Raw genomic sequence first — 288,358 nt, forward strand, 5'->3', positions numbered from 1 at the left:
CATCTGCAGAACCGCAGTCTCTGTAGGGTTACCTAAGATATGTCTTTTTATTCAATGTGACCAGCTCTGCTTGGAAATAGGTTCTCCCTGGTATCTTTCCCCATAGACTATGAATAATCTGTTGGGTTTTTTAAAAGGGTTGGATTTTCTTCAAGTAAAAGCAGTGTCATTTTAACATCTAGAGCAGTGGTCCCCAATCTGGTGCCCGCGGGCGCCATGGTGCCCATGGTGGCATCTTAATGTGCCCGCGTCCTGGCCCCCGGGAGAGCACCCACTGAAATGCCACCGAAATTCAGCGGCATTTCGGTGGGGACACCTCTTGATGATGACGCTTATCGCCAAGTGACGTCACCGAGAGGCGTCGCTCCTGAATTTCAGCGGGGACACCTCTCGATGACATCGCTTGTCGACGGCAAGCGGTGTCACCGAGAGGTGTCACCACCGAAATGCTGCCGAAATTCGGCAGCATGTCGGCGGGTGCTCCACTGCCGCAGTGGTTCTTCGGCTGGCACCCGCCAGCCAAAAAGGTTGGGGACCACTGATCTAGAGTGTGCAGAGGTGTTTCCTGGCAGTAGAAGTGGAGGTGTAGAGAGAACTCCAGAAGGGAGATGTATTGGATAAGATGAAGTCTGACATCACTTTGGGCATAAAATTAGGGTGTGGCCTCAGGATCATCTTGTCCCTATGAGCTATGGTGTAGTGTGGTGTGGCCACGAGTGGGTGGAGTTCACTAGCCCTTCTTGTGGAACTGATGGCTATAAGGAAGGCTGCCTTTATAGGGAGATGCTCTAAAATACTGTCCTAAGAGGCTCAAAGAGAGAGCCTATGAGTTTGGTCAGTATGAGTTTAAATCCAAGGACAGAGGAGGCTCCTTTGTAGAAAGAATGGTTTTCAGGGACCTAAAAGCAGAGCATGTAGGCCCGTCTTTAATATGCCTCCGGTGGGCTCAAATGGCAGCTAAACACACCTTGAGGGAAGCTGAGGCTAGTCCTTGTGATTTCAGGTATAATAAGTAGGCCTGGGTTGCAGGGACCATGGCTTGAGATAGGGTTAGGCTTTGTTTTTGTTTTGTTTGAACTGGGCCAGAGGGAGAACCAAATCTATTTTTATTTGTAGCACTTGAGAGTGGAGCTTTTCCTAGATTGCAATGGGATGATCTGGATTCCCTGTGATCAGAAACAGTCTGCAGTTACCAGAATATCCCTCACTCTGCAAGATGGAATGTCTCTGGATTAGAATGTAAATGCCTCCCTTGCTGCATACACAGGAGGTTTAGAGAGAGAGGCAGAGGGTAGGTGGTTCTCCAGACAGGTGTAGGGAGGTCTAGATACCACATTGGCTGTGTCTGCCTTGATTTTTCTTATGGACCCTGGGGGTCAGGGCCTGGGAGGTGATGGTATCCTTTCTGGGACCATTCTTGACCCATGTCCAAGACACATCTCAGTTGTCTTTCTTGGATCAGTGTTATTTCTTCCCCTAACCATTTTCTCATCACTTCATTTCTTACTTTCTAAAGTCTTCAAACTCTCAGTAGTCCCCTCAGCTAGTTCATTTTCACTGTCAAAATCTTTTATTTGTTGCCTTTCATCAGACTTCAACATTCCGGTCCATACGGCAGTGTCAGCACGATAACTGTTTCACACATACTGATTTTTGTTTTTATCAAAATGACTTTAGCCTTCCAGTTCTTACAGAGTGTTCTGAATGCAATAGTGGCTATTCTGATTCCTCTCTTTGTGTCATCTTCAATACTAGTCCTCCAAGGTGCACAATTTGTTCCACTTGTTCCAGTTCTTTGTCTCCAAGTTTGATCTTTACCTCTTTCTCTCATCTTCCAATTGCCATGATTTTGTCTTCTCTGTGCTGATCTTCAGTCCAAATTTTCTGCTTTCCCAATTTACTTTCTCAGTTATTTTCTGTAAATCCTCCTTGGTCAACTCTGTGATGTCAACACTATCTGTAAGTCTAAGTTTATGCACACTCCTCCCACATAATAGGACTCCTCTTGTTTCATCTCAGAGTGCTATAGCCATTACTGATTCCAAAACAAATCTGCATCCTTGTCTCCTCCTATGGTCATGCTGAACCGTCATTTTCTTGTCTACATCTCATTGCACTCATCCAGCTTGAGCAATGTCTCAGGGATGCCATACATTATCAAGACTTGCCATAACCCTTTCTGCAACATGATATCAAATACCTGTTTAAAGTCTATACAGTTGTTGTAAACAGGTTCAGTTGTGTTCTATGTACTTCTCCAATATATGTCTTATCACAAATAGCTGATCTACTGTACTTTGTTTGAATCCGTCCTGTTCCTCTGCAAGTGCTGCTTCCACATACTACTTCATTCTCCTCTGCAATGTCTTGATGAATGCTTTTTCTGGCATGCTCAATAAGATGATTCCTCTTATCTTCTTTTTTATAGATTGGCACTATTATCACTTTTGCCCATTCGCTCGGCATGTGCACTTGTTGTTTGTAAAGCTGCACGGTTGTTGTTACTTTCTGGCACCTTTTTCTTTTTCACGACTTTCCATTGAGATCTTTTCTTCTAAGAATTCCATCATCTGCTTTCCCTTGTTTGTACTGGCAAGCTTCTCCAGGACTGTTTCATTTACTGTATTCTGTATGTTGTACAGCTCTTCAAAATACTCTTTCATCAATTTATTTTTTGTTTGTCCTCAATTATTTGCCCATGCTTGTATCTCACCACTGACATCTTCAACTCATATATCCCAGTCAGTTTTCTTATCATGCAATACAATCCGTGCCATATTTGTCTTTGTGTATTCTTCTGCTTCATTACGTAGTTCACATAACCAGTTGTTTCTGTCTCTCTATTTTCTCTTTCCAGTCAAACTGTTGAACTTAGCTCTTAGACTTATGTCTTCCTTTTTATTTCTTTCAGCGTCATGTGCTTGTCACTCAATTGCAGCACTCCATCAGTATCCACTTTGGGTTCTTCATTTTGGCTTTGTAGCCTCTCTCATAATCCCATTTTTTACATTGTTCCATGTCTTTCAATATTCATTTCTTCTTTCACCAGAGATGTGATGTTTCTCTGCATGGTTTCTTTGTATTTTTTCAGGATATCTGGCTCTTTCAATTTGTCCATCATACATTTTATTTCTTGGCACATTTTCAGTTGCTGGTAGCCTCAACTTCATTGATGTCAGCACTAATTGATGATCCAATTCAATATCGGCCACCAATGATCTGCACAACCACACATTTGATTTCCATCTGTGATTCACAAATACAGAGTCTTTCATTTTCTTCATTTGCACATCAGGTGATATCCAAGTACACTTGCTCACAGCTTTCTTTATAGAAATAGTGTGTTCATTATCACCTGGTTGTTACTTAGGCTGCTCAATTTCTGCCTTTCTTCTCTTGCATTTTCTTCACCCAGTCTGAATCTGCCTATCGCTCTGGCACAGGAATTCCAGTCTATCCTACTTTTGCATTAAAATCTCCCATCACCAATAACATGTCTTGTCTTGAAGCATCTTGTATTGCTTTCTGTAGATTGCTATAAAATTCATCATTTTTTCCCTTGGGCACTACTGTGTTCAGTACATATATTTTTATACGAGTCAGATTTGATTCTAAATCTCACCTTGAACATATGAGGATACATTAGGTTAAATACCATTAGAACCCAGCTTGCCTTCGGCTTTAGCACTAATGCAACTCCATCCTGGTGTCCACCATCTTCTCTTCCCAGTATTGATATCCTGTGTTCATTGTGGTAGCATTCTTATTTGCCTTCCCATCTAATTTCATATAGACCGATGATTTCCCACAAATATCAACTTGCATATCATTACCGTCGTGCTTCAGCCTGGTACAATGTTCTTCCATTCCATGTTCCAGTAAATGTCTTATCCTTTGGGTTCATCATACTGGTCCCTGTTCTGCACATTGTTGTGTGTGTTCTGTTCACATACTTTTTTCCCCACCTTGGTTTCTGAGCAGTGAACGTGGCCTTTGTTTGCGTGGGCAATGACCAAGCCACGTACCTTACACCAAAGAGTGCTGTGTACTTCAAGCCAATGTCTCAATGGTCTCATGGACTGATGAGTATAAGGAATGACATATGGAAGGAGACCAACAGGCCCAAGAGCCTTACGTAAAATTGAATGTCTGTTCTGGTTGCTCCCTGAGTGTAGTCAGAGTTTGTCTTTTCTGTGAGAAAAGCCCTGGCTTGGGTCAAGTGGAGAAGTACCCTGATAAAAGAGATCCTATGTGTGGTATGAAGAGGAGCTTTCACCCTGTTAATTAGGAGACCCAGTGATTAGAAGAGACTGCATATGTATTGAATTGCCCATGTCAAGTTCTGAGGAGACTTGGCTATTAGCAGCCAGTCATCAAAATACAGGTAAACAAAGACACGTGGGTGTCTGAGGTGAGCAACTGCCACAGCAAGACACCTGGTGAATACCTGAGGCATGGGGATGGAGCTAATTGTAGGACTTTGAAGTGATAATGCTTTGACCCTACACAGAATCCAAGGTATTTGGTGCGAGTCTTTTGATCACCACATGAAAACAGGTGTCCCTCAAGTTGAGACATTCTAATAGAAAGTTAATGCCTCTTTCTGTCTAAGGGGGTGATTGAGAGGCTGCAGCTCTCTAGACTTCTCCTGTGCTGCAGATACCACTGGGAAATTGGCCATTGGCTGCTGGAATAAAAACTGGTAGCTCTTGTTAAATATCCTGCTCCTCTGGCTACAGGAGGGAATGAGCCAGGTGAGAGCTAGGTGTTCTTGGCTGAATTCTGACAGCCACTTCTAAGGGACAGAGCTGGCCTCTCTGTAGTTTGAATCTAGAAAATGTCAAGGTGGATCACTTATGTACAACCATTCTCCCCAAGAGTTCCTCGGGCTGCCTATGCTCATCAGGCAGGGAGACGGATGATGCCCCAATTTGAACTTTGGACAGGAAGCATCTATATTCTCCCTCAACAATGACTCATATGGGTCCTCAGGAGGGTTACCTTGTGCAGGAAGAAATTCTCTCAGCCAGAGCAGCACTGGCTGAGATAGTAGCCCCCAGTCCAGAATTGGTGCGATCCTCGTCTGGAGCCCTTAGTGGAAGTGGAGTTGAGAGGTGATTCTGTGGTTTGATTGGTTAGGATGTTGGCACTGAAGCTGGTCTCCACACCAGCAATGGATCTGCCAGAGCACTGGGCTATAGACATCTGAGCCAGGTGAGCCTGGAGCCTCATGTGTCTCTTTCCTTTCTGGTCCAGAGATTAAAGGCACTGCACACTGCACACTGGGTAATGATGTGCAGTCTGTGGCAATTCACCCAGGCACAATAGGCTTTGGATATGGGCATCAGACAGTAGTATAATAGCAGAACAAGAGACACACCTCTTGAAATGCTTATGAGGCTTGGGATGTGGCATAGCCCTAATGAAGGAACTAGGAAGTGCCCAGGGCAAGGGACTGCTAGAAGCTGGGAGTGGACAACGGGGATGGATCAGTTGAGAATTGCCCTGTTCTCATGGACTCATAGACTTTAAGGTCAGAAGGGACCATTATGATCATCTAGTCTGACCTCCTGCACAATGCAGGCCACAGAATCTCACCCACCCACTCCTGTAACAAACCCGTAACCTATGTCTGAGTTATTGAAGCCCTCAAATCATGGTTTAAAGACTTCAAGGTGCAGAGAATCCTCCAGCAAGTGACCCATGCCCCATGCTGCAAAGGAAGGCAAAAAACCTCCAGGGCCTCTGCCAATCTGCCCTGGAGGAAAATTCCTTCCCAACCCCAAATATGATGATTAGTTAAACCCTGAGCATGTGGGCAAGACTCACCAGCCAGCATCCAGGAAAGAATTCTCTGTAATAACTCAGATCCCACCCCATCTAACATCCCATCACAGACCACTGGGCATATTTACCTGCTAATAAGGATGAATTAATTGCCAAAATTAGGCTATCCCATCATACCATCCCCTTCATAAACTTATCAAGCTTAGTCTTGAAACCAGATATGTCTTTTGCCCCCACTACTCCCCTTGGAAGGCTGTTCCAGAACTTCACTCCTCTAATGGTTAGAAACATTCATCTAATTTCATGTCTAAACTTCCTAATGTCCAGTTTATATCCATTTGTTCTTGTGTCCACATTGGTACTAAGCTTAAATAATTCCTCTCCCTCTCTGATATATTTATAAAGAGCAATCATATCTCCCCTCAGCCTTCTTTTGGTTAGGCTAAACAAGCCCAGCTCTTTGAGTCTCCTTTCATATGACAGGTTTTCCATTCCTCAGATTATCCTGGTAGCCCTTCTCTGTACCTGTTCCAGCTTGAATTCATCCTTCTTAAACATGGGAGACCAGAACTGCACACAATATTCCAGATGAGGTCTCACCAATGCCTTGTATAACGGTACTAACACCTCCTTATCTTTACTGGAAATACCTTGCCTGATGCATCCCAAGACCGCATTAGCTTTTTCAGTGGCAATATCACATTGGCAGCTCATAGTCATGCTGTGATCAACCAATACTCCGAGGTCCTTCTCCTCTGTTACTTCCAACTGATGTGTCCCCAATTTATAACCAAAATTCTTGTCTTAATCCCTAAATGCATGACCTTGCACTTTTCACTATTAAATTTCATCCTATTACTATTACTCCAGTTTACAGGGTCATCCAGATCTTCCTGTATATCCCAGTCCGTCTCTTTATTGGCAATATCTCGCAGCTTTGTGTCATCCGCAAACTTTATTAGCACATTCCCACTTTTTGTGCCAAGGTCAGTAATAAAAAGATTAAATAAGATGGGTCCCAAAACCAATCCCCGAGGAACTCCACTAGTAACCTCTTTCCAGCCTAACAGTTCACCTTTCAGTATGACCCGTTGTAGTCTCCCCTTTAACCAGTTCCTTATCCACCTTTCAATTTTCATATTGATCCCCATCTTTTCCAATTTAGCTAATAATTCCCCATGTGGAACCATATCAAATGCCTTACTGAAATTGAGGTAAATTAGATCCACTGCGTTTCCTTTGTCTAAAAAATCTGTTACCTTCTCAAAGAAGGAGATCAGGTTGGTTTGGCACGATCTACCTTTTGTAAAACCATGTTGTATTTTGTCCCAATTACCATTGACCTCAATGTCCTTAACTACTTTCTCCTTCAAACTTTTTCCAAGACTACAGTTGTCAAACTAACAGGCCTATAGTTACTCGGAGTACTTTTTTTTCCTTTCTTAAAAATAGGAACTATGTTAGCAATTCTCCAGTCATAAGGTACAACCCCTGAGTTTACTGATTCATTAAAAACTTTTTGGAACCGTATCAAATGCCGTACTGAAATGAAGCATTGGGCATTGGCCCCTGTCAGAAGACCGGACACGGGACTAGATGGAGCACTGGTCTGACTCAGTATGGGCGGTCTTATATTCTTATGAAAAAAAGGGGGGAAATTTCAGGATTAGTTAAATACTTGCACTAAACTAAGGAAGTACAAAAAAGGGTCTGAGAAGGTTCTATTTGCTAAAGACATGAGTAGGGTGAGTTCTGTTAGCTCTCTTTGGTAGCGGTCCAGGAACTGAGGTGGTTGGGGGTGGACTCCCTTATAGAGAGTAGTACACTGAGGTCATCCTCACAGGAGCGCACCTGTGTGCCCCCAATGGACACAACCTTTTGAGGCAGTTCCACAGTTCTACGGCCAGGGTGCAAATCCTACAAGGAGGAATAGTCAGAGGCCCTTGAAGAAAGGCCAGCAATTACATCTGGGGGAAAAGAATTCAACACACAATCCTTGATCCCTGAAACACTTAAGCACATACATGACGTACAGTTCCATCGGCTTACTGGATTCATAGTAGCAACCACCAAAAACATTTGGAGGGGGTGGGGGAAGAAGAGGAGGAAAAAATCAGTGGAGTGATTTTTGCCCATAAGCTGGCTCCAAAGATGTACCAAGTACTCTCCTCCAAAAGACCCACCATGTCCTACATTTGTACAATAAAGTATATGTCCATACTGTGCATGCACCTAGGTGTGCGCACCCAATGCTGCCACGTTTCCCGGTGCACACATGCCTAGAACATTGTGTACCTCTGTGTCCTCCTAGAACTAAATGTTCCTTCTCCCCAGTGTCCTCTCTCCACATTTTTCTCCCCTTCTCTTCTTTCTCCCCCAACCTTTGCATACAGTCTCCTCAATACAGGCTGCTTGTTCCCTTCCTAGCTGTATTTTCCTCCTTCTTGCTTGGAGGAAAGCTGAAAGGTGTCCTCTTCCTCCTTCCACATGCTCCAGTCATGGACTCTTCCTTCCCCTTATTACAAGCGCAGCTAGCAGGGAGGAAGGTAGGTTTTACCCTCTAATGTCTCAGTGTGGAACTTCTCTGCCTTCAGCTTTGAGTGGTGCTCTTACCTGTGCTCATCAGCTGTTCAGCAGTTCTACTGGTGAGGGAACCAGCTGTGTGCAGTAGCACTTTTGGGGTTGGAACTGGCCTCCCCTCTCCTCTGACACAGGCTGAAAGTTGAGAGTAGAAAAAGGCATTGAGGTCCCCCTATTCCTCAGAGTATGTATGTGGTGGGTAAATAGCTCCCCTATCTCCCCACCCAGCGACTGCCTTTGGCAAGATCAGGGCCATACAGTCATTTGGCACAAGGAACCTGGGAAGCAGTAAATCTGATAGTGAAGAAGGGGGAGTCACTTACCTATGACAGTTTCTTGTAGAACGGTCTCCTCATTTTACAATTCCTCATATTCTGAGACTGGAAGCATTTGTTCAAAACTACAAAAATTTTGGGTTTTGTTCCCCTTCTGGGACATTCCGAGCATCTATTCCATAATGCTTCAGAAGAAACTGTCTGCATCAGGAATGATAGTGTCATAGTTTCAGAATAATTGCACCTTTAACCCCACCTCCATGATCTGCTCAGATCCCAGGCCTTTACCTCTCTCTGGACAGAGACCAGTATCCCACTCCCTGCTGACGCAAGGTTTTAGCCTGCAGTCCCCCTGGCACTTCACTGTGATTATCCCAAGCAGGTCTGACAAATGTCCAACCCCTGCTTCTTAGTTTCTCTCTCAGAACAATTAGAGTGTTTTTACCAATGACCACGTAGTTCTTCCAAACAGAGCAGGTTTATTCACAGATAAAAATGAAAACACACAAACAAAACCAGGATCTAAAATGCTTTACCAGTAACTCCCCATCTGTCCTATGGAGACTCTGGCAGGTCTCAGTCTTTCCAACCCTTCAGCAGGGTTGGGTGCTCCCTTGAACAAAAGGCCACGTCCATTTACTGAATCAAAAGGCAACCCCTGAGTCTGTTATATCCCCGAAAAGCTTTGTGTCTCAGCCTCCTAAAACCAGGTAAAACCAGTCATTTCCCCTTTCCTCCAGAAATCCCAAGCCTCAAAGGGTAGCTCCATAACCAGCCTTGGGATTTTGCATTAATCATCCCCAGTGATTTTAGTTCCTCGTGGAGGTTGACAACTCTCCCCGACCAGCCAGCATACAATCCCTGGCTCACAGAGATATAGATAATAGTTATAAAGTTAAATACAATAGTTTCAAGATATACCTGGCTTCATTCTATCTGTCACAGACAGGGTATTCCGCCCTCTTGCCCCCAGGTTCCACTCCTTTATAACCAGGATGATGGGATTTTGTACTCAAATTCCATAAATCTGCCTCGGGGATTACAGTGGCCATTTCCCTTTCCATCACTTCAGAATGCTGCATCCTCCATCTTTCTGAGGTTTGCTGCTTGTTGGCCCAAACTCCGCAAAGGAGAGAAAAGGTAATAGAACACAGAGCACAACCAGTGGAATTCTGCTGGAAGCGTCTGTTGCAATAGAGCAATTCCTACTGAACTGTGATCATGGTTACCAATGGTCCTGAAATAATGGGTGCATACTTCACGTGCAACAGTTAGCAGGAGGCATGGCTGGAGGATTTACCACTGTCTGTGGAGGTGGATAATAGCCATTGCACTGATGTTACCTCCACAGAAAACCTCTGCAGATGTTCCACAGCCTCCACCCTATGATTCTGCCCAGACACTGAGGATGGCCATTAAGTTCAGGATTGGGATCATTGTGTACATCACATGATGGATTTCTATTTAATAATTAAAATGCCAAGAGAGTGGGTAGGTGACAAATGGGTACATCACTGCAACTGATAACACTACATATCTCTTACAGAATTAGCCAATGATTTTTATTAATATGCCACACACAGCAAAAAATATACATTCAAAACACTCAACACATTATTCCTATTTAGACAGACAGACAGACACCCACACACACAAATCCATGCTATTTTGAAAGTTTTTCAACCATTACAAGAACATTAGCGAGCTAATGAAACAGCTGGCTGGATTACTGCTTCCACAATATAATCCGTACTCAAAAGCAGCTTTTTCTCAGACCTTTTAGTGCAAATTAGATAGTTTATAGGTCTCTTTTGTGCATTGCTCCTATAATTTTGTGTCAATTGGTGTCACTTTCATTTATAAAATCTCAACTAAATCAAGACAATTACACTTAGCAGTTACATTTCTTCCACTCAGAGCTGTATGGTAATATTACAGTTGCTGGTTTGAGGCCAAAATTGTTAAATGTCTGATAGAATTTTAAAATCATTCAGAGCTACACAATTGGCATTGTATAATTAAACATTAAATAATCTAAGTAATAAAAATCATAGGTCAACTGTCTCTCTGTATCTGACAGCAACTTTAAGTATTGTCTCACTACTTCCATATTTGTTCTTTCATCGGAGGAATGTCTGTCTTTGAAATTAGGAAACTTCAGCTCTGCTGGAGCACCTATCAATTGCAAAAAGTAATTGGCATCTTCCTCTAGAGTTTCGAATTTTCCTATGAAATCATAGTTGATGAGGCAGGGATAGCAGAGTTTACTAATCTGCTCCCAGTGTATGTCCATTCCTACTGGGCGCTGGGAATCTAACAAATACCGGACAAATTCTTTGAACTTCACACCTGATCCAGTTTTCAGTGCCTCTTCACTTGCATTAAGTCTGTATTTCTTAATAATTGCCTTTCCAAACACTGGGTGGTAGTAGCTGTTTGGATGTTCAAATTTATCCCTGAAGGCAGACACCAATCTTTCCATGGGGTCACGTACAAATATGGTCTTGGTATAGGTATTTAAACGTGTCTGTATCCCTTTTAAGTCATAACTGTCCAATTTCTTTAGATGCTTTCCGTAGTGCACGGCATCATGGCTAATACTGTATGCCGAAGAGGCAAGTCCATTGAGCACCATCAGAATCCTTTTCCAGTTGGAACAGCCTGCTTTAGGCACTTCACAGTATAAGATTTTGTGTCTATCCTCCACGTATATTCTGGATACCATACGCACTAGATGAGTTCTGAGCTGGTTGTCACTGCTGTATTTTTTACAGAAGTCATAAAGAAAATGTCTGCGTTTCTCTTGAGCTTCATCTATGTTTTTCCATCTGTCACCTTTGATTAAACTTTTATTTAAAGGGCGCATCACTGGTGGTAAATTCACTTGTCTAAGCTGTTTTAGAAAGGCTTTAGTCATCTTTTGCTGTTCAGATAATTGGTTCACCAAGGAGCTGGCTATCTCACCAAAAGGACTGGCTTTCTCCTGTGAATGTCTGCCCATGATTACAGTTGTCTGTCGCTTGTTGAGGTTAGCAGCAGCACTCTGATTTTTTGGTGCTGTGGCAAGCTCCTCTGGGTGCGAGAGCTTGGAATCCTGTAAACATTAAAAGAATGAAAATTTAAAGCATATTTCATCATTCACTTAAAGCATTATTAGTCTGGCAAAAGCAGTAGGGGTATGAAAAATACATTTTGTGCTAGCAGCTCTATTTGAGATGGAGAAGGAAACTCACAGAACAGGTTTACAGCCACTCTTAGATACATCTAATTTAGTTATGAGTTGGGTTAACTGATGAGAACAATATATGCTTTTAAGTTCAGCTTGTTAACACCAGATCCTCTTAACCACATGGGCTCCAGTAAGTCAATCAAAATGAGTATCTTTTTGAGATTCAGAACAGCTGTACGTAGGGAGGTTGATGCATCTGCCCAACCTTGCTGGCTTTAACCATTAGGCCCCTTTTTGGCGTTAGCAAGGTTGAGAGCCCTAGTGTAGACAAGCTGATAGCCACTGAAGCCACTTTAAACCCTGGGTTTATTAGAGCAGCCCAGAGTAAGACTCGTCAGGATAGTGCTTAAAACAGTGTTAGCAGGTGGTGGGCTGACTACACTAGGGTTCCTGAAGTTCCGAACATTGTTGGAATTGAACTCTGTGTAGCAGTGGTGACAAACGTTTAGAATACTTCCTAGCGCAGACAGACTTTAAGTGGCTGTGAGCAGTGACTCAGTGATAGTTTAGGCAGATACTCTGAAAGGATTAGTGCAGAGCTTTCCAAACATTTTGCCTGAATTTTCAGCTTTATTGCTTCCCATGACCGCAGACAGCAGGAAGTATGTCAATACAAAATGGCAACTTCCACACTGTGTGACATTGCATGCCCTGTATGTGCAAGACCATGCTGTGCGGAGGACGCCATTTTGCAGCGTGATCTTGCTCACACATGCGAGGTCACGCTGTGTGGAGCAAAATGGCCTCCTCTGCACAGTTGGGATCACCACGACCCTCTCTGCTGATGGTGCAACCCCATTTGGGGTCTCAACCTCTAGTTTGGGAATCACTCGATTAGTGTGTGTGAGGAGGTGTTACAAGATGTTACAACCTGTGTTTTAAAAATCTCTCCTAGCAGCACTGGAATTGTGAGGTCTATAGGAAAACAATGAAGTCACCTTTAAAGGATTTCTAACCTTTGCCAAAAATTGATGATTCACAAGGCAGTTGGTTTTGTTTTTCACAATGGCTCTTAATTGGGTTTTTTGAAAATTGGCAGTTTTGGGGCTATTTCAAATATAAAGTAGTGCAGCCTCTTTAGATTATGCATGACACCCATGAATTTGTAATTATTTATAGAGAGAGTACTGGATGGTATAAAGCTTGTGAATACCATTTTGAAACTGAGCCTACAGATATGTAAGCAGTTTCAAGAAGAGGGAGCCTACCTTGCCATATGATCAGTGAGGAAAGAGTTTCCAAAAGGGTCATTGGGGAATCAGCCAGCTCTATATTGCCTCAAACTCTCACAGATGTAAAGAGTCTTAAAGGGCTCTGCTCTTATTTCTCTGTTTGCCAATGTAAAATTATTGTATAGAATTTAGTGAAAAGTTAGTGGTTGGCAGCGTGCAATTTAGTATTTAAAGAATTACAAAAAGGCACTTGATTGCGCTCTGCTTTGGTCTTATCCATGATTTAAAAAAAACAAAAACCTTTCATATTAGACAGATGCATATATTTAGAGATTGAGACCAAGTTTTTTGCCTAAGAATGGGGAGGATTCAAGAGAGTGGTGCAATCTAAGAGCAAAAGAGGCCCGAAGCAGGGAATATGGAAGCAGTGAATGATTGTAAGTTCATGTGGCATTTAGATATCACAGTGAATGGTGGTGAAACAATGGAATTTTTCAGTGGAAGAGAACCACAACCATTGCGGAATATAATGTTCTCTCAGAATACAGAGGAAGTAAATGCTTTTGGTCACAGTGGAAAAGTCTGTAATTTAAAAGATGCAATTTTGTATAGAAAATAGGGAAAACACACCTAGCACGAGGTGCAGATAGATGAGTCTGTATAACTAGTATTAAAATTATGCAATGATGTTAAAATAACTGGACACTGTGGGGTTACAAAATCCTTAACCAACCTCTGAGAGAATTTTATTTGATAAAACACAGAAACAACATAAAAATATGGTGCTTTTGGTGAAAGGAGTGAGGGGACTAACATCTTGGGGGAGAGGGTATCTCCAATGGGCAGCATGATTATTGATGTTCTTGCTCATGCTTTTGCCTAAGATAGAGTCTGACTGACTAACAGTACTCGATGATTTCGATGTTTTCAAAACTTAATAAAGAGAGAAATCAAGAGGTGTAATGGTATCTCATGACTCCTCGTATTTGATCAGCAGCTGAGGGCCTAATGCTTTGGAAGAGGAACAAAGGAATTTGGATCATTTGGACATACATATACAAAAATATGTTTGACAGAGCAAATTTGAATACCCTTAGATAAAGTATAAGAGTTTTAAGTAGTGTGATAGAAGATCATATGGGGAAACTTTTTACAACTGGAGAGCTGGCTTGTTTCCATCAAATCAAGAGAAAGGATAGACTTCTTGAGGTGACTACAACCTTGCTATGGACTCTATTCAGTTCTGACTCAAGAAATGGTCCATTTGGGACCCAAAACCAAGATCAAAGTTATCCTTGAGGACTCTCAAAGGCGCTACAAGAGGAGGACAGGATTTCAACCTGGTTACCTCAGAAACTGAGAAGACAAATGTAGGGACCAATGCTGAAGCGTTTGTGATAGGAGTGAATACTCCATTGGAGCAGGATGGGCTGAGCCATTCAGAAGAGCCTCAGGTAACACTTCACAAGAACAACTTATACGCAGCAGGAGTTACTTGAAAGTGGTCCCCTCTTAGCAAGCTGAGAAGAAGAAAAAGGCTCCAAACAGATATGGCGGTGAACAAAGACATGGGGGAAAATGATGACATCGGAAGTTTCGAGAACAAGAGAAGGATTGTGTAAATATGTAAGCTGCTTTTTAATGCTTTGTTAATTTGATTTTCTTTTCCTGTTGTGTTCCATAGTGGATTATACTGTAGAGATCAATAAATAGTATTGTAAGCATCCTGAATAATGAAGTGGTTGCAGTGTTTGTTGTTATAAACTCAGGGTAGTCAATAGGCAGACCGTTGGCCAAATCTGGACTGCCAGATGCTTTTGAAAGGACCCCAAAATCTTTTTATTTATTTACTGTCATTATTGTCATTTATTTTTTATTATTTTCTCTGGAGTCTGGACCTTGACTATACCTGGGCCAAGAAAATTGGACCTTAACAAAAAATAATTGACTATCCCTGCTATAAACTATACTTAAGAATGAGAATTGAGGGTGGGTGATTTTTAAAGGCACAAATGGCAGTTAAGCATCTAATTCTCAAGAAACTCTCCCCCGGAACTCACAGAAGAGATTAACAACCTCTGCATGTGTGATAAATGAAGGGAGGGGGAGGGAAGCTCCCTTTTATGAACACCCAACCAGATAGTAAGCTACAAAGTCCCTCTTGGTCGCTGTTCTCTGCTTGCTTTATGTGTAAAGGGTTAACAAAGTCCCCCAGGTAAAAAATAGGGGCACCTGATCAAAAGAGCCAATGGGAAGGCTAGAACTTTTTAAAATTGGGAAAGTAGCTTTCCCTTTGTGTCTGTGATTGTTCTCCAGAGAACGGAGACACACTAGCAGCAATGCTGTAGGAAGCTTTAAGCCAGGTATGATCATAAGTCATCAGATCATACCTAAAGCTACATATCTGGAACTCCCAAATGTGTAAGTAGATTAGGAATGTTTAAAAATACACGATTAGGGTTATTTCTGTTTATTTCTTATGGCTAATGGACTCCTCTGTGCTAATCCCAGATGCTTTTGTTTGCTTGTAACCTTTACGCTGAACCCCAAGAAAGCTATTTTGGGTGCTTAATTTTTGGAATTGCTCTTTTAAAATCTAGCAAAAGCCTAAATTCCAGATGTATTTTTTTTCTTTTGGTTTTTAATAAAATGTACTTTTTTTAAGAACAGGATTGGATTTTTGGTGTCCTAAGAGGTTTGTGCATGTTGTTTGATTAGCTGGTAGAGACAGCTAATTGCCTTTGTTTTCTTTCTCAGCTCTTCCCCAGAGGGTGGGGTGAAAGGGCTTGACAGTACCCCACAGGGAGGAATTCCCAAGTGCGCCTTCCTGTGTCCAAGAAGTTTTTCTGCATTTGGGTGGTGGCAGTGTTTACCAAGCCAAGGTCAGAGAAAAGCTATAACCTTGGGAGTTTAATACAAGCCTGGAGTGGCAAGTATTAGTTTTTAAAATCCTTGCGGGCCCCCACCTTCTGTACTCAAAGTGCCAGTGTTGGGATTCAGCCTTGACAGCATGTATACATAACTGAGTAATGAGCTGGGTTAATTGGTGAGAACAATAGATGCTTTTCAATTGGATGAACTGTGCTTAAGAGAGAAGTTACATCAAAAAATTTTTTTAAATTGCAAAATAGTAGTATACATGAAAGAGCTTCATGCCACATGTGCTCCTCTTACCCTCTTCTCCCCTACTCTGTCCCTCTCATCTCTCTTCCTTTTTCTTTCCATGTAGCTTATCCCCATCTAACTAAACCTATCTTTAAAAAAAATTGTGAAACTAACATGAAATTTGCAGCCATCACACTGTTCACACTACATATGTGTTATACTCCTTCATCCACAATGTATCTGTCTTGTCTATTTCGATTGTAAGCTCTTTGGGGCAGAGACCATTCACTACTCAATGTTTGTACAGCACCTAGCATGATAGGGTCCCCTGCCGGTTTGCCCTTAGGTACTACTGTAGTATACATGATTAATAATAATATGATAATATTACCCATGCAACACTGGCAAATCTAGCTATTGTGGCTCTCATGGAGCTGGGAGCATTGACTGAATGACTATCCAGCCACATGCTCTGCAAGAATTTTTATGGTTTTGGGGCAGAGTTAGATCCATGTGAAATGGGATAGTGTTTGTATGAGAAACCATTAGCTAGCTGGAGGTCACAACATTACCCCTTTCTGGACTTCTGGGAGCTGCAAGTTTTGCTGCTGCTTTTTTTGTTTGATATTCATTTATTTACAATGAAACAACAGGAACTATGTACATATTCCAAACAGAAGTAGATTGGGAAAGAATAGTCTAAAGTTTTTGTCCACCCATTTCTCTGTCAGAAAGGAAATAATTCATTCCTGGAGTGAAAATCTTTCCTGGGCTCTTTGAAGCCAGAACATTATGATCAAGTTTTTTCAAAAGCAACCAGTGATTTTGCATGCTTAAATGTTTGGGTGCCCAGACACTTGCCTCAAAGATGTGAGCACCTGCCACAGAAAATACTGAGCACCCACCCTCGGCAGATCATGCTCTGTCAGTGTGCCTTGAATTGGGCACCCAAAAAGTGAGAGACCACAAATCACTGGCCACTGTTGACAATCTTGGCCATTATCTGCATTTATAAAACACAAGCCTTTGGGTGCAATTATAATTTTTTAAAACACTACTTTAAAAACCTGCCAACAATAGTCAGCAAGCAGATAATCCCCAGATTAGTCACTAGCTATAATGTTTTCAGAAGTCTGGTATCTCCCTACAGACGTGAGAGCTACTGCTTCACTGTTCCTGGATGGTCAAAAAAAAAACAAACCATGGACTCTAATAGAATGCGAAAAGAAACGAGTTCTAAAATCACGGTGGAGAGCACAGAGTCTCTTGTCGAGATGTTTTGACAACTTATGCTACAGGTTGTGTGCAACTCATCTGACAATTACAGTTAATTGAAGTGTTGACTCCTGCGCATTCTCTCTCATTACTCACTTGTGTTATTTGACACATTTGAAGGGAAGTTGTAGGGTGGCCATGTGTCTGATTTCGGTGGTAATGCAGAACAGTAGATCTAACCCTTGTTTCCCTTTCGCTAACCAGACAAAGATTTTAAAAATAGCTTAACTAAATACAAAGGGAAGGATTTTAACATGGTCACAGTAAGGTATTTGGCTACCTGCCATTCAGTGAATGTGCTGAACAAAAGGAATTTTGGGGCTGGCTGGACTGGCGCATGTAGTTTTTCCTCATTTTTTTATTCTTTTAAATACCCCACTCCTCACTCATTCACAAAATGGTTTCTCCTTACTGTAGTAGCAATAAGCTGCAAAGACCCACATTCATGCACATGATGCTGTCCTTCCTCTCAGTGCCTTCACAAACCACTGGGTGGAAAAGATAGAAAGACTAATGCTAAGAATGGTTAAAATTCATCCAGTTATGTGATGTGGTAGTTATAGAACACAGTAGGAGGATCCCATCTCGACTGTTCTCAGTTATAGCATCCTGCCATGCAAAAAATATAATGATGTCTTGGGAAGGGTGATATTCCAGGGCCTGATTTTCAAAAATGTAATGAGCTGTAATACAGACACCATTGTGCCTCAAATATTTTAGTGCTGGATCTTGCTCTATTAACAGGAATAGTAAAATTAAGAGCCCGACAGAAAGAGTGGATCTGAGTTTGGGGAAAGAGTGGATCTAAGATAGAGAGGGAAAGAAACTGTTGTGTAGTGTTCTTCTGCACTGCTAAATAACTACAATTCCGGGGTCAATGAAGTGGTTTTTGGTTGTCAACATTTAGCTACAGTATCATCTCGTACACCATCACACTCTCCTTCTCAAATGTTCTTTCATCATCAGCTTGAGCTGACTGCATGAGTAACCTGAGAGTAAATTTTACTGTAGGTCTGTGGTACCTGCATCTGCTTATTATAGGGTTGAGTTAGCCCATATCTCCGGCCAAGAGAATGGGATAATCTACTGGTGCTATATCTCTGAACAGCCAGTAAATACTTCGTCAGTTGTTTTTGTGCATCCAACACTACATTGCACCACTTATGATCAGAATTGGCTAGAAAACATCTCTCAAAATGAAACTGATAAAAATGAGAAAGTATTGAAAAGTTGTTTGCGTTTTCCGATCAGCTCTATTTCTAAGGAGGCTTGTGTTCACGAAGCTCAAGACTCCTGCAGAGTTGTACCAGGGACTTAGAAAAAAGAAATTAAGTTAGGTAGTGCATATTCACAGAAGTTTAGTTATTACAGGGAAAAAAATCAGTGACACGATAGAAGTAGGAGCTACAGTATAATGTGAGGTTGGAAAACTAACAGATGGAGCTAATACATGGGTCATAAACTTATTGTTTCAATTGAGAGTTTCAATCCAAGATAATCTCAAGCGCTATGAAAGCTTAGTAAGGGCTGAAAAAATGTATATACAAGGACTCTCCAGAATGCTTCCAATGGTGGGATAGGAAGGGGACTGGTAGGTCACTGAGTTATTGCACACTCTTTTTTGCCCGAGTTCTAATCCTGATGTAGGTCATAGCTAAAAATTAGTTTGGTAGCTTTTTCTCAGTCTTCATTGATTTAAATCATGAAATGACCACATAATTTGGCACAATTAGAAGCCTCTCCTCAGAAAAGGTCAGTATTGTGATAGCCGGGGTCAGAATTAACATGCATTAGCAGTGGTATGTGGAGGGCTTGCATAGCACCTTCCTCCAACATATTAGACTGAAGCCACTGCGATTATAGACACATAGAAATAAGTTCTATAAGCCGCTAAGAGTAGTGGCTATTCACAGTCTTTTGGTACCAGGAAAATATTTGCCAAGAATAACTGGCCATGGTCAGAGAACAATTATTACAACAGACCCAATAAATAAATATACACATTCCTCACATAGAAATTCTGCAGTCTAGTGTTAGTGAACTTAAACAAATCCCTGTAACAGCTCTTGAAAGAGACTGACTAACCTACAAACAGTTGGCCACAGATGTACGGTAAAAGATTGCTACTCTTTTTGGTATCTTATTAACTTCACTGACTTACAGTTTATTAACGGTAAGTCTCTGATGAGAACAATATGAAAACTACTGGCTCATGCATTCTATATATAAATCAAGGGCTGCACTGACAGGAAGGGGAGTGGCATAGCTCAGTGGTTTGCACACTGGCCTACTAAACCCAGGATTGAGTGTTCAATCCTTGAGGGGTCCATTTAGGGATCTGGGGCAAAAATCTGTCTGGGGATTGGTCCTGCTTTGAGCAGGGGGTTGGACTAGATTACCTCCTAAGTCCCTTCCAACCCTGATATTCTATGAAGGGGAACTGGTAGTACTCTTCTCTCAAGCCTCACCAAGCTCACACATGTCCTGACACCTCCCTGGTCAACCCTTCCCTTCTGTCCTCTTCTCATCCCCTCTGGTTATACCTCTCAGTCACTTGTTAGTGAGGCTCTCTTTCTGCCAGTCTTCGCTGGAATCCTAATTTTTCCAAAAAACTCTGCTTATAAATTCAAAAGGCAATAGCCACCAATGTATCAAACTGTGTCTTAGAGAGGAACATTTTTGTTTCACATTTCTGTGGACAGACACCAAGTGGAAGGGACTTGAAACAGGATGCTGTGCCTTTCTTGTCTAGGTCACTTTTTCTAACCTGGCACAGGGACGCGTTGTGGAAACGCTCTTACCATTCGAAAGCTTCCAGGGGTCTGTATAAAAGGAGCTAGTGGTTTCAATCCAGAGGGAGGAAAGATGGTTTGTGGTTAAGACTGGTACTGGAGCTCTGGATTTAATTCCCACCTTTGCCAACGCTATAAAATGGGGATGATGCCATGTACCTCACAGCAGTGTAATAGTCATTAGTACAGCACTCAGATACTACAGTGGCAGTAAGGAGATAACACTATAGGAACTAGGTAGCAATATCACAGAATCCTCCATTATAATATATATTAATTGGTATTTTTGTGGGCACTCCTCAGCAGAAGCACCAATATCAATGAATCAACACGTGAAATCTCCTCTCTCATCTCTAGAGGTTGTCCTCTAGATCAGAGCTGAGGCATCTAGTCTAAGTAAATGTGTTCTCCTGTTGCTTGGACTGTTCCTATTCTGTAAATGGAAGAGGACTTAAATGAATATTAAACACCACCAAATACACATTCAAAAAGATTTGTCAAAGATATATTTGGGGTGTGGGGTGGAGACACCTTTGCACAGTTACAAGGGACAGTAGTTTGAATTTTCTGTAACTTTAGCATGATAATTCAGATGCTGGAACTCCTGTTGATATCTGTTTCAGGTTCCTGAGAAAAGCAAAGCAGGGCAGCAACGAAATGGGCATGGGGGTGAGGAGTAGATAGTGTTTGATATATTTATTTACAACACTGATAAGGTTGCCCGATGCTTCCTATTATAAGATCCTGTTTGCAGTTGCTTATAACTTCACCAGACTAAACATTTGGGCTGATATTTTCCATGCTAGGTGTGTGCCTCAGGGTGAATGTTGAATAATTTCAACCAAAACTGTTCAGACACTTCAGTGTATTTTGTCTCTGTGAAAATCCACCCAAATTTGACCAAATTATAAGCCTCTGAAAAACTGCAGTTTGTATATGCTCAAAGGAAACTTGCTAGAGTTTAACAGCTAAATTCCACAAAGATTCCATCCACTATAGTATGCATCTGCCTGGGGCTGAGCAGGTGGTCACTAACTTTGTTTTCATTTTCTTGGTGCCCAACTTCAGACCCTGGGGTCTGATTTGCAGATGTGCTGGGCAATTACACCTGCGACTAAAGTCAGTGGGAGCTGCACTTTGAATGCATAACATGCTATATAATGAAAAGCACTCTGAAAACTTAGATCCCAGGCATCTCAAATTGGGCACCCAGAATTAGTGGATACTCTGAACCTGAATTTCTCTGTACTTCAGTTCCCCATTTTACAGAGGTGAAGATAAATTAATTTGTGAAGCACTCAGTTTCCATAGTGACAAGCACCATAAAAAAAACCCATGAGGAAATTAATAACTATGTCTTCAGAGCAGGGTTTGAACAGAGTGCAGTAAATAAAGTATGGGAGCACACCTGAAACCATGAATAGAAAACAAAATAATGAATAGCTCTCATTAAGTGAGCACCATCTGTTCTGTGCATTGAATGAGGTAGGGATACTATGGAAACAATAGTATAGTATCATGTAATTAAAGACTTTATCATAATGCATTTGCAAAAGTGAGCCAAATTAAGGTTGCCGGAGAAACCTTAATTCTGGCATTTTCTAAATGAGTGCTTGACTTTGCATCCTTAATTTCTTTTTAACATAGTTTTTGTGTGTATAATATCACCATATTTGGCCTGCTAAACCCAGGATTGTGAGTTCAATCCTTGAGGGGGCCATTTAGGGAACTGGGGTAAAAATCTGTCTGGGGATTGGTCCTGCTTTGAGCAGGGGATTGGATTAGATGACCTCCTGAGGTCTCTTCCAACCCTGACATTCTATAAAATCTATATATTATCAAAATACAATGTAGCAAATACAATTCTGACTACGTCTGTTACAAGTGGTTCAAAACTATTTCTGTAACATTTGTATTACTCGGCCAGAGTCTTCTGATATCAGGATGCTGCCAACTAATAGGAAGTGGTATTTCTGACAAACTTCACAATTTTACAAAAAAACCCGAAACAGCTATTTCGGTATCTGCAGTATTCTCCCTTGTATTTCTCTATGCTCATTATCCAAAATAGAGATACTGGCTCACAGGAAACCTGATCCGCTAATTCAATACAACCAGCAAGCTTTTGCATATGCTCACTATATGTCAAATTACCATTGTGATTCTCACGCCACCAGCATATATCACTATCCAGTAAACCACATCTGAATCAGTGCAAAAGAGTCCCATCAGTTCGGTGTATGATTTTAGCTTGTTGCATTTTCATTTCAGACTCACTAGTAGGTCAATATATTTGACCAGCGTTGTTTATCAAACTTGCACTCTTATCTCTATACAAGGCTAAAATCCATAAGCAGAGGAAAGTAGCCTAAGCAACATCAAATGAAAATTTGACACCAGATAAGAGGATGATTTGAGTTTCATTATGGAAAATGCTATAGAGATGACTATAGTGCTCTAGGCAAGCAAAAATATTTCATGTCTACAATGCAGTAGTTGGCATACTGCACACACCCCTATTATATGTATATAAGGACCTTAGATCTTAGGAAAGCGTAAGTTTTTAGGCAATCTTGAGTCAGGAAGTTTAGTATGTTACACATTAATCTTATTTGAGCTAAACAGATGAGATTAATATGTAATCTCTCTTTTTTCTGTTTAGATAATTTTACTTGCCTTTGTGCTTTAAGCTACGGATGGCTCTCATTTGTTGATAAATGTATTTCTGGAAGTCATTTACTCTCAGGTACACTGTACTTAGGGTTAAGAAATAACCTTTACAATACTAGTCATTTTAGGAAAAATAAAAACAAACCCCAAAACAAAAATAAGTGTTGTCTCTTTGTCTTGCATGCTCATAACTCAACGCAGGCAGGTATTTTTGATCCCATTTTACCTTAAAAGCAGCTAGCTACTTTTCACAGACACACTTTAGTCCATCTAGTATTTTAGAAAAAAACTGGATAATAATTCAATATATAACTTTTCATAACTGTATCAATATCAAATACATTTAAAAACAGAGCCTAATTTCTAAATATTAACATCTTAACAATACATCCAACCCCCAGATTTTGACACTCAGACAGGCTCTTCTCTGTCTAAATTGACAATAAATGCACCTAAGTGATGTCCACATGTGGGATTTGGATGTCCTATTAGGGCACCTGTGTTTAAAAACTGGGCCCATAATGTATAAAGTATGGTGAAACAGCCCAATTGTAGCCATGTGGGATTTGAATCAGGTCCTAAATCATCTTCATGAGTCTTTCTAAGAGCATATTTTAGGCTGTGAACATTAGGGCAACAAAAAAGCAAAAGTATATAAAATGGGGGGAAGGGAGAAGCTCTTTTGAGAAGAGAGGCACATAATGTAATGCAGCAGCTTTATGAACACAGCGATATTTTCCACATTAGTTGAGGATGTGGTAGGTTCCACAGGGATCTTTTCTTGGTCAACAGAGACCATTCCATTCTTATCTGCAGGTAAACACACTTATCTATCTGCAGAAACAAGACATTCTGTTCTTTTAGAAATAGCACTAAGAGGTTCAAATGAAAACTAGGTACAAATGAAGAATATTGATATAAATTCTGCAATGACAAATTCCACTTCCCCCCAATTGTTTTGAAAGAGAATAAGTTCTCCAGAGGTCTCAAAGCTTATATATTTTCTGTCAATCACACTAAAGTTGGATGACTTTATCTTTAAATAAAAAAAATGTAAATAAGATTGTATAGGAACCCAGGCTGGCAAGGAGCCCAAACACATCTCTGGCTATATGCAGTCTTACACCGAGAAATTCATACTAACACTAAGGGTATGTCTATACTACCCGCCAGATCGGTAGGGTACCTCATGGGGCCCCCATAAACCACAATTAAATGTTAGTTTAAGTATCAGCAATTTCACCAAGATCTCTGTTACTATGTACCTTCCAAATCAGTTTAATCTTGCGTAACAACTGTGGTACTCCTACAAATCTTATTTCTCATGTGTACTTAAGGGTTAGGGTTGACTTTTATTGTTTGATGGCTATTGCAGCATCAAACTTGGCCTCATTTTGTTTGTCATTGTACCCAATTATTGTAATGGTGATGGTTTTATTGTATTCCCCGTTATTATGATTGTGATTGTTTGCATTTGTGTTTATGTTATATGTGGTGTTTAGTCAATTGTAATGGTTTTAGTTATATTCACCTTGTTATGATTGTTTGGTCTGCCTGCAACAGATCACCTGTGCTCTAGAACAACAACAACTACTGTAATGATCATAGATCAAGGGGCAGTGTGTTGTAGGAGCAGCAGTGATCTGTATGCTCTGTATAACCTGTATGCTCAAAAGGTCTGTTACACTTTCCCCCTCTCTTTTGTCTCCTCTCCCTCTTTGAATACCTGTGAAGTGGCTTTCCCCCTCCCTCCTGAAATGCTTGTGGGATGAATGGGCTGCTTGAAGAGCTGGAAGATCAGAAGAGCTCCCAGGTAGACAAGGTGTCTGGTACTCTAATTAGGCAGCACTCACACACCCAATGCATGGACACTGGCCGAGGTGGAGTGTGACCAACCAGACACAGCCAAGTCATCTCTAGTCACAGGCCATGAAGAGCAGGTCCTTAAAAAGGGAAGGGGCCATGTGCTAAGGAGTGCACTCACAAGCTTGTACCTCCCATGAAGGCCCTTCAGCCAGACTGCCTGGCCAGTGGTTTGCCGCATTGCATTCTATCGTGCCTCGGGAAGACTTACCTTCATTGCGCCATCCATTGCTGCACTGTGGGACACTTACCTTGAAGGATCCTGACATCTCCAGTGCTGTGCCTGTCCTGGGAGCGTGAGTATGCGAGTCTGAGTCTCCCCCTCCCCAGCCCCCTTCTTTTGAGCTTAGCTATCAGTATAATAAATGTGCTGCTTTCTGCCAAACTCTGGTGGGTCACTAGTCCTCCCTAAGTTTACTAGTTGGCTCAATTTCAGGTAACAGTCTCCTTTCCTTTTCCCCAGTGGTACTTAACACACATCTTGGCTTCTGGGGCTGTACACAGACACCAGGATATAAGTTAAGGTTGCCAAGGTAGTGTAGAGTAGGGTACGCAAAAGCAGAAAGCAAAATATTTATGGGTGACTCACTGCTGTGGAAGGATCTTGGAAGTGGCAATGTTAAAAAAACAAAACAAATATGGACAAAAGGAGGTGGCTGAGAAAGCCAGCAGCTGGCTGAAGATCAAGTGGAACAAGAGTCAGCGAAGGTGGCAAACTGTAGACAAATATTTTGTCTCGTGGAGGATCACGCCTTGATTTTACATTTATACATATTTCACCAAAATTTGCTTAAAAACTAGAAAGAGCTAATGACGATGTAGAAATGTATAACTGTGGTTGATTGCAATGAACTTCTCAGGGTGTAAGTGTGGTTAGCATTTGGACCTAGCTATCGAAAATTCATCATTGTTCAGTCAGCAGGGGCTCACTGGAGGAGGAAGCAGCTTTGTAGCTTTTTGACCTTATTCCCCATTCTTGTCTGCTCTTCAATCATCCTGGCCTTGTTATGAACCCCTCATTTCACACACTTGTCCCTCCCAGATTCTAATTTAATTCTATCACACATTAACATTCCACAGAATCAGTTCTTCCTCGCTAAAAGTTCTGGGCCAGATCCTCAGCCAGTTTAAATTACTATTGCTGCATTGACTTAAAGAGAAATGCACCAATTTACATCACCGTGCATATGAAATCTTTTACACTATACTGAAAACAAACAATCTTTCTGCCATCAGAATCCATTCCATTTTAATCTCTTTTTAAATCAAAGTGACACTTCTTCAAATCAAACCACATTCATGCTGATAGTCTACATTTTTTCAAAGAGGGTTAAAATAAGATTGTAAATTCAAAATGAATCTTCTCCAGTTTATTCTTGGAAATCTTCAAAGGGAATTAATATAGAACAGGACACCAGCAGCTCCATTAGTGGCAGAACTACCATTAAGTGGATACATACTTGATTAAACAACCGCAAAGAAAGAGTAAATATTAATGGAATGGTGTCAGATTGGAAGGAGGTCTCAAGTGGGGTTCCACAGGGATCTATTCTGGGTTCACTGTTAGTTAACATCTTTATTAATGACCTGTATGTAGGAATAGAGAGCATATTGATCAAATGTCCAGATGACACACACCTACTCCAACCACTTTGGAGAACAGAGCTAAAATTCAAAGGGCTCTTGATAAATTGGATAACTGGGCTATAGACTACAAAATGAAATTAAACAAAGACAAATATAAGGTGCTACATTTAGGGAAGAAAAATCAATTTCACACAGAATGGGGGTTAGCTGGCTTGGCAGCAGCACTGCTGAGAAAGATCTGCGACTTGTGGATCACAACCTCAACATGAGTCAGCAATGTGATGCTGTTGCAATATCTATCTATCTATCTATCTATCTATCTATATAAATAAATAAATAAATAAATAAATAAATAAAAATAAAGCAAATGCAATTTTGGGTTGCATTAACTGGGGTGATCAGAGGTCCCAATTTTATAGGGAGAGTCCTGATTTTTGGGTCTTTTTCTTATATAGGCTCCTATTACCTCTCCCCTCATCCCGATTTTTCACATTTGCTGTCTGGTCATCCTAGCATTAACAGAGGCATACCATGCAAGTCACGGGAGGTGACAGTGCAGCACTGGTTAGGCCTCAGCTGGAGTAGTGTCCAGTTTTAGTCACTAATGTATAGAAAGGATGTACAGAAACTGGAAAGGATCCAGTGGTGAGCAACAAAGATGATCAAGGGAATGGAACACAAGCCATAGGAGCAAAGGCTGAAGGAACTAGGTGTGTTTAGTTTTACCCTGGCATGCTGACTGGCTGCTACACACTCCTTTGCTCCAACTGACTCTTGCGGGCAGGTTTTTTCTGCCATATACCTCCATCAAATGTGGCTACCACAGCTGCTGATCCATTTTCTATTCAGTAATATCCTCTTAATTGCCCCCATAAAAAGCTGAGTTGTACTTAGCACAATCCCTTTTAAAATTAATATCAGGGGTTACACTGGGTGACTAGGCATGGAGTGTAGGTAGAATTGAGGTATCCATGCAAATAGATGCTTAGTTTTAGGACTGCAGCCAGAGTATACAGATTTTAAAAAATGTTATAAAGTAACCATTCAAAAGTGCAATGATTATGCACGTTATTCTGTGCTCTGATTGAATAATAGTATTCTGTTTATTAGCCACTCCCATATAGTTAAACATAGTTTACACCACATTCATGTGTATTCTGAACACATTATTAATGTAATATACATTTTATACAGAAGTGTTGGCCAAGTTATGCTAACTGAACATATTATGCTCTTTTCACATTTCTGCTCACACTTTGCAAAGCTGAAGTCAGATTTGGCATTAGCTAATAGAGAACTTGTCAAAGGCAAGATATATTCGTTCTATGTCCTACTACAGGTTTAGAATGCAGGATCCAAAAGAGAGAGAAGAAAAGTACAGAACAAAACAAGAAGTTAAGAAACTGTTATGAACTGGTGGGTTGGATTTTAGTGACATATTGAGAGTTCTGTAACTTTTTAAATGCGTATTTTCAAAGCACACCTTCTGTGTAAAGTGAACATGCTATGGGATAAGAATTGCTTCCCAGAAGAAGGGTGGATATGTATATCTCCTTTTTGTACTATACTGTTTTTTCTTTAGACAATATGTCTGCTTAAGTTCAGCTATTTGATCTTTTGAACATTTTTAAGAATGAACAGTGAGTGTAGTCAAACCACAGGCTATACCTTTCAGTCAATAAGTCAGAGTAAAGGATTTACATACTTCGCAGTTATTTAGGAAAAATAGTATAATCATTAAGCAGAATAAATCCTTTCATCATTCAGAGTCAAGAGTCAATTTGAACCAGAAAACCAACTTTTCATTTAAAAAATGTGAAGACTTTTTTTTTTGATAATTTCAAAACTATTTTCTTGATATATGGGGGAGGGGGGGAGTTACGGGGTCTGGAAATTAATCAAACCTAAATCTGTTTTGCAAACAGTTTCAGTTTAGACGAATCAGCTTTTTTTGATGGAAAATGATTTGTTGAAAAATTCCCAATCAGCTCTAAACAAGTAACTACAGCTTTCCTGGCCTTTCATTGGCTAAAACAATTCCACTTCAGTATAATTTTCAAACATATGCAAGTTCCTACACTCGGAATTGCTAGTATTGACCTTCATTTATGTACTCATTCCTTCTGACACAGAAATAGTAAATAAAATATTAAAATGTTATTTTTGCAAACAGTATTTTCCCCTAATTGGTGCAGTAATAAAAAGCAGAATAAAAAACTCGTTTACTTTATAGCTCAGCCGTTGGACTCCAAGTATGACAATGTCACAAGCAATGTCACAGTTTAGCAAAGCAGTAGTGAAAACTTGCAGTTGTAATTAACCCCCCCTCCCAAAACTTCACATAGCAATGCACTATTTATCATTTGCACATGGTGCAGTAATACAACAACACAGATGTTTCATACCAACTTTTAGAAAGCTGTGCTCTCAAATAGGTGCAACTATCATTTATACAAAGGGAGCAGTTGGGCATTCTCAGACCTGGTCCTAGTAGACAAATTACCTGCTGGCTTTGTCCATATCACAGAACAAGATGACAAACTGGCACACTTAATTGCTCAAGATACAGGCCATTGCCTCAGACAGAAAGAAGTGTTTCAATACTAAACTCAAGTGAATAGGCAGATCTGTAGGGCAGGATGGGGGGACCTCACACCATCTGCCTGTCTTATGACTAACTTTAGCCTTTCCTATAAGTTTCTCACTTTCAAAGTTGCTAAAATTTTCCAAGAGTATATAAAAAATATAGAGTAACAAAAAAGCGTGCAAAAATGGCACAATACCTGATTAATTATCTGTTGTTGTAATTTTTCTCCAGACACTGAAAGAAAAACGAAACATAAATAATTAGCTGTAACTTATTTTAGTGCATAAAATGATCTTGTATGTAACAACAAAAATGAGGCAGTCAAGGAAAACAGAACACACAATATGATAACCAACAGTGTACACAGAGGCTAAAAAAGGATCTTTAAAAAAGAAATCCAGACAATGTGATAACACTAATACAATGGAGCAAATGTCTGTAACATTTAAACTAGAGATTGAGAGCACTAAGGGGGAATTTGATGGATAGCCAACCAAAAATATCAAGACTAATAATATGAAATAAAGTATGAAGAGATCAGAATCATTAAACCACCACGGCATAATGAGGCAAATAAAGAAAGAAGGAAATTGCAGTGCAGCTAAGTAATTTATTTTAATTGATCTTCACCACACAGGAAGACGAGGAAAACGCTTATCCTAAACTAACATTTGAAGTCAATGGAAGTGACTGGCTCTGTCAGTCACTCGGAGAATCAAAAAATTATTAAAAGGTGGTGATGAAACTATGGAACCGAGATGGCAGTAATGCACTAGGAACATAGTTATCAGAATTTGGTGGGAAGTAAAAATATTAGGTAGCTAACCTGTTCATAATCATATTCAATTTAACCTTAAAAGCATAAGAGGAATGGGAGATGGCCACTTTTGCACATCTTTGTAAGAAAGACCTACAGGCAATTAGAGTTGAGTAAACGGTTGATTTTTCAGTTCAATGGCTAAACAAATATATATATATATCAGACAGAAAATTTGGGTTAGTTTAGAACCAAGACTGATTTTTTTGTTTTTTCACGTCCAAATAAAAAAAACTGAAAAAAGTCACTAGGGTTGAACAAAATTTTTTGAAACAACATTTCCTATACAAAACATTGACTTGAAATGATATTTCAACATTTTTGACATTTCTTTTCCTTGACAAAACAGTTTGCCAAATTACACCCTGATTCACGAATGGTTTCAGTGATCTGAAAAATGTATTTTTAGTGAATTTACTATTTGCCCTTTTTTTTTGTTTTTTGCCTAGCTCCCTGGCAATTGTTATGTTGTAATGGGATGGTAGTTGATACTAGCACACTATGTCATACACAATATTCCTCTGAACCTTCTCTATAGTGTATTATTGGAGACAAGATACCAGTCTGGATAGATGTTACTTTATTCCATTGTAGGAGTTTCTGTGCTTCTATCAAAAATCACATATATTTGTAGAATCAAACCTAGTCTCAATCTTCAGGTAAAAGAGACAGTAAATGTATCTTGCAAAGTGCTACCATACAGTAATAGTCAGAAGTGTGGCTAGATTAATTACACTCTCTCTGCTAGGAGTTACTCCACATCCTTTGTGGATGACCAAGAATTTCACATTCACCTACATCCAGCTCTACATATATTAGCCATGGTTTTCTAGACCAATAATGATGGGACTCCCTTTGCAGCTTGTCAGTATCATTCTTTAATTGGCCCAGGGGATTGCTGTTGAGTGACATTAGGCACTCCCTCTTCCAGGAATAGTTACGTAAATAGTGTCCCTTTCCATAAGAATTTCTTTGTACTGACATACAGACTGTACAAAATGTAGATTTTTTTAAGACTAGGTAACAGTATTACAAATTTTTTAATGTAACACAAGGTATTAATAATAAGAAAAATGATCTTCTCTATTGATCCTCATCCTAAGGAGAAAAAACTGAAAATAACATACTACTGTAGGCTTTACCATAAAATGACTCTTACGATAATTATTTCCTGCATGTTGGTGCAGTATTTTTGTTCAGTAGATGTAAATGGTACTTTTTAGCTCTGAGAGGAAAAAAGTAAACATCATTAGGGGAGACTTACGGTAAGTCATTCCCAGGTTTATTGAGATAATCTTTGTGAGAAATGGAATTAAATCTTGGGGCTGTTTTTTTTAACCTAGTAAGGTTTTTGGTAATAGAGGATTAAGGAGTATGTGTTTTAACATTCCTTAATGATATACAAGTTGCTAGGAAAGTACAATGTTTGAAATCTCTGGTTGGATCAACACTATTTTGCTCTGAGGTTTGTGGACTTTGAATACTGATGCTTTCCTGTTTTCTAGTATATTTGTTTTTAGGCTATTTTGATTCACTTTAAAGGAATTTTAATAGCTTTCTGTTGACAGCATGGACAGCTGGTCTTGAGAATTAACAAAAATTCACTTGCTGACTGAGGAAGGAAGTGACATCAATGAGTTTCTAAAGTCAACCCAGAGGGAAAAGTGAGTTTTGTGCAAGTAACCTTTTCATTTCATTGTACTTACAGTGATGCTTCAAGATGCAAATTGCATTGTCAGTCAAAACCTATGGTATCTACCTCAAACAAGCCTGAAGATGAAGTGAAAGTTTGAAAATACATCTGTGACAATTTTATAGACACAGTTAAGGAAAATTAAAAGGAGAAACTGAGGTACCATCCTTAGTTCTTTCTTTAGTGGTTTAAACACAATGCTATCACTACAATGGCAGTCACTTAAACATCCTTATGAACTAGCAGCAAAGATGATGTGGGCTAAAGAGGGCAAACATTGACTGTCCACTTTGGGAGAAAAGGGGTCAAACTCAAGGTCACAAGCAAACTGAATATTGCATTCTCTGTTTACTCACTACTTGATATTTGACCTCATTAGAAAACTACCAAATAGATTTGGCATCAGCAGCAGTCTCAGAAGAGACCAAGGTTTGTATTAGCAGAAATGTTGGGAATTAGGATTGAAGCACATTGGCACAGCCCTATCAAGCTGCTTGCAAAGTGCTTCCATGTATTATAATTGGTTCAGATCAATGCTAACCTACTTTCACATTAACAAGCACTATAAAACAATAAGAACATTCTGAATTGGAAAAAAAAAGATTTCTAACTTTTTATGCTTACAACACTACTTTTATGACTGAATCCCAGTCCCAAAGAGCACAGTTGGTGAGACCAGAATTTGGCCCTTGGTTTCCATGCTCCTAAAACACATACACACATCCATCCATCCACCCTTAACCTCCACACAGAGTAGTCTTTTTGGGGACACTAACAGTGCGAATCAATTTTTTAATTCTACCACCAGTTTGAAAATGCTGATGTTTTGAGGATATGTCATGGCAGCTGTTCTCATGGCTGACTTTGGTAACCATTTTGCCCAGCTCAGCAATTTAAAATTGGAAGATATGAGAAATGAGCTACAAACTCAAAGCACAGGAGGCAATGACTGATCAAAATTTCCAGTATCCAACCTTTAATTCCAGTCCCACAGCTAATTCAAGAATATGGGTAGAGCCATTTGCTTCTGTCTGTAAGCCCTCAACCTGAAGCAAATACTCACCAGCAACCATACACCATACAACAAAAACACTAATCCAGGAACCTATCCTTGCAGCAAAGCCTGTTGACAACTCTGTCCACATATCTATTCAAGAGACACCATCATAGGACCCAATCACATCAGCCAAACCATCAGAGGCTCGTTCACCTGCACATCTACCAATGTGATATATGCTATCGTGTGCCAGCAATGCCCCTTTCCCATGTACATTGGTCAAACCAGACAGTCTCTATACAAAAGAATAAACGGACACAAATCACACTTCAAAAATTATAACATTCAAAAACCATTCAGAGAACACTTCAACCTCCCTGGTCACTGAATTACAGACTTAAAAGTCACAATTCTCCAACAACAAAACTTCAAAACCAGACTCCAATGAGAAACTGCAGAACTGAAATTAATTTGCAAATTGGACACCATTAAATTAGACTTGAATTTCCCCCCTACTGTTACTCACACCTTCTTATCAACTGTTTGAAATGGGCCATCCTGATTATCACTACAAAAGTTTTTTTTCTCCTGCTGATAATAGCCCACCTTAAATGATTCGTCTCATTAGAGTTGGTATGGCAACACTCATTTTTTCATGTTCTCTGTGTATATATAACTTCCTACTGTATTTTCTGCTGCATGCGTCCAATGATATGGGATTTAGCCCACGAAAGCTTATGCCCAAATAAATTTGTTAGTCTCTAAGGTGCCATAAATACTCCTCGTTCTTTTTGCTGATACAGACTAACACAGCTACCACTCTGAAACCATTTGAAATGGAGTAGCTCAAAATGCTCTATCAAACTGTTAATGCATGTCACCAGGACGCACCTAGTTAGTCTGTGGCATGTAGTTAGTCTGTGGCAGACTAGTGTGGGGTAGTTTCTCACCCCATCTTGCCACAAACTTATTGTTTGTGTAGACAACCCCTAAACATCCTTAGTATCACTGAATTGGAGAACTGTCCTTATATTCACTGCACTGACTGTTAAATCATTTTAAAGCCGTTTTTCTTCTGCCACAAAAAAGGTAGGACAATATTTCTAGCTGTTTTAGAAGAGTCTGTGACAAATGGCCTTCCTATATGAACCTCAGGTTACTTAACCTAAAATAACATATACAGAGCCCATGCTTTTTAGAGTTCTCAGTGTTTTCAGGGTAGTTTATTTGTAAATAAAATAAAAATTGACGTTTACTTGAATGAAGGATCTAAAGACTAAAATGTATTACAATGTAACAGATATTGGATACAAGGCCATGCAGTAGTTGTTGCTCTCATGATGTACTGTAACATTTGTTCTTCAAATATCTTTACATACACAACCTATGCAGAGAACAGCATGTAAGTATTCACACTCCATCACCCCTCCTCCATACAAGAGAAAGCGATATTTGTGGAGATTTGCAGATTAATCTGGCATAACTCCTTTAGATTTTCAACTACTTTTGATGCACATATGATTAAGATCACTGGTTACAAAAGTTTCTGTAAGGAAATATTTCTTCTGGTGACAAGTACTCAAAACAGCTTGCTGCTGTTTCTTGTGTTCAAACAGCCAGGCACATTATGACTCCTGACAGCCTTTTTCCTCCCTTAGCATACAGGAACAGTGAAGTGTTTCATTTCAAAAAGCAAAAGACCACTACTTTATTTAATCAGGCGCTCCCCACCCTGCTAAATTTCTGATATGGTGTGCACCATCAATCCCTATGGAGAGATCCTCGCTGAAGCCACTGATCCCAGAGCCTCACTCACTGAGTCTCAGCCTCACCTTCCAGCCTGGCACGCACAGGTGCAGTGTCACTCCCCATCTCTGAGAGGGGATATGGGCTGTTGGACAGGGGGACCCCATCATTCAGCAGTCAGCCACCTGCTGTCCACCCCCTGACAACACAGGTTTGACCCCACCAGGCCTCCATCATGATGGGAGAGCCACGGGCTAAACTTGGAGTAGCATTGTGACGTAGTGTTCAGGGGTCGCAGCTCTGGGTTTGTCCCCACCACCCTCCTTTCATGAAAGGGGAAGTCAGGGCCAAAAATAAGTGAGAGGTGTTGTGGCATGGTGCATGGGGGTTGCGGGTGCAAACCTGAGTGGCACTATGACACTCCCCAACCTCGTGCACCAGATCACAATGCCCACTCACTCAATTTTGGCCCCACCACCCCTGTCATGATGGGAGAGCGGTGGGGCCAAATCTGCGTGAGCAGTGCAGCATGGCTCCTCCTCGCCGCTACCAATGGTACACACCGTGTGTAACGTGTGTCTGGCTGCGGGTGCCACTGTGTTTAATTATAAGATCCCTTAAATACATACATCCGCCAACTTACATGGCACTGTTGACACTCTTTGCACAATGCTAGCAATAAACGATTTTTTAAAAATCAAGCCATCATCCTACACTTTAAGGGGAACAAATACTTACAGATGGTGAGAAGGGTTTGGGAAGTGAACACTACATGTAATCCACTGAAGGTTTAGGCTGTGTCTAGACTAAGAGGAAAATAAGTTCTGGGGCCTAGCTACTTGAGAGACCGCCTTTCTCCTTGTGCTATATTGCCACAGCTGGGGTTGTCCAAGGTGCTCCAGCTGGACCTCTTCAATTTAAAGGAGGAGACAGGTATTAAAGTGTTCTCTATGAGGGGACCTCAGCTCTTCGTATTGCTGTCTATGTATAAATATCTCTTATCAAGCCACTTTCAGTTGCAATGACATTTTTCTCCTTTTTGTTACATCAGTTTTAAACATTACAAATGGCTTATTTACAACATTGCCGTAAAAATGTCCTTTAACATATTTCTGAACCTCTGTCTAATTATGCAACTGAATATGATTGCTGGGGCCCACAATCCATTAATTACATCTTTACGGTATTGCATAATCCTTCTCAGCTGTCATGATGCCAACTCACAAGTTACCCTGGCAATGTTAAACATAAAAAGAACCCCAAGTTGATACTGATTGAACCAAATGAAGGAAAGTTGGCCATCTTAAAGTGTTTGAATTCTCATAGCATTCCTAGGTCTGCCTGGCTAATTTTTGGTGATTATTTTTGATATGAAAACAGACCTTTAATTGTCAGTCTCTAATAAGGATGCAGAGCTGTTCCCTGGGAGGTTCAAAGGACCCTGGAAAGCTAAACAAGTACGAAAGCTCAAGTAGCCAAATGTCTTGGCCGATCCACGTGCACATTTAGTTTTCATTTAATGAAATAATTACAAATAAAACAAAAAGGAGCAAAAGAAGTTGTTCTGGGTTTCACAAAGATGCTCTAGTATTAATAGGATTTTTTTAGGGCCTTGTTCATTAACAGTTTTGAGCATAAGAAGGGGAAAACTGAAGATTCCATTCCTAACAAACAATGGAATATGGATCTGGGCCAAATTCTGAATGGACTCATACTCTGTGCAATCCCATTAAAACCAAGGAACATACACAGGATATAAGGCAGTGCAGAATTTGGCCCTTTACCATGCCTGCAGCAGTATCAAATGTTTACAAGAGATGTATAATTTTCTATGAATAAGTATTTCTACTATTTCCATTTGTAGTATAGGATGTTCATTTTTTATTGGAAAGCTACATCTGCATTGCTTTGTTTCATCATCAGAGTTCCATTAATAACTACACATTATGACATCAGAATGCTACATACAGCAGTTTTAACATCACTGCAATATTAATGTAATTTTTCCAATAGAATTCTATGTGCATTTTCCATGTTCATTACATAGTAGGTCTGTATTTTCACAAACGTTTTCACAGTGTAGACCTCATCATAATGCAATGACTGCCTTACAGTCATGAAACTTCACATTCAGACTAACGAGGGATACCTCTTCTCCCATTTGTGATCACATGGACCATCTCTCCTCCCATTTCTGATTACATAACATCCATGTGGCAACTACAATCGATTACATGGAAATTACATAGTCTGTAAAAATGTCCTCCCGACTACTCTCTGAGTTAGTTTTAATATGGTCTCTTCATCTCTAACGAAATAGCTAAACTAAGGACACAGTACTTACTCATCCCACACAGAAATAAATCCATGAACATGCACAGTTCTCTCATCAATGCATTGTACTGCTACCTTAGACTACTTAGGGTCCATCCGCACAACCCATGGCAATGAGCCTCCTAGCCCAGGTTACAGACTTGGGCTGGCAGGGCTCAGACTAGCACTCTAAAAGTAGCTGTGGACAGTGCTTTGAAGTTGCGGCTTGGGCTCTGAAATCCACCCCCTCTTCCTAGATCTCAGAGTTGTAATGTCTACCCAGCTATTTTTAGTGTGGTAGCATGAGCCTTGTGAGCCCAAGTCTGTTGACCTGGGCTGGGAGGCTGACTACTGTGGGCTGTGTAGACTTGGCACCACACCACCATTTCTGCTTTGGTTTTTATTCCTGCCCAACTTCTGCTCACATTGAACACACATGGCTTCACCAGCCAAAGTGGAAGTTGCAGCTGCGGTGATATTAGAAACACTGGGGGAGCCATATGTAGCCCAGGGTCTGCAATTTGGCATCTTCTGGGGTAGGTCAACCACTGTTCTTACACTTCTAGGAAAAAGAACTGAAATCCAGCTCTAAAACGTGCCAACCCCAAATAATCTCAATTAGATTAGACAATTTCTAAGACAAAGAAAACTGTGATCACAAGGTGTGAACAAAGTGACTCAGAGTTCTGGGCTCCCCAAGAAAGTGTCACAACATGGCACCATAACTTGCAACGAAGGAAAGCCCAGGGAGGCTCCCCTTTGAGTCACCTGCTAGAACAACTGCGGCGTACACACCAGCCCACAAGGGTCCTCTCGTTTGTATCTCTGAAGCACAAGCATGCCCGATGTGCGCACAGCAAGTCCAGCTACAGATGGGGGAATCCAGCTTCTTGGCAGCAATTACAAAGTATAGTCCCAAAGCCGAGTCTCCATGGGAAGCCTAGTCTACAGCTAATACACGTCAAAATAAAATGTGTTTAATTGCCAGTGAAACAGGAGGCCAAAAATGAGCAACAGAGAGGAGGGCAAATGCTCTTTCAGTTTACCAGGACTATATAAGGGTTCTCTACTGACTTGATACTGATGTTTTCCTTTATTTGGGACCACCCTAACTCACGCTAGGTAGTACTTTGGCCACAAGCAGCCTCTGTGTGACTGAGGGACTCTTGGTGCCAACTGGCAGAGGACACAGGGGTGCCTAAGGATGACAGGGATTCCCTGGGTTTGATATCTACATACTACCTCATGAAAGGATGTCATATAAGAGCTCTATTGAAAGCCTGTCTCACACGGTCACCATAACCATTGCAAAATGTATGTACTGATAACATGTAAGGAGCTATATAGATATACAGAAACTTCTATTCTTAAAGCCTGAGAATTGTGGCTTGTTACCAGAAGGTGATCAACAAGTTCCTTTCTGGCAGAAGATATTTATCTATCTGTCTGGCTCTATGGAAACTGAGAATTGTATGGTTCACAATGGATGTCCATTTACAGTCTGAGCTGGATGCTAATGCAGGGATTGTGAAATCTTCCGGAGAGGGAATTTAAAGAAAGATAAACCAGCAGGAGGGAGTCCTGTTTGCAAGTGAAGACGATGGATTTTTGGACTTCAACTGTAAGAGACAAAAATGCTCTCTGGATCCTTCACTTAGGAAGCAAACTAACCATGTGTTTGCTTCATTAAAAAAAAAGGATCACAGCCAAATCTGGCTGAAACACGCTGGAAAGACTTTGAGGTGAGCTAAACTTGATTTGACATGGCTGTGCCTTATTAGGTAAGACCAGGATCTAGATTGCATGTTATGATTTTGTTTTATATGTAACCATTTGTTTCCAATATTTCTATTTGCTATCACATGAATCTCTATTCTTTGTTAAATGCACTTTTTTGTATTTACTATATATACAGATCTAAGTGCTGTATTTTTAGCAGAGCTGTGTTCCAAGGCATAAGTGGCAAGTGGAGGTGTCCTGTTCCTTTGGAATGGAGGATCTGGGAATTGTGAGAGTGTTCAGTGGAACAGGGGCTGGGCACTCCAGGCTCAGAGCACTCAGGGGTTGGAGTGTGCCTGTAGTTAATCGATATAGAGAAAATGGGGCCTGCAGAGGCATGGAAGACAGTGCTTGTATTGCCAGAGGTTGGTGGAGTCAGGGCATTGACCCATAGCAGACACACAAGGCTTGCTCGCACTAAGGGCAGGTGGTATTGAGGTGCCTCATAGCCCTAAGTACTCCCGAAACATCACACATTGAAATGAATGGGGCTACTCAATGAAGTAAATATAACCCAGAGTGCATAGGGATGGAGGATTCTGGCCCTTAGACAGAGACTATTCACAGAGTAAGGTGCTACCTAGTATAAAGAGTAAGAGCTGTGGTGAGCTGGAGCCGGTTCTCACAGGTTCCCAAGAACCAGTTGCTAAAATTAGACCTCTGTGGAGAACTGGTTGCTAGAGGACTAGGGAGTTGGCAGAGAACTCCGGTTCGTGGGCCAGACCATCCTGTTGCTCCCAGGATTCCCAGCTGGGGAGGCTGAGGCTCCCCAGCCCTTCCACCGCTTACCCCCAGCTGCAGCGTGGCCAGCAGCCGGCATCAGCTGGGCAGCTCAGCTGAGCTCTGGAGTTGTCCTGCTGCCGCTTTTTGAGAGGCCCGGCAAGGTGTGTGTGGGGGGTCCTCCTGCAAGCTCCAGGGCTGGCCAGATGGGAGGGGAGGGGGCAAGTGGAGCAACTGGCCCGGGCCCTGCAGAGGCCCCTGCTCCCACGAGGATGTCTCCCCTGGGCCCTCCCCTGCTTCCCCCACCCCGAAGAGCCGCAGCATGGCCAGCAGCTGGGTAGCTCAGCTGAGCTCTGGGTTGCCAGCGAGGTAATGGGGCCGCAGGCAGGGCCTTGGTGGTGGGGGGGCAAGTGGAGCAATTTGCCCCGGGCCTCTGGTCCCATGAGGATGTCTCCCCCAGCCCCTCCCTGCAGAGCTGCAGCATGGCCAGCAGCTGGGCAGCTCAGCTGAGCTCTTGAGTAGTCCTGCTGCTTTGAGCTGCCCGCAAGGTAAGGGGGGAAGGGGCTGCAAGCTCTAGGGTTGCCGGGGGGGTGGGGCAAGTGGGGCAATTTGCCCCAGGTCCTGCAGGGGCCCCTGGCACCACTGGTATGTCTCCCCGACCCCTCCCCCCCTTAAATCAGAACTTTTTATAGGGAACCGGTTGTTAAGATTTTGGCAGCTCATCACTGAGTAAGAGTGATAGCATCTGGTCATTAATCCTTGAGCACAGGATGCAAAAAATAAGGAGAAGGTGTAGGGAAATTTCTCTAACAGCTCTAATTTGTAGTGAAAGGTGGCTGGAGGAGGAAAAGCAGAACTAAACAAAGGCACAGTGTAATCTTCCCTAATGCAGGTTTTGAATTAAGATTGGTCAAATACAATATAAAAACCTAGAACAATCCGTTGCTGCGGGGAGTACAAATTTATCCACATTTTATAAAACTGGAGTATGACCTTTTGCTACCAAGAACGGTGCTTGTATTCAGCTACAGTTATTGGTAGTCATTTGTAAAAGGTCATCCATGAATAAGAATATAATATGAGTTTGAAAAGTGCAGGGGATTAGGTTTCTGCTTTTTGCCTCATGTGAGTCTCACGAACTTTGGGTGTGTGTGTGGAAATCATTATCATGACAAACATCTTTAGTTTTAAAATTGATTTGAATAATATAGGCGCAACATATCAATTACAATTTGATATTTTTCAGCATCCAACTGTTCATAGCATATAAATAATACTAACATTTATCAGTAAAATATACATGAGAGATGAGAGACTGCATTTTCAGGTAAGAGGTTTCTTGTATACTTTAGATTTAATCAATTTCCTTTTAATAAAATATTTTAAAACCCATCACCTCTTCCTCCTCTCCCACCCTAGAAAATTATTATTGAAGCTCAGTCTTTTCATAACTGTTACAAAAGGAGAGGGGTTTGATTTTAATATAAATACATCTTTTAAAAACCTATATAAAAAGTATACCCTCCCCTCTCAAACACTCATATCCCTTTTGATTTTGAAAATTTTTTGCATGCTGGGTGATAGTTTAAGGAGCATCTCCCTGGGCAGCTCCACAGGTCCCCCCACCCATCCAGGCCAGCGTGGAGCCCAGCCAGGGAGCCGTGGGGAGCTGCAGCGGACCGTCCACGTGCCTGTGGTGGCAGGGTGGGGGAGGCTGAGAGCAGCCTCTGGCCATGTCCCCACCTCCCAGGCTCCCCACCTGGCTGAGGGCTCTTGGAGGTCCATGACTTTGAGAAGGCTCCCCATGCGGGTCTCCCTGACTGGGCTCTAGCAGGGGGTGGGGTGCCTCAGAGCCTCAGCCCAGCCACAGTAAGCAGAGCCTTGCAAATCTGCAGATATCCACAGACAATTTTTGCGGCTCAGATGCAGCTACACATTTTGTATCCATGCAGGGCTCTATAGGTGGGTGCCCTCAAGGGACTGTGGAGGGGGAAATACAGGTGCAGTTATCCTGAAACTGACAATTATGACTAGACTACTGTTAACTTTTGCTATTAGAACGTATTGCTGAAAAATACAGAATAATAAAGATATTTAAAATGAATATGCATTGTTTAAAATTTCATTTGCTAGCTGTAATTATCTCCTTCTTTATTCCAGGTTTTGCTACAGGTGAAACATCCTGGATCCTGACATTTCATGCTTTACAAATATTGTCACATATTTGGTTTCTGCTTTGGCAAGGATCCTGTGTTTACTTTAAAAATCTCAATTGCATCTCACTTTTGAGTGCTATCATTCCTATGCCAACTCAGGTACTGGCAGTGCTCAGGACACAGTGGGAAACAGCAGGGGGGATGAAACAAGTTCATCTGGAGAAATCATTTCAAGACCTTACACATTTCATTGAAAACATGCTAAATGTTTCCTTTTAATTAAACAGAGAGTGAAAACAACAGCAGTGTGTGCAGACATTATAAAGTACCCCAATGGCAAAAAAGAAAATGATGCATTTTGTGCAGGGGCAGCTCTAGACATTTCGCCGCCCCAGGCACGGCGGCATGCCGTGGGGGGCACTCTGCCGGTCGCCGGTCCCACGGCTCTTGTGGACCTCCCGCAGGTGTGCCTGTGGAGAATCCACTGGTCCCGCGGCTCCACCGAAGCCGCGGGACCAGCGGATCCTCTGCAGGCAGGCCTGCGGGAGGTCCACCGGAGCCCTGCCTGCCACCCTCCCAGAGACTGGCAGAGCACCTCCCGCAGCATGCCGCCTCAAGCATGTGCTTGGCGTGCTGGGGCCTGGAGCTGCCCCTGATTTTGTGCCAAATGACGACACTGAAAAATTATTTATAAATAGATGTTTCATGTGCACTTTTAGTGTTGTAGAGTCAAATGGGCCTTTAAAACCACACCTGCAAATTCTCCATATGCAAACATTTGTACCCCCCAAACTAATACTGCTTCTTGCAAAGCAATATATGCACACACAAAACCCAGCACTTGGGCACAACTTGTATACATAAAACATGCAGGTGCAATTTAACAGACACCTACTAGAAAAATGTAGCCATACTGCATATCAACAACTAGTTATGTATAAATGTTTAGAAAATAATTTTGTAATGTTTATACTCACCACCGTGAGCTGAAACCATGTCATGCACAAGAAGCAGATCTAGAATTTTGCAACTGAAGTCACAGCCATTTTAATTAATAAAACGATGATTTAAAAATGGAAATCTACTTACTACTGGTTGCATGTTGACTATTTCCAACAAGTAACATGCATGAGATAATGCATCCATGGAGGACAATTTAAATGCTTATTTCACAAGAGTGAAAAGAGAATCCTGAAAAAGTCCTTAGGATGAAATGACTAAGTTAAAATATTTGTATTATTACTAAAAAGAACATGATGCTTATTCTTCCCTGGTGAGCTATATTTTCTTCCATCACATTAAAAAATAATCATGCATGCTTGGTGTGAATCAGCATGTGAATTACTGACCAAATTAGCTTCAGCAAGTACTAAGTGACATTCAGATTATATTGCTATTATGCCCATGTAAATTACTAATTTCTACTGAATTGAACATTTGGGACTGGACATTCCTCTTTGTTCTTGACAGAACATAGTAGATATTGATACTGATTATCAATAGAACTTGACACTGTCATATTTATTATTCTTCCTGAGCAAGAATTTAATAAATGCTGCTGATACAGAAAAACAATTTCCAGTTAACCCATTACTGCTGTTTATTTATAATGGGATACAATCGGGGCAGCTCCAGGCCCTAGCACGCCAAGCACATGCTTGGGGCGGCAAGCTGCTGGGGGCGCTCTGCCGGCGCTGTGAGGGCGGCAGCACGGCTGCCTTCCGCGGCTTGCCTGCAGAGGATCCACTGGTTCCGCGGCTTCGGAGGACCCCTACACAGGCAAACCACCGGTGGCAGCCTGCCTGCCGTGCTTAGGGCGGCAAAATCCCTAGAGCCACCCCTGGATACAATTCTTAATCTACAAACCTAAATTAAAGAAATGTGGAAAGAAACAACAAAGAAAACTGAAAACCTATTTCTAAAACTAAAGCCACACCTATTACTATTTACATTATTTAAATAAGAAACTAAGGGAAAAAAGTATCAGAGGGGTAGCCGTGTTAGTCTGGATCTGTAAAAGCAGCAAAGAATCCTGTGGCACCTTATAGACTAACAGACGTTTTGGAGCATGAGCTTTCGTGGGTGAATACCCACTTCGTCAGATGCGTGCACCCATGAAAGCTCATGCTCCAAAACGTCTGTTAGTCTATAAGGTGCCACAGGATTCTTTGCTGCTTTTTAAGGGAAAAAAGATGACTTGACAAGACTGGACTTCGAAGAACAACACTTCTAGATCTTAGCCACCAGAAACATATTGGCCTATTGCTATTATTAGGCGCTGTCTCAATTTTGGATTATTTAACTATAAAAGTAGGCTCCAGATACTGCAAACCTCAAAGAAACAAAACTTCAGAAAATACATTTTGTATGTTAATATTTATGGCTCCAAGCCAAGGGGAGTGGACAGCATTTTTCAAAAGGGCAGTGAATCAGATGTTTAACTATATGCTCCAAAACTGGAGAACTGCAATCAACCTAGAGTTTCAGATTTCATCTGTTGTTAACGAAGTGTATCACTGAGGTGTTTGTTTTCCACAATGCCTTCTTCCCCTTTGGATTACAGATAACTAGCTCCCAAGACCACAGAGGAAAGACAAACATCTCTGTTAATCATGGCACAGAGCCATGGTTACATGAAACATAAGTATATCACACTACGGCTAGAAAAATGGAACATAGATTTATGAGACAAGAGAAAGAAACACACAGGACCTTTCAAGTGCTAAAGAAATATTTCAAACTAGAACTTACAGTACATGACTTATCTTTTTTAAAGCAAAGGTGACTCCAATAACGCCACATGGACTGAAATCACATCTCAAGAGGTCGGGGGGTCTAAGGGAGCTGGCTGTGAAAGGGGAGAGTCCCAGCAGCAAGGGAGGGAGACACTCATGGAGACATTCCTCCTTCCCCTTCTGGCACCCATTAGCCAGCTGGGGTGTGTGCGTGGGGGAATGCTGATTGGCCAGCACTGCGCAGATCCCAGGGTTTAGCCTGGGGCAGGAGGCATGTGGAGCCTCTTTTGGCCCTATTCCAGCAGCCCCACCCTACCCTCCCTGAACTAGGAATGGGAATCTGGCCTGACAGCTTATGCAGGTCTAGCCAATTGGCTGTTTGGGGGCCAGGAAAGAATGTTTTCTCCCATGGGCCAATTGGCAGAGGATTGGGGAGTTTTTGCCTTCCTTGCAGCACCCTCAAGCCAGAGTAGATTAAGTAGGAATGTGCTTGCTACCTAACTGAGGTACTTGGCTAAGTTAATTTGCTGCAACTTTGGGCCAATTTCCAGTATGGATAAAATGCATGGTTCCCAGAGGTAAAAACCTGGGATGCTGATGATGGGTTTTCAGTTCATGGGATAGCGTGAGACCTCGTGGCCCTCACAAACTGAGGTATCCACTCTTCTGCACCCTCTATCTCTTTGTGGGGTGGTGATGGTGGTAGGGGTCAGAGTGAGCTGAGTCCTGGGGGGCAGGCTGAAGAGAGCCTATCCTGAGTTATGGGTTATATGGAAGGAGCCATGCAACCCCCGCACTGGAACCAAATAACTATCTGGGATAGGAGAGTATGGTTGGTGGGCAGGTAGCTCTCCTCCCTTGTGTTTACATTTAATAAACATTGCAACTTGCCACTTAAAATCCATCCATATGTCTGTCCTCATTTCTGGCCATATCAAAAACAATTGGCACATTTCTCTGTAATGACAGTGGGGATTTGCAGATCTCTGGGCAATTACCAGTGCATTATAACTTCCTGGTCTTTCAACAAGGAAAATATCTTTGGTTAAACCATTGCTTTGGACACTTTACCTCAGAGACATTACCTATTTGTTCATATGTGTAAGCAGAGTCAGGATAAGCTCTACCCTGACATCTGGTGGAAAGAATGTCAGAGAGTTTATTTGCATAGACACGCCTACCCTATCCCAGATTGCTGAGCGGTGGGACTGCTTGGTGACAAATGACTCACCCTCACTTGGGTGGTACTTGCTAGACAAGGGTCATGGGTTCCAAAACCCAGTGAAGTAGAGAGGTTGGGGACAGGTATCTGTGCTTGGTGGTGCAGGCTCCTTGTGGAGCCAGAAGCACCAGTTGCACCCCCTCCTCTCTCCACTGTGGAATGTCAGAGTTGATTTTTTTATTCCCTCAAGAATCTAAATACAGGTTGCTGAGCTGAACTCACTTTGGGCTAATGGTGCACTCGCACTGGGGCTCCCCCACTAAGAGCTGAGATCACTAAGAGTTGAAATCACAAAAAAGCTGAAATGACTGAGCTGAGAGCACTGAGCATTGTGCTAGCTAGTGGGGGAGCCTGAAGATATGCTGTGGAACAGAGCAGCTGGCGGAGGGGAGCAGTTGCGGGGACGGCTGGAGCGGATCACGGGACAGCTGGTGGCAGCAGAGCGGCTGGCAGAGCGGAGTAGCTGTGGGACGGGTGGAGCGGCCCACAGGGCGAGCGGAGCCGAGCAGTTTTGCAGAGCAGCTCATGGAGCAGAGCAGCTGGTGGAGCGGAGCAGTTCCTGAGGACGGCTGGAGGAGCAGAGTGGAGCGGCTGGTGAAGCAGAGCAGTTCGTGGAGAAGGCGGAAGCAGAACCCACGGAGAGGCAGGGCAGTTGGCCCTGGACCACGTAAGGTGCCCCTTTCTACCCAGGCTGGGGGGAGGGACCTCTGCAGATAGACTCTCGAACTCTGGGGTGGCATTGACCAGAGACTTTTGGGTTGTTGGACTTTGGGGTGATTGGACTTAAAACCCTAAGCGGAAAAAGGACAGTGCCAAACGTACTTGGAGGTGGGTTTTTGTTTATGGTTTGTGTTATAACCCTGTTTGTGGTGTTTCTCCAATGGGATGCCGCATTGATTCCTTCCTTTATTAAAAAAGATTTTGCTGCACTCAGACTCCGTGGTTGCGAGAGGGGAAGTATTGCCTCCTAGAGGCGCCCAGGGGGGTGTGGTATGTTAGTGTCCCAGGTCACTGGGTGGGGGCTCGAGCCGGTTATGCATTGTGTTACTGAAACGGAACCCCTGGATACTGAACCCGGCCCTTGTTGCTGCCAACTAGAGGGGCAGAAGGGTTACATATGTAACGCATGCACTCCATGATCCCAAGATTTAATATCTTTTGTCACAGATAAATAAAATAAACTTATCTAGTGCTTACATTATCTGAGCGTATTGTGTATTGTGATTCCATATCTTGTAACAGCAAGGGAAATGAAAAAGAAACCCACAGTTTAAACTATTGCAGTCTGTTCAGGACACCTTGATAGCTGCATGCCTTTAATGTTGACACACTGAACTGCTGACCAAGCTAGAGAAAGGAGAGTGGTGGTGGTGTTTCTTATATGTTATTGTTTTGTGTGTGTGTGCGTGCGCGCATGCGCACATACACACACGCAGGGGCACATCAAAACTGCTTTAAAATAACTGTCACAATAACCCTGACTCTGGAGCTGGCCAGGGACTGACATGGGGACCCTTTATTTGCAACAGTAGCCTACCTACTCTTAACCCCAAAGGGACAGTAATCATGAGTCTCTGTGACATAAAGGCACCAGACCACAATCCCTTTCTCTCAGAGTATCTAACTATCGGAGGTACTTATATAGCCCTCATCACCATAGTATCTGAGTGCCTCACACTCTTTCAGTGTAGGTATTCTCACAACACACCTGTGAGGTAGGGAAGTGCTATTATCCTCATTTTACAGATGAGGAACTGAGGCATAGAAACTAAGTGATTTGCCCAAGGTCACACAGGAAATCTATGATGGAGCAAGGAATGGAATCCTAGTCTCCCATGTCCCAGACCCCCTGCCCACCACAACCATAGACCATCCTTCTTCTCTGCCAAGGATTGGGAAAGAGGAGCAATGTAGGAGTCACTACAGCAGTTCTGTCACTGTGCCACCTGAGAGTACACTCCATCCACATGCAGGATCCCGGAGGAGCTGATCTTCTGGCCTCCTAGAGGCTTCGCATAAGTGGAGCTGGGCAAAGCAGCCCTAGTGAGGGCCAGGATACATCCCACGGTCTCTAATATTGAACTTTTTAAAAAAGTCAATTAGGTAGGATTAGTTCATAAAAGCAGACGTTCATTAAAAAAACCACCCTCACCACTATTATTATAGCAAACGCTGTGCTTTCATTACAGCACTTTGGTAGATTTAATATCATTGCATTTGATTTAATTATACTTTGTACATAAAAAAAACCCTCTTCCTTCCTTCTAGTGAATCATTTTTATGGTAAATAAGATCATTGATTTTTAAAAATGGAAAAATTAGCCAGGCGAAACACAAATAAATATTTAACAGGTATACCCATTAGAGACATTGTCAGTTTTAGAACTTATATACACGCACCTCTTATTTATACTATTAGTAACACCTTGATAAATAATACTGCAACCTATCTATTATGCAGTGTTTTGCAACTATAGATCTAAAAAGCACTTTACAATGGTATTATTAGCCACGTTTTACAGATGAGGAAACAGAAGAAAAGCGACTTGCCTGAGGTCCCTCAGCAACTGGGCAGGCGAAGTCCAGAAACGGACCCTGACTGCCAGCCTAGTACGTTATCCACTGGACCACCATGCCTCACTGACATTTTTACATGCTAGCTTGTTTTCTCTGACAGGGCTGTTTAATTTTGTATTTCTTTCAGCCTCGAGAATAAAATGAGACTGGTCAGGTTTTTTGTTTGTTTATGGCCAGTTTCTAGTCCATTTTATTTTCTTGTTTTCATAAGCTAACACTGTTTTATTCTGTTCTGGGTTGCAAATAATGCAGGAGAATGTTTGTTGTAAAGGTCCCTCCTACAAATATTCAAAAATCTTGTTTTAAAAAAAACTATTTTTAAGCCAAATTTGACTGAACAAAGTCCCCTTTAAAAGCAACAGAAAGGAAATTAGTGTCCCATCTTGCCAGGTAACATGGTGGATTGCACTGCAGAGACACTTTACATATAGGGTTGCCAACTTTCTAATCCCACAAAACTGAACACCCTAGCCCCGCCCCTTCGCCAAGGCCCCTGCACCTTCCCTGAGGCCCTGCTCCCTGCTCACTACATTCTCCTTCCCTTGGTGGCTCAATCTCCCCCACCCTCACTCACTTTCACTGGGTTGGGGCAGGGGTTTAGGGTGTGGGAGGGGGTGAGGACTCCAGCTGGGGGTGCAGGCTCTGGGGTGGGGCTGGGGATGAGGGGTTCAGGGTGACGAAGGAGGCTGGGGGTTGAGGCAGAGGGTTGGTGTGCAGGGAGGGTCAGGGCTCTGGGGGTGCGGAGTCTGGGGTGGGGCCAGGGATGAGGGGTTTGGGTGCAGGAGGGGGCTCCAGACTGGCGGGCTGGGGTGGGGGGGTTCAGGGCATGGGAAGGGGCTCTGGGCAGAGGCAGAGGCTTAGGATGCAGGAGGTTGAGGGCTCCATCTGGGGGTGCAGGCTCTGGGATGGGGCCAGGGATCAGGGGTTTAGGGGGCTCAGGGCTGGGGTAGGGGGTTAGGGTGTGGGGTTGGAACACGAGCTTACCTCTAGCAGCTCCCAATCAATGGCGCAGTGGGGGAGATAAAGCAGGCTCCCTACCTGTACTGGCACTGCGGACTGCACTGCGCCCTGGAAGCATCCATCATGTCTGGCTGCTAGGTGGAGGTGTGGCAGGCAGCGATGCATGTGCTGCTCTCACTCGCAGGCGCTGCCTCCGTAGCTCCCACTGGCTAAAGTTCCCAGCCAATGGGAGTGCGGAGTTGGTGCTTGGGGTGGGGGGCAGCATGTGGAGCCTTGTGGCTCCCTGCCTAGGAGCTGGACCTGATGGCCACTTCCGGGGTGCAGCGCAGTTCGCGGTGCCAGGACAGGTAGGGACTAACCTGCCTGAGTTCTGCAACACCACCAAACAAACTTTTAACAGCCCAGTCGGAAAACAAAACAGCTGGTCACCCTATTTATACAACAAATGGAGGGAAAAAATGTCAGCATGTAGATCCTGATCCATATGAGCACCTGAGCTATGTGGCAGACCTTCATGTCTGCATGGATCAGACTGCACCACTGTGGTCAAAGTAACTGAAAGACCTACAGGGAAAAATACATATATTTGAATGAACTGCAACATAATCAGAAAACTGGACAAACTAATCTTTTGGCTCAGCAGCCTTACCACCCAGCCAGCCTAAGCAATGTTCCCAGTAACCTAGATTTACCAGGTTTAACCTGCACTTTCAGCTTCAACTCCACTGACCCATAAGAAAGTCAACAAAACATCTTAAACTGGGTCAGTAGGTAAAACAGCTAATTGCCCCTCAGGTCATGTGATGAAATTATCTTTATGGATTTGGTCATTTCTGATTGCAATAATTTATTGATTTTAACAGCAGGCTGCTTACCAGAAAAGTAATGTAAAAGACAATGTAAAGTAATGCAAGTTCTGACATCAAAATTCTCCATTCTGTTGTAGCTGAACTTTGGGTATATTACTACATTTCCTGGAACTGATTTTACTTGCTTTCATTCTTGCAACCTACCAGAATTAATAAGAAGTTTAGATAAGATGGATACAGAATATTTTGCTTTATACTAGGGGACAAGTATCTGAAAGCTATGGAAATTGAGTTGATTTTTTACAGAAGTACAGGTTTTCACTAACCTTTTGTAGTAGAATGTTGCCTCATGCTATCTTATTGAACACACTTTATAATGTAAAAATGCATTAAAAATTCTGAAGTCCTAACATAAAGAAAGGCATGTCAAGAGAGAGGCTTAAAACCATGTAACTGTGCATGCATAGGTCCTACAGTATGTGTGGCATGCATGACCATGCACCATCTGTGGTGATTCTTCAGGGAAAACTCAGGAAACTGCAATATTTCTCATATATCATATCTTCATTTCCCCAGCTCCAACCCTTACATGTTATGCCTTCCTTCTAATGGTCCCTCGGAGGATTTTAAATGGCCACATTAAATATTTATCTACTTTTGACTGAGTTTTTAAAATCAAGTAGACTTCAAGCTGATGGCCTCTCCTCAATGTGCAAACGAACAAATCAAATTGATCAAAAGTAAAACAAGTCTACCATCAGGCTGAGACCTTCTGTTAGAAGTTTCAGTCAGAAGCTCAGCATGGCCATTTGACAAATGAAGCGTAGTATAGAAATGTTAAACAGACACCTAAATATAGAGATGCTAAATGTGTAAAGTATTTATAAACGAATACTTGTATTTTGTATGCTTCAGCATTAAAATGCCCTGGCAATGCATAACTCCAGAATTATCTTTCTTATTCTCCATGACTGGCAGTAGCAGATAGGAGAAGCACAGAAAAACCCATCAACAGAACTCTCAATTTACTTTTGTCCATATTGTGGATAGTTGGCCAACAACAGGCGGGTATGGGCAGAAGTGGTCATTTGGCAAACTCCTTCCATGCATGTTACTGCTGAGTAATATGGACCTTCATGTACACAAATACACTTTGTAAGTCATGCCACTAACAGCCAAATATCCGTTATAAAGACATCTTTTGCATCTAATCAGAGATGCATTGTGGTAAGGTGGAGCTCTGGCAAAACAACCTAAAAACAATGAGTCCAGATTATATTTACATTTCATTAGGCCCTTAGCACACATGGTAGCTCTACTCACGTAAGTGCTCACATTGGCAGGAGGATTACTCACTTAAAAAACAAACACATATGAAAGTCTTTGCAGGATCAGAGCCTTAGTAGAGTATTTGCTTATGCAGAGAGCAGTTTTTGCATGCAATTTTCTCAGGCTGAAATTTTAATGGAAATATTTTTATAGTCCTAAATTGTTTTGTTTTTTAAAATCATGTAGGTTTTCCAGTGCCCATATCAGTGATATCTTTACCCACACTACATACTTCTTATCCCCTGTTAACCTATCCATAGACTAAATACAAGCACAGTACATGTTATTGAAATAATTAATTCCATTGCCACATTTGCAGCTTATATACGGTAAAAGGAAGTTCTTCTTCACACAGTGCACAGTCAACCCGTGAAAATCCTTGCCTGAGGAGGTTGTGAAGGCTAGGACTATAACAGGGTTTAAAAGAAAACTAGATACATTCACGGAGGTTAAGTAAATTAATGGCTACTAGCCAGGATGGTTAAGGAATGGTGTCCCTAGCCTCTGTTTGTCAGAGGGTGGAGATGGATGGCAGGAGAGAGATCACTTGATCATTTCCTGTTAGGTTCATTCCCTCTGGGACACTTGGCATTGGCCACTGTTAGTACACCAGATACTGGGCTAGATGGACCTTTGGTCTGACCCAATATGGCCATTCTTATGTTCTTATCTGTCTTTCATGTGCTATGTACAGGAATACTGTAGGATACTCTGTCAAGCTTTCTTCCCATGAAGAAATAATTTACTATAGATCTGCACTCTTGCTGTTCTGTTTTATATAGAGGTGTGTTCCCATATCTATATGCTCAGACATTTGATCCCTCGTAAAGATCAACATATTTATTTCAAAAAGTCATCTGTTTTCAAAAAGAAAGGGTTTCAAGGAAACTAAAGCTGATTTTGCGTGGTTAAGTGCCCCCTAGTGACAATGTCCAACTCCAGATAACTTTCACTGCCATTTACAAGCCATATATATAATTCTCCCCATCTCCCATAAAAATAAGGTCACTACATTTACATTAGTATACAAAAATCATAGATGTAATTGAGAAGAAAATGCCTCTCTGTGAAATCAGAGTGCTAGCCTAACAAGAGCCTCATTTATTTGGAGCATAACTTTGCAAACCCTTCACTCAGTCTTTCCTCATACTGAGCTCAATGGAAACACTCATGTAAGGGATTTGCATGATCAGGCCCTTGGTAAAATAAATGTAAGTATCCAACATAACAATTACATCTTTGTTTTCACTTAGGCTTCTCATTGACTGACAGCTATGAAATAAAATTTGAAGGAGAAATCACCATTCTACGCTAACACTGCAGCCCTTAAGGACGTTACTACAAAAAGCCTCACCTGCTAAAGCTAAGATGTCTAATCCGTAGTATTTACAGGAAATATGTAAAAGAACATAACCATCTCTGTTCTCTGTGGGCTTTATTTGTTCAGCCTTTACTGCAAAAGGATTAAAGGGGTAATATTCAGGGGCTGCAAATGAAGCAGGTTTAAAAGATAACTTTCCCTCTTCTCCAGTTAATGTAGTTGGAAACAATCTCAAAGGGGGATACAGATGGCCTTATTTTATACTGCTGCCCGCTACAGGTGAGAGCAAAAGAGTAACTGATCAGTTTTATATATAATTTATGATGCTGAGGAAAACTCCTTGTCCACTAAGACCCTCCCCGCATCTTTTCCTAAATATTCTATCAAGTTTCTGTGTATGAATTTCAAAAGCGCTTGCCATAGGCTTAATTCTGCTTGTGTTGAAGAAAATGGAAATTTTCCCATAATTCAAGTGTTCTTCCATTCTGCAATCTAAAGACCACCACAATATTAATTACAATTGAGCTTTCAAGATAATTCTGGGTCATCTTTAAAAGACCACTGTCAATTCCTTTAAATAAATAATGTTTTTCTCCCTGTAATGCTCGCTTGGAAGCTTGAGAATATGATTTCTTTTGTATAAACAGTGCCTTTCCCCCTTACTTGATAAACATCAATTTTATGTTCCTGCTTTTCTAATGAACTAACAACTAAACTAAGTTTGTTTTGTTTGCTTCATTGTCTGCACTACCATAATCAAAGGTGTCCGCAGGAATAGACACAGCCCTCCTGAATGCTTGGTAGTTAGATCCAGCTGGAAGAGCTCATACATTGCTCTGGAATATCACATTAAGTACTTAAAACAGCTCTTCAACAATGAATCACCCAGGATATGGAATCCAGAAGACAGTTCATACTGGATTAAAACAAATAAAGCTAAATAAAATGTGTCCAAAGATGTAACTGTTTTCACATACACACATTGTATAAACACACACAGATGTATGTCCAAACTCCCTAAGAATGCTTTGTCTCTTTGGACCAGGGGTGGGCAAACTACAGCCCGTGGGCTGGATTTAGCCCGTCAGGGCTTTGGATCTGGCCTGTGGGATTGCCACCCCTGTGGCGCTGCGGGCCCCATGCCGCTCCCGGAAGCACCCGGCATCATGGCCCTGCAGCCCTTGGGGCTGGGGGCAGAGGGCTCTGCACACTGCCCTCACCTGCAGGCACGCTCCCAGCAGCTCCCATTGGCCGGGAATGGGGAACCTGTCTTAGCCCCACTATGTGCTGCTGCCACCCCAGAGCCGCTCCAGGTAAGTGGCACCAGGCCAGAGCCTGCACTCCAAACCTCTCCTGCACCCCAACCCCCTGCCCTGAGACCCCGCCTTATCCTGCACCGCAACCCCTTGCCCTGAGTCCCCTACCACACTCCACACCCATTGCCCTAAGCCCCCTTGTACACCCTGCACCCCTCCTGCCCCCAACCCCTTGTCCTGAGCCCCCTCCTGCACACTGCACCCCCCCACGCCCTCCTGTACCTCAAGCCCCTGCCCCAGCCCTACATTCATGGCCCTGCATGCAATTTCCCCACTGAGATGTGGCTCTTGGGCCAAAAAGTTTGCCCACCCCTGCTTTAGACCAATAGAAATCATCACTTCATGCTCTGAACCAGAGGTGAAAGTAAGCTGGTACAGGCCGGTACGCCACATCGGACTGGATGGCTTCTCCGGTGGTGATTTAAAGGGCCCAGGGCTCCAGCCGCTGCGGGGAGCACCAAGCCCTTTAAATCACCGCCAGAGCTCTGGCAGTGGTGTTCAGGCAGGGATTTAAAGGTCCTGAATCTCCGGTCCCTGAGGGGAGTCCTGGGGCCTTTAAAGTGCTGCCCGAGCCCTGCTGGGGGAGCCTCAGGACCCCGGCAGCTGGGCTCTGGAGGGGATTTAAAGGGCCTGGGGCTCCCCACAGCGGCTGGAGCCCTGGGCCCTTTAAATCACCACCAGAGCCCTGCCGCCGCTACCCCAGCCCTAGCCCGGCCGCCCCAGGGTGGCAGCAGCAGGGCTCCTGCCGTGATTTAAAGGGCCTGGAGCACCAACACAGCCAGAACCCCGGGGCCTTTAATTTGCCCCTGACCTCCAGGGCTCCCAGCCGCCTCTGCAGCTGATAGCTCTGGGGTGATTTAAAGGCCCTGGGGCTCCTAGCTGGAGCCAAAGCCCCAGAACCTTTAAATCTCGAAAGACCCCATCTCTTCTAGTTGAGGCCCCGCCTCTTCTGGCTGAGGCCATGCCCTGCTCAGGTCTCCAGTGTACCAGTAAGTCCTTTAAGTTACTTTCACCCCTGCTCTGAACTCAAGTTTAGCCTTTTAAGTTACTTTAAAATAAGCCAAAATCCTAGCATCAGTGCAGCTCTATTCTCTGATTTTAAGACTGTACTTACATGATGTTCAAAATTCAGCTAAGATGACCAAGACAATTAGATTGTACACACAATAGTACACAGAATAAATTGGCATTTAATACTTTCTAAATCATTATAGATTGTTCCAGTGGTTTCTTAAGGCTAATAAATGTGGTCAAGAAGCATGCTACTTTAACTGTATTCCAGAGGTGTGAAATCTATTCAATTCAGTGTTCATGGACATTTCACTGGCACATATTAAAATGAACTCAAGATTTTACAGAAACTATGTTCATAAAACAAAAAAGCTAAGATGGTTAAAATTAATATATCATAAATAAAACATGCATTGCAGCATATATTAAATGACAGGTCTCAGAAACTCCGCTTCCATGCAGTCATTGACAAAGCTGCAAGAACACATGTGATTCATTAAATCCACTGAAGTGTACTAGTTCTTCCTGGCATTATTCATAATTGAAACATTTCAATTTTAGTTAACAGAAGAGAGAAAACTAATTTAAAAGTAAAACAAGGAAATTAGTTCTGTGTTTCTGGATTACAATCCCACAGTGCCTTCAACTAGTCCTATTTAGCCTCAGGGGGTTTAATTTTAAAAAACAGGCAATTTAGCCCACTTGAATAGAAAACCTTTTAAAGGCACAGACCTCTTCAATACCTACTTCTATCACTGCATCATATGAACCTCATATAGAAATGTAGCAACAATGTTTCAGTTCAGTCATTTACAGTCTGAGTATTCAATTTGATAATTCAATTTTCTGTTTCCAGATGGTAGGTGTACTGAAATTGATGATCTGACCTTTGAAGTTAATGGCCACCCCTCCATCCTGCCACACACTTCAACAGGCTTTGGATCAGGCCCTTATTCAGTGAAATACAGTGCAGAAGGCACAAATAATCAAGTTTTGTGCAGGGTATGATGGGGAGACTGGCAAATGATGGAACAGTGGTTGCAGTCTCTCCTGTGCAGTGGTGCTGTCCCATCCATGCTGAATGATTTGGGGCCAATGCACAAATCTCTGCAGCATATAGAGCATATGGAAGACTTTGTTATCTGCTTCATCTTTGCATAGGGCCTTACGTGGCCGCAAGGACCTTGTGTGGGCCCTCTACAACAGGGTGAGCTTCACCCTTAAGGAATTTGCACCTCCATTTCCCCATCTACAAAACTAGGCTAAGACATGTCCACCTTCGTAAAGTGTTTTGTGATCTCATTAAAGATCTGTACAATGACAAAATATTAATTTAAATCACACACTCTTCTATTGTTTCACAGGACAATCATAGGCAGACATGCCACATTCTACAAATGTTGAGTCCTTTGAGGTCTCCTCAGAGGAAATCTATTCCACACTGACCTCTGACGTGATCTTGGAAGGTCTATAGTTTTGGGTAAAATACAGCCTATCTGCTAAGAGTGCTTATAGAAATTATTGAAGTTGTAACAGCAAGCAGAAGAATCAAAATATATGTATTATAAATAGGCTTGGCTATATGTCTTAAGTATTACGTGTTAAAAGTTTAGAGTGAGGTTTAGTAGAAGTTGGCTTCTGGCATAAGTTAGTATGAGTATTACGTGCTTGACTGAAGGTTATGAAATGATACATGCTTGATTTAAGGCTATAAAATTTAGCAATATGTATCTTGTTACTGTTTGGCAATGCATGATAAACATGTAATCCACAAACAGACAGATGGTAGCATTTTAATAGAGCTAACCGCACTGATGTATCAAAAATATTGGGAAAGGGACTGACATAAATGGTTGGGTTAACTGTTGGAAATGTAATGACAGTCAAACAAAATGTCATATATGGATAACCGGCAGGGCTGGCTCCAGGCACCAGCTAAGCAAGCGCGTGCTTGGGGTGGCAGATTCCAAGGGGCGGCATTTCCCCCAATCCTTTTTTTTTTTTTTTTTTGCGCTTCGCTGCTTCGGCCGACCCCATAGGTTTTTTTCTTTTTGGTTTGCTGCTCCGGCCACCATGTAGGGGGCAGCAGCACAGAGGAGGGGAGCGCCCTGCTGGGAGTGGTGCGAGGTCTGTAGCAAGCCCGGTAGGGCAGCCTGCGTCCTTCCCTGCCCGCCGACTGGAGTGGCGTGGAGCCCTCCTGGCAGGCGGCGTGACGAGTGCCCCGCTGAAGGAAGCCCTGGCTGCCCCCCTTCTCTCTCTCCCCCCCGCTGTCCAGGGCACATCTGCAGGGCTGGGAGTACCCCTGCACCTGCGCTCCGTCCACCTCACAGGTTTTGTTTTTGGTTTTTTTCCCCCCCTTCGCTGCTCTGGCTGGCTCGCAGGTTTGTTTGTTCTGCCGCCCCACTGCCTTTGCTGCTCCAGCCAGCCTGCAGGTGTTTTTTGGCTTGGGGCGGCAAAAAAAGCCAGAACCGGCCCTGATAACTGGAATCCTAAAATTGGTCTACCGGAATACCAGCTATGTGTAGGGGGTTGAGATGTGATCAGATATAGTCCCAGAGGTATGTGGGTGGCCTGGAAAAAGGCGGTATAAAAGGGTTAACCCATCCCTAGCTGGGACATTGAGGTGATAAGAAGGTGGAACCCTGGACTAACCTCATTTTAGGATACTGTCCTTTGACTTTGTTTCCATCTTTGTCTGCACTGGCTTCCATCATGTTATGAGTATGGACAATGCAGTGCTGGGAGCTAAGAGGTGCTTTACTATACTTGTATGTTCCCGTACTTATCTTGCTTTTCTATAATTTTTGTACCTAAATACTAAACAAAATCTTCACATCCGTACATGTGTTTCATCAGTCTCATAATTAATAATATCTTACACAGCCTCAAGAGTAACCTGTTACCTGTCACTAGTGTACTTTGCACCCTAGATTAGTCTCAGGCTACAACTTCATAACACCAAACACACACGTTGACCAATATAAAAGGTTGCAATTAGTGTATTGTTTAAATGTAGCTGTGGATCATGTGTGTTATATCCCTGATAAGTTTATTAGTCTTAGATCGGAAGAAAGATATACGTACCACAGCAAGTTCCTCATGAAGGCTCCAAATTCAGTAAAAAATTGATGTTGCTTCTATGTTGTTTTTCCTCTATCCTTTATTATTTTGGTGGTTTGCATAGCCAGGCACAGAGGCTGGGAGTGAAGTGGGTCAGAAACAATGTTGTGCTTATGCTGCTTTAGTCAGAGGTAGCTAGTAAAACACCACTGACAATTGCTGAAATGGATTTCAATTACTGATTTTTGAAAATGTAAATAAAAATATAAGCACCCGAGAGTTTAATATAATTAATTCTCCACCAAATCTTGAACAAAAAAAGTTTTGTTTACCGCTATCCACAGCCTAGAGAATGAGTCACTGCATAAAACAAAAATAGCCAAAATATATTCATGTCAATATTTAAATAATTATTGTAATAAGAATTTGAAACTCTCCTGAAAGATCTGCAAACAAGAGTGCCAATAAATGGTAATGTATTAGTTTAATAAATTGTCTTGTTGTAGAAGAGGTGAGACACAAAAACATTGAGCTACAGGGAAAAAAAAACTTTACTTTTATATTGGGTATATCAAGAAACCAGCATTTTGATTCTTATCACAAGGTAGACTTTGTTTAGTTTCACATTTTCTAACTTTAAATAGTGATGATTTGTTGTCCTAGATTGGGATGAAATTGTTAAAAAGTAAAAGATAAATGTCATTACTGCAACAGGCCAGCAAGGGGAGTAGTTACACTTTGAGAAGTTTCTATCTTCAGCCAGAATAAATTATACAGAAATGTAGAAACATATAAAAATATTGATGCTGGGTTGTGAACACAATAGAAAGAACAATTATTTTAATGTGAGGAATTAGAAATGTCGAGCCTTTAAAAATTACTTTGTTCCTGAATGAAAGGTGAAACAAACACTCACTCTCTCTCTCTCTCTCTCTCAGACCAGCTCATCAAATCGTCCCACTAGAAACCTTATGGAACTAAGAAAATGAGATAAAAACCCTGGTCACTCTTTTCTATTTTTCCTTTAAACAGCAACAATCAAATCTCCACCAAAGGGAGGTAAATTCTGTAGTTTCCTAAGTAAATAAATATCTGGAACAGGTGCTGCTGATAAGTAGGCTGTGTGTGAAATTCATAAGCCTGTTTGAATACCGACAACTACTAAGGATAGCAGAGGGTATGACTTTTGAAAGCAGGGAATGGGATTTTTGCATTCAGATTTCCTTGTTAAAGGCAGCTAAGTAGGCACTCTCTTAGAAGACGGCCCTTGACAATTACCAGCTAATAGTCTTTTCAGCAAGTTGGCCTCCTATAACACCGTAGAATTTATTTTTTTGGCATAAGTGGAGGAGGTGTGGTGGAGCATGGGATGCTTTTAGCTTCCACGTGTACTGTCACATGAGAGGGAGGCATGCAGTCGACCATTTTGTCAGCACCTGGCCTAACCCACAGCCACATATACAGCATTGCCCTTGGACAATGACACTTCCCAACCTCCACCAAACTATACCAGCATCAGGGACAGATGGGCCTCAGGTCGGAGCAGGGAACTAGAAGAAATGCTCTCAAGAGAAGAAAAGCTTCAGGCTGTGGAAGTTCACTGAATGCATTGACTACAGCACTTAGTATTCACAAATTATATCCTTTAATATCACACAGCACTACAGCTTCTTTATAAAAAGCATAAGCCTTCCCCCAAGAAATGTTTCACTGCTTTATTAAAATTATTACTTCAGTCTATGTATTTGGCTATCTACAAATTCATGAATATTCAGTACAAGGATACCCTAGTGAGTAACCCTGTGTAATCGTTTGTAATTGCTATTAGTGCTGGTCAAAACTTGGGATTTCCGGTTTGAGGGCGTAACATGCTGCTGGGGATACCCAGGGCTGTGAACTACTGTGTTACCTCTCTGTAGGGTGACCAGACAGCAAGTGTGAAAAATCAGGACAGGAGTTGGGGGGTAATAGGAGCCTATATAAGAAAAAGACCCCAAAATCAGGACTGTCCCTATAAAATCGGGACATCTGGTCACCCTACCTGTCTGCCTCAGCAAAAGTGAACTTTGCTGGAGATTAGACTGTGTGTCTGCTCTCTGCCATACCAGTCATCTTCTTAACCAGAAAACTCCTCAATACTCTACCATTCTTCACCTTTGCTGACAGGTAATGATCAGTGAACTCCAGTACCTGAGCTCCTCTGAGATGTTTCTCTGTAATCCACAACACTTACCACTGTACATTCACAAAAGATATTAAGTTGTTGCTCCCTCAAAAAGTACATCACAGCTTATTAACTTAAGTGGGGTAAACACAACCTTCCCTTCGAACACAGCACTGAGTTGGTTTATAGTAAAAATAAAAAAATTAACAAAGGTATATAGGCTAAATGATATGGTTAAAATAAACAACAGCAGAAAAACACTTTCTAATGTCTAAGACCTAACTTAACAAGATACAGTCTTTGTTCAAAATAGTTTCCTCACTAATCTTCCTTGCCCAGCAATAGCTGGCTAACTCTTCGCCAGGATCCCTCCAGAGTCCAAGGTGCTGATTTTCCTTGTCTCCTCCCATGACAGAGAACTTCAAGTCTTTCTGTGTGTCCTTATATCTCAAGGTCTGTCTTGGTTTCCAAGGTCAAATTGATCCCCTGGGGTTCAGTTTCCTGTCTCCTCTGGGGGAGGACGGGACAAATCCACCTTGATTAAGGTGTCCCCTGCTCCCACATTATGCTTCCTGCAGCAATTTTACCATGCAAACGTTTTCTTTCTGCAACCTACAATACAAATGAATAGCCCATGTAATTTGGCCATACCTGGTTTGAGGTGTAGGCCTCTTTCCTTTTTGAATTAAACTAAACTGAATGAAGGCCACTTTAATTCTGAATGAGAATGTCTACACAGAGGTTTAATAGTTTAACTAATCCACTTTAAATTCACACTTTTTGTTAATTCAGATTAATTTTGCTGAGTGTCCTTCTGTAGACAAACCCTATATTTGTTTAATGAGATGTCACTGGGTGGGTTATCATCAGCAGGACTGAAACCTGGGACCTATAGATCTAAAATGATAAGCATCTACTGTCTGAGTGAAGCATCAGGTTTGCTAGCTCAGAGACAATAGACTCAAACCTCCATGTGCTCCAGCCAAAGAACCACACTGTATAATCACAGGTTATATCTGAGTTTTTAAAGCTAAATGAAAAGTGATGTAAATTCTCCTCCTGAGGCGCAGGAGCATTATCCCTGAAACCTGCACCCTTGATGGGAGATTAGACACCTTCACATCAGGGAGCGCCAACAACTCTGTCCTAATACATACTTGGAGTTGGGAAGAGGATTTGTGTGTTGATTACTCTAAGCCTGGTTTTAACAGTTGGCTAGTGGTAACATTTCTGCAGGCTTCTGCATGACTGGGATTGGCCAAGTAAAAAGATCTTGGGTCCAAAGTGGAATCTGTTCTTGACAACTGCTGAGCCAGGGAACTTGGTTCTACCTGAGAGAAGAAGGGCCTTGGAACCCAATTAGTTCCATGAGCACACACATAGACCCCTACTCTATGGGAATCAGAGAAGTAAAGAACAGAAACAACTTTTCCTTCCCTCCAAAACCACCACCAAGACTTCACCACCATCTCAAACCAAGCTATACACCAACCAATCTAATCATTCTGCCTGCAAAAGAGCCAACATGAAAAGATGTTGCTGGCACCATGTCCTAAGGAACACCAGATTCCTATTCTGTTGGATGAGTGTCAGAATCAAAAATTCAGACTCAAGAGGCCTCCACTGATAACAACATGCCTCAGCCTGTCTATGCTCAAATATTGGTTATATTAGCCCAAAGAGCCCAACTGATCTTGCCTGCTATTATGAGTATTATTCTGGGGCTGACATTTGAAATGTCATCAGAAATTTAAATCAATAACAATAAACAAGAAATAAAATGTCTTTTCCAAATGAAAGTACTCAAAAGGAGCAAAAACTTTCTTCTAAGAGTCCATCTCATCACTAGCACAAATGCTCACGGGCTTTGCAGATAATGTAGGAAATGTAATATTACTAAAATGCATGCAACATTTGACCTCATACACTTCATTCTAAGTGGATACTCTTATTAAAACGATCAAAATTCTATTAGTTTTCTTTTCAATGAAGCAGAGTGCATAAATTGCTTTAGTGTGAAAGTAGCTTCCATAGGAGGGAATCCATGTTAAGTATTCTTTCATATATTTAGATTGTGAAGTGGGAGAGTAGCTTTAAAGGTCCATTTTCAGACTTGCCTTTAAGTATCAACAAGACGGTAGCAGCTATTAAGAGTATTTGAACTCCTGAAATAAGTACCACTACTTGCAACATACACAGCTATTTTCATATTTTTTTACTGCTTTAAGTCTCTCCTCTCACTCTCTGTAAATTTGACCAGCATGCACAATGAAAAAATACTCCCTCTCTCTATTACTATAACATTTAGGATACTCCATTGATTTTATTTTCTCTGTCAATGCCATAGGAAAGAAGATGATTTTCTTTGTAGCAGTGTGTGCAAGAATGGTAGGATATTTACAGTACCTCTCTCTCTCTCTCACACATACAGATTAAAAAAAAAATTAACTAATCACCCAAACCATGTTTCTCATAAAGTTGGTTGAATTTTTGGATTGCTGTGCTCTTCCCTTAGGGGCTCGAGAGAAAGACAGAGAGACAGGTGCTTATCCTGATAGGTCATTGGCCACCGCTGGCTTCTCCTACAGATAACAGATCCAGGACTCAGTCTCACATGCACGTGTTTTCAGTTTGTAAGAAGTTATGAGATTTCAGCAAGGGAAGCTAATTGTCACACCCATCCTAGGCTTTCTATCCAATTTTAAGGAATGAAATCCCCATCAGGTTGTCTCTTTCAGATCCCCGAAGGAAGCATACTTGTCACTTTCCAAGAATTCAGCCTCTGTACATCTTTTAGACTCATTGCTCTGATCATCTGTGAGGAGTCCTTAGCATCATCAAAAATTTCCTTCCTGTGTTGTTTCCACTGTCTTGGTGGTGCCCTCATTAAATGCTTCCTATACACCTATATGACTAAAGTGATTTTCTTGAGTTCAATATGCATCTTTGCACCAATTTTCCAACATATACATAATGAAAATCAAACATAAATCTCCCCAAAATACACCAACATTTCTTTTATCTCTGATCAGCGGAGTGTCCAAGACTTTGCTAGGAAAGATTACTACACCAGAAATCTTGCGTGAGCCTCCCCAAACCGTAACCTTTTTGCCAGGTATAGATGGTGACAGAAATGGGCAGGGGTTCAATAACCCCAGGGACCCTTTCTAAATAAATAAAATATATGTCTCTGTCTGCCATCCAGAGCCATACTCCAACTTCCACTTCTCAGAAACCACAATTTAACCTCTCTAGTCACCTTTCCAGGTGTTTCTCAGAATCCTCTGTAACATGAAACCACCAACACCCTTTAATTAGGAAAACACAAGCAGCATATACGTGTAGAGAATAAAGTTAGCAAACCCCAAGTCCTTGCTGCTATCATCAGTCCAGTCTAACAGATTCTGGGATTTAGAGGGGAAACCTAGGGCACAGAAGGACTGCAGACAAAGGCACTCCGGATAGAGACCCTGGCCCCTCAAACAGTCCTCCAGCACTCCCGGAATTTTGGGATTTGCACCCAGAGTTCACTACCTTTAGCTCAGGGCGACTCAACTGTCACAGGCTATACCTCTCACAAGCTCTCTTCTCTTTCATAAATACAATTAAATGAATCATTTAATACAAGTTCAAAATACAGAACAGAAACTCAAACCACTGAGATGAATATGTAAATTAATCCACCCAGAGCTGGCTTTCACTTTTTTACCCACAATGAGAAGTACAGAACTCCATTTCTCCCAGCTTTCTAGGGGTTTACATGTGCATATCTCATCTTCTCCCCTCCATTCCTATTCTGCTTTGAAATAGTAGAAACTTATTTCGGTCTCTAACTTGTTGAGCAGAAAGTCCAGGTCTCATAGCTATAATCTTCAATTTATTTAGATGATGTGATGTTATCAGCAGTCTGCTTACCAGCTGCTTGTCTGTTTACATGTATTTCAACTATAGGGGATTTTGCAGTTACCACACAGGGCCTAGTTCCTACACAATCTGTGCAAAAGCATCTTGTTTTATGCAAATCTCTTTGTTCTATAATTACCTGGCCCAACTCATCTTAGAAAAGTCAATGGAAAGACCACCACTGAATGCAATAGAAAAAGGATCAGACCACTGACGATCAGTTTGTACAATTTTAACATTACTAATGTAATATTCATTGTTACTGATCAACTTATAAAACAGTGTAACATCGCCAATAATCTTTCAATATCTTTGATGGTTGCTCAAGCATCATGTTGCTATGGGTCACTGTTTATCTACATAACATCACTACATTCTTTAACATTCTTAATCTTCCCATGCCTGCGTTACTTCTTGTTCCTGTAGTGTAGCTCAGCATGAATTAGAGTAAGTCAATATGCCAATATCCTGGCAATTATAGGCTGGCAAACCTAACTTCAGTACCAGGCAAATTGATTGAAACTATAGTAAAAAACAGAATTATCAGACATACATGAACACAACCCACTGAGCCAACACAGTTTTGTAAAGGGAAATCATGTCTCACCAACCTATTAAAATTCTTTGAGGGGGTCAATAAACATTGGACTAGGGTGATCCAGTGGATATCGTGTTCTTGGACTTTCAGAAAGCCTTTGAAAAGGTCCCTCACCAAAGGCTCTTAAGCAAAGTAAGCAGTCAAGGGATAAGAGGGAAGGTTCTTTCATGGACCAGTAACTGGTAAAAAGAGAGGAAACAAAGGTTAGGAATAAATGGCCAAGTTTCACAGTGGAGAGAGGTTAATAGCAGGGTCCCCTACGGTTCTGTACTGGGACCAGTGCTGTTCAACATACTCATAAATGATCTGGAAAAAGAGGTAAACCATGAGGCAGCAAAGTTTGCAGATGATACAAAATTACTCAAGATATTTAAGTCCAAAGCAAACTGTGAAGAGTTACAAAGCGATCTCACAAAACTGCTACCCTCTACAACCCTTATCTCTCTCTCAGAATTACTAATTTGTTTCTTCCTGCTTTCAGGTAAGCGTTTCTGGTTATTATGCACTAGATTTATTAGTCTGAATGTTTCCAAGATGAATCTTATTTTGTTGTTTTTTGCCATGTCTAATCTCATTAGTTGCCTTTGTATTATTTATCTATTAGTGCTTGCAATGGAAAAGGGAGTAAACCATATAATCAGGAGCTGTATTAGTGACGGTGTTAAATAATAAAAAATTGGGATTAACTAGAATGCCCACTCCCTCCCCCCATACATCGCAGCCCCACCGTCATGGGAGGGAGGGAGCGGGGCTGTGATAACAGAGCTGCAGAAGGTGCCTGGCACTGACACAGGGCAGTGACACCTGCAGATGCAAGGTGCAGGAAAGGCTGTGATCCTGGCAGGGCAGAGGCTCCTGGCCAGGACTGTGAGGAGGATGAGCCACTGCCTGGGGACAGGCCACCCTGCTGCTGAATGGCTCCTGCCCTCTCCATTATTTGAACTCCCAATTATCCAAATAAAATCCATGTCCCCCATGCTATTCAGATAATTGGGAGTATACTGCATACCAACCGTTTTCCCTTCAACAGTTAAATTTGTAATCCTATCAGGAAAGAAAATAATCTGGATGGATTTATCCTTTATAAGACTTATTGTTGCATTACTACAGCCAGGCAAAATAAGCATAACTTCCAATCCTCCCTCAAACAAACTCTGACTGTTTTCACAGTGTGAGAAACTTCTGAAATTTGCTCTAGTTTCACTGAGCACTCAATGAAGTGAAGTTTCAGCTTCACTGAATTTGATTGTGTAAAATAAGCTGAAAAGTCCCTTTCTCTCAGTTTACCCTTATGGATATTGAAAAAGCTGCTGAAGTCAGAGCGATGCCCACACAAAATGAAATGATCGAACGGACTAAGCACTGGAATGGGATCCTGGAGATGTTGAGTTCCGTTCATCTCTGCCATTGACTCACTTTAAATGCAAAATAGTAAGAGCGTTATTACCGCGATCTACTAAAGAGGGCTTGTAAAGTGCTATATGAAATTGATCTTGCAAGGTGCGGAGCACCCACCAAAGCACTTCAGTGCATATGAGAAGTCTCACCGATGTCAACATGGGAACTTGTGCTGAAAGTTACCCATGCGCTTATATGCTCCGGTTCTTAGTACCTTGCATGATCTAACGCATAGTGTACTTGTATAAATCCTATTTAGCAGATCAGTGTCAGCCCACATTTTAGATGCAGAAAGTGCAAATAAAAGTGTAAGTATAGGTGAATGCCAATGCCCACAAGATACAATGGGGCTCTGTACAAAGTTAAGTGCGGGATCAGGGCCTAGCTTTATAAGTTTCACCTCGTTTCCCTTATGTCTCATAGTTAGCATCAGCACATTTTAAAAAATAAACTGTTCTTAGTTCCCTGCAAGCCTTTTCTTACTGTATTCCTGTGGCTTTGTTTTTGCCATTTCATATTTAGGCTTGATTTTTGCCCCCGTTCCCTCCCCCTCTCTTTTTTTTTAAATGCCAGCTCTTTGTTATTCAGCGTGCATGCACATATACCTGTCTGCATGTGCAAATACAAGCACAACAGGTGTGAAAAACTGTCTTGAACTGAAGGCCAACAACAGGTAAAACTTTACTAGAATGATAGAGTTCACAAGCAGGGGTATTTGAGATTTTTTTTAAAATAGCCTTTCAGCTTTATTCAGAGAGCTAATATGTCTATATTTTCCGCAATCAGATAATGTGAGTATAAAAATAGACCATTTCAACCACTGCGTCCCACAAGTCCTCCTGGACTTTCACTGAACTAGCTAAGGCTTATTGAGTGCAGTTTGAGTATGTGTGACATTTTTTTTTTGGTGGATTTTTTTTTTCATATAAGCAATAAAGATAGATCAGCAGACTGGAAAAATGTTATTCCCCAAGAGTCTGGGACAATATGAATTCATGGCCAAGCAATGTGATACTGTTTCTCAGATAGCCGGGGGAAAACAAAGATTAGGATCAGAATATTACAACTGAATACTTAAACAGATGTGCAAGGCAATCCAGTTCCAGATTAAAGCAGCATTTTAGCTGATGAGGGTTTCTGTTAAGAGCAGCAGTGGAAGGGTGATGTTGTCTTGTCCAGCTATGCCACTCAGATCAGGAGCTGGGTAGTCATAGCCAGGCAAAACTGATGGAAAGTGCTCAGGCTTGGATAGCATAAGTGTACACAGATGGGCAAAGAAAGAGAGAGGTTATCTTTGCACGGCTTTCCTCCTGAGTATGAAAAATAGACATTTCTAAAATATTCGTGAAACAAAAGGCAGATATAGAGGAAAATACACACGAGCCAAGTGGAAAAAAGACTGAATTGCAGAAAACCAAGTTAAATGTTGAACAGACAGGGAGAATAGGACAGAACAAAAAGGTCAAACACACCAAGCTGAAGGGGAAAAAAATGCAAACATTTGAAAGCAGAAGTATGAATGAAAATAACAAACAGCCTCAAAGCCATTTTAAGTTACATTTAAAAAGGATGTCAACTGGGTCAACATATTTACCTATTTACTAGAGGACAAGATTCCAGACGCCATCTGAAAGCAGAAATGATTCATTTGACTTGAAAGTTTGCTTTTTTTTAAATCAAAAAAGGAATTGTATCTCTTCATTCCACAATAAGGAACAATGGTAACATTGTACATAGTAAGCATGTGTGAAAGAGAATGCTGGGCGAGTCCATAAGAACACCACTCTGTGTATGCAGAACAAGATTCAGCAAACGTAATATACTCACTAGTGCACCTGTGCCTGCCATAGACCTCCACAAGAACGAAAACATGAAGTCGAACAGCTCTTTGGTATGAGCTCAACATAGTGCTCTCAAACCGCTCCCAGAATCTTCCTCTTCGCAGAGTGTCCCATGGCCCTAATCCTGCACACCCCACTACAGCCCCAAAAATTTTTTTGGTCACACTGACCACGGACAAATACGTTAGCAAAGGTTTTTCTCAGCTTATGCAGTAGATCTTCATCAATACAGCAAAATGCTGCGATACTGAGGGTACTTACAGATGCAGTGATCAGATCCACAAAGCGAAATAGTGGAGCACAGGAGACCATTTTATTCAGCATCAGAAAAATGGGTGTGGGAGTTTTGATAACTAAACAGGGAGACAAGAAACAATGCTCACTCCTCCCTCTCCTCAATCAAATCACTGCTTTCCTTCTACCTCTCCAGCCACTTTTCTCCTTTCAGAAAAAACTATTACTTGGGACATGTTACAGTAAAGGGCAGAGTCAGAGAAAAAACTGGTATCAAACTCTACAGTCCTTTACTTCTCTTCCTTGTCCCCTCAACTCCCCAACCTAGGGTACGTGGATGTTCAGCACATTCTGAAACACAAGCACCTTCAAGAAATCTCAAGTTAGGCACTTGAAAATTACCTCCAAATCACAAGTGACTGCTGAAAATTTAGGCCATGTACACAGCAATAAACATATCCTGCAATTACTCCTTCCTTAGTTATTAGTCAATGGAAACAGACTTCACTACATTGTAAATGATTTCATCTTATACTGTAGCATCCTCTGATTTTGTATGGAAATAGTTTCATATCTGTGTTTTGTCAGTATGAGGCAACATGTCAGTTTTTCCTGCATTAGCCATTTATCATTTCAGATTTGTTTTGCTTGCATAAATACACTGTATTTCAATAGTGTTAAACAATAAAATCTTATGCATTTCCATAACAGCAGAGCACAGCTGTTTTGCTACCTGTACTTCATCTTATAACGTGGCTGGTTGGAAAATAACATTTCAAAATAATTTCTGATCTTATTTTAACAGAGGGCCCTGCCAGAGTCTTTCTTTTGTGCGTGAAAAATAGGATTGGCCAGCACAACAAATACTGCACTAAAACTATAATCGAAAAGGAAACTGGTTATAGGTTTTTGTCCTTTTTGTATTTTTAAACAGAATCCACTAATGCGGGTAGGAAAATGTGTCTGTCATGACAGAATTTGCTCTGAAGGTCTAATTTGTAGTAGATGGATAGCGTAGCTCACAGGCAGAGATTTGGAGAGACTTCACTGAAAATGGAGCCAGCTGAGTAATAAAGGTCTGATCCTGTTCCCACTGAAGTTGATGGCAAAATTTCTGGTGATTTTAGTCAGAGCAGTATCAGGCCCCAGGAGTGAAAAAACTATAAAATTCATTTTCTCCCCCAGGATTCATTTTAGCGAATCCTTTCTAGATAGGCTATATTAGAGGAATTCCTATGAAGCATTATGAGTTTTTAGAAAGGCAAAACAAAACCAATAGCTTTGTCACAGTATCGTCAATACTTCAACAGTCAATATTCAGGAGTGTATTTATTATACCGAATACCAGTCCCTGGCATTATACTTTAATAATAGCCTACTACACATCCCTGGCTCTATGGATTCTAATCTCATATCTGAAAAGGTACAATTTGTTAACGTTATTTTCTTTTTCTAATGTAGAAACTTCTGAAGGTTTAACTCTACAGGTACGGCAGCCAGGAGCAGCGCCAGGGTTTCTGGCACCCTAGGCAGAATTCAGGAGGGCAGCATTTTGTGCGCTCCCCACAGGGCATGCGGGAACTTCTGGTTTCACTCCCATCGTGCAGCCGAAGGACCCTCCGCCGAAATGTCACAGGCGACAGCAGCAGTCACTGAGCTGCTCAATTGCCTGCCACTGTTTTCTATGGCACGTCGGCAGAAGGTCCTTCTTCAGCGGTGCGACGGGAGCGGAACTGGAAGCTCCTGTGCGCTCTGTGGGGAGCGCACAAAATGCTGCCCCCCGAATCCTGGTGCCCTAAGCGACTGCCTAGGGTCGCCTAATGGAAGCGCTGGCCTTGACGGCAGCTGCAAGTCCCACACTGATGAACCAAAGGCTCCACTCCCCGTGTTATGGCTCCAGCCAATCAACCATTGATGGCTGAGGAATTGGATTTGAAGACTGCTACAAATGGATGAAAGTTCATGAAAAGGACAATACTGGGAAAGAGAATGTCTGGTAGAGCTGAAATGGAGTCTCAGCCAGGGATCCACAAACTGATTACCAGAAGACCACCTGTGGAGCGAGAGCAAAGGAGGGAAAGTGGGGCACTCACTGTGGGGAGGGGCATGGCCAAACTGGGCAGACTCTGTGGGGGAGTCTCAGCTGGTAAAGGTTCTCTGGCAGAGGGAGCTGTCAGCTCTGACAGGTGTCAGACATGATAGACCACCATGCTGGGAGAGAGCATTGGAGCTGAACAGATTTGGGGAAACTCTAATAGGGAAATGAGGCAATAGTACCTCCCTCACCCAATAACGTTCAGCATGGCTGAGCCGACGCTCTTGTGCTACAATCAGTGCAAAACAGTCCATTGTTGCACAAACAAGTTAACTCTTTCTAAAAGGAAGATACTTGAGTTGGACCAATTTCCTGATTTAATACAGCCAATCCTATCCTTCTACTCCATTACACTATGTTACGATGCACAAACTGTAGCCCTACTAAGCAAAATAACATTTTCTAATTACTGTATGTTAGGAAACATTTCCCATCTCTTTTATTAGTATAGAATCATGCATGGCAGAATAGTCTTGCATGTATAGAATAAAATAGTGATGTACAGAATAAAAAAAATGATTGCTGGTCTGTAGTTTAGTGATTGAAAATATAGCAGGCTGGTCACAAGGTATGTTATCAACAGCTAACCTTGCAAAAGATTTTTCTCCACAGCTTCTGTGACTCGAAAGTAATAAATTGAAAATGTCACTCTGACATTGAACAGCAAATAAAAATAAACTATATGCAGGCCTGTAAAATTGGAAAAATTCCCTACTAGTTCCATGTAGAAGATAGTGCACTATCAGTATAATTAAACAATTCAGAAAAAAAAAAACTTCCTCAGGTTTTGAGCTATAGTCTTCAGTACAGACACAGTGTTTCTGCATCATAACAGCTTATTTCTGCTCCAAAGAGAGGAGGTTTATAAAGATTCTGTAAAAGCTATTGGCAAAAAAGATGGCAGAATAAAGATGCTGGTATGTAGGGTAAAACCCAAAGGATTGTATTGGGGATAACTAGAACCTGTATATCCTGCATTTGAGGAGCTATGCTGTTCTATATTTTTTAAACAAACACTAATTTGCCCAGTGTTATAGAGTGAGCTGGTAGCAACCTCTATACTTAGGTTGCTAACAACTTCCATTATACAAGATTCTTACACATTTTCTTTCTTTCTTTTTTTTTAAAGACAGTCTAATACCTTGACTGTTTGAAGCAGACCTTTAATATTGGCAGGGGGAAAAAGCCCTGGGGTCAGAGAAGAACCTTTTCTTTGTGCCATGAAATTCAGTTCAGGTTTTGCTGAGATCTAAACTGTTATAGAATGTAATTTCCTGTTTCTTGTTTGGGTTGTGCAGGAAAATTCTGGCAAGTTGCCAAATTAACACATTGAACACATATTCTAAGGCTGGATTCCAAATTGGCACCAGCAGCACATGCTGGGCTCGGAACAGCCAGAAGGTGCTGGAGCATCTGAGGGTGGCTTGGATAACAGGGATTGACCCAGGTTCAATTCCTGACAACTAGTCCTCCTAAGGCCAGTGTCAAGCCCATAGGCCCACTTCCTCTGCCCCCATAAGAGAACAGCCTGCTCCTACTGTCACCTGACAAAGTTCATGATGTATCTCAAGTGACAGAAATCTGTACCAGGGCTTTGGAACAGAGTCCGGAGCTGGAGTACGGAGCAGCTCCGGAGCAGTAGAGGTGCAGGTTTTTGCCTGGAGTGGGAGCACAGCTCCAAAGCTCTGATCTCTACTGCATTGTTGAAGGTTCATGGTTCACAATTCTAGAATACCATAGGGAGGTCACTACAGTAACATATTACTGAATTTACATTTACCTTTCTTTTCCTAAAAACCCTAGAAATTATATACAAATGAATAAGGTAAATGACTGCATAGTCAAACCATCGAAACTTAAGTAATGCCATATTTACAGTTGCTTATGCATCTTTACTTCAGTGAATATGCATTATGATAGTCTTCAGTTACATGATCACATGCTACTGTTCACATGACCTGTGCCTCTTTCAACATGTAGGATAAGCACACAACAGGGAACCTAAATTTGGCATTTCTTAACTTTTGAATGCAAGACTATATAGAATAAGTCATGTTTCAACATAATGTTTTTTTGTATACGATTAAATTTAGAGCTGCACGAAAGTTTTTTATTTATTTTTAATAGCTGAATAACGCAGTTATTTAATACAGAATTGGTCAGTGACAAAAGAACTGCAATTATTTATTAAAAAAAGTTTAATTATAGACTAAATACTATATTCTACGTTTGAAGTATTTTATTTTTAAGAAGCCCAATATTGAGTTAAAAGAGCTGTTTTGGACCGAAGACAGCTGATATTGTCCTATGAAAACATTAAGTATCAAATTGTACTGCATTTCTTTTTAACTACAATAGTACAGTAATTATTGTTGATCATTGCAGTTTCTTCACAAGTTGAAAACATGGATGGTAAATTAGTGATAACTAACAGTGAGAAACAAGGATATTTATATACTGTCTCTCAAGGGCTTGTCCACACATGAATGTTCATCTGGAATAAAATAGGGTTTGAATTTAAAACAGACTAAGTATTCCTGAGTAACTCCATGTGGGGACACTTATTCCACAATAAGAGTGCCTTCTTCTGAATTAGGTCAATCCACTAAATTAAGTCAGAATAAGTGTCAGGAATCCCCAGCAGCTCTGCCGGCTCACAATCCTGATATCTTAATGAGCACAGCTGGGCCACATCGGCTAGATCATCTGATGGATCACCCCACCTGATTGGTTGGAAAAGTCAGCAGACTGGCTTTTAAGACTAGCTGCAACAGTAGTTCAGTGTCTGGTCAAAGCATTCACCCATGGCTGTAATAGCTCATAGCCTGAACCCAGCCTTGCCCTTGCCCCACGTCACTCCAGGTAACCTGGTTCTGATCCTCAAATGTGTTTTCTGACTTTGCATCTGGTCTCTGACTCAGGTTTTGATCCTTAGTTCTGATTCCTGCCTTAGGCTATGGCAGCTGATCCTGCTCCAACCAGTAGGCATGGCCACCCATGTCCTGGTCTCCTGCCAATAAGGCACTCTTGTTCTGGAATAAGCATGTCCACCAATGGAATTATTCAGGAATAGCTATTCCGGAATAACTCTTCATATAGAAAGGCCCTCCTTACATCATTTAATTGTTAATAGGTCCGGGGAAGGGAACATCTCTATGCATCCTGTTTTGCACTTGGACAGATTTCTCTCAATAAATATATCCTTTATTTTCTTTCTTTTTATAGATAAGATAACTACAAATTATCATATTACTTTCTCTCTCTGACTGCCCTACCAATCTCTCATCAACCGATTCTGAATCTGTTTTCACTTTCAGGCATTTATCTACAAATACTTATGTGAGAGGTATTATTAATCATATCCTGTTGCTAGGATACAAAGAATGTTCATTTAAACTTAACGTTCCTCGTTCTAAAAAAGCGCCATGAGGAATGCACAGATTTCACACAAAAACTACTTTGCATAACTACATTTTAAATCAAGACCATCAGCTAGTAGAACAGGCAATACCAAGCAGAATTTTTTTTAAAGGTAAAAAACAAGTGAAATTTAGTCTTGAGCTTGCATAGCACAGCTTATTTGGAAAGTGGATGTTCTAGGAAAACTGGTAGATATGCAATAGTGTATAAAAACCAAAGATAAATGTACTGCCTTATAAATTCTGAGAACAAAGGCAGTATAAGTGGAATAATGTCCTTATTACAAAATAAGGCATACTATGAGCCTAATCCAACACCCGTTGACATTAATGGAAAGCCTACCAACACTTAAAAAGAGAAACCCAGCAGATTCTAATTAGCATAGATATGTATAGTTTATACATAAACTTGCATAAATTCATGAGGACTGCTGCCATTTCTCCCATTCATACCCACTCCCTGAATTTATTCCATTATATACCCAACTCATTGTCATTGCACATCCACTTTCGTTCAACGACACATGGTTCCCCAGAGAAAATAAATGAATGGGTAGGTATGGAAAGTGCTATCACCCATTCTGATTCATTCTATATAAATATAGCCACTCATTTGGTACACATCCCGCTACTCCATCCTCACATGTTCCCTACAGGCCTTCCGCACATACACCTCAGCGGGCTAGAGCAGTTAGCAGATGCCTCCACCAACCTACCCCCTACACATCCAAGGGGTGGGGCAGCACAAACATAGGATCTACCTTTTAGGGGGCACCTTCACGAGGAAAAAGGGTATGTATTTAAGTCATTAGCTAACCTGAGGCAAAATCCTTGTGAAGACAAGGCAGTTGGTAGGTTTCACACAAATTAGTAGGTCAAGATAAATCCTAGGATCTCTCATGGTCTTTAATGTAACCTGCTAAATCGTGTGAAAACTACACCCTGTCTTACCTTCACTAGGATTTTACCTCAGGTTACCTACTTCTAGTCACCACCACCCCTTTTCTCCTTGTGAATAAAAGGCCTTAGAGGCAGAGCCTAGGAGAAGAGCAAGATTTCACAGTATTCAGAAGTTCCATTCCTGCATGTGGACACACCACATCACACCCTCTGGGGTCTTCTTCTTGTCTCCCCTTTCCCTGGCCAAGAAATCCACAATTCTCCCCACACAACTGGCTCTTTCCCCATTAGTACTCTCCTTATGAGCCCCCCCAAACAGACATGCTACTGCCTCCCTATCCCTCCTAGGATGCGTGCTGGTGCTTCCCCATGACTCCTGAGCTGCTGCCCATATTCCCATGAGCTACTGTTTCTTTGTGATGCTGGAACAGTGGTTATAATGGGGGTGGTGAAGGTGGAAATCATGCCTTTGGGCCATTATCACTACTTCAAGCCAAGGGATGCGGCAGCGTCTCCAGCACCTATGCTGCTGCTGCTCCTACCCTATTCTCTCCCCATGTACTTCTGAGGTGCTGCTTCCCACTCCATGATGTGCAGACTGAGATGTTAAGTTCTGGTTCCAACCCCGCTGGCCCAGGGGAAACACTGCCCCTCCCGCCCCACCCCTAAGGGTGAAGTTGAACAAAGCCAGCAGGGTGAAATTCAGCACCACTTAGTCTGAGAAGTGGGTACTGCTGGGTCGGGGGGAAGCTGTAGCCCCTTCCTGAAGATCCTGGCACTCCAAGGGACTGAATGGACAGCAACCTCCTGAACATGTAGGAAACATTTGGCCATCCCTTCGTGTCAGAAGAAGAGGAGACCACTGTACTTCTCCAGAAGATGCCCATATTAAGCAGGAAGCTGGGTCCTGCAATCCATACATGGGACATATGAGGCAAATGGCTGCCACCTTACAGTCGGTGAGGGACAGCAGCACTTAGATGGGGAAGCACCCACCTCAAAGAGTGGGGAGAACATGGGCCTAGTCTACACTTCCTGGGTGGAGGGGCTGGGGCAGGAAGAGCAGCTGCTTCCCAACTGACCAGAATCAAAGGCTGAGCAGAACTGATGCTCTCAGTCCTTTGTTTCTATAGCTGATACATGGTAGGCGTGGTCAGGATTCTGCCTGCTCCAGTAGCCAAGGGCTGTCCCTGAGCCTGTGCAGTATCTCTGATTAGCTGCATTTCCCCAGGATAATGGTGAAGAATAACTAATCACAGGAGAGTTCCCCGAAAATGGGTTGGTAAACCCATAGAGTTGACACATCTGTATAGATGTCAATGGATTTGGATCAGGACACACACACACACACACTCAAGACACTAAGGCAGATGAAATGGGCAAAATCTACTGCATAAAATTCATTTCCTAGATGCTTTAAATAATGTCTGTTTTTAGATATATTACTTTCCATGTGTTCCCCCATAAAAGGGACAAAGGAGTGCAGGAGAGCTGACAGTTTCTGAAAGAGACTAAATCACAACAGCAAACTATCCCAATGCAAAGGCAAGATAGGAAGACTAGTTAAGAGGCCAACATGGCTGCATTAGGAGTTCTTTAACGACCTGAAAATTAAAACAGGAATCCTACAAAACACGGAAGCATAGACAAATTGCTAAGGATGAGTACAAAAAAATAGCACAAGCATATAGGACAAAATCAGAAAAGATAAAGAACAAAATGAGTTACATCTTACAAGGGACATAAAAGGCAATACAAAGCGATTCTATAAATACATTAGGAGCACGAGAAAAAAATGAAAATGTAGGCCCACTATTTAACAGGGAAAGAGAGCTAAAAACGGACATCATCAAGAAGGCTGAGGTGCTTAATGACAAATTTGCTTCAGTCTTCACTAAAAAAAAAAATCATCATCAGATACTTAACACAATTAATATTAACAACAAGAGGGAAGAACACAAGCCAGAATAACTACCTCCACTTGGACCCCTAGGTTTGAGGCTACCTGCTTCATTAGGTCCTGAAATGCCTTATGGCCGTCTGGAGGTGGAGAGACTTCAGGTGCCACTGAGGCCTTTTCCGGAGAGAATGAGACTAGAACTTAATGGGGAGCCTCAATTAGTGCCTCAATGTCAGCAGGAGCCTGCAAGTCTTCCCCCTGGGGTTCAGTATTGTGTTTGGTATGCTGCACCGAGGGTGCTATAGCCTCCGAGACAACCAAATAAGATAATCTCAAAGGGGTCCCTTGAAGTGGTGGAAACCCCCACTGGTTCCAAAAAGGCCACTGCATGGCGATGGGCCTATGGGTACTGTGGCCAGGTCCCCCGAGTTTCCAATGAGCTCGGTGCTGTGACAGAGTGGGAGTAGCCAGGGGAACAGTGCAGTTGACTGCTTCAGCGGCAGGAATACAATTCCCCGTCTGAGTCTGATGGGGGTGAAGAGATGCACTGTGGACACCAAAACAGTGCCATGGCATTGGGTGCTGGAGAAGGTCGCCTAGGGGACTTAGAGGCTTCCAGCACGGGTTTCCTCTTGGACAGCTGACGTAGTGCCGGTCAAGGTGCTGGCAGATTCCCCCCACTTGGGGGCACCAGTAATGCCGACAGGGTCATAAGGTTCCTTGCAGCCCCAAAGGCATTTGGAGTTGACGGGACCACAAATTGATGGGTACACTGGTCTCAAGTGGGCATCATATGACACTGTGAAGCTGGGCCTGTGGGCACCAGGCAATGTGGCGCTGGGGAGGAAGAGCAGCCTGACATGGGTCTCACTCTGTTTGTCCCCTGGCACCAGAGATCAGCTCTTCTCCTGGTACCTGCAGCGTTTCTTCTTAGGCCCCAGCGAAGACTATCAGTGCTGAGGGACTCTCATTGATGAAGGAGTGCTCTGCACCGAGGTCGAGGTGCTGAGTCTCAGTGTGGCTCTGAGGCCAGTCTTAGGGCTGCCTCCACGAGGAGGACCTTCAGACAAGCAGCAGTGTCCTACTGGATCTGGGGCTTGAATTACAAATTTGGCAGTGGTCTTTCCTATGAGCTTCCCCAAAGCACTTGAGGGTGCTCACTCAAAGGCACAGACTTGCTGCATGAAGCGCAAGGCCTAAATCCCAGTGACCGAGGCATGTCTCGGCACCAGGATGAAGGACAACTCCACTATCTAGCAGCAGGGGCATCCAAACTATCTAGAAAGAGGAGATTGGGATGCTTATCCTGTCCGTTAAGGGTCAGATTCTCAGACACAAGCAGATTGTGTATGGGATGCATGAGGTTTACCAAGATGGTAGCATTTTTATTTTGGACATTGGCTTCAATATCTTTAAGAATAACAGTAAGATTTTGTGGAAGGGAATGGACAGGGTGCCTCGCACAATGGTGCTGAATAATCAGACTAGCCCTTTGCATTCCAGTGGTACAGTTCCTACAGTGGCTGGAATGAGAGGCTGGCCTCATTTTATTCATCAGCTGGGCTTGGAGTGGAAAATTAAAATGGACTCCAATAAGCTCTGAAGGAAGATGAAGGGGCCACAATACTGTGCATATGTATGAGATACCTACTCAGAGACCTCCGTTCCTTTAACAAAAGAAATTTGCAGTTTTGGCAAGACTACTTTGTAAAGGCAAGGAGGTACTAGGCATCTTCAAAGACAATATCAGGAATGGAGGACTGCATAGATTTGGTATATGGGGCCAAATCTTCTTTCTGGTTTACAGTTAAATTTATATTTAAATAAAACGTGTAGCCGGGAATCTTTAATTGTACACAGGTCTTGCAAACAAGAAAATGAACTACATATGTAGGTACTACGGCTGTCAATTAATCGCAGTTAGCTCACGCGCTTAACTAAAAAAAAATTAATCACGATTCACTGCAGTTTTAATCACACTGTTAAACAACAGAATACCAATTGAAATTTAGTAAATATTTTTGGATGTTTTTCTACATTTTCAAATATATTGATTTCAAATACAACACAGAATATAATGTGTACACTGCTCACTTTATATTATTTTAATTACAAATATTTGCATTGCAAAAATGATAAACAAAAGAAACAGTATTTTTCAATTAACTTCACACAGGTACTGTAATGCAATCTCTTTATCATGAAAGTGCAACTTACAAATGTAGATTTTTTTTGTTACACAACTGCACTCAAAAACAAAAAAATGCAAAACTTTAGAGCCTACAAGTCCATTCAGTTTACTTCTTGTTAAGCCAATTGCTCAGACAAACAAGTTTGTTTACATTTGCAGGAGATAATTTTTGCTTCTCATTTAAAATGTCACCAGAAAATGCGAATAGACGTTTGCATGGCACTTTTGTAATCGGCACTGCTATTTCTTTTGTTTTTTACAGTGCAAATATTTGTAATAATAAATATAAAGTGAGCACTGTACATTCTCTATTGTAATCGAAATCAATATTTAAAAATGCAGAAAACATCAAAAATATTTAGATAAATGGTATTCTATTATTGTTAAATCCTGGGGTAAGCAATCTATGGCACATGTGCCAAATGCAGCACACGAGCTAATGTTCAGTGGCACTCACACTGCCTGGGTCCTGGCCACTGGTCCGGGGAGGGCTCAGCATTTTAGTTTAATTTTAAATGAAGCTTCTTAAACATTTTAAAAACCTTATTTACTTTACATACAACAATAGTTTAGTTGTATATTATAGACTTATAGAAAGAGACCTTCTAAAAATGTTAAAATGTATTACGGGCACGTGAAACCTTAAATCTGAATGAATAAATGAAGATTCAGCACATCACTTCTGAAAGGTTGCCAACCTCTAGTTTAATCGCACGATTAATTCTTTTAATCGCTTGACAGCCCTAGTAGGTACCATTAGTTAACATTTTTTTCCAAATCTAAAAATCAGACCTGGATATAAAGCCAGAATTTGCCAACCTGAATCATTATTAAATTTCATCAAATCTTTATAGATTCACTCTTGCTGGTGCTATTACAAATCTATGCCAAGCACGGTTTATGAGATCCACACCTGGCACTGATTTCTATGGTAAAATAAGAGTTCTGTGATGCTACTCTATCAATGGAGATTTACCCTGGTGGAAATCTACTTGCAAGTAAACTGTACTGACACTACACAAACATTTTCGTAAAATTCATTCAGGGAAAAAATGTTCACCTTCATTTGGAAAATTAAGCATTTCTTCTGAGACCAAAACACCTAGATCAAAAATGACACTGCTTTAAGTTTACAAGGCTATGCTTTCCGTTCTGGAAGTTCTGCTTTAATAATGTTCTATAGCAAGTAAATCCATATTGTTGCCTAACTTATTTTTCTGCCCTGCTTTAGGCTTATAGAAGAAAATTCTTTCCTCACACAGGATACAATAAATGCATTCAGCTCCTAATTTGTGACTGTCAGTTTCAGTAGAGGGACAGTACCCAAAGTGCCATTTTTCCATTTACTGCTTTTATTTATTTATTTAAGGGAGGAAGAGTGATTGGAGAAGGTGGTAGTATTCTGGATCTACATTTAACCTCGAAAGCTGATAACAGACAATTGTTAGTATTTACAATTCTCCGAACAAAAAAAATCTTACTTGGTTTGGTCAGTATTGCAGCCCACACAATGTTGAAAGATGCAAGTCTATAAAGTTGCTTCAGTCAAGAATTAGTATAAAGGTTTTCTTAAAACATGGGTGTCAAAGCCTGGGGTAAGAAAAGCAAGCAGTACCAGTCAGACTATGATTTTGTGATGAACAGACAGTTACTATAGCTTCACTCAGGAGAACATAGGGCAAGAATTTAGTAATTGCTAAATCAAATCAATCTCAGTGGTTCATCTACTCCAGTAAGCTAACTTCAGCAGTGGCCAATACCTCATGTTTCCGACAAACATGCAAGAAACCCCATGCACAGCTAAGGAATAACTTGCCCATAGGGGAAGCTTCTTCCTAGTTCAGATACTTAAGTGCTTGGCTTATGACCTCAAGTAGAAAGGCTTGCATTTCTCATATTTCTTACCCTGCCTAGTGTAACTGTAGGCATTTTCATTTATATAAATGCCTAAATCATTTTGAAAATCCGAGTAGGTTTTTGGTCTCAATGGTATACTGTGGCAGTGAGTTTCACAGATTCATTGCGTGTTGCAAAAGTATTTTATTAATTTTAAATGTGTTGTTTCTCAGTTCCACTGGATGTCCTTTTGTCCATGTATTATGAGAAAAGGGAAACATGCACTTGGATTATTTTCTCTATATCATTCATTATTTTTACATACCTTAACACATACTAGTGCCAAAACTTTTCCTGTTGCATCCCCTCTTACCAGTAATGGAATCTGTCTGCATCCCCCCTCCATTACAGCACAGCCAAGGCTTCCTCAGCAGAGGAGCTTGGGCTGAAGGAAGGGTTGGGGGCAGAACTGCAGATGGGGGTGGAGAGGAATGAAGGCAGAGCTGTGGCTGGAGCTGCGGCTGGGGAGTGCTCCCTTCCTGTCCCCTATGGGGGCTGGCCAGCCATGCTGTGCACCCCCCGAATGTCCTCTGTGCCTTCATAGGAGACATGTCCCACAGTATGGGGACCACTGCTTTACATTTTGCCCCCTTATTTATCTCTTCTTTGAATTGTCTTTTTTCCTCATGGAAATCTTTCCATATCTCTACTTTTCACCACTCATCTCTAAACCCTTTCTGTGTTTGTGGTACTGGCATTCAGAGTGATGGAATATCATTACTTTATACAATGGCATTTCAATAATTTTCAGAATTATTTTCTAACCTATTTATCCTAATATTTTTTATTGTGACTGCTACTGTGCCGTAAACAGATGTTTTCAATAAGTTGTCCATAGCTTTTCGGACAGCCAGCTACTATGTTGATGGGGAAGTTGGTCGGTGTATACCTAGATGGCCAGACACAATGAAAACCTTTCTTGAGTTATTACCATTCATTGAGCGGCAGTGTTGTTTGTGCTGTCACTTTTAGAGGCAACAAGTATCTTTTACCTATTGCAGTAGTCAGTAATATAACCCTTTTATTTTTAAGAGTTAGGAATTATATCTAAATAGATACTACTACTATACAGTATGGTCCTCTCAACTTAGGACTTGGCTACACTTGCAAGTTAGAGCACATTAAATCAGCCCCGGGCACCCTAACTCCTGAGGTGTCCACACTAGCAAGGCACTTAGAGCGCCTGGACTCCATGGCTGGAGCACCCCTGGTAATCCACCTCCACGAGAAGCATAGAGCTTGCTGTGCCCTTGCTGAAACGCCCGGGTGTCACTGTGGACATGTTGCATTACTGCGCTGTGATTGGCCTCTGGAAATGTCCCATAGTCCCCTGCAGTCAAGTGGCCACTCCGGTCATTGTTTTGAACTCGGCTGCAGGCATGCGGATAGCCCCTTTCAAAGCTCCGTTTCTGACAGCCGGCTTGCTTATCTTCTCCGGGACAAAGCAAACCATTACTGTGGAATGCTGCTGCTCTGTGTGCATGAGAGAGGGGCGGTGGGTGGGGGCAGATATTGGGGTTTCCCCTTGCTGCTGTCTGAATTTAAAAGACAGCATGCTGACACACTCTCTGCCCCCCAAAACACAGTCTCTCCCCCAACATACACACTATACACTTCCATATCAGAGGGGTAGCCGTGTTAGTCTGTATCTGTAAAAAGCAACAGAGTCCTGTGGCACTTTTAAGACTAACAGATGTATTGGAGCATAAGCTTTCGTGGGTGAATACCCACTTTGTCAGATGCACAATATACTCCCTGTCACACTCCACCCCCTCCCCCATTTGAAAAGCCACTGTAGGCACTTGTACACTGGGATAGCTACCACAATGCACTGCTTTCTGTGGCATTGCAAGAGCTGCTAATGTGGCCATGCCACTGTGTTTGCAGCTGATAGTGTGAACAGAGAGCAGCGCTTTCCCTGTTACGGTCTCTAAGGGCTGGTTTAACTCTCAGCACTTTACATCTGCAAATGTAGCCAGAGCCTTAGAAATTCTCTCTCTTTAGAATCTCTAAATCCTTTCAGGTTTAATACTATTTCTTCACCTCTACAGCCTAGTCTCCCCTCACTGAAAATACTCCATTAATTTTTCAATAATATCTAGCATGTCAAGTACCTTCAAGTGGCTGACACCGTTATATTTTTCAAATGTACCTCTGATCTCAATCTGTACCCTCTTTCAGTTCAGATGTAATTTTTGTCCTGCCCTTTCTACCGGATAGCACGCTGTCTTTATATTACAGACCTCACCAACAGATTCTTTATCTGACCAAAGCGGTCTTCAGTACCTGTTGGCTTTATACCATATTTGTAATTTAAACAATCAAGGCAAAGTTAGTTCTGTGTGTCACTGGTATGGCTACACATTGGTTAAAGAGGAGTCCATCCCTGCTGTACAGGCACTCCCTCTATCCGAACGTTCTCCTGTGCCCAATACATTTTAATCCATCTTCCTGACTCCGTCATCTCAGCCACACACTTTCACCGTGAAGTCTCCCCATCTAGATGGCTCTGTGCATGCAACTGGGAACACCTCAAAGAAAGCTACCATGGAAGCACCAAGCTTAAGTTTGCCTCCTAATAATGTAAAGTAAGCTTCCAAAACTTGCCTTCCACCCTCCTATATCTTTGTTACCAAAACTTCCTCAGTTTTCTACATGATTCACAACCTTTGGCCCCTGTAGGTAAGTCATCAGGGCCAGTGCTACTATTAAGGCGAACGAGGCGGTTGCCTAGGGCGCCAAGATTTGGGGGCGCCAAAAAGCAGTGCCCTCAATTTTTTTTTTTACAGTGGTTCCTCCCCGAGCACGCAGTCGCCGCTCCACTTCTCCTGCCTCTCAGGCTTGCGGCGCCAATCAGCTGTTTGGCGCCGCATGCCTGAGAAGAGAATTAGAGCAGGGGCGGCGTGCTCGGGGAGGACGAGGAGTAGAGGTGAGCTGGGGTGGGGAGGTGCTGTATGGCTCCCGAGGGGGGGGAACTGCCGTGGGGGGGGGCTTCAGGACAGGGGGGAGCTGCCGCAGGGGGGGCACCTCAGCAAAGGAGGGACGGGGAGATGCCGCAGGTCTGGGGGGGGTGCAAGGTGGAAGTTTCGCCTAGGGCGCGAAACTTCCTTGCACCAGCCCTGTAAGAAACAAAGGAAATGCAAACGATCTAATCTACCTGGATTTCACAGATTCATAGACTCTGGGACTGGAAGGGACCTCGAGAGGTCATCGAGTCCAGTCCCCTGACCTCATGGCAGGACCAAATACTGTCTAGACCATCCCTGATAGACATTTATCTAACCTACTCTTAAATATCTCCAGAGATGGAGATTCCACAACCTCCATAGGCAATTTATTCCAGTGTTTAACTACCCTGACAGTTAGGAACTTTTTCCTAATGTCCAACTTAAATCTCCCTTGTTGCAGTTTAAGCCCATTGCTTCTTGTTCTATCATTAGAGGCTAAGGTGAACAAGTTTTCTCCCTCCTCCTGGTGACACCCTTTTAGATACCTGAAAACTGCTATCATGTCCCCTCTCAGTCTTCTCTTTTCCAAACTAAATAAATCCAATTTTTTCAGCCTTCCTTCATAGGTCATGTTCTCAAGATCTTTAATCATTCTTTTTGCTCTTCTCTGGACCCTCTCCAATTTCTCCACATCTTTCTTGAAATGCAGTGACCAAAACTGGACACAATACTCCAGTTGAGGCCTAACCAGCGCAGAGTAGAGCGGAAGAATGACTTCTCGTGTCTTGTTTACAACACACCTGTTAATGCATCCCAGAATCACGTTTGCTTTTTTTGCAACAGTATCACACTGTTGACTCATATTTAGCTTGTGGTCCACTATGACCCCTAGATCTTTTTCTGCCATACTCCTTCCTAGACAGTCTCTTCCCATTCTGTATGTGTGAAACTGATTGTTCCTTCCTAAGTGGAGCACTTTGCATTTGTCTTTATTGAACTTCATCCGGTTTACCTCAGGCCATTTCTCCAATTTGTCCAGATCATTTTGAATTTTGACCCTGTCCTCCAAAGCAGTTGCAATCCCTCTCAGTTTGGTATCGTCTGCAAACTTTCAGTAAGACAGTTGATGTAATTCCTCATGGGAAGTTATTAAACTGAAGAAGATGGGGATTCATATGAAAATTGAAAGGTGAATAAGGAACTGGTTAAAGGGAAGACTAAAATGGGTCACACTGAAAGGTGAACTGTCAGGCTGGAGAGAGGTTACTAATGGATTTTCTCAGGGACTGGTTTTGGGACCAAATATTTAACATTTTTACTAATGACTGTGGCAAGCAAAGTGGGAGTGTGCTAATAAAATCTGTAGATGACACAAAGTTGGGAGATATTACCAGCACTGAGGAGGACCAGATTATCATAGATGATGATCTGGACAATCTTGAAAATGGGAGTAACAGAAATGGGATGAAATTTAATGGTGCAAAGTGCAAGATCATGCATTTAGGGACCAACAACAAGAATTTTTTGAATAAGCTGGGGATTTGCAAGTTAGAAGCAATAGGGGAGGTGAAAGACCTGAGTGTATTGGTTGATCACAGGATGACTATAAGCCACCAATGTGATGTGGCTGTGAAAAAAGCTAATGCAATCTTAGGATGCATCAGGCAAGGTATTCTCTCTCTCTACTGGAAAGTGTTAGTACCATTATATAAGGCACTGGTGAGATCTCATCTGGAATACTGTGTGCAATTCTGGTCTCCCGTTTCAGAAAGATGAAATCAAATTGGAACAGGTCCAGAGAAGGGGCTACTAGGATGATCAGAGGACTGGAAAACCAATCTTAAGAGAGGAGTCTCAAAGAGCTTAGCTTGCTTAGTTTAACCAAAAGAAGGCCAAGAGGAGATAGGTTGCTCTCGATAACCACATCAGAGGGATAAATACCAGGGAGCGTATTTAAGTTAAGCACCAATGTGTAAAGAAGAACAAACGAATATAAACTGGCCATCAACAAGTTTAGGCTTGAAATTAGACCAGTGGTTCTCAAACTTTTTTACTGATGACCCCTTTCACATAGCAAGCCTCTGAGTGCAACCCCCCCTTATAAATGAAAACCACATTTTTATATATTTAACACTATTATAAATGCTGGAGGCAAAGCGGGGTTTGGGGTAGAGGCTGACAGCTCGTGACCCCCCCATGTAATAACCCTATGACCCCAAGGGGTCCCAACCCGTACTTTGAGAACCCCTGAATTAGACAAAGGTGTCTGCCCATCAGAGGGGTGCAGTTCTGGAACAGCTTTTGAGGGGAACAGTGGGGGCAAAAAACCTTCAGCACTGAGTCCGATAAGTTTATGGAGGGGTTGGTATGACAGCTGCTTATAATGGCATGTAGATGACCTGTGATTGTTAGTGGCAAATATCCCCAGTGGCAGGAGATAGGACACTACTTGGGGAAGGTTCTGAGTTACTACTGAGAATTCTTTCCCGAGTATCTAGCTGTTGAGTCTTCTCAGCATGTTCAGGGTCCAACTGACCACCGTATTTGGGATTAGGAAGGAATTTTTCCCCAGATCAGATTGGCAGAGACCTTGGGGGCTTTTCACCTTCCTCTGCAGCATGGGACATGGGTCACTTGCAGGTTTAAACTAGAGTAAATGGTGGCTTCTCTGTAACTTAAAGTCTTTAAATCATGATTTGAGGACTTTAGTAACTCAGCCAGAAGTTAGGGGTCTATAACACCAGTGGGTGGGTGAGGTTCTGTGACCTGCAATGTACAGAAGGTCAGACTAGATGATCATGATGGTACCCTTTGGCCTTAAAATCTGTGAGTCTAAGTGAGCCTGATTATGCATATCTTTATGCAAACTGCAGGAGCCGGTATCCACATTTTTACATTGTTAACACTTGCTGTTACATGTCCTTGGTACTGTAGGAACACTGCTGGACTCTGTGCAGTAGACAATATTACCATTGTCAAACTTCTGAAACATTAATCTTGCAATTTCCTCAAAGCCAGAACTGTTAATTGCCATAGCGCAACAGATCTGTAAATACACGACAGGACATAAAATAAACAGCTAGATGAATGGTTTAGACAGAGAGGTAAATACTGCAATATGAACATTTAAAAAACCAGTCTATATAAGTTAGTAACAAATGAGTCTCCAATCTAATCCTTAGCTGAATCAGATGAACGCAAAACAAGCTGCCTAAGCAAAGACTAAAGGAAAAAAAAACTATTGAATTATATTACTGTTTTCCCATACGAGTGAAATACTCTGTACTCCAGTGTGTTATGGAGGGACATTGTCAGACTTATATGAAACAATTAAAAATCTAGTCAGTTGCAAAAAAACAAACAAGTTCAGTTACTATCCCCTTCCCCAATATTCCTAGTGATTTTTGTAGTTTAGCAATTACATTTTCCGTTAGCAAAATATTTTTGCAGAAATATCTTCGTTTTAAATTTCTCACTAAATTTAAACAAAGGGTAAAAAGTGATTTATGCTACAAGTGGTTAAGTCTTATAGGAAGTCAAGGGAATTTAGGAACCTATGCCACTTTTGAAAGTTTAATCTAAAATGTTTTTTTTTTAAAACCCAAGATTTTGAATCATGAAGTAATTCACAAATGTATCTAAAGTGGGTTCGGTTTGAGGAGTGAGCAGATTACCTGTTCTCTGACACCTTCACATCCAAACTTTTGTGAAAAGTTACTACGCAGAGGTTCAGCATCACATTAAGAATACAGTTTGTGATGATAAACATTATGTAGTTTCAACTGACTTGCTTTACCTGGATTCACTGAAACTCTGTACATGCCATTACTTTCAGCGACACCTACTAGCGAAGTGTTTTGTCCTTTTACATCTGCCAACTAACCACTAAACTTCCAGCAGCTTAATCATTTAATAAACAAAGTGCCACTTTGTACTTTTACCCCCTCCAGATAACTCAGTATACAAAAGCAAATGAAAGACTTACATTTCCAGCCAGAAGGAACAAAGTCTATCTTTTCATCTCACAGCCACTCTAATTCCCTCCTCCCTATCGTACCTTGAAAGTTGCAATATGGTAAAAGATAAAATAGTGAAACTGTACAGCTCTTAGTAAGACAACCTTTTTTTTTATTGCAATAAGCATTGTAGCACATTGAATTATCTGTATAGCAAGCACAAATAAAGTAAAGCATATTTTTAATGCAAGAACTAAAAGCTTGTGTGTTCAGTTTGCAAATAGTAAGGTACAAGATGAGAGAAACTGATGATGGCCAATCTGCTCTAAATAGGGGTGGGTGGAAAAGGAGGGATGGGAAAGAGATGGAAAAAGAAAAGTTGAATTTTTAATTATCCATATCTCAGCTACTTACAGAAACAACCCTCTTCTCACTACCCCAGAACACTATTACCTAGTCAGACAGGAGAAATATATAAAGTATTTGCATTAAAAATATAAATCCCAACTTCAAATACAATAGCAATAAGTATTGAAGAAAGAATAGAGGTTCCACTAGAAACGAGACTGATGGAAACAAATGGTTACAACACAAAACAAAATAATAAAACATGAACTAGGGTGTACACTTAATAGTTCCCTTTCCTGTCTAATAAAGTAGGATTTTCCACCCAAAGTGCAGTCAATTGCAGAGCTGGCTGGCTTCACAGGAACCAAGATCCAATCTTCCATGAAACACCTCTGCTCAACAAGATGTCTCCTCAGTGAATGGATGCAGAGTGTCTTTCTCCACCCTGTGACATACTGAATCAGTCTTTTGTCTTTATTCACAGACTGGGTAATCCGTGGTCTGTTATGATGTTCCCCTTCTTACCTCCATGTGGGTTTCAAATGTTTTTGGTGGTCTTTGATAGCTTTCCACTGACTGTTCGGAGATAGAGCACAGGCAGACAATTAAGCCCTGCATTATGTCACTGGCAAACCAGGGCGGATTACAATTTTCTCTTTCTTGAATGGAGCATTACTGAGACATATGACTTCCTGGTCATTAACTTTTACTCCAAGACCCTAAGACACAATTTTAATGTAACTAGTCCTTACATATTACCCATAAACACGTACCAATGAGTACGAGTATTAATAAGGAACAAGCTTTTAGCAGAGACCTCACATAGTACTCTTTATTGATAAATACTGTGGAAGTGGTATATTAGGTGTAGTGAGTTTGTCAGGTTTGAGACAGGAGTTGCTTGTAAAGAACAAAGAAAACTTTGCACGTGGTACCAATAGGCCTCTGTTGTCTCACTTGCTAGTTGTGGAACTCTTTTTTGGGCAGTGCCAGCATATTCAATATCCTCTGTTACTGTCATCTGCCAGTTCTTCCTTGACCACCTTCACTTTGTCTTTCCTCCTTTGGGTACCCAGTTCAATGCTTTCTTAGCATGTACACCATATGGAAGATGGGACACACGTCCCAACCAGCTGAGACTTCTTTCTTTGATAATATTTTCTAACATATCCTACTGTCAGCTCTCTTACTTTTGAATGTCATTTTGTTTTTCCATGGAATGTGTAGCATCTTCCTCAGCAATCTGTGATGGGCAGCTTCCAATCTCCTTTTGTTAGCCATTGACATCAGTCAAGTCTCTGCTCCACACAGTAATGTGAGCCATAAAATCAGCTAGTATAATCTGACCTTTAGCTTGGTGTGGAGATCTGTTTGACCAAATGTTGTTCATCTTTCCAAATGAGGTTTCTGCTTTTCTTAATAAGGATTATATTTAGGTGAGTAGTATTTTAATATTAAAAATATTATCAATGGATTACAGCATCTTCATAAACAATTAAAGCCAAGCTTGACTTTTAACACAGACTACAAGATAAAAATCTTGGTATTCCAAAATATAACTACCTTTAGTTTTCTGAGACAATAAAAAGAAAATAAGAATGTGAAGTTCCATGGATTCTATTTGCAAGATTTAAAAATATCCAACAAAGAAAATTTCCAGTGGTTATTAGCAGGAATTACAAGTCATTCTTAAAGCGCCTGTTAAGATTTAGGTATCTAGGTACTTCAGTGGTCCTATCACTATGGGATCTGGGAATATGCAAAACCCAGCAGGTAGAGGAATTAGTATTATTTCCATTTTCTACATGGGGAACTAAGGCATAGAACAATTAAGTGACTTGTGCAAGTTCACACAGGAAATCTGTGGCAGAGCCAGAAACTGAGTTCAGGTCTCTTCAGTCACAGTCCAGGGCCTTAACAATAGTGCCATCCTTTCTTCCTTGAAGGACAGGGTAAATGGATTTGTGATGAAATCATGACATAAAGGGCACATGAATGCCCACGTAGAATTTTGTTTGGAAATCTGGCAATTTACCAGCCGAACATGTCACATGGAGTCTACCCCTCAATGAGCAGACATGCTCCCTCAAAATCCAGAGAAACTTTTGTGGGTTTACTGCAAGGAAAAGAAAGGTGTATATTGTGTAGCAGCATATCTCCTCCCTACTGAGCCACATCAACATCAGGCCCTCTCTACCAGTTTTGTGCTTTGCTGCACTATACCTCACAGGAGCATTTAGCCCTCCATGATCAGTGTCCCACCAATTCAATTAACAAGAAAAAAAATACGGCCATGAAGGAACCTGGCAAACTTTTGGAACAAGATGTACCTGAGCATTATGAATCTTTTCTTATATTCTTGTCTTGGTGCTATCTGAACTCCATGGAAGCCCTCTGCACTTTTTCAAGTACTTATAAAGAGCACATAGCATTGTAGGTAGGCTGTTTGCCTGGCTTTACACCAAATAGTCCTCTTTTTCTATGGTTTCATCTCTTGTCTGATACGGAGACAAAATCAGGCATGGTTTTGGCTTGTATCATGGTCAGGGCACACTATTTTGAAGAGTGCACCACTCCACCCCTGCTAGTATGATCTCACATGTACTGGGCTTGCAAATTCATGCTGGTGTGGGGCAGGGCAGCATGCTCTTCAAAATGGCATCCTCCCTGCAGCGTGACTATGGACATGCAGGTGGTGGTGGGGGAGAGAGGGGATGGAAATGTATGTGTGGTACTGTCCAGCACTGTAGGGATGCATGGTAGGTATACTATAGTGCAGTAGGGTGTCCAATGTGTCTCTTCTCCTGTTTTCCAGCTCAGGCAGTGGTCAAACAAGATATGAGTAGTCATTTAGGTCTACTTTCACATCTTCATGCACAATAACTATAAGACTGTAGCAGGGCTCCCCCCAGGTCCCCTTAGTTTGATACTTTTGCCCCTACTCATATGTCAGCATGGTCATTTATCCAATGGCACACTGCATTGTTGTTTAGATCTTTATGAAACAGAAATGGTGACAAACTGCAACTGGTGATCTAGAATTCTAATTCTACTGTGAGAAGACTGGATGTCAGATACACAACTGAAAGTAGTAGTGGGTGTGGGAGTCAGCTTAATGGGTTTCTGTATTAAAGGATTACTGAATTTAAATATACTGTAGTCTCATCTCTTGCGGGGTGTGGGTGTGTATCTCTGATGCTACGATACAATGGCACAGAAAATGCAGCTGGTTTAGTGGCAACTGCTGTGTCATGTGTGAACGTAACGAGAAAATCAAGTTACATCATTTTATTGTTCAGCTAAAGAAATATCAAACTGCTTTGGCCACAAGTGAGCTTGAAAGTCTTATTTATTTTAGGCTCAACAGTGTAACATTGAGGTGAGTTGACACTAACTTAATTTCTGTAAAAAAAACAAAAACAAAAAAAAACCTGCAATTGACTGACGTTTTGCAATTTAAGGGGGCAGGGAAGTCAATTTATACTGACACTTCTACCAAGCAAAAATCTATATGAAGCTTACATAAACCTACAATCTCCTCTACTACTTGTCACTTGGGCTGTTCAAGTGCTTGTGTCACTTTCTGCTACTAAACTTTGAATCGTCTTTATGTATAATGCAATGTTTTTATGTAGCTTTAGAAATCCAGTTTTATATTCAGGGACCCAGTACTGTTTTAGGATGGCAGCAGTGAGATTAGCATGGGTTTTTTTTAAAATAAAACCCTACCAATTTAGAAATGGAACTTAGAGTGATTACCATGCTCTAGTTTATTGCAGTGCTCTAAAGAAAAGATTGAGGATTTATTTGAAGAAAGAGGTTAAGGTAGGTCAGCAGAAAACCGCAAGAATTTTTAAAATAGTTTTTATACCTGTTAGTTGTTGGACAATTACCAAAAATAGTTACTGATACTGTAAGAAGTTTTTAGTCTGAATAAATGTATTAAAAAAAAATCACGTTTCTGCAGAAACTAAGTTAAAAAGGCAGACTTACTACTTGGACTCCTCACAAAACCAAATGGCTTAAAATTACCTTTCAGAAAGTTTTAAAATGTTGACTTGCTCCAGTTATGGATTATTTAGATCTATGGATAAAGACTGCCTTTCCCTTTCTTCCTTTTGCAAACATCTTAAATGGGAAAAATGACCTTTAGGGTGGTTGACAGTCCTTTAAGAAATAGTGATCTGTATTGTAAAGTCATGCTGGTTTTACTTGAAAGAACTGGATCCCCAAGAGGATTTCATCTACAGCCATGTTTAACCAAGTGCTGTCAAAAGCAGGTGTATTAGAACCTCTTTAATCCACACTTCATTCATTCATGCACAAAGAAATAAAAGTTTAATAGCAGAGTGATGTAGTGAGGTCTCAGAGGAATCAATTATTTTTACAAGATATTACAGAATATTTGAAAGAATTCTATGAAGTACTATCATAACTAATTAAAGTACATTTGTCAAATAAATGAAGTGATGTATTATTATTTGCTTTCTCACTCACAAATTCATTTAATTCAGTTATTTGCAATGGATCTGTAATGTATTCAAGTGAATTTAGGAGGTTTTTGCGTACAATAAACTGAATTTATATTCCACTATGAGTAATAAATAGTTAAGAAGTTTCTTAATGTTCCACCACTACCGAAAAAATATCTACAGTTTACATTTCCTAGCTTCTATCTATGGGAATATAAACGAGACAGGAAAACAAAATGAAAACAGCCATGAAAGCTGACAGTTACTTCCACATACTTAGTCAAATTTACTGTTGTCTTTGTTAGCCTGTACTACTGTTTACTTAATCCTAGAAGGCCATAAAAGAAAAATATCAATGCCTAAGTAACATGTACATAGTATCCCTTCATGATAAAATGCTTCTTCCACATCCCACAAGATCACATTCCCTTGCCAATCGTTACACAAGCTAATGTATTTTGCTCATGTTCATGTTAAATAAACATGGGATTCTGCCCACCTTAATGAAAGTTTGTATAAAATGTGAGTCCTCACTTATTTTCTCCTCTTTGAATCTCAGCATTGGAAGAAGCATGTTTCTTAGCTTTGAACATAAACAATCATTCATCTCAACAAAAGCTAATGACTATTTCATTCAGCACTTGTTACTGTCCTCATTAGCAGAGAAATGCTGATCTGCTTAGAGCAGTGGTTCTTAACCTGAGGTGCACGCACCCCAGGGGTGTGAGACATGCCAGATTTTTTTAGAAGGTAAATCATCAAACCCAAAAACTAAGCACAAGCACGTAAGTACAACCACTTTGTCTCATCAAACCTATGTATTTATTAACATTATACATTTTTAACAATTACAGTAGTATACAAACAAATATCTCTTAGGTTTAAGCGGTGCAAGAACATATTTTTGAAAACCAAAGGGGTGTAGGCTGCAGTAAAGGTTAAGAACCACTGGCTTAGAGGGAAATGCTGCTCACCCTGACCCTAAGAACTCCAGCAGACCTGTAACCAACCTCTCATGCCAGCAAGCTCTCACTTTTAGAAGTAATCAAGGACTAGACCTTCCAAAGGTGGAACTTAAATCCCAGAAGAGTCAAGAGCACAGCTGAATAGATTCTTTAAAGTAATTAGAGCAGCATTCTTTAACTTAGGCTTTTTCTGCACTACCACTTTTGTCGGTTGGGACGTGAAAAAACCCTCTCCTGACTGACATAAGTTTCACCAACAAAAGTGCTGGTGTGGACAATGCTATGTCGGCGGGAGATGCTCTCCTGCCAAAATAGCTAACTCTGCTCATTGGCGGTGGTTTAATTACTTCGGCAGAACTCTCTCCTTCCACCAAAGAGCAGCTATGCAGCAGATCTTACAGCAGCCCAACTGCGCTGCTGTAAGGTCCATAGTGTAGTCATAGCTTTACTATTACGGGCTGGTCCACACTGGGAGCTTACAATGGCATAGCTACGACTTGGGGGTGTGTGAAAAATCCACATGCCTGAGAGACGTAGCTATGCCAACCAAGCTCCTATGTAGGCAGCACTAGGCTGATGGAAGAATTCTTCCATCTACCTAGCTACCACCTCTCAGGGAGGTGGATGAATTACAGTGATAGGAGACCCCTCTCATCACTGACCTGAATGTCTATACTGAAGTGCTGCAGAGGCGAGCTGCACCACTATAGTGTTTTAAGTGTAGATATAACCAGAGTCTTTGGCACATATGTAGTTAATGTGATGTAACCATCCATAACCTATTACATTTAATACTTGCTAGAGGACTCCGTGGACGGTACTGATCACCAAGAAAAAAATCTCACTTTTAGCAATGCATTTCTGTAGATCCAGAACACACACATTATTTAACTATCGTTTTTAGAAAACAACAAAGTTCTTGCCCCTGTAGGGACAAAAATGGGAAAAATATTTTGTGGCCTCCAGCAGTAAAAGACCACAGGCCCTCTAGTGAAAAACATTTTCACAGAATAAAAGGAGTAATATGAGGGGGGAAATAAATAGATTGGACGATCTGCCAGTGAAGGTTTTCTTCCTACAGTTCATTTTCGAGTGTTGTGTCAAATCTAGCTCTAAGGTAATGGGGAATTCCAAAGCCTAATTTTTATCTCACTGCCAGATGTTTCTCCCAGTGTTCAGTCTGGAAAGTTATCTTTAACATTTTTAATTACACCACCCTAAATGGGTCTTCTCCATATCCTTGGCATTTACATTGAAATATTTTTAGATAAAGGATCTGGGCACATCATAAACTAGTCAAACTAAGTATAATCAATCATTTTAATCTTTCCTTATTGGCCAAGATCACCGTATTATTTTTGTTGCTTTTTGACTTGCCTCCAATTTGTCAGTATTTTCTGGCAATGTGTTTCCAGGGGAATTGAACACACAAATCTAGGTGTGATTAGTTCAGACAAATACAGAGAGGGACGCTTACCTCTCTTCTGAGAACACCACTGTGAGATAATGCTTCTGTAGATGCATGGTTATTGGTGCTTTCCAGGTTCCTCCCTCCACTAAATACTTGGATTTCAGATGATCCTTCCTCCACCTACACTATTTCTTCGTCAGCAGAAGTTACTCCTCCTACTTTACCCCCTCTCTCAGTGGTGAGTTCTAAGATACCATTTACTTTTTATGTCAGATTAAGAATGATGTTAAGGTGCAGCAGAACTAACCCCAAGTGCTCAATAGACACCTCTAGCTTGATACATGGATGTTCATTATTCTTCAACACTTCAGTCATTTTTCACTCTTCATGATTGTATTCCTATACAACCAAATTTCTAGTTCAGATTTCAGATAACATACTGTGTCAGATGTTTTACTAAATTGCAAGTGCATTACTTAATATAAAAAAACCTGATGGCTGAACAGAGCAATCTAATTTATCTGGCAAAAGGTTTTATTGTGTGTGTGCACGCTAGAGCTATTTATTGCAGGTCAAAGAAGAGAAGAAAAGAAATGGAAAAAAGGGGGTGGGGGGTAAGAAGGCAGACATTGATCAATGAGGAAAGATTAAAAGGGCTAATGGCAAACTCTGTTGGTAGTGACAACAATTTTTTTTTTATATGAAACTGTGTTTCAGTAAACCCCACTGAGTCCACTACATATGCCTTTTGCTGTCAACATTGGAACTTGGTTAAGTGCTCACATTTTCTATTGCTAATACTTTGATCATTATCCTTGCAGAAGAAAGTGCTGTGCTATCATTTCTAGAATTAAGTGCAGTCATTCCACTGATCCATAAAGCAATATCTAATTACAGGACAAAAAGGATAATAAGTTTTACAAGCAGTTTCAAGTTTCTTCATTTCTAATGGGAAGTGGAAATTGTAATTGAACCTCCTGCCCATCTAAACGTGAAAGACAGACTACAGCAAAGATTCAGTTCTACAATTTGACTGAAATGTTTTTTTCCAGGGGTGGGGCCCCAGGGGATAGAGGGAAAAATGGATAGTACATAAGAAGATACAAAAAATAAATATCTCCCAAATGAATACTATTGTTTGAAATGCAGACTGGCATCCACTTTAAGCATGTATAGTCCCATTTAAAAAAAATATTAAAATGTTCAAGTTCACTTGTAGCTTGAGAAAGTAGCTTGTTCATCTCTAGCCATTCAGTAGGCAGTCATCACAGAGCTCAGTCTATGCTTGGTTTAAATATGTGTTTTCCTTATCGAACAATCATCTCAACTCCACTATATTTAAGTGAGCCTATTGTAACTGGAGACAAAAAATTGGCTCCCCCACCTAGGCTAGCATGTACCTGCTAATCAGTCACACAATCTAGTAGCATGATTTGGGTTAATCAGTCTCAAGCATGATGTCAATGTTTTGTCATACTCCGTGATCAATCATATCTTAAAAGATAAAAGTAACATACCTCAGTCATTTAAGATGAATTCTTGCAGGAAGGAAGTTCTGCTCATGGGCTAATGAAATCTTTGTACTATTCACTCTTCATCAGTAAACTATTTTGGCCTACACAAGTAGTCAAGAATCTGCAGGTTCATTTTGAAAATTTAAGTGGGACAGTAAAACAGAGGAGATAGAGGGCGAAAATGCTGAAATGATTTCCCCATCTGTAATGGGCCAAAACAATTGTAGATCACAATCAAGTCCATGTTATTCTTTGTGTCTATTAAATAAATATTTTGTTCTGATTAGGTAACATTAAAAAAATAGGAGTAGTAACACTTTAGCAAGTCTTACTTTTCTCTTCCTTGGTACTTCAACGTCAAAATGTTTGACATTATCAGGAGCTCCAAGGGAGGGGAAGAAATGGATTATTCCTCCCATACAAATACATTTCTTTTACATATGAAGGTTGTTAATTCTCAGTAATGACAGAGGCCCACTGTGAATTAATGAACCTTTTGAGCTAGCAACTAAGTGAATAAAAAAGCAAGCCTAATACATCAATTTCCTCATTCTGATAAGTTTAATTTTAATAATTTACAATACTTTAATTTCCTGCAATATGTTTTGTGAAAATAATGAAGTCCTAGCAATCGCCTTCAGTACAGTGCTGAGTCATTACATGATCTCTCCTAATCTTTGACAAAGATTTTTGTGCAAATTAGTGAAACAAATAAAGATTTTATTGCACTAGTGTCAGATTCCTGGGGCAGAGCTCAAGCAGCTCAAGGTCAGATTTCTAGGCCAAGGTCACAACTTGTGTCAGAGTCCAGAGTGAGGGTCAGAGCCAAGGTCAATGATGGGAGCAGAGAAGCACAGTTGGTCATAGCAGCTCGCTGGGGATCCATGTTCTTGCTTAGACACTTCCTGGCATGGCATGTGAACTTCTGTGGGGTCAAGGGGCATCTAAGAAGACTACCAATTGGGTCTTTTGGATGGGACTTCCCATAGTGTACTTCTGCTATGGTTTATGGGCAGCAGCTGTGTTATAGATGCCATCAAGTGGCAGTGTGGAGGTGACAGTCTGGTGGCTCTGCTGATCAGGTTTGAGTCCCATCAATCCCTACTTAACCGCCCCCTTCCAGGGACACCTTCCCCGTGCCCAAGCACAGTGTTTGTCTGTCTATGTGGACTACATAGGAGGCTGCTGCAAGGCAGGCACATGGAGCGGGAGGCCAATTCCAGGACTGCTCCCCTCAGGGATATAATCTTCCCAAATTGGTAAGGTACCAAACAGGAACCATGATTGATTTTAGAATCCAAAAATCTCATTGCGACCCTGGACCTTTACTAGAGGGGGTGAAGGCTGCTGTCAGCAATCAAAGGAATTGTTGACATGTAGCTTCAGCAGCGATACATGGAACACCAGGGATACCCTGAAGGATCTGGGCTGCTGGAGCCTGGGTTGATCACCTGGCTGATGGGGTACAGGATGAGCTACTGGTAATCCAGTTTACAACAAGGATGGTCCATGTGGAAAGTATCATGCTGAGATCTAGACCTTTTGTTCAACTGCCAAAAAAATTAGGGCATTCTGGAGCTGGCAATCAGTATGTTGCTTGGGGTTATTCTTAGCATTTTCAAGATGTGTCTTAAGCTCCCCCTGGATACTGTGGCTCTGCTATACCCACTCAGTGGAGATGGCAGGGAGAGCCAGCTGAAGGTGGGAATGGAACATTCATGGAGAATGGACTCTGCCTGGTGTAGACACAGTTGGTGTTATAGTGCGCGAATACTGCCTGAGGTAGGAGAGACAACCAATCATTTGGGTGATTTGTAAAGAACCATAGATACTGTTCTAAAACCTGATCCATTCTCTTGAATTGGTCATCAGTCTGTGGTGATAGGCAGAGGACATGTAGGTGAGGATCTTGAGCGGCTACAAGGTTTTCTTCCAGAATAGTGACACAAAAGTTGCAGAGCTTTGTTGGATGTGACCTATTTGGGAAGCCTACAGAGACGGATGATGTGCATCATCAGGAACTAAGCCATCTCTTCCACAATGGTCAGATGTGCAATGGGAGGGAAGTGGGTCATTTTGGTTATTTCATCAACCATGGTGAGGATGACAGTGTACCCATCACACAGGGAGCTCTGTTATAAAGTCCAGGGTGGTGGCTGTTCAAAGTCTAGCCAGGGTCTCTAAGTACTGGAGTGACAAAGGGGGTCTCATGTGTCCTTTTGGCGCGAGTGCATACTTCACAATAATGTATGCATGAGCATACCATTGATAACATCCAGGACCACCAGAAGGTATGAGCAGTCAGGCAAAGGGTCTTGAGGCTGGTAAAATGGCTGCTAGCAAGAAGCTGTGGCTGAGTCTGAGGACCTCCAGCTGGGGGCATCCCAGTGGGATGTACAAGCAACCCTTGAAATAGAGTAAGACATCCCATAAATCTGATGTTCATTGAAGGGGGCTTCCTCTTACCACTGAGCTGATCAAATACACAAGGTCTTGAGAAATGACAGCATCCAGGAAATTGCAGGGGTAGCTCTGTGCAAGAGAGGTCTTGACTGATGAGATACTCCCCTTTTCAAGATGGGGCCCAGGACAGTGGTCTTTGGTTAAGCAGCTTAGCCTTGTGAACGTATTTAGAATTTTCTGCTTTGTGTACACCTGTATTTGTAGTGGCACCACTCTTCAGTGGCAGTCTTGATTGCTTGAAGTTCTTTATATATGATTTCATAATTCCATTCTGTCACAGTAAGATTTTGTGAGCAGTAGGCATAAGGGAGAAAATGCTGTTGGGGACTGTATCTTTGGAATAGTATGGCCCTGAAGGCATGGTTGGGGGCATCAATCTTGACAACAAAGTGCCTGTTGTGTTGCTGGGGACTAGATGAAGGAGGCATTCTTGTACAGAAGTGCTGTCAGCAGGGTTAACTATAGCAGACACCAGAAAGTGCTACAGCTCCTTGGTGTTTCAAGGGTCCATCCAGGTCTAAACTGCATCCACTTTTCTGGGGTCCATTTGGAGGCTCTTGATGTAGCCCAAGAACACCAGGGAAAGTAGCCTGAAGTTGTTCTTTGAATTTCACATACGGACCATGCTGGCGAAGCCAATCCAGGATTGATCGGATGGGCTGAGTATGTTGGTCAGAACTCAGAGAAAACAAGTATGTTGTTGAGATAAACTGCAAATACTGGTCTTAGGTGTCATGGAATACCTCATTCATGAAATGCTGCAAAGTAGGAGGGGCATTTGAGAGACTGAATGGCATTATGGAGCATTCATAATGGCCATATGGGGTATGTAAAAGCTTCCTTCCATTCGCCCTCTGCTCTGATGCTTTACCAGCTGGTAGGCTCTTCACCTATTGAGCTTAGTCAATATCTGGGCTGACTGCATGTAGTCCAACATCTCCAGGACGAGCTGGAGGAGCTATTGGTTTCTGACAGTTACTTGTTGGAGGGCCCAATAATCCACGAGTCCCATCTTGCTTTTTGACAAAAAACAGGGTCGCTCCACCCCCGCCTGGCAGGAGAGGTTGATGGCTTGGCCAAATTCTCCAGAAACAGGAATGCAGGGAAGCCAGTTCAGGTTCTGAAATTGCATAGATGCGGCCAAAGGGCATCTTGGCCCCAGATAGCAGCTCCGTCTGTCCCAATCCCAGTGTAATGGTAGAATGACTCTCTCCTTCCCCACTCCCCAATTGAAAAGAGGTCTGTGCATTTGCTGTACTTAGTGAGAAGAGCAGGGGTTAATTCTGGTGGTGGTCTCACCTGGCCCACAGTCAGGGCCTGGGGATTTCTCAACAGTGGCCCAGTCTCTGGCCAGGTTCCATCAGGTGGTGCATATAGACAGGCTTGCTGGCAAAATTCAGAGTGGAAACTGATTTTCCATTTCTGCAACAGGATGTGCAGGTCATGGGTCACCAACCACAAGATGCAGACGATTATGGGAAGCATGGTGAGTGGGTAACTCCAAACCTTAGAGTACCTTGGTGATTCTGGATAACACTTCCAAAAGCATGCTCTCCTATGTCACTGGGCCTGAAGACAGGAACAAGCCATCTAGTATCTATGAAATTGGGGGCTGCCTGGGCCTGCATTGGGATGCTCACAGTTTGTGCAGCATCAGCATCCATTAAGTTGTCTGCTGCCCTAGAGTCCACAAGTACCCATTGTGGGGGAAACTGAAGATTTACGAGGTTCCCCATCACAGAAACCACACCATGATGGTGATGGCATCTCTCCTCTGGAATCACACAGCAACGAGCTACATGGGTTCCGGGACCAGGCTGAGGGATTGTTGCCAGGGATTGCTGGCTGGGTTGTGGCACTGACTCCTTCCTTTCTTTGCATTGCTCACGTAATCTGTTGACCTCACTATATGGATCGACAAAAGGCATCCAAATGGGTCAATGTTTCCACACAAGCTAGTTCATCTTTAAACCTACTCGCGTAATCCCCACTGAATCTGGTACAGCTGGGATGACTCGTTCCACTCAGTAGAAAAGATGAGTCACCTGAAGAAAGCAACCAATTCTTTTTCTGTCAAGAGTTTTCACAGGGTTGCCTCAGCTGAGTGATTGCACTGGGAATCACCAAGGAAGTGGCAGGAAATGGCCAAAGGAAGGCGTCCCAGTTCATCATTCGAGTTCCCTGTTCTAGCAGGGGTGAGGCCCAATCCAACCCCTCTCCCATTAAGACGCTAATTACCAAACCTACTTTAGGTTAATCAATGGAATAGGATTGAGGTGGAGCTGGAACAACAAATTAGATTAAGAAACCCCTAAATTTTCAGCAGTCTCTGCTGAAGCATTCAGGAATGGGAACAGTCAGCCTCTGTATCCAGGGCTGCTGGATGTGGTACATGTCTGGAGTGTAGTATTCTTGCTTAGGAGGAAGGGAATCTGCAAGGTTCTCAGCAGCATACTATGCCACTTAAGTCCACATCACAAGGTTTTCTGTGTTGTTTGCACCCACAAGGTCCAGTTCCCCGGAGAGAGTCACAAACATTTGTGCTCAGTGTGAGAAGTTCTTCCTGAAAACAAATCAATCCGTAAGGCATTTGTGGGCCCTTTGAGACATGCTGGGGATGACCTACCGCCTTCATGTTCCCATTGGACTGTCCTTCACCAGGGCTAAGGAGCCATCCACGCAAACTCTCAGGGTCCTCGGTTGGGGCTCAAGCAGTTCGAGGCCAAGTTTCTGGTCTGAGGTCAGTATCAGAGGTCTGAACTTGTGCTGGGGTCCCAAGTCAAAATTAAAGTCAGAGCCAAGACTGATGCCAGGAGTTAGAGAGCAGAGAAACACACTCTGTCATGGCAGCTTGCACGGAATCTGTGTGGTTGCTTGAACACTTCCTGGTACACTCTGTGGGCTTCTGTGGGGCCAATTGGGTGCCTCCAAGGTGACTGCCAGTTAGTCTCTTAGGTGGGACTTCCTATAGCGTACAGCCAATGGTTTATGGAAAGCTGCCAGGTTACAGCTGCTGAAGCTGTGGGGAGGTGTCCAATACCTGGTGGCTCTGCTGTGCCAGGTTCCAGTCTCACCAATTCTCACAGCTAGTCTTAATCAAGTTTTGAGAGCTGAAGTCCCTCCTATAATGTGGGGATTGTTTGACAGTTTGGTACCCAGGTTATTGTTACCTGGCCTGCCTCCAGCTTGAAGGAGAGTTGCTGGTGCTTAATTGTCAACTCTCTGACACTACCAGCCTGCAGGCCACCCAAACTCTCTCCTCTGGGCTATGCCAGTTATACTTCATCTTGCAGGTTAATCATAAGTGTATGCTTCACAGGGGAGTAGGGTTCTCCTATAATGTCCAGCCCCTTCTCCAATGCAGGCTCACAGAAATACAGGTCTGCTGTCCCCCAGACAACAGTGTACACACCAGCTGGCAAGATTCAATTCAGGATCAGAACAGATATATTTATAGTACAAAACAAGTTTATTATCAGAAGATGCAAGAGCTAGTGAGTAAGGATAATGGAAACAAGTTACATATAAAGTCATAATTTCTAGAAATTAAATTTAACAGGCTCATCTTCTGTCTAACCAAGTTTCTCACCCCAAATGCCGTTTGTCGTGTTTCAACCCAGGCTCGTTGTGATCTCTTTTCATGACTGTAATCGCACTAGCCGATTGCTTCCTAGATACAGTAGCTCCTTGCTTAATGTTGTAGATATTTCTGAAAAATGCGACTTCAAGCGAAATAATAAGTGAATCCAATTTCCCCATAAGAATTAATGTAAATGGGGAGGTTAGGTTCCAGGGAAATTTTTTTCACCAGACAAAACACTACATAGATATGCACCCAGTATACGTTTTAAACAAACAATTTAACACTGTTCACAGCTATGATGATTGTGAAGCTTGGTTGAGGTGGTGAAGTTAGAGGGTGGAAGAGGGAGGGATATTTCCCAGGGAATACCTTACTGCTAAATGATAAACTAGCACTCAGCTGAGCCCTCAAGGGTTAATACGTTGTTGGTATTGTAGCCTCTCACACAAGGCAGCATGAACATGAGGGAGGGGAGACAGCATAGCAGAGAGAGAGAGAGACACACGTTGTGTGTGTGGGGGAGAGAGAGAGATGCACACTGCCCTCTTAAGTGCATTGTCTTTTTAAGTGGATCAGGAAGTTGAGACAGCAGCTTCTGCCCCAAGTTCTCTCTGTCTCTCTCCATCCGTGTCTCTTCCCTGCTCTATATGGAAAAGGGGTAAGTGGGGTGCAGGAGCAGGGGAGGGGGAAAACCTTGACGTTAGCTCCCCCTTCCCTCCCTGCACAGCAAGCAGGAGGCTCCCGGGAGCAGCTCCAAGGCAGAGGGCAGGAGCAGCACATGGCAGTGGGGGGAGGGATAGCTGAACTGCCAGGCACTTGATGGCCTGCTGGACAGCTGCTGCACAGAGAACTTAGGGGAGCAGAGAGTTGATGGGTGGGGGCTGCTGGTCCACCCTAGTTACAAGCCTCCACCAGCTAGCTGCAACGGGCTGCTCTTCCTGCAAGCAGTGGACAAAGCAGGTGGCTGCCAAATGATGTTAGAAGGGAGCATTACACAACTTTAAACGAGCATGTTCCCTAAGTGACCAACAATGTAACAAGAAAACAATGTTAACCAGGACAACTTTAAGTGAGGAGTTACTGTATAGGATAAAAGGGTGTCTATCTTGTCTTCTCCTTATATCCCCAAGAGTTCATTGTCTGCTCTCAGAGTCAGTATAACCCTCCTGACTTATTCTCTGATGTGCTGCTTAATAATTTCACATCTCTCTCCTGACCTGTTGTCTTTGTATGTAAATAACTCCCCTCCATTGGGTTAGCTTACAATGTTAAATTTACGTGGCAACAGAGACAGACATCTGACAGGAAACTGGTTTCTCCACCTCTCTCGTGATATAGATGTTAGAACAGATTTTCAGTATACATACTGAGTATCCATCCATACATTTTACAATGATATTAATCAACTGTATGACTCTGGCTTTCATAAGACCTCACATGACTTTCTTTGGTGAACCAGAATGTACATACCAGAATCATAATAGCCTTGTAAGCCCCCAGACTATAAGAGCAAAGTTAGCAACAGAGTAGGAGGTGGAAGGCAAAGGAAAAAGGTGTAAGCCCCATAAGCTTTCAGCACTCTCTTGTGTAGCCATCCTGTAACGAAGGGTCTGTGGTTTCTGTTACTCTAGGATGCGCTCAATAATGTATTACAAAGGGCAACACCCTGAACACCAGGTCACAAAGTCTGTGACTTTTCTCTCCCAACCTCCATCAATAACAGCCATTTTGTATTGGATTGACTGTGCATGTTCTTTAAGAGTACTGATTTGAACTTGTGCCATTCCCCCAAACAGCACTGATCCTCCCATGGAGTTTGCATAGCATACATGTCATTTAATTTAATCTGCCAACCGCAGTCACAAAGTCACTGAATGGCTGGTTTAATGAGAAAGACTTCCCCCAGTTCTCAATCTCCTTATGTCTAGCAGTACTAGAGTATTCTATGCTGGGACTATCTGCTACTTCTGTCCTATCTCAGACCAAGAAAGTAAACACTTTATCAGAATTTAGGGTTTACCAGGTCAGATAAAATACCATGCTAATAAGTTAGCACTGCCCATTCCAGGTCAAGAACAATGTCTGCTCATTTAAACCATACAACTTCCCCTTTCACTGCATTCTCCCAAAAGAGAACGGAGATTATCAAAACCTATGTCCCCATTAAGGCATTATTTTTGTCCAAATTTGAGAATTTTTGGAAATAAGAGATTGGCAATAGCAAACAGGTTTGCTCCCCTCAGCTCAACTGATAGTGTCTGCCTGTTCTTTGAGAAATAAAAAAAACAGACTGTGGGGAAAGTTATTTTTGCATTTTTCATCTAAAAATGCTTTCCTCACTTCACAATGCACCTACAAAATTCTACTTTTGAAGTGCCAGACATGAAAATTTTTTCACATTTAACACAAATGAGTGTTTCTAACTGGATTAGCTAAAACCAACACAGCATGGGGGATTAACATTAAAACAGCCCTTCAACTCTCTCCTCCTCCAATCAACTCATGTAAGGGGATTTGTGAACCCAAGGAACAAGCCACGGCTTAAGAGGATCATAGAGCACATGGGAGTTAATTTTAAGTGGATGCTTGTAATACATTACTTGGGTTCCTTAACTTGGGAACAGGTTTCAGAGTGGTAGCCGCGTTAGTCTGTATCAGCAAAAAGAACGAGTACCACCTGTGACACCTTAGAGACTAAAATTTGAGCATAAGCTTTTGTGGGCTAAAACCCACTTCATCGGTAGCCCACGAAACCTTATGCTCAAATAAATTTGTTAGTCTCTAAGGTGCCACAAGTACTATTCATTCTTTTAACTTGGGCCTTGGCTCCAGCAGCTTCTGTTGCTGGGGTCATCACTCTCCATAATGGAGATTTATCAGACCTGAGCAGGTCTGGGGTTGGTTTTGGTGTCTGCATATAGGGAAGGTTCTCCACCTCTTCATGCCTATGTTTTGTGTGGGAGTTGTAAACCCCATCACAGTAGAACACAGGAGATGTAAAATGGTAGCTTGAAGCCAGCTTTGTCCTCTTTCCTCCTAAATTCTGCATAGTGCAGGAATGGAGCATGAGGAGGAAGAGAGATCTGGGGTGAAGCTTATTCATTATGCAGCTAATACAACCTAAATTACATTATGTAACCACAGAGTTAGAGCTTTCAATACACTGAGAGCTCAAGCAGCTCAAAGTGACCTTCTCACACTGCACATTCCCTGAGTTAAAACACGTAGTCTATTTTATTCATCTAAGAACAACTTTTCTATACTTTAGACAAGCAGTGTGTGCACATTCACACACACTCATTCTACACTGCAATGTAAGCCTAGAGTTGGTGGGATTTGAGTCAGTTGACCCATGCCAAGGAACCCTGGGCTTGAACATCTACACTGTATTTTAACTCTATGTTAGGGCTCTTCTAACCCATGCTCTGGCACCCACACTGCAGTGCGTTGACACAAGTCAAAGGAACTACATCTCTGAATCCCTAGCACCTCCTTCTGCCAAAAAGTGGCCACTCCACCCCTAGGACTATGGCAAAAAAACTTTACTGCTCACCCTGCACATTACTAGGAAGCAGTTCACTTTGCAAAAGGCTTCATTGGCTCGCTTTCCATTGCAAACCCAGGAAGTTCTGTGATAGTGTGCTTGCAGATCAGTGATCCGAAGAGAATGGGTTATTACTGACCTGAGTTGCTGCTGTTTGCAAAGAAGGGGTAGCTTCAGTTTTCAGTAGAGTGGACTGCAGATTGGTAGGATAGAGAGGACTAAGGACGTTGTCCCATTGAATCATGGGATACTTCCAGCTGGCTCCCAGGACTCACATCAAGCAGGGCTACATCTACATTGCAAACCAATAGGGCTCAGACCCTGGATCCTGGCTTACCACGAACTCAGACCCTCTAGCCCTGCAAGGTCCTGGGACTCTGGGTACAAGCCCAGGGTTAGCATAATTGCAGTGTAGACGCAAGGGGGGCAAGGCTTGGTCTCAAGCACGGACTTGCATTGTAATATAGATATATCATTGGGGGTAAATGGTGCCATTATATGCTCTATTTGTAGTGAAATACTTCATGCAATCTCTCAAACTGTGAGGAAGGGAGGGGAGGCAAGAACACCCACTATAGGAGCCCATCTATACAACCAGAGAAGAGGGTGGGATGTAAAAAACTAAGCTAAAGTATCTGAGTAGAGTTATGCTGCCAACAAGTACATTAAAACTTCCTCTGTTTTGAGCTGAGTGTTTTGGTTGTATATGAATGAAATATATTTCCAAATCAGAGGCAAGGAAAAACCCAATCACAATGAAATGAAACAGCAAAAGAACACAAGAACCAAGAAATGCATGTAGTGGCAAAGTCAAGGAGGCGGTGACTGGTAAATGTATCAAGGGTCAGTCAGATTTTTTTAAATGATAATATCCTAATTTTGCAGTCAGGTCAAGACAAAGGATATTTAAGAGTAGGTTAGATAAATGTCTATTAGGGATGGTCTAGACAATATTTGGTCCTGCCATGAGGGCAGGGGACTGGACTCGATGACCTCTCGAGGTCCCTTCCAGTCCTAAAGTCTATGAGACTATCTTTTAATCAAAAAATTCTAGAGAGAATCTTAGGCTAACAATTGGAGTTTAAACTACAATAATACGATGTGAAGGCAATAGCCAGAAGTAAGTTGCCTTTGCTTAGTAGACTTATTCTGCACACATACACTGCAAAGGCTCGGAGGAAAATCTCTGTTAGCCTTCGGGTATGCTGAAAATTGCCATATTATTGTCTTTAACGGAGGGTGATAAACTGACTAGTAGGAACTTGGAGGATGACTTTGCCTACACAGTCAGCTTTTGCTAAGCTGTGCACTTTGAATTCCAGACATGATCATACAAATAAAAAAGTTGCCTTGTCTACACTGCAGAGTTTTGGTTGACAAAAGTGATAGACACTCAAAAATCGCAATGCTAAAAATCGAGAAGTCATGTTCACACTCGCTCCCTGTGTTGGCAGAGCGTGTCCACAGCTGGAGCACTTTCAATGGTGTGAGCAATGTACTGTCCAGCTCGACACCTTCTGCCACTAGGTGTTGTGGGAAGGCAGAGTGGATCACGGTGCATCTTGGGACCAGACTCAATGCGTCATGATGCTTTGCTTTCTGTCCCAGCATTCCAGGGGCTTCCAGCTTTCTTTCGCTGTATTTTTCAATGGCCCATGTTTGCTATGCCCCCCAGTATCTTTGTGAGAAGGGATGGATCCCAGGCTGCTCTCCTATGCTCTGACAACTATCATGAAGACATTGTGGATGACAGTGCAGTTAATCACAAAGTTCTTAACTTCAGATTGCTTTTGGCAGTCACATTACAGCTGCAGAGGGTGGACCATCACTTTTGGGCTCAGGAAACAAGCACCGAATGGTGGGATCATATGTCATGCCGGTGTGGGATGATGAGCAGTGGCTACAGAACTTTCGGATATGGAAAGCCACCTTCTGGAACTGTGCAGAATGAGACCTGCCCTATTGGTAGAGAAGCGTGTGGCAATCACTGTGTGAAAGCTGGCAACTCCAGACTGCCACCAGTCAGTCATGCATCAGTTTGAAGTTGGGAAGTCAACCATTGGGTTAATGCATGTGTGCAGGGCAATTAAACGCATCCTGCTATGAAGGATCGTGACTCTGGGAAATGTGCATGAAATAGCAGACAGCTTCACAGAAATGGGTTTCTCTAACTGTGATGGGGTGATAGATAGCACCCACATTCCAATTTTGGCACTAGACCACCTTGTGATGGAGTACAGCAGTAAGAAGGGGATACTTCCACAAGTGCCTGCAACACCATGGAGATCACCATGGGCATTTCACTGACATCAATGCGGGGTGGTCCGGGAAGGAGCATGATGCATGCATCTTCAGGAACATCAGCCTCAGTTTTCAGAATGGAGAGAGGTAAACAGTGGTGTTCCCCAGGGGTCTGTACTGGAACCAGTCCTATTCAAAATATTCATAAATGATCTGGGAAAAAGTGGTAAACAATGAGGTGGCAAAATTTGCAGAGGATACAAAACTACTCAAGATAGTTAAGTCCCAGGCAGGCTGCAAAGAGCTACAGAAGGATCTCTCAAAACTGGGTGACTGGGCAACAAAATGGCAGATGAAATTCAGTGTTGATAAGTGCAAAGTAATGCACATGGAAAACAATCCCAACTATACATATAAAATGATGGGGTCTAAATTACCTGTTACTACTCAAGAAAGATCTTGGAGTTATTGTGGATAGTTTCCTGAAAACATCCACTCAATGTGCAGCAGCAGTCAGTGAACAGAACGTTGGGAATCATTAAGAAAGGGATAGATAATAAGGCAGAAAATATCATATTGCCCCTATGTAAATCCATGGTACGCCCACATCTTGAATACTGAGTGCAGATGTGGTCGCCCCATCTCAGAGAAGTTATACTGGAATAGGAAAAGGTTCAGAAAAGGGCAACAAAAATTATTAGGGGTATAGAACGGTTTCCATATGAGGAGAGATTAATAAGACAGACTTTTCAGCTTGGAAAAGAGATGACTAAGGGGGGTATGATAGAGGTCTATAAAATCATCACTGGTGTAGAGAAAATAAATAAGGAAGTGTTATGTACTCCTCATAAAACAAGAGCTAGGGGTTAAATGAAAATTAATAGGCAGCAGGTTTAAAACAAACAAAAGGAAGCATTTCTTCACACAACACACAGTCAACCTGTGGAACTCTTTGCCAGAGGATATTGTGAAGGCCAAGACTATAACAGGGTTCAAAAAAGAACTAGATAAATTCATGGAGGATAGGTCCATCAATGGCTATTAGCCAGGATCAGCAGGGATGGTGTCCCTAGCCTGTTTGCCAGAAGCTGGGAATGAGCAACAGGGAATGGATCATTTGATGATTACCTGTTCTGTTGATTCCCTCTGGGGCACCTGGCACTGGCCACTGTTGGAAGACAGGACACTGGGCTAGATAGACCTTTGGTCTGACTCAGGATAGCCACTCTTATGTTCTTAAGCTACAAGTGGGGACTTTCTTTCCAGACCAGAAGATTACAGTGGGCGATACTGAAATGCCCATAGTGATCCTGAGAGTCCTGGTGTACACCTTACAGCCATAGCTTATGCAACTTTACACGGGAAACCTGGACAGAAGTAAGGAGCGGTTCAACAACAGGCTGAGTAGGTGCTGGATGACTGGGGAACATGCTTTTGGCAGATTAAGGGCACGCTGGTGATGCCTTTGTGGCAGGTTAGACCTCAAGGAGGATAATATTCCCATGGTCATAGCCACATGTTGTACATTGCATAATCATTGTGAAGCTAAGAGCGAAAGGTTTGCTCAGGGGTGGAATGTTGAGGCCAGGGGCGGTTCCAGGCACCAGCACACCAAGTGCATGCTTGGGGCAGCAAGCCACTGGAGGTGGCAGGCAGGCTTCCTTAGGCGGCTTGCCTGCGGAGGGTCCGCTGGTCCCGCGGCTTCAGTGGATCTCCCACAGGCAGCCCGCCTGCCGTGCTTGGGGCAGCAAAATGCCTAGAGTCGCCCCTGGTTGAGGCAGACCACTTGGCTGCTGATTTTGAGCAGCAAAATTCCAGGGCTATCAGAGGGGCCCAGCAGGGGCAATTAGAATCAGGGAGGCTTTGAGGCAACACTTTGAAAATGAGCAGCAGTAATCTCCGTGATTGGTGCTGCAATGTTACATTACATGTAGTTTTCCTAGGAAGCAATGACGACATTTGGGGCCTTACATTCCAGTAAGCAAATGATTACACTGCCAGTGTATGTATTGGAAAGTGCTTGTTATCTCAGTTTGTAGGAAACAAAGACGAGTTACTGTTAAAAAACTTTTCTTGTTTAATAAAAGCTACACCACACACACACACGCGCGCGCACACACACACACACACACACACACACACACACATACACACACACACACACGCTTGGTGGGAAAGGTGGTACCATGGAAGGGCAGACATTCAGAGCTGTGTGTATGTCCAGCTATCATTTTGAAAGTTGTCCGAGAGGAAGGAGTAAAGGGGAAACCAAGAAGACGTGGAAACCGGAAAGGATGATGCAAGCAGAGGGTTTTCTTGTGGGGATGGGGGCATGTAAAAGAGTTCTCAATGTGCTGCAGGGAGGGTGGGCATGCATCTACTCAGTCTGCAGAATTATTAAGGACTTCAGCATCTGTATTTGGTCCTCCATTACTTTAATCATCTGCTCAATAGTGTCCTTCACAAACTTCTGATTTTCTTTTCTGTCCTGCCTTTCTGCTTCCCTCCACTCCTTGCATTCCTTTTTCCCTACATTGGAGAAGTGCAGTACCTCCCGGAACATATCTTCTTTGCTCCATTTTGGGTGCTTTTTTATCTGGCAGAGACATTCAGCCAGTGTGTGGGGGGTGTTCCTGAAGGCCACATCTTTCGAAGCACAAGGAACAATGCACAGAAACATGATTGTTAAGTTCACGCGTAACATTGACACTTTTCAGCAAAATACACCTTTTGCAACATAACAATCACTGTCTCGCTGACCCTTGGCAGGCACACATCTTGACGAACACTCAAAGCATGATGAGTGTTGGCGAGGGGTGGCGCTTTACATGGGGATAAAGAGCACTCTGCAAGGTTTGTGCTGCAGCTGACTAGGGAAAAAATTCTCCCACACTTTTCCACAAGCAATGGTCATTGTAGCAGGTCTCATTGCTGAGGGTAAGCAGGGAAGCAAGGGTACATCTACTACACACTTATGGCTTCCACTCTGATCCCTATGCTGCTCACCTGTGTGCCGCTTTGGTCCCTGCACAAGTGATTGCCAAATGGTGTGGGAAAGTTTCCTACAATGGGGAAAGGAACAAAGCAGCTCTGCCAAGGAACCTCTGGCAGAGGATTGCTGAGTACCCTTCAGGAAATTTTCCTAGAGATCTCTCTGGAGGATTCCCATGAGATCTCGGCATGCATCAACACCCTGTTCAGCTGTAACCATTAGCTGCACGGGCAAATGTCCAGCACACAGAAACAGCCAGCCTTGTACATTTCTATACCCTGAACCCACCACCGCACTCGACAAACCACAGCCACTTATCAGGCATCTCCTTTCCTCCTTCTTGCTTGCTGGAGAGTAACTGCAAAGACTGGCTAGACACGTCTGGAGTGGTGAACAGTTCCTGGCTGTCTACCACACTGGGAGCTCCACCTTGTTGTCTAACTCCACCTCTTCATCAATGACTTCGTCTTCTGGGTTAGACTCTCTTTCCTCCACCTCCAGGCCCGCCGAAGTATCCACAGGGCTCTTGGCAGTGGAGGTGGGGTCATCACTGAGGATAGTGTCCACCTCCTTATAGAACTGGCAAGGCTTAGGTGCAGCACCAGAGTGACTGTTTATCTCCCTCGCCTTATGGTACACCTGGCTCAGTTTCTTTATCTTCCGCTCTGCACTGCAGCATGTCTTGATCATAATCTCTTTCACACGAGCCTCAATAGATCTGCCCATAGATATCAACATTCCCACAGCTCAAACACAGCTGGAATGGCACAGCCTCCTCTCCCCATATACTGATCAGATCCACCCGCTCCACAGTGGTCCAAGCGGGAGAGCGTTTGCTGTGATAACCCACCAAGGTCGCCCGGGAAGATGTGATGAGACTTCTCCATGTTGAGCCAACAGGAATTGGAATTTCAAAAATTCCCAGGGCTTTCAAGGCGGAAGGTGACCATGGTTTTTTAACTGGCTGCAGGGCAGTGGAGTTCAAATTGATGACTAGAGTGGTCAGAATGGGCCTTATGGGACACCTCCTGGAGGCCAAGTAGAGTGATAAAATCAAGTGTGGTGTCTACACTGAAACTGTGTTGACAAAAATTGTGTGCAGAAAGCCTTATGTCTCTCATCGCGGTGGTTTTATGTGTCGGCAAAACAAGGCATTTTTGCCAACAAAAGTTGCATCGCAGTGTGTACGCATTCAATTTTGTTTACAAAAAATGCCTTTTGTTGATAAAACTCTGCAGTGGAGACAAGGCCAAAGTCTTGTGATAAAATTTGTCACTCATGATGCAATACTTGCCAGAAGATACAGATGCACATTGTGTAAGAGGACAATAATACTTATGGGTTTGGTCTCCAGGAGAAGCCCTGCAGTAGGGAATTTTATTGGAAGGAGCGCTGTTCCATAAGTATTAGCAATGTTATGTGATACACATACAGGTTGAGATATTCCAAGCAGTGAGGGATTTAGTCACGTTTTCTATTAATCATCACCTAAACCAAATGGTCAAATTCTGCTCGTCATTACATACATTCAACCCTATTCCATGGCTGCACAAGTGTAACAGAGTAGAGTTTCTTCCACAGTGTACATATAGTAGTGTCTAAAATTCACTGTCCTACAGAAGTCATAAAAATCACTATGCTAAATAAATGAATTGTGAAGATTTCACACAAAGATGAAATATTTTTTTTTGTATTAATTGATTTAACCACTAAACCAGACTTGACTGGCAGAAGTGTTCAAAGACTTAGAAGACACAGTAATACATGGTACTAGTTTACTTCGTATTTTGGTTAAGAGTAGTAACATTCACATCACAAAAAATACATCCAGGGGTCAAAATTGGAAGTGGCAGAGAAGTACTATAATAAAGACTAAATGATTGTCTTTTAATCTTGCTTTTTCTTTTACATCATCTTCAGAGTTTTTTCTTTTCTTTAGTTAAAAAAAAACTTAGAGACAGTTTTCTTCCTTGAACACTTTGCACCCCGAGAGTTGGTCCTGAATAGTTCCAATTAAATCATATGCTGTTTGTATAGTAATATTGATCTATTCTGGGTATATATGCCTCCCCTGCCCACCCCCGTCATAGTACTTTTAAACACCTCAACAACCCAATAAAGTAAGGAAACACTGTTGTCCCTGGTGGCTTGCCTACTTTCACACAGAAAGCCTGAAACAGAGCTGTGAACTGAACTTGGGTCCCAAACCACTGGATCATTCTTCCTCCATTAATATACCAAGATAATATGTAGCTCAATTCCTGTGTACCCAAATGATGATCAAAAGTCAGACGATGGATTCTCCTCAATATTCCCCAAATGAAATGAAATGTCAGGTCTGCAGTAAGACTAATGTAATGTTATAAACTAGAGCTGCCTGGAAAAGTTTCCTCTCTTTTTGTTTTTTAAATGGGAAAATACCAATTTGACAATCTACATGTTCTGCTGGAATTGTCAGTTTCATCCAGTTGTCCAATGGAATCCTGCCTGATTTCCTGAAAGCTCATCCACCACCCTGGCAGGCTGCCTTAGACTCAGAGCCAGGTGCCTGGTAGTCCCGGCTGGAGCAGAGGATCCTTGTGCAGGATTCTTGGCAGCCCTAGGAGCTTGGGCTCCAGCTGGGGCTTCCAGGCGAGCTGTCAGGAAACAAGGCAGGTTTCCTTGCCAGTCTTATCAATCTCTAAGAAAAGCACTACCTGGAATCATACAGCTATTAAACCAAGAATTATTATAAAAGTCAAACCTGAGCCATTACGGGGGATTGATACTACACTGGCTGCCAATAACAAAGTTCACTTTTTGTTTCAGAATTATAAATAAATTAATCAGTACACATTATATTGGCCTCTTGTGCGATCAGCAGTGTGGTCAGTTAATAGATATCCCCTTTCAGATCACCCACCAAGATCTTCACAAAAAACATGCAGCAAATTTGACTGCTTTGATTTCTAGATCCCATCCATTTTTTTGCTTCAAGTGTATGAAAAACAGGAAAGTGATTTGAAGTCACACTGTTTCAATATATGCTCCAGATTCAACTCTGGCAAAGAAGTTACATTGAGGACAATGAAACTGGCAGACAATCATCTAGGGGGGAAAAAAGGAATGAAAAACAATTCAGTTAAATCTCATCCCATTATGCAGCAAAGCTGTAGGTGCCTGTTTCAACAACATCTGTTCAGTTCAAATTGAACAAAAGAAATCATGTGCCTGATAATTCTACAGTATATTTACAGATTGATATCCCACTTCCTGTCACGTATTAGCTATTTCCCCCCCATTCAACTTCACAAGAACGGTTAATGATCCAGAATAGTAAGAATTGAACGTAGAATACAGGTGTTTAGGACCACCCACTTCCATAGATTTCACTTGCCATATTTAAGCACATATTGAATAAATGGCACTGAGAAAGCCAGCAAGGCACTCAGATTACCTTATTCTTGCGGTATAAGATAAGGAAATTAAAATCAATAATTTAGAAGACAACCAAGCTGAGCAACTCCACCACAATATGAGGAAAATAGCATAGTAGGGTCTAAGAGGACTAAATATTTATATAGATAATGCATGCCCAGTTATCGTACAGTTAAATATAAAGTTAAAAGAAAAGTTTCAGGATAGTGGCCAACTAATAGATGCTTGGAGTTCAGATGCAATTTCCCCCTAAAGGGACATGGTTGTTCTGGTTCATTATGGGGATTTTACACACTTTTTCTGAAATATCTGGTCCTGGATGTTGTTGCTGGAGATACAACTAATGAACTTAGGATAATGCTCTGATCCAGTATGGCATTTCATGTATTTTTACTCATAAAACTGTTACAACATAAAGTATCAAACTCTACCCTTGATACAGATATTTGCCAAATACAGGCGTAGAAAAGGACTGTACAACCTCCCTTCAGCAAACATACATTTGAGAGAGAAAAAGCCAACTCTGTTTTGATCTATAGAGTGAAATTCATCCACTCATATCCTGTTCTCTCTGGGAGATTTTCCAAAAGCACTATAACCTACCTCGGAACAGAATTTACTGATCCCTTTAAATCCTCTCTTTCTGCTTCAAGCCATTACTGGGTCGATAAAAATTATGCACAGTGGGTATTTAGACAACAGGGATAAATACTGAATACAGCCTCAGGAGAAATGGGGCATTTCAACCAGTAACTGGAGAAGGTTGACTAGACTGTAGTATTGTTTTGCTCCTGCTGAGTTTGTAAGATAGACATAAGGTATAAGCTACCCAAGACTCCCATTACAGAAGTATTTCAAGCTTACTAAAAAGGAGCTGTCATAAACAGATGGTTAAGGGTTAATGTCTCTGTTACCTGTAAAGGGTTAAGAAGCTCAGTGAACCTGGCTGACACCTGACCAGAGGACCAATGGGGGGACAAGATACTTTCAAATCTTGGTGGAGGGAAATCTTTGTGTTTATATTTTTGTTTGTTGTTCGCTCTTGGGGCTAAGAGGGACCAGACGTATACCCAGATGTTCCCAATCTTTCTGAATCAGTCTTTCATGTTTCAAAATTCTAAGTATAGCCAGGCAAGGCGGATTAGTCTTATGTTTGTTTTCTTAACTTGTAAATGTGTCTTTTGCTGGAAGGATTTTTTGCTGTACAGCTCTGTTTGCTATAACTTTGAATCTCAGGCTGGGGGGGGGGGCAGGAGGGGAGTCCCTCTAGTCTATATGAATCTGAGTACCCTGTAAAGCATTTTCCATCTTGATTTTACAGAGATAAAAATTATCTTTTCTTTCTTTAATTAAAAGCTTTCTTTTTAAGAACCTGATTGATTTTTTCCTTGTTTTAGAATCCAAGGGCTTGAGTCTAAACTCACCAGGGATTGGTGGGGGGGGAAGGAAGAGGGAGGGTTAATTCCTCTTTGTTTTAAATCCAAGGAGTCAGGGCAAACCAGGGAGGGGAGAGTCTAGGGGTGGGGGAAAGAGGGGGATGATTAATTTCTCCTTGTTTTAAGACCCAAGGGGTTAGGGTCTTGGGTTCCCCAGGGAAGGTTTTGGGGGGAACAGAAGTGTGCCAGACTTCTGGCTGGTGGCAGCGTACCAAATTTAAGCTGGTAATTAAGCTTAAAAGTGATCATGCAGGTCCCCACTTTTTGGACGCTAAAGTTCAAAGTGGGGGAAAAAACCTTGACAGGAGCTGGTTAAAATTATTCATTGCAAATGTCTATTGCTAAGTTGGCCCCTTTTTGCACACTGATCACAATTTCTAGAAGTATATTAGGTAGTAACAGACTAGTTTATTGGACAAATTTCACACACAGGCTTATTCAGGAATTGTTTGCTTTGGCAGTTCATGGTGTGTGACTGGCCATCTAAGTCACATGATACTGCTTCTGTTCCCTGATTAGACTGACTTTTAATAAAAGCTTAAATGAGAAATACTAAATATGACCCTTTAGGTATGTATCCCCTTTCTGTTTGGAGGTTCCAGATAAGAGTAGGTTTCTCCGGTCCTTAAAGGTCTGCCTATTAACATGGCAGAAACATGAACAGTCTATAGGAGCAAGGAGCCTGACTGACATGCCTCAGGTAGCCTGCATATGATTGAGACTACGAAGGAACGAATGATAGGCAGAGGTAGGCAGAAAAAGTTGTTCTGTTTTGCAGAGGAAATCAACATTTTGAAATCTGGTTTTGTTCAGATTTTGAATGAGAAGCCAAAAATTTCAGAAGTCTCCATAAAAGGGAATCAAGCCTCTAGACAGTTCATTTGGTGTGCTGCTGGGTGAGTGAGCTGGCAGGAAACCAGATGCTCGTGATGGAACCCTGCCTCGATTTCGGTGGAATTCTGTGGAAGTTGAACCATCTCAGTGAAACATTTTGATTTTGACTAATCAGCAAATTCTTATAAAAATGTTTTGGCAGAATTGTTTTGATCAGCTTTAGTGCTAAGCCCAGACAGAGAGGGAGTTGGGGAGAGAAAGTTAACTGTAGGGAGTCTGACTGCTGTAGAAGGGAACACAGCTCCTCTTATGCTCTAGAAGGGAAGGAGAGAAGTGTATAGACCCAGTGGTGCTCCAGGAGAGGGCATATGGCATAACTTTGCAGATGAATCATTCGTTCTGAAGTCCAAGAAAATTCAGCATTCATGTATGTTTTCATGACCACCAAGCACCCACTGAAATACTTGCCAACAATGAATAATATAACCCCATAAAAAAAAAAACAATGAAACCAAGCTGCCAAAATCTTACAGCATCTATTCACTAATTATTTTGTAGCCTTCAGTCAGGTGTACTTACTGACTTAGCCACATTAAGTCATGTCAGGAACCAGACACCAACTAAGAGGAGAAATTTCGGAGTTAAGGATCCTAACTATGTTTTGGAATGCTGGTGTGCGGTGATAACTTTGCAGGGCTGGTGTGCAAGAGTGTGATGCTCATACACCCTGGCGATCAGCTCTGGGCCCAGAAGGCCCAGCCGAGCCACAGTCACTTGTTATGCTCACATTGGAGGTGGGGCTCAAAAGGGAGCAGCTCAGCTCAATCTGCGTGCAGAGTCCTGCACTGCAAGCTCTTGAAGAGAAGCTGCTGGGACTCCATGTGGCAGAGACCAGGCCCTACTGCTGAGTCACCATAAGCCCTTTACCCTACGGAGGCCGGGAACAAAGGACTGCCACTAATAGAGGCAGAGCACAGAGAACTCCAGAAGGAATCCAGAAACAGACCAGTGGCATTGATGCAAGAACAAAAGCCAAGATAGGAAGTGGCCCAGGCATAAGGGCATCTGTCCCTCGACCACATATCTGAACTATTATTCACAGGGTCTTTAAATTTAAAGAACAATGTAAAGGTGCGGGACTCACCCCGGCTGCACTTCCTGCTGGTCATTGGGAATTAGCTCTTTTCCAGCCTGGGCGCCCTCTGCAGGCGGTGCCCCACTTGTAGCTAGCCCCATGTCCCTCCTGGACCCCGGTGCCCCTTTACCCTGGGGCTGCCCCCTGGCAATACCCTCAACAGTCTCTACGGGGTCTCCCCTCTCTGGGAAACCCCTCAACCCTCTAATCCCCACCTTGCCTCAGTCTGGGCTATTGCCAGTCATCACCAAGCCCCCATTCCCTGGGGCAGACTGCAGTGTAAAAGCCACTCATTATAGGCAAGGGGGTTTGGACCTTCTGCCTTCCTCTGCCTCCCAGTACCTCTATGGGCCTTAGACCAGGCCCTGCAGCTCCCCTGCTCCTCTGGGTTTCCCTAGCCCTGTTTCACTTCCAGTACCCTTTCTGCAGGCAGGCCGGCCCTGCTCCCTTCCAGCCTGGAGAGTCTCTCTTTTGGGCCTCTGGCTCACAGCCTTTTTATGCAGGTCAGCTATGGCTGACTGGGGCATCGCCCAGCTGCGGCCACTTCCCCAAGCAGCTCAGCTTAGCAGCTCTCAGCCCCAACCTTCTCCCAGGGCTGACAATCTCTTTTTCCGTGGGAATGGGGGAGCCGCCCCACTATAAACATTAAGAAACAGCTACTACATTTCAATTCATGCCACAATGCTTGATGTTTTCTCTGAAGTACATCAAATGGCATGGAGAACGGGCCAAACCCAGCAATCCTTACTCAGGCAAAACTCGCACTGACATCATCACATAAAAGGCCACACTTCAAGACTGTTGCATACATGTTGGCTTCAATGGAAGGTCTGCCCAAGTAAGGCCTGTAGCCATGCAAGGAACCCTTCAGGCACTGATGCCTCAAGAGCTGTGCTACTTCATACAGGTCTGACCCCCCTGCACTCCCTGCTCAGTTCAATCCAGCACACCAGGCAACAGTGCTCTAGTAAGTATGGGGGGCATGCTTACCCTCACCCTCTGGAAGGCCTTCATCCTCTCTTACTGAAGACACTTAGTATGATGCATCTGCTCAGTCCTATCAGACAGTCCCTTCTGTCAAACCAGAGGCGGTGGCTCCTGAAAGAAGCTGGTAGCTCTGCCTCTGAAATCCCTTTAGCTGCTATTCTTCCCTTTTCCTTGCTATACACAAGGGCAGGGAGCATGAGCATGAACAGAAAGCAAGAAGATGATTCCAGGTGCACAGAGCAGTGGGAGAGAGGAGCAGAGGACAGAGGAGTAGAGTACATGGTAGAGTTGGAAACTGAGATCACTGATTCAACAGATGGCTCAGGAAGGATTTGAGATCAGCGAGTCACTTTCAAAACTGGGTATCCTTAGAGGTGCGAGGCCTGAGTGTCAAGGTATTTTTCCCACTTTGAACTTTAGCGTCCAAAAAGTGGGGACCTGCATGTGCCCTTCTAAGCTTAATTCCTAGCTTAGATCTGATAGCACTGCCACCAGCCAAAATATAGTGTTTGGCACACTTTCTGTTCCCCCAAAACCTCCCCGGGGAACCCAAGACCCAAACCCCTTGGGTCTTAAAACAAACAGAAATAAACTACTCCCCCTCCTTTCCCCCTCCCAGACTTTCCCCCTCAGGGTTACCCTGAGAGACTACGCTGATCCAAACTCCTTGGATCTTAAAACATAGAGGAATTAACCTTCCCACTCCCTCCTTTCCCCCCCACCAATCCCTGGTGAGTTCAGACCCAAACCCCTTGGGTCTTAAACAAGGGAAAAAATCAATCAGGTTCTTAAAAAAGAAAGCTTTTAATTAAAGAAAAAAGCAAAAATTATCTCTGTAAAGTTAGGATGGAAAAATGTTTACAGGGTATTCAGATCATATAGGACTAGAGGGACTCCCCCAGCCCGAAATTCAAGTTACAGCAAGGTAAAATCCTTGCAGCAAAATACACATTCACAAGTTAAGAAAACAAACATAAGACTAATCCGCCTTTTCTAGCTAGTACTTACTATTTTGAACATGAGAGACTGTTTCAGAAAGATTGGGGAAACCTGGGATGCACGTCTGGTCCCTCTTAGCCCCAAGAGCGAACAGCCAACAAAACAAACAGCACAAACAAAGACTTCCCTCCACAGAGATTTGAAAGTATCTTGTCCCCTCATTGGTCCTCTGGTCAGGTGTCAGCCAGGTTCACTGAGCTTCTTAACTCTTTACAGGTAAAAGAGACATTAACCCTTAACCATCTGTTTATGACAGAGCAAGTGTGAAAAGCTAAATCCGAGTGGACACAGAGGTGCTTGGGGAAGACCAGGTCAAGAGGACACTCATAAGGCGAATGTGGGAGTCGTAGTGCTGTTGAAAAATCAAAGATGTGAGGGGCTGGTGAGTGAGTGAGATCAAGCCATAGAAGAACATGGAGTTAGGTCCAGTGTGAGAATACATGAGCATTTGGAGGAAGAGGACAGATAGCAAAGAGTGTTTTCTAATGAGGAAAAAAATGATAGGAGTGGAAGTAAATATCCAACCTGTAACCTAGCAGGGGATAGAGTGGTATTGAGCATATAGTTTTTCACTTCCCTACAAAAATCCAGGTCTGGTTAGGAGGCATATAGCACCACAGCTAGGAGAGCCTTTGAAACCAGAGTAGAACATTTATATTAGCAAGAATGTGAAGTTTAGCAGATGCGCTAGAAATTTACCAGGCTTCAAGTAAGATATACTAAGAAATTGAAAGTTCAGTGCTGTAGGAGCCGATAGTCTTCTAAACTCAAACCTAGCCAGTTTTCAGTCACGTAGCAGCTGCATGCAGACGTGCCATTTGTACATTTTGAGCAGGGCACCGCAAAAGCTAAAACCAGTTCTGCTTACAGCAAAAACATTTGTCCCTAAAGTCTCTTAGAGTGACAGTTCAGAAATGTGCACAAAGGATGCTTGGTGTTTTTTTAAACAAAAACAGAAAAATACAGCCACTTGCAGATTAAAAACCTCTAGCTGTCTTAGTAGCAGCACGCCACTACTGATACGATTAAAGAAGCACACAAAATCTGTTTGGAGATAGTTGTCAACTTAGGACTCTCCAAAACTCCAAGCTAGTTCATTGCCAGAAAGCCACAGGTATAGAGAGCATAAAGTAAAAAATCCAGCTGAAGAGTAAATTCAACGTCCATATTAGAATAATCTCAAATTGCACTGTATGTTTACAGGTGTTTCAAATTATTTTACTTAGTAGCAACATTTTAGTGACCATATTTTTAGGAGAGAGACCATAACTGAGGACAATAAGCAACAGAGAGGTGCTGTAAAGGAGATACAGATGTTTGGAATAAAAAGATTTGCTTTTTAAATGGGGGAGGGGGGATGTCTCAGGGTTGAAGGGAGAGAAGGGAAGGGAGGACTTAAAGCCTTCTCTTCATGAGACAACATGTCACTCAGATGAAACTCAGAGAAAGCCAAAATCTGTTTTACGGAGATCCTGATGTGTCAGTACAACAGTGGCACTCCTGCCATAGTGAGACACTGCCTGCGTTTATGTTTATTCATGCAGAACACTTAGGGCATATCCACACTCACTGCGGCAATCAATGCACCAGAGGGCGATTTAGCGGGTCCAGTGAAGACCCGCTAAATTGACTGCAGATCGCTCTCCTGTCAATTCCGGTATTCCACCAGAATGAGAGGAATAAGGTAAGTCGACTGGAGAGTTTCTCCCATTGATGCAGCGCGATGTAGATACTGCAATAAGTTGACCTAAGCTACGCCGACTCCAGCTACATTATTCACGTAGCTGGAGTTGCGTAACTTAGGTCAACTTACCCCTGTAGTGTAGGCAGGGCCTTAGGTAGCAGCAAAAGATGCTTGACAAACGCAAGTCATAGCATGGGGCAATTTCTTGATACATATGCTGATTGCTGCACTGTAGTATAGAGTGTTAAGAGTCCCATTCCACTGCCCCCCTCCCCATAAAAAACCCACACCACACCTCATCAAATCATTCTTTTAGCTTAAAGCAGCAACTTAAAGCAATGGAGGCAATACAGTTAAGAAAATTATTTTACCTGTACGATGTTCTTCAATCCAGGCCTGCAGGTACATGAAGAGGAGTAGACCTGCTATTCCAAACATCAATACAGTCACAAAGACTTGTCTCAGGTTCATGACCCTGTCAGAGAGCTGCATTTCAGCTCCTTTCAGAAAGCTGCATGATTCACTTTCTAATAGGTTCTTAATTTAGCTGTATCGTCTTTAGCATCCTTTCCTTTGAGACAGCAACCTGGAATAAAAAAAGGACACAAGAACTAGCTGTATCTCTTAAGTGGCTTTTCTTCAGGAGAACCTGTGAAAATACAAAAGCATAATGGTTACATAAGCTACTAAGCGAGGGGGACTGGGAACACTTGAGTTTATGTCCATAGTCCTAACAATTTTTCCACAATACCGACACTTCAATAATGAATCTCAAAGACCAATCATTTTTTTCTGGAGTAAAGACAAAAATCCATTACATAAATAATGCCAGAGTATTCATGCTCTGTTACCGTGCAATATGAAGAGTCAATGGAGGGGGAGGAAATCAACCCCACAACCTGAAGCCAAGTCCAGAGGCTCACATACAACTCCCCACAATCTGTCATTTCATCCTATTAGCTATAAAACTAGAGGACATAGCGCCTCCACAGCAATTGTGGAGAATGTTGGGTTATTAAATCCATGCAGCTGAGAATCTTGTGGCTCCTCTTCTTGCTCCAGTCCAGTCTTTTATAGACTACACAAGGCAAGTGTGAAGAGCCTTTCCACAGCAAGTAAGGGACAGACAGTCACCCTTGCACAGCTGGTCAAATGTAGCCTTCTCTAAACCAGTAAGAACCTATATCAGATTATATAACCCAGCCTGAAGTGACGAGAACTAATGGAATTTTGAATCTGGCCACTTTGCAATCATTACTAAATTTTATATGGGGGAGGGAGAAGAGAAACAGACTAAAAGCCTGACTCTTGCCATCGACTTCCCTGGTAGCAGAATAGAGTCCAAAACTTGGCTGAAAAAATTCTTATTTCTTGTATGGCACAGAGCCACAGGAGAAGGAAATTGTTTATTTGACAACCGTCACCAGCCACTCAAAAGCTGATGTTAAGAGTTCAAAGTAAGGTACAAAAGGTTTTATACAATATAAATGTAAAGCTTCTTAAAGTGAATTAGAATGTGCTGGATTTTGAAAGCAATGGAGTACAATGTAGAAGTACATGTTAAATTAGATTGCAGAGCAAATAAAAATATTCTGAAATTCAGTACAATGAAGCCCTTGTAAATGAATATCTGATAAAAGACACTTTTAGCAGACTAAAGCAAAAATACAATGAAAACTTAACCTTTCAGAGGACACGAGTTACCAACTGAAGCATGTTTTAAAATGAGCGCTCGGTTAAAGGAATAAAGTCTATTCCTAGTGTGTGCGTGTTTGTGGGAACAAAAAAGTAGCAGGTATTTAACAAGTCATACTTGAATGACAAAAGCATTATATGAGCTTTCCAGAGAAATGCAGAGCTTCATCTGATTCACAAAAAGAGAGAGAAAATATGAACCTATTTCAATAACTCAGTGCTGTCACACATATAAACTTGGACTTTACTGTGTATGAAAACAATCTTCACCTAGCACATTTTAGTATGATCATACCTATTGTTTATGGGAAGCTCATGTTAAATTCTAAATGTGTGTTAAGTAAAGTGATGTTCAGAACTTGAAAGGAAAAAATTATACTTGACAAAGTATGTTCAACTCTGTGCCATTAAAATTAGGGCTGTTGATTAAACGCAGTTAATGCACGCGGTTAACTGTGATTAAAAAATTAATTGCAATTAACTGCACTGTTAAACAATAGAATGCCAATTGAAATTTATTAAATATTTTTGAATGTTTTTCTACAATTCTATTACAACACAGAATACAAAGTATGCAGAGCTCACTTTATTTTTGATTAAATATTTGCACTGTAAAAATGATAAAAGAAATCCTATTTTTCAATTCACCTCATCCAAGTATTGTTATGCAATCTCTTCATCGTGAAAGTGTAACTTACAAATGTAGATTTTTTTGTTACATAACTGCACTCAAAACCAAAACAATGTAAAACTTTAGAGCCTACAAGTCTACTCAGTCCTACTTCTTGTTCAGCCAATTGCTAAGACAAACAAATTTGTTTACATTTATGGGAGATACTGCTGCCTGCTTCTTATTTACGTCGTCACCTGAAAGTGAGAACAAGCATTCACATTGCACTTTTGTAGCCTATTTACGGGCCAGATATGCTAAATATTCATATGCCCCTTCATGCTTTGGCCACCATTCCACAAGACATGCTTCCATTCTGATGCTCGTTAAAAAAAGTAATGCATTAATTAAATTTGTGACTGAACTCTTTGGGGGAGAACTATATGCCTCCTGTTCTGTTTTACCTGCATTCTGCCCTATATTTCATGTTATAACAGTCTTGGATGATGACCCAGCACACTTTCGTTTCAAGAACACTTTCACAGCAGATTTGACAAAACACAAAAAAGGGTACCAATGTGAGATTTCTAAGGATAGATACAGCTCTTGACCCAAGATTTAAGAATCTGAAGTGCCTTCCAAAATCTGAGAGAGAAAAAGTGTGGAGAATGCTTTTAGAAGTCTTAAAAGAGCAACACTCCGATGCAGAAACTACAGAACCCAAACCACCAAAAAAAGAAAATTAACCTTCTCCTGGTGACATCTGACTCGGAAGATGAAAATGAACATGCGTCGGTCCGCTCTGCTTTGGATTGTTATTGAGCAGAACCCATCAGTATGGACACATGCATCCTGGAATAGTGGTTGAAGCATTAAGGGACATATGACTCTTTAGCACCTCTGGCAAATAAATACCTTGCGACACCAGCTACAACAGTGCCATGCGAACGCCCGTTCTCATCTTCAGGTGACATTGTAAACAAGACATGGGCAGCATTATCTCCTGCAAATTGTAAAACAAACTTGTCTAAGAGATTGGCTGAAGTAGGACTGAGTGGACTTGTAGGTTCTAAAGTTTTACATTCTTTTATTTTTGAATGCAGTTATTTTTTGTACATAATTCTACATTTGTAAGTTCAACTTTCATTCTAAAGAGATTGCACTACAGCACTTATATTGGATGAATTGAAATATACGATTTCTTATTTTTTATCATGCAAATATTTGTAATAAAAAATAAATATAAAGTGAGCACTGTATACTTTGTATTCAGTGTTGCAATAGAAGTAAATATATTTTAAAAAGTGTAGAAAACATCCAAAAACTTTTAAACAAATGGTTTTCTATTATTAACAGTGTGATTAATCGTGCAATTGTGACTTTATCGCTTGACAGCCCCAATTAAAATATAATACTTTGTAAAGTACAATGAAAAGTGCTTGCAAACCTGTTACTTTAAATTTAAGCTATATCTCAGTGTCATATTTGCCATTTTATGCATTATATCTATGAAGAACGTAGATGCCTAGACACAAGTGTGACAGACACCATTTTGAACTTATACTCTGGCTGATTTTTTTTGTATGTCATGAAACAACTAGTTCAGACATGGAACACTTTTTGTTATATTCCTTTCTGGTTAACTAACATGCAGAGCTGTCAATGACAGCCTGTTATCTCCTGCTATGAAAGCTATTTCCACTTCTGGCTACCATATGGTGCAGTGCCTGACTATGAGTGGTAGTAAGAAACTGGTGGAGGGAGAAACCATACTAAAAACATGCTGAATATAAAGGAAGTAGCACTGAACTGCTTCTAAAATGGTGGGAGAGGTGGGAACCCACTCCTCCATTCTTTTAACTAGGAGGTTCTTCCTATTCAACCTCTTTCCCCATGGTGCTCCCAGTGTTCTTACCCCTTCAGTCTCTTTAGGGGTGAAGGGGAGACCCAGAACAAGACTAGTTATTGTTGCCACTCCCTGGACCTGAACTTTAGCCACCAAAACACATGTGCTGTATTCATATCCATAGGATTAGCTCTGACAAACAGAATCATTCCTGCTTCATAGAGTTGGGATCCCTTTCTGATTATAAGGAGAAACAATTAATTCAATCGCCCACAGAAAGCTGCGTTATTTACATAACATTGATATTTGTTTGGATAAGAACTCAGAACAAAACAAGTAACATTTTTTGATGCTCAGCAAGTCTGAACGCATAATGGTAAGAAACGTGTTCTCTAGCAGTTACCAGACCTTGAGCTTTTTCGGTAAAGTTATTGGGGATGCATAGCTGTGTTTGTCTTATTACAATAAAGCCAAACAATCTGAATACATGCACTGAATGGGAATTTCTCTCACAAATAACCAAACGTGCAGGTTTCTTGCTTCTCTTTCCAGTCCCTTTTTCTCTGATCACATAGGACTGACTGGAATCAAACCTTGAGAATTAATGTAATATTTGGGGTTTATGAGAAACACTTTAGTAGAAGCCTTAGAGTGTCTACACTATCCGCCGGACCGGTGGCTAGTGATTGATCTATCGCGTCTCATCTAGACGCGATAAATCGATCCCGAACGTGCTCCCAGTAGACTCTGGAACTCCACCAGGGCAAGAGGCGGAAGCGGAGTCGACGGGGGAGCGGCGGCCGTCAATCCCGTGCCGCGAGGACGTGAAGTAAGTCAATCTAAGATATGTCGACTTCAGCTACACTATTCTCATAGCTAAAGTTGCGCATCTTAGATCAATCCTCCCCCCCACCCAGTGTATACCAAGTCTTAGGTGGAAGTGTGCCTCCAATGGCTTGTGCTGCCAGCATAGCCCTTTCAGTGACACGGTTCAATCATGCAGGAAGATATCATCAGAAGTAATACGAGGTACCAGACTAAGATAATCCATTAATAAGAAAAGCAAACATCTTGCTATCGGGACAATATCTGCTTTAATGCTGTGAATTCCACACTGTTTTCTTTAGAGACATCTCAGGATGCACTCCCATATATTTTTTATTTGTGGAAGAAAGCTGGGGCGGGGGAGAGAAATTACACAAATTAGCATTAGTCATGGTGTGTTAGGAATATACCCATCTCACAAGAACAGTATCAATTAAAGTCAGTACAATTATCTTTTTATTGAGATCTCACTACATGTGTTTTAAATTGTGTGTTCATGTTTAAACCACATTTCACTTCAAACAGCACAGCTCAGACTATTATGTGCACAGTGAACAGAGCCTTACAGCTACATTATACAATTTTAAAACTGCCTAACCTGAATAATTAGTGCAATTTAGTTAACTCAATGATTTGTAATCTAAATATGAAAAATCAGAGGGGTAGTTAAAATAAAACCTCTGCATCTACAAATCTACTGCAGAACATTTTAAGCAGCCGCAACGACACTGTGACAGATTATCTCCTTTGGCATTAAAAGCTGTAGGAGGGGGACAACTCTCTCCCCCAACAAAGAGGAACTCTCTGGAAGGATTACCTCAGAGATTAGCCCCCACTGCTTATTGAGGGGATGGGAGGGTTGCTCCTCCCCCATGACAAAGCTTACTCTAACATCAGTGGACCCATCTGTGTGGAGCCTGTGTCCCCACTAGCTGTAACCCCAGGCCACCCTCTATTCCTAATTCCTTGACCGTGTGGCTCCAGTGGAAATATACCATCAGGGACTCTGCCCTGACCTCAACTACTCCAGGCAATCTTGGGATTGGAGGCTATGGGGTAACGTTAATGCAACTGAGAGACTTGTGCCCCCTTCCCCCCCAAGCCAACTCCACTTTTCCCTCAGCCCAGTCTGACTCTCCAAGCAAACCCTTGGATATACAGGTTCAGGGCTCTGCAAGATCCAAGAAAGGGGGAGGGGGAAGGGGTGAGATAGTGCCATGGGAGCCCCCAAACTCTGCTTCTGCACAAAGGAGGGATGAACCAAGTCTGGCTAACCAGGCTCAAGTCCCCTGCCAGAATGCTCCAGGATGCCATCCCAGCACCCTTTTGAGGACCCAGACTGGTATGTTATGTTCTGTTATTTCCATACCAGCACTCCTCAACTGCAGTACTCACCCGGGGGTGGCAAACCTCTTCTGCACAGATCAAGAGGGTCACAATCTGCCCCACTGACTTCAATAAAGGCAGTTATGGAGGAATTCCATAATAAGATACATACCAAAAAGTTTAGACATTAGAGGCCTAGGAGACATAACCACATGTTGTTCAGATCTGTAAGTGATACAGAAAGCTAGAAGAACAGAAGTGCACATATCAGTTTTCAGCACTGAACTCTAGGGGTAATCAGCAACAAGTTTTCAGTTACTGAGTTTGAAATGAGAGCTTAGAAATTTTATAGTGAGCCCATATTAACTTTTAATATTTCAAATTCTTTTAAGAGCAAAAGTATTTAGTAACACTGTCATATTTAACACGAAACCTCCTACTCCATTAACATACAGTCATTTTATTTTTCCTTCCTTCAGATTTTAGTTCTAATCCAGAGAAGTACATCCTATTGCAGGACAAGCACCACCTGGTAAAATACTCTGGGCACCAGGACCCAGCAGAAATGAGGGAAAGCAGCTCCTGATGCCTCTGCCACAACTTCTAAGTAATCCCACTTTATTCAGTCCTCACTCTTTCCCTTCCCCTTAAGCAACACTCTTGTCCTGGAACTACGTGGCACTTCCCAGTTCTGTCTTCACTAGAGAGATATTTGACATTCATATCACCTTTTTGATTCCAAGCATGCAAGTCCACATGAAAATCTGGTGGTAGCCAGAGCATAGAGCAGCTGAGTAACTCCTACTTTCAAACCTCCCTATAACTGCCACATCACAACCCCAAAAATAAAAATCAACACAGAAACAGAGTGAAAGAAACTTAAATAGTAAACTACAGAAGTTTGGCAACACTGTCTCCCCCCTTGGTATTCTCCTGAAAAACAGAAAAGGACAAAGATTAACCATTAGAGAGATAGACACAGACACTCAGACAATCTCATCCTTGTGCATTTATTTTACTGGTCATTGCCACAAATGTTCACCCACTACCTCAGTCGTTCCTCACACACTCCTAAAAACAGAAAACAGAACAGTGTCATTACGTGAAAGATACATAATAGAGCTATCACAACCGCTCATACCGCAGATGAAGCCATTAGGGTGACCAGACAGCAAGTGTGAAAAATTGGGACACGGGGTGGGGGTGGGGGTAATAGGCTTCTTCTATATAAGAAAAAGCCTCAAATATCAGGACTATCCCTACAAAAATCAGGACATCTGGTCACCCTAGAAGCCACTTACCTTTCCATAATCCCCCAGCACACACTCATTTTTCCCTAGCCTTCCCCAAAGAACAGTGTCTCTCTTAGTGACTCCATTGTAGTGCTGTGGCATGCTGGGGAGAACTTTCTGGGCTCCATGGAGGGATGTCCTCCTGGACACGGGCCCAGCCTATTTCCTTCTCTGTATCCTAGAAACAAGAAGTTAAAAAGCTGTTAATTAGTTCAGCAACAAGAACCAAGGAACAGAAGTTACTGAAGTAATTCAAAGGAGAAAGAGAAATCCAGCTCCTCACCTTTTCAGCTACGGAAACTCAAAAGGTCATATGCCAGACCTCCGGAACACAGATGGGAGGAAAGTGCTGACACTCTACCATAGCAACTTCAAGTGGAAGATCATAGCCCTAGCCCTTCATAACACATGTGGTTCCTCATACTGGACAGAGCTATTCTTATCAGTCATGGGAACAAATCAAAATTATGAACATGTGCACTATTCATCGTCGCTATTTTCCTGCTCCCGGAACCTAGCTGAGCACTCTGGGATAGATGCAATAGCTCAGATGCTGAAAAGTTTGCAACAAGTGCTGCACGTAGACATAGTGCACTGTGGGTAAGCAAAACAGGATACCTCATTTAAAAGAGTTCCAGCTTAAGAATCCAAATTTTAAGTGGTTCATAGATCATCATCTAGTCAGGTCTGCTGTATAACAGTATTACATATGTGTAAACACATAAGTAATCCCCTGAATTAGTTACTGCTTCGAGATCAGTAAGAGCATATCTTTCTAAAAGAACCAATCTTGATTTTAAAAAGTTTCCAGTAATGGAGAATCCACCAAGACACGGTGTTAATAACCTTCATTGTTCAAAATTTGCACCTTATTTCTGGTTCAACTTTCAGCCATTGGACTTGTATCACCTACCTCTCCTGGAATATAAAAGTGAGGAATTTAGAGGACCTCTTTGACATATGGGATGATTTAGGCTTCAGTGTCTCATCTTCCATGCTCATTCTCCTTTTTTGTTCTGTGAAGTCTCTTTAGCTCCAAGGTGTCGAATCAGTTGCAGGCATACATTTCTCTCCGAGAGCAGGATTTTTTTTTTATTTTTTGGCACAACTGCTAATTAGAAGCATTGAACTAAAAGGCAGTGAACAGTCAAATAGTACAGGTACATGGCAGCCATTTTGATTGCATGGGAACCCAGTAGAGGCAGAAGTATGAGGGAGTGGAGAAGAAAGCGGACATCAACAGTTCTTCAAATTGCTAGACCAGTTGTAATACAGCCATGCCCGAATGTAACTAAAGGCATTATTTGGCTTTCAGAACCCCTATTACCAGCATTATAATATTGTGAGTAAGGAAGCCAACATAACTTTCATAGAGCTCAGAATGAAGAAAAAGATCTTGAGTTTTAAAGTTCCACATTTGACGTGATCTTCAAATGACAATTCCAAGTCACTTGAAAGAGTAAAGCTTAAAAAAAAACAAAACCACACACAAACAGAACCCCTCCAATCCCTACAGCTTGAAAAATATTAAGGCTTCAAGAACACTCAGGAAATTCCAAATATAACCATTATCGGAGCAAGCTCAGCTGCACATATATTTAGCATTTCTATTTCTATTTCACTTGCCCTTATTACAATGTACACCTTAATACGGTTATAGCAATTATGCCTTGTTATTATTGCACTTTATGCCATATATTGTATAGGATGAATGGTATTCAGAAGGTAAGCTATGTGCTTCTATTTACCCTATCTTTGGGATATGCTTTGCAGTCTCAGTGTATTATTGCACCTACTCCTTAAATGTTTCATATATAAGGAATTCACATTAATCAATCAGTAAACAAAAATCATTTCAGGAGAGAAACAGTTATTTGTCTCATTTCATGAGATTTCTCTTCTTCTCTATAGGGACTATGTAGAGGAAGAGAGGTCAGTGATAAGCATAGAAAGTAGTACTTTCTTCTTCAATCATGATTAGGGGAATTGGGTAGATGCTGTAAATAATCATAAAACAGCTTAATCTCTGCCCTGAAGATCTTAGAGTTAAATTCATGGCAAGACACAAGGAAGTGTAATAAACAACAGAAGGAAACCTGGGAGGTAGAGCAGTAATCAAGACACATGCTTGTTTAAAAACACCTGAGGCTCCAATCCTGCAAGCACTTATACAAATACTTAATTTTAGACAATGGGATTAGCACGCGTGAAGTCAAAAACATGTTTAAACATCTGCAGGATTGGAGTGTTTGTGTATAACTAGTAGACAGAAAGCAAAATCTTTCCATAATTTCTCTACATTCAAATAGGGGGTCTTGTTTATTGACTGTAGTGAATCAAAGTGGTATTAGTATACCAAGATGACTTGCTTTTTGCCCCAATCACTCACTCTGCTGCCCAAAAAAACTATCCAGGGAACATTACTTAGTCTTTTATTTTTGAACCCAGGTCCTGAATTCTAGGTTTCTGCTGTGCAACAGTATTTGCCAAAAAAGTCAGCCAGTGGAAAGGTAGGAGGTTTGTACCTTTCCACTCAGTTCACTTGTCACAGAATAAAGCAAGGTAGCTACAGAGTCTCTAACTTCTTAATGACATAGTTTTTCCATACATTGATGTCCCTAAAAAAATGAAACAAGTAGTCTTCCTTCTGCTCCTCTCCCCCCCCCAAAAACCCACTAAACCAACCCAGCTCACTTTATTATTTCCACGAAAAATTTTTGAACTGTTTTTCATTGCTGAGTTGCCACTTGAGTGTCGCTAAAATGCATAATAAAAAATTAGTTACGTTTAAAATGACAATGATATACACCATTTGCACACACTGAACAAAACTGTAAGGGAAAACAGCAAAACTGAACTCAAGAGTTGTGAAGTGACCTATAGTATTATACAACACCGGTTATGTGAAAATATCTTCTGGTTCCTAGAGTGATTAAATAGAAGTTTACATCAAGACTTTGATAAATTGTCTCGTTTCTGAGGTACTCTCCACATGTCTTCATTCAAGGGCCCATCCAAAAAACCACTGACGTCTGTGGAAGTTCCGCCGCCCCCTCACCCTCCGTTGACCTCAAATGAGCTTTGGATCAGGACCTAAACGTTCAAGGGCAGCTAGTGAAAGCCATCACCACAAATAGACTGAAAATAAAGGATGTGAATGAACTAAATAACTTCTAAGACAAGATGAAAAAAAAGTTAGTTTAAACCTCAACAACAAACCTTCATTCCAGCCCTGCAAAGGGACTGAAGTTGCCTTATAGGAGCAACTGACATTTCACCCCTGAATCCTTTGGTACCTACCCCAGGCAGAACCACCCAGGCTCTCGAGAGATCAATAGACGTTTTCTATGGGGGAGAGAGATCGGAACCGCGTCCGAGCTGTCCCAGAGCTCCTGGCAAACCCTAGCCCCATGCAGAGCTAGTGGCAGGCACACAGGCGGAAGGCAGAGACGCGGTAATTTCGCTGCGTGCAGAGCCCAGGTTTAGGGAGCCTGGTGGGGAAGAGTCGAGCGCATTTAATGGTTAACTGCACAGAGACAAAGTCACCTGAGCTGAGAACGTGTGTCTAGCTCCCGCCCCGGACAAACGCAGCAAGCCCCCATACCCGCCTCCTGCTGCACAGGGCACTTACCGCAAGCCGAGCTGCGAGCCTCCCGCAGGTCATGGGATCTCCGCCCGCCGGAGCTCAGGTCCCAGCGGAAACTTCCCAGCCTCGCGCAGCCTCCCCTGCTCCCGCTGTAGTTAGAGCTCCCGGGGCAGCGGAGGCTGGAGCCCCGCACGCCGGACACTCCCCCCCCCAGCTGATCGAGGGAGGCAGCACAATCACCCCCCGCCGGACTAAGGGACAGCCACGCCCAGCTGCAAGGGCTGCCCCGCGCCGCTGCCCCGCCTTCCCCAGGTCCACGTGCGGCGCACTCGCCTCTTTCCCCGCGGTCCTGCCGGAGTCCTTCTCCCCGTACTCGGTTCTTCCTGTACCTACTGACCAATCCCCCACCCCTGCAGGGGGCACGCTGTTAATTAACCCGGAGAGCTCGGTTCCTATGGATTAAAGGTTAGAAAACTTCACCCACATGATCAACACACCAGGTAATTCACAGCGAAAGCCCCTAAGAAGACGCCGTGGCTCTCCCCTAGGTTGGAACTAGCCGCTTCCCCTGCGTCTGTGTGGTCAGTGTCTCTTGCCTGTTCCCAGACACCACAAGGTCTGACTTGCAAACACTGCAGTAGAAACGGTTTGCCCTTGTTTTGAGCCTGATATCGTTAAGAGGGCATGGAGAGACAAGGTGGGTGAGGCTATATCTGTTATTGGACCAGCTTCTAGGGGATGAGAGACAAGCTTTGGGAGCCACACAGAGCTCTTCTTCAGATACAGGAAAGAAACATCCAGCTTCACAGCTAACTCCAAGGTGGAACAGATTGTTTAGCTGCAGCAGTTAGCACATATTGTAAGGGACCAGTCCTTCCAGTTTCTCGCACCAGTAGAAGTTGTTTCAATAAGAGATGTTACCTAACACATGTGTAACCCTTCAGCCCATCTGAACGGGCAGCAACAAAGGCCAGGTTCAGTATCTAGGGGTTCCATTTCAATAATGCAATGCAAAACCAGATTGAGCCCCCACCCAGTGACCTGGGACAATTACATACCAGCCCCCCCCCGGGAGGCAATACTTCCCCTCTTGCAAGAGTAGAGTCTGAATGTAGCAAAATCCTTTTAATAAAGGAGGGAAATAATGTGACATTATGTTGAGGAAACATCACAAACTGGATTCTTAACACAAACCATGAGCAAAAAACCCACCCCCAAGTAAGTTTAGCAGTGTCCTTTTCCCCTCAGGGTCTTAAGTCTAACACCCAAAAAAGATCACCCCAAAAGGCTCTGTCCCTGGTCAGTGCAGCCCCAGAGATCAAAAGTTTATCTGCAGAGTTTTACACACACACACACACACACACACACACACCCTGCCTGGGTGGAAATGGGGGGGAAGGAGTGCACGGGGTGTTAAGGGGCACCTTACATGGTTCGAGGCTGACTGCTCCGCCTCTCCATGGGGTTCTGCTGCAACCTTCACCACGAGCCACTCCACTCCACCAGCCGTCCCATGAGCAGCTCCAGCATCCCATGAACTGCTCCGCTCAGCTTCACTCCACTTGCCATCCCATGGGCCGCGCCAATCATCCCAGAAACTGCTCCGCTCTGCCAGCCACTTAGCAATATATCTTCAGGCTCCCCCACTAGTTAACACAGCATTCAGTGATCTCAGCTCTTTGTAATTTTAGCTCTTTAGTGATTTCAGCTTATAGTAGGGGAGGCCCAGTGCTGGTGCACCATTGGCCCAAAGTGAATTCAGCACAGCAGCCTGTAACTAGACTCTTAATAGAATCAAAATCAGCTCTGCTATTCAACAGGGGGGAGAGAAGGAGGTGCAGTGGGTATTTCAGGACCCATACCATCAGGTACAAATACCTGTCCCCAGCCTCACTCACAGACTTTAAGGTCAGAAGGGACCATTATGATCATCTAGTCTGACCATCTGCACAATACAGGCCACAGAATCCCACCCACTCCTGTAACAAACCCCTAACCTATGTCTGAGTTATTGAACTCCTCAAGTTGTGGCTCAATTCACTGGGTTTTGGAACCCATGTCCCTTGTGCTAATTAGTTGATGGTGAGTCCCTCTGTCATAAAACAGTTCCTTGATTCACATAATCAGGGTAACAACACTTTATTCTTTCTGCCCCAATAACAGAGAAACTGGGGATCCTACAGCAGCAAAAGTGACCATTTGGGTGACTGTGGGTTCATGCTAGGTGGGGTGGGTGTGCCTATGCAAACAAGACCAGCTCCTGAAGTTCTTTTCCACAACTCACCACAATTCACCACCAGATGTCAGGGTAGAGCTCATCCTGACTCGGCTTACACATGTTTTCCTAATCTTCTGTACAACTACACTACATACAAAACTGGTCCGGAGACATTTGTATTGGTCTGAAGTTTAAAAATAAACCTTTCAGTATAAAATCTAAACTGAAGGCCAGTTTGACCTAACAGGAACCGGCCCAGGGTTACAATCCGACAAGCCAGTCCACACAGTCAGTCCTATGAAGCCCCATTCAACTCAATCAAGTTCCCTGCTAGCCAGAGCTCTCCCTTGGGTACAGCGAATCGGGGCAACCGCTCTAGGTCCCATGCTTTGGTGGACCCTGTGGGCCGGCACGGTCAGTCCTGGAATGACAGGTCAGTCCTGGAAGTGAGGGATTTGTCAAATCTGCCCCGGACCCCATACACCCCGCCCTGCATGAGAATCCACTTGTAAAAAAACCCCACACCTAAGGTTGGTAAATGAGAACACCCTAAGGATAGCAGGATAAGTTTGTTTGCAAAAGCCATATAGTTCTTTATTTAAAAGGTGTCTCCGCCAACATCCTACATGTTTTGTTTGCACAAACCTAGGTTGACTCCCCAGCAATATCAAACCAGTGTGTATGAGTCCAGATAAAGGTTGTGGCACATACAGTAAGCTGCTAGGGCCTGTAATAGGAGTAACACTGGTATTGCTAGTTAAAGACTGGAGCAGCAGGTAATAGAATTCAGTGCAAAAGGCTTTTAGGGATTATAATCCATAGTAAATACCTTAATTAACACTAATATAGCACTTTACATGTTCAAAATGCTTTGCAAGTATTATCTAACATTCTCAAAATAGCCCTGAGATGCAGGCAAGTAGTATTATCCCATTTAACAGATGAGGAAATTAAGGCAAAATGACAATTTTCTTAAAACCACATAGTGAACTATTGTTAGAGCCAGAATCAGCACTCAATAGGTCAAAATTCCCAGACCTGTGTGCCAAACACTAGTCTTCACCTCTCTCCCCTTTAAGCATTTTACTGAAGTATAGGGCTTAAATTCTTAAAGTATTTCCCAGAGCCCCCGACAGCCTCCTCCCCCAACATACTGTAAAAACTTCAGGGGAGTTGAAAATATTTACTGCAACTGTGCTCCAGATAGCTCCAGCTGAATTTAAAATGCTATACTACCTTGCTCCTAGAATTACTCCAGCATTTAATTTGCTAACTACTCACTGACACTCAGTCCCATCACTCACTTATAGGCATAACCCCTTCATAGAGTAACAGCAATATGTCCTTTCATTGTTTGCCCTGTTTAGCTACAGATGGTGTCCCAGGATCATTTTAACACCAATCTTGGAGTGAAACAACTGTTGAACATCACAAAGCAACTCCAGACAACCAAATGTAATTTTTTGCAACTGAAGTTTCCAGAGGGATTTAGCTAGAGAGAACATGCTAACAGTCTAAACAAGCATTCTAAACGAGAATTTAGCCAGGACTCCAGAGATAATACCAACCTTATATAAAAAGAATCATGGGACATTAAATGGCCACAGCATTTTTATGCCTTTTACACTACTTCGCTGTGAGAACTACCATTCGCTGTCCGCTCATACACAGCCTCCAGCATGTAAGTCACTCCCAGCTATACTGTAGGTAACCCCCAAGGAGAATACCAAGATCCCTGGGGCTCTGTCTGCTGACAGCTAAGGGGTGAGGCACACTGACCCTGGTAGGGAAGGAGAGCCAAGGCAAACTCATAGTCTGCCCGGCAACCAATAGGAAGTAAGATGCCCATCCCAGGGAGTTCAGGAAAGTGGAGATGCTATTTTGGAGTCAAGTCTGGAGCCAGTCAGGGCAAGGGCAGGGCTGGCTGTGTGGGGAGCTGTTGAGTCGTAGGCCTGCATGCAGGCCTTGAGAACTGGCCTCTGCAAACATGAAAGCAAGATCCCTTGGGTTTTTCCTTCTCCACTGATAATTCCCAGTTTGTAGAGTTTGCTGGGAAACTTCCCCAGACAGGCTGAGTTAGCCCTCCAGCTCCCTAGTTGAGACCAGTCATAGCATGGTCAGCTCTGCTCTGTTTGTTAGTTCAGGGCTGTTGCCTGCTGTGTGTATGTCTGGACGCTGAGCTAGGAGACTACAGTTTGGATCTTAGTACAGTTGTGTAACCTTCACCTTGAGCCCTGCACCCCTCTGTGGTGAGGGGAAATCCTGGGACCAAAGCAGCCTGATTCCTGCTTGAAGAAGATTCCTGCCAGCAAACATCAGCCCCTCTGCAGTGACTGAGAAGTCCAGAGTCATATCTGAACCTGAGGATAATTCATGGAGTTTGTGAGTGCACCATCTTTTAGTCAGGGAATTTGTTTTGGGGACCCCCTGCTCCCTGAACTGTATCCTCGAGCCAGGAAGTAAGTAAGCCCTGCTCCCTGAACTGTATCCTCAAGCCAGGGAGTAAGGGTATGGGGATTTTACAAACTGCTGCATATTAAACCTATGGAGGGATTTACCACCTTCTCCCACTTGTAAGTCCATTGGGCTGTAACCTAGTCAGCAACACTGCTAAACCACTGCACAGAAGAATTTTATGGCATAGGTCATCAAGGGCCCCAACAAAGTTCGCATACCAATAGGACACTAATCTTACATTTGCTACATCAAGTGACATAACTGGGGAAAGTCACAGGTATTAGCAGCGTGGGCACCGGTGACCCTAACAGCAGTGTTTTACCCTGTTATATTTGTCTCCTGTTTAATATAGTTATTGTGTTGAATATATTGCATGTGTTTGTGTTATTTCTTGGAAATCTCCAACTATCTGGCAAATAAGTGGGGATTACCCCGTGGTTAGAATTTTCCTCCCAAGCTGCCCAGGTGACCATGCCAGGAAAGAGCAAGGGGGGTGGAGGCACCACCAAATAAACTCAGAGGAAAAAATAAAGAAGATACACCCTGCTGAGTGGGTGGCGGGATCCAGAAGAACCCAGACCTGTCCATCAAAACCTGTAAGCAGATTGGCATTAAAGAAGGTAATAGGGTGGAGAGGGGACACTACATGTATGTACAGCCAGCCACTCATGAATTACACTGCAGAGCAACACTAGTAAATTCCTAGTCCCAGCCTTTCCCCCAGAAATGTACATCTTGTATTGTCCAGCCCTCTCCTGGACAACACAAGCACAAATAAAGTCCATCGTTTTACGAATAGAAAATGACAAGCACAAATCGTGTTATCCCAAATGGAGTTTCCCAAACACTTCAGTCCAAACACGCTGGTTTAGATAAATCAATAAAACAAGTTTATTAACTACAAATAGGTAGATTTTAAGTGATGACCCAGCAGATGTTGGCTGCGTGTGTGTTCTCTCCGTGTGTTGTCACAACTCTGCATAGATAGCTGGCACAACAGACCTCGATCAAATTGCCCAATAAGACCACAAGACCCATTTCAGATTTATTGTCAATGAAGCATGGTCCTAATGCCCTAGCTCAATGGTTACAGGTACACTAAAACATATATACCCATTGCAATGGACTCAGCTCAGTGAATGGCGGGACTTTCCATTCCCCCTTGGCTGGCCAAAGACACCCCCTCTGAGATTTCATTTTACCGATACAAACACATTATGTATTGCCCTTCTGACATAGTTAGTAACTGCCCCCTGACATGGTTTGCTACCACCCATTACCTTGTACATGTTGGTTCGATCAAAACATCTCTATCAAAACTGTCATCCTGACCTTACCTTTAGTAAATTTGTCCTTGTATCATGTTCGGGGAGTGTGTTTGTACCATAGTTGGTATTGGGGTATTTTGGTACCACCCTTCTGGATTGTGTTTGCCTGAGTGTCCTGTGCCTAGTATTTCTTAGGAATGCATCTGTTTTTGCAATATCAGCCCTGTTCTTGCCAGATTCTGTGAACTGCATGCAGGCCGAGCGTGACTTCTGCTCACAGCTTGACTTTTCTTAACTTTGCTTTATATTACCAGGGCTCAGCCACTACTTTAGTTCAGGCCTCAGGCCTCACACAGGGCTTCTGATACAAGGGTTTATGTCTCAGGCTCCTTTTTTACTACAATGACATGTAATGAGGCATAACAGTCAGGACTGGTTAAAGAAAATAAAAGTAAAATGCAACTAATACCTAACTTAACAAGCTAAGTGAATTCAAAGCAAATGTCTCTCTCACCACATGCTTCAGCAGTCTTACTGGTTGAATTCCTTTCAGTACGGATCCCTCTTCCAGTCCAAAACAGTTTATTTTGTTCTTCAGGTGTTGTGGAGGCCATGAGTTGAGAGAAAGGGAGGAATCATTTGGGGCACCTCCTTTCTCCTTGTGTAGTTCCTTTTCTTCTTTGAGAATCATCTCCAGCTGAGGTTCAGAAAAAGAAAAACTATGTGTATGGGGTCCCCCCAGCTGTTTCTTTGTCAAGATGTAGATTTTCACCTACATCCTCTTTCCTGCCAAAGAATGACTACTTGATCCATTTGATTTTGTGGACAGCTGATTGAGACATTGGCTAGCCTTTTGTCTCCGAGGAACTGGTTTGTGGCTGTTCCCCCCAGATTTGGAACATGTCTAGTAATACCATACAGAGGAATCTTATAATCTTGCATGCAACATTGCCACACATTTCACCAGGATGATAATGATCAGCATATTATGAGTTTTCAGAAGATATCTCAGAAGGCATACATTTTGTACAAAGTATCAGAGGGGTAGCCATGTTTGCTGCTTTTACAGATCCAGACTAAGAGTTCTGTGGCACCTTATAGACTAACAGACATATTGGAGCATGAGCTTCCGTGGGTGAATACCCACTTTGTCGGATGCATCTGACGAAGTGGGTATTCACCCACGGAAGCTCATGCTCCAATATGCCTGTTAGTCTATAAGGTGCCACAGGACTCTTTGCTGCTTTTGTACAAAGTATCATAGTTCTGTAAAGGGGGTGAATATAGGAGTACAGATTATCACAGCCATCACTAAGGCCATGGCTCAAATGTACATACACCAACTGGGCAGTCAGTTTAATGTCAGTAGGACCCCACAATAGATGTGCAAGTAGGCTTCCTGCCACTTTTCTTCGGTTCAGAGCCTCTTCCTAATTAACTTGGCAGGCATCTGATGTTAGGGTAGCCGTACTCCCTAGCAATGACTACAGAGAAAATTTCAGTTGGTTGCATTGTCCACTTAAATTTTGGATCAAAACAATAAACATGTTGGGCGACAGGTTCCTGGGACAACAGATTAATTGAAAGATTCTAATTGGGTTTACTCAAATTTCTTCTAGTAGTTATCAAAGATAAGCCCTGAACGCAATAACTTTGATTTACCTGGAGAAGTATCTGCTGATCTCAGACCTGTTCTACACCTAAAACTTAGGTTGACCTAGCTATGTCACGCAGGGGTGTAAAAAAATTCACATGCCTGAGAGATGCAGTTAAGCAGACTTAAGTCCCGCTATAGACCACATAGGTCGAGAGAATTCTTCTGTCAATCTAGCTGTTGCCTCTTGAGGGGCTGAATTAACTACAGCTGTGGAAAAACCCCATCACTGTACCAAGTGTACATATTACCACAGAACAGCTACAGCTGGTTACTTCTAGCAGCAGGCAGTGCTCCACCCCTGCTGCGAACCCTTCTGCTGTGGTAAAAGATAACCGTTATGCTCTTCTTGATACAGGAGAGAAGGAATCACCCCCAACAGTTAAGGAGGTGAAGCCTTGTACCCCTAAGGCTGGAAGGTCTGCTGCCACCACTGATAAGAAATGTAGGATAGTGGTGGTTGGAGACTCTCTGCTGAGGGGGACGGAGACACCCATCTGTCGCCCTGACCGTTCATCCCAGGAGGTATGCTGCCTGCCAGGGGCCCGTATCCGAGATGTTACAGAGGCATTGTCGAGGATTATCCGGCCTTCTAACTACTACCCCATGCTACTCATCCATGTGGGCACAAATGATACTGCGAGGTGTGACACTGAGCAGATCAAGAGTGACTACAGGGCTCTGGGAGTACGGGTTAAGGAGTTTGAAGCTCAGGTGGTATTCTCTTTGATTCTTCCTGTTGAAGGTAGGGGCCCGGGCCGAGACAGATGCATCGTGGAGGTGAATGCCTGGCTGCGAAGATGGTGTCGCCAGAAGGGCTTTGGCTTCCTTGACCACGGGATGCTATTCGAGGAAGGACTGCTAGGCACAGATGGCGTTCACCTTTCGAAGAGGGGAAAGGCCTTATTTGCGCACAGACTGGCTAACCTAGTAAGGAGGGCTTTAAACTAGGTTCGACGGGGACAGGTGAGCAAATCCCACAGGTAAGTGGGGAACAAGACCTAGGAGATGGGTTGGAAACAGGAGGGAGCACGGGCTATAATGGCAGAGAGGAAGGAGGGTCAGGGCAAAGCTGGGAGGCAAGATCAAACCAGTATCTTAGATGCCTATATACAAATGCAAGAAGTATGGGTAATAAGCAGGAAGAACTGGAAGTGCTAATAAATAAATACAACTATGACATTGTTGGCATTACTGAAACTTGGTGGGATAATACACACGACTGGAATGTTGGTGTGGATGGGTATAGTTTGCTCAGGAAGGATAGACAGGGGAAAAAGGAAGGAGGTGTTGCCTTATATATTAAAAATGTACACACTTGGACTGAGGTGGAGATGGACATAGGAGATGGAAGTGTGGAGAGTCTCTGGGTTAGGCTAAAAGGGGTAAAAAACATGGGTGATGTCGTGCTGGGAGTCTACTACAGGCCACCTAATCAGGTGGAAGAGGTGGATGAGGCTTTTTTCAAACAACTAACAAAATCATCCAAAGCCCAAGATTTGGTGGCGATGGGGGACTTCAACTATCCAGATATATGTTAGGAAAATAACACCGCGGGGCACAGACTATCCAATAAGTTCCTGGACTGCATTGCAGACAACTTTTTATTTCAGAAAGTTGAAAAAGCTACTAGGGGGGAAGCTGTTCTAGACTTGATTTTAACAAATAGGGAGGAACTTGTTGAGAATTTGAAAGTAGAAGGAAGCTTGGGTGAAAGTGATCATGAAATCATAGAGTTTGCAATTCTAAGGAAGGGTAGAAGGGAGTACAGCAGAATAGAGACAATGGATTTCAGGAAGGCGGATTTTGGTAAGCTCAGAGAGCTGATAGGTAAGGTCCCATGGGAATCAAGACTGAGGGGAAAAACAACTGAGGAGAGTTGGCAGTTTTTCAAAGGGACGCTATTAAGGGCCCAAAAGCAAGCTATTCCGATGGTTAGGAAAGATAGAAAATGTGGCAAAAGACCACCTTGGCTTAACCACGAGATCTTGCGTGACCTACAAAATAAAAAGGCGTCATATAAAAAATGGAAACTAGGTCAGATTACAAAGGATGAATATAGGCAAATAACACAGGAATGCAGAGGCAAGATTAGAAAGGCAAAGGCACAAAATGAACTCAAACTAGCTATGGGAATAAAGGGAAACAAGAAGACTTTTTATCAATACATTAGAAGCAAGAGGAAGACCAAGGACAGGGTAGGCCCACTGCTCAGTAAGGAGGGGGAAACAGTAACGGGAGACTTGGAAATGGCAGAGATGCTTAATGACTTCTTTGTTTCGGTCTTCACTGAGAAGTCTGAAGGAATGTCTAATATAGTGAATGCTTACGGGAAGAGGGTAGGTTTAGAAGATAAAATAAAAAAAGAGCAAGTAAAAAATCACTTAGAAAAGTTAGATGCCTGCAAGTCACCAGGGCCTGATGAAATGCATCCTAGAATACTCAAGGAGTTAATAGAAGAGGTATCTGAGCCTCTAGCTATTATCTTTGGGAAATCGTGGGAGACAGGGGAGATTCCAGAAGACTGGAAGGGGGCAAATATAGTGCCCATCTATAAAAAAGGAAATAAAAACAACCCAGGAAACTACAGACCAGTAAGTTTAACTTCTGTGCCAGGGAAGATAATGGAGCAGATAATTAAAGAAATCATCTGCAAACACTTGGAAGGTGGTAAGGTGATAGGGAATAGCCAGCATGGATTTGTAAAGAACAAATCGTGTCAAACTAATCTAGCCTTCTTTGATAAGGATAAGATAGCCTTCTTTGATAGGATAACGAGCCTTGTGGATAAGGGAGAAGCGGTGGATGTGATATACCTAGACTTTAGTAAGGCATTTGATACGGTCTCGCATGATATTCTTATAGATAAACTAGGAAAGTACAATTTAGATGCGGCTACTATAAGGTGGGTGCATAACTGGCTGGATAACCGTACTCAGAGAGTAGTTGTTAATGGCTCCCAATCCTGCTGGAAAGGTATAACAAGTGGGGTTCGACAGGGGTCTGTTTTGGGACTGGTTCTGTTCAATATCTTCATCAATGATTTAGATGTTGGCATAGAAAGTACACTTATTAAGTTTGCGGACGATACCAAACTGGGAGGGATTGCAACTGCTTTGGAGGACAGGGTCAAAATTCAAAATGATCTGGACAAATTGGAGAAATGGTCTGAGGTAAACAGGATGAAGTTCAATAAAGATAAATGCAAAGTGCTCCACTTAGGAAGGAACAATCAGTTTCACACATACAGAATGGGAAGAGACTGTCTAGGAAGGAGTATGGCAGAAAGAGATCTAGGGGTCATAGTAGACCACAAGCTTAATATGAGTCAACAGTGTGATACTGTTGCAAAAAAAGCAAACGTGATTCTGGGATGCATTAACAGGTGTGTTGTAAACAAGACACGAGAAGTCATTCTTCCGCTTTACTCTGCGCTGGTTAGGCCTCAACTGGAGTATTGTGTCCAGTTCTGGGCACCACATTTCAAGAAAGATGTGGAGAAATTGGAGAGGGTCCAGAGAAGAGCAACAAGAATGATTAAAGGTCTTGAGAACATGACCTATGAAGGAAGGCTGAAGGAATTGGGTTTGTTTAGTTTGGAAAAGAGAAGACTGAGAGGGGACATGATAGCAGTTTTCAGATATCTAAAAGGGTGTCATCAGGAGGAGGGAGAAAACTTGTTCCCCTTAGCCTCCAATGATAGAACAAGAAGCAATGGGCTTAAACTGCAGCAAGGGAGATTTAGGTTGGACATTAGGAAAAAGTTCCTAACTGTCAGGGTAGTTAAACTCTGGAATAGATTGCCTAGGGAAGTTGTTGAATCTCCATCTCTGGAGATATTTAAGAGTAGGTTAGATAAATGTCTATTAGGGATGGTCTAGACAATATTTGGTCCTGCCATGAGGGCAGGGGACGGGACTCGATGACCTCTCGAGGTCCCTTCCAGTCCTGGAGTCTATGAGTCCATGAGTCTATCTGTAGTGTAGACATGGCTTTAAAGGCCACAGTCCTCAGCTGATTAAAGTTATATCTGTAAACTATGTCAGGCACAGTGACCTTTCAAAGAAAAGAGAGGAGATTAATTGTCCCATAACAAAAAGGAACATTTTGTTTTGCAACTTTAAAAGTTTACTTAGTTTACACAACACTACTCCTCCAAGTTGCAACACAGGGGCTATATTCCAGCTGTGGGCTGAAGAATCTTCCCAAGATTAGACACTGCATGTACATGATCTCTGCCCTTCCTAATCCAGTCAGCACGTGGCAGACGAGAAACAAATAGGAAAGGGTGGTTGCTGGCTGTCTGAGTCTTCTGGAGTTGTGGGAGACAACTTTCATAACTCAAAATAAACTATTTTCTTGCCAGCATGGTGCAGTCTTTGAGATAGCATCTAAATCAGGAGTAGGCAACCTATCGCACGTATGCCAAAGGCAGCATGCGAACTGATTTTCAGTGGCACTCACACTGCCTGGGTCCTGACCACCGGTCCGGGGTGCTCTGCATTTTAATTTAATTTTACATGAAGCTTATTAAACATTTTAAAAAACCTTATTTACTTTATATACAACAATAGTTTAGTTGTATATTATAGACTTATAGAAAGAGACCTTCTAAAAATGTTAAAAAGTATTACTGGCACTCGAAACCTTAAATTAGGGTGAATAATGAAGACTCGGCTTACCATTTCTGAAATGTTGCCAACCCGTGGTCTAAATCATTAAAAGAAAATATCACTTTTTGAAAGTAGTAGTGACCCAGTTGCTGGATAGCAATGTATAGAGCTAATGGTTTGCCATGGCAAACAATATGAAATCATGGTCTGGTCACAGAAGAAAGACAAAAGCCACAAATGCAGTGAAACCTGCCAAAATTACAGATCAAATTATTTAATATGAAAATAGCAATTGTTTTGCAATAAAAACCAGTTAAAACCTATTTAAAACTGCTGTTCGAGTAGACTGCCAGATCAGCCCCAAAGCAGCAGAAGTGAGGAAGGTGGGGCTTCCTGCTAGTGCAGGAAGAAAGCCATAGCTGCTGCTACTTAGCACTATCAGCTATGTAAGCTCTGGCTCACTCCCCTTCCCCCAAATCTCAGAAGTAACAGGATCTGAGACTTGCTGTAGCAAAGCACTAACCTTAATTGAGCCTGCCATATAGCCCTGGTTTTAATTTAGCACTTCTCAAAGTTTTCAGCAAAGCAGGTTCAGATATTCCCTAACACAACCATCTACATATATATAAAAACCCAAAGGTGTCATACATTTTAAAAAAAAACATTTTTAGAAAACTTGAAATATTTGACTTAAGTAGCAACCATGATTGGAAAATGTGTCTGTAGGGCCTGATACTTTTCCAGGGGAGTTTACTCCAGCAAATTACCAGGATAAGTCACATGGATGCAAGTTGAGTTTTACCCAATGTGGATGCTGCACTGGTGTGCATGCACCAGCATAGCTACATTAATAGTGTTGATTTCCCCCATCCAAGATAGACAAGCCCTGAGTGAGGAAAGGTGAATTTGGTGGTGTACTCTGCTTCAAGACTTACACTGTAAATCAAAGTTTTATTTCTTTTTTAAAGATTCCTTGAGTGTTAGGCTTTCAGCTAGTCTAAGTAGAACAGAAATCTATTTATGTTTTCTTTTGTTGTTTGCTGGTGGTTAATAAGTGTGCAGAAAAAGTAAGTCCCACAAGAATCCCCTTTTCAGAGATATTGCCTGATAAAATAGACCAAGTGAAATACCTCTTCCTTTCTCAGTCAAAAGCCTAAAATTTGACTCTGTCAAGCAATGCTATAGCAGTAGGGACATCCAGCTCAATAGCACTTCAGCCTAAAAAAATATTCACCCATTAATTCACATATTGAAGGGGCCATCAAAGCCTCTCAGCAAGAACTGCTGTTGTCTGCTTATTCAAAGATATCTATTGATTCAAATGAGGTTTGTTCTTTTCAGTTGAGAAAGCTTCATATTTAAAATGCCTGAAAGCTTTCCGATCAAATAGTTGTGTGGATAGACTAATCTAATGGGCTCCAGTTTCCTAAGGAGGCGTCCCCGGTCTCTGTTCTTTAGGTTGATATGTCTACTGCCCTACAGTTCTAGAAGGCTCTTCTTCAGAAGTGAAATGATAGCTACTGCCCTGCCTTCAGCAACAGGGATGGAAACAGTCTCAGCTGGACTGTGGCTAGAGACCTAAATTATGCTCAGAATATGGTATTCTGAAGCAGGGAATGCCCCATTGTTTTAGTAGACGGGAGGGAGTCCTCTCCAAAAAAACCCTTGTGAAGACTGGGAGGCAGCAGCTCCACCAGAGCTCCTCTTTTCTCCTTAAAAGTAAGATTTGAAGACCTCTACCTCAGCCCCCCAAAAACTTTTAAGTTAGGAATTGGATTCCTTATCTAGGATAAGGAGGCTTTCTTTTGAAAGAAGGCCTGGGTTGACCAGAATCATCCTAAGGCTGCCAATACCCTTTGTCTTCATTTGCAAAACTAGGCAGAAATTTAATTGAAAACCAGGACTCATTCATTTCCCCCAGAAAGCTCAAAATAAGGACTGATTTCCTAGTGCTTTTGAATTTCATTGTAAGAGCTGGGCCCCACTATAATTCTCTAGTTTGTGTTCTGGGAAAAGGAAATGCTTATCTTTGTTTTCCAAAAAACACCTCCCAAAAATACCATAATCTTTGCTTTCTGTAATGTCCTTAGAAGGACTAGTGTGTAGTTTTAGTGCACATCGCAAAGAATCTGAGATAGTTCTTTCAGTGTTTCATCTACCAGTGCTGTTAGTGATCCCACAGAGTTAAACACATGAACTTCTAAAATATTTGGATTAAAAACTGTAAAAAGCATTCTTAAAAACCTCAGTAGAAACATTCTTCATGTGTGCCTTTCCATTTTGATTGAAGGAATTTTTTAACAGATCATCTCCACCATAGATGTGGACTCTGCATTTCTTAGCTACAACTGACTGCACTAATGCATTACGCAGATAAAAAAAGTTTTGTTATCTTTTACACAACTACTAAAGGCAGAGAAGTAAAACCTGTATATGCCCTTTAGTCATTACATGTTCCCTGTATGCCCATGTAGTAGCATGTCCTCATCTTGCAGTATCTCCTTATCTCTGGTCACAACACTGCACAGGGTCCTTTTCTCCCTTAGACCTACAGTGGCCTCTTCAGCTGCCTCTTCTCCTGACTTGCCTTCTGGCTGTTATAAATCTAAACATCTTCTGGGTAACACAAAGTCCAAACAAAAGTTTTCAACCACGGGCCCTTCTGCCCTCTCAGGCTTCACTATAATTTCCTTGTTGACTCTACCTCTGGACTTTCCCTGCAGAAGAATGACCTGTTCCTGTCGCAGTCTTCCTCCATTATTACCTCACTATTAAACCCTATCCTGGTGCTTATCTCTACCAGAAAGACCTATGTCCTCTATAATCTCTCCCCTATGGAGCTCCTTCCATCTCCTTATAAGACGGCTAGGAAGCAATCAGTTACGCACTCTCCCTCCCCATGTGTACAGCATGACTACTTGGGATTCTTTCTCTTGCCTTACAGGTGATGGGGGTTAAGCCCCATCACAGCCAGGCACATCAAATTCTCTCACTCCAGCAGCACTCTAGATAGTAAGTTAAATTCTATGCTGATTCTATACCTGTTGACAAGGGGACTTTATAGATGGTTGGGGGTCGGAGGGAAGGGACAATGGAGCAGTGTGTGCCTATAAAGTGACTCTCAATCTGTTGAATGAAGACACTCCACCATTAAATATGTAATTCCCACATTAGGATTCCACTGCCATCTGAAATGCCCTAAATACTGGGAATAAAAGCAGGGCAGAAATATGAAGGCATGACAGTCCAGCAGCTGCCCTGAAGTCACACACAAAATTCGAAATTCCACTGAAGAAGACTGAATGCAATAAAAGATTATATTGTTAGGTTATCCACACAGGATCATTTTACATGGTGAATGTTAACATTACTAGAAATGATAACATTTTGAACCCACTCGAACTTAGCTTCAAAAGTCTAATTCAAACCTAGGATGTTTTTGGGTTTGCATACACTATGGGGCTGGTGGAGGGAAGAGTAGTACAGGTAGGGTTGCCAAGCCTCCAGGAATTGTCCAGAAGCCTCCAGGAAATAAAGATTAATTTTTAATTAAAGGTTATGTCATGTGATAAAACCTCCAGGAATATGTCCAACCAAAATTGGTAACCTAAGTAGAGAGGGAAATTCCAGTGCAAAAACAGAGACTAGGTAGAATGAAAAAACTAGACTGTGTAAAGGAGCAGAGACAGGAAGAGAGAATTGCTAATGAAAATATAAATACAATGGGCCTGATTCTCAATTGCCTGGTCCTTTGTTTAGTGTAGTCATTTCCATGTGGCAAAGTGGTGTATAACTCTATCATTCTACACTTCACTCTGGGGTAAGTGACTTCACAAGGTGCAACTCAGTGAAGAGTCAAAGTACGTGTGCCTTATATAGGACATGTGTTTGTGCTAGACTAAGTTTGGAAGGTCTTTTAATTTTGTTTTTGTTTTTTTTATGCTACCTATAATTCACAGTACAGGCTTCCCTTTTGCTAGAAGTTGAACAAAAATTTTGAATCACCCTGGAGGGTGCAAAACCAAGAGAGAACTTTAACAACTGATTTCTGCCACCTTCCTAGACTCTCCCACAGCTAAATTTCAGACCAGGATATAGCACTGAGACAGCACCAATTGCTCTAGTGAATCACCTCCTAAACTAGATACATTAGCAAAGTCATTAGATCGGTCAACAGGGTTTGACAGAGTTCAGAGATGATACCTAACTGTTGATAGTAGGGGGGACACAACTTCAAGGTTCAGCCAGCCCCCCAAACAACTTGAATCATGCCCCTGACCCTGGCAGCCCCTATCTTAGCTTCAGTCTCCCCTTTTGGAAAGCAGCAGCCCCTCGCTGCAGTGCCCTGTTGTTGCTCCTACCTCTCGCAGCTCAGCTCGCCCAGCTTCTGAGGTCAGTTCTGACTGGCTCAGTTCTGCCAGCTGCTGTGCAGGGATTGGGCCTGGCAGTACCATGTGACCAAGCGGGGCCAACTCTGAGTCAACAGGAAACCCACATGCAGGAGTGGGGCAGCCCCGCCCTGAGCCCTGGAGGGTGGGTGGTTTCCAGCCAGGGTTTCCAAGGTCACCCCCATGTTACCAAAATATTGGGTTTGCCTAGCTGAGAGCTAATAACAGCCTGACAGAAATAAGGAAAAGATGCTTTATTTTTCAGAAAAAAGGAGAGCTTTGCACCATGGTATAAAGACTTTGTTTTATATAAATTTTATAAGCTTTTTATATATTTTTAGACAAAGACTTTTGCGTGTTAACATTTGATTGGTAGGTGTTAAACTTCGCACTTTGTTATTTGGTTAGTAAAAACTGGTTTGAAGCAAGTTTTTTTTGTTTTGAGGCAGAAGAGAAAAGATAGTTTAAAAGTTTAGGTTACTGTGTATGTGAGGCTTTTGCTTTTTTTTTTACTGGCTGCTTGTAAGCTGTTAAGGGGGACTACCAGTAACTTTTACAGTCCCCCCTTCGGGCCTGACAAGCCCAGATTGTCAGGCCCGTTACGTAATTTATGATTAAGCTGAAGAGACAGGTACTGGGTTTTTTTACGGATAGCAGAGCCTTTGGTTACAGTATTATATAGACATTTTGCACATTGCATTACTATTTAAACAATATATAGGAAGAACAGGAAGAAAACAATTTATTTAACAATTGTACGGAAGAGGCCAGTAAACTATGACTTAAGGTCTGGGAAGAGGTTTTTAAAACTAAAGGTGTAATTAAGAGACACAGCATGGAAAACAACAGCAGCATTTTTAATAGCTTGTAAAATTTTTTTAATTAAGCTAGAGTGATTAATATAAAAACAGCATTTTTTTAATACGAGCACAAGCCTCCCCGTATTTAGCATTTATGGCATTTAGCACGTTTATTTTGCATAGCTATTTTTGCTATTTAATTTTTTGTTGCAATTTTTGAAAAGCGTTTATTGATGCATTAGCTGTTTTTTTGAGCTTTGCAGAAATGTTTACAATTGTTTTTTTAGTTTAGCTATTTTTATTTTAGGAATGAGCGCATGAACAAAGGAATGGAATTTTGTTTGCTTGACAATTAAGGGATTATTGGCACACTTGGTTTTAGTTTTTATGGAGGGGGTAAAAAGCTTGTGAGAATAGCTTCCCAGGTTGAGGATTTGATTAGAATTTAACGTGTTGTTAATTTGGACATTGGGCAACACCCGGGCCACATCATACTGACCCTGCCAGCCGGGAGGGAGAGCTTTGTAGGCGCTATGGCCACGGATAAAATATAAGCCAGGGGGGTTTAAATAAAGGGTGAGGGTATTACCCGCGACTCGGTGGTGCCGGGACATTGACACATTTTACTGCTTGGGTGCACCTATTATGCGGTCCTGGCACCTTTAATGGGAGATATTTAAGCGTTTTAGGGCATGGGTAGCATTTAGGACATCCCCACAATACATAACAGCAAACAAATTAGCTGTAAAACTTGTAAGCGATTCCATGGGCTGTGGGCATTCAGACATTTTTTTAAGGGATGGATGAGGCAATATAATGCCAGAGTAAATATTTATATAAAACGTATGTGTGCTATTTATGGGGCCCAGCAGGAGGAACAAGGGGAACTATTTTTTTTGATAAAGAATGCCTGTTGATTTTACAGTAAAAGCCTGTCTAGGAGGCAAGGGGGTTTGGGGGCGCTTTTAGAAGTATTTAAAGGGGAAAAGGTTTTGGTTTTGACATTAAATTGAAGGGTTTGGTTACAGGCCTTAAGGGGAAGGTAGCCTATTTTTTTTTTTAATTTTTTTAGTATTTTTTAAATAAAGGGGCAGGTTATACTTAATTTTAAGGATATTAAAAAGAGGGACCCCCTTAGCCGCCCAGTAATAATGCTAAACTTTAGACACCTTTTTGTATTTATTATACTGGTATTTTTTTATTTATGCCCATTTAGTTTTTTGTACTACCTGCAAGGAGAGTACTTTGGAGAGATTTGCAAGAACAGCCCACAACTTTATTTTTTTTTTAAAACGAGTTTGGTGGCACAGCCAGCATTTAGACAGGTGTTTTAATGTGGCCAGTCAATGTAAAGATTTAACCGCTGGGTGGGGGTTGGCATATATAAAGGGCAAACTAAAAGCAAATAACCATTGTATCACCACCCAGAAAGTTAGTAAAGTTTTAGGACTTATTTTGTTGGAACAGTTTTAGTTTTTTGAGAGGCTTAGTTTGCCAGGTATTGTTTGCTTTAGGCTTTTTTGGGTCGCGGTGGGAAGAGCTGGTGGGGCTCCCTTGAGGTCCAGAGTTGTCTGCTTTTGGCCCCGGCCTAGGGGCTAGCTTGACTCGGGTGTGATGAATTTAAGTGTTTTGCTTTTGCACTTGAACTGCAGTGTGAGAAGTAAGGAGGACTTGGAAAGGGCTTGCCCACCGGGGTTGGAGAGGCTTGTGTTTTTACTTTTTACATAGACCCAGTTTTTTGGAGCAATCCGATGGGCCAGGACATTAGCGGGTAGGGACTGAAATTGAGCTGTGTACCTGATTAGGACCAGTTTTTTGTGGTTATAAGTATAAAATACTTTATAAAGTTTTTTATAAAAGGTGGAGGGGTGTTCTTCTTTCCCTTGCACAGTATTATGGACCTTAGACCAATTTACAGGGGTTTTTTGGGCTTGTTTTATATTTGTTAAAATATAGTTTAGAAATTTTTTTAAGTTTGCCTGGTGGGCTGAATTATTTGGGTTTCATTGAGTAGGGTTAGTGAGAGCTGTAATATTGCGCCCGTCACCGGCAGCCTTCGCAGCCTCCTGGGCCCCCCTTAGGACCCGTTTTTTTTTTTTTTTTGTGTGTGTGCAGTAGGCAATTTAAAAGTTGGCCCATGTTTTGCAAATTAGGATTATGAGCTGGATTTGTACCTTTTTTAAGCGACGATGAGCCTTATTGTTCCACAAAAAACAATAGTTTATTTGACCTGGTGCCTGATTCTTTAATATTAGGTGCAAAGGGGTTAAATGAGTTGGAATATTAAAGGAGCCAAACTTGGGCCATGCAGTTCCCAGGGCTGGCCAGTTCTGGGTGCAAAGTTGTAAAAAGCGCTTCCTTGACATCCCTTTTTTGAACACCGGGCAGGGGCCATTTACTTAACATATAATTTAAAGGGCTGTTTTTAGAGGGGTTTTTTTGAGACCCACCCATTTGTTTTTTGACATTTAAACAGAGAATTACACAGAGAGCAGAGGGAATTATGGTTTAATTCAGAATTTTTTACCTTTATTACATTGACCGCTACAGACACGGGACAGAAGGATTCTAATTCGACCTCAGAGCTTTCTTGCACGCTATGGCTTTCACCCTGAGCAATTACGAACGAGAGGTTTAGTTCAGCCCACACACCTAACGCCCAAATGTATACAGCAGAAAAACAGTAACTGGTTAACCAAAACAACAGAACCAGAACCAGATAGTGAACCAGAACCAGATAGCGTTTTTTTATTTTATTAGGGCTCACCTTATCGGAGCACGAACCCCAGGGGCCGCGGTAAAGTGAAGAAGAGGGGCTAAACACCCCAGTGGTGCCGCTCCTAGTTCGCCGTAGCCATCCGGAGTCCGTTGTCCGAGCTAGGAGAGTCCCATCTGGGTCGCCAGAAACTGTTACCGAAATATTGGGTCTGCCTAGCTGAGAGCCAATAACAGCCTGACAGGAATAAGGAAAAGATGCTTTATTTTGCAGAAAAAAAGGAGAGCCTTGCATCTTGGTATAAAGACTTTGTTTTATACAAATTTTACAAGCCTTTTATACATTTTTAGACAAAGACCCTTGCGTGTTAACTTGATTGGTAGGTATTAAACCCCGCACTCTGTTATTTGGTTAGTAAAAACTGGTTTGAAGCAAGTTTTTTTTTGCTTTGAGGCAGAAAAGAAAAGATAATTTAAAAGTTTAGGTTACTGTGTACATAGGGCTTTTGCTTTTCCCTACTGGCTGCTAGGGGGACTACCAGTAACTTTTACAGCCACCTGGGGGATCCTGCACATTAGCCATGCCGTGGCCCTGGTAAAATCCCTCCACCCTCCTCTGTACAAGACCCAAACAAACACTGGGGCATGCAGCTGGCCCCACAGGTTAGCAGCGACCCTCTGGAAGGCCCAGCTCTGCAGTCCTTGGGCAGGTGCGGAATTTTCCCCCAACATGTGGCCCGTTGGCCTGGCTGGAGGGTCGCTCTGGGTCAGCGCCAGTGTGAGCCAGGCCTGCAAAGGGGGAGGACAAAGGGAGCGCAGCTTGCTATTGCTGGTGTCTGTTTTGAAATATGGTGCACTCATGTATTTTGAACCCACTCCCCACAAAATATATATATGTAAACCCTGGGAGAAACCTGAGGGAGGGAAGCACATGACCCTCTGTGCCCCCATCCCCACCCTCACCTCTGACAAAGTTGGCCATGATGTGTTTCCGATTTGCCTGAGATCTGACAGGGACAGACCAAATTGCACCCTATTGTCTCAGACAGACCTCAGAGAGTGTTGTGTACAATTCCATATTGGCTCCGTCCTGTGCTTGTCCTGATATATTCAAAATTCCTACAAGAGATTGTGAGGCAAAAGGCACTTAAGTGCCAGGAGCATGCATTGATACTGGACTTCATATCTCCTTCATAGCAAACACAGCCATCATTACAAGCTAGCTTTCCCAGTGCTACAACAAGATATTCTAAGCACTTGCTTATCTACACTTACCGGGGGATCGAAGAGCAGTGATCGATGGATCGGTGGTCGATTTAGCGGATCTAGTGAAGACCTGCTAAATCGACCTCAGATTGCTCTCCCGCCAACTCCTGTACTCCACCAGATTGAGAAGAGTAAGGAGAGTTGACAGGAGAGCGTCTCCCATCGACATCGCGTAGTGTGAACCCCGCGATAAGTAGATCTAAGCTACGTCGATTTGAGTTACACTATTCACATAACTCAAATTGCACAGCTTAGACTGAATTTCCCCTGAAGTGTAGACATGACCTAAGTCTGGGCAAGACAGAGGTGATGCTGGTGGCATAGAGGAGAAGGTTTTGAAGAGCTGGCCCACTGATGGGGCGGTTCAGTCTTCAGCTCCATGTAGAGATAGTGCTGACTGCCAGAAACATTTTCTACCATTTTCAGCTCAGTCCCTTTCTGTCAAATGCAAACCTGGCTATGTATTTCCTGCAGCATCAACTGTTGGAGCATGATGTACCAGGAGCTGAAAGTGAATGCCATGAAGCAACTCTAGTTGATATGTGAAGCAGCTTGCTTTCAGAGCAGCAAAGCGTGATTAAAGAAACATCACCCCCTGCTCTGATGCTGCAATGGTTCTCCGTCCATTAATGGATCTAATGTAAGGCCCCAGTCTTCAAAGGCATCAGTGGCCTGGAGTCCAGCTATCTCAAACACCATCTCCCTTTCCATGACCTACCACAACAGCTGCATTCATCAGAGATGCTGGAACTGTCTGAGCCTCCTCGTATTATAGCAGCAAAGAATCCTGTGGCACCTTATAGACTAACAGACGTTTTGGAGCATGAGCTTTCGTGGGTGAATACCCACTTCCTCAGATGCATGCATGTGAGGAAGTGGGTATTCACCCACGAAAGCTCATGCTCCAAAACGTCTGTTAGTCTATAAGGTGCCACAGGATTCTTTGCTGCTTTTACAGATCCAGACTAACACGGCCACCCTCTGATACTCGTATTATAGGTTTTCTTGGCAGCAGACCCATGACTAATGAACTCCCCTTCTGCCAGACAGTATAATGATTCTGCATTGCTCCATCTTCAGAATAAATAAAACACCTGACCCATAGCTTTCCTCCCCCCAAAAAACTATCCATAGAGAAAACATACCATTTACCAATAACACCCTCACAATGCTACACGAAGAAAGGGAGGAAAATGCAATCTGACCCCAGTTCATGAAAGCACTTAAGAATGTGCCTCACTCCATCCTTATCCAGGAAATCATGTTCTTACAGACTGAGTGTTTTATTTAAGCATGTGCGCACATTTTATTTGAATGTGTTTTTAATTTATTTTAGAGCTCATATACCACTGACTGTGATGGGCACCGTAATACTATCCAGATAATCTGTAGAGGGGATGGTGGGGAGAAAGGTTCACCTACTCAAGCTAGTTTTGTAAACCCTAAACTCAGTTTGGGAGTTTCACCAAACCTTGGACACAACGAGGCTTTACCGTCTCTGTTGCTTTGTAATATTCAGATAAATCCCTTATTTACAAAAGCAGCTAAGGAGTAAAGGAAAATGTATTTTTACTTAATACTTTTTCTGGTTTTGTGAATACAATACTAGTTGCTCAAAGCTAAACGTTCAGCTAAACATTGGAAAAGCTTTACAATCTTTGGAGCAAACACTGACACTTAATTTGAGATAAATTTGCATTTTTAACATAAATATTATTCCTTGAAGTGGACTCAAAATGCACATCCTATAATGTAGAAATGACTATAGATTTGTAAGTTAAACATCACTGTGGGCCCAGGTTAACCATGAATGTCCTCAATAGAAGCTTTGGACACTACAGACACCCCATTACTGGACACTTTCTACTGCAATTTTCTCAGATGCAGTCAAAATACAATGGTCAAGTTTTGTAGGCAAACACTTGCAGTTTTACAAATATATTCTGTTTTGTTTGTTTGTTTGTTTGTGGGTTTTGTGTTTTGTTTTGATTTCCAGGTCATCTGTAAAGAATAGCACTGATGAAATCCTCTTTAAACTTCAAACAGTGGATTAAAGTAACAGGATTTTTTTTATTGACTTCTCTTATTCTTTTTCACTGACATCAGATTTTGCATTATGTACATTCTTGACACCAGTTTCTTATCATTTTCTGTTCATGTCAGCGCAGTCAGACTGTGGAGCTTTGTTTTTTATAAGCTCTTTTAAGCTTTGATGTGAAGAGATTCTTTAAATATTGTGTTTAAAAGCAAACAAACAGTTATATACATTTTCAGGCTCCCCAGTTCATAAAATATCAAGTATGCTGCAAAATACAGTCATAAATCATTATTAGTGAGTGTCATTTGCAACCTGCTCTCAAACATCAATTCTTAGCTCTTTCACAGACTTTCTCTCTGATCTTGAGCAAGTCACTGAGCCTCTTTATGCCTCTATTCCCCCGCATGTGGAATGGGAATAGTACTTCTCTACCTCACAAGAGTGTTGTGAATATAAATACATTAAAAATGTGAGGAACTTAAACAAAAGTGAGGGGGCCTTATAAAAGTACCAAAGATAGAAACTGTTCACACAGTACATAGAATCCAAATTCTTCCCCTTCCTGAAATTTGATTTTAACACAGAAATTCATACTAACACAACATTAAGCTCAGCTCAGCTCAACCTATCTTCTCACCCCTGGCTGCTCCGGGGTTTCTATGTCATAAATGTTCATCCCATACTGTAGGTTATCCTTCTATAGACTACCATTTCCACTTTCCTTCTTTTCAGATGGGTCACTAGCCACCTGTCTCAATGAAACAGCAGAATCTGCTTAGTATCCCCAAGCAACAGCAAAACCTGCTAACAAGGGCATTTCAGACAAACACTGCTAGCCTGTTAACAGCAACCAGCAGCCAACTCAACTTACAGGAAAAATGATGTTTAAATTGTTTAGTACTATTCTTTTATTAAATGTACATATGTGATGATGCGGTTCTGATGGGATGCAACTGAGAGTGCCAATTCAGGACCAATCACTTAAACAGGGCAGTTACAGCCCAAGGCTGGGGTTTTTCCACCTCTAAGGCAAATCAAATCAGCCAGACTAAGAGGACTTTGGATTCACCCCACTGGCTAACCACCAGTCACACAAGCAATTCCGTTAGACACTCCAGTTTCCTAGTACCACCAGCAGACCAACTCGTCCTAGGGGTGAATGGTTATGAAAACCAACACCCCAATAAAAGAAAAAGGTTCTCTCAATCCCAAAGGATCAAGCCCCAGACCCAGGTCAATATACACATCAGATCTTACCCACAAATCACGCTGTTGCCAATCCTTTAGAATCTAAAATCTAAAGGTTTATTTGTAAAAGGAAAAAGATATATATGAGAGCTAGAATTGGTTAAATGGAATCAATTACATACAGTAATGACAAAGTTCTTAGGTCAGGCTTTTAGCAGTGATGGAGTAACCTGCAGGTTTAAATCAAGTCTCTGGAGTACATCCACAGCTGAGATGGGTCAACCAGTCCTTTGTTCAGAGCTTCAGTTTGTAGCAAAGTTCCTCCAGAGGTAAGAAGCAGGATTGAAGACAAGATGGAGATGAGGCATCAGCCTTTTATAGGCTTTACCAGGTGTAAGAACACGTCTTTGTTCTTACTGTGGAAAATTACAGCAAAATGGAGTCTGTAGTCACATGGGCCAGTCCCTGCATACTTTGCTGAGTTACAAGGCGTATCTGCCTTCTCTCAGTGGGTCAGTTGTATAGCTGATGGTCCTTAATGGGCCATCAAGCAGGCTAGGCAGAGCTAACACCAACTTGTCTGGGGTGTTTCCCAGAAGCACAGCACAAATTTGAAATACAGACAGTATAGAGCCAATATTCATAACTTCAACTACAAAATGATTCATACATATAGACAGCATAATCATAACCAGGTACCCATAACCTGGTCTTAGACACCTTATATGACCCCTTTACATAAGATTTGCTGCCACTACAGGACCTTGGTTGCAACCATGTTCTTTATGGTTCCAGGGAATATCAATAACGTCACAACATAACTAAACAATGTTTAGTAAACAGGAGTCATGTTGTTTGTCTTAAACAGATTTTAGGGGGGACACCAGCTTTCCTCAGTTCCTGGGAAATTACTTTTCACCTTTTAAAATGGTACATATAGCACAGGCATCTATTAATGCTTTGCATTTGTAAGTAATGTAGCCCTCTTGTGGCTTAGGTCATAGAAAAAGGACTACAGATCTACTACTAGCAGCAGACAAGGCTTCTTCAGCTGCAGCAGATGTTTGTGTTTAGGAGCTGATGGTGGATCAGGTTTTCGGTCCCAGTCCTGCAAATTGTATTTGAAATTTGCCTTATATAATAATTTTGTCTTGTATACAACACCTGCATTAATTACATCACATGCCCTGGTAGTTGCCAGATCCCCGAGACAAGGGTGTTAGGATGACTTTGTAACATCAACAGAGATTTCAAAGCAACCAAAGAGGGCCAAATATATTCCAAGTGCAACTAATAATAGCGGGCTTCAGATATTCCTGGATATGACAGCTGACCGATTTCTTCACCAAATAATCACCGAACAAACAAAAAGTGATGCCATTTTAGATTTACTATTTGTAAGCAGCAAGAACATCAGAAGAACTGGTTAGAGAACAATCTTGGCTCAAGTGATCATGAGTTAATTCAGCTTAAATCAAATGGAAGGATCAATGAAACAAAACAAAACAAATAGATCCACAAGAGGGTCCTTGATTTCAAAAGGGCAAACTCAAAGAAAATCAAGGAAATTAGTTAGGGAAGTGGACTGGACTGAAGAATTTAAGGATTTAAATGTAAAGGTGGCTTGAAATTACTTTAAGTCAAAGATGCAAAAGCTATCTGAAGCCTACATCCCAAGCAAGGGGAAAAAATTGTAGGGAAAGGTTGCAGACCAAACTGGATGAACAAGCATCTCAAACAGGTTAAGAGAAAGCAGAAAGCCTACAAGGAATAGAGGATGGGATGGATCAACAAGGAAAGCTATCTCTTGGAGATCATAAAGTATAGGGGAAAAGTGAGAATTAAAAATAATGAGAACTGCAAAAAGCCAAGCAGAGTTGGACATTGCAAATGGAATTAAAACAATAGTAAAAGATTTCTCAGCCATATAAATAAAAAGAAAGCAAGGAAAGAAAAAGGGGGGCTGCTAAACACTGAGGATGGGGTGGGGATTAAAAATAATCTAGGTATGGTCTAATGCCTAAATGAATACTTTGCCTCAGTTTTTAATAAGGGTAATGAGGAACTTGGGGCAGAGTGGCTAATGGGAATAAGGATATGGAAGTAGAAATGACCACATCTGAGGTGAAAGCTAAACTCAACCAACTCAGTGGGCCCCAGATAAAGGTATTGGCACATGAAATTGCAAGCCCAATAGCAAGGATTTTAATGAATCTGAAAACATGGAGGGGGGATGTCATACCATATGACTGGAGAACTTCAAATATAGTACCTATATTTAAGAAAGGGAAAAAAGTGATCTGGGAAACTACAGGCCTGTTTGACCTCAGTTGTTTGCAAGGTTTTAGAATAGATCTTGAAAAAGAGAGTAGTTAAGGCCATAGTGGTAAATGGTAATTGGGATAAAATACAACATGATTTTTACAAAAGATAGAGATCAGGTTGGTCTCTGACAAACGAAATTCAGTAGATCTACCTGGCTTTCAATAAAGCATTTAAAATAGTTCCCTTTGGGAAAGTATTAGTTAAATTGGAGGAGATGTGGATTAATATGAGAATTGAAAGTGGATAAAGGAAAGACTAAAACAGGTCATGCTGAAGGGTGAACTGTTAGACTGGAGGAAGGTTACCAATGGAGTTTCTCAACGATCAGTTTTGGGACCAATCTTATTTAACATTTTCATTAATGACCGTGGCACAAAAAGTGGGAGTGTGCTAATAAAGTGTGCAAATGACACAAAGTTGGGAGGTATTGCCAATATAGGGGACACCATAATATTCAACTACAAGATTTGGATAACCTTGAAAACTGGAGTAATAGCAATGGGATGGAATTTAATAGTGCAAAGTCATGCATTTAGGGACTATGTCATCAACTGAGTTGCAATCCAGACCACTGAAGGGTTGTCACTTCTTACCTTGTAATCGTGAGTGCCTCACAATGCTTTCCTACTGTAGATCTCTGCCTGGGACACTCACAATTCAGCAACAAGCATGCAGGTCATATCTTAAGTGTCTGTGTACGATGTAGCCAGCCATGATTCAGCAACCCTGACTCCACCAGCCTGTCTACAGCCCTCCTCTGGCTTCCACCAGCTTTGGTTACAACTGACAAGGTGACTCCAACACACTCCCAGTCCCAAATTTCCCCCAAACCGTGTGCCTGATGTGTCCAGCCCTCACCTGGATCACTCAGAGAAATAATGTGTTGTTGCTCCTTGAAAGAAACAAAAGTATATTACATCTTATTAACTTAACTGGCGTAAATAAACACTTCCCTTCAAACACGGCACTGAATTGGTTTATAGTAACAATTAAAAAAGTAACAAAAATGTACATAGGATTAAGTGAGTTAAAATATAGAGGAATGAAGATAGAAAGTGTTACAAGTAAAACAAAACAAAATATGCTTTTCAGTGGCTAAGACTAAACATCATAAGCTACAGTTTTTGTTCAAAGTAAATTTCTTACCAATCTTTCTTTCCAGCCATGGTTGACTTTCTCATTGTCATGACCTTCCACAGAAGGGCAAGGGGCTGATTTTCCGTGTCTTCCTTGGTGAAATTTTTTTGCGTAAATAGGTTTCTCATCTTTAAGTGAAAAAACTACGCAAACTGAAAAAACAGAGAAAATCACTTCTCTAGTACCGATCAGCAGGAGTAATTTCAGGTGTTGCATTTAACAATAGATAGGGAAGACATTTGACAGAAGTGTGTTTAAGGTACTAAAGGTACTAAGGTAACTACCTAACTCTATGGTTGTTCCTGGATAACTTGAATAGTCTGCCTTATACAATATGAATCACCTGGTGTTGCAAGAGAACTAGTATCTGATATTTTTCAGAGCTTGAAATGTGTTATTAATTGCCGATCAGACATTTAATGATTTTCATATCTTTAATTTCCATTTATATAGATGTATCTTTCAGTACTTACTGATGTACATTGTTCAGAAATTTATATGTAATTGCAGTAGATGTAATTTTCAGTTCTTTGTGTGAAGTTACATTAACAAACAAGTTACATTAAGTATTTTGTAACGGATTTGTTCAAACGCGTCCCTAATTCTTCGGCATGAGAATTGGCAATTCTAGTGCAGAGAAAGTTAATACTGCCAAAACTGTGGCCTAACTTTTTCCAGGTTGACAATGCTGTGAGTCGCTAGCCCATGGCCCCTCCCACACAGGCAGGCCAGACCCCTGGGTACTGCATAATGGGTCAGCCGTGTAGTTGCTGCAAAGAGGCTGGTGGCTGATATATTGTGCCATTGGATCAGACCATATAGCTGTCTGTTCCTTGCTGCCAATTTTCAGTATGACTAGTTGTTCCTGTGCTCCTAACTGTTGTTTAATAGAGGGAAGCATAGGCCCTATGATTATTTGTAAATGTCTTTTTAGTCCCTAAATCAAGCAGTGAATGAGCAGTTCCTCAGGCATACAAGAAGAAATAGAAGCTGGCCAGGCAGACGAGACCCGCTGAATTTAAATTTAGCCATTCTTTCTAGAGAAGTGAACTAAACCTTTAGTCACACTGCCTTTCTCTTAGGTACCAAGTTCACTGCAATCATTTGGAAGGCAGAAGAAATAAAATAACAAGTATTGCAATTGTTTCCTGCATTTTAGCTCTACTTTTTGGTGTAATCATGCAGAACAGTCAAGAATTTCCCAAGATGCGTTAGCAGAACCCTACTAGATAATGGCAGGAGCTGCATAGAAGGGAAAAAGCAGTTCATTTCCAACTGAGGGCCAGATTCTGCTCTTGATCACACCATCAGTGTAAATCCAGAGTAATTCCATTGAAGCTGATGGGGGAACTCTAGATCAGGGGTCGGCAACCTCTGCCATGTGGCTTGCCAGTGTAAGCACCCTGGCAGGCTGGGCCAGTTTGTTTACCTGCCGCATCTGCAGGTTCAGCCGATTGCAGCTCCCACTGGCCATGGTTAGCCACTCCAGGCCAATGGGGGTGGCAGGAAGCCACGGCCAGCACATCCGTCGGCCCGCACTGCTTCCCGCCACCCCCATTGGCCTGGAGCGGTGAACCGCAGCCAGTGGGAGCCATGATTGGCCAAACCTGCAGACATGGCAGGTGAACAAACTGGCCCGGCCCGCCAGGGTGCTTACCCTGGCAAACCATGTACCAGAAGTTGTCAACCCCTGCTTTAGATATACACGGTTTGGGAGAGCAGACTCTGGCCCCAAGTTAAAAATCAAAATATTCTGAAGACAACTCTGACTCTGAGACAAGGTTAAGGGATACACAACACCGCAGGAGCCTGAGAAAGACAATTAGTGTGTGAACATGAAAACCTGAGCAGGGAATGAAGAAATTAATTATCAGACCAAAGGAAAAATCATAGAAGCATGTAGAAATTCAATTAAAAGTGAGACATGCACATAGAGTCCAGTAACATTGCAGATGTAGTGAGCTAGTAATGGTGGCTGCTGTCACTTAAGGCAATTATTGGAAATCATATAAACCTTTCTTTCTAAAACCAAGCTACAGTTGTTTGTGTTAGGGGAAGCAGTCATAAACAGTAAAATGAAACATCTTAATTAATGCAGGAACATGCTCTAATGAAACCTGAAGGAAGTAATCAGAGGAAATACTTTTATAAAAGTGTATCTTGTCAGTCTTATACATAACGGTGATAAAACAGAAGTTTGGGGCAAATGTGACTGTTTTATTGCAATTTGAACATGAAGTTTAATTTGATAAGAGGTACTTCAGTGAATGGAGTCGTAGAAAGCCACAAAAATTATAGTATATTACAGAATACTACGTATATGGGATGTTTTTATTACCAAATTTGGCACTACTGAAATCAGTGTAAAAAACCTTGAGCTACTTCAGTGGGACCAGGATCTAGCCCATATGGTAAAATTCACAGAGAGAGGGGTAATGAGTGGCTATGCAGCAGACATGTGCCAGCTCCATATACGCTGGCACAGATGGCAACATTGGAGACAAGCCTGTTGCCAGCCCAGTGAAGGGACACAGGATCCGCAAATACACTCTAATAAAACCGAAGGACTATGGTATTCCAGCCTGTAGGTTGGAGTAGTTGCCAAAGGGGACTATGCTGCAACCTCGCTGCCTAGTTTGGGAGATGGATTTTGCCTGATTAGCCAAGCCTCTGTTTCACTCACAGACCATAGAAATAAAAATGCATTATTTAGAATTCCGTATTTTCTGAGATCGACGTACTGACCAGATCAGAGTGATAATAGGCTAAAACTGCCTCCTTGTTTATCATTCCTACTTTTTTCTTTTTCATAATTTTTATTTTCTTGGCTTATAAAACTTTCTCTTACTCTCCACAGCTGAATTACAACAAAAGTTAATGCCTAGCTAGGCAACTCCCCTAAAATGTGAAAGGTTGGCATTTGATGATGTGTGTAGAGTAGATTATGCAGTGCTTGATCATAAATTCTTTGTTCTTTTATTTTAAAAAAAGTCTTAAAGAAATGCAAAGGTTATGTGGAAATGTTATTACAGTATAAAGGACTGAACACACTCCCACTGGAATCAATGAATAGACTCTCCTCGAGAACAGTGGGAGTTGTACACTTTGATTCACCATGTAATTTATGCATGGTGGTGCTCAGTGTAACCCTTTTTAACTTTGGGGCACCTAGAAAAGCACCGAGAGTCACAAAGCTTGAGTTAGGTAGACTCTCCATACAAGAAGTGGGGAGATACAGGGACCTAAGAATAGGGGATGAACAAAAGCCTGCACACTTGGAGGCTCCTGGCCTAAACTAGCCAATGGGAGGTGCCAAGCTGAAGGGGGTGTGCTAAGTCCCATCCATCTCTCAGAGATAGACACTCAATCCTGGGCTGCAGGGAGGTGCCTATCTCTGCTTGGGCTTCTCAGCTACAAACCATCTCTTGGTGTTAGGCACCACATTGTTTTAGCAAGAAGCCCAGGAGATGCAGGGAGGCAGGGCTGTTGGTGGCCTCTCTCTGTCCCAATGATTCTTTCATTGTTTATCTACAGTGCAACAGCTTCAACACTGGGTGAGAGAGAGAGAGAGAGAGAGCGAGAGAGAGAGATTAGAGCACTCACCTGGGAGGTGGGAGACCCAGGATCCTGTCTTCCTGCACCACTGAATTTTTAAAATTGGCTAGTCACAGTGGAACAGTTTCAGTGGGAGAGACTGAGGGAGTTTCATATTAGACTATCCCACAGCCCAGTGGTTAGAGCATTCACTTGATAGTTGTGAGACCCCTGTTCAAATCCCTTCTTCCCCTCAGGTGGAGGGGGACACTTTAACCATAGGTCTCCCACGTTCCAGGCAAGTATCCTTATGACGGGTTGGATCACAGAACCCCCCTGGGAGCTGCCACCTGATGTGCCAAGACTACTTCTGCCCCTGCTTTCCTGCCCTATCAGCTTAGGACTTCAGTGCCTTGCCTGGTTTGAGCCAGTATCACTAGCCTGCTGCAAACCCAGACCCAGGTCTGAATCACATCACCTAACAGCTATAGGCTTTCATGAAAGCAGAAGTGTTCTTGTCTTTAACACTCCGGTGCCCAATTCCCAGTGGGGTTTAAACCCAAATAAATGCGTTTTACCCTGTGTAAGCTTTATACAGGGTAACTCATAAATTGTTCGCCCTTTATAACACTGATAGAGAGAGATGCATAGCTGTTCCCCGCCCTCCCGCCCCCCCCCCCCGCAGGTACTAATACATACTCTGGGTTAATTAATAAGTAAAAAGTGATTTTATTAAATACAGAAAGTAGGATGTAAGTTGCTCCAAGTCGTAACAAACTGAACAAAGTAAGTCACCAAGCAAAATAAAATAAAACGCGCAAATCTATGTCTAATCAAACTGAGTACAGATAATCTCACCCTCAGAGATTCTTCAGTAAGTTTTTTCCTCAGATTAGACACCTTCCAGGCCTGGGTACAATTCTTTCCCCTGGTACATCTCTTGTTCCAGCTCAGGTGGTAGCTAGGAGATTCTTCATAATAGCTCTCCCTCTTTCCTGTTCCACCCATTTATATATCTCTGCATAAGGCAGGAACCCAGTGGGACAAAGGATTCCCATCCCTCTTCTCAATCGAAAAGCACCAGGTTGAAGATGGATTCCAGTTCGTGTGACATGATCACATGTCACTGTAAGACCCCCAAGCCTTCATTCCTCCCAGCCTGACTCACAGGAAGCTTGCCTACAAATAGAGCCATCTACAGTCAATTGTCCTGGTTAATGGGAGCCACTAAGATTCCAAATCACCATTAGTGGCCCACACTTTGCATAATTACAATAGGCCCTCAGAGTTATATTTCATATTTCTAATCTCAGATACAAGAGTGATACATTTATACAAATAGGATGACCACACTCAGTAGATTATAAGTTTTGTAATGATACCTTACAAGAGACTTTTAGCATGAAGCATATTCCAGTTACATTATATTCACTCATTAGCATATATTTATAAAATCATATAGAGTACAATGTCACAACCCTAACTACTGGGCTAAAGGTTATGAGAGAGGTCACCTTCCTCCCCCTGGCCATTTTGTGTAAGCTTACCTGTAAGAGCCCAGTCCCATAGGTGACATCTGACTACACCTCCTGGATTGGGTCCTGCAGATGAGTTAGGTGGAGGAACTCCTAACGTCTCCTGGTTTGTACATTGCTCTGGGGCGGAGGCATCCAGACATTTGGTGGGGTCTGCAGAAACACAAGTGTCTCGGGAACTTATACTGCAAAATTTAGGGGCTGAATATCTGATTAAAATATGATGATCTAGATCATTGTTGCAACCACTGTTATATATTTGCAGCAACTCTTGTACAAAGGTTGTCAAGTAAAGCATCTGTGCAAAGGTTATTATTTGCTGCTTATGATTATGCTATCTGTATGCATGTATCATTTTTGTATTTGAAGTTATCAGTATTGTCTCTATACTTGGATTTCAAATGTTTGTTCCTGGAGTACCGCCCACAAGGTAGTTAGCCAGCACATCTTGGAGAGACTATTCAAATTAAGTGGATCAACAAGAAACACTTGGTTGACAGTGAACCACGGAAGATGCCCAGCTACACTGAGTGGACTGTTATGTAAACGTGCTGCCATGACTGAGTGAAACTGGGCATGAACATGTGACTTGCCCATGTGACTCCAAACACCATCTTGTTGCTGTAATTTTCCACAGTAAGAACAATGAGATGCCCTCCACATAGCAAAAGCTATAAAAGGCCCTGGAAACACCTCCATTTAGTCTTCAATCCTGCTTCTTACCTCTGGAGGAAGTTCGCTACGAACTGAAGCTCTGAACAAAGGACTGAATGACCCATCCAAGCTGTGGACGTATTCCAGAGACTTGACTTAAGACAGCGGTTTATTCCATCACTGCTACAAGCCTGAACCAAGAAGTTTGCCATTACTGCATGTACTTGATTCCTTTAACCCATTTTAACTCTCTTCTTTCTTTCATTCGTTCGTTCGTTCTTTCTTTCTTCAAACCTTTATATTTTAGATACTAAAGGATTGGTATCAGAGTTATTTTTGGGTAAGATCTAAGTTATACATTGACCTGGGTGTATGGCTGGTCCTTTGGGATCAGAAGAACCTATTATTTGATGAGACTGGTTGTAAAGAACCACTCATCTCTGAATCCAGTGTTTTTGGTGGTGATATAAGAACTGGAATGCCTTTATGTTTTCCTGTTAGCCACCGTGGTGAAACAGAAATTTAATTTTGTTGCTGGGTTGGTATATCCTATGGGGAGATTAGCCACCAGTCTTGGGGTATATCTGCCCTATTTCTCAACAGTTTGTCCTGAATTTGGTATCCTCAGTTGTGACCCACTAAAGCACTGTTACAGTGGCGTAGTCGAGCAGGATCATGTGCATAGCTTATTGCCCTAAAACACTGATGGTGGTTTTGAGTGAGTTTTAAGTGTGGTGGTTACAGAACAGACAAAGTGGTTACTGGTTTGTTATTTTCTGTTTGCTTATTTCAGGAAAGAGAAGTAGGGACAGAAAAGTAGGGAAATGGGTGAAAGTGAAGTTATCAAAAAGTTGGAGCTGCACAGGTTGCGAGGGGAAGAAAATGAAAGGATGAATAAGAGACAGATGGAACTTAAACAGATAGAAACTGAAGCAGAGGCAGCCAGCTGGAAAGCAGACCACAAGAGGGCCATGGAAATCCAGAAGCAAGTCCTGGAATTGAAAGATAAAGAATATGGAGTATATGTCACACCTACCCCCAGAGGTTACTGCCAGAGGATTGGTCACTGACCAATGCAGAGGCTGTATGCCCCATGTCCTCTTTTCTAGACAGGGCATCAGCTACCATGTTTTTCTTCCCTTTAATGTGTACAGTCTCCATGTTAAATACTGCAGGACCAGGCTCTAGCGTAGCAGTTTTGAGTTTGTGCCCTTGGTCCTGTTTAGCCATATTAAGGGTGAATGGTCTGTTAGAATCTTGAACCTCCTATTAAAGAGGTACGGTCTCAGTTGTTTAACAGCCCACACTATGGCATAGCATTCCTTTTCTATGACAGAATAATTCTGCTCAGTAGGGGACAGCTTTTTACTTAGGAAGGCAACGGGGTGCTTCTTGCTGTCCTCCTCTGTTTGCATCAGTACAGTACCCAATCTAGTGTCGGATGCATCAGTGAACAATTCAAAAGTCATATCAAAGTCAGGGCAGCTGAGATGCCCTGAGGCAGCTAAGTGAGGGTTTTGTGAATCCCAGTGTAGCCTGATTCTGGCATTTAGGAACCTAAAGTGCCAGTTAGATACTCAAGTCCTTTTGTGAATCCAGCCCTTCACGCTGGTATAGCATCCTTCATCCTAGGATATTCAATGTGCTTTACAAAAGGTGGGTAATTAAATGTGGTCTGCACATCCCCACTAATTCTGAATAGCTTTATAGCCACTTCTTCTTTAAACCAATTTTAAAATTTTCTGGAGCTCTGTTGTAGACCAGGCTCCAGACATCCTGAAATGTTTATATTGAACTGGCACCAGGTAAATTTTCTTAAAGTTAAATCATCAGCATAAAAGTTCACATAACCTTGACTATCAGCACAGAGATAGATTGAATCCATCTACCTGCATGAATGAAAATCTTTGTGTCTTCATTTTAAATTTACATTTTTTCCCCTTGGGTCAGCTGCAACATTGAAGTCAGGTAGTTGTGTAACCAGGTACTTATTTAAAGAAAAAAGCCCTGAACAGAGCTACAGAGAGCATATGTGCACTGAATAGAGAGCCACAGGTGGAGTATTAGTGAGATATATAAGTTAGTAAGTTTTAAAGCATATACCAGTGTTACCTTCTAATTTTACACAATGCATCCCTTAAATTATGATTTCCACCAAATATATGTTGGTTTCTATCTTGGGATTCCAGCAACTTTCCTTGTTGAATGAATTCTAATTACTCACCCTGCAGTTATATTGACTTTAACATCCTTCTGGGCAATTTTGTACCATGTTTGTACCATAGTTTCAAATTACACTTAATGAATTAATCTTGACTATCAATATCAAAACTCCCAATCCACAATAGCCCCAATAGAATGAAGAATTCCTTTTTCTTTATGCTGCACAGATCAATTCCTGCCCCGAATTACAATTCTGACAACTCCACTGCGTTCACCCAGGGTGGAAAGCCAGGCTTAGATTTGGATACATGCCACCTCTTAGGAGAAAAAAACAGGCATATACAGCTGATTTCATTTGTTCAGGCCTTATGATGAATAGTCATCTTAAAATGAATGCATTGCACAGGCTCTGCAATTTTAAATGTCTATTATTTTATTTTAGCATTTTTACAGTCGATCCCTTTCCATGCCATACACTGAATTCAACAGAGTCTTCCATAAGAAAAGATTCATAATATAAGTCTGTGCAGAAATAAAATGTACAGAAGTATATTTGTGCTAGCTACACTGTTCACAAGTACAAGTAAAGCATGCAGAGCATGGCTAATTGTTTCAGTGCTGCCTAAATATTTGATATAAAAAGCTAAAAGCCATGGCCAGTGCTGCTCGATGTAACAGCTGTGTCACCTATGAAGTACAACAAAGGCTAACAGTAAAGGAGTGTAAGCCATATACTTAGGCTTGCCAGGATTCAACTGAAATAATTAGTTATTGGTAAATGTAGATTTCACCTGACACAGAAATTGACAGAAAAAATACATCCATTGACAACAGTTCACACTGACAGTCTCTCTTGCACCTAACACCCAGAAGGATTCAGTGTCAGGCCCCACAACCATGTAGGTAATCCTCAGTAGCCCCACTATCATGGCTCCGCTCACTCACCCATCAGCCGGGAGTGCAGAGGGCATCCTTGGGCAGAAGCCATTCAGCAGCAGGGTGGCCTCCCAAATGGCCGTGGTTTCACCTCCACCAAGCAGCACTGCAGCCTTCCCTTTATCTTGCCCTTGCATGTCTAGGAACTGTCAGCTGCACTAGGAGCCTCCTGCAGCCCTGCTGTCAGCACTACCTCCAAATATTATCCAAAGTTACAAAAATATAATAATCAAATTCTGCCAAGGCTAAAAATATTATTGTCCTTTTTTGCCTGAGCAGTTAGACTATATTCAGGCCTTGCTGGGTTGTTTCCAAGTCAGCTATTGCTTGGGTGCAGTCTTGTGTATTTACAAGAATGTACACAAAGTCCTGTTTCCCTGAACCCAGTAGAAACAAATAACATGAGGCAATTTCCTTGTTCAGAAATCCAAGCCTGTCTTTCCAGCTAGTAACATACTCACTCAGTGCCCCATGCATAAACATCTGTCACTTTCTCCCTCTCAGGCTTTGTCTACACTGGCAAATGAACAACAAAACATTCAGAGGTGTTAAAAATGGGTGACTGTAGCTTTTAGAATTGGGTTTCTACTGTGTATACACATATTCATTTACAATGATACATTTCAGTGTGTACTCTTGCCAGTAAAGTTATTGCTAGAACACTAAAAGAAGTCAAAGCCATTTTTTTAAAAATCAAACAAATATTCATTCACCACATACATCTGTATCGGAGATGGAATACTGAAGCTTTGCTGTGGCAACAATATCTATTTTTAAAGCCGAGATGAGCAAGAACTTCTCAAAATGAAGTTATATGGGAAATTCTATACTAAATTTTTAGAAGTTATTTCCTAAGTTACAAAGCTTTCAGTGAAGACCAGCTTTCTCACAGGTTTTGGCAAACAATCAATCTATTGCTTGAATCTGCATAGGTCTGTTGAAAACCCTGTAATAACTAATAGCGAATGGTGTAAAAATCTATTGTTTTTTTCTTTTATTTTTTTTAAAATCCCTCTTTACACTTAAAGTTAAGTTGCACTCCATTAGAAGGACAAACACCTCAAGTCTTTACTAGGATAACTTAAAAGTAAACATCCTGCATAAATAGATTTATTTTTATCAGATGACGGATAAGAAACTCAAGTCAAAAAGTTTTTTCAGTTCTCAAGAGGACTGAAAAAATACACTTTTACTGGGATATTTTTTCCTTGTAACCTTTTCAGCTAATAGTGAACAGATGACTATTACAAACTTCACTTGCAGCAAATTCAAGACAAGATAACATCATCATCCATCTTCTTGATGAACCTCAACATTTTATCTGCAGACTGGAGCTGGGTGCAAAATGGAGCATGTCAAGCATCTATGCAGCTCTCCATGAAGGAAGTGCAACTGAAGGTTACAAAACTTTTAAAGTCAACTTTTAAGCTACCATCTGGAGCCTATTTAATGATTGCCAAGCACGTCTGCCACGATCATACATGCTTAAAATTAAGACAAAACTGATCCAGCGTGACTTTTTATTTTAAGACAAGAACTTGATGCTATACAAACAACCAGGAGCCTCAGACCAAGAGGCTTTGCCTATAGCTGTCGAAGACAGCAGTAGTCCAAATCTAGCTAAGGGTGGTAGTCAGTGAAAGGCATCGCCAGGTAAGAACTATTTGATAGTCTTAGCCCAACTCCTACTGAACAAAACATCCACATTACAAAATATCCCACCCTCACAAATGACAGCACAATTGTCAGCCTCATTACACACGGCAAGGAAGATTTTGGGATTACAGTATATAAAGGTTAATGTACTTCTTTAATATGTGGGAACACAAATAATTGCAATTCCTGAAAGCAGGAATAGATCATGTGTGATGAAAATGCATGTTACTAGATACACAACTCTTTCTTTTGCTAGGGCATGCATGCCAGCCTTGTCTGTACAAATGGTGACATAAATCTGTCTGTTAGATGATGGTTAAAATTTAATTAAAAGGAAAAGTTTTACATGACTGCACGATTAGCTTGATGATTACTGAATTAAACAGGAAGACAGATGCTTTCATATTTGCTTACTCTATCCAATTTTCATATGTTGGTAGAATGCCATGGTCAGTATTATTATGCTCCATGCAGGAAAAAAAAACCCAATATATTAACAGTTTTTTCATTAGTTAATTATGTTGCATAATACCCAATATTTACATTTGGAGACAAGCAATAGATTCCTTGTATGAAACTGTAAGTTATAAGATTTCTAACCAATAGAACTTTCCTTTAATGACATGGCCAATATATTTTTGTGTCTGGAGGGCAAGTCTGACTTTGAAATATTTCTTTAATTCACTGCACAGGGCACAAAAGTGACCGAAATCCCCTAAGATTTCCATGTTAGCTATAGACCAGTCTATCTTCAAGGCCAAAAGTAATGCCCAATAGACTGTGTACTGTGTCTTCTGCTTGAGGAGATTTCAAGGCACACTGAATTTCTTATCCTAAGAGATACCATGACTCTGTCCAGTTCAGAGCAAATGAAATTATATGGCAGTTGCCTTTGACCTCGTGTTCTGGAGAAGATTCCTGAAAATCATTACAAAGTGTTTTTTAGAAAATATAGCTTGCCAAACATGTCTGCACTTGTAAGAATAGTATATAAAGCTATTATCAAAATCAGTTTTTTAGCAGAATCTTTAGCTACTGATTAAAATGAAGAAAAACATGTTTGTGTCCAAAGCTCCTACCAAATGCTCATTTCTGCTGTTTCAGAATTCAGAGATTCATATCTAAAACTTTACGGACAGCTCTTGAATGCAATCTCAACAGCACTTATCCTTCTATTTCTGTTTAGCAATTTTAGCCAACAGTGGGATTTGTTACATTGAATGTGGTTTGTACATTTTCTCTTGCTGTCTAGAAATTGCACATTTTCAGCAGGATCTAAACATCTGTCTCTTTCCCTTTACAAAGCTCTTCATCTTGAAAATCCCACTAACATCTAAGGAATATTTTTAAGCAAATGGAGACCACACTATGTCTGTGAAAATATCTCCTTGACTGTTCCCTATCGACTGAGACGGACATATTCTTGTGTCATCAGTCTGCTTCAAAATTGCTCCGTTTTTATTTGCAGCAGCAGCACCTGTAGCTTTTTGAAAATTTTAACAGGTATCTTGTCCCTTTGAGAATTCATTCAAAGTAAGAAACTAACTGAAAAAGTAAGGTAATAAGATGATTATACATGCAGAATACCAGTAAAGTAGAAGATTGGCCCAAACCTTAAAAGGAAACAAAATTTTGTCATTAAAGTAACACTAGGATTGTGAGATCAAGCATTTAAAAAGTTAGGAAGTTCCAAAAGTTAAGGTTACTCCAGCAATGTTAACTTGACTATGTTGCACATCCTGTATATTTTTGGTATGCACTAATAAAAAAGAATACATATATTCAGTTTTATATTTAACATGGGGGAATAGAGGCAGATTTGAGCTGAAACCTGTCAGTTGTAGTAGTACCCCTTTAAATAGCTTGGAAGCCATCTAATGGCCTCTTTTCTTCTATTGAAGAAGCCACCTGAATTCTAGCAGAGCAGCAGTGTATGTATGTAGTTAAACCTTGTATATTTGTGTACAGTTAGTAAATACGGTTATTTGAAACTTAACTCTGTCCATGTATCAGAAGGGTAGCCCTGTTAGTCTGGATCTGTAAAAGCGGCAAAGAGTTCTGTGGCACCTTATAGACTACCAAACATATTGGAGCATCAGCATGCATCCAACAAAGTGGGTATTCACCCACGAAAGCTCATGCTCCAATATGTTTGTTAGACTATAAGGTGCCATAAAACTCTTTCCCGCTCTGTCCATGTAGTTGCCTCATATTCTTAATGTTGTATGTAGAGCAAAGACACCCCATTCGTACACTTGGTAACTAATCTAGCTTTGTCAACAACCTGCATGAGGATGCTGTCTTTGTGTTTCAGTTTTTCAATCTGTAAATTGGAAATGATAATGCTCCGTGTGCCTACTGTATCTGTGTCTCTGCCTTCTGTCCTTCACAGGGGTTGTGTGACTTATTATCATCCTACCTCATTCATTCTTGCTTTCAACTACCTGAAAGGGGGTTCCAAAGAGGATGGATCTAGACTTTTCTCAGTGGTAGCAGATGACAGAACAAGGAGTAATGGTCTCAAGTTGCAGTGGGGGAGATCTAGACTGGATATTAGGAAAAACTTTTTCACTAGGAGGGTGGTGAAGCACTGGAATTGGTCACCTAGGGAGGTGGTGGAATCTCCTTCCTTAGAGGTTTTTAAGGTCAGGCTTGACAAAGCCCTGGCTGGGATGATTTAGTTGGGGATTGGTCCTGCTCTGAGCAGGGAGTTGGACTAGATGACCTCCTGAGGTCTCTTCTAACCGTGATATTCTATGAGTCTATGATTCTACCAACCAGCCACGATGTGCTTTTGAGCAGAGGTAACCCATGACGAGGGGAAAAAAAGTAGGATGGTTTGAATTCAAGCTACATCAAAGGGGACTTCAACCTTGGGGCAAACTCATATTTACTGAATTTTGTTTATAAACAAAATTATTATTTCATCAATCCTTTCCCATTTGCTTTTACTGAAGGTATTCATAATTTCGTAATAACAGCAGAGCCTCACACTTTGCTTCTACCCGTGCCAACTTGGTTGCAATGGTAATGTCTGTGATGCCATAAATCTTGCAGTATGGGGTCTGTACAATTCCTACATTCCACATGTTACTCATTTGATGCCATGCTTGCATCTTTCCCGTGACACCAGTCAGGCCGTCAACTCCACCTGACATGTCACTCACCAATAAGACTGCAGGGAGGCAGGAAAAATGTCCTTGCATTTCCTTCCCTGGGTGTTAGGAGCTGTTTAGGGACTGCTGAGAAAGCAGCCAAGTCTGTCCCCTTTTCCTCACTCTCAGTGCTCCAGCTGCTGGCTTCCTAGCTCCAACTGTGCTTTTATGTCCACAAAGCAGGATAGGCTGTGGGGAGGAATGACAGGGAATAATAAGTCAAGGCTGCCTCACATTTGCCTACCCACCTCTTAGTTCTCATCAGTTCTAAGTGTAGCACATTCTCATGTGCCGCCAGGAGGTGGCCATAAGGAAAATGACAGTGTGTATTTGTGGGTGAGAGTGAAAGGGCTTGGTTGGATGAAAAAGGAAGTTAGGTGGGAGGGTGAAGAAAAGACCAGGAAGGGGAAATAGTGGATATTAGGGGACGGTATAAGGAAGGGGGAAGGTGAGGAGCAAGAACAGGAGAGAAATATGGGCAGAGAGAGAAAAAGCCAATAAATGAGGGAGAGACTAGGAAATTCGCAAAGAGACACAGCAGTAGAGAAAGAGGAGATGGGAGGGAGAGAACCGAAGAGTGGGAAGGAAACACTGAAAGTTATATCAGAAAAAGTTTGCTCATGTTGACAGAAAAAAGTAACTCCAGGAATTACATGGAATTCAGTAACTCTGCAAACAGAAGATGGGTCATGGCTGAAGGAGCAGGCCCCAGTTTACTGAAGTGTTTAAGTTTGACATGTTTGAAAATTATAATTAAGGCTTAGATTTTGTCATGGGTATTTTTATTAAAAGTCATGGACGGGATACAGGCAATAAACGATAAATCATGGATTTATTGAAGTCCAAGCCCCGGCATCCTGGGGCTGAAGCCTGAGACCCAGTGCCCGGGGGCTGAAGTCGCAGAGGTCCCGTAAAATCACAGAATCCATGACCTCTGTGACCGACTCATAGCCTTAATTATAATTGGTCTCCCTTGTAATGCCCTAAACCAAGTCTCTTTCACATGGATCTTTGAAAAGCACAAAAAGAATGAAAAATCCCAACTGGCAACTGCTAGCAAAGAATATCTAATGTGTTCAGGTCACACAGACTGTCAAAACACACGTTTGCGGAATTTGGCTTAGCACTCTCTGAGGAAAGATAACTCTGAGTCCAATCCCTGGTAGGATTTTCAGAGACGGATCTTAAGTGGAAACCCCGATCCCCTGTACTAGCAGAAACAACGAACAGGGCAATGAATAGGAAAGGTGTGGTAACGTAACCCTGGTTAAACTCCCTGCACCGTTTTTATCATTTAAGAGTTTATTTGTATTCTGCTTCCCTGAAGAGGATACCCCTGTTGATGTTGAATGCATGATGCCCGTCTGTTATAATGATGCTATACTTGCTCAGTGGCTGCCTATTCATAGACTACATAGAAAAGGCTTGATCTTGCTGATCCATACTTGGGCAAAACTTCCAAAACTCTGAATGAGCACAATGGATTCTTTTCTGCTACCGTGGCGCAATATAGTTGGGATGATGAACATAAATTCTTTCCAGTGAAAGTTTCAGTAGCATATGTTAAAATTTCTGGAATGACTAACTCCCTGAAAAATGAAGTAAAAGGGGCAGCAAAGGTGCCTAATATCCAGAAAGTGCTGAGCCTCAGCCTTTGAAAATTCAGATTCCTTTAAGGAGTCTGAAAATTGGGCATCCAAAATCACTTTTGAACATTGAGGTCATACAGTTTGAGTTTGCTGTTTTACTTCTTATAACTGACACAGAACAAGGGACACCAGGAAAAATAAGAGTGGTTCAGTAAGCCTAAACAGATGCGGTATTCATTTCTTTAGCATGTATTGACTTCCCTTTCTACTTCAGTTCTAGGATGCAGCATTTCTGATGTAAGTAATATTTTATCCTAAAAGTGGGAGAACATCAAGTCTGGGTAGAACAGAGATAAATGGGAGACAAAAATGGGAGATATGCTTCATTGTGAGGGGCTGTGGAGAAGTCTCAGGGGAACTTCTAATTGGGGAGACATTTCGGTTAGAGATAGCCTCTCTTCCTGTTATTTTTGTGAAAAAAATCTAGGAGCCTGCCAGTAAAACTGAGCCTTGCGTTTCTGAAGTAAATTCAAATGACTCACTTTAAAGTGCTTTTCCAAGACAGATATAAATTTAACAAGTATAGTTTTGTGTTAGTGCATTCCTGAACTAAATTTAATTTCATATTTCTTTAAACTGTACAACCACCTGGAAGCAGTTGTAACAACAGCAATAGCAAATCAATGTTTGCAAGGAAACTCAGTTAAGTATTAAGATCTAATAATATACTGTCTTGGCAGTAACTGCAAAATTCTGTTTTCCTTTGCAAACAGACTGTCACAAAATAACAGGTATCTATTATTATTATATTAAATAAAAAGATATTGATTTCTACTAAAAAAGTTCCTAATATACACACACATTATTCTAAGGCTCAGAAAAACTATATGCTTTGGTGTCTGGAAACACTTCAAGGAAAGTTTTAGGCTTGGTGCTTTTTGAAAAGAACATTTTGTTTGTTTCTAGAAACAACAGCCATGAATATAAAGGGCCCTGTCCTTCCATAATGGATTTATTCAGTCCTGCCTTTACCTGATATCTTGTTCAAGGAAGGATAACACTCAGTACAGGACTCGAAAAACACACAACCAAAAATCCACCACCCTGCCCTGATATTTTAGTGAGAATAGATTTCAGACATGGAAAGAGGATGTCGTTCTTCCCTCTTGTGCTGTCATTTAGATATATTGAAGATAGGTGTAAAATGGTACCCAATCAGAATGGAGGCAATTTACAGATTTTTGCACCAGTGCAGATGACTACATGAAGAACAAGAGGCAATGGTGAGTCGAGGCTCCAAGTAAGTCCCTTTTTCATTGGACTATTTTTCATATTGACCTAAATTTTTGGTCGAAACTTGAACTAAATCTTAGGCTTTTTATTGTGGCTTCTCCAAACACCCTGGAAAAGCAAACCTTTGCTGAGGTCTTTTTCCATTATTTTTTCATTTACATGAAGCTCTGTGCTTCCCAGTTACAGCTGAGGATAGAAACAGAAATTTCAAAAATCTCAGGAAACAGGATGCTGTTGCAGTATTTCCTTCCTCTCTGGAAGTAGGAAATATCAAATATTTAGGATGCTATTAGGAAACATCCAAATGTTCAGATGCTTTTTCAAACCAAGTCAACCCTCTGAACCTTTAAGAATCACCCAGACAGTAATTTGTCTATCTACTTAGACCTTTATACCCATCACCATATCTAGCCACTTCTACGTATCAAAACAGACTGAGGATGTACTTCTACTGAAATGTTTTAGATACAGGAAATATCAAGTGTTCTGTTTATTTTGTTACTGTCATCTTTAACTCCACAGGAAATGCTACAATCTGGATATAGGTGAGGCACAAATAGTTTTTAGGGGGATTGTCCCTTTAATAAATAGAAAAACTTACACAGCCCACTCCTAAGAACCTGGCCATGGGCCCTACTTTCCTATAATCCTTTTTTCTCATCTTTCATATAATAGTCCCTTTGCAATGGTAGAGAAGTTGAACTAGAGTTAAAAGTTGCTCACTGGGGACCAGGCAGTGCCCTGCCTCCTGTTACAGTACCATACTAAGATGACATGAGTAGAAAAGTGCACTGTATTTTTGGCTACCCTGGATATTATGAGGAGGACATGGTGGAACTCTGATACTAAGGGGGATGTTGGTTTGCAATGGTCATGATGAATAGTTTTGAGAAAAATGTGTGAAAAAATATGCCACAGTTAATGTTAAATAAAAGCCTGCTTGTGCCTAATACATTGAAGAATTTACCCATGAGAAAGTCATTATTAAATATAGTGGGCGCCTGTAATACTGCCAAGTTCAGAAAGAACATATTTATGAGGGAATTACTGGAATTAGTCCCAGAGAAACTTCAATTTGCACACCCACCTCTTAAAATGCATGTGCTAAGTTTTGTGTTTACCAGTCATCTCTCTCTTTCAGTTCAGAACAAACCCTCCCTCATTCCTCACCAAGCACCTGCTTTGGGGCTTTCAACTTTAGCTTCCTTCAAAGCATGCAGTACTACAATACAGTTTCCACAGCACATCCTATTAAACTGATTGCTGCTGTCTAATCCACAGGGCAAAATATACAGTCAGTAAGGGCTCATGTACCAGGTACTGTGTTTCGTCTTTGAACACACTTTTGGAGGAGGAAGTTGCTGCAAGAGAGAAAAGATGGTCTTGTGGTTAAGGCATTGAAGTGAGCTCCAGGAGCTCTGAGGTCAGTTCCTGGCTCTGCTATCTTGAGCAAGTCACTTAGTCTGTGTATATCTCAGTTCCCCATCTGTAAAATGTTCTTCTTCGAGATGTGTTGCTCATATCCATTCCAGTTAGGTGTGCGCGTGCCGCATGCACGTTCGTTGGAAGACTTTTTACCCTAGCAACACTCGGCAGGTCGGCTGGGTGCCCCCTGGAGTGGCGCCACTATGGCACCGGATATATACCCCTGCCGACCCAGCCACCCCTCAGTTCCTTCTTGCTGGCTACTCTGCCAGTGAGGAAGGAGGGTGGGTTTGGAATGGATATGAGCAACACATCTCAAAGAACAACAGTTACAAAGGTGAGTAACCGTCTTTTCTTCTTCGAGTGATTGCTCATATCCATTCCAGTTAGGTGATTCCCAAGCCTTACCTAGGGTGGTGGGGTTGGAGTGAGATGTGGCAGAGTACAGAACTGCTGAGCCAAAGGCTGCATCATCTCTAGACTGTTGGACCAAAGCATAATGAGAAGCAAAGGTGTGGACGGAGGACCAGGTAGCTGCACGACATATTTCCTGGATTGGTACATGAGCCAGGAAGGCAGCAGATGAAGCCTGAGCCCTGGTAGAATGTGCAGTGAGGTGGTCCAAGGGAGCATGAGCCAAGTCATAGCACGTGCGGATGCACGCCGTCACCCACGAGGACATCCTCTGGGAGGCGACAGGTAGGCCCTTCATCTGGTCAGCCACTGCAACGAAGAGTTGAGGGGATTTACGGAAGGGCTTTGTCTGATCGATATAAAATGCGAGTGCCCTACGGACATCTGGGGAATGCAATTGTTCCCGTCGAGATGAATGTGGCTTCGGGAAGAAAACCGAGAGAAAGATGTCCTGATTGGTATGGAAGGCCGATACCACTTTAGGGAGGAACGCTGGATGTGGTCGCAACTGTACCTTATCCTTGTGAAAGACAGTATACGGTGGGTCTACCGTAGGTTCTCGAAGCTCGGAGACTCGTCTGGCTGATGTAATGGCTACGAGGAAAACTGTCTTCCAGGACAGGTATAGCAGTGAGCAAGTTGTCAACGGCTCAAATGGTGGAAGCATAAGTCTGTTTAGGACTAGGTTGAGGTCCCAGGTAGGGGCGGGGTGGCGTACTTGAGGGTATAGGCGCTCCAGACCCTTGAGAAATCTAGTAACTATAGGGTGCGAGAACACGGAGCGGCCATTCTCTCCTGGGTGGAATGTGGACATGGCTGCCAAGTGCACCCTCAAAGAAGATACCACCAGGCTCTGCTGCTTAAGAGACCAAAGGTAGTCCAGGATGGTAGCGATCAAGGCCTCAGAGTGAGTAACATTCTGCGTTACGCACCAGCAGGAGAAATGTTTCCACTTGGCCAGATACATTGACCGAGTGGAAGGCTTCCTGCTACCCAGGAGTGTTTCTTGTACTGGAGCAGAGCAGCGCAACTCTGATTGGTTCAGCCACGCTGTGAGGTGAAGGGCCTGCAGGTCTGGGTGGCGAAGATTGCCGTGGTCCTGGGTTATGAGGTCTGGGTGGAGTGGCAGGGTAATTAGGCTGGTTATTGACAGGTCGAGCAGCGTGGTATACCAGTGTTGTCTGGGCCACGCTGGTGCAATCACAATTAGGTGCGCTCTGTCTCTGCGGAATTTTAGCAGGACCTTGTGAACCAGTGGGAACGGTGGGAAGGCATAAAGCAACCGGTGCTTCCACGACATTAGGAATGCCTCCGAGATCGACCCCGGTGAAAGACCCTGGAAGGAGCAGAACATCTGGCATTTCCTGTTCACATGGGAGGCGAACAGGTCTATGTGGGGAAATCCCCACTTCTGGAAAACCAATTGAATAATGTCCGGCCTCATTGACCATTCGTGACACAGGAAGGATCTGCTCAGTCGATCCGCCAGAGTGTTCCGAACCCCTCGGGGAAAGGACACTGCCAGGTCTATCGAGTGGGCTATGCAGAAGTCCCAGTGTTGGATGGTCTCCTGACAAAGGGGGAAAGATTGAGTCCCTCCCTGCTTGTTTATGTAATACATGGCTGTTGTGTTGTCTGTGAACACTGAGACACAATGGCCGTGTAAATGTTGCTGAAACACCTGGCACGCCAGGAGGACCGCTCTCAGCTCTCGGACATTTATGTGAAGCGCCAGTTCCTGCGATGACCAGAGGCCTTGAGTACGGAGGCGTCTGAGGTGAGCCCCCCAGCCAAGAGATGACGCGTCTGTTGTCAGGGACAGCGAGGGTTGGGGTGGATGGAATGGTAGCCCCGCACACACCAGGATGGGGGTCAGCCACCAGTCTCGGGAGGCTAGAATGATCGGGGCAATGGTGACTATTATGTCTATTGGGTCTCTGCCCGGACGGTATATCGAGTTGAGCCAAGTTTGGAGAGGACGGAGGCGGAGCCTGGCGTATTTGGTCACGAATGTGCAGGCAGCCATGTGACCTAGGAGACTGAGACAAGTGTGAGCTGAAGTCGTCGGGAAGTTCTGTAGACCTCGGATGATTGTTGTCATTGCCTGGAACCACGGCTGTGGTAAGTAGGCCTTGGCTAGACTAGAGTCCAGGGTAGCTCCTGTGAAGTCTAACCTCTGTGTGGGAACCAGAGTGGATTTTTCCGTATTGATCATCAGGCCTAGACGTGCGAATAGGTCCCTGACAACGTCCACATGTTGTGTGACTTGTGTCTTGGAGGTTCCTCTGATGAGCCAATCGTCCAGATACGGGAATACATGTATCCAACTTCGGCGGAGGTATGCGGCGGCTGCGGCCATACACTTCGTAAACACCCTTGAGGCCGTGGAGAGGCCAAAGGGGAGGACCGTAAACTGGAAGTGGTGATGGTTGGCTATGAAGCGAAGATATCTCCTGTGTGGAGGAAAAATGGCGATGTGAAAGTATGCGTCCTTCATATCGAGGGCAGCATACCAGTCTCCAGGATCCAAGGACGGGATAATGGTCCCCAAGGAGACCATGCGAAACTTCAACTTTATCATAAACTTGTTGAGTCCTCACAGGTCTAGGATAGGCCTGAGGCCACCCTTTGACTTGGGGATCAGGAAATAACGGGAGTAAAACTCCTTGCCCTTTTCGTCTTTTGGTACCTCCTCTATGCTCCCATGGCGAGGAGCTTCCGCACCTCTTGCAGGAGGAGTCCCTGCAAGAGGGACTGGGTTGGAGGGTGGGAAGGCGGAGTTGAAACAAATTGGAGGTGGTATCCGTGTTTCACCGTGCATAGGACCCAGAGGTCTGAGGTTATCTGGGACCATGCCGGGAGGAAGTAGGAAAGACAATTGGAGAAGGCGGGGGATGAATCCTGGCCTGAAACTGGTATGCTGTCCTCGGGCATACCTTCAAAAGGCAGACTTAGGTCCCGCTGGTGATTTGGAGGGACCTTGGTTTTGGCCCCCTTGGGGTCCTGACTGGCGTCTACGCCCACCCCACCCGCGCCGTCTGCCAAAGTCTTGTCTATTTCGAGGCATAAAGTACGGGCGGTGAGTCTGGGGATGGAAAGATCTGCATTGGGTCATGGGTGTATGCATGCCTAAAGAACGCATGATGACTCGATTGTTCTTCAGGCTCTGCAGTCTAGAGTCGGTCTTTTCTGAGAAGAGACCTTTACCATCGAAGGGTGAATCTTGGATGGTATACTGCAGCTCTGGTGGGAGGTTGGAAACCTGTAGCCAGGAGATGCGTCTCATGGTGACACCCGAGGCCAGGTTCCTGGCTGCTGAGTCGGCCGCATCTAGCGAAGCCTGGAGGGAAGTTCTGGCCACCTTTTTCCCTTCCTCCAAGAAGGCAGCGAATTCCTGGTGGGAGTCTTGGGGAAGTAGGTCTGTGAACCTACCCACCTCTGATCAGGTGTTATAATTATAGCCACTCAGCAGGGCTTGCTGATTCACCACCCGTAGCTGTAGGGCGCCTGCTGAATAAACTTTGCAGCCGAGTAGGTCCATTTGCCTAGCCTCTTTTGACTTTGGGGCTGGCGCCTGTTGGCCATGGCACTCCCTCTCATTGATGGATTGAACAACTAGTGAGCAGGGAGGAGGGTGGACATACAAATACTCGTACCCTCTAGAGGGTACCATGTATTTACGCTCGACTCCCTTTGCCACAGGAGGGATGGAGGCTGGGGATTACCGTAAGGTGTCGGCATTCGCTTGGATGGTCCTGATAAAGGGTAGGGCCACTCTGGTGGGGGTATCTGCTGACAGAATGCTCACTACAGGGCCCTCGACCTCCGGGACCTCCTCCACCTGGAGGTTCATGTTGAGTGCTACCCTCCTGAGGAGGTCCTGATGGGCTCTGAGGTCGATTGGAGGAGGGCCCGAGGAGGATGTTCCTGCCACCGCCTCATCCGGAGAGGAAGAGGAGGAAATGCCGGGGACGAGCGGGTCCTGTGTGATCTCCTGGTCTTGGGCCGTCTCCTGCTCCAGCAGTACTGGGGAGACCGATGGGTGAACTAGTGCTTCCTCCATTCCGGCCGGAGGAGGACGAGTAGCTGTAGCCTCTGGTGCCCGGTGCTCTGATGGAGCCGAGCGGGAAGGGACTATTGGAGCGCCTTGGGCCTGGTGGTATGCCCAAGACTTCCAAAAGGACCACTGATGTGGGCCTTGGTCCTGGGTCTGGGCTTCTTTAAAAACTCTGCCGGGCACATCTGAATCGCTGTCTTGAGCACAGTAGCTGTCTGTGTGGGACGACACCGAAGTGTGTCTGGATGGCCATGGAGGAGCGGAGAAGCCCAGGGTAGAGGTTCCAGTGGACCTTATTCCACTGTGTATCGGAGACCGGTGCCTAGAAGCATATCAGTACCGGGAGTGAGATCGGGACCTGCAACCAGAGTGGTGCCGGGAGGTTGACCAAGATCTCAAAGCTCGGCGTCGTGGTCGGCTACGGGAGACACGGTGCCTGGAGCGGTGCCGAGAGCTGGAACGGTGCCGAGAGTAGTGGGCCGGCGAACGGGATGCCAACCGGTGCCGTGAGTTCGACTGGTACCGAGGAGGGGAAAGGTGCCGGGACTGCGAGCGGCATTGGGAGTGGGAGTGCCATCTGGACCTGGAACGTCTGCGGGACCACGATCTTGAGCAGTGCCGGTCCGCTGTGCCAACAGAGGATGGTCTTATCAAGGCCGGTTTGCCTATCAATTGTATTACCCGCACCGGCGGTGCCGGGGGTGGAGGCAGTGTCGAGTCTGTCAAGGCAATGAGGTCCCTCACCGCTGAGAACGTCTCCGGCGTGGATGGTATAGTCAGTTCTACTGCGGTCCGTGCCGGGGAGCTCACAGGTGCCGGACTCGATGGCCCTTGTTGGACCAGAATCGACAGTGCTGACATTGTCGGTGCCGCGGCAGGTGTCGATGCCGGGCGATCCAACGTAGACATGCTCTCTGGCTGCAGTGCGGGCGGCACAGAGGTAGCAGGAATCTTAGCCTTTCTCGACCTGGGGGAGAGGGAGCTGCATGGAGCCGACTTCGGAGCCGGCAATGGCCGGTGACGAGAAGCTTTGACAGTACCGGCATGGTCCGGTGCCAAGGAGGCGCTTCTGCTAGTCGACTGGCCAGCGCTTGGTGCCGAGGGTGGAGGGGAGAAAGTCACCTCCATGAGGAGCTGTTTAAGTCTGATGTCCCGCTCCTTTTTTGTTCGTGGCTGAAAGCCTTGCAGATGGGGCACTTAGCTGTTAGGTGCGATTCTCCGAGGCACTTCAGACAGGAGTCGTGTGGATCTCCTGTTGGCATCGGCTTGTGACAGGCTGAGCACGATTTGAAACCCGGTGAGCTTGGCATGGGCCCGAGCATCGAGTGCGGGGAAGGGGCCAATCCCCGAACCCCTCTAACTATAGTGGACTAACTATGCTATAAACAAATACTCTAATTATAATTTTAACTATATACACAATAAAGAGTCAGAAAACTACGAGTAGCTAGGGAAGTAGAGGTCAGCTAAGCCGCGCTCCACTATTCCAACGACCGACATGGGCGGTAAGAAGGAACTGAGGGGTGGCTGGGTTGGCAGGGGTATATATCCGGTACCATAGCGGCGCCACTCCAGGGGGCGCCCAGCCGACCGGCTGAGTGTTGCTAGGGTAAAAAGTCTTCTGACAAACGTGCGCGCAACGCGAGCACACCTAACTAGAATGGATATGAACAATCACTCGAAGAAGAACTAACTGATTGTTATGGTTACAGCGTGATGTTTGTACAGAAATAATCTGAGAGTTATATAGCATGTAGGATATTGGATTTCAGAACTGTTGAAGTGAAACTTGTCACGTGAAGGGCTAACTCAATCAGCATCAAGAACAATAGACATCCTTGGAGACAGCCTACGTTTATTGTCTGGACCAGGTGGAGACTTGAACATTTACCAAGACAACCAAGCCAAGGAGAGATCTCTGAGGAGGAGGCCTCTGGGCTATGAGACAATAACCTGTAACTATATGGGAACAACAACAACAAAAAAGGTAAAGGATTTTATCTATTACTGAAAAGAGACTCTGCCAGCGTGGGTATCTTGTGAAAGTGGCTCCCAGCTTTCTGAACTGCACAAACACTGCAAGTACTGACCACTGGGTGAGAAATACCTTCTTAGACAGGAACCTCGACTGTTAATAAGTACATGCTATAGACTGAGTTTTATGTTTTTCTTTTATCTGTAGCCTTATAGTTACAACTCTTGTACTTGTGTTTATTTGAATCTGCATCTCAAGCGTCGTTAAATAAACTTCAGTTTGGTTTCACCATAGACACATCTAAGTGCCATGCGATAAAAACAGTGACCTAGGGTGCACTGCTTCCATGGAGGCAGCGGATTGGTGTTCATTTCAGGCGGCCACAAAATAAGGGACTCAAGTATAACAAAGTGGGCTGTGTAAATTGCTAGCCTGAAAATGGAGAGTGCAAGGCCCTGGAGCCCATAGCAGAGTGCCGATGTTTCCAGCAGCCAGTAGTTGAGTTGCTGGTGGGCACCGACAAGGCTCTCTCAGGGTGTAAGCAGATGGTAGTGATTCATCCCAGACACCTCAGGTAACCCCCCAAAAGTGTCATGCCACCATGTATCTGTGTTATCTATTCAGACTGTGAGCTCCTCAGTACATGGCCTGTCTCTTACGATGTAGCACAATGGGATCTCATTTTGGGTCCTGAGGCAGGATTTTCTTTAAAATAAAAAAAGCAAATGCCTTCATTGTTTGCAGCAGACCTTTGATATTCAGCAAGGCAGCAGAATTGCCTCTCTTTTGTTCCATGAAATTCTCTTTAGATTTTTTCTGAGATATTAAATATCACCATTTCCCTTCTTTCATCTGCATTGCTCAAGAAACTTTGGCAGCATGTCCACAAAACAACAAAATGTTCTAAGGCCAGGCTCACACCACTTCCAAAGCAGCAGCATCAGACACTCAACTGGGAATGCCAGGGAGCTGCTGGAGCAGTTGTATTGGGAAGGATAGAAGAAAAGTTGAGCTCCTCCCCTTCTGGACCTAGCACAGGGCCCCAGTGGCCATGCTCCTCTCTGAGGGCACTACACTGGGGCAGACATTAGGCTGGGCTCCCCCACTATAACCCCCACCCCCATGCACCTGGCTCTTAGCATTTCCCCCTCCACAGGGAGAATCACATGAGGCTGGATGTCTTCCAGCTCTAAAGGTGGAGAAGGGAAAGAGAGAGAGAGACATTGAGATGGACCAGGTTCATTATAACCATCCCTTGGACCCAGCACATGGTGCCAGCAATTCATTCCCCTGCATTCAGATAACAGCTTTCACCAGCTACTAGCTGATATAATTAATAAGAATGGCTATACTGGGTCAGACCAGTGGTCCATCTAGCCCAGCATCCTGTCTTCTGACAGTGACCAATGCCAGGTGCCCCAGAGGGAATGAACGGTACAGGTAATCAAGTGACCCATCCCCTGTCACCCATTCCCAGCTTCTGGCAAACAGAGGCTAGGGACACTTCAAAGCATGGTTTTGCATCCCTGCCCATCCTGGCTAATAGCCATTGATGGACTTATCCTCCATGAATTTATCTAGTTCTTTTTTGAACCCTGTTATAGTCTTGGCCTTCACAACGTCTTCTGACAAAGAGTTCCACAGGTTAACCGCACATTGTGTGAAGAAATACTTCCTAGTTGTTTTAAACCTGCTGCCTATTAATTTCATTTGGTGACTCCTAGTTCTTGTGTTATGAGGAGTAAATAACACTTACTTATTTACTTTCTCCACACCAGTCATGAGTTTATAGACCTGTAGCACAAGTAGTAAAGCCAATGCTGAAGGTTCAGGCTCAAGCCTTGATGATGATGATGGGAAGGTTGTTACAGCTGTAAATAACAGAATTTGTTTTTACCCTTTTCCTTTAAAAAAAATCTCTAGGAAGTGACACAAAAAGTTTATGTTAAAAGGAAGTTATATGGGTAGTAAAATTAAATATTCAAAAGTTAAGAAATGCAGCTTTACGGTTGCCCACACAACCTTAATTCAGTGCTCCTGTACATATACTTTATGATACAGTCTTTAATTACATGATCACATAATATTTTTTCCACAGGACCCCTACCTCATTCAATGCACACATACATGCACAAGGCAGCAGAATGAAGGTTGCCTGGGCAACTGTAAGTCTGGCATTTCCTAACTTTCAAGTGCTTGACTTTGCAACCTAAATTTTCTTGTAACAGCTTTTTTGGTGTGGATTTAATAATTATAATGAATTATCAGCATTGCAGAAGAATACTGGCTGCCACAGAATTGATTGCTGCCACACATAAGCTTCAGCAAGGAGCAGCAGTGGGAGGGGTACCGAATGCCAGTGCCATAGAAGTGCCCATTGTTTGAGTTTTTGTGACACATAAAAATCAGGTTTTTGTATTTTGCATACCAAACATACATTCCTAATAGCATGGCCTCAGATAGCCCAACTCACTGAACAGTGAGGCGGATAAGATTTTACTCTTCAGTGGCAATTGGGATGGGTCAAATTCAAATTTGTCAGAAGCAAAAAGTTAGGTAGTTTTATTTCCTATCCCTTGTGCAATCTGTAACGTGAGAAGAGGCAATAACTCATTATATTGGCCCATACTTCCCTGACCATTTCAACAATTTGGCTTTTTTTCAAATCTTAAAACCATTCCTATCCTTTTGCTGTAACTGCCTCAGTAAACTGACTCTATTTCTTAGTCTGTTCCAAATATTATTTGATTAGCATCAGACCTGGAATGTATTTGCTCAAGGAAAATGACTATAGTCTTGAAGGGTAAAGGAATTTCAAAGCCCTCATGATCTTCAGCATATGCACTATTCCTGTTTAAGATTAACTAACATCAGTTTGCCACATTAGCCACCTAAATGGCCAACTTTATGAGATGAAAATGTTTTTGTGTGATTGTTTTATTCACTGTAAAGCCTCTGAGGCTCCCCTGCTTTATGGTCAATTGCAAAAGTGGCAGATAGTAAAACCTCAATATTATGATCTATAGTACATACAATTTGCTTTCTGACAGAATAACTGCTCTCATGACCATTTCCCACTATCCTTTGGAAGGAACAGCAGAACGTTACACGCACAGAAGAACGTTAGTATGTTGAGCAGACTAGATGCTGCAACCACTGATACAATAAAAATGAGCTATATGAGAACTTGGAGGGAAAAAATAAACAGGAGCAAACATGATATAGATAAGTGAACAGAGCTTAGCTGGTCATTTGTTGTAATTCCAACATGAAATATGACCATGCTTTGCAAGAAGCCACTATTCTGCCCCCTCACAACAAATATTACAACACCAAAATGGAGACCTTTATACTCATTTATTTTAATATTCAAATGCAATGGAAAGATACACACAGGGATCATTTTAAAGAAATGGATAGATAGTTCTGCTTTTAACCACTGAGATCTGTTGACCAAGGAAAAGATACAGTCTCAGGGATTCACTAATCTATTAAAAACAGGTAATTATCAGCTGTAAATGCTTTTTGATTATAAGTGGAGGTGGTTGGAACATTTAGCCAAAACTTTTTTAGTTGAAATATTCTGTTTTGTTGAAGCCAAAATGTTTTATGGAGATGTCAATGTAGACAATTGTCTCCAGTCCAGAGTCTGTTTTCTAGTCAATTCCAGAGAGAGAGAGAGAGAGAGAGAGAGAGAGAGAGAGAGACCCACCAAAAGACTCAAATAAAAAACTTGATCATTTCAATTGCAAAAAGGACATTTTGACACAATTCCATTCGCAGAAACATCAAAAAAGTTTGTTTTTTTCCAATGTGGAATGAAAACACATTTAGAAACCTGGAAAGTTTTGAAATGAAATTGTCGTTCTCCAGCCAGCTCTAATTATAAGGAAAACCATCATAGCTGTTGTTCATTCACTGAATCCCTGAAATTAATACAGAATGTCATACAGGCTGTGAGCGCTGCTTTGCGTCTGGGGTGGGAGGAAGGAATATTTTTCCAATGATTTTTAGTGACACCCCCCCCCCCCCCATGGCCAGCTAAAACGTTCAGTCTTCTGAGAAACGCTCTTGCTCTCCTATTTGGAGGGAAGTTCATCACTGACAAGAGCAATGCTAAGAGTTACATTTGGGGGATGCCAAGGAACCCATAGGAAAAATAAGTATATCATATGATAGAGTGTTTAGAAGGGGATAAAGAACTATCTAGACATAGCAGTTAATCCATTATGGGAAAACAGTAGCCCTATTAGTATATAAGGAATAATGTACCCTCCCATATAGATAATGAGGATATAATGCTATCAGGCATGTTATGGTAACATCCTAAACCATTAGATTGAAATTCAAGTAATTTATTCATGTTCTCAAAACCACAGGATGAAACTAGAGTTGTAATCTACGTATATTTTAGGAGTACATTCACATTTTATATAGTTCTCAGTTAAAAAGAATCTACTGACCTAGTCTGTGCACTTGACTCATACTTGTGGGTGGAAGTAGTTGTGATTGCACATCCCATCCCCATGCCAATATATGAACTCCTGAAGAGGCAGATGATGTCATATTATTCCCAACCCATATAGTGTACACTGTTGGGGTTTGTGGCTAGAAGAGTTAGATTACCAAGGGCCTACTTAGGCAAATGCATAATCACATGAGGTACAGCAAGCAGCTAAAAACAGAGGAGGGAAGCTAGTTCTGAAAATTGGGTTGAAAGCCAGAGCCGGCTAGAACACCAGTTTGAAATAAGGGCTTTCATTACTTTGTTTTGGAAACTCCCACTGTTATTTGGGATGGTGGGAAGAGTAGGTGCACTTTCTGATTCCTTCACCCATTGTGGTGGGTGAGGTTGGGCTTCAACTGTTTTTTATAAGCCGACTCAGTCATTTCTGACATGGCTCAATAGGGATTGTCTGGTAAAGGTGATGCACTCAAGAGATACAGTTTGCCTTTTCTACACTGCATTCCTTTTACTTATAGGTCATTTGCTGCATTGGTGGCCTTGGCTACCAGCTGAATTTCACCCAAACACAACAAGACAATACAACGTTCTTGAATTTAAAAGTTATTTACAGTTTCGAGGGCACCTAACAACAATCTTCAAAAAACCACCAGCTTGTAAGTTCCATCAAGGACCCAAAGGCATTTAGGAGAGGTTATCTGAAACACTGTTAAAAAGAAACTATAAACATCACTCAAAGATGATCGTTAATTTTATTATTTTGAGGACCGTGTCAGTGTGTTAGGTGATTTAGTTCAAGCTGTCAGGCCAAGTGGAAATGATGAGAGTTGCATGAGAGACAGTCTAAGATATTACAACCTTCTCCTTATTTCACTCACATGAAAACCATCTGTAAGAAATCAGGGAAGCTTTAAAAAATAGGTCTCCAGAGCTCAGTGATTTTAAAGACCAGTTTACACTGACTTTCAAGAGCCAACATCTTGGTAAATGGCTCTTTTACTAAACAAATATTAATTCAAAAGGGAACAAGGATGTCTGCTTCCACCACTTCTATTTGTCCTATCAATACAACCACTTGAAGAGGAAATTAGAGCTAATAAGAATATTACAGAACCCATAAAAACTGCAAGCCACAAAATTGCCTTTTTACACAGACGTACCTCTGCATCTTACACAACCCATATGCTCAAAAACTGCATTTTATACTTTTAGCCATATCACTCTACAAAATGGATATGTAAAAGATATACTCACGAGGCAAGAAACCACAGAGCAGCTCAAAACCTCATGTCAAATCTCTTCAATGTTTACAAAAATAAAGGGCTAGTTTCTCAGCTGGTGTACGTTATGATCTCATTGATATCAATGGTGATTTATACGCGCTGTGGCTCTGGCCCAGAATACTTAGGCACGTATGTGGTTGCTTCGGCGGACTCACTCTATGTTGCTATGATTCCTCCCTTCTTGCAAAAACTGAAGGAGAAAGTTGGAACTCAGAATAAGCCTGATTTATGTTGACTAGGTTGACAATGTGCTATAAATATGAATGGGCTTCAGCATGTTTGGTTTTTTTTACTTGTTTAATACGCTTCCTATAAAATTGCCTATGAACTTTGAAAAGGTAGACAAAAATTGCGACAATATTTGTGTGTGTCTTAAAAAGTCCTTAGATCAAAAATAAAGTGTTGAGTTGCCTTCAGGGCAGGGAGGCATTGGGCTTCCAAACCTGAAACAGTATAACTGGGCAGCTAATTAATAATAATACCATCTATATCTCAGATGGTACTTTTCACGAGTAGATTCCCAAGTGATTCACAAAGGAGGTCAACATCATTATCTCCATTTTAAAGATGGGGAAACTGAGGCAAAGAGAAGTGAAGTGACTTGCTCAAGGTCACCCAGAAGGCTGGTGGCAGAGCTAGAAATACAACTGGAAGGGAATTTAGGACAACAAACTGGGTTCTGACCCAAAAGCGCAGATATGCTGGCAGAATTGTAATGAAAATCAATGAGTTCTCCATGAAGGACATCAGCTCTGCAGATGCTAAAAGAGAAACACTTGAAATATATTGTTTCTGGCAGGAAAATATACCAAAGAAAGAACATGGAATTCAGCATCTCCATCTTACATTAAGGACTTAAGAAAAACTTACGTGGTTCATAGGGCCTTGTGCATAGGGATGAATTTCATTCATAGGGAGCACTATATTGAACATGGTGGAGTGTTGGACTTAATTCAAAACTAAATGAAGAACTTCAAAGTGTATGGTCTCTTCTCTTAAGTTATGCAACAGAATATCCTCATGGACTGTGAACTAGAAAAAGGAGTGGACAAATGGACAAGTTAAACTGAAATTGGACTGACAAACTGTGTTGGTCAGTGAGCCAAAGCGTAAAATTATTTTGCACAAAGACATTAATTTTTTAAAAAAATGACCGTAACTAATTTGATATGAGGTTGTATCATTCAATATGTATTTTATGTTGTCTGGTACATATCTGATTTTTGTTTTCAGCTTTGTCTAACTGTTACAAAGATATGCTAAAAACCAACAACATACAATTCAAAGCCATTGATAATTCTAATACTGTATATTAATGATGTGTTTTGATTATAATGTAGTGATAGAATTTCAATAATATACTATATATTTTTAATTTAGTATTATAATAATAGTAACCATTTAGTCCCCGAGACTGCAATTGATAGCATGTGGGTGGATTTTTCTGCCTGCAGAGAGATCTATTGAAGTCAGTGAAAGCAGCAATCCACTTGAAGCACTCGTGGGTTTATATAGCACTTTCCATCTTATATTGTGGGTTTATATAGCACTTTCCATCTTATATGTGCTTTAGAAACAGTTAAACAAATATACTTCTGAAATTATAATGAACCTGCGATACTGACCTATAAATTATTATAAGTACATTTAAAATATTGCTCTATTAGTCTAAAATGAAATCCACCAACTACTTTCCATTTTAACAGATTTTATACTTCCAACAGAGCTTTAACACATTTTTGGGTGTGTTTGAGTAAGAAGACATTTGTCTTTTGAAAATATTTTTTAAATCTGAACAGATAGAAGATCATGAAATACTGCAACTGACTGCAAACAATCGTCTTTTGTACAGCACAGACACACACACTTTTCAGGAAATTATGATACTGATATTGTATTTTTCAGTTTCTCAAAGAAAATACAATTGCCATATCATCAATTTAGATGTAACTATATTACTGTAGTGCTTATAGCTCAGAAATGACTGAACAAATACACATGCACGCACAGAGGTATTTGTTTCAGTGTCTGTGGCATCTAGTCCAAGCTGACTGCAAAGGAAGGAAGCCCATCTGAGTGCTGGGCAGGGTTACAGGAACTATACAATGATTACAATTTAGAATGATAAGCCTATACCATGATGCCTAAAAAATACCTGACAACAGTTAGGCAGCTGGAGAGAGGCCGGGTTGCGGTTTGGGACTGCTGCTTATTAGAAAACACTCTCTCACCCTGTGTACCCACTGTGTACTTGTACCTGTCTGCTGTCTTTTGTCTTACACTTAAATTGCAAACACTTTGGGACAGGAACCATCTTTTCGTTATGTTTGTGTACAGCACCAAGCACAATGGTGCGCTAATTCTTGATTGGGTCCTCTAAGCACTGCCACAACATAAACAGTCAGGATACAAATATGTACAGTAGAAAGAGTTTACTATGCATTGGGCTGTATCGGAATTTTCATGTTGTATTTTATTATATATTGCATTTTTTCCTTGATAGCATTGTTTGTCCAATTGTCATAAACAGATGGTTAAGGGTTAATGTCTCTTTTACCTGTAAAGGGTTAAGAAGCTCAGTGAACCTGGCTGACACCTGACTAGAGGACCAATAGGGGGACAAGATACTTTCAAATCTTGGTGGAGGGAAGTCTTTGTTTGTGCTTTTTGTATTGTTCGTTGTTCGCTCTTGGGGCTAAGAGGGACCAGACGTACACCCAGGCTTTCCCAATCTTTCTGAATCAGTCTTTCATGTTTCAAAATTGTAAGTAATAGCCAGGCAAGGCAGATTAGTCTTATGTTTGTTTTCTTAACTTGTAAATGTGTCTTTTTGCTGGAAGGATTTTTGCTGTAACTTTGAATTTAAGGCTGGGGGGGAGTCCCTCTAGTCTATATGAATCTGAGTACCCTGTAAAGCATTTTCCATCCTGATTTTACAGATATGATTTTTACCTTTTTCTTTCTTTAATTAAAAGCTTTCTTTTAAAGAACCTGATTAATTTTTCCTTGTTTTAAAATCCAAGGGATTGAGTCTGAACTCACCAGGGATTGGTGAGGGGAAAGGAGTGGGGATGTTTAATTCCTCTTTGTTTTAAGATCCAAGAAGTTTGGATCTGTGTAAGCCTCTCAAGGCAACCCAGGGAGGGGAGAGTCTGGGGGAAGGGGGACGAAAAGGAGGGGGGATGGTTAATTTCTCCTTGTTCTAAGACCCAAGGGGTTTGAGGGAACAGAAAGTGTGCCAGACACTATATTCTGGCTGGTGGCAGCATTACCAGATCTAAGCTAGGAATTAAGCTTAGAAGGGTCCATGCAGGTCCCCCACATTTGTATTCTAAAGTTCAAAGTAGGGGAAAAAACCTTGACACCAATAAAGATTTTAAGACAGAGGTTCTTGAACTGAGCACTTATGATTGGCTAGCACCTACATGGTGCTGTCTGCTCCTCCTCCACCTTTCCAGCTATTAAATTGCATTATAAGACAGCCCAAAACAGCATTCAATATCTGCTTACTGTTACTTTTCCATGTTAGCAGTTATTGTAATTTCTATGGCGATATTTTTTAAATCAGAAGTGGGTGAGGAGATGCTGTCTGATGCTGAATGGGAGGAGAGGTGTGCATGAGACAAACTCTGATAAAATGTGCACTGTTCAGAAGACGTTTGAGAATCCTTCTGAGTGGTGACAGAGTTAATACTTGATTGCTCAACTTTAGCAATCTACAAAAAAACAACAACAAAAAAAGTGTTTAATATTAGATGTTCACATAAACCAGGGTAATTTATCAGTGAATATAGGTTCACAAGTATATTTGCTTATAGTAAGAGGGAATTGCTCATGATGGTATAACCTAGTTTTAATAGCTAGACCAACCTGAGAGTGAACCTGAGCTCTCTGAAAGGAAACACTCTTTGTTTCCTTAGAGACAGCATCTCAGAGGACAGAGATACAACAACAGTAAGAAAATGAAAACATCATGGAAGGCTGATTTAGGGCTGAAGATTACAAGCACAAAGGAATTTCTGCTGTCTTGTTTGCAGCTAGCACTCTTCACATATTTGAACATGGCCCCTTCACTCAAGCTATACCTTCTAGGGCTAAATCTGGGTCACATTACCTGTTGAAGTCAATAGGCTAGAAGGATTTGGCTTCAAATGGGATTATGCTAGGACATAGGGTGACCAGATAGTGTGAAAAATTGGGATGAATGCGGGGGGTAATTGGCACCTGTATAAGAAAAAGCCCCAAATATTGGGACTGTCCCTATAAAATTGGGACATCTGGTCACCCTGCTAGGACAGCTCTGTTGCAAATCTTATAACGTGTGTGCTCAGTTTTCTCAAGCAACATTTTGAATTTGTCTATCTATGCCCAGCCAACAGCTTGAGGGACAAACAGCTGAATTCAGAATCAATTGAAGCAGATTGTCCCTGACATCTCTGTCAGGACTAGTTTTTTCAACAGAAGGACATGACCACTGATCCCTTCCTCTTGAAGCTGCATAGGAAATCACTCAAAGTGGCTTTATTTGATGTCCCCAAATAAACAAACAAACCTAACTCTATTCATGGAACTCCAGAGTAAGTCCTGAGCAACCAGGGAGGTTTTTAGCACACAGCTGGTGTTGATGAAGTTATTTTCATGCCAAAATTTTCCATTTTCAGTTTTCCAAGACCCAAACAGAGAAAATGAAGCTTTAACATTGCACATCTGCCTGATGGCCTCTCATTCAGCTTTAAGACAAAATACAATTTTGGATTCATGCAATCAAAGTGGAGAAGTTATTCTGTACTTTTTCCTCCCCAAATCTGTTCTTTCTGACTTCCAGCATAGAATGACTGTCAGATTTTTTCTACCTTTCACCTCAGACGTGGTTGAATTCCCTTGGGGTGAAAAAAAAACTTTTTCGAGAGCACTTTGGAATCCTTTTTATGAAAGGTAAAATATCCAGTGAAGCAATATATCTCAGAATTATTACATTTATAATTATCCTTATGCAGTGGTTCTCTGAGAAATTCTCTCACGACATTAGTATACATATATGGGCTGCACCTTAAACAGACACAGAAGTAGTGCAACCAGTGTACTTCCACTATGTGAAGTGTGTGTGGGGGGGAAATCTACACACAGGATCTATGCAAATCTCCCCACTATTAGCATGCAGGGCATGGGAGAAACTTACAAAATCTGTACCTGCATGGATTCCTTCCTGCCCCCAAACAGGACTTTTTAAAAAAGGTCCCATCTTAGGCTACACTAGGTATTAGAATTGAATAACTTCTGCAAAATGGCCCTTTTCCCCTCTCTCATCTGGACTGTGGGAAAGCTGCTGATCTTATTCTTGTTCATTATTTTTGCTTTTATTTTAATATATGGTAAAAATGCCTACAGCTTGGGAAAGTCTTTTTTTATTTTTTGGAATAAATAAATGCTGTGCACTTGATTAGTGACTTCACTATCTCAAAGAGCCTTCAACCTAATCTGAATAACAAATAAAGGCAAAGTTCTGTTCTGCTGTTTATCAGGGAAGTGTTATGAGTGTTCGTGTTGTGTGGGTGGGTGTGAAGGAAAGTCTTAAGATGTTCATATTGTTAGCCTTTGTCTAATCCCCCAAAACATGATTAAGAACATTTTTAAAAAAGTAGGAAGATGATGGTAAAGTCAGTTACAAAGTTGTATATTTGATAGAAAGCTACATAGAGGAGTAAAAATAAAATAATAAAATAACAGGAGACAAATGCAGAGGGAGTTAGGGAAAGATGAAAGAAAAGAGGAAAGTGAATACCAATAGTGGTCAGACACAGTAAAAGCAAAGACCAGTAATGACAAGCAATAAAGACCCAGGATCATAGGTAAATGATGAAAGCTGTGGAAATGAGGATGGCTAGGTTCTAGCAGAATACTATTTTATTTAGGATGTTATTTTGATTAACGTCAGCAAAGCTGTTTAAATAGAGATGATCTCTATAGGAGGAGGAATTCAAGGCAAAGGAACCTGTAGTAAAAATTTCAAAAGCGTGTAAGTGACTTGGGCTTATCTAGAGTGGCCACTGTAGCACTTCAGTGTAGACACTACCTATGTCGACTGGAGTGGTTCTCTCATTGGCGTAGCTAACACGCCTCCCAGAGAGGCAGTAGGTAGGCTAATGGAAAAATTTATCCTTTTAGTGTAGACCAGGCCTTTGGCTCATTTTCAAAAGTGACTTTAGTTGCTTACGGTCAGATTTTTAAGATGTAGATGGTGACTACTGGAATTTTCAAAAGTGCGTAGGCATTTAACTCCAGGTGCCTAGGGGATTTTGAAAATCCACTTGGTAGCTATCTGCATTTTTAGGCACCTAAACACCTTTAAAAATCTGGCCCTTAGGAGCATGTCGAGGGGTCACTCACTGCTGGCACACTCCATCATGGCTGTTCTCATCTAGCTTCTGCTCCCCCACTCCGCAGCAGCTACTCCAGCCCTGCAGTGGTTCGCCTCTTCTCGTGACTCAGCCCTCTGGCCAGGTCATTTATAGTCCCCTTCTCACCCTTCCAGGATAGCAGAGCCCAACAAATAAAAAGTCCAGTATCCTTACATCAGGTCCTTAGCCTCCTCTGGAATCAGGGCTTCAAACACTCCTTATCTCTGTATATCAAGGGGGTTCATGTCACCCTTTCCGGTGCTCTCTCCTCTTTGTTCAAGTCCAGGAACCCTGGAATAAGCAGGCAAGGTCTGTCTATTCAGACCCATCCCCTCCAACCTCTCTGGGCTTCTTTCTACTTCAGCCTATACAAACTTACAGCACTTCTGCCCTCAAGTTCAAACTTCCTTTCCTCCTAAGTGTCCCCTTTGCTCTGTTCCTCACTTGAACACCTCCCTGGAGCTCTGTGCTTTTGTCAGAGCTCACCAGTGGAGCTAGCTCCACCCCAGTGGCTTCTGTATCTCTCTCCAGGTCTCTTGCCACAGTCCTCTACTCAGGAGAGGATCCCAGCATTTCCTCCCTTTATGGTAGCCCTCCAACTACCCAACTTCCTCTCTCCTCCTCTAGTTGGAACTCTTCTTTAATTGGGATTGGTCCACACCTCAAGAGCAAGCGGACAACCTAACTGTGCTCATCATCTCCACTTAACTCTTTCAGTTCCAATGTAGGGTACATCTCTCCCCCAATCACACAGCCTAAGTCCCACTGATTTCCAATAAAGGGTCTAAAGTAGCCATTTGGAAGTGGCACTTCCGAATGTTTTTTAAACCTTTTGCTTTTTAACTGAGTTGGATCCACTCTTGTGGTATTTTTAGTGGCGTGATTAAGACAAGCCTACTGTGAAGAAAAATCAAGTGATTTTATATTGAATAAAACAGCAGCAACATTCAGTACGAAGAGCTTTGAGCAGACTTGCTGGTGATGGTGTGTGCTTATGTAATGGCTACTGCCTTAGCCAACACCAGGTGCCCTTCAGAGCTGACAGTTTGAGTAGCCACAGCTTGAACTAACAAGCCAGGGTCTCCAACCGAGAGCTGTAAAAGACCAATATACTCTGGGGGTCAGACCAAGAGAGGGACATGTGGGACACACTGACTAGTAGGTTACTCTTACATAAGTTAACACTGAATGAACCCCATAAGGAACAAGAGCCAGAGCATGAAAGGCTGGCTGCTGGGTACATGGATAATGTGATCTTCTAGAGTGAAAACAACAGGTGAGAAAGAACATACTCATCCTTTGTGGAATGGCTTGAGACAATTCCAAGAGGTAGGATTGAAGATGAAGGGCCAGAGTCTCCTGTCAAGCACACGCCATACTGGCCAATGCTGGTTCTTCAGAGGGAATGAACAGAACAGGCTATCATCAAGTGATCCATCCTCTGTTCTCTTCTCCCAGCTTCTGGCAAACAGAGGCAAGGGACACTGGTTAATAGCCATTGTTGAATCTATCCTCAAGGAACTTATCTAGTTCTTTTTTTAACCCTGTTACAGTTTTGGCCTTCACAACATTCTCTGACAAAGAGTTCCACAAGTTGACTGTGCGTTGTCTGAAGAAATACTTCCTTTTGTTTGTTTTAAACCTGCTACTTATTAATTATATTGAGTGAGCCCTAGTGCTTGTATTATGTAAAGGAATAAATAACATTTTCTTTTTCACTTTCTCCCCAATATTCAAGATTTTATAGACGTCTATCATATTTCCCCTTAACTTGTCTCTTTTACAAGCTGAAAATTTCCAGTCTTTTTAATCTCTCCTAACCCTAGGTGCCAACTCCATGGGTGCTCTGGGGCTAGAGAACCCACAGGGAAAAAAAATGTTGGGTGCTGAGCACCCACCAGCAGCCTTCCTATCAATGGCTCTCCCTCCCCACAGAGCATCCTTCCCCACAGTGGGATCTGCCGATCAGCACCTCCCCGTCCCCTCCTAGTGTCTCTAGCCTCCCTATCAACGGCTCTCCCTCCCCCCAGAGGGCTCTGCCAATCAGCACCTCCTCGTCCCTCCTAGCGTCTCCAGCCTGCCATGAAACAGCTGTTTTGTGGTGTCAGGAGGTGCTGGGAGGGGGAGGGGAGAGGAGTGAGGGTGCAGCACACTCAGGGGAGGGGCGGAAGAGGTGGGGAAGAGGCAGGGCAAGGGCAGAGTGGGGGTGGGATGAAGCAGAGCAGGGGTGGGCATTGGGAGAAGAGCTGGAGTGGGGGCGGGACCTGGGCAGAGCCTGGGGGAGCACCTATGCCACTAACCATTTTTGTTGCCTCTCTCTACACTTTTTCCAATTCCAATATATCATTTTTGAAATGGGGTGGCCAGGTGGACCTTGGAAACCCAGCCTTCCCAGCCAGGTGGGCTGCCCAGAAGCTGGGCAAGTGAGCTGGCAGTAGGTTTCAAAACTCTGGCAGAGTTCCATTGTAACTTTGACAAAATAGGACAGTCTTCCTCAAAACATTTCAAATTTGCCAAGTTAGCACATTCTGATAAAATGTTTTGTCAGAATTTTTCTAAATCAGCCTGTAGTGGGGCGGTCATCCTGCTCAGGATCAGCAAGGGTTAAAAGCCAGCCCTCGGAGAGGGCTGTGGTGGGAATCCGATCGGAGAAGGCTGAGGGCAGTCCATCAGGGCCAGACGGCATGAAGTCTCTCTCTAGCTGGGGAGAGAGAAGGACCTGGCTGTTTGGGAGCTTAGGGCGTGGGAGTAGATCACGGCTGGGGAAAGGCAAGAGGAGCTGGGGAGCTCCAGCCTGGCAAATCCCAAGGCTGCGGGCCTTGCTAAAAGCCAAAGCCAGTATAAGGGTTGCAGAGGTGCAGCCCAGGCTTAGGCAGAGGCAGCTGGTCTGACCCCCTTGCCAATGATGAGTGGCCTTTACAGACTTCAGTTTGCCCCAGTGAGAGGGGGCTAGATGATGACTGGCAGTAGGCACTGAGGCAAGGTGGGTGTAGAAGTTTGGGGGTTCCCCTGGGAGGGGAGACCCAGCGTATGGTGGTATTGCAGGGGGCAGAACCCCAGAGTAAGAGGCACAGGGGTTCGGGAGGGACACAAGAGCCCTGAGGCAGGTGAGCCACCGGCCAGAAGGAGGTGCTCTGTGGCTGAAAAAGAACTAATTCCAAAACGACCAACAGGAGGTGCCGCACCAGTGAGTCTTCGCTTTGCTTCACAGCCCCATCAGATACATTTTCTATGGAAAAAACTCCCATCTAGAGCATAACTGTGGCTATAACAGATCTTTTACTTTCAACTTAGATACTCAGAACTACCCAAACATCAGCTCTCTGCTTTTGTAGCAGATGGCGTAATCACTATAATTCATATTCAGTCCTGGGGCAAATTTATACTTGCAGGGATGAGTTTGGTTCCTTTGTGTTTGCATTGCTTTCAAATTTTGGAATAGCCTCTCTCTCAGGTCCCTACAACCATCCCATAATTATCAAAATAATATGGGCTACTTGAGCACAGCTCCAAAATGGATTTTAGCAGTTACAATCACCACCTAGAAATACTGAAATAATTGGCTTATGGTCATTACGAGCTGAACTCTTCCGTACTAGGACCCTTTCAGCAAATCTACTTTGTCTCCTATTGAAATCTGGGTAGGTAGACTTCTAACATGGCTTAGAGTCTGGGGCCGACACAAACTGTTCCTGAAACACTGTGATAATTTTGAAATATCAATACTTCTGATTAAGCATTGTTCTGAAAGGGTTTCCCACCAGGGAGGAAAGGATTATCTAGACCCTGCTCTTTGAAGCAATGAGCTGGCAGTCTGGCACAAACAGTGGGTGGTCAGCAGTGGTGAAGGCCTTATCAATTTCTGCCAGTGAACTCCAGGCAGCAATTTTAAGGAGCTTATCGGCAGATGGGGTTAAAAACATAAGGGTTCAACAATGAAAAAATTAACAGTTTGAAGAACAATGATTCTTTAAAGTTCTAATGATCTGTCTAATCACAGCCCTATCTCTGAATGAAAGAAACCTCCATAAGCCACAGCCATTTTAAAAGCAGTAACTAGAAAGTGTGTTCCTTTCAATTTAGAATCCTACAAGGGCACAGTGAGTGCCATGTTTCATCAGCTTAAATAATTAACTGCAGAAGGACATGTAATATTCATCGCTGAAAATCATTAAGCAAAATAGGCTGGAAAAAAAAATCTTAAACATGAAGTGATATTAATCATTTAGCCACAGATTCAGCTCAGAGCTTCTCTTTTGTTTAATTTTTTTAAAAACCTATTCACTAGCAGATGTTGCTCTACAAACCCCACACAAGAAATTCCCACATGTGAGGCACTGAGCCCGAGGTTCCGTAGTATTAATTAACGTTATGAGGCATTGTTAATGACAGTGGACAAAGTTAAAACCAGGAGCTCTTTGTGTTCAGTAAATTGGGGATGAAAATGGGTCAAAAGAACAATGCCTTTCAAATAGCATTTATCTTCTCAGATGCATTGTACACTCCCAGCTGTTCTTATTTGTGAAAAGAAAAAGACAAAAACAACCCTAGGTTTTTCTACATCTCCAAATATGCACAATGGGAAACCCCCGCAGAGCTCAGGACTTCAAAAGCAAAATGGATTATTCCAAAACCCAGAAGCTTCATTAAGATTTCTGAGCTGGAGGGGCGGAACTTAGCATGTGTAAAGGCTGAACTCAGCATGGCAAGCAGAGAATTTTAGAGTTATGCTGTCCATCTTTCTGATTAGGTGATTTCCGGGCAAACTCTACATGTCTGAATTGTTCAGCTCATGGCCCGAAGAACAATCATGTACAAATTGGCTGTGTCAGATCTCACTAAAGTTTCTTATTGTCCTCTGCCTCTGTGACATCTCTTCTTGTTCTTTTCTCTCTCTCTCTTTTTTTCTTTTTGGCCTGGAAAACTAGAATGAGCTGAGCCCCAAACCAGAATCTTTGTTATGCGATTCCATATTTTTTGACAGGTGGGAAGATATTTTAACAGATAACAGTTGAAAATGCACACATGAAAAGCATTGTACTAGTCAGAAATATCTTGAGTAGTTGGGAATGTGAATACTTCAATACCTGCTCCCTTAGTATTCTGTTTCATAACATCCAAAGGGCAAATATTTAGAATTTGATCTTTAAGAAGCATTTTTTTTTAATGCTAGTGGTCACATAGGACCAATGGAGTAAGTCCAGTAATTTGACTCATCATGTTGTGGGTAATGCGCCATGCTCAGATCCAGTTTTGCAAAGCTTTACTTGTGCAAATAATCCTTACATACAGTAGCAGTCCGCTTGATGCCAGTTGGATCGCTTGATGAAGAAGGCTTTGTAGATCTGCACTCTCAGATGCATTCCACTCATAAATGACATGATGGAACAAAAAATTATACAATCATACTTTCAGAGAAGGTTCTTTTTTATTAGAGATATCTATTTCTGAACAATTTTTGGAAGATACTTTACAAATAAAGGGCCAGATTCCGGCTCTCACTAAAGCCCCTTTGTGCTGCCTTGGGGTCTAAAAGCTGCATTAAATGGGTAACTGGGAATTTCTTTAGCCCAGACAAGGTGCAAAATGTTTTTTTTTTCCAGTCCACCATTTCAGGAGACAAAGGCTAGGGCCCTGTCTTTTTTTTTTTTTTTTGCAAATGCAAAATAATATTAAATAAAATAAAAAGCAACCTACAAAATGAAAGACTTAGCCCTCAAGTGGCTCTTGCAGCAGCTCCTGTCCCAGGGGGCTGGGCCTGGCTTTCTGCTCCAGGTGTTCCACACTGGGTCTCAACATTGCTGAGGTTTGGTCTGTCCACCTCTTCGTCATAACAGGGCCAACTTTGAGTGAGTGGGATCATGACCTGCACCCCTCTGTCATGATGGAAGGCAGCCAGGCCAAAGCTGAATGGCACTGCAACCCCATGTGCCAAGTCGCAATGTCTGGAATGGGGAGCCAGGCCCAGCCATGCAGGACTGGAATACCTTCTGCAGAGTGAGTGTGGGGTGGCTCACTTCACAGACTACACCCCACATCCAAGGGCTCCCCCCTGGCCCCAGGCCTACCACGACAAAACAAAACAAAACAAAATTATAAAAAATAAAAAGAATATCATTAGAGGGTCTGTAAAGGGGCCTGAGTCTCCACTGACTTATACTTTGGCTCAGTCATTAACTTCCATGAAAAACAGACATAAAATTTACCAAATCAGAATTCTCCATTCACTCACACTGGATGGTAGCATATTACACCCACTTTGCACAGGTGGAAATGATTGCACGAAGATGAACAAAGGGAGAATGAGGGCCTTACAAATCATCCACTGTATTTCTATTTGTTGCAGGAGGAATGTAGTCATACAAAATGTCTACATAAGGTATGTCAAGGTATTATTCCCACTTTGAACTTTAGCGTCCAAAAAGTGGGGACCTGCATGAACCCTTCTAAGCTTAATTCCTAGCTTAGATTTGATAGCGCTGCCACCAACCAAAAATATAGTGTTTTGCTACACTTCCCTCTCCCCCAAAAACCTTCCCTGGGGGACCCAAGGCCCAAACCCCTTGGGTCGTAAAACAAAGAGAAATAAACCATTCCCCCTCCTTTCCCCCTCCCATATTTTCCCCTCCCTGGGTTACCCTGAGAGATCACTGTGATCCAAACTCCTTGAATCTTAAAACAGAGAGGAATTAACCTTTCCCCCCCTTCTTTCCCGCCACCACTCCCTGGTGAGTTCAGACCCAATCCCCTTGGGTCTTACATAAGGAAAAAATCAATCAGGTTCTTAAAAAGGAAAGCTTTTAATTAAAGAAAGAAAAAGTAAAAATTATCTCTGTAAAATTAGGATGGAAAATGTTTACAGGGTCTTCAGCTTATATAGACTAGAGGGACTCTCTCCCCTCTAGCCTAAGATACAAGTTACAGCAAACAGAGGTAAAATATCCATCCAGCAAAATACACACTTGCAAGTTAAGGAAACAAACATAAGCCTAATCCACCTTTTCTAGCTAATACTTACTATTTTGAAGATGAGAGACTGTTTCAGAAAGATTGGAGAACGATCTGGTTGCACGTCTGGTCCCTCTTAGCCCCAAGAGCGAAAAAAGAACAAAAAAACCAGCACAAACAAAGACTTCCCTCCACCAAGATTTGAAAGTATCTTGTCCCCTGATTGGGCCTTTGGTCAGGTGTCAGCCAGGTTCACTGAGCTTGTTAACCCTTTACAGGTAAAAGAGACATTAACCCTTAACTATCTGTTTATGACAAGGTAATTCATATTTCTTTTAGGAAGTTGGCTAGCATTCAGGAACACGTAAGATATCCTGCACATTGACTAGTTGCAACACTTTCTCAGGGTGCCCAAGACTGTGAATCACCATTTTGCCCCCACTGCCTCAATAAGAGAGACTTGCTGGTGCTAAATTGGGTGTCACTTCCTGACACACTGCGACAGTCTGTATCCCGATGTTCACCCCTTTTACAAGACTATGATAATTTTTGTACAAAGTATGCCTGGAAAGACTCAATTTCATGATCATTGTAAAATATGTGTAGCAATATTGCATGTAAGGTTATAAAATTCTGTTGTATGACCTTACTGAGACATGCTTCAAGTTTAGAAAAGCAGCCACAAACCAGTCCTTCAAAGATAAAAGGCAAACAGATGCCTGACAGACTGAGGGAATGAATGAACAAATTCAGCCAGTAAGACTGCTGAAGCATGTGGTGAGAGAAACTTCTGCTTTCAATTCACTTTGTTTGTTAAGTTAGGTATTAGTTGTGTTTACTTTATTTTCTTGTAACCAGTTCTGACTTTTATGCCTCATTACTTGTAATCACTTAAAAATCTATCTTCCTGTAGTTAATAAACTTGTTTATTGTTTTATCTAAACCAGTGTGTTTGGACTGAAGTGTTTGGTAAACTCCATTTTGGATAACAGGGTTTGTGCATGTCATTTATATGAGCTTGTGTTGTCCAGAGAGAGTTGGGCAGTATAAGATGTACGTTTCTGGGGGAAAGTCTGAGACTGGGAATTTGCTGGAGTTGCTCTGCAGTGTAATTCAAGAGTGGTTGGCCATAGCACTCAGACAGTATAGATGGGAGTAACTTACATGCTGCAGGCTGTGTGTGAGCAGACTAGGAGTGGTTGCTCTGACCGTGAAGCAGTGTAAAAGGTTCCCCAGGTTGGAGAATTGAGGAGCCACAGCTGTTCAACAGTGCAGATGTACCCAGAGCAATGCAGTTATACTGATCTAACTCCTGGTGTAGACAGCACTCTGTTGACAGAAGGGTTTCTCATGTCTACCTGGCTACCTTCTCTTGGGAAGGCTGGGTACCTACACTGAGAAGAGAAGCTTTCCCATTAGCGTAGGTAGTGTCATCACTAAGGGCTGCAGTTGTTGTGGTTTACAGCCATGTCTACACTACTTCTTAGGTCGGCAATATCTATGTCACTCAGGGGTGTCAAAAAAACACCCCCTGAGCGACATAAGCTTCCTAAAGTCCATGATATAGTCCCTCTCTGCCACTTATAGTCCAAATAAACTTCTGAAGTGCATTCACAAACAAAGCTCTACCCCGCCCCCCCTCTGCTGTTCTCCTCTTCCTGTTAAATCTGCATTTAGCTCAGACGGGTGACTATGAATGAGACAATACTCAATTTATATTTCAACAGATAGATGGACAAATGCCTCTGGTCTGGCAGGAAACCAGTTTCTCGCCTCTGCTGGGGAGCAAACTATAAAAACATATATTCAGTATATAGACATAGCTTTTTAAATAGCATCAGTACATACATTTCACATTATTAATGACCAGCATGATCCGGGATTTCATTTAAGATCTTACATGACACTCTTTATGGATAGACACTATGAAAGCAGTGTGTTACGTGTAGTGAGTTTGTCAGGCCTGTTAGGACTTGCTGACAGAGAGTAACAAGCCCTTTGCCACTGGCACCAGCGGGCCTTTGGTTCATGCTAGACAAACAGGAAACATACACAGATGTTCAATACTACATGCTGCCATGAAGGGAATTACAAACAAATTTAAATGTTTTCTCTGTAAGAGTTATTAGATCTTTTTTTTTTTTTAAATTACACAGAAAATTCAGTCGTCCTATGGAGAGGTACTCTGTCAAATTGGGAGACTAAATTTAAACTTTTAAGTATAAAAAAGGAATTTTAGTTCTGCTTTTAATAAAAAATGTTGTGGAGAACTTAATCAGAAAAAAAGTGAATGATAACTGGAAATTTTTAAAGAACACTTTAATAGATGCCCCAAAAGCCACATTAATGGAAAAAGGCAGTATTGGTTAAAAAAATTACCTGTCTTAGAGGGCAAGTGAAGGCAACTATAAAAATAAAATAATTAATTTATAACAAATGGAAGAAAAGGGAAGTCAATTGTAATGAATATAAATCAAAAGTTAATAACAGTAGAAAATTGATATAGGAAGCAAAAAGTTGCAAGGAGACTGAGACCTGCAGAGTTAAGGACAATACATAGGTATTTAAATATATTAAGTACAAAAACAATCCTAACTACGGTGTTGGTCCATTACTAGATGGAAATGTTAAAATTATCAATAATAATGAAGAAAAGGCAGACGTGTTCAATAAATATTTCTGTTCTATATTTGGGGAAAAGCCAGATGATGACACTCTTTCCATTTCAGTAGTAACTCATGAGAATAGTAAACAGCATCTACTGAAATCAGACATTTTAGAATCTGCAGGTGCAGATAACTGGCACCCAAGAGTTGTAAAAGTGCTTGCTGAGGAGCTTACTGGACCATTAATGTTGATTTCCAGTAAATCTTGGAATACTGTGGAAATTCCAGAAGACTGGAAGAAAGCTAATATTGGGCCAGGATTTAAAAAGAGTAAACAGTCTGATATCGATCCTGGGCAAGATAATGAAACGACTGATGTGGGACTCCATTAATAAAGAATTAAAGAAGAATAGTACAATTAATGCCAATCAACATAGGTTTATGGAAAACAGATCCTATCAAAGTAAACTGCTTTTCTTAATGAGATTACAAGTTTGGTTGATAAAGGTAAGAGTGTTGATGTAATATAATTAGACTTCTGTTAGGTATTTGACTTGGTACCACATCACATTTTGATTTAAAAAACTTGAACAAATCAAAAATTAATAAAGCACATGCTAAATGAAATAAAACTGGCTAACAGGTTTCAAAATGTAATTGTAAATGGGTAATCCTTGTCAAGCATGTGTATTTCTAATGGTGTCATGCAGGGATTGGTTCTTGGCCCTATATAATTTAACATTTTTATCAATGACCTAGACAAAACAAAATCATCACTGATAAAGTTTGCAGATGACAAATAATTAGGCGAGTGGAAAACAATGAAGATAACAGGGCACTGATACAGAGCAATCTGAATCGCTTGGTAAACTGGGCACAAGCAAACAATATGCATTTTATTATGGCCTAGGAAAAAAGAACGTAGGCCATACTTACAAAACAGAGGACTCTCTATCCAGGGAAGCGTTGACTTTGAATAGATTTGGGAGTCGTGGTGGATAATAGTTCAACATGAGTTCCCAGTGTGTTGCTCTGGCCAAAAAGGTTAATGTAATCCTTGGATACATAAATAGAGAAATCTTGAGTAGGAGTAAAGCGACTACGGTATTTTACCTCTGTATTTACCACTGGTGTGAATGCTGCTGGAAACCTGTCGCCAGTTCTGGTGTCCACAATTTAAGCAGGAAGTTAACAAACTGGAGAATGTTCAGAGAAAAGCTACAAGAATGATTAAAAGATTAGGAAACAAGCCGTAGATTGATAGACTCAAGGAGCTAGCGAAGATAAGGTCAGGGAATGACTTGATTCTGTTAGTACCTACATGGGGAACAAGCATTCGACAATGGGTTCTTTAATCTAGCAGAGACAGGTATAACACAATCCAAGAGACAGAAGTTGAAGCTAGACCAGGATTCAGCAACCTTTCAGAAGTGGTTTGCCGAGTCTTCATTTATTCATTCCAATTTAAGGTTTCACGTGCTAATAATATATTTTAACGTTTTTAGAAGGTCTCTTTCTATAAGTCTATAATATATAACTAAACTATTGCTGTATGTAAAGTAAATAAGATTTTTTAAATGTGAAGAAGCTTCATTTAAAACTAAATTAAAACGCAGAGCCCCCTGGACTGGTGGCCAGGACCCGGGCAGTGTGAGTGCCGCTGAAAATCAGCTTGCGTGCCATAGGTTGCCTACCCCTGAGCTAGACAAATTAAGATATGAAATAATGTATACATTTTTAACAATGTGGAAGAAGGGAAAGAATTGACAAGGATTTGTAGGGGATCTCAATGCATGTCAGTTTGTTAACAAGAGTTAGGCCAGCTGTAACCTTAATAACATGAGACCTGTAGAAGCAAGAATTGTGTGAGGCAAGCAGAAAAGAACCGTGTGAGACATTATCATGACCCTGCACTGATAATGAAATACGTAGGCTGGTGCCCAAAAGCTGAGAAAAATAAGATAGCAGGATGGCCTATGCATAAACAAAATGCATCTGTTGCTCATCATTGTTTGTAATATTGCTTGCTATTGTCTGTAACAAAGGTATAAATGCTTGCTGTAATTGTTTACCTGTTGAGAGACCTGTCCGGGACTGGGGCAACCCCGGGTCCTAGGGCACTCCCTCCCTCAATTACAATTGCTTGAGAAATAATAAAGTATTTGATTTTGCTGCACCCAAACTAAAAGCAAGAACTGAGTTTTTCTCTGACAGTTTGGGGGCTCGTCCGGGATGGCAACGCCGACGGACCCACAGGCAGCTGCTACGGATTGTTCCCCTTCGAACCCCATGGCGCCACAATAGAGGTAAGAGACCTTTTGAAATCTCTATTGGGGTGTCGGAGGAGGACTGTCTGTGGGGACGTCTGTCTCCGTTGGGCTCATGCCATCTGAACTTATTGACTGTGCAGCAAGATCAGATGCAGAATGGTATTGGGGAAAGGCACAAATAAGGTTAGTTTATAGCAGTACTGGGAAACTGCTGGGTTGGCCAACAAGGTAATGCATAAGGTAATGTATTAGGTAATGCATAGTGAGATGCATTAAATATGCGCCGGTGCTGAGAGGTTTTTACCGCCTCAAGAGGGGTTGTCATACCGCCTCATAGTATTGGGTCTGGACATAAGGTACAGATGCATCGTGGTAATAGGAAATAAAGGCCCTGGTGTGTGTGTGTATACACTAGTGTGAATGACTGTTACTGGAAGACGCCCAGAGTACCCTGTGAAGCGAAAGCTCGTGACCAGGACTACTCTAACGCAAGCCCGGTAACTAGTGGATCTTTAGGAGATCTGACCCATAGTGGGCTGACTAGACCTGGCATCGTCCGGTGAGAAAGCTACCCGGGTCTAGGAGTGTGTGTATCCATCTTCCCTTCCCCTTTCCTTTCCGTGTGGGCTACTGACAGTCTGATCATCTCACTGGATGCAATCAAAGTAAGCGGCGCCGTCTCCCAGAGACTAGCCAATGCTGTTTGCTGAAAGGAGGTGTAGGAGGGTCGTGGCCATCCTCGTTAGCCTCTCCTGTGTGGGTACCCTGTAGGGAGAGATCCTTAGTTTATGTGCTGCTAGTGCGGACAGGGCACCCTCCCTGTGTGTGTAAGTGGAAAATGGGTGGGGGACAGTCTAACTATTCCACCTCACCCCCTAAGGGTACCCCAGCATATTACATGTATGTACATTATGGTCTTGAAACCTGCAGATATTTAGACAATTGGAATCTGTACACACATGAAAATTCATCCAAACCATGCCCATTAGAAGGTACCTTCGATTTAGATAAACTTACATACCTCAGAGGAACTCTTACTTCATCAAAAGCCTCTTCTACACAGTGGGAGCAGTTTATGTATTGGTGGGAGGCAGCAACAAAGAGACTCCATGAGTCTCAGGTGCGGAGTCTAAAGGACTCCCAAGAAAAATTAAAAACTCAAGTACAGGGTTTGATACATAAATGTAAGATGTCTGAAAGTTTTCCTGCTCGCGCAACCCCCTCTGCTCCTCTTTATCCCCAGTTAGTTAAAGCTGATAGTGAGGAGGAGACTGCTGAAGACATAGTGGATTTTTTCAGCAGCATTCCACGGCCACAGCCGTCACATCCCCCTGCCCCGATAGTTTCCCCGCTGCAGATATCAGCTACACAAATTCTTTCCTCTCCTATGGAAGGACTTTCTTCTCCACTCATGAGTGATTCTGAGCCTCCCACTAGCCCACCCGACCCTGATCCTTCTGATGAAAATGCCCACTACTTTCTTAGAAGCAGGGGCACAGGCACTCCAGGCTCCTTTGAGAGACTTGCCTGGAGATGGGGGGTTAGTTACGGTGCATGCCCCTTGGACACCCGGAGATCTGAGTTTTTCTCCGACAACAATGAAGACAATTAACCATTGGAACAATTTACCAAGGATCACAGTGGACTCTCAATTTTTAAATTAAGACTGGATGTGTTTGAAAAAACAGATATGCTCTGTGTTACACAAAAAGTCAAACTAGATGATCACAATGGTCCCTTCTGGTCTTGAAATCTATGACCTATCTTCCATGACATCATGTTGAATAGCATTAGTGATATTTTTAGCCTCTAATTCTTTGTTAATAGATTCCCAAATTAACAGTTAGATTTTTTTACATGGGATTGACTCAGCCCACGGTTTCCAAGGTCGTCCCTTTTACCCTTTTAAAATATTGGCACTACATTGGCAGTTGTCCAATCCTCTGGAATTTCTGCAGTTTTCCAAGATTTATTTTAATCTCAGTTAGTTCCTTTAAGTCTCACTTGTCTAATCCACCTGTTGTACCTTGTCATAGTCTCAGTTATGAGGTCTCTCGGCAGACTGTGTCTGTACTGTGAGCAGCACAATGATCACTGACTGGTGTCTCTATGCGATACTGTAGTACAAATAATAAATAAGGCAGTTTGTGATCCCTGAGTGTGTTAAGTGTATACAAAGGCAGTGGTCAACTGAAATACAACATAAGTTTTACAGTTAGAATATGATTTTTAACATAATAAAACACACTATGTTGTGGTATAAAATGTACATAAAAACACTTTTTCACAGTCGCTTTCTCTGAGGAGAGGGCGGGTGTTTTGCAGGAACAGCATGAACTGCCAGAAATGGATGCACCAAACCCAACTGTGCTGAAAACTAGAAACAAATCTTATAACAATCAGGGCTCTTTTCTACCAGGGAAAAATGATGACTTCATGTCTGAGCCAAAGCACTTGTTAATACACTTAACTGCAACAATGGAATTATTAACAAATAAACGAACTTATTTGCATTCAGTGTCCATATTTCTAGTAGAAGAAATCCATACACTATGCCAAAGTAAGAATTTAAGTGATTTTACATCGAATTATAAAATGCAGTGAATTATTTATACAAAATTTATCTGCATTAGCACAGATGGTACACAACATTGGTGCTCTATACTACCTTGCATAATGGAAATGCTTGATAAATGCCATGCATCTCTGTTACACAGTATCATCTTGTATGCCAGCACAGTGTGTCACTGAAGACGTTTCAGTGTCAGCACATAAAACTTATCAACTACATGCCAACTGCAGAAGAGAAATCTAGCCTGATTGAAAATAAAATAACAGATGTAATAAAAAAATACATTAACCCTCTTCTAAATACTATATAGAAGTTGTTTAGTCTACTGAATGAAATAAAGTGGTGGCTCCCAGTACAGATTATCTCAATGGGGAAAAAAATTACTGAAGGTTTTTTATCTCCTCCCCCTCTCCTTACTAAAGAAGCCCAAACCCTCTAAAGCTGCCTAAGTATTTAATGTTTTAAATTTACAAAAGCAAATAGTAATTTTGGTTGTCTCAATTTTTGAACATTTATCCGGAGGCACCTTTTAAAGAGGCTAGATTTTCAGAAGTCATGAGCAAACACCCTCTGAAATCGGCTCCCAGACCTTGAAGTCTGATGAGTGGTAGTCTAGACAAGACACGGTATTGGTACGTGGAAGACAGTTGTGCCAGCCATGGAGACTGACTTGGCTATCGGTGTTACCAGCACTACCCAAAATTAGGTTGCAATTCATCTCAGTGCTAAGCACTAAGATTTCAGTAGATTTTAAAATGATATAGTTTGTGGATGGAATTGATCTAAACAAAGTCATGATTATTCTTATTTAATTACTTAATAAGAGCTGGCTTGGTTAATTTAATTTAAGGCAATAGAACAGGGGCCAAATCCTGATTCCACTGAAGTCTGGCAAAACTTTCACTGATTTCAAAAGGGTCAGGAGTTGGACCCAAGAATGTATTTTTCTTCTGTGTTAATTTAAATAAGTTAAAATCTTCTAGGAAAGCTAGAAAAAATATCAAGCTTCCTTTGATTATTAAACGTTTGCTTCTGATTTCTTCCTGCATTTTAAGGCTGGACTAAAGTGTACCTTGGTTAAACACTGTCAATTTGCACAGCAGTGGGATTACTTTGCATACTTCAGGTATCATCTGCCCTTCTACTTCTGGCAGATTATCTTACTGACAGTGACCTCTGATGGCTTTCAATGAAGTGAGGTCTTTTCAAGCTTTTTCCACATACAATTTTACAGAGAACTCAAAAGCAGAGAAATTAGATTCTAAATTCACTTTCTGATTTTTAGAGATAATAGACAGAAAAGTCAGATAATGGATCAGAAGAAGGTACTTCCACTTAAAAGTACTCTTGCTTGGTAGGGTCAGTTTGACATGAATAAATATAAGATTGCAGCTAAAGAGGCACTTTCATGTAATTTAAGACCAACACTTGATCTACTTTTAAAAGTGCTAAATGTCTGTTTCAGAATCTAAGCTTTTCAGGGTATGGACCCTTTATCTTAGTATCATGTACAGCACTGAGCACATTATCATCACCTGACAGATAAAGGCAGAGATAATCCCTTGCGAGGAACTCTCCCTGAAGTCTAATGATCAGTTATTAGTAATTGTTTATTAATGCACCTACAATACATTTGCTTTGCTGTCATAGAAACAGCCAGTCAGCTAGACTATTAAACACAAATCAAAAAGACACTATCAAGATTATAAACACATTTTAAAAATATATTTCTTACCTTTATCACTAAAAATGACTCAATGTAAAAAAAACAAAACTTAATACTATGTGTACTCAACTTTAAAAAAAAAGAATAGAGACAAGCTACAACATAAATACACAAATAAAATATACAATATCTGTTCTTCAAACAAGCTACATAGGCTAGATGACATTTGACCTTTGGTTTTATACACATATCCAGTAGAATTATTTTATTATTCTTTGCTTTTATCATTTTTTTCAGGCCTTCACAAGAGAGTCAGCCAGATGACTATTTATGGCCATATCTAGACCTCTTTTTGTATGGCAGTAAAAGAAACAATAGTTTCCTTACTGCTGTACATAATAGCATTGTATTCTGCCAACTATTCATGGGAATGGTAATTCATGTGAGGAAAAAGGGGTTTCAAGCACAATTCTGTAGTTGGGAGCTGTGGAAATATTTGGCCTGAGCTCTCTGGTTCTCCCAACCCAAGTAGCACTATGGTCCATCTTGGCCCTCTTTTCCCTCTTCCTTGCCCTCACTGTGTGAAGCCACAAAGCAGAGCTTCTGTGTGGTTTGACAGAAAGAGATACCAAGGACTTTTGCTTTCTCTAGTTGGCTGTGTTACTATCCTTTGTTAGTTCTTAAAAGTAAATACAATTTTAAACCAGAAATAAATAAAAAATGCCAGCTTTAGTGAGGATTGGAGGGAAGAGGGGTCTGTCCCGACTGTCCCCATGGCAGTCATCGGGAGGAATCTTCATGCCCAAGGGCTTGCCCTCCCTTGGCTGCAGGAATATCTAAGAAATAATGCAGGTCTAAGTATTTCACAATAATCAGTCTTTTGTTAGGGTTACAACCCATCCAGCTTTTACCCGGACAGTCCTGTTTGTGGCTTCTGTGTTCAGGTGCCATTTAGGGTTGCCAGGTGCTTGTTGTTTTACCAGAAAGTTCAATCAAAAAGGGGACCTGGCAATGTCCGGTCAGATGTTCTAACCACATACCAAAAGTCAGGTTACTGTGGGACTGGGGGAGGTGCTGGGTCATTAACCTGCACCAGTTCCTGCAGGCAGGCTCCTTGTTAGGGTGCAGCGGCTCCTGTCCCAGCTCCAGAGCAGAGGGAGCCCAGTTTGAGGGGAGGGAGAGAAAGGTGGAGATGATCCAGGGAGCAATGGGGAGGAGGAGTGAAGAGTAGTGAGTGATGGGGGTGGGCCCTTGGGGGAAAGAGGCAGGGCAGGGGCCCGGGCTTTTGGGGGTGGGGTATCGAGGGTCCAGTTACCAGCAGTTAGAAAGGCAGCAACCCTACCTTTTGTATTATAAACATGAATCACTTTTAAAATACTTTCCCCTGATAGTATAGAAATACAGAATTATCCTGGTAAAGTCTATGTACATATAACAGAAAACTGGCACAACTGCTTATTGCACTTAGTTGAACACTACTCTCCTTCTATAAGACTATTTTGGATGTAAGCCAGATGAGGAGGGTGTTTGTAACAGATTTAAAAGAAACTGGGCTCTTGAGCTCTATATCAGAGGTAGACTTATAGCGAAGGACCTTACAGAAATATGTGATCCAATTTCATATTGTAGTAGACATAAGGAGGAAGTCAAGCTGTACGTGTACTGGGCCCAATCCTGCCTCCACTGAGGTAAATGTGAGTGCTCACAGGGCTTTCCTGTGAAAGAAATCTCAAGAAAAGGTGTATTTACTGAAGCCATTGTTCCAATGTGCAAAATTTCTGAGGCATTATCCTCCCTACCCAAGTAAACTGCAAATTATGGTGCCTATATTGAGATTCAGTGGAAGAGCATAGAAGTCATAGCCTAGGGGCATCAGGAGCTAAGGTGGCTTTAAGCCACTTTTGCACCCTCCTGATCTTGGGCTGCCCTATTTAAATTGGAGCAGCCTCTGGGCATTGCCATGGAGGTCATATTAGCCAAAGCTAAATACTGACTTGCAATCCACCCTAGATCTTTTCTCAGGTGGCTATCATAGCCTGGGACTTTCCCTCAGCACCACCAGCCTGTCTCAGCACAAGTTGCCCATTTCTCCCATAAATTGTCATTAGTGGTGAACTCCTGGAAAACGCTGAGCATCTCCCTTACCCTGATAGCCATCTCTCCCAGTGAAGATCGAACATCGATCCATTGTGCCAGTGAATCCTTTGGAAAGTTGCTTTGTCATGTCTTTATTGACAGATCTGCAGATGAAAACTAAGATCCTGGTCTACAATGCAGTAGTCATCCCCATCTCCACTCTTTTTTAATGGGTGCGAGACATGAGTGACATACCAAAACCATCTTAGGCATCTGGAGTGGTACCACCAGCACTGTCTTTGGAAGATTCTCCGTATCAGATGGGAAGATTGTCGCACCAATGCCAGCATTCCTTCAGCAGCTAACATCACCAGTGTTGAGGCAAAGATTATGAAACATCAGTTTCATTGGGCTGGCCATTGTGTGTGGATGTCTGATACGCCTCTTCCAAATCAAGTCCTCTTTTCTCAACTTAGTCATGGTAAGAGGACTCATGGATGACAGAGGAAAGACTGTAAGGGCAACATGAAAGTATATCATAAGAAGGGAGGCATTGACCCCATGAACTGGGAAGAGCTGACTGGCAATAGACTGCAAAGGTGTTGCATCATACATCAAGCTGCAGCTCAGCTTCAGAGACTCACCTTGCTCGAGAGGCTGAGAAATGGCAAAGACGGAAGAGAAGTGTACAGCATCCTGGTCAGCAGCTGTGCTCTCTCCAAGCAACAATCTGTCGTATATGTGGAAAAACCTGTAGAGCATGGATTGGATTCCTCAGCTATCTTAAGTCTCATTGATGGTGTTTTCCCCCTGGCAGACATCCTCATATTGAGGGATAGCCACTGCCGACAATATATTGAGCAATATGCAGCAGCGCCACTCCCCTCATGTCCCCCCCCATCCTCAGTTTCACCTCAGCATGCTCCTTATGCTGAGTCTTGTGAGGGGATCCTTTGGAGGCAGCCTTATGGCTGTTTTCTGCAGTACCTGTGTGTGGCAACTACTCTGCCTGTTGAACCATGGCTTTTAGGGCTTCGTTATCAAACATACAGGGGCCTGAGTGAGGGGAGGATCTCATTCCAGATCTTAAAAATACAAGCGTCTCTCTTGCCCCAGAAAACCACTGTTACAGCCTGAGGTGGAGCAGGAGAGCGAAGAGGTGGGATGGGGTGGGAGTTTGGGGGAAGGACCTGGGGCAGATTGTGGGGGTTAAGCAACCCCTGAGCCCAGAGGAAGCTGGTGCCTATGTAATGGACCCTATGTGACTGGAGGATTGGTGCCATTCCGTTCTCCTTCACCACATCCTCCACACACCTTCTTCTCCCCCGCCCAACAGCATCTCGCCTCCAAAAGCAGGGGTAGGCGGAGGCACTGACCCAACAGTGGGACTGAGTTCCCTATGCCAGGGGAATTCTCCGCTAGAAATTTGTGGCCAAATTACAGCATCTTTATAGCCTGAGCAGTGCAAGGGGGCTGTGACATGCAAAGGAATCTGACCCAATAGGACATTACCAAAATATATTACACACATTGCAAACAAAATGAAGGCTACCTTCAAAGTTAGTAGAGTTATCAACTCTACAATGCGAAGGAAATCAGGTTAATTTCATAACTCTTCCTATTATGTCCCTAATCACATTAAGGAGGTGAAACAATCAGCTTTATTGTAGGTGGATTAAAAGGAGATTGATTCAGAATGTGGTACTCTTCTCCACATATGGACATATGGTTGAGAGATTGCTGAGGAAAGCAATTATTTATGACATAAGCATAAAACGCTTGTGATTTAGAATTTAACAGGTGTCACTGCTAGTTTAACAAAAAACTTCTGAGATTCATATCAGTCCTGTAATTATCTAAGGAGATCTGAATGTTACAGATCTGAATGATCTGGTTAGGGATACCAACATTACAAGGAAGTCAGAGTAAAAGTAGTAGCCATATCAAATGAGTTCTGTAGAAGCACCTTGCAGATTTTTATGATCTTTTCCAACATCTGATGAGCATCCACCTGTGGGAAATGGTCTGTTTTTGTGCAGTATTGTTGGTCATTTAACGTTTGGTAGATATCCAAGGTATAGAAACCATAGGTGTACAGAACCCAGGACTCTGAGGCCTGGGTGAATGCAAGACTGTTTATAGTAGAACCTCGGAGTTCCAAACACCAGAGTTATGGACTGACCAGTCAACCAAATACTCATTTGGAACCAGAAGCACACAGTCAGAAAGCAGCAGAGACATAAAAAAAGCAGCAAATACAGTAGAATACTGTGTAAATGTAAACTAAAAAAAATAAAATAAAGGGAAAGTCGCATTTTTCTTCTGCATAGCAAAGTTCCAAAGCTGTATTAAGTCAACGTTCAGTTGTAAACTTTTGAAAGAATTATAATGTTTGTTCAGGGTTACAAACATTTCAGAGTTATGAGCAACCTCCATCCCTGAGGTGTTCGTAACTCTGAGGTTCTATTGTATTTCCCATTTACAAAGATTCTTACCTCCTTAATATATGCCCCCTAGTGGTGACCCTGAATAATGATTCTAATCTTTCAGAATGAATCCCACATTATATCTTTCTCCTAGCATAACAACAAGACAAATTATCCATTCTTGTGTGAAAGGAGGAGGGAAGGGAGTTTTTAGGAGAAATTCTCTACAAGGTAATCCTTCCTCCAAACAGTCCATTTGGAGGATATGGGGTATGTATGAGGGAAATGGGATTTGCTCCACATGGAAATAGCTGCCGGATTCACCCTTAAGCTTATAGGATCCTACAGCCCCCAGTGGATCTCCCCATCCCACACTCTCCAGCAAAACCATGCTACCTTGAACTCCCTGAAAGCTGCTACCCCCACAAACTTGTGTCTTAGGTTGTATGAATATATATATATATATATAATATTGTCTTAGGCTGTATGAATTGTCACCATTGTTCTGTCCCCTTCCATCATAGTCCACACCATCTCTGTCCCCTCACAGCTCATTCTGAAACATGGAGAAGATGAAATCAGGCAGTGCCATGAAGGCAGCTGAGCCTCCCTTTCTAGACAGAAGGATGAGGTATGTACCACCACCATGCATGGATCAGGACAGAAGCCATGATCTGGAACTCTGTTACTGAGAAGTACACATGTTTATAAACCACAACTTCAGCTACTCAGTGGAATAAGTTCTTACTGTTTTACCTTCACAGGCAGCTGACTACAATCCTTCTACAGTATTTCCCATTCCTGTCTCTTTGGTCTGTATAGAATCCATGATAGAAATAAATAATAAATTGCACTTAATACATATGACAACTCTCACTCGAGACTCTAAAAGTCTTTTATTCTCACATGTTTCTGTAAAGTGAATATTTTTTGCCTTATGCTAAAGATGGGAAAACAGAGACACTGATGGTAAAAACATTTTTAAAAGCGTTTATGAGTAGTTTGGTTTTGACTACGCTAGCTGCTAAAGTGTGTCCAGCACCAATTCAGCTGCACCTCCTGCTAAAACCCATTTCAGCAACAGGTCATTTTTATCATAGACCAGGCCTTATTTTCACTGCCATTCACTTTTTACAGCTTCTACAGTGGGTTGTTCTTGCCTCAGTTCCTATAAGTATGCATCCCATTAACTAAATTTTTGGACTGCATGTTTTTATACATACCATTCTCTAGTTTGAGGTTTGCTTGTCTTGTTTCGTCTTCAGCTGGTCTTAATTGGTGCTCATGCTATTTCTTAGCAGCATTCCATGCCAAAATGTCATCTATGTATAGCTGCATTTGCCAAAGAGTTCATTTTAACATGAGATTCCTCTCTGTAACAAAATGTTAAAAGCTACGTCCCTATAACGAATTTTTCCTCAATTCTTGGCAGGATCTCTCAGAACCTTCTTAGTCATTTCCTGTGGTGTGTCCCATGTTCTTGTAAAAATGACCGCCACTCTATGATCCTCACTTCATAATCTTTAAACAGATGTGTCACTATTTTATGAAACACTACAGGTGCTGAACTTATTCCAAAAAGTTGTCTGAGAAATCTCTAGTGCCTATATGGTATTTTCACAGCACCAAACATGAGATTACGTTTATCTAATTTAAGATATCAAAACCTGCAATTTGTCTCTGGTTCAAAAGTCCCGTGCATCTAAAAGCTTTGAAGTAATCTCTTCAAGTATAGTTGTATTCAAGTCTCCAGGATCTAAGCAAATTCTTAAACTTTCACTTGGATTCTCTATAATGAACCAGTCTGTGAGTTTGTCATTTTATTTATATAGTAACTTTCCCATATGACCAAGCTTTGTTGTTACCTTTTCTCTCCTACCTACTGATACATTTCATGGGAAACCAATCTCTTGTTTTTTTAAACATGTATTTACATCATATGCTTAGAAAAAAAATCGTACTATTTCATTACACTTATAATATTTTTATATTATTTGAATTTTTGAGTTACGTGCAAAAATGTTTAGTTTTTCACTTGTTAACTAATTTAACTTTGCTAGCATAGTATGAACCCATTCACCCGTTGATACAAGTTTATATATTTTAGCTCTCTTTATCATGAGAAGCTAAAATTAAAAAAATGAATATTTAAAAGATCCAAGAACTACTCAGCTGCCAGATAGCTTCACTACTAGGAACACTAAATTCAGCAACCTGTAGCTTTGTTATTAGAGGGGAGGGATAGCTCAGTAGTTTGAGCATTGGCTTGCTAACCCCACGGTTATGAGTTTAATCCTTAAAGGGTCCAATTAAGGAGCTGGGGCAAACATCTGTTTGGGGATTGGTCCTGCTTTGAGCAGCGGCTTGGACTAGATGATCTCCAGAGGTCCCTTCCAGCTCAGATATTCTATAACTATCACTGGTATGACCTCTTCCTTTTCTTTGAATTTGTGAAGCATGTCAGCTGACATTATATTGGCTTCAGCTACTCCGCACACTGAGAATTTTATTTGCTTGCTGTATAAGCTAAATTCTACTTACTTCAATGCTGCTTTCCAAAGCATTTACCCTCCTATTCTATAAGAAGTCAGGCTACATTGCTCCATCTCTTTACTACATTATTCACAATGTGGGGGGGCACAGTTTAAATAGAAATGTGTACTCCAGTAATAATCTACACAGTCATCCAGTCATTGCCCGTAGCTCAAAGTACTGCAAATTAAATTACGCTGCAAAATTCCACTGGACAAGGAAATCGAAGTGCATGCTAGATATAAAAGAAAGGAAAGTAGAAATAAAGTTGAGGATCGCAGGCCATACTGTAGTCACCAGATTTTAAACAGAACGCCACATGTTGTAATAATTTGTTATGTAACTGAATGGGTTAGATTAATTCTCACTTGTTCATATCACTTCAAAAGTTGCTCTTCCTGAGAGACCAGTTTGATGTACTGTGAGGCCAAATTCTGTCCCACTTACTTATATTGACTAGTATCTTACTCTGTTGTCCTTACTCAATAGCCTACAAATAACGTATAAAAAAACTCTGCATAATCTGTGTTCTTGTAATGACAGTGGTGAGTCAGCTGCTGTGTTCCATTAGAGGCTCTCATTTATTCTGTCACTTTGTCACAGAAGTGGCAGACATGTTGAAGCAAAATACAGGTCCAATGTCATCACTGCCTCTTTTAGATTTCTGCAATTCCGTTCAAGGCTGTGAGGTGTCACTGGCCATAGTGTCTGTGCTTCTTAATGTCAATGCATGTTTTCCTTTCTTCTCTTATGTTCCAGTAACCTTTCCCTGAAACCATATCTTAATGTCACATACACAATGGACATTTACTACCATCGGAACAAGAACTTTATTAACAGCACCTCCTATATCTATTATTAAACGTACAGCTTAAATACAAAACCACATTTTTACTTGACTACATTTTCACATCCTTCATTTTGAACACCAGGTGTCACTAGTATACTCTCATCTCTTCCTACTGCAGTTATCTTTCCTATGCTAGTTCACCCAGATACTTAGGTTCATTATTTCAATCTTCTGATTACAGGTTCAATACATTAAGCCATGCAAGGTGAGATAGTGTAATACTTGCAAGAGAAGTGTGTGGGATTTTTGGTATAAGAGGGGAAGGAAAGCAGTTAAAAACAAAATATATATATGCACGCACACACAATTTTCTGAGTGGTAGCCGTGTTAGTCAGCAAAAACAATGAGGAGTCATTGTGGCAGCTTAGAGACTAACAAGTTTATTTGGGCATAAGCTTTTGTGGGCTAAAACCCACTTCTTCAGATGCATGGAGTGGAAAATACAGTAGGAAGATATATAACAGTACATGTAACACCCATCTTCTCGTGTACTGTTTATATATCTGCCACAAGTACTCCTCATTGTTTTTACACAATTTTCTGTGTTTGTTCACATTCTCAATGGTCCAAGTCAAACCACATGATTGTAAAAGCAAATACCATTACTTGAAAAAAAAATCTTTAAATTTATATATTTTGGTAACTATGCACAAAATGAGGCAAAAGACTAAGACACTCTTCCTACAACACAGCTTTTTCAGGAAACAAACTTTCTGACCATGCTATGACCTGGGCATACACACCTGCCAGGATTTTGGAGGGTACTCTAAGGAGAATTTGTACTGTACAATGTATGAGACAAGAAAGAGTAATAAACAAAAGTGAAGTTTATGACATTGTAACTCTTCTGTACAGATTTATACAATATACTGTGGGTCATTATATAGGTTCAGCTTTGGTATAGGCCTTTTTCCTTTTTTTACAGTGCTAGGTAGGTGTATGGTACCATGCTAGGTAGTGACACATTCTGGCTGTGCAGGGCAATTCAGCCAGAATGCCTTATGGCACACTGGGTGAGCACGCTTACACATTTTTGAAAGAAATAGGCTACACTCCACATCAAGTATGCAGTGGGTAGAGTGCAGAGTTTGGGTCATGCACCCAACCCAGCTGGCTGTGCTTCTGTGAAACTGCCTTGGGCATGCCACAACCTAGCCTGCAGGAGAAGGCACAGTCTGTTGAGTCTAGCACCTGTGTGGTTGTAGTGCCAGGAAGAAGTTCCCTGTACTCTCTTCCCCCGTTTTTTGCAGATGCATCCAGAAGTTTATTACCTCACCCACCCCTTGTCTCTCTAATATCCTGGGATGAACATGGCCAGAACACAATTGCAAAGAAGAAATAGTGATCAGCTTCTATTTTACACACACCTGTCGACTCACATCCCACCCCGGCTACATTAGCTGGAAGAAGGAGAAGCTGAGTGTCTTCTCCATCCTCTTGTAAAACAGTGAGTGGCAAACTCCAGGTGATTCTGTATAATCTCAGTCATCAATTTGGGAAAAGGAGGAGAAGTAGTTACCACCTGATATTTTAAAAATGTACTATGTTTTAGTTTGTCAAAACTGTACCCATCACACTGCCTCTGGGAGCAAAAATATAAAACCGCTATAAGCCAGCTGTATTCTGTGAAATGGACAAACTGAAAATTGCAGTGCCACACACCTCTTGGAAGAAAGAACAGCCCACTATGCTCCCCCACAGGCCAAAGCCCAAGTAACCACTACACCTTAAAGTTCAACAAATCCTGGCTCCAATCCGGGAACTTCATAGGCATGGTCCCAGCCATCTGCCTGTGCTTAAGAAGTTATAAGTTTGGGGTTCAGGCTGATCACCAGTCAAAGTCTAAAAACAGAGCTTAAGCTATCCTATTCCAGGCAGGCATGAAGGATGCCATCTAAAATAAAAGTATCCAAGTGTGATGTGCAATAAATCCTTAATTTATACATTGTTCACTCTTTCATTATGAATAAAGATGCAATGGAGACAACATAGTAATTTTACACAGAAATCAACCAAATGAAATGCAATTAAAATATGTTGTAAATTAATACTATATACATATAACAACATAATTGGGGTATATTGAATAATTTTGTAACATCTGCAAACTTTGTCACCTCATTGTTTACACCTTTTTCCCGACCATTGATGAATATGCTGAATAGTACTGGTCCCAGTAGAGATCCTTGGGAGATCCCATTATTTACCTCTCTCAACTGTGAAAACTGATCATTTATTCTTACCCTCTGTTTCCTATCTTTTAACCAGTTGCTGATCCACGAGAGGACCTTCCCTCTTATCCCATGACTGCTTAGTTTGTTTAAAAGCCTTTGGTAAGGGACCTTGTCAAAGGATTTCTGAGAGTCCAAATACACTATATATTCATTGGATAGAAATTGGTGAGGCATGATTTTCCTTTACAAAAGCCATGTTGACTCTTCCCCAACATATTGTGTTCATGTATGTGTTTGATATTTGTGTTCTTTACTAGAGTTTCAACTAGTTTGCCTGGTAGTGAAGTTAGACTGACCAGCCTATAACTGCCAGGATCTCCTCTGGAGCTTTTTAAAAAAAAAATTGGCATTACTTTAGCTATCCTCCAGTCAGCTGGTATAGAGGCTGATTTAAGTGATAGGTTAGTAGCTCTGCAATTTCACATTTGAACTCCTTCAGAACTCTTGGGTGAATACCATGTGGTCCTGGTGACTTATTACGGTTTAATTCATCAGTCTGTTGCAAAACCTCCCCCACTGACACTTCAATCTCCCTCACATCCTTTGAAGTGAAGATCGATGCAAATAATTCATTTAGCTTCTCCACAATGGCATGGTCTTCTTTGAGTGCTCCTTTAACAGCTCCATCGTCCAGTGGCCCCACAGATTGTTTGGCAAGTTTCCTACTTCTGATATACTTAAAAACATTGTTGCTTTCAAATTCTTTTTTGGCTTGACTAATTATACATTTACACTTGTCTTGCCTTTCTCTTTTCCTCAGTAAACATTTTAAAGGATGTCTTTTTGTCTCTAACTGCCTTTTTTACTCTACTGTTTAGCCATGATCGCATTTTTGGACCCTCTTACTTTTTTTTATTTGGGGTATACATTTAGTTTGAGCCTTTATTTTGATGTTGTTTAAAAAAGTTTCCATGAAGCTTGCAGACATTTTACTTTTGTGACTATTCCTTGTAATTTCTGTTTGACTAGCGTCCTCATTTTTTGCAGTTCCCCTTTTGGAAGATAACTACTACTGTGCTGGGTTTTTTTGATATTTTTCCCCACAATGATGTTAAATGTACTTACATTATGGTCACTGTTACCAGGTGGTTCAGCTATATTCACCTTTGGACCAGATCCTGTGTGATACTTAGGACTAAATCAAGAATTGCCTCTCCTTTTATGGGTTCCAGGACTAGCTGCTCAAAGAAGTAATCATTAACGGTGTCTGGAAATTTTCTCTCTGCATCCCATCCTCAGGTGATATGTACCCAGTCAATATGGGGATAGTTGGAATCCTCCATTATTATTGAGTTTTCTATTTTTGTAGCCTCTCTAGTCTCTCTCAGCATTTCACAATCACAGTCACCACTCTGGTCAGGTGGTCAACAGTATATTCCTGCTGCTATAATCGTATTATTCAAGCATGACATTCTATCCATAGAAATTCTATGGTAGAGTTTGATTGATTTAATATTTTTCATATATTTCGCTCTGTCAATCTTCATTATAATGTATTGCTTATAATAATAAAATATTGCAGTCAGTTGATTTCTGAGTAAGTGTATTTTGCCTTTTGTATGGAATGCTCATTTAATCCTTATCTTTTCCCTGGAAGTAACCCAGCTTTCTAATCAAAGAGAATACTCTGCAGTTTCCAAATACTAACAATTTCTTTTTCTCCCCTTTCCTAATTTAGTTATCCTCATTAATGACTCTCTCAGACTGTAATGTGCTGATACAGCTAACAAAATAATACATTTGAAAATCTAATGGAACTTGTAAGGCAGATAAAGCTCATGTGTACATATTTCAGACTACGGTTTATTTACCAGTCTTGCAGAGCTTATCTGCTCCTCATGGCATTGTGCATTGTACATCCAGCAACACTGTTGTCCCTATGTCTTACATGAGAAAAAGATATTAGCCTAATTAAGTGAAGAGAAAAATTTCATTCAATCCCCAATGGCGAAGTTTCTAAGTGAGAATCTCTCCCTCCTCCCATTGATTTAAGCTTGCTCTAAAAACATCTAAATGTTCAGTCATCATAGTAGCAGAATCAGCAGAAGGCCGTTACAGCCAAATATTTACTGTTCTCCCTATTCAAGTACACTTCACAAGTCCCCATTAAAGCACAGTTGCACTGATTCACCCGCAACACACATGGATAGTTGTCTTTTGTTTAAGGAGAAGTTAAACAACGTAGTGACAGTGGAGCACATAATTGGCTACTAATAAATTATCTGATTAATTTTGGCATTACAGCCGAACTCATGGCTCCATTAAAAGCAGAGTTTTGTCACTGAAGTCAGTGGGCCAGGATTTGACCCTACTTCTGTCTGTGAATTTCTCCACCTAAACATCATGACATTTTAAAGCAATTTGTTAATCAAAATTATTCACAAATTTCTTCAGGTGGAAGAGAGAAGCCAACCCCCAATCTGTAATTTGTGCTATATTTAATATGTTATATTTAAGAGATATAGTGGAGATTTTGAATTGTATATTCAGTGGCAACAATTGGAGTTCACACTGCACTGGTCAGTAACGTAAGTCATCTAATCATACAATAGAAACAATAACACATGATTTATATAACAAACACATAGCAATAATTTTGAAAATTACTTTTGAACATACCATTGTGCATTTGGCCAAGGTGGTTAGCTAATACTGGGAGCCTTGAAGAGTTGTTTCTGTTAGGAGAAATGGATGGTGGGCGTTAGGTATTTTCTTTGATAGAATCTTGTTTAGTTACAAAGAATGTACACAAAGTCCTGTTTCCCCAAACACAGGAGAAACAGACACCATCAGTTTCCTTGCTTACAATGGCCAAGCCTGCCTTTCCAGTCAGTTGCATGCTAAAAGAGGCCTGGCTTTCTGCTCCCTCTCAGGACCACGGTCATGACTGCTTCTCTTGCAGTCTGTTTGCTTTCTTCTTCTAACACACACAGAGCTTACCAAACAATCCCCTAGCCCCTGCATTTGCAATCAGGAAACAATCTCAGCCCACAGAGTTTCGCTTCTAATCAGAGCTTACCATGCAACCAATTGCCTTGGGCAGTGGGTCTACTGGTAAACCTTGATAAGCAATGCAAGGCCTTGCTGGGAAGATAAATCTTTCTGGACTATCATCTTTTTGTTCTCACATTTCACTGAAGTAAGTTATCTGACTTCAGTTAGGAAAAGCTTCAAGGGCAACTCAGTATTTTTGAGCTATGAATTCCCAGCCACTTACTTTACTTATTGCTGCATCATCAGTCTTCATCAGGATGCAGTAAATACCTTTGCAGATGTCAGTAGTTTGAATTTAGCAAAGTTGTTATTTTCAGTGATTAATAGCAATTGAACTTGTTCCAGACTTTTTGATTTTAAACAAAGGGTAGATTCTCCATTCAGAGCCATGAAGAATGAACTACTGAAGTTGCTGGTGCTCCCTTATTGTCTGTTCTGACCACCAGCTGGTTTCTGTCTGAACCTCATATTCTCTGAGTACTGTTCTGATCTCTCATTCTCCAATGATCCTATTTCTGATCACCAGCTAATTTCATCTACCCAATTTCTTTGTGACCTTCAATCCATCAGTATCTCTGATTTTCCTGCTGGTCTCAGTTTCCCCCTTCCCTCACTGAGCAGACCTCCTCCAAATTATTTCATTATCTTCACTTACAACTCCACTGTCTCCTGCACATAGCCCTCCCCGCCACCCTCAAGCCCACCTTCTTTTGCTCCCTTTTCCTATCTCTCTGGGTACGTCTGCACTACAATTAGCACCCATGGCCAGCCTGTGCCAGCTGATTCAGGCATGCATCTGACGAAGTAGGTATTCACCTACAAAAGCTCATGCTCCAAAACCTCTGTTAGTCTATAAAGTGCCACAGGATTCTTTGCTGCTTTTACAGATCCAGACTAACACGGCTACCCCTCTGATACTTAACCCAACTATGAAAATCCATTAAAAAACTACATATAAAGCATATAACAGTAAATTCCCTTTTAAGACAAAAATTAAATATAACTAGTCTTCTACAGAATCCACGAGGGCTGAAAGGATGAAATTAACCATTAACAGTGAATTCTTCACACAGTGTTGAGCTTCCCATTCCCTGAATAACAGCCAGTCTGAATACGAGAACCAGAAATAATAAAAGGTTCTTTGCTGCATTAAATTCCTGATAACCAGCCATGCACCTGCAACACAAAGATATTTGCCCTCCAAAATAGATTTGGGAGTAGAATTTTAACGTGGTCCTTGCATGTATATAGCCCCTTTCATTTGGAGGCTCCCAAAGGTACAGTAAATGTTGTACACACAGTAAGCAGGAAACACTTCACCTGATTAAATTAAACCCTCTTTAGGATGAAGTGTGGTAGATGTTGGACAGCACACACCCTTCACAACAGTTTAGGACAGGATCTGAAGAATCATCATTGTATTCTCAAAGTACAAGGCGAATATTGATAAAGAGCAGCTTGTTTCCTCAAATGGAATTTGGGACCCTTACATATCTGTTAAGCATTTGGGAATTGTATTTTATTGTTTAAAGGAAGTGGGACAACTGAAATAATCTATTGTTAGGAATAACAGGTAAGTGGTAAGATGGAGAGGTTACTTGAAAGCTTATCCCCCCTCCCCTGTTCTAGTTTTTTGGCTACATTTAAAAAAAAAAGCAAGCACACAGGGACCCCATCCTCAGTACATTCACTCGCATGATGTCTTACCCAGATTTGAAATTTCAGTTCTGTATCATATGTCCTTCGAAATGCAGTACTTAAAAAATGTTCTAATAGACTCATAGACTCATAGGTCAGAAGGGACCAATCTGATCATCTAGTCTGACCTCCTGCACAAGGCAGGCCACAAAACCCCACCCATCCAATTTTATAACAACCCCTATCCCAGGACCGAGTTATTGAAATCCTCAAAAATGGTTTGAAGACCTCAAGCTGCAGGGAAACCACCAGCAAGCGACCCGTGCCCCACGCTGCAGGGGAAGGCGAAAAACCTCCAGGGCACCTGCCAATCCGCCCTGGAGGAAAATTCCTTCCCGACCCCAAATATGGCGATCAGCTAAACCCTGAGCATGTGGGCAAGAGTCACCAGCTAGCACCCAAGAAGGAATTCTCTGCAGCAACTCAGTACCCATCGCATCCAACATCTCCCCGCAGACCATTGAGCAGACCTGTCTGGTGGTAATTCAAGATCAATTGCCCAAATTAACGATCCTATCATAACATCCCCTCCATATACTTATCAAGCTTTGTCTTAAAGCCAGGAAAGTCTTTTGCCCCTACTACTTCCCTCGGAAGGCTATTCCAGAACTTCACTCCCCTAATGGTCAGAAACCTTCGTCTAATTTCAAGTCTAAACTTCCTAATATCCAGTTTATACCCATTCGTCCTCGTGTCTACATTAGTACTAAACTTAAATAATTCCTCTCCCTCCCTAACGTTAACCCTCTTGATATATTTATATAGAGCGAGCATATCCCCCCTCAGCCTTCTTTTGGCCAGGCTAAACAAGCCAAGCTCTTTGAGTCTCCTTTCATAAGGCAGCTTTTCCATTCCTCGGATCATCCTCGTAGCCCGTCTCTGAACCTGTTCCAGTTTGAATTCATCCTTCTTGAACATGGGACACCAGAACTGCACACAGTATTCCAGATGGGGTCTCACCAACGCCTTATATAATGGCACTAACACCTCCTTATCCTTGCAGGAAATACCCCGCCTGATGCATCCCAAAATCGCATTTGCTTTTTTAACAGCCGTATCACATTGGCGACTCATAGTCATCCTGCTATCAACCAGTACCCCAAGGTCCTTCTCCTCCTCCGTCGCTTCCAACTGATGCGCCCCCAACGTATATCCAAAATTTTTATTATTAATTCCTAAATGCATGACCTTGCACTTTTCACTGTTGTATTTCATCCTATTTCTATTACTCCAGTTTACAAGGTGGTTCAGATCTTCCTGAATAGTATCCCTGTCCTTCTCCGTGTTAGCAATACCCCCCAGCTTCGTGTCATCCGCAAACTTTAGTAGCACATTCCCGCTCTTTGTGCCAAGGTCAGTAATAAAAAGGTTAAATAAGATCGGTCCCAAAACCGATCCTTGAGGGACTCCACTGGTGACCTCCTTCCAGCCCGACAGTTCACCTTTCAATACGACCCTCTGGAGTCTCCCCTTTAACCAGTTCCTTATCCACCCTACAACTTTCATATTCACTCCCATCTTTTCCAATTTAACTAACAGCTCCCTGTGCGGAACCGTGTCGAACGCCTTACTGAAATCTAGGTAAATTATATCTACCGCATTTCCTTTATCTAAGTAATCCGTCACCTTCTCAAAGAAGGAGATCAGATTGGTTTGGCACGATCTACCTTTAGTAAATCCATGTTGCAATTCATCACAATTACCATTGACCTCTATGTCCTTAACTACTTTCTCCCTTAAAATTTTTTCCAAGACCTTACATACTACAGACGTCAAGCTAACAGGCCTATAATTACCCGGATCATTCTTATTCCCTTTCTTAAAAATAGGAACTACATTAGCAATCCTCCAGTCATACGGCACAACCCCCGAGTTTATCGATTGCTTAAAAATTCTCGCTAACGGGCTCTCAATTTCACGCGCCAGTTCCTTTAATATCCTCGGATGGAGATTGTCCGGGCCCTCCGACTTCGTCCCATCGAGCTGTTCAAGTACGGCCTCTACCTCAGTTGCGGTAATATCCACTTCCATATCCACATTCCCGTTTATCATCCCTCCATCATCGCAAGGTTCCTCACTAGTCTTATTAAAAACTGAGGCAAAGTACTTGTTTAGATGTTGGGCCATGCCTAGGTTATCCTTTACCTCCATTCCATCCTCAGTGTATAGCAGCCCCACTTCTTCTTTCTTTGTTTTCTTCTTATTTATGTGGCTGTAGAACCTTTTACTATTGGTTTTGATTCCCTTTGCAAGTTCCAGTTCAATGTGGCTTTTAGCCTTCCTCACTTTATCCCTACATGTTCTGACCTCAGCAAGGTAGCTTTCCTTACTGATCCTGCCTTCCTTCCACTCCCTGTAAGCTTTCTGCTTTTGTCTAATCCCCTCTCTGAGTTGTTTGCTCATCCAGTTTGGCCTACAACTCCTGCCCATGGTTTTTTTCCCCTTTCTCGGGATGCAGGCTTCCGACAGTCTCCGCAGCTGTGACTTAAAGTAATTCCAGGCCTCCTCCACATTTAAATCCACTAATTCCTCCATCCAATCCACTTCCCTAACTAATATCCTTAACTCTTTAAAATTAGCCCTCGAGAAGTCAAAAACCCTAATCCCAGATCTACATTTGTTTATCCTTCCATCTAGTTTGAACTGAATCAGCTCATGATCACTCGAACCAAGGTTGTCCCCTACCACCATTTCTTCTACGAGGTCCTCACTGCTCACCAACACCAAATCTAAAATGGCATCCCCTCTGGTAGGTGCTTCAACTACTTGATGAAGAAATCCATCCGCTATCACATCCAGAAAAATCTGACCCCTATTATTCTTGCAAGAACTCGTCCTCCAGTCTATATCCGGGAAGTTGAAGTCCCCCATAATCACACATTTCCCCTTTGTGTTTACTTCATTAAAGACATTAAAGAGGTCTCTATCCATATCCCAATCCGATCCCGGCGGTCTGTAGCACACCCCAAGCACTATCTCAGGGGATGCTTTAGTTGCTTTGTTACCCAGTGTGATTTTTGCCCAGACAGACTCTGTCTCATCCATTCCATCGCTTCTTATTTCGCTACATTTAATTTCATCATTGATGTACAAGGCTACTCCACCACCTTTGCCTTTCTTCCTGTCTTTTCTAAACAGCACATAGCCTTCAATACCCGTGCTCCAGTCATGAGTACTATTCCACCAGGTTTCGGTAATCCCTATAATATCCGGCTTCACTTCCTGCACTAGTAACTCCAGTTCCTCCATCTTGTTACCTAGGCTCCTCGCATTAGTGTACAGACCTTTTAATTTTCAGCGTTTGGCGTCAGTGACATTCTTTCCCCCGTCGTGCACAAATTTTCTACCACCAGCATCACCCGTTACTCTGGTTTCTACTCCACTATTCCTCCTTGGATCAAATCTTGGGGTCGCAAGGGTATCCCCGCTCACTTTTTTTACTTCCCTCTCCAGGTTATATTCTGGCATGGAGATCTCCCGAACATCTCCCAACCATCTCCCCCAACTTCCTAGTTTAAAGCCCTCTTGATGAGGTCGGCGAGCCTCTATCCTAGAATTCTATTTCCCTGCTTGCTGAGATGAAGTCCATCCTGAGCGAACAGTCGTCTATCCGTAAATGCTTCCCAGTGACTGTACATCCCAAAGCCCTCCTTATAACACCACTCCCTGAGCCATCTGTTGATCGCCATAATCTTGTCACTCCTTCGTCGCCCCGCTCTAGGAACCGGCAGAATCCCACTGAAGATCACCTGAGCCTCTATGTCTTTAAGCCTCTTCCCCAGTCTGGCATAGTCCTCCTTGATACAGTCCAGCGAGTAACTAGCCGTGTCATTCGTTCCCACATGAAGGATAATCAATGGATTCTTTCCCGCTCCCGCTAAGATCGTATTCAGTCTCAAGTCCACATCCTGTATCTTAGCCCCTGGCATACAGCACACTCTTCTGTTCTCCCGATCAGGTCTAGTTACAGGCCTGTCTACTCTTCTCAGTAAAGAGTCTCCAATCACGGAGACTTGCCTTTTCCTGGCAATACCTTCAAAAGTTCATAAGCTTGGTTCAGTGGTGCTTGCTATCCCTCCCCCACACCATCACCTTTATCTCTAGTTTTCATGGGCTCTAAAATTGAATTATTGTTTGCATCATTTTGGCAGAAACAATTTTATACCCTGTAATTCAACCAAAAATCTATAAATCTATAAATATGAAATTATATCCAGAGATTAAACCAATACTTGGTAATGCACCAAGTTGGCACTTGGCCTCATTGCTCTTTCTAGTATGCAAGCTTTTATTTTAAAAATGTTCCTAGCTCTTATGAATGTGGAAAAACAAAACAAAAACACCCCAAACTTACTCCTGTGAACCACGGGCATGCTCTTTTGCCAAGATTACAGATAATTTACCACATTTCCTATGGGATGTATGGACTGCGCCATATATCTCAGAGGGGTATTAACTCTGGGGCCCAATGGTAGAGAGAATGTAAATTTCCACTATGTTAATTTATGTTCATTATTTCACTGTTTTCTTTAGCAGAAGCATCTAGCTACTCTGGGATTGTGGATGGAATTCAGGTAGAATACCAACACTTCGTCCCACCACCCAATCTGACTATTGAGTGTGCAGATGAGACCACAACTACAGTTTCTGATTAGTTTGAGGTTGACAGGACAGATTGGCTACCTAATCAGTTTGGCTCATCTGTGCAGGTTACTACTTTATTCTAATTGATTGTTAACAAATCATTATCACCTAACATGATTGGAATGAGATTCCTGATTCTTTATATATTCTTTATATATATGTTCTTTACATATTAAGTGGACTGAGAAAAAGCAAAACAAAACTCCCAACATTATTACTGCTACCAGAAATATTAGAAAGAACCTATAGAACTACCCATACAGGGCCAGATCCTCAGCTGTTGTGAACAGGTATAGTTCCATTGACTTAAGTGGAGTCATCTTACACCAGCTGGGGATTTAGTCCTTAACGTTGTGCACAATTACTTGCAGGTGAATAAGCATCGTTCTGACCACCTAATCTGTCCAAGCTCTGCTCTTTTAAATCTTTCTTTATTAATCTTTGCATCATGAGCAGAGGATTTGTTGGTTTGTTTGAAATCCACAGTATTCTCCAGCTTCTCTTTCTTTTAAAGGGTGACTATAGGCTGTGAGTCAGCCCTCACCCACACTTTCTGCTGGTACAGCTCTCCACAGAGACAAATCCTGGAGTGATTAATGTGGTGTTGCAGTCCACGAAGCATCCAATTCCTCCAGACACTGACGTGACTGCAGCAGTAATGGGATCTGATAGGTAATTTGCCTGCCTTGAAAAGCAGCATTACCCACGCTGATTGTTTTTATTGGGTCATTATTACTTTTTAATTTGGATCCAATAAACAACTTCCCTATGTTCAGGAAAAACACTGTTAATTGTTAACGCTCCCCACAATACATGGTGTGCTTCTTTCCATAAATGGAACAAAGTGCCTTCACTCTGATTGCCAACTACAGATTTATTGGGATATGGATTACACATATTAAACACAGTTATCAGGCCACAAAGGTTCCATCACAATCTGCCTACAAGCTAACATCATTAAGAGGCAGACTTCATATATCTTCATGACTGATATGTTGATCTTTCCCACTCCACTGACTAATGAATTGACACATGCAGTGTTTTTCAACGCTGGTGTGCACACATCTGATTTACAGCAAAGCACTAAACACTCAGATGCTGATGAATTCTAAATTGCATTGGCACCTGGCTGACCATAATGTTTCCCTAGGAAGAATGCTGTTATTACATTACACACTCATAAATAATAAACATTGTGGGTTAAATTGTGCCTGCAGTTTCACCCAAATAATACCAGTGAAGGGACTGTGGCTCTCTGGGCCAGACCCTCTGCTGATGCAAATCAGCATACAATCAATCCCTGTATCAAATGGCATTTTGTGGGCAACATCCTCTTCCAGCTGGGGGTTGTTTCACAGCACTGGTTCTCACACAAATCATACTGTATTTGGGTGACCAGATGTCCAGATTTTATAGGGACAGTCCTGATATTAAGGACTCCGTCTTATACAGGTGTCTATTACCCCCACCCCCATCCCAATTTTTCACACTTGCTATAATCACTCTATCTTGAAGACTAGAGGACACAAAGATAACAGCGTGAAGTATTCCCTTCCCTAAGGAGCTGAGAGTGGCGCATTTGTAACACTCTCACCTCCTGTAATGGAAAGATCAGAATCAGGAGTCAAACTCAGATGTTCTTTAGCCATGTAAAGGCTATAGGACTTGGCCATTAGGCTGGCTTATAATGCATGTTTTATATCGATAGTACACAAATAATACTTTAGGCCCAACAGTAAATTCCATCTGAGGATCTTGGAGCACTTTACATATACCGTAAGGCTAAATTCATCAAAGACCTGGTGAGGCAGTAACATAGACTCATCCCTGTTTGATAGATAGGGAAACTGGGCCACAGAGACATTAAAGCCAAGAGGATGCTGAAAATTTTGACATTCATATTACAAATATTTATTTTCTTTATAAATGTTCATGCTTTTCAAATCAGTGTCTATTAGGCTGATATAGCTCTAAATTGGCAGTGAGAGGAGTAAGGCCCCTCCTCTTACTCCCCTGAGCAGCTGTGCTCAGATTGAGGGAACAGCTCTGGTGAGGACACTCACTGGACACTGTCTGCTGTGAGCAAGTGGGTGGAGAGGGGACATGCAGGGATGGGAGAATGGGAGGAGCCCTAGCTTGGCCCACCTGCTTATTTGACAGAGTGGCTGGCTAGACACAAATAGGGGAATGAGCTACTCGGTGAAAAGGGGTGAAGTAAATTACTCCTTTGTCAGACTATGATGGGAGGTATTGTGACTGAGTCAGACTTCATTCTCTGGTCTGCTCCTGGGATGGGGCAGTTATGAATAAAAATAGTGTCTGGTGCATTTACATAGTGATTTGATTTCTTTTAAGGAATATGTTTCACGGTATGTTTGCCTCTACTAATACTGCATAAGGGTACATATTTCTCAAACCACTACATCTAAACAGATGCTCCACTGGCGTGTTATTGGGAAAAGAGGAGGAATGGTTATTGTGGTTGGTGAGATATTTCAACATTAAGGAAAGCCCTATTAAAAAAAAAAAAATTTTTTTCCCCTGAAGGCTGATTCACACCTTCATTTCAAAAACCACAGGAGGGTTAAGTGGAAATTCTGTTTATTTTCAGTTTTCTTTTAATTCAATGTTTCCCACTTATAACAGGTATACGGCTAATAAATATCTTGAAAAGCCTTTTGTTTTTTCTAAAAATCTTTATAAAATAAATACTATTTTGTAAGTGTTTGTAGAGGCCAAAAATAGAGGCTGGAGAATGAGGAGAATAAAAAAGGACTATCACGCAAAAGAGATAGTTACACTGACTGCAATCAAAATTAGGTCATTTTTCAAAACTGTTAGGTGTCAATGTAAACTGCCTCTGGGCATCTTTAATTTATGTGATCGCTACTTACACAGCAGATAAGGCATTTTGATAGCTTCCTTAATAGCAGCACAGGAGTAATATGTTTCACAGGGGTGAAACTGTCCTAAGCAATACTATATCTAAAATATATATGAATAGGAAAGCTTTTCCTTTTAATAACCGGCATACATATTGTCTCCCACCTTTGTAGAGCATATTTATTATGCTGAATCAAAGGAGGCAAATAAAGAGAAATGTTATTTGAAACATTTCAGCAAATTAAAAACTAAATTCCTAACTCTCCATGATCACATCCCCTCAAGCCAAATTTTGTTCATACGAATGTTTGTGGGAAATGGAGTTTAAGCTCACAGCCAGAATTTGGGATGTTCATTACATTTCAGCTGGAAATGGAAGTAGTGTAATAGTCATCTTGGAATTTTATTGTGCTGTTTGGGAGTGAAAGGTAGACACTGGTGCAGAAAAAGAGTGCATGGAAAGAGGAAGGGTACATTGGAAAAGGAATGGGGCAGGGCAGAAAGAGAATCCACTCGTTACCTAAATGAACCCACTTCAAAGAGGTTGCAGGAAACAAGCGATCTGCAAACTCTGTGAAAGGCAGGTGAACTAAGGTCCCATTCCAAGGTGGGCGCTTCAACTCCATAAGCTCTTCCCCTGCAGACTCAAAGGGATAAACTGAATCAAAGGCGAGAGAGATTCCTAATCCTCATCAGCACCTGGCCCAGCATCCACCTTAGAAGGAGCAGCAGGAGGGACACCAGCTGGTATACACCACCTGAAGGTTGCTGTAGCTGTGAAGTTGAACCAGGTAGTCTCCTTTTCTTGAAGATCTCAAGGCTTGCTCTTCTGCCCCTAGTCTGGCTGGAGAGAAGGAGAAGTGAGCCCTGGACCAAACAAGATCCTATAGAATCCTATGTCTACATTGCAGCTCAGAGTGAGCCTCCCAGCCCAGATCCAAGCTTTGTTTATTAAAATCCTTTGCAGGCAACCTTCAAAATATCCTAAAAATCTTCTATTTCTGATGGTGCCTCCTAACCTCAAAAATGATTAATCTGCTCTTCTTTACACATCCCAGTGACTTCTCCACACATGTCCTCTCTTTGCTATAATTACACTCATCCAGGGAGGGAGTGTAAACAATGCCATGTGAATAAGGTGACTGATTAGATAGAAATAATAACAAATAGCAAAAGCTTGTGGTAAATGCCATCCTTGAGCAGACTTCTGTTAGCTGGTTAAATTATTTTGTATAGACAAATTTATAAAAATCAGTCTGTAGGGCAAAATTAACTGAATAAACTGTGTTTGCTATGAACGGTTCACCAGAGCACTATGAAAATCCTAATCTCCTTTATGTTTGAATTTTCCCAACATGCTTCATTCAAAGGCCAAGTAAAGTAAAGTAAGTCAGGAGTACATTTCTCTTTAAAGCTGTACGACTCTCTTTTGAAGCTCCAGCACCCCCATTATTATTGTAACTTTCTGATTCTCTGCAATTTTGCATCTTTCCTGTTATTAAGCCCAAGTCAGACTGGGTAAGGAGGGCAAACATCTGCAGAAAACCGGGCAAGTCTGATCTAAGATGACAAAATTAATATTAGGAATAATATCCCAGCCTTCTCCAGTTTGATTTAATCTAAAGAAAGCACACTATGAAGTTAGTAAACATCACATCCTCCTAATTATATTAAATTATCTTTCAGGAGCAGCTCTGCCCTGTTGTCAAAGGCCAGGAACTTGCTTTTAACGATGAATGGGAACCTCAGTGAGACATTCTGTATCATCATTTAGCTCAGCAAATGTAGCCCAAATCAGTTGTGTAGGTGTAATTAGATGCTGAAAAATAATTACTTTGCTTACCATTAGCAGTTTCTTGCTTGTATCCCCTTGCGATCAATGAACAAATTACTTTATTACGAAATCATTAGAATTTAATTTGTCTCTATATATTATGGACATCAATATTCATTTCTCCTAATAGAAGTGCACATTCTTATTATAAATTCATATTAATGCACTTCCAGTTATCAATTTGGAATTGCTATCAACCTTAACTAAAACAGACCATTTTAACAAACTAGGAATTTATTCTTATGCATCAGCTATCAGCACAAAGCCCAAGGAACATGACCTTTATTGTTAAGCTATACATAGAGATATTGTTTGCATTCCTGTAGCCCAGTATACTGAGACAGAAATATTGTCAGCCAGGTTGAGGTCAGGCTTCTGTCTACTAATCCAGTAGTCAGATTTGCAAATTGTACCCTCAAAATGAAGAGCAAGTTTATGAAAATTTACCCCACTGTCATTGGGTGCATATTCCTCCCCACAGATTTACTCTGAGTGCCATGAAAATGGTTTCTCTCAATGGCTCTGGTTATGTACATCACTGACCAGTTAAATCAAACAGCTACTGATTAGGTGCTTTTTTAGGTGGAATTTACAAGGGAGATGAGGGGGGAAAAGGTGATCAGTCAGAAAGCAGGTCATGTCCTTGTTAAATTCTCAAGGTGACTCTCAGTCTTGCATAACCTGTTACCTGCTATCTCCAGCATGAGGGAGTCCTTGCTTGTGCTTAGCTGGGTGTCAGCCTTCTAGCCACTCAAGTTCTCTCCTCTGGGCCACACCAGCCCTCACTTTGCCTTGCAGATTAACAATAGGTGCACTCCAGTTCCTGACTCCATTTGAAGTGTCCCCCTGTGTTATCCAGCCACTGACACTAGCTGCTCACAGAAATACCCCCAAAAGATCAGCATACACATCAACTTTTAAGATTCAGCTCCGGACCATCACTTTCCTAAACATCACAGCACTTAGATATATTTATCGTGAAAACAAGAATAAGTTTATAATCAAAGGTTCAAATCTCAAGAGATAATGAGTAAGGACACTGGAAACAAAAGGTTATTTTTAAAAATAAAATCATAAGATGCATTCTAAAAGCTAAACTTAACTAACAAGTTAACCTCCTGTCTAAAGAAATTTCTTGCCCCAATGTCTTTTGCAGTTTTTCAACCAAGGTTGCCTGAGATCCTGATTTCATGACTTTGCCCATTTATTTCCTAGGTGCAGGATGTGGGGATGTCACTTACATATACCCACAAAGCTCACTATCTGACCTCAGAAACAGGATAACCACCCGTGGTTTGATTTTCCTGTGGGCAATTTCCCTGTTGACCTCACATCTTTCATTAACATCTGACTTCATATGTAAACAAGCATCCACTGTGTTAGCCTATAGTGCTTAATTTAGTTCCCAACAGACAGCTCTAAATTTCTTCCCTTCTGACTGGAGGAAAAGCTGTTTTCACCTCTGCTGATGATTTATACCTTGGTACATATTTTCAGTATATATACACATAATTCCTTACATAGTATCTGTACATACTTGTCACAAAGATATTAATGACCAGTGTGACCTTGGCTTTCATTTAAGACATATATGACATTCTTTGGTAAAACATGATGTACATACTAGAATCAGGACATTCTGGTAACCCCCTTGCAAACTGGCATTAAGTTCTTGGGTCATAGTTCTATCTGCGCTATGCAATTAACTATACATATTTAGACACTGAAATCTTTACTCTTGATACAAACACAGTCTTTGAAGTCAGTCATTGAGGGTCTGAGCAAAAATGATAGGGTTTACCTAACATGATATATGCATAACACGACAATTGCTCTGGATTTGGCATAGCATAAACATTTGGGAAAGATGTAATAAAAGAGGTGATTTACAGGCAAAATTATTAATGTTTCTTCAGTCATCCCAGTGAATAGCCCCATTAATGGCATTTGGAAATTGTTGCCTAAAACCTGATGAGAGAGAAATTTCTCAGCTTTCTCCTTTTACATCAAATTCTATAATGTTCTGTAATCAATTTTTTTTCAGTTGTGAAGTAAGTAAAATGGAGCTGGGTATGTTATAAGCTACTGTAAATACATCGTGCTGGATTGTGGTACCTCAGCAGAATGGATTCTACCCTGCCACAGATCAGATCTGTAGCAGATCAAAATTAATCTGAAATTTATATTTGATACTGTGTAGAACAAACATTGTGTCTACACTAGAGGATTGAACCATTCCTAATTAAACTCATTTGATTGCATTGGTTTAAGCAAAAGTAGTTCAGTGTGTCCACACTAGCTCTGCTGATTCATTACAGCTTTGTCATGTCCCCATTAGCGCTGTTCTAAACCCTCTTCGTTGCCGTGCTTACTGGCTAGCAGCAGGCATCCAAGGCCACCATTGCATTGCTCATCTGTAGCGAGAGAACTCGCTAAGCCATTTCTGTATTACTTGTTGTAGTGCCATCCACATAGGCACTATAGAATGGTTTAGATTGAAACAGCTCTTAGAACTGCTCAAAGCAAGTATAATGCAAATAGCTTGTGGAACACATGTAAGCTGATTGGAGCCAATTTGTGTATGGCCACAGGTGTTTCACAAGCATTTTACAGGGGCAAACAGCTGTTAGAACAGCACATTTCTCTAGTGTAGACAATGCTATGATCTCTGTATCTTTAAGGAGCAAGAGTGAAGTGGATTCTAGTTAACACTTCCAGCCTGGACTACTAACATGCAAAAGCATTGTAGTTAGTCTAGAATAAAGAAGAGACAAAACTTGATGCTGGGGATGTCAGACAGAGCATGAGGTGCCAATTAACTTAAAAAGAGGGAAGCTGATTGTGCAGAAACTGAGCTGTCTATTAGGTGCCATGGAGCTTTCAGGCTGAAGATCAATCCCCACAAGGCTGTTGGAGGATCAAGGGAACAGAGCACACTCCTTCCAAACCTCTCCTGGTAAAGATTTATCCTCCCTGTATGAGAGAGCTGCCCTATGAAGAAGACTCTTGTACCCATCAAAATGTGCTCCCATCAGTATATTGGATGTGAAGCACAGCGTGACACCCATACAATTGTACAACATGAGTCATGGCATCGAATTGAAAGCAATGACATGCAATACAACCTGCAAAGTCCCTGCACGTAGATTGTCTATGGTATTGAAGTTGTTAAAGGAGTGAGTAGTCAATAAGCAATGCAGACAGATTTCTTAACAAAAAGGAACAAAGCGCTAAAGTCATCAATATAAATAGTGTAAATCAATCAAATAGGCAGCTGAAAAATGACAGCATTATGAGAGTTAAGATGAGGAGATAAAGTAGAGGTGGATTTTTATCTTCTGGGTTTATAAGGCCATTTTTGATGGACAATAAGTTCTCGCCTGAGACTTAATGGGCTAAATTCAACCCTCGTGTAACTCTGTCAAGTTTGATTGACTTATGTCAGGATGATTTGAGACCCAAAGAGTTATGTACACTGTAGTAGTTAGAAATTCTCCACTTTTAAGAGCTGCCGTGCCTTAGCTATATATTAAAATTCCAGTGCCAGAAAGCATATATTCAAAATCACAGAAAGGATGTAGTATAGAAACGAGTAGTGAATAGTCACTCTCTTTCGTCTGCCAGCATAATCTCAAATAAAGAGCCTGTTCCTTTTGCCCTTGCAATCTCCAGTACCTGGTTACCATAACTCATTGTACATCCAGACTCCTAAATGACCTCAGACAGCATCTTGCTCTCACCTTTTGGGGATGCACTCCATTCTGCTCTAAGTCAGACACCCTTTAACTCTGCTCTGTCTCTCCTCAGATAACACAAGTTTGTGTTTTCTTCAGATGACTTCTGTGTTTTGGGTTTACTCTGCTGGAATGACAACACCACCTTGTAAGATAGGACATTTTGGTCAATGTCTATGATCAAGAACCCAAACTGAGCTAAAGTTCAGACCTTCTTTCAAACTCACCGAAGAGACTTGCTACCTTCAAACTTCTCTCTCTTCTGGATAGCTCACAAGAATCCCAACAGTCCACAACTACAATTTATCTTAAAGAAAATAGTTTATTCAATCTAGCAACTAGAGAATCATTGAAAATAAAAAGAGAATGCAAAGCTTCATGCTGCAGTTATGACAGACCTGCCTGATTACACAGAAATGGGTGTTGGCAGTTATCGGTGAATGTTAGGATAAAATGATCACATATCTATTTAATCTGACTTTTTTCCTTCCCTCTTCCTTTTATAAAAATACCTCTAAACCTGGTATTGGGATGAGGTGAGATACTCTCATACCCAAGATGCTTGAAAGGAGTAGGTCAGGAGTTTCCATGCTCCTTGGAGTCCTGGGACCCCTCCTCTAATTACTGCATGTTTGACCATAAATGACAAGACCAGGAAGACATTAATAAATCTGCTCAAACAAAGGAGCTACAAAACAAACCTTGTTTCCTTTTGAAAATAACCTAGTTTAGATTTTCGAGAGATATCCAACTAGGTCCTATGTAAAAATGGCACGTCTAAGATGTGCATATTGTCAGTGGGTAAAATTTTCAAAAGCACTTTGATTTAGAAGCCCAAGTTCCTAAGTGCCTAAGTCACTTAAGAGCTTTAAATTATTTTACTCAGAATCTAAAGAGGATAAAATAGGTCATGTTCTATGTCCAGAACTTCACATGCAACTTTATGAAGTCTTTATGAAAACACCACCCTAAAATTCTGGCATCTGTCTGGACAGGGAGGCCTTGCACACAGTGTTCATCATAGCAACATCTTGCCTCTGTGTCCTATAGCAAGGGATTTGATTTTCATTTTCAGATCCTAAGAAGTCTTGTACCATTACAGAATTAAAAATAAAAAAATGTTTTTATGTCATCCTAATGTATAAATATAATAAACTAAACTGGGGCTACTAAAATGATTTTTTAGTTAACTGAAATGGTCATTGGAAAAAAACAAAATAAAACTCACCCAGGAGCTCTCTAAATTGACACCATTAACTTGTCTTTGTGGAAGACTATGAAGTTTTATGATGTGCACTATTAAATGGTAAAATGTGGTTAGAAGGTAATAAATGCAAAAGGAATCAGCAACAGTGCTAATGGACCGATAGTACCAATGCAGAAGGTCGCATTATTTTTACACTTACATGGATAAATATCTAACTCCATTTTTGGGGTGGAGTGGGGTAGGGTGGGTGCGAGGAAGTGAAGGGAGAAGGAAGAGGTGGGGAAGAGAGGACAGCTATTTTGATGTGCAAAATGTAACCTCCACCTCCCCCAAAATTGTGATGTTACACACAGTAAACAGATGGAGAAAGGAGGGAAGGAGGAACCAGTCTGGAAAAAAATAAAAGCCACGAACATTTGCTTAAACTGAACCCTAACACAACCTTCAGAGGTTCAAGAAAGGTATTCATTGCTTTGTATATTCATCCATTTTTAGGGTCCAGTCTAGACAGGCAGTAGCAATATCAAAATACTGTGAGAAAGGCTCCTCTTGTGCAATATCTTGACTGACCAGGTGCAAAAAATAATGGAAGTCTAAAGAGGGAAGGACGTTGCCATGAAAGTTCACAATCAGTTATGCAGACTGAAGATAGTCCATGCTATAGCTTCAGGGTAACTCTTCCTGTGTTCCACCTCTCCCTCAAGGGCACTCATTTAAGGTTTCCAGCTCCCAGCCATTACTTCATTTGGATGGAGACCTATGTCTCTCTTCCCCTCCTGGCTGGGGAGGTGGTGTTGAGGCTGCACAGCTCCTTGCCTTATACTGTGATATCCCCAGCAAGCCAGACTGCCTCAAGACTAGCACCTGCAGGTTGCGTTCTCTCTGAAGGCTACAAAGAGCATATTGTCAGCAGTTACACTTTACAAGCTATCATGGCATAAACCCCCACTCTGAACCTTAGCGTCCAAAAGATGGGGTACCAGCATGAATTCCTCTAAGCTCAATTACCAGCTTAGTACTTGTAGCACTGCCACCAACCAGGAATTCCAGTGCTTGGTACACTCTGATCCCCCTAAAACCTCACCCGGGGACCCCCAAGACCCAGTCCCTCTGGATCTTAACACAAGGAAAGTAAACCCTTTCCCTCACCGTTGCTTCTCCCAGGCTTCCCCTCCCTGGGTTACCCTGGAAGATTACTGTGATTCAAACTCCTTGAATCTTAAAATAGAGAGGAAAATTCACCTTCCCCCGTCCTTCTCTCTCCCCCTCCCAGACTCTCCCTGAGAGAGAAATTAACCATTCTCTCCCCCTTCCCTCCTTTCTCCCCACCAATTCCCTGGTGGATCCAGACCCAGACCCCTGGGGTCTCACCAGAATAAAAAAAAACAATCAGGTTCTTAAACAAGAAAAGCTTTTAATTAAAGAAAGAAAAAACAGTAAAAATTATCTTTGTAAATTTTAAACGGAATAGGTACAGGGTCTTTCAGCTGTAGACACTGGGAATACCCTCCCAGCCTAAGTATACAAGTACAAATTAAAATCCTTTCAGCAAAATACAAATTTGCACTCCTTCCAGCCAAATACACCTTTGAACTCCTCCCAACCAAATACACATTTGCAAATAAAGAAAACAAACATAAGCCTAACTCACTGTATCTACCTAGTACTCACTATTCTGAACTTATAAGAGCCTGTATCGGAGAGATTGGAGAGAAACCTGGTTGCACATCTGGTCCCTCTGAGCCCCCACAGTGAACAACCACCAAATTCTAACAGCACACACACAAACTTCCCTCCCTCAAGATTTGAAAGTATCCTGTCCCCTGATTGCTCCTCTGGTCAGGTGACAGCCAGGCTCACTGATCTTGTTAACCCTTTCCAGGCAAAAGAGATATGAAGTACTTCTGTTCTATTAACTCTTACTATCTGTTTATGACACAAGCTTTTTCTAAGCAAGCATATTTATGCTTCAGGCAAAAGCATTAAGGAAAACATAATACATAAACCCACCACAAGAACCTATGCCTGTACTAAAAGCTTACCAGAGGTCACCTCTCAGTCTTATGGGGACCTACTAGGGCAAAGTCTTCCCAACACTTCTGCAAGAGCTATCCCCTCCCACTCCCCTTGGACAGAAGAGGTCCAGAATCAATTTCAGCTCAGCCTTTTATATCAAAAGACCCTTCTCTTTGCCTGTTGGTCTCTGGAAAGCCCAGTTTGAACCAGTAAATGCAAGCTTTCTCATGGGGTGGTACCACTTTGGAGGTTTTTAGAACATGAGTGATTCACCATTATCACCTCCCATTGTTTTTGTGATAACCTATACCTCCAAAATTGCTACAATCCCTGACCCACAGTGATATGGCATGAGATTGCAATATCTGTCACAGGTTGGGTAAGCACAAAATGTTTTAGTTCCTAGCTCAGCAAGGAATTGAAGCATGCACCTTACTTTAAGCACTGGAATAGTTCTATGGAAGTCAATAAGATTACACACATGCTTGAAATCACACAGGCACATGCTTAAATACTTTGCTAAATCAGAGACTTCATGCTTATAAGCAGGGCCGCCCAGAGGTGGGGGGGGGCAAGTGGGGAAATTTGCCCCAGACCCCGCAGGGGCCCCCACAAGAATATAGTATTCTATAGTATTGCGACTTTTTTTTTTAATGGAAGGGGCCCCTGAAATTGCTTTGCCCCAGGCCCCCTGAATCCTCTGGGCGGCCCTGCTTATAAGAACTGGATGTCCAAGCCTTTTGATGGTTCACCAACTACTAGTTATAGGCTAACCATCCAGCTAGGTATTTTGATTATCACACAAGAAGAATCCCAGATTCTTGCATAATAGAATTTACCTACAATGTTTGATTCTGTAGAGCAATGTCCCTGTGTTTCCTTTCACCCTTAGACCTCAGCTTCCCAACTACTAGACCGTAATTAATAAACATAAACATAACCAATTACTGCCACTACACTCTACTGACTATAAACAACCATCAACAGAGGTTGATTTGAACTGGAGGAGATCACAGGCAGAACTGCATGGAGGACAGAAGTGTTGTATTGCAAAGGATTTAGTTTTTTAAGTTTGTCTTTGTTCTGAATTGGAATGTAGATGGAAAATTGTGTCACTTGAAATGTTTAATTTTGACTTTAAAAATGAAAACAAAAAAAGTCAATTCAAAATGAAAAATCAAAATATGCTATTCAGGCAGCATCAAAACAGAATGTTTTGACATTCTCATATTTTTTTCCTTTCCCCCTCAAAACAGAATTCCAATGAAATCAACCCAATTTCATGACAGAAATGTAGAGCTGGAAAGGACTTTGAGAAATCATCAAGTCCAGCCCCCTGAATGGAGGCAGAACCAAGTAAACATAGACCATCCCTGACAGGTACTTGTCCAGCCTGTTCTTAAAAATTTCTAATAATGGGGATTTCACAACCTCCCTTGGACTCCTATTCCAGAATTTAACTACACTTATAGTTAGAAAGTTTTTCCTAATAGCTAATCTAAATCTCCTTTGTTGCAGATTAAGCCCTTCTTGTCCTATCTTCAGTGACCATGAAGAAGAATTGATAACCTTCCTCTTATAAACAGTCCTGAACATATTTGAAGACTGTTATCAGGTCCCCCCTTAGTCTTCACTTGGTTTGGCAATATTTTGATAATTCGGTAAAGTGATGGCATTAAGTACCCCTAGTTAGAGTGTGATCATGGAAAACAGTGTGGCTAATCTTAAAGAAATCAGTATAATCCAACATTTATCAGGCTGGCTCTAGAATTCTTTAGAGTGGGATAAACACTGGAAAAAAATAATCTGTGAGTATCCATCCACACTTTTTAACAAATCGCTGTGTTCAGAACTCTTTTGTGTTTTTTGAAATCTGATGAATTTCACCAAGATTTTATCTTGAAGAAAAACAGAAAGAAGTTTCAACAATGACAGAACATCACATTTTGACATTTTTAGAATGAAACATTTCAATTTTTCATTTTGAAAAATTTTTTTGCTTCAAAATTGTTTTGATTTTCTATTAGTATACATTAATAATAATTGAAAAGAAAAAACGGTTAAAATTGAATTGTAACTTTAGATTTTGTTGAAACAAAATGTTGGAATCACCCAAAACAAATATTTTGTTTTCAGAATTTTCCTTTGCAGAGAAGTTAGAAATTTTTGGATTTCCCTCCAACTCAAAGTGAAGCCCTATTTCAGAATCTCAAAATCCTTTGCCAATCAGAACTTCTCTCTACTGTACAGCTCTAATATATATAAACTCAAAGGTTAATACTTACACTAGTCTTTCCAGTGAATCCTCTATTCATTTTTCAGACTGCAAGTATTTCCAGGAGGGATTTCTTTTGTTTTTTCTTGTATGGTGCTAAGCATGTTGTAAGCTTTACAAATATTAAACAACAACTTCATTGGGGTCTTGTTCAAAAATAAGGACAATCCCTTCTGACATGACTGGAGACATTTTTGAAGGGGTTGACACACCTTGGAAGGCGAAAAAAACCATTACTTGGTGACTATCTTAAAAAACAACAAATTGTCACTGGTTGTGTGTGTGTGTGTGTGTGTGTGTGTGTGTGTGTGTGTGTGTGTGTGTGTGTGTGTGTGTGTGTGTGTGTGTGTGTGTGTGTGTGTGTTGAAATATCCTCTATGAACCTAAGTACTGGGGAGGGATGGCAGGACCCCAGGCCTCAGTAATAACGGACCTATCAGTAAGGGAGATCTTGTATTTATCTCTAAAATCCTTTGAGGAATCTATCCCCTAGTGCAGTTCCAGTTCTATATATCATTCTTATCAGTAGGATTGCCATGTATGACATTGCACAGGGAAGAGACTGCTCCCACCACTGGAAGGACACAGTTTTCATGTCACTTCAGATATTATACAGCTGCTTCTGAGGAGATACACCTCAGAATAGGGCGCAGCTCCGCTACTGCATAATTCTGTGGAGTATTTGCGGGCAGCAGCCACAGAGGCTGTTTTAGGCTGTCTATAGAGACTGTAGTCAGCACAATCTCTGAATTATTATTCTGCCTGCTTCATTTAGTAAGATCGTACCTTGGTGACTAAACTCATTATTATACAATAAAAGCAAAACAGCTTATGTTGTGTCAAAGTACTGAGCACTGCTCAGAACACAAAAAGAAAGTTGGTTTTGCAACACTAACCAAGACAACTGATGAGCTGCTGTTTCACAGCATTTGCGATGTGCAGAACTAGGAGCTGGCATTCCTCCATGTAATGATCACTTGCTGTACAGTATATATGGGGAAGGGAAGAGAAGAGAAGAACTGTGGAAGCAATAGCCATTTACTTTTCTCCATGGTCATTGTAAAAGGAGAAAATAAATAAGATGAATTATTGATGGCACTTACCATTTATGCTTCTGTGAAATGGCCTGGGTAATAACCACAGCATTCTTCTCAGTTAATATTGTCTAAAAAGATGGGTGGGTCAGATATGATACATCTGTGGTTTGAACTATTCTCTAATAAGTCAAAACACTATGTCTGCTTTTATGGGAGACACTGAAATATTTCCTCTGGACATGCCCACTCTATTTTTGATACATTGTACCATTACTTGAAGCATTAGTTAGTGCCATGGAAAACATAACAAGAGGAATGTAACACTACATGAAGCTCCTTTTCTCACCTGTTACCACCCCATGAAAGATTAGGAGAGTGTTTCTTGAGACACCCACTGACAGCTGAGATGGCAGAGATGTAATCTGACATAAAGCAATTGGACAGAAGCAGGACTTTTCTTGTGCAGTGCTGTGAGATGTTAAACTCCCATTGTATAACTCAGCCATAAACATTTGCTCCAGGCTCAAACTTGGCACACAGTGTTACATCTAGGGAACAAGCTTCATTTAAGCAAATTAAAAAATATCGGGTTTGCTCATTTGAAAATTTATGAGAGCCAACATTCCCCTCCCTTGCACAGGACTCAACAGGGATTTAATTTATCAAAATTAATTTGGCAAATGATTAGTCCATAACAAGGAGTAATTGCCTCTGGAATTCTTTTTGGGGAGGAGAAGGAAGTACAGCAGCTGCCATTTTAACTTTGAGAAATAACTAACGTGCATGCAGAGATCATGTGCTTTTATAAGGATTCCTAGTCTGAATTTCCAATGTCCATAAATGCATGCAGTAGCTCTAAGCATAGATTTGCATGGTAGACTGGAGTTTCCCTTCTGAAGGGAGGGTCTCCTAACAGGACAAATAAGGTTTTCTTTTATCACTGTTTTGAAGATACTTATTTCATATTTGCAGGAGCGGCGCCAGGGTTTTTGGCGCCTTAGGCGGGGTCCTTCCGTATTCCCGGTCGGTGGCAATTCAGCGGCGAGGGGGTCCTTCTGCGCTCCTGGTCTTCGGGGCACTTCAGCGAACGAGTGAAGGACCCACCGCAGAATTGCCGCCGAAGACCTGGAGCGTGGAAGGACACCCCCCCACAGCCGAATTGCCGCCGAGGGCCGCAAAATGCCGCCCTCCCAAATCCTGGTGCCCTAGGCGACCGCCTAGGTCGCCTAAATGGAAGCGCTGGCCCTGCATATTTGCATTAGTAAGCAATGCAATGTGCTTTAGCTGGCATTTTTGTCTAAGTTCTAGAAGAAGGATTAACAAAAAGGCGTTCCACCCCTGTTGATAATTGATAAGTTGCCCAGGAAAGGAGTTTCTCCTATAAAGTGTCCACTCTGCTTCAGGGGAAGTTCCTGTAAAAGATGCTACCTGCAGGTCATGGTGATGGGGGTGTTATGAAGTTTGAACTTTTTCTGATGGATAGTACTCTCAATTGGAGCCACTGATTGGCACCATAGTTAACTACAATCATATGGCTGGAGAACATGTACAAGTAATTAGCCATTCTGATTCGCTATGAACCAGTTAGCACTGGTCAGAAAATGGAGTTTCCCCTCCCACAAAACATTTTGATTATTTGGAAAGACTTTTCATCCTGACATGAGATGAAAGTCAAAAATGTTGGAGGGAAGAAAGATTTTGTTTTTGGAGAATCAAAACAGATTTTTTTGGTTTGCTCAAAGTTGTCCAACTCCCCAGTGAGTTGTCTCCCAGGACTACCCAACTCCACAAGCAGCCAGCTCCTTGGGTACCTGGGCAGCCCAGGCTGTCCTCTGGACACAACAGCACCCTTGCCTGCACCATACCTTGTAACTGAAGAGATTCAGCTTCCAGGGAGATATCTGTCAAGTTAGTAAGGGAACATACCATAAGAAAGCTGCTTCTCTCTAACTCCATCCCCTACATACGCTGGGCTGACCAACAGAGTCCTAAATGCATGGAATTGGGTGGAGGCAGGAGGGGCTCTGAACCACCCCCCCCGCTTCCATGCCATTCCTACTATCTTGCCCCTCTCTGTCTTTGTACTTAATGGGGAATGGAGCACTGGGGCCTGCATTGCTCATGAATGCCACCAACACAACTGTGTTAAATAAATAAAAAAATTACTGTGAAGCCTGAAAATGTCAATACAGATGGACAGACAACTTGAGTGATGTCTCCTCTGTTCGTTAAAGTCTTTGAATTTTTGCATATCATAATCAGTTTCATAGTGTGACTGGAACTGAAAGGGATTATTCCTTTTGTATTGGAATTTAAGGAGAGCATGTTTGTTCATAGGAGAGAGGAGACCAGATTAGAACATGCTCCTGGAGCATAATAAATTCACAGTAATTGCAAACTAGTGTTCCGTAATTCTTCACCATTTCTAATATTCTCATCCTCTCATAGTTAGCTCATTCATGCATTTGTCCTTATTGAATTAACCGTTGTCTTTTCTTTCATACGGTCTCCTGAGGGAAGCCCCTTTTAAATCTTTTCAGTTTAATTCCATTAATTGGCATATTGTCTGGTTTTATGTTTCCCCTCCTGCATCCTGAACTTAGATTCCTCTCACTTCTTAAACTCCTCAGCTATGTTTTTGTAGTTTTGACTGACAACTTGCTTGATCTGCAGACAAAGCATGTGCTTTCTTATCTTTCACTTCCAGGCTAATGTTTAACAATGTATTCACAGTTTATCGCCCTATTTGTTAAGCCTGGGCTCAGAAGTTCTCTCAGCTCTGAAGCCATCATAAAAATCAGTAGTAATCAATTCACTTATTCTAGGCTACATTGAAATATTACTAACTACAATAATTAAAAAATAAATAATGTAAGAAATCTGATGCCTTTATTGATTTATTAACAGTCCTTGCTTTTGACCTTCAATAGGAGTCTGGTTTTAGTCCTCTTTCAACTCAGAAAATGAAGCCTTAGCAACAAATACATGCAGCCTTTTTATTGCAGAAGAAAAGTGAGAATTAAAGTTTTCAGTTCAGCGTCATAACTTTTCCAGGTACATTAACAATTGAAAATGAGCACAGAAAGTATGCAATATGAAAAAACTGCAATTTAGTTACAACGTTATTTCAGTAATACGAAAAATGGGTTGAAAAAACACATAGCTAGCAGTATTCCTAGTCCATATTTATTTTTTATAGTTATAATAAACTGAATTCATGACACTGAAAACACAGCTGTTGCTTTATTTTACAAGGCACAAGTAGGCATGTAATAACTTTGCAGTAACACTGCAGCTGTATTATCTATGAGCCATATGCATCGAAAGACAGAAGGGAGAAAATGAAAGAAAAATAGGATGGGAAGGCATCAAAATCAATGGAAAGGTGGAACCAAACCCATGTACTTCCTTTTCCTTTCTACCACCATGCCAACACCACACTGTAGGAGTTCAGTGGGACTTCAAGGGACGATTTTTGAGGGTGTGAAGAATTGGGTTCAAACATGCTATCCTCAGAACCTGTGGAGATCCAGGTAGATAATCCAGGTAGAAAAATTAATACTGCTTCCAGCATACTTCAATGAGATATAAGGACTTCAGACAAATTGGGACAAATCTCAAGTGATGGATATTTCTCATAGACCAAATCCATCTCAAATACAAAATCATCTTCCTTTCATTTCATGTAAAGAGAGAACCTACTTAGGCATCAGGCATGCTCTGATTTATCAAAAACAGTATATGAAAACATAGATGTCACACTCAGAGAAAAGCCATGGAGAAATGGTGTTCACTGCCAATATCTTTACTGGGAAAAGTAGAAGCTATTAAAAATTAATGTAGGACCATGATTAATGTATATATTTAGCTTAATTCTACTTACATTTCCTGCTTCAACTTTCACAGGAATAGTTATGCAACATTTCTTATGGAGTATGAAGACATCACAGACCCACAAGATACCTAGGAAATCATGACTAAATGGGAGGTGGGATTACCAGATTTGTATTTATATCACCTGGTTTTTCTATTCAGATTTTTAATAAAACAGTTCTGCCCTACCAACTCTTCCCAATCCTCACTGTGTTTTGAGATTGAAAAAATTAGTTAACCCCTTTGTGTCTCTCTCTTTGCACGTCCATTTTTAAAACAGTTGCCTGCACCTTTAAGGAAAAACAACATTTACCTCCTCTCGGAGTGTTCTTCAGAAAATCATGCCCATTGCCACTTCTAATCTCATCAACGTTCTTTCCATGCCAATCTGGAACAATTCTAAATTTAAATTTGCTAGTAGCTCTAAGCTCAGATCTGCCTGGCTAACCAAGGGCATATTAATCATAAAAGATATTATTGAACAGACAACTTTAACCCGGGGCTGCCCGGGAGGGGGGTGGGGGGGCAAGTGGGGCAATTTGCCCCAGGCTCCGCAGGGGCCCCCACGAGAATGGATGAGACTCCCTCTCCAGCCCCAGCCTGACCCGATCTCGTCTCCGCCCCTCTCCCAGAGCCTCAGCGCATCCAGCAGCGTCCCTGGACAGCGCTGCAGCATGGGTCCCGCTGGGCCCCTGAGCTCCACCCCACTCAGAGCCGTGTGGTGAGGGGGCGGGGCTACGAGTTTCAGGCTGAGCTCAGCTCCCTCCGCTCAGCCCGGAGCTCACAGCCCTGCCCCCTTAGCACGCGGCTCTGAGCGGGGCGGAGCTCGGGGGCCCCACCGGAGCCATGATGCCACTGTCGAGCGAAGCTCCTGGATACGCTGAGGCTCCGGGTGAAGGAGGAGCCGGGGGGGTGGGGTTGGCTAAGGGGCAGGGAGTCTGGGGGATAGGGAGGGTGCAGAGGTTGGGGGGGGCGGTCAGGGGACAGGGTTGGATTGTGGGCATTCTAGGGGTCTGTCAGGACTCAGCAAGGGGTGGTGGTGGTGGATAGGGGTTGGGGCGGTCAGGGGACAGGGAGCAGGGGGAGTTGGGGATTCTGGGGGGGGTGGGCAGTCAGGGGGCAGGAAGTGGGTGGGGGTCAGATAGGGGCAGGGCCAGGCTGTTTGGGAGGCACAGCCTTCCCTACCCTAAAGCTCATTCAGCAGTTTGAGGCTTGCAGAAGAGCCAAGCTGTTAGCTTTTCCATTAGGACTACCATCCCTTTCACTTCTCAGATGCCAAATTATAGTCTATATTTAATTTCAGTGCCATAGGGCGATTAATGTCAGGGGAGGATAGCTTCATTAAAAATTAGCCACTGGGGGAGGGATCACATGAGAAGAGCAATATCCTTCCCAACCCTACCAAGGGACACCGCCCTGCCCTGCATTCTCTGAGGCTTCAGAGGGGTTAATTCAGTGGTTCTCAAACTTTTATACTGGTGACCCTTTTCACATAGCAAATCTCTGAGTGCGACACCCCCCCTTAATAAATTAAAAACACTTTTTTATATATTTAACACTATTATAAATGCTGGAAGCAAAGCGGGGTTTGAGGTGGAGGCTGACAGCTTGCGACCTCCAGTAATAACCTCATGACCCCCTGAGGGGTCCTGATCCAGTCTGAGAACCTCTGGGTTAATTTAATTTTAGCACCCTGTGTCCATTCACATGCATGTGCTATTTTGAGCATTTCAGTTTTCACAACATAGGCTCATCCCAGATTCTGGACCAAGCTCAAATGCTCAGTTCGTGGAGTATGTACATAAGCTATACTAAAGATAAGCCCACAGCAACCATCTCCAGTTTGTGAGGGACCCCATGGAGCCAGTCTATAGGAAACAGCTAAATGCATGGAGGTTAAGTCCATAAATGGCTATTAGCCAGGATGGGTAAGGAATGGTGTCCCTAGCCTCTGTTTGTCAGAGGGTGAAGATGGATGGCAGGAGAGAGATCACGTGATCATTACCTGTTAGGTTTACTCCCTCTGGGGCACTTGGCATTGGCCATTGCCAGTAGACAGGATACTGGGCTGGATGGATCTTTGGTTTGACCTAGTATGTCTGTTCTTATGTTTTAACCTAAATGAACCCAAAGTTATGGAGACAGATATGAGTCAAGGAAGCCAGCAGAGTATCAGAAACCTGGAAATGTCTCTGATTGGATGGGCTCAGGCATTTGGTCACAAGCTGAGGTGGTTCAAAAGTTTTGGATTTTTTTTAAGCAGATTTTTTTTATTGTTTCTTTAAACAGTCAAACACAGCAAGCAGCAAATATTTGGCCACACACTTCTGAAACCCCAAACCATATTCAGGTTTTGGCAGACTAATTTCAGCTTTTCAATTTAAAAAAACACAACAAATTTTGAAGGAAAGCAGAAATTGTCCATGATTTTTTCTGCTTTTTAAAAAACCCTAGTTTTCGATCCAGAAGAAGTTTTGATGGAAAATATTTGTCCAACCCTTTTAATGAGCTTTAGTGCCTTTTAGCACTAGCTGATGCTGAGAACCACTGATACTTTGTAAAGAAGTTTTCTCAAAACTGGGTGTGTGACAAGGTGCAGGTTTATTTTTCCCAGGGCCGCCCGTGGGGCAATTTGCAAGTGGGACAATTTGTGCTGGGCCCTGCAGGGGCCCCCACGAGAATATAGTATTGCAATTTTTTTTTAATGGAAGGGGCCCCTAAAATTGCTTTGCCCCAGGCCCCCTGAATCCTCTGGGCGGCCCTGCTTTAACCTCCTGTTCATATCTTTATGATAAATATCAGCTACCAATAAAGCATGGTCCTTTCTACAATAAGTATTGACTCAAAATTATAAAGGAGCTGCAGAATTGTTGGCAGGCAACAAATAACACTCCACTTGAAGTGTACCTTGAAAGTATGTTAGCCAAAAACATTTGATGGGTAACACATACAAATCGCTGAATTCCTTCATTTATCCCTCTGGCTATACCATAAAAGAAAAATGGAGAAGGAGCTAAGCACCTCCATTGCTTCTGACAGGTGGGATAGCATCTAGCACAATATATGCAGAACATCCAGTTCTGTTTCTGTATTTCTTTCAGAGCAAAATTCTAAACAGAGATTGCATAAAGTTGGGCACACTCTATGTGATGGAGTATTAATCTGGTAATGGTGCATGGACGTATTACTAGTTTACTGGCTGCATTGATACTAGATGGTGGTGGGATATAAGGGTGTGACTTCACTTGAGGGATGATACTTGAACATGTAACCTGAGCCTAGGAGGGAGCTGGGGCCAGGTGACAACTTCTGCCTGGGAAACTGGACAAAACGCTGGAGGAGGAGCTGGTGTGTGTGGCTGGGTGAGACTGCTGGAGGGGGTTTCAGGTTGGAGCTGGCTGGGGAAATGGAAGGTGGCCCAGAACTGGGCTCCCTACCCCCCAAGATGGACTTGACTGGGAGATCCTGTTTTCTGTACCTACAAGCTCTGTTTTAGACTGTGTTCTGTCGTCTAACAAAACTTCTGTTTTACTGGCTGCCTGAGAGTCACAGTGAAGTGACTCTCAGGCAGTGACGAAGTGAGGGGTACAGTGCCCTGATTCCCCCACACTCCGTGACACCCCACATAGTAAATGCTGGAGGTGATATGACAGCTCCAATGCAAACCTGTCTCAGATAGTCTTTGAATGTCAGAGTATATCCACATTTTGGAAGAAAATGTACGGTGCTCTAAGATGACTGTTTTGAGCATTCCAGAAGATCTACTTTGAGTAATGCCAGGAAAAGGATAGCTGCAGCACTTATAGTGACCCAAAGAGTCATTTTCCACCCACATTCTTTGATTGGATAACTGAGCTAACCAACACAATCCTCATGGAAAAACCAGCATTAATCTATAGTAGTACAAGACCCCACTATGAAGACACTTGGTTTTCATGAGAACATTACAAACTGATTCCAAGTAGATTGGGCTTCAGACACTATTTTTTTTGTGGGGGGGAGAGGAGGGAGGATGGCTAGGGAATTATTTAGCTATGAATATTTCATACTGTGTGTTATTAAATGCATATTCCTGCTCTGTTTTTCTCATAGTCAAATACAATGTCTGTGTGCATGTTAAAACTTCTTAAAAAGAAAATGAAAATAAATAAAAAATAATCATTATTAAAAAGATCTGGGAAGAAGAAGAAATTAGCTACGACCTTCCTGAGCTGGGGAGCCACTTCCAGGAGGTTGTTATGGTAGAAGAGTCATGAGACTGGACCCTCAGGTGGATAGCCTAGAGTGTGTGACTCTGGAACAAGAGCAGAAACAAACTAGGAACCAAGTGCTGGTGGACTCATGGGTGGTGACCTGGAAGTATGTCCCTGGAGAGGGGAATGGATAATCACTGCACCTTGAAATGTTTTACAGGGCAAATTGGGAGAAGAGTTTTATCATGAGGGTATGGCAGATTACTGTATATGTACATGAATAAATTTATACCAGAGGCAGGACTCTGTTTCAGACAATTAAAGAAACTGTGCTCTTTTTATGGGTTGTCCCAAGGGAAATTGAGGCAGGTGCACTTGTCTACTGTGTCGTGACAATGGAGGGTGCTACAAGCAGGGCTGCCCCATGACATAGTCCTAAATGGGGAAGGCCATCAATTGGCAGAAAAAGGAGGAGGAACATGAATCCAGTGGCTTCTCCTAGCACTGTTTCAGGAGAAAAGACCAATTTTTATTTTTAAGTGACCCCGTCTTTACGTGGGATGTATCAAGTCAAGAGTGTGATGTGCTGGACAGAGGGATCAGTTGGGTGAGGCAGCGGAGGCTGGATGAAAGCTTCTAAATTCCAATTTGTTGTGGGGCATTAAATCAGCTCTTAGATGGTACCATCACTGTTGTACCCCTTGGGAAGGGATACAAAGAACTTACAGTGGATAGTTTCCCTCCCGTTGAAGTTGCCCATTTGTGTCTTAATAGATGTGTGCTGTACTTCAGGTTTTAGTTCATCCCTAAGCCGCTACCTTTTGAGATACCCATCACAAGTTCTTTTTCAAACTATTTATGTTTGAGACATATATTAAGTAATGTGACAATATGTGCTCTTTCCTTCTAAATAGTAGGTAGGTTTACTGTTACTGTATCTATTTCTTTTGCCTGCTTTCAAATTCACTTTCCATGTTTTCAGTCAAGATTTGCAGATATAACATTGCTAAGGGTATCACTCAGTTTGTATTTGCTTTATCACCAGTGACTCTCAGGTAACAAGTTCAAATTAGTGAAGGATGGTAACCAAACACACATTAAGATTCCAGGGGATGGAATTTCAGAGTGCCATGAAAATGACAGTTTGCTTGAAATCAGATCCAAGCACAACACAACTTCACATATCACTGCCAAACATCATTTTCCTTATTCAAAATCTGTGAAAGTGGGTGCTTCCAACACAGAGAGCCTTTCAAGGCCATGAATTCTCACGTGATCATGCCCTATGTGTAGTTTATATGCTCCTGGTGTTCTGTTGGAAGGCTGTCTTTATGTTTTGCAGCTTCCTTAGTGTCAACAGAACTACAATGCAGATGATTCAGTAAGGGACAGGAAATTGAGAACTATTATAAACTGGTGCCATCAACCCAATATAACTGGCAGATTTCAATGTATGAAAAATATTGTACTGATTAGTGTAGACAGTACCTCCATCAATATGTGGTCCTGCATCTCAGTGCTAAGTTATTTTGGTTTGATGTCATGTTGTGGTATCTGATCAGGGGATTTTGAAGAGAGAGTTTTAACCTTGCCTGTATGGGCTGGTAGTATTCCAATAAATGCTTTGATTTCTATAAGGGAGTATTACAATATTCAGATGACCCAGGAGTTTGTGTGTATCTTTGCAATCAGAGACAAACTACGGGCTTGTCCACACACAGTTTTTGTACTACTTTAACTATATTGGTTTAGAAACCAATGATATTTATAGTTGTAAGTTATATCAATATATCATTTTTGTACAGTGTAACTACACCCCTATTAGGGGTTGCACAGATTTAAATAGTTCAGTGAAAAAAATCACATCCTTAACTGAAATAATTAAATTGGCACAAGAACCATGTATAAATCATGCCTAAAATAGTTGTCACAGAGAAAAGCAGTTTGGTGCCTGAAATAAGGACACACTTACTTAAAGTAAAGATCCCCTTTCCCCTAACTGATTAGAGACTAGGCCAGTTAGAAAACAGGACACAAGCCATCCAATCTCATGGAGGCAGTTAAATGGTTTGTGGACAGACAGTTTTCTTGATTTTTGTATGGGTTTTCAATCACAATACACAAACCACAGTGGCAGAATAAAGCAAGAATTAACACATCATCAGATTTAGACATCATACTGACATCTGGTCTAGACACAACACTTGTAACAGTATAAATTAATTATTTTTGTCAGAGATGTGATTTTTACAAAATTGTTACACAGATACAGCTCCTAGTGTTGATTTAGCTATTCCAGCATAAAAGTGCCTTATACCAGTATCGCTTATTCCCATTCTCATTAGAGAATAAACTACACTGGTATAAGCACTTTTATAAACAGTATAACTGCAACCACACACGGTGTGGGTGGGTGAGAGGTTGTATTGCTTTAACTATCCCAGTACAGTTAAAACAATACAAACTTTGTATGTAGACAAGGCCTCAGAAAAAAATTCTGCGATTTGTGGCACCACCACCTGAAAATACGTAAAACAGTTTGGAACTAGATTTTTGTTCACTCCAGCTACCTGTTTATGCACTCCCATAGCTGGATGCACCAACATTTTTTGTACTTTTGTTCATTATTTTTATTGCCAAACTTCCTCTTTTCAAGTGCTATGGAGACTGAGTCTAAACCAATACTATTCATTCTACTAGCTAAATGTACATCAACATTTCCATCAATATAGATGATTGGAAAAGGGGGGGGAGAATCAAATATTTTCACAAAACTTTATTTCCTTTTTCCCATCAATTTAAAACAAAATTCTACTAAAATTTCAAAATTTGACAGTATTTGACCACTAAGTATAACCCCATATTTGACAAGCGCTTGAAACCCAGTCAGTACATTTTCTTCTGGACATGAATTTACTTTTTAAACCCAAGTTCTGCAATTAATGCCATTCAGGTTGGCCAGGCCTAAGACTTCAGACCCTGAACAAATTCTTCATGAAAAATGAAAACCACTTTAAATTTAGAGGGGTAAAAAAAATGTCAGATTCTTCTTCAAAAAGACTTAAAATCCAAAAATGGAGGACCACGATATTTTGCAACTCTCTTGTTCACACTGGAAAATAGTAATTAAAATTATATTTTTGGGTACAAATAACCAATTGACTATTTGGTTTCAAAAAATAAATTATTAAATTTACAAACTGTCTCTTTTTCAGCAAAAATTTCATATGACGTTGTTTTAGCCTGAACACATGAAATAGCTGCAATAGGACCAAGAATAAAAGCTGCAGACTGTCGTATCAGTGAGCCATGAATTTAAAAGTCTAAATAGACCAATTCACGATCAACTGTAATTGCTCATAAAGAGGTGGCATTATGATCTCGTGTCAAGAAGCAGCTAATTAGTGCCCAAGAAGGGTACTCCTGACATTAATGTAAATTAATGACATTAAGACCTAATATAAACAGTCCTAAATAAGAATTACATAACAAGATATATTATTCCTGTGGCTTAACTAGTCAATCTACATTTTTAAGAGATGCTGACATATGTTTATCTGATAGACCACAAAGCCTTTCGAGTAAAGTAATTCTCCCTTTTAAAATGCCAGATGCTAAGATACAAGGCTGAAGTGAGTCCTTCTTAAAAATGTTGCATTTTTGGTGCCAGATTTTGTTCTTATTGTAGGAGAATTAAAAATGTCTTAAGCCTTATCAAGGGTCTTAGAGCAAAACATTAAAAACCAGAATATACCAAGGATTTTGGAGGACTCTGGATGATGAAGTGATAATTACATGACACCTTGGGTATGTCTACACAAACCTGCAGAATCAAGTGTCCTTCCTAGCCTGGGTTGATGGACTCGGGCTCATGCAGGCATTGGGGCTCAGGTCAGAGCTTGAGCCTGAAGCTTAGAGAGTGGGGTGGCCTTGAGAGCTCGAGCTCCAGTTGAAGATGCAAACTGCTGTCCATACAGCTATTGGAGCATAGTCACGCAAGCTCAAGTATGTCAACCTAGACTGGGAGGGTCAATTACACAGGCTGCACAAACATACCCATTAGAGGCAACTTGTCTTGTCCTATGCAATTTAGACTAGCATATTAATACACCAGATTAGACAAAGAAAATAATTCCTGGCTCATTTGTTAAATCCATTTTGAAAGATTAACTAGTAGACAGGTTTACATAAACAAAATGCTCTAGATAAGATGGCCCAGAGTCACTGCATGAGTAGAAAATCCACCAGGAGACAAGGTGCAGCGCTGAAGCCATCTACAACCCTGCTCCTTTGGAGATACCACAGCCACCCAACACTGCCTCAAAAGCAGTTAGGAACAACCTAGGAGAGACGTGTCCAGGCCGACCAGGAGATTCGGCACTTCTCCCAGGCAACCTCTACTGGCACAGCTCCCATGGAGAATGGCAAGCAGTAGTTTCACAGCCTGCCTCACCCCAGGGTGAATCCTTGTTATGGACAATAGCTTCAGATTTTATCCCCTGTGGCCTGACTACAAATCACACTCCCAGTTATTGCAAATATTGACATTCTCTGTTACCCATAACGTATTTCAGTCCTGCTGTATTATGACAAGCGTCTAAGGACTGTGAAAAGCCATGGCTTTCACAGCCCAAATTGGCAGAGAACAGGAAAACTATGGCTACAATATTAGCTGTTAAGTAGCCCTCCCATGATAACAGTAGCATTAGTAATGCCTGGGAAGTTGAAAATTAAGGCACTGATGATGTCAGGTGCTGAGCACGTACAGCAATGTGTTTAGTGTCCACTGACTTCAGTGGGAGTTGAGGACACTCTGCAGGAGGAACCGAGCATATTGCAGGAACAGGTCCTAAACTTTTCAGTGTGTGTACAATCTAAATAGACAGCGGCCGGTGAAAGGAAGTGCACATAAAAGTGACACAGGTAGCCTTATCCGAGAACCTAGGGGACATTTATTCACATTCCAAACCCTTTCCATTATTTAGCATAATGGACATTTTCTGCACCAGATTCATCCAGGGTCAGAATGTTCTGAAACAAGACTGAGATTTGGTGGCAGAGCTGAGGCAGCTTGTATACCATGTGCCTGCAAGTTACCCTCATTTAGCTAGTGGTTCTAATCCTCATCTTAAAGATAATCAAATTAACCTCAATTTTATAAAAAATGGTAATATCTGGGAGCACCAATACTTCTGCAATTGTTTTGCTAAGTATGATATTGTTCTTAAGTAAATGATTTTATAGTTCTCCTTTTAGCAAGCAACTTCAAGTCATGCTATACATAGAACCCTAGAAACATTTTCTTGGTTAACTGAGCCATTTTGAACCACATAAATTATCATTACACAATAAATATTTATGGAGAGAGAGAGCTCATAGAAGCAATAAAGAATTAACCTCCAGTTCTCTGAGAAATACCGCGACAAGTGCGTATCCCAAGAAGACATAGTTATGTTCCTGCACTCAGATGGGAGTGAAAAAAATATTAAATAACCATCACTTGCAATTCAGAGGGAATCGATTTACAGTTTTAAAAGCATTTTGAAAATGCAGATGTTTGCAATAATATTTGAATCAATTCTTTCAAATGTCTGTGCAAGCAAAATAAAGCTCTGTCAATTGAACAACCAAACCACTTTTCGTATTAATCAATGGGAACTTGATATATTCCATTGATGCAGAAAATTAGAGCCTTTGCATGTTTTCCAGATTCTGAATTTCATTTTGGATGCTTGGTCATGAATTATAACCGCTGCCTTCCTGGCTCCAACTATTTCAGTTGAAATCCATTATTTCTAGTAGAATTATGAGCCTTGTTAATGAAATGCCAGCTATTTCCTTTCCAGCATCTGCACTGCAGTTGTTCTATTATTAACAACAAGCCCATTAAAAAAATGAAAAATTCAGATGTGTGTCTTTGGGGTGTGGGGTTGCTGAAGCTTCAGATGAAACAAATAAGCTCACTGTGCTGCTTCCAGTTGACACAGCTGTCATGTAAGCATTTGCTGCTGCACAGCTTAGGGATTCTAGGCTACAAGGCCTTGTAGCCATATGTAAACAATACAGCATTGATGACAGGTTTACAACACTGGAGACAACATGTGCAGCTGTTAGCCACTGGTTTCTGTAGCATGAGACAAATGTTTTTACTGCAGAATTGCAGATGCTTGGCACTGGTTCTCTGAAGCAGCACAAAGAGGAGCAGCAATTGTAGTTGATGGCAACTTTATCTATTCAGATATCAGTATATGTCATGTCCCAGCCAAGCCACAATCAACTAGGAAACTGACACTTTGCTCATTGCTATCTGTATATTTCAGAAAAGGAAGCATTCCTTCAACCACTGGGGCAGAGAATGCCTATGCATCACTGAATGAATCCCTCCTGCAAGACATCACTCAGAGGTTCCCTGCTACAAGGTAGACAAATTGCACACTGGACCAGGATATGGTGTGTTCTAAAAACTAGTGCTCAACACCTGCCAGTAATACCAACGTGGAGGAATGGCTCAAAAGTTGGAGGGAGTAAAAATGGAAGAAACGGGCTTGAGATCTTCTCTGCCTTACAAAGAAATTTGGGTCTCAGCTGGAGAAAGCCTATTGGTTGGCTGAATAGCCCCAAAAAAGGAACACCGGGGACAGCGAAGCCTGGGTAGAAGGCTTGGACTGGATTTTATGTTGAAGTCAAACTCTAAATTGAGCATCAGGACTGCATATTAGAGCTGATAGGGGAGTCACCTACCTGTAGCTAAGCTCATCTATTGAGCTAAAGAAATATAATACATCTTCCTTCTATGATGAACATCAACAAGTTCCAGAAACTCTAACAACTTTATAGGAATCATTAAGTCTTTGATAGTCCCATCTAATAAGCAGTTTTGTTTATCGTGAAAGTTTTGAGTTTCATAGGATATTTTCCCTTTAATTAAAAAGATTAAGTTTTCCAAGGGAAATTTAATTTATTTTCAAAATGTTTTTCTAAAATGAATGGATGTTTTTGCAACACAGACAAAAAAAAACTTGAAAGTAATTTTATCCTCCTTCTAGAACTATCTTATAAAGGGGAATAAATCTCACCAGACAGGTTCAATGTCAGGAGAAAAAATATTCAGCATGAATGATTAATATAATCAAAATACTTACATTGGTTTAGCAGGAATAACATCCTAAAGTGAATTATCTTGATTTGATAGGAAAGGATCTGTAATTGTGCTGTATTTTATATTTAGCTGCATGTCCAGACAACTGGGTAATGCATTTGAGAGGTTCATTCTATCATATTCCTTTTGGAAGAATAGTTATTTACTCTATTTTGAGGCCCTCATCATGTAAGCTTAATTTCTGAAGGTGTTCTTATGCTCATCAACATTAGTATTTCTCAGTAAGTGCTGGAAATAATTACTGTGTTTCTGACACATCCTACTTATAACATGCCTTTTTTTAACAGGGTCACAGAATATTTAACCACCAGAATTGCATAGTCTCTCCACTAAATATGGACACAGCTGGAAATGGAATTTCAATTTCAAGTTACAACTCTGATATATGGTACATACAGAGTTCTGTGAAATTCTTCTAACCAACCTTGAACCCACGGCAACTTAGCATTGGTTTGAAGTTTATTGTAGTCATAAACCCGTGGTAGTAAGGTCTGCAAACCTAAGTGGCTGGTTCTGTGTGTCATTGGTACAGGTTCCAAATCTCCAACACATACAAAATCCTGTCTCTTTTGCTTGGCCTATTTCTAGGTCTCTCTGTGGGCTACACTGTAAGGCCCTGATATTAGCAGTGATAAGCTCCTGCAGTTTCAACTCAAGTCTTCCATGTTTTATTTAGGCAGGTAGAATGCTCCCAGAGCAGCAGTTAAAGTAAGGAGCTCTCATTGCACCAACCAAGCAGCAAGGGAACTTAGAGGGGGGCACTGCTTACCCAAACCAGGGAGAGGAGGGAGCATGCCCCTCTGATTTTAGCCAAGGAGGGGAAGTTACACTCCCCATCTCCCCTTTATTTGAACCCCCTGCTCCAGAAGCATCCGGGAAGACACTGAAGGATGTCACCTACCACTGTCATTTAGGAAGGAGGTATACACTTCCCAAGCATTGGCCCTGGTCTCCCTGACTATGAAGAAGGCAGCAGGACCATGGTTTTGCCCATCCACATCCCACTTGGAATGTCTACCCTCACTGGCAGTACGATGCCTTTCCAGGCAGGACTGGCTCCAGGCACCAGTGCAGCAAGCAGGTGCTTGGGGCGGCCAACGGAAATAAGTGGCCCGTCCAGCTCTTCGGCAGTGGGTCCCTCAGTCTTCCTCAGAGGGAAGGACCTGCCGCCGAATTGCCGCCGAAGAATGAAGCGGCCCTGTAGAGCCAGGGGCGGCTCTAGGTATTTTGCCGCCCCAAGCACAGCAGGCAGGCTGCCTTTGGTGGCTTGTCTACGGGAGGTCCCCGGTCCCTTGGATTTGGCGGCAGCTGCGGGAGGTCCGCCGAAGCCGTGGGACCAGCAGACCCTCTGTAGGCGTGCTGCCGAAGGCAACGTGCCTGCGACTGGCAGAGCGCCCCCCATGGCTTGCTGCCCCAGGCATGCGCTTGGCATGCTGGTGTCTGGAGCTGCCCCTGGGTACAGCTGCCGCCGAAGTGCCACCGATCTCGGCTTTTTTATTTTTCCTGTCACCTGGGGCGGCAGAAACACTGGAGCTGGCCCTGTCTCCAGGATTCTGGCTGCCCCCTGCAGATCTATGGTCAAGGGCTGGAATAAGGAGTATCCTCCTTCTTCCCACCCCAGTGTCCTCACTAAGGGATGGCCAAAATCTGACTCATTCACTTTTCCCTATTATTACTATTACAATTTGTGTAATATTTAAGTATCTACCTCTTAGTAAGAAAACTATATAAAATAAAGAGGATTGCGTTGAAAATACAATACGCTCACGTAGCTCTGCTAGATGTTCCAAAGCTGCAATAGCAATCAGCACTTTTTTGAAATCCACACTTATAAACATGTTTTTAAGAAAAGTCCCAAAAGACAGTGGCAGCTCACAGCTTCAGCTGATGGAGTCCTATAGCCTTGACCAGATCAGTAAGTGAGAGCTGATGCCACTGGATAACAGATCTTTAATCAGCAAAATTCTAACAAGCAAACTACAAACAACTACATTGTTACAGCTTTGCACATAAAGTGTCTTTCATCCAAGGACTCAAATTTTTCAAACATAGGACAGCCTCACAACAGCCCTGCAAAATAGGCAAGAATCATTAACTCCTGTTTACAGATAAGGTTCAATGACTTGCTCAAGGTCACTCAGGAGCCTTGTGGCAGCATAAGGAATAAAGTCCTGGGCTGACTGACTCTCAGTACATCACGTGACCATTCATTTACTTTCAAATATAAACATAATGGATTTGGAACCATCAATTTGTGCTTCTAGGATGTCCACTCACTTCAACAGGTTTAGGATCAGACCTATAATTAGCATGTATAAGTGTAGGAACATATTACTGTTCTCAACCCTTTCCTTCCATCCTTCTGCTGTTTGTTTTAAAACTCATTTGATGAGTTTTACCTTAAATTAGGTCCTGCTCCTCCAAGCTGCTCCTCACAATCACATGGTGGCCCACTGAAGTCAACAGGGCACTATAAGAGTACAGAATCTACCTGTGCAGAGCAGGTTGGAAGACTGTAGTCTCTTTGGGACAGGGACCTTGTCAGTGCTTGGCTATTTTACAGAGAGAGATACCTATCTCATTGAACTGGAAGAGACTTTGAAAGGCCATTGAGTCCAGTCCCCTACCTTCACTAGCAGGACCAAGTACTGACAGTTTTTTGGGGTTTTTTTTTGGCCCCAGATCCCCAAATGGCCCCCTCAAGGATTTAACTCACAACCCTGGGTTTAGCAGGCCAATGCTCAAACCACTGAGCTATCCCTCCCACCTTGTGGTGTTTGGGGCTTTTCAACACAAATGCAGTACTAATAAAATCAAACAATGGGAACGACAGTCCAGTGATCAACCATGAATTGCAAGAAGATAGGAGACAGTGGCGCAGGTCTAGAGAGCAGGAAGAGGGACTGCAGCCAGAGAATACCAAATAGCAATGTCATAGCTGAAGCAGACTTGATGGCTGAGGAGGAAATAGGAGAACAGGTTCAGGTGGCAATCTACATACAAGCCTTCTTGTAGAGGTCAAAGTTATTCAGTGGCTTCACATTCTAGCGCACATTTGACATTAGAACTGACCAAAGTGGGTCTAAGGCAACGGATTCAGATCACGAAAGAACACTTCAGAGCCTAAGGGAAGTTTTAGCAACTATCATAATGGAGCAGCACAGTTATCCTCAAACACAGGATGCCGGAACAAGAAGGGCATGAGGGGGTTAGAACCCCTGCAATAGAAATATTGTGGGAGGCAGATCTATGTTTGACCGCATCATATCTCAGAAGTGAGACTGGGACTCAGCTATGTTCCACCCACGTGCAGGGGAGGAGGTGCAGAGATGAGAGCAGGATCCATAGCAGAGGCTGGAGAGGTCACTATGGTGCATGAGATCAGGCCAGCCGCAGGAGAGGAGGTAGGCCTCCTCAGACCAGCCCAGTCCTGTCTTCCAGTCACTGTGGGTCCTGGCAGAGACACTTGGCTCAGGGGAAGCCAGGAACATGTGTGCCAGGCTCCAGGATGGGGTATGGGACAAGGCATAGATATTTAAGGGGGAAGATGTTCTCACACAGGGCAACAGCCACTGCTGGGGAGTGGAGTGCAGGGCACTGGACACCAGGGGCAGCTCCAGGCACCAGCACACCAAGCGCGTGCTGGGGGCGGCAAGCCATTGGGGGCGCTCTGCCAGTCGCCGCGAGGGCGGCAGGCAGGCTGCCTTCAGCGACTTGTCTGCGGAGGATCCGCTGGTCCCATGGCTTCGGTGGACCTCCCGCAGGCGTGCCTAGAGCCTACAGCCGCCCCTACTTGGCACCATCGGCCAAGGAATTGCTGTAGAAACAGCAGTAGGAACTATAGTACCAAGATGCCCTTTTCTAACCTGGTGCTATGCTGCACGCCTCCCCAGTCTCAGTAGCTCTCCTTCTCCCCACCCCAATCTACAGGGATCTTCCATCTTCCTGCTCAAATGGGGCATAAACTACTGCCACAGTCAGGGGCGGCTCTAGGCATTTTGCCACCCCAAGCATGGCAGGCAGGCTACCTTCGGCGGCATGCCTGTGGAGGGTCCGCTGGTCCCGCAGCTTCAGCGGACCTCCTGCAGGCTCCGCAGGCATGCCCGCTGAAGGTAGCCTGCCTGCCGCCCTTGCGGCGACTGGCAGAGTGCCCCCAGTGGCTTGCCGCCCCAAGCACGCGCTTGGCGTGCTGGTGCCTGGAGCTGCCCCTGCCTACAGTGATCCTCATGTAACCCCATTAGAGGGAGTGCTCCTGAAATACTATACTGTAGGTGTAGGGGACTTGCCCCTGGACTATCACAGCAATGATGGCAGAGGTTCAGGACTCTCTTTCCCAGATTGCTTAGAGCAGTGGTTTTCAACTTTTTTTCTTTATTTGAGGACCCTAAAAATTTTTGAATGGTGGCGCAGACCCCTTTAGAAACCTTAGACATAGTTCGCAGACCCTCAGGAGTCCACAGAGCAAAGGTTGAAAACCACTGGCCTAGGGTCCAGGGTGGAGACAAAACTGGCTAGCAATGTTACTAGAACCGATCATAAGTCCGTACTCAGGGACGAACGGTTTGGTTTTACTTTTCACTGTATTTGGAGCATAGCAGAGCGAGAACCAGCCCAGCCAGGAAGGGGAATTCTGGGCAGGGGCGGCTCTAGGGATTTTGCCGCCCTAAGCACGGCGGTGTGCCTGCCGGAGGTCCGAAGCTGCAGGACCAGCAGTCCCTCCGCAGGCATGCAGCCAAGGGCAGCCTACCTGCCGCCCTCATGGCGACTGGCAGAGCGCCCCCAATGGCTGGCCGCTCCAAGCACGTGCTTGGTGTGGTGGGGCCTGGAGCTGCCCCTGATTCTGGGACACTAAGCAGTATCATCTCTGCAGAGACCAGAAATCCAGGAGATTGAGGAGAGTCATGATCAAGCTACCAAGAGCCAGCCTAACTGCACATTGGAATACAGACCACAGAACCTCAAGGATTACCTTACCATCCTTGGTATGAATACTTTGTGAGAACATCCTTGTTTATTTATTTTGCTCTTTTGTTTTAAGGGGGCCACTGATTTCAGCACAGCACCATCCACCCAAAACTGGGCCTCAACTCACTATTTGCCTAGGCAGGTGCTGGGAGGAAGCACTGTAAATATAAATGGCTGTAAATGTTGGGAAGAGTAGACTTCATGTATTATTTTTTTTTGTCATTTATTATCCTGATCCCTTTGTCCCCTATTCTGAGTTCCCCAGACCTAACAAAGCTCTGGTTACTGCTTTATTATTCTGGAAATTGTAATAACTATTCTAGTCTTGTGTGCTCTGACTGACATTCCTCTGTATGAGACTGAGTGTTTGGTATTTTCAACACAGGACAAGCCTTCTGAGTTCTCCGCACTACGGGGTGGAGGCACCAGCCATCCTTAAAAGTGAATCTATAACCCTGAAGAGAAAAGGCTGCAGTCCCACCCCAGGCCTCATGTTACACTTAATGTGCTACACCTTTACACAAACAAATAGTAGAAACTACCAGGGTAATTATGAGGGGTGGAGGCTGGTGCAACTCACTGAGTGCATAAGCCTGGGGCCAGTATTGGATTCCTCCCCTTGTACTCCTGCTGCCACTGTCACCTCCCAGCTAATCATTCCTAGCTGTGATCCAGTCAGAGGAGCAATGAGAGGGGAAGCAAAGAAGGTGCCTGAGTGCTGGCTTAATAGGCCCTCCTGTCAGTGGCCCCATATACCTGGAAAGTACAACTCCAGGCAAATCCCAATTTCCTTCCTTATGCCTCAGCTGAATGCATAAGAAGCCAGCTGAGATGTGAGCAGGTGTGACAGGCTTGTGAAGGTGTATGTTTTCCATTCACAGAGAACAATACAAATACTTATAGTCTACAGGATTTTCATGTTAGAAAAAGGAAATGAACATCAAATATGAAAGCTCCATGAAACAGAAACCAAAATGTGCTTCTGGTTCTCTGAGCCTTCTCAGAGCCCCACCCCCTAGCAGAGAAGCAGGCACACTTCTTCTGTTTGAAATATACTTGCACAGAAGACAATTGTAGCTATATATCACACCGCAAAGAACATCCTGTAGGACTTCAGCAAACCTGCAGGAAGTGGTGAGGGCCAAGGGACTTACTGGCCGCCGCTTCCAGCAGCCCCCATTGGCCTGAAGCAGCGAACCACAGCCAGTGGGAGCTGCGATCGGCCGGACCTGAAGATGGGGCAAGTAAACACACCAGCCTGGCCCGCCAGGGGCTTTCCCTACACAAGCGGTGTCCCAAGTTTGGGAAACACGGATCTAGGGAAATGTAAACAGGTATCAGGCTTAATCATATATGATCACAGTCACATTTCTCTTCCTAAAGCTTCACCCTCTGCTGAAGAACAGGCTTTGCAGGACCTTTCAGAAGGCACTATACAGAATGGAGCCCAGCGAGAATATTAGAATCCAAAAAGTGTGTGTTCCTCATGCAACAAAATCAAGATATGCCTGTTACACAGAGCAGAACAAATGGGCCCAGTATACCCAAGGTATTGCTACTATGCTTGTGAGCCAGAAAGCACCTTGAATGGAGAGAGGGAACATATCAAAATGAATCAAGGCCAGAAAGTCCAGCAGTATTACTACAGCTCTAGCAGTCTGCCTGCTTTCCTCAAGGAACTTTGATATATGAAGCTTATTGTTAAACAGCTCAGGTAGGCAGCCTGTCACCATGGTCTGATTTGCAATTTACACCTTTGAAAAAGCAATATTCTTTTATATTTTTTATTTTTATTTCTTTTTTGTTGTTGTTCCTTTTAATCGACGTTTCTCATTCCAGTTCCTGGCCGTCACTTTGCTGCCAGAATTTAAATTTTGGTTCAGAAGTGTTAAAAGTAAGCGGGGCTCATAATGAATCTCAACAGAAAATCCCTACATTATATCAAACAATTTTACATAGATTTGTCCTCAAATTAGAAGTGGACAGGGTGGCTAAACTATCCAGGGGGGACTGTGAATGACTTCTGAATACTGACAAGTCCAGCTGTAGACAATCAGGGTTCTGCTGATAATAACTTGAACTAAAAGCATAAGTATCTGCTATGAGAGCTGAAAGACTTATTCTTCTTGTAGGGAGCTATAGCAGACTCAAACTTCTGTATATCAGGCTCTGGAATGGATCATGCAATGCCTTGAGCTGTGGGTTTTATAGTTACCCTTTATTTACTTATAGTAAAATCAGTTATTACAAAGTCATCTTTCTTAATTTGGAAAAAAATGCTGCTTCAATGATTATATCAATGAAACCCCCATGTCATGTTACAGTGTTCAGGTTTAGCATAAGGATACAGGAAAAAGATTGTTCCCGTTGATGAGGTAACAGAGTATGCTAGCCCTTTTCTAAAGTAATTCTAAAGAGTCATTCATTTTAAAGCCAGAAGGGATCGTTGCATTCATCTACTTTGACCTCCTATACATTGAAGGACATAGAATTTCACTCAGCAGTTCCTGCAAAAAAAAAACAAAAAAAAAAAACAAAAAGAAAACCAACAATAAACCCAATATCTTGTGGTTGATTTTAGAAAGATCTCGAACTGTGGTTTATAAAGACTTTGTGTGATGGAGAATCTACCACATACAAGTAAAAGTGACTCTGGTGCTTACAGCCAAATTTCAGTTTCAGCACATCACAAAACTAATATAGTCTAACAAACATAACTGCTGGCTAGCCTTTACTTACGGAGATACATAGTACTGGAACACTGAGATCAGGATTAAGATGCATTTGTAGAGATGTGTGTGCATACTAAAACGAACTAATGATGATGTAAGGGAAGCTCTTAGAAAATTCTACCACTTTCATGAGTATTAGATTCAGAAGCAAACAACAAACATTTAAACTACGAGGGGGATCATTCCTTGTTTGGGGAATGTGTATTTGTAGTGCTACTCTAGGGCCATTACTAGGGCCCAGCTCATGGAGTCACGTGATTACACATCAGAATCTAAGTTTCCATTAAAAAGGTCTTCAGCCACCAAGGGTGAAAAGAAAAGCTCAGAAATATGACTCAGGTGTAACTGGTGCAGTGACATCTACCTGAGACGGCAGAGGGCCCAAAGTGTGAACAGCTCCATGTATACAACAGTGGAGAATCCAGCCAACATCACGTCAGCAGAGAACTGTGTGTGGCAGGAGAAAAAGAGTGCAGCAGGCCTGGACCATCCACCCAAGCAGACACATCCTGATCATGGATGGTAAGCATTACAGTCTCTCCATATCTGCTACCTCTGTCTCTTCGGGGTGGGGAAGAGAAATAGGTGACACCTGCTGCTACTTCTAGGGAGAAAGGGCCTGTGACCCAAGCATGTGTTAATACCAACTGGCCAAATATATTTAAGTGTTGTGATATTAAGCAAAGTACTGATCCTGAATCATATAAGCTGGTGTGTACACTATTCCTTTGGGGACAGCAGACCTGGTATGTCTGTGAGAGGATAAGAGGCTGGACACTACAGGGGAACATTTCAAAGGGATTCAGGGACTGGATGCACTTATTATTAACCTCCAAGGCAAAGTAAGGGCTAGCATTGCCCAGAGCGGAGTGTTTCAGTGGCTAACAGGCTGGTGGTGTTAGGGAGTTGAGACACAGCCAAGCACAAGCAAGACTCCCTCACACTGGAGGCACAGGGGACAGGGTTAGGAAGAAGACTGTGCTGGTTAAAAATCCAGCATGGTTTAGAGGATAAGTGAATGTAGCTGTGAAAAATAAAAACAAAAAATAAAAAAAAATGTACAAGTGGAAGAAAGGAAGTTGATAGTAGTGAATATAAATCAGAAGTTAGGAATTGTAGAAAATTGATACAGGAAGCTAAGGGACACAAGGCAAAATCTTTGGCTAGTGGAGTTGAGGATAATAAGGAAGTTTTAAAAATGTATTAGGAACAAACAGAATCCTGACAATGGTACTAGTCCATGATGAGGTGGAAATGGTAGATCAATAATAATGCAGAAAAGGCAGAAGTGTTCAATAAAGTTTTCTGTTCTCTATGGGGAAAAAAACACATGATGCAGTCTTATCCTATGGTGATAATACTCTTTCAGTTTCACTAGTATCTCTGGGGGATGTTTGATAGAAGCTATTAAAGTTAGACATTTTTTTAAAAAACAGGGCCAGAGAACTTGCATCCAAGAGTTTTAAAAGAGCTGGCTGAACTACTAATGTTGATGTTCAATAAGTTTTGGAGCACTGGAAAAGTTCCAGAAGACTGGATGAGAGCTAATGTGTCAATTTCTAAAAAGGGTAAGTGGGGTGATCCAAATAATTACAGAACTGCCAGTCTGACATTATCTTGCCAGTGGGCACCAGCCAGTGCAGGTGCAGCATCACCCAAATGTCAGGCAACACTATCTACATAAAATTTACATGGCACACATTAAATGGATTAAAAACCGGCTAACTGTAAACATCCTGGAGTGCGTCTGCTTCCAGTGGGGTTCTGCAGGGATCAGTTCTAGGCTCTAGGCTACTTAACATTTTATCAATAACCTGGAAGAAAACAAAAAATCATCACTGATAAAGTTTGCAAATGACACAAATGTTGTGGGATTGGTAAAAACTGAAGAGGATGGGTCACTGATTCAGAGCAATCTAGACTGCTTGGTAAATTTGACTCAAGCAAACTGTGCATTTTAATACAGCTATAAGTAAATGTATGCATCTGGGAACAAAGAATTTAGGCCATACTGACACGATGGGGGACTCTATCATGCGAAGCAGTAACTGAGAAAAGATTTTGGGATCGTGCTGGATAATCAGCTGAACAACAGCTCCCTGTGATGTTACTGTCAAAAGAGCTAATGCAGACCTGGGATGGATAAACAGGGGAGAGAGCTTATATTACCTCTGTTTTGGCATTGGTGCACAGGCCCACTGACAGCAATTCCAGGCCCCAAGGCTGGAGCCGGGCCCCACACGGCTCCTGGCCCGGCATGGCATCGCTTCATGGGCGTGGAGCTGTACCACGTGTGGCAGATGGTGCACACACGCACAAGCCGCGGATAGGGTCTGCCTGACATTTGGGCGATGCTGCACCTGCACTGGCTGGTACTCAGTGAGCTGCTGCCGGCTGCACTGATGGGCCTGCTTTTCCGGCCTGGCCAGGGCTTCCACGTGCCTGTCCAGCTGCCTCTGCTGCCTCCGGTACCACCTCGCATGCGCCTAGGAGCCCTGCAGCCTGCCCAGGTGATTTAAAAGGGCCTGGGGCTCGGCGCCACAGCTGCAGCCAGGGACCCCGGGGCCCTTTTAAATCGTTTGGGCCCCTGGACAATTGCCCTCTTTGCCCCCTCTCTGTCGGTGGGCCTGCTGGTGCAACTGCTGCTGGAATACTGTGTCCATATCTGGTGCCCACCATTCAAGAAGGATGGTGATAAATTGGAGCGGGTTCAGAGAAGAGTCACAAGAATGATTAAAGGATTAGATAACATGCCTTATAATGATAAGCTAAATAGACTAAGCTCATTGAGTCTAACAAAGGGAATGTTACAGGGGTGACTTGATTACAGTCTGTAAGTACCTATATGGGGAATATTTAATAATGGTCTTTTCACTGTAGCAGAGAAACACAAGCCAATGGCTGTAAGGCTAGACAAATTGAGTCTGGAAATAAGGCACAATTTTGCAAAGGGGAGAGTAATTAACCATTGGAACAGTTTGCAAAGGTCACAGTGGATTCTCAATCACTGACAATTTTTAAATCAAGATTGGCTGTTTTCCTAATATATCTGCTTAGGAATTATTCTGAGCAAGTTCTATGGCCTGTGCTATACAGGTGATCACAATGTTCCCTTCTGGCCATACAGTCTGTGACTCTAATCTGATAAATAGTCTACACTGCAGAGGGAAGTTGATTACATACTAAGAAACCCTTCCTACTATACAGTCATAACAATACACTTCCTGAATCATGAGAGAAGACTGTGCCATGTGTATTTTGTTGTATAATTGCTACCCCCATCCCATCATTACCATTGTAGGAATTTTGTAAATATGTGTTTGGTTTATAAATCCTACATCTGGAGTAAAGTGGTTGTGAGTCTGTTGAACTCGTGCAGAGGTAGACATCTTACTGTACAGGTTTTGCATTACATAGTTCAGAAGGGTATTTTGGGCATTGGAAGCTACCTGATGGTATTTCGGTGCCTCATGACACAAAAGATCTTTGATCTGCATTCTATCAATTGCAGAGGAGATGTCAATTTTTTAAAGAATGTTGCCTAAATTGAACTTGTAAAATCTGAGGTGTGTGTACCTGGTGTGCATGAAACACAGAAAGGTGTATTTTAAGTGATATCTCAATGAGAAAAACGGGTAATTGGACATACAAGCAGACTGTTAACAGAACGTCTGTAGTTACCTATTTTGTATGCACTGTACTGAATGTAGCTAGACAAAAGCAGGAAATAGAAGCTAGAAGACAAATAGGCACATGTGGATTATTCAGTATAATATAGGTATGGTATAGTATAGTATAGGTAAGCTCCCACCTCTAGGATTTGGTCCTCAGGGGCGGCTCCAGGCCCCAGCACGCCAAGCATGTGCTTCGAGAGGCAAGCAGTGAGGGGGTGGGGGGAAGCTTTGCTGGCATCACGGGGGCGGCAGGCAGGCTGCCTTCAGCGGCTTGCCTGCAGAGGGTCCGCTGGTCCTGCGGCTTCGGCGGACCTCCTGCAGGCGTGCCTGTGGAGGGTCCACTGGTCCCGGGGCTTCGGAACCGCGGGACCAGCAGACCCTCTGTAGGCAAGCCACCGAAGGCAACCTGCCTGCCGCCCTCGCGGTGCCGGCAGAGCACCCCCCGCGGCTTGCAGCCCATGCTTGGGGGGGCAAAATGCCTAGAGCCACCCCTGTTGGTCCTTCAATTCAAACTGCAGCAGCGCATGCTTTTAGCTTTGGAGGTGCTCGGTTCAATACCAACCAACATGGCAGCTGTCACACAATCACATGCCTCTGATCAAATAAGTAACCTTTCTCCTTCCTCAACCCATCTGCCCTCTGCCAACTGTCACTCTCACTTACACTTTAGTCTAGACTAGACTAAAAACTGTTTGGGGCAGACTTCTGGGTCTCTCTATGCAGGGCGTAGCACACTTCTGGATGCTGATGAACCATCATCACAGGCTTTTAGAAATCACCTTCCTCTACTTGTGCATGTAGGGAAAAGTGAGGAAACAAACCTTTGTTTGGGATGAGAAGGAGCAATTTCAATTTGAATTTATCCCCTACTTTCCACTTTTCTCCCTCAGAAGCAGCTAGTATTGGGCACTGTCAGAGACAGAGCCCTGGACTAGATGGACCTTGGGTCTGGTCCAGTATGGATATTCCTAAATGATCAGTGGACCTAGGGTTGTATACAAAACAAAAGACCACCTATGTTATTTTAGGGGGCATTTCAATCAGGATAGCAAGGATTCCAGTGACAAAAGTTTAAAATAGAAACAGTGGTTTCAGGCCTACACATCCTTTGTTTTCACTTAAGGTCCCTCTGCAACATAAACCCACACACATCCTGCCAACCACAGATCCAGCCCTCACTCCCCATCCACTATCCTGTCCAACCCTGATGGCAGCAGGCTGTGGCAAATATCTAATTCCTTGACTGTTCTCCCCAGTTTCTGGTTGGAAAAGTGCTTTGGCTCCATCTCCTGGCTTCCTGATCCATGCATGTGTTTGGGAGAGAAGGGCGATGGGGGGGGGGGCATTCATAAAGGCTATAAGATAGGTTGCTACCAGTGCCTGGGAAAGTTTGTAGGGACGGCTGGAGCAAAGGAGTAACACACACACACACACACACACACACACACACACCTCTCTACAAACCTGGTCCCAACTACAGGACTTGGTCCTTCTGCTCAAGCTGTAGCAGCTCATGCTTTTTACTCTGCTAAGAGGCCATTTACAAAGTAAAAGCATAATTAATAAATAAATAATTATGGCAAATGTTAAAATGGCTACTTAATTTTTTAAGTTCTGCAGTCATAAAAATGCATCCATCATTAGTGGTATTGTGCATTTTGAACTTACATAACTTTTGTTTTAACAGGGTACATGATCTCTTGATACCATAAATACAAAGAAAATACAGTTGTTTCACCCCTGCTAGTATCTTTTACCCTCCTTCTTTCCAATGCAGCAACAACAACAACAAACTCTCTCTCCACACAGGCAGCCCTTTATTACTTTAAGGAAATTACTTGTATGAAGTGCAACTATTCACAGTTGTGACATATGTGCTTTTTTCTTGGCCAGCATAATCTGTCATGCGAATGTCATGTCTACTATCCAAGGCAACCAGAAGTTAACAGTGGCAGGTGACCTTGCAGAGATGGGGAAGATAGCTCATGTTATCACTGAACATTTCTTTACATATGTATTACTAGACCACTGGGAGGCCTCATGTGACATTTTAAAATATTAGTCATGTTTTACATTTTGTTATACCCAGCTCATATTTCTACTGTTTCCAATCGCTATTAATACAGAGCCAAATCCTGAAGTCCATACGCAGACAAAAAACTCCTGCTGAAGTCAATGGGAGCTTTGCTTGGACAGGAACTGTAGTCAGGAAGATGATTGATGTGGGTGCGAACATAGCTACACAGATCTGCTGACTTAGTGTGCAAAAGCAGTTTGAGACAGGTCCAGGTGGCAAAGACCAACATGAGCATACAAAGATCTGTACATTTATCACATGAGACTTACAAGCCTACCACTTGAACCAACAGAATTAGTAACATCTTAAGTTATTTGGCCTATCCAGCAGCCAGCAAGATTATCATTCATGGACTTTGAAATGAAGAACACTTTACCCTGTTTATGCTTCATGCATGATTAAGTGCCAAGAAACCAAGCCGTATCGGTGTGACAATCTGTCAAAAAGAGGAACCCTTGCACACTGATAAAGATAACTTGCGAACACTGCTTCAGAGTTGAGCCACTTATGCTGTTCATATAGCATTAATCACACAAAACTATGTTAAAAGAACATTAAAGTTGCAAATTCAGCACTCAAAAATTAGGAAATGCCAGAATTAAGGTTGCCTATGCAACCTTAATTCAGCCCCCTTGTGTGTATGCATTAATGATACAGTCTTTAATTACATGATCACATACTATTTTTCCACAGGATCTCTTCCTCATTCAGTGCACAGGTCGAATGATGCTCACTAAATGAGCAACTACTCAATATTTTGTTTTCTCCTCATCAGTCAATGTGTGGCCCCATGACTTATTTACTGTACACTTTGCAAACTTTGTTCTGAAGAAAGAATTATTTGCTCCTGAGCTTTTCTATGGCACTCATTACTATGGTACCCAAGTGCTTTACTAACAATAATTAATTTATTTTCACAAAAGCTCTGAGGTGATTAGGTATTATTATGCCCATTCTACAGATGGAGGAACTGAGTTTAAAAGCATCCATTAATTTCGGGTATCCAGTCTGAGATGCCATGGGCTTGGTTTTTGAGAGTATTTATTAGCATTACATAGTATTTTGTATGCCCATTGGCTTCAGTTGCAACAGTGAGTGCTTGGCGCTTGGGTCTTAAATTGGGCACCCAAAATTAGAACATACAATTAGTGACCATCAGTGAACAGCAGGTTTCAGTGCCTTGCCAAGAATAACTTCTATATGAAGAGTTCACCCTTTCTGTTACTGAAATCCTCTACCCCATTCACTACACACCTTATGGTCAGAACATTAACCTTAGACATGTGAGACCCACATTCTTATCCCTGCTCTGGAATGAGCCTGCATACTTCCACCTTTTCATGTTCTCTGTATGTATAAATATCTCCGGTCTGTGTTCCATTCTATGCATCCGAAGAAGTGAGCTGTAGCCCACGAAAGCTTATGCTTAAATAAATTTGTTAGTCTCTAAGGTGCCACAAGTACTCCTGTTCTTTTTGTGGATACAGACTAACACGGCTGCTACTCTGAAACCTGAAATGGACTGCACACCTTCCAACTTCAGAAACATCCTACAGAATTTATGCTGGTTCTTATTTTACGCAAACCACTTCATTCATCCATAACAAATTCCCATCTCAATATCAGCATGGTCCTGTACTCTATTTAGAAATATTTTCAGTAGCCAAACTAATCCATGTTCATCAGTGAAGCAATATTTGCATATCTGATGTAGCTAGGAATATATTGAGCAAGCCAGGCAAAAGTAAGCATGTGAGGGCAAAATTAATTTAGGACTGTGAAGTTGTAACCCTCTTCTGGCTATAGGCTAAAAACCATTGCAGCATATTTTTACGTTCAAGAGTTCTTTTAAGATCATCCTGTGGGGAATCCTGTCTTGTAAAAGGTCTGAATTAATCCAAAGCTTTCTAATTGCCAACATCATGGCTGGTCTAACATATCCACTCTTTTAACTGAGTAGCTGTGAAGTTATGGGGCAGACAGAAATGAAAGAAACCCTGATACACTCGGTATTCTGACTACCAATAGGATGAAAAGGTATTCCACACTGAACTAGCAGCATGCTAAATTAACGGAATTCTAGTGGCAAGTAGCAAAAAAACAAATTATGAACTAAAAATGGATTATCAAAGGCTCTGCTATTATGGTTCACCAAAGCTTATAAAGAGAAATATTATCAGTTTCAACCCATTTGAAATATTTATTAGAAATGATTGTGCCCATAATTTTGTTTTAAGGCCCAATTTTGCCATCAGAATACAAGATGTAGCTCAGTATACTCAAATAATCTTTCCCACAAGAAATTAACATGCACTTAAATGCTACCACTGAGAGAAGGAATAAAATGAGACCTGCAATTGAACATATTGTGGGACAAATATAACATGGAACTAGATCTGGTTGGAAAAACTCCAACAAAACAATTTTGTCAGAATGTACTGATTTGGCAAGAGTGGAAACATTTCATGGAGACTGTTTGATTTTGACAAAGTTCCTCCTTTGGGGGGAGGAGTGGGGGAAGAGAGAGGGTCTGGGAGCTAGTACCAAGAATTGCATTGACCTACAGCAATTAAAGAAAGTTGTGAATTCTGGTGATGGATCCCCCAAGTATCAGGACACAAACCTGATGCCGAGAGATGTAAGAATTCCATGATGGGACACTAGCACAGTTTCTAGAGAGCCTAGTTATAGATGTTTATGTGGAAATTCAGAAACATTATTCTTTCAAATCAGTCTATGCGCCTGCCTCACTTATTACTGAAAATTCTGGTTTGGGTACATGATGTTCCTTCCAAGATGCAGGCTGATTAGAAAGGTAACAGCATCTGTTGATATAGATATCAGAGTACATCAGCAATAATAAAAAGAGAAAATCCATGTTTTGGGTAGGATTTTCAAAAGCATACAGCATTAGCCCAGCTCCACTCCCATGAAGTCAATGGGAGTTTTACCATTGGCTTCAGCAGGAACAGATTTAGGGTGTATTATTAGGCCCTAATCCTGCTGTCAACAGAGCTCTGTGGGTATGCAGAGTTCCATACATGCAAAGTTACTTTGAGGATGGGGGCCTCTGAGTGAACAAAATCAGATGTAACTAATATTGGTACACACAAGATGCTTTTGAAAACCTGACTAACACTGTTGGTAGTCTCGAGTGCATGTCCCTTTTTAAGCTAATTCTCATCTCTTGAATACTTGTGTGGCATCAACATCACCACTGCCTCACAATCTTTAGTACTTATCCCTTGTGAGGTATGGTAGTACTATCATCCCCATTTTACAGATGGGAAACTGAGGCACAGACAAGCTAGTGACTTGCACAAGGTCACGCAGGAAGTTTGGGAAAGAGCAGGGACTTCACAGGTATCCCAAGGCCTAGCTATTGACCTAAGGAATGGACAATCCTTTCAATTCCATCTTGCTTTGCTCTAACCTTCTTCCACTGATATACAATAAAATTGGAAAATATGAAATATTCATCTGTGCCGACTGGGAAAACTCCAGGACATAATGCAGTGGGGAAAATTATTGCTAATAAGTGCATTGTGCCACTGCAGATTTACCTTTTGTAAAAAAAAAACCCAAAAAACACACACCCTGCTACAACCCTTCCTAGCTCATCCTAGGAAATTTTAAAAAGGCTGCCTATATTTTGTCTTTGCATGAGGTGGCAAGAAATGAGAATAGGAATATGAAAAACCACCCTCAAATCTGTATCATTTACCCAAATCTCAAAGAGAAGAAAAACTTGTTTCTATATTGACTGCTGGCTACTTGAAAAAAACATTCAGCTAAAAACCTCCCCCAACACTGCTGTGACTGGGAGTGTAAATATAGCAACTATTGCATTCTGTAGGAGTCACAGCAAGGTCACCTTTTACACAGACAACTTAAAACCTTTTACTCACCCTGATGAATTCACAGAGATATATGGAAGAGTTCAGGGTCCACTGGAGTTTTCAGAATAAGAGGAGGGGGAGGGGGAGGGAAGATTCTCCTGCTTTGAAAATGGCAGGTGGAGTTTGAGGGTGACAAAAGGAGGCCAAGTTTGTCTTCATTTCCCTCTCTTTCTGGCTCTGGAAGTGGCCTGCGACTTTGTCTGTGGGTGTGTGAAGTCTTCTTTGCTCCCTCATTTACTGAGCACAGAGGAGCCGCCTGATTTTATTCTCTGGCAGACATACCAAAATGCTGACAAGCACAGTGTATTACTCACTTACACTGTATATATATCATTTCCCTACTCTGTTATCAAAGAAAATTATTGTGACTGGGCGAAAGGTGAAAAATAGTACAGAACAGAATTACAGTCCTCTATACACTATATTTTATTTTGAAATTTACAAGCAGCAAAACATTGAGACAAACAAGGCTCGGCTCCCATAAGTCACTATAGAACCAGAGGAAGCATTTTTGGCTCTCTCCTGTAAATACAGTTGTGCTCTTCATGTTTCCCTCCAGAATCCTTAACCTTGCGTCAGAAGCTTCAATACATAAATATAAATGTCATTCTAAAGTTACTATACTGCTAGAGTCAGAGAGGACTGTAATTAGTTTAAAGCTGAACACTTCACACATTTGTAACATCTTGCATCCAAAGATCTCAAAGCAGATAAAAAATATTAATTATTTAAACACTACAATATGCCTTTGAAGTACCTGTTAGAGGGAAATGGAAACAGAAACAGAGTTAAGTGACTTTCCCAAGTTTGCATAGGAAGTCAGTGGCACAGCCACCAATAGAATCTTGGCATCCTGATGCCCAGGTCCCCTGCACTGGCCACAACCCCTCCCTAACCTTAAATCATGCTCTGCATAAACTATTTCTGTCAACTCTTAATTATTAAGTGCAGGGCGTTAAGACATGCAGATGGTTACTGCATGAGGCCTTTAGGCTAAATTCTAAGAAGAAAAACATGGTCTTGTGTGGAACACTCTTGGGATTCATTCAATAACAAACTAATGAATGAGAAAGGAATAAAACGTTAATTAAAACAAACTGGAGAGCATCACTGGTGACCTGCTGCACACAGTCATGCGATTTCCCAACCTCCCCCTCCAAGGCACATCTCCAGATTCCCACACTCAACATGGTCCCTTATGAAGAAGCATCTCCAAATCACAGTTTTTCATAAACGTATCTCTACATTGTGGTTAAGCAACTGAACTGGGCCCGTGAAGATATGGGTTCAGTCCTCAGCTCAATCACAAATTTCCTGTGTGTTCTTGGGCAACTCACTTAAGCTCCCTGTGACTCAGTTTACTGTCTGGATAAGGAGGTTAATAAAAGTTCCTTAACTCACAGGAATCTTGCAAGAATCAGGTCTCAGATTTTTACTGTTTACATGTAGGCTTAGAAGGATTAAATTTATCGGTAAATGTAAGCAAATGTCCATTTCAACACACACACACAGATATTTCCGTCAATAATAAAAGAAATGTACAGATTGGCCAAATAAGAAAAATGCTTCTTAAGGACTTAGTTTGATTTAAAGATACTCACTTTGTATATTTTGACAGTTTATGTTTTAATGGTTATAAAGTTTTAATCATTTGAATCTCAACATCTAGTCATTAAATAGTTATTGTCTGACCTCTTCCCCCGTAACTGTGCACAACAGATAATTTTAGTTGATAAAAAACAAAAAAGTGCTTAAAAATACATTGATATCATCCATAAAAATCATTTTAAAAACACACCCTGAATTCTGCCAACACTACTTACACAGGGTGCTATGATACTGCAAGGATGAAGTATAACCGAAGGCTTGTCTTCACTACCGTGCTACATTGGCCACTGCATTGATGCAGTGGTGCCGAGGTTGTGCGTCTGGTGAAGATGCACTATGTTAATGGGTGACTGCCAATCGATGTAATTACTCCACTGCAATGAGAGGCGGAAGCTATGTCAGTGGGAGAGTTTCTCTCACCGACATAGCACAGTGCTGACATTGCTTTCAGTCAATGTAACTTACATTGCTCAGGGAGGTGATTTTGTCATCCCCCTGAGCAACATAAATTACATCGACTTATGCATTAGTGTAGACAAGCCCTTTGACAGAAATATCTGCTGAGGGAGCCTAGTACCCAAACAATATGTGGAGATCATGCATCTTTTTCAGCAAATCAGTAAAGTTACTTAATTAATGAAAAAGGGGGGTGGGTGCTTGCTGAGACTGGCAAAAAAACTCTGTGGTTTTCTGGACTCCAGGTAGCCTCACAGTCAGGTTCATGTTGTGAACTATTGGCTGTGTTTGGTGCTGATGACTCCAAGCGTCATAGTGGCATTACTTTAAGCATCAGCTCTGAAGGGTCTCTTAGAAAAGGGATTCCCCTGATAGTCTAAGAGCTTCAGCAAATTGAGTACTGTAAACAGTTCAGCCCCAGCAGCTGATAAAACAATAGTAATTCAGACTTATATGAGTCATTTATGTTGATAACAATGTCTAGGTTTGTTTCTTAGAAGCCCCTTGTCTGCTTTATATTTTTTCTATGAAAAGAATTATCCTCTTCATATATAAACCATCTGCAAAATAAATATTTCTTTAGGGAATCTCTGTGATTTTACTATAACATTTAACCTATAATTTACATTACATTTTTGAAAGAAACATACACACACGTACAGTTATTCAGTGTAACTTCATATTTCAGCATCCCCAATTGTACAACATGTTCCATTTCTACACTGTTCCACTAGAGTTAACCTATGTTTGGAAAATAAATACTTTCCATATGTGCCACATTAATCAGAACTCTGCTGCTAGAAAATTTATGAAATCAAAAACCTTGTCCTAGAGTTTGCAGCTCTTCCCAATGAAATCAAGGTTAAGATTATGAGCAAGATCAGACTCAAATCTTCCTCTCACCACTCCCTGCCTAAGAAACCATGCCAGGTGCAGAAGATTTTCATGGGTGCTGGTGGGGAGCAATGCTCTTTGTAAGCCTTCTGAGTGGCAGCCTTAAGATTGTAGTATCCCCTGAAGCTGTTATTCTCCCCTTGTCTGGCAAGGCAGTGCCTCAAAGATCTTTTGTGCTGCTGGATCCACCAATCTACTCCCACTTTTCCTTAGCCTCTCTCTGTCCTGCTATCAAAATGCTGCTGTTTAGGATTCACAGAGGAAGCCTGTACAGAGCAGATTGTACTGCAGGCACGGTGTGCAGATGTTCTGCACATGCTCTGTTCTCTTTCCAACCAGTGGAACTGCACCAGTTCTGTTGGTTTGACAGCCTTCCAAAGCCTCAGAGGAGACCACAGTAGTTTGCTCAGAATGCAAACATACACTGCGTGAGCCCTAGGTCTTAATTTCTGAAGCTTTGCCAGTATAAAAGCTTCAACAAAGTAATCTCAGCACAGATTTTTCTTCTTGAACCCAGGAAGGACGATCAGTGTGCTGCTGCTGAGTAGACATGTCTGTTTTTCCGTGAAAGATTGTTGAATGGAGGTAGGGAGGTGGGGAGGGGAAGCCATGATTGCATGAAAATCTCATTATAGTAATTGCAGCTGCAGAATCAGGGAATTCATGGAGCCCTGGCTATAATATTCAGCTCAGAACACTTCTGAAAAGAAAAAAATATAGAGGTCTTACCAAGAAAGGGAGAATTACTTTTTCTTTCATCAGCTTAGTAGGAAAGTAAAGAAAAAGAAGGAGATAGTAAAACCTTCCAACCAATTATTTTCTATACCCCTTCCTTCACAAAATCCTTTATAATTCATTAACTGAGGTAAATTTAAGGAAGTAGGCCCAGAAGGTAAATAAAGCATTGAGGCCCAATGAGAGTACTAAGTGGTGGGTATGGTGAAAGGAGAGATCAAGAGATTTTTTTTCTTTTTGAAATAAGCCCCTACTTATTCCCAACCCTCCCTCTGAATCTTTCTCTCCTCCAATATACATACCTTTCACATCATTCTCTCCCCTTCTTCCTCCCAGCGTTCTCTCACTCTGTCTGTCGCACGCAGACCACTCCGTCTCCCTCCCCTACACACAGATAGTCCCCAAACACGATTCAGTCATACAGCTACCAGCACCACCATCATAAAGCTCTTTACTTCCCCTTAGACTCTTGGGTAAGTGAGACAATGGGTAAAAAAATTACCCAGACCTAGAGGGACTTCTGGGAGACTTTTCAGTTCCAGTCATCCCCTCAGCCTTGTATGTGGGCATGGTGGGTGGTCTTCACATTCCTTTCTGGGCCTCATTGAGGGTAAAAACAAGCCAGTAAGGTGGCGGGAGGAGCTATGGAGTTAGCTGGGAGGGGCTTTTTCTTTACATCAATGGCTGTGGGGTTGGAGCAGTTAGAAAATGGCAACCTGTTAGACCAGTTCCTGGTTACTAATAAGAGACACTCCCCCTTGCAGTGTTTGCTGGAATGGGGAGGGAATGTTATTTCTTCCTCCTCTGCCTCGTCTTGGAGTAGCTACCAGCAATGGCACAACATACTTGCTCATTTTACAACAAGTGTGATCAGAGGCAACAGAAAGCCATGTCCAAGGGATTGGCCTTCATCTCCATATTAGGGCAAATCAAAATGCTAGATGCAGGAACCCCTGAACTCTGAGAAAAGTCAGATGTGAACTTTAAGCCCTAGGCCCGTCTCTTAACTTAATATGACTTTTGGAAATCGGCCAGGTTTAGTTCATGAGGGGAAATCACAGTCTAACCCTGAAATTCAGTTTGCATGGGCTAGCCAGGCACAAATATCCTGAAATTTCAAGAGGGATCCCAACGCCCCCACATACACACATGCCACCCTATCACTTTAGTAACTAGAACTCTTCTTTTTTCTCCCCCCATCCCTTACCTTTAATGTTAAAAATGAAGCCTGATGGCTTTCCCCCTCTCCCACTGTCTCAGAGGACAAATTCCACAGTGAAGGGTCCCGTAGGAAAATCTAGATAAGTGAACTTCTGGGTATGCACTCCTCTTATCAGGCTCTTTGGAGAGGTGCCTTATATAAGCTGCTGCCTGCCATGAAACCTGAAACACTGAAGGGTATCAGGTTGTCTCCTACCACCACCACCACCACACTGCAAGATCAGGGAAACTGGCTTGCTCTCATTGACAGCTGTCAGCACTATTGAGCTATAGGACACAGCTGGTACACAATTCTCTGGGAATAGTGAAGGTGTTGCTGTTGTCCTGGGACCGTATACAGCCTTTTGCATCAGTGAGTCTGAACCCAAACTACTGAGACATGGAAGGTTAAATCCTATTTACCTTTAACACAAATGCTTTTGGCCTGAGAGTCTCAGAGCCCCAACCAGAGGCCAGATTTAAAGTGACAGGTGATAACTTGTGTTATATGTTTTTAAAAATTACAAAAAGATAGTTGTATATTTTATCAGTGGCTTAGAATGGGGATGGATAATTTCTAAAAGGATAAGTAATACTGTTACACTAATATTGTTAGATCCAGTGACTTTCTCCAGTGACATGCACAAGCAACTGGGTTAAGGGCAACAGCCTCAGCTCAGAATTTCCTGTTGGGTCTATTCGTTCACTTCATTTGTGTGTAACAGGCTCTTCCCTGTCTGCTTCTGTTTGATTTTCAAGTTTTCCCCTCTAGCTTTTAGCATAACCCTCCCCCACACAAGTGACCCTTTCAATAATGAAGGTGCTATCAGTTCACTTGAGCTTTTATTCAAAGTAATGGGCAGAGGATCAAAACTGCAAGAAAGAAGAACAGCAAATGCTAACTTTACATGTTTTTCTTACAGGGTTTGTTTAAGGAGAATTAAGAGGTGTGATTTGTTATTGGTGCAGTGCTCAGGAATTCTCAGTATCATGTCACCATTAATCTTTTTCTGATTTTGATCATTTAAACAATCTTTTCATTTTCCCCCTTCTGTTACTAAATTAAATATATGGAGATATACCTATCTCATAGAACTGGAAGGGACCCTGAAATTATCTTATATCTGATCTTAAATTATATTATCTGACATGAGTTACAGAAAGCTTTTCACTGCCTGTAAATATGTAGCTGATGCCTGTTTAAATGGCAGTTTCACAACCTTTGGTGGTATGCTGTATAATTCAAAAGACAATTGCCAGACCAGAAAGCTCAAGACAATGTCTGCTTCTGCTATTTTAGCAATAAAGCTTGAGAAAGTTTCTGAGAGAAGTACAATATCAAATTAAATACACTTTATTTACTCAAGAGCCCATACAATTAGTGAGATACCAGAGTCATAGTCTGACATAGGTATTTCAAGTTGGTCAGATAAGGTGAGAGAGTTGGGAAGTATGACGCCTTTGTTCCTGTTAGCCAAAAGTGTTTTTTTTTAAATAGAATCAAAGTTAAGTTCTTAAATAAGTCACCAAATTTTCAGAAGTGCTGAGCACACAAAATCTCCCATTGACTTTAATGGGAAATGTCTGATATTCAGTGTTTTTTAAATCCTTAGCTCTTTTTGCTAAAGGTTACATATAGCAGATGGCATTCTCTGGCCTATTTGTATTTGCATGGTTTAGACCAGGGATAGGCAACCTATGGCACATGTGCCGAAGGCGGCATGTGAGCAGATTTTCAGTGGCACTCACACTGGCAAGGTCCTGGACACTGATCCAGGGGGCTCTGTATTTTAATTTAATTTGAAATGACGCTTCTTAAACATTTTGAAAACCTTATTTACTTTACATACAACAATAGTTTAGTTATATATTATAGACTTATAGAAAGAGACCTTCTAAAAATGTTAAAATATATTGCTGGCACGCAAAACCTTAAATTAGAGTGAATAAATGAAGACTCGGCACACCACTTCTGAAAGGTTGCTGGTCCCTGGTTTAGATACAAGAAAATCTGCATCTTGGCAGGGGGTTAGACTAGATGACCCTTGTGGTTCCTTCTAACCCTATGGTTCTATGATTTGACCTGCAAAAATGAACAATTCAGAAAATCTATCCCTCTACCTTTTTGCTACAATAAAATGTTAAATATACCCAAACAGCAGCATGATCCACACATCCAGATCCACAACAGACTGAAGTAGAAAGCACTACTGTAAAATATAGTGTGTGGGTGTGTGGGGGGATGTATATTCATGCACACTCAAATCAGGAAGAGGACAGGATTTACAGATTATTTATCAAATTACTAAACCTCTCATATTTCACCAGGTTCACAGCAGGAATCAAAAAACAAACAGTTTTACTCAGACCACAAACTCTCAAGGGGGAAAAGAAGTATAGGTATCAACCATCCCAGTGTTTGGGTACTCAGCAGTAATGAGGCTCTTTCAAGAAACACTGGGTGAAATCCTGGCCCCAAAGAAATCAATGGCAAAACTCCCATTGCTGTCCAGGGGGCAGAACTTCACCTTCAGCTACTTAGTATTTGATAAATAGTCTCAAAATGTGCCCTGCTTTTCTTTTATGGCCGTTATATTACAACCAGTGAGTTCCCTCCACCCTCAAGCAGGAACCCAGCTTCGAATGTACTGTTTTGACTATATGGATATATACGTTACTTCCATTAATCCTGATATATCTAACACCTCAAAACATCTTTAAAAAAACCCACAAAACCTTAAAATGTTTGTTGTCCTTACAACTTTACACATACACACACAATCATAAAAACAGAAGAATGAAGCCACTACGAAGCCAGAGCAGGAATTCCATCATAAGTTTCCTACAGCCCAATTATAAGACTCATGGTGTTCTGCATTTTATGTTTCAATAATCTGCATGATAAACTCCCAGAACTGTAGTCTCTACTATACCTGTTTGTTTACTGGGAAAACAAAATCTACAGATAAACCCATACAATGGGTGTTAAGTGGTCTGGTTAATAGCTGTATCAGTTTTTGCCACTCTCGAGGATTACTTTGATCCAGTCCTCATTGTTATAGTGATAATACCTAGCTCTTGTATAGTACTTTTCATTAACAAAGATCAGTATCAATAGCCCCATTTTACAGATATGACAACTGAGATACAAGGAGGTCAAGTGACTTGCCAAAGCTTAGGGACAAGTAGCAGAGCCAAGAATAAAACCCAGGGGTCCTGCAAGCCAGACCAGTGCTCTTTCCACTAGAATACACTGCCTCCCAAAGAAGTTCTGGATTACACAATAATACAAAACATCAGCATGAGTGAGCAATAGTTATGTGATTATTTTAACAAACAATGCCCTAATAGGTCTGCGTATATTAACGTGATGAAAAGGGGAAGAAATTGACAATATACTTAGTTTAACAGGACATGTCTAAACCTGACATTATGACATAATCCTGAAATTCAGAAACAGGAAATGTAAATCATTTAACCTACACAGTTAAAGGAAGAACAGCAAGAGATTTGGTTTTTAATGACATTTTCCTCATATCTTTTTTTTTTTATTATTTATCAAGAGGATACCACGGAGAACACAGGATACATCGTGCAGGTCCCAGTAAGATTTTCTTGGGTGAACTGACTGGCAGTTATTCAGGGCATTGAGATGTAATGT

The 288,358-nt window shown here is 42.0% G+C and overlaps 1 protein-coding gene across 9 annotated transcripts; it reads right to left on the minus strand.

The window, feature by feature from the left end:
• Window positions 1-10,208: 10,208 nt before the first annotated feature.
• CHST9 (carbohydrate sulfotransferase 9) lies at window positions 10,209-225,549 on the minus strand. Of its 9 annotated transcripts, none has more exons than XM_050942016.1 (11): window positions 225,530-225,549; window positions 198,023-198,191; window positions 191,203-191,364; window positions 190,304-190,522; window positions 165,991-166,112; window positions 165,280-165,420; window positions 164,591-164,911; window positions 160,208-160,350; window positions 121,323-121,537; window positions 29,119-29,156; window positions 10,209-11,736 (listed from the first exon to the last, which is right to left on the minus strand). In XM_050942016.1, the coding sequence occupies exons 9-11, from the start codon at window positions 121,441-121,443 to the stop codon at window positions 10,639-10,641; spliced, it is 1,257 nt and encodes a 418-aa protein (XP_050797973.1). In that variant the 5' UTR covers window positions 121,444-121,537; window positions 160,208-160,350; window positions 164,591-164,911; window positions 165,280-165,420; window positions 165,991-166,112; window positions 190,304-190,522; window positions 191,203-191,364; window positions 198,023-198,191; window positions 225,530-225,549; the 3' UTR covers window positions 10,209-10,638. The 9 variants fall into 9 exon arrangements, with proteins under 9 accessions (XP_050797973.1, XP_050797974.1, XP_050797975.1 ...); XM_050942017.1 differs by lacking the exon at window positions 165,991-166,112 and adding an exon at window positions 173,844-174,020; XM_050942018.1 differs by lacking the exon at window positions 165,991-166,112.
• Window positions 225,550-288,358: the final 62,809 nt, after the last annotated feature.

This window comes from Gopherus flavomarginatus, chromosome 2, assembly GCF_025201925.1.
Source record: "Gopherus flavomarginatus isolate rGopFla2 chromosome 2, rGopFla2.mat.asm, whole genome shotgun sequence".
Taxonomy (NCBI): domain Eukaryota; kingdom Metazoa; phylum Chordata; order Testudines; family Testudinidae; genus Gopherus; species Gopherus flavomarginatus.

What these genes read in the sequence shown, in the direction of transcription:
- CHST9 (XM_050942018.1), bottom strand. Translation starts at nt 121,443, where the DNA reads ATGCAGCTCTCTGACAGGGTCATGAACCTGAGACAAGTCTTTGTGACT. An exon ending in GATTGAAGAACATCGTACAG is followed by an intron (nt 29,157 to 121,322) that starts GTAAAATAATTT and finishes TTTTTCTTTCAG; the next exon opens with TGTCTGGAGAAAAATTACAA. An exon ending in AACAACAGATAATTAATCAG is followed by an intron (nt 11,737 to 29,118) that starts GTATTGTGCCAT and finishes TAATGTTTACAG; the next exon opens with GATTCCAAGCTCTCGCACCC.